At 44.3% G+C, this 279,092-nt stretch overlaps 6 protein-coding genes, 4 long non-coding RNA genes, 3 other non-coding genes and 3 pseudogenes across 25 annotated transcripts, besides 1 other annotated feature; 11 read left to right on the top strand and 5 right to left on the bottom strand.

Annotated features, from left to right (window-relative positions):
• Positions 1-779: 779 nt before the first annotated feature.
• Gm26536 (predicted gene, 26536) lies at positions 780-2,410 on the bottom strand. The gene is made up of 2 exons (NR_168886.1): positions 2,004-2,410; positions 780-1,899 (listed from the first exon to the last, which is right to left on the bottom strand). It is a non-coding gene; the product is annotated as a predicted gene, 26536 (long non-coding RNA).
• Wdfy2 (WD repeat and FYVE domain containing 2) lies at positions 1,540-125,388 on the top strand. Of its 6 annotated transcripts, NM_175546.4 has the most exons (12): positions 1,569-1,936; positions 49,689-49,756; positions 64,134-64,207; positions 89,009-89,063; positions 94,107-94,257; positions 98,169-98,281; positions 107,900-108,026; positions 112,522-112,627; positions 115,794-115,895; positions 116,891-117,021; positions 118,740-118,848; positions 120,159-120,765. In NM_175546.4, exons 1-12 carry the CDS (start codon positions 1,800-1,802, stop codon positions 120,186-120,188), a joined length of 1,203 nt encoding a protein of 400 aa, NP_780755.2. In that variant the 5' UTR covers positions 1,569-1,799; the 3' UTR covers positions 120,189-120,765. The 6 variants fall into 6 exon arrangements, 3 of the variants coding, with proteins under 3 accessions (XP_006519127.1, NP_780755.2, XP_006519128.1); XR_003950859.1 differs by lacking the exon at positions 116,891-117,021 and having other exon boundaries at positions 1,540-1,936; positions 120,159-125,388; XR_001781124.2 differs by lacking the exon at positions 120,159-120,765 and having other exon boundaries at positions 1,540-1,936; positions 116,891-117,111; positions 118,740-118,826.
• Mir8098 (microRNA 8098) lies at positions 1,600-1,736 on the top strand. Its single transcript, NR_106174.1, has one exon. It is a non-coding gene; the product is annotated as a microRNA 8098 (primary transcript).
• On the top strand, positions 29,421-29,530 carry Mir6541 (microRNA 6541). The gene has a single exon (NR_105860.1). It is a non-coding gene; the product is annotated as a microRNA 6541 (primary transcript).
• Positions 137,660-138,849, top strand: Gm21021 (predicted gene, 21021; annotated as a pseudogene).
• On the bottom strand, positions 141,403-148,389 carry Defb48 (defensin beta 48). The gene is made up of 2 exons (NM_001037751.3): positions 148,289-148,389; positions 141,403-141,746 (listed from the first exon to the last, which is right to left on the bottom strand). Exons 1-2 carry the CDS (start codon positions 148,344-148,346, stop codon positions 141,541-141,543), a joined length of 264 nt encoding a protein of 87 aa, NP_001032840.1. The 5' UTR covers positions 148,347-148,389; the 3' UTR covers positions 141,403-141,540.
• Positions 148,390-156,253: 7,864 nt separating this feature from the next.
• On the top strand, positions 156,254-165,059 carry Defb47 (defensin beta 47). Of its 4 annotated transcripts, none has more exons than XM_030247915.1 (6): positions 156,254-156,396; positions 157,108-157,234; positions 157,731-157,871; positions 158,712-158,923; positions 161,877-162,038; positions 164,764-165,059. In XM_030247915.1, the coding sequence occupies exons 5-6, from the start codon at positions 161,981-161,983 to the stop codon at positions 164,943-164,945; spliced, it is 240 nt and encodes a 79-aa protein (XP_030103775.1). In that variant the 5' UTR covers positions 156,254-156,396; positions 157,108-157,234; positions 157,731-157,871; positions 158,712-158,923; positions 161,877-161,980; the 3' UTR covers positions 164,946-165,059. The 4 variants fall into 4 exon arrangements, with proteins under 4 accessions (XP_030103775.1, XP_030103776.1, XP_017171607.1 ...); XM_030247916.1 differs by having other exon boundaries at positions 158,733-158,923; XM_017316118.2 differs by lacking the exons at positions 156,254-156,396; positions 157,108-157,234; positions 157,731-157,871 and having other exon boundaries at positions 158,426-158,923.
• Positions 165,060-175,649: 10,590 nt separating this feature from the next.
• Positions 175,650-181,967, top strand: Defb43 (defensin beta 43). The gene is made up of 2 exons (NM_001039121.1): positions 175,650-175,746; positions 181,657-181,967. Exons 1-2 carry the CDS (start codon positions 175,689-175,691, stop codon positions 181,806-181,808), a joined length of 210 nt encoding a protein of 69 aa, NP_001034210.1. The 5' UTR covers positions 175,650-175,688; the 3' UTR covers positions 181,809-181,967.
• On the bottom strand, positions 189,009-189,590 carry Gm19198 (predicted gene, 19198; annotated as a pseudogene).
• On the bottom strand, positions 197,966-201,725 carry Defb30 (defensin beta 30). The gene is made up of 3 exons (NM_001039566.2): positions 201,637-201,725; positions 199,809-199,980; positions 197,966-198,706 (listed from the first exon to the last, which is right to left on the bottom strand). Exons 1-2 carry the CDS (start codon positions 201,692-201,694, stop codon positions 199,811-199,813), a joined length of 228 nt encoding a protein of 75 aa, NP_001034655.1. The 5' UTR covers positions 201,695-201,725; the 3' UTR covers positions 197,966-198,706; positions 199,809-199,810.
• A 9,144-nt stretch (positions 201,726-210,869) lies between these two features.
• On the top strand, positions 210,870-212,485 carry Defb42 (defensin beta 42). 2 transcript variants are annotated; one of them, NM_001034910.3, is made up of 3 exons: positions 210,870-210,929; positions 211,323-211,497; positions 212,107-212,485. In NM_001034910.3, exons 2-3 carry the CDS (start codon positions 211,443-211,445, stop codon positions 212,277-212,279), a joined length of 228 nt encoding a protein of 75 aa, NP_001030082.1. In that variant the 5' UTR covers positions 210,870-210,929; positions 211,323-211,442; the 3' UTR covers positions 212,280-212,485. The 2 variants fall into 2 exon arrangements, with proteins under 2 accessions (NP_001030082.1, XP_030103767.1); XM_030247907.1 differs by lacking the exon at positions 210,870-210,929 and adding an exon at positions 210,936-211,033 and having other exon boundaries at positions 212,107-212,482.
• Positions 212,486-218,951: 6,466 nt separating this feature from the next.
• Positions 218,952-222,028, top strand: 2700070H01Rik (RIKEN cDNA 2700070H01 gene). The gene is made up of 3 exons (NR_046019.1): positions 218,952-218,985; positions 219,646-219,831; positions 220,503-222,028. It is a non-coding gene; the product is annotated as an RIKEN cDNA 2700070H01 gene (long non-coding RNA).
• Positions 226,043-226,945: an enhancer, noted in NCBI's record as "VISTA enhancer mm244". NCBI's record gives its function as "enhancer in: neural tube[4/13] | midbrain (mesencephalon)[6/13] | heart[10/13]" and the evidence as "EXISTENCE:transgenic organism evidence [ECO:0001131][PMID:17130149]".
• Positions 234,696-241,254, top strand: Gm35908. Of its 3 annotated transcripts, none has more exons than XR_001781282.2 (4): positions 234,696-235,229; positions 235,496-235,581; positions 239,639-239,747; positions 240,223-241,254. It is a non-coding gene; the product is annotated as a predicted gene, 35908 (long non-coding RNA). The 3 variants fall into 3 exon arrangements; XR_874690.2 differs by having other exon boundaries at positions 234,696-234,793; positions 235,448-235,581; XR_383489.3 differs by lacking the exons at positions 239,639-239,747; positions 240,223-241,254 and adding an exon at positions 235,729-237,140 and having other exon boundaries at positions 234,696-234,793; positions 235,448-235,581.
• Positions 241,255-255,937: 14,683 nt separating this feature from the next.
• On the bottom strand, positions 255,938-268,066 carry Gm36025. 2 transcript variants are annotated; one of them, XR_383491.3, is made up of 4 exons: positions 267,811-268,066; positions 257,699-257,838; positions 257,260-257,418; positions 255,938-256,204 (listed from the first exon to the last, which is right to left on the bottom strand). It is a non-coding gene; the product is annotated as a predicted gene, 36025 (long non-coding RNA). The 2 variants fall into 2 exon arrangements; XR_874691.2 differs by having other exon boundaries at positions 257,260-257,838.
• On the top strand, positions 259,217-260,994 carry Gm17941 (predicted gene, 17941; annotated as a pseudogene).
• On the top strand, positions 263,415-263,521 carry Gm23629. Its single transcript, XR_003951324.1, has one exon. It is a non-coding gene; the product is annotated as a U6 spliceosomal RNA (small nuclear RNA).
• Positions 268,067-279,092: the final 11,026 nt, after the last annotated feature.

The raw sequence follows: 279,092 nt of genomic DNA on the forward strand, positions 1-279,092 counted from the left end.
TCACAATAGGTTGTAAATACAGTTTCAGGGGGTCCACTTCTTCTGACCTTGCTGGGCTCCCGCACACATGCGGTACACATATTGGCACTCAGGCACACACACACACACACACACACACACACACACACACACACACAAACACAAACACACTATAAAATAAAGAAAAAATAGTTCTCTTGGGCCTGTAGAGATGACTTAGCAGTTAAGAGAACTGGACACTCTTCCAGAACTACATTTGACTCACAGCACCCACTTAGAGCTCACAACTTTCCATAACTCCAGTTCCAGGGATCCAGGCACACACCTGGCGAACAGACATACATGAACGGAAGACAGCCTTCTGACTGCTTTATTCCTTTCTCTCTCAATTCTGTACAAACACTAGTCTGATTATTTCACGTAAGTGGAATCATAAAATAAACGGTCCTCTATGATTAGTTCCTTTCATTTAGCATTTTGCTTTCAAGGTTCGCCTTGCTTTGCTATGCTAATGGAAATCACAGATATCTAGTACCCCACCGTTTCTTTTGGACCTGACAGTAGCAATGTTTATCCTTTGAAGCAATACTACATTCCCCCCCCCCCAAAAGAGACTGTTTTACATCCCCACCTGAATTGTAAAGGAGTTCCAATTTCCCCATAGCCCAGTCAACATTTTATTCTCCTTATTACAGTCATTCTATATTATATTGTGATTGTATTTATTAACTGTCCGTTGTCACTGGAAAAGCAAAAATGTTCAATTGCTAGGGATTGGAAACAAGACTGGACAAAAAGACTTAGGTTCAAGTGTGAGTCCTTTATTCATAATACAAAGAGAAGATTGATACCATGATCTCTAAACTCCCTCAAAGAAGCTTGTATGAGAGTCTCTTCTTCCTCTACCCTCATATCTCACTAAAACCGGTGGCAGTGTGACCCCGAGAGAAGTCTTGCTCAGCAGGGCTTGCTCTTTAGTTCTCCCTCTTAGATACTACACTATTTCTGCCTCTGACTTGGGCAATAACCCACAGAAGGCGCAGAGTTTCGTTTGCCCACATCTCTCCTGGGCTGAGAAGTGGGCGTTACTGCTTTCTAGAACAAGGACGTCGAGGATGGAGGAAACTACAACCCCCAAGAGTCCACGCGGTGCTGGCAAGAGCCGTTTCTCTACGGCCGACAGCACAGCGCCCTCTCCGGTGTGTTATTGTTAAAACTTAGCGGTGAGTCATCTGCGCGCATGCACACTCACGTCCCAACTAGTTTAGCCTCTATCCTTCCTGCAGGCGCTTTTCCGGTGCGGCTGACGTAGGCTTTTCCCCGCCCCCAGAGTCTGGAGAGGGTGGGGCTCTGGGCACGCGCATTCACAGATTTTTTTTTTTATGAGGGAGGGGACAAAGCTTTGGGTGTGGAAGGGAAAGTAAAGGACTGCGGGGCGCATGCGTCCTGACAGCACTGCGGGCCTCGGTTACTTACGGGCGGCGGGGCGGAAGTGGCTCCTGGACTGACGCACGCGCATTGGCTGCTAGTGCCCATCCTCCGGAAGTGGGTTGGCCGCCTTGCGACAGGGCCCCGCCCCGCCCCGCCCCCTGCTCCCCGCCCCCTACTCTCTTAGGTGGCGCCGGCTTGCGGCTAGTGTGGCGGCGGTGTTGGTTTTGGAAGCCAGAGCGGGCACATTCCCTGGACAGGCGGCAGGGCTATGGTCGCTGGCTCCCAAAGGCCCGCTCCGCTTCGCAGCCCGATCCTGAGCGCAAGCCTGAGCGTTCTCTTCAGCCAAGTCCCCCGGCGCGTTCGGCTGCTCCCCGGGCGCGCCCCCTCCGATGGCGGCGGAGATCCAGCCCCAGCCACTGACCCGCAAGCCGATCCTGCTGCAGCGGGTCGAGGGGTCGCAGGAGGTGGTCAACATGGCGGTGATTGTACCTAAAGAAGAGGGTGTCATCAGCGTCTCGGAGGACAGGTACTGACTGCTTGTCCCCGTGCCGCGCGGAGGTCCGGCCCTGGCTTGGTGGGAGGGTAGACCGCACCTACTGGTTCAGTTCCCAGCGCGGTGGCCTTGGCCTCAGCAACTGGTCCCTGGCGGAGTCCGAGTGGCCCTTGGGTTAACAGTGCAGGAGACACCAGACCTGGTCCAGTTTTGGGGATGGGAAGGGCAGAGGGAGAAGCCGCCCAGCTTTGCAGGTGTTTTAGCTTAAAGGACCCTCCATGCACCGGGATGATTTGGAGGCGCTGCTAGTTGGTCCATTGTTTGGTTACCCAAACGAGAAAGGGAACGTATTTTCTTTCTTCTATACGGTTCACCGAATCTGTGTATCTCCAGGACATCTTTCACCGAACCCAAGGACTTATTAAATTGTGAAGAGAGTAACTTTGGGCTTCTGCGTGTGGCGCCTTCCTTTCCTAAAAGTTTATGTCTTGGAGCTCAAGGGGAAGTGACTGGAAGTTGCAAGGGATCACTTTTGCAGACAACTGCTTGAGTTCCTTCCCTTTGCCTACTTCCTTTCCAAGATTGCTTAATTAGCAGAAGTAGCTCTGGTTCTGCCTTCAGGATTCCCCTTTTGCGCTGTGTTTTTGATTTCCAGAGGAATGCCGCTTGAATATAGGGGATAGGGTAAGATATCTGAAATTACTATTTGGGTAATATCTACAAGCATTTTAAAATCAGTTGTAGCGTGGCAGAGGTATGTAACTGTCTGGGTTCTTAGCTTCAGACAGGCAGTTAGGTTTTCTTATTATAAGTTAGTATCATGCCGAGGTAGAGTTATTCTGTGACTCTTAAAATTGCAAAGATAAAGCAAAAAGTGCTCACTTAAAAAAAAATCGTTTCAGCACCTAATGTAAATTCAAACATTTTTTACTTGATTTGTTTCTTAGGTTCTTGAATATAAAGGAAGAGTGTATTGCATGTGTATATTGCATATCGACCTCTGCATCATTCTTGATATGCATGGCGCCTACTTCATTTCCTATGCAGATCTGTGGGGAAACATTGCGAACATATGCTAATGGCAGTCAGTCCAGGAAGAACTGAAGAAACTGAGTGACGTGGATGTGGGAGCCGTTAGAGATTCATAAAGAAGTCTTATGACAGTGTTTAATTTTTTCCTTTGGTGCAACATGCTTAGACTGCATTAGACTGTTTCTGGGCTTAAAATTTGTCATCAAAGGATTATCTTTCTGGAATATTTTCTATAAAATATATTGAAGGAATATGTTGATAACTTCCCCTTTCCATTACTAGAGATGAGATTGATTCCCGATTTGTAAGCAATTCTTTAGTTCATTAAACTCAATCGGAGGAGGAGGAGAAAGGTTGTCCAGACCTCAGCTCCATGCTATTAGTTTAGAAACGTCTGATTCCCATTTCAATGTATTTTCCTTGAAGGAAACAACTTTAGTGGAGGTAATGTTCCATGTCTAGAGAAGCTAAAGTATATGTGCAGAAAAGTGAAGAGCACGTCTCGGTTCATCGTCGCACAAAGGAAGTGCAGTGCCTAATGATCTCTCACTTCCCTGGTTTGCAGTGTACATAACAGAATTTGTCTTACTGTGGAGTTACCGGGAATCGGGCCCCTGCAGTAATGCTGGGTCCTTGTCTCTGTAAATTTTGTTACTCAGGTTGACAAGTCTCTGCTTCTTCGGGTCAATCAACCATGAATGTAGCTGTTTTAAGGCAGTTTTAGATATGGCTTGCCCTAAAAGAAAGAATTGATCTGTGTTCTTACTTTTCAAAGGCAATGTTAGTGCCGCTTGATATAATGCTAAAGATAGGAAGATGGAGTATTGATTTTCATCAACACTTGCAAAACCATTACCATTAGCTGCTTTGCCAGTTCGTTACTGAACCATGAGGGTCAGCTACAAATAGTGCGCTGTAGCATTTTACTTAGGAAATCCTAGTTCCCTTTCTCCGTTCAGACTCATTGGAGCCTTTATCTGCACCTTTGAGAAAGCTTAATATTTTTGTTTTAAGCAGTGATATACCTATGTTATGTCTGTTTTGTCTTCTGTGAGGCCTCTAGGAAGCGTTGTGTCCTTTACTGACTAAGGAGCTACATAGTACCTGGCACACAGGAGTCCCTCATTACTTGTTTTATCAGTGACTGATGTAGGACCTCCCTCCACCCCATTTCTAAGAATCCAGTACTTAACTATTCTGGATTCATTGATGTTTGCTGAGTGAGTATTTGGATGACTTGTGAAAACCTTATGTAGACAAGTAGACCTTCGTGGGGGAAGTATTGGACTAGGTGGCCTTAGACACGTTCAAACTGAGAATTCAAGCATTGCTTCAGTCATCCCAGCAGACAGTAAAGTTTCTAGTGTGTTCTCATCGTGTGTGTGTGTGTGTGTGTGTGTGTGTGTGTGCGCGCGCACGTGCGCGCGCGTGTGCATTTGTGCGAATGGGTGACAGCGATGTTAATGACCAAGTCTTTTCAAGGTGCTTACATAGTTGAGTAGCAGAAATTTTAGAGTATAGGTTTTGTTTTGTGTATGTGTGTGGTGCTAGGGATGGAACTCTGAAGTCTGGACATGCTAGGTAAGCACTCTCTACCCCTGAGTCACACCCCCTGGCCGAGAATATTATGTAATAAAACCGTTACATTTAAGATAGAGTGTTGAAAAGAGAACTTTCTGGTGGGGAAGAGTGACTGGGCTCCAGCCCCTGTTGTTCTCCTTTCCTCTGGAGGATTGTTACACTTGCCGTACGTTTTCCTTCCCGGGCTTCTCTCACTAGCAAGCTGGTGGTTCTCAAATCTTCAAGCTAAAGAGTAGGTTTCACGTTCACTGTGGCACAGTTGGGACAACTTGGCACTTTACTTGATATCGAAGGAAGAAACAGAAAATAAGAAAGCTGTCTGCCCTGGTGGAGAACCTGTTCCCACAACTCGCTGACCTTGCAGAGCCTTTGGTTGTAACTAGGTTCCAGTTACAAAGGCTCCACCAAATTGTGGGATCTAAGGTCCCTCGCTTCCCTGCTTCTTTTCAGGCTGCCCTTTCTAGGCTAATGGTTTTCAGTGGTCCTTGTGTAAGAGCTTCATCCAGCTTGGGGAGCTGGCTCAGTGGTTAAGGGCACTTGCTGTTCTTGCAGAGGACCCTGGTTTGATTCTCAGCACCCACATGGTGGCTCTCTACCGCCTATAACTCCTGTTCCAGTGGAGAAATGGATCTGGTGCACATACATATATGCAGGCAAAACACTAATGCATACATACAAAATAAAAATAAATAGCCAGTCAGTGGTGGTGCATGCCTTTAATCCCAGCAGTCGGGAGCCAGAGGCAGGCAAATCTCTGAGTTTTGAGGCCAGCCCAGTCTAGAAGGAGTTTCAGGACAGCCAGGGCTACACAGAGAAACTCTGTCTTGAAAAACCAAACTAAATATTGAAAAAGAGGAGAAAAGTAGGTTGAAAAAAGAGCACCATCACAGACCTATGCGCTCTGTTTTGATCAAGACTTTGTAATTTACAAGGGATGTTTTGTTTAGTAGAATCTTAGGTGAAGAAAGCCCAGGTATGACCCAGCCCTGTCAGATGTTTATCTTTGGTCTAGGTTAGGTTTCTATGGCTGTAATAAAGACCACAACCCAAAGCAGCTTGGGGAAGATCGGGTTTATTTGAAGCATGAAGTCAGGACTAGGACCTAGAGGTAGCACTTAAAGCAGAGGCCATGGGGGAATGCTGCTTACTGGCTTGCTCTCTCCAAAGCTTGCTCAACCTGCTTCCTTACACAGCTCAGGACCTGCCCACAGGCATCACATGCACAGTGGGCTGGGCCCTTCACACCAACCATTAATTAAGAAAATGCCATCACAGAGTTGCCCACAGGCCAGACTGGTGGAGGCATTTTATCAATTGAGGATCTCTTTTCCCAGATGACTGTAGCCTGTGTCAAGTTGACAAACTACTCAGCACCCCTTCCTATGTTCATTATATACACACTTTAACCCAAGACAGCTCTCTTACCATACAGAGTCTCTGTGGTTAGGAGCAAGGTTAAGACTGGAGCAGCCTATGCTGGTCACTCTGCTCTGAGTATTGCCATACTGCAGGGAATGTGGAGGACGAGTGGCTCTAGAGGAGTAACTAAAGCCACAAAGGGAAGAAAAAAAAGTTACAGAAACTCCTGGGTACAAACATTTGGAATTCGTTTTCTGGATAAAATGACTTGTGGACACGGGTGGGCACGGAAGCCTAGTGAGAGGGAGCCTGAGGGAGGGTGGTCTGGTTTGATCCCTGCTAAAACACTATGCCGAAAGTGCCTTGGGGAGGAAAGGCTTGATTTGGTCCAATCACAGCCCTTTATCCTGGGAAGTGAGGTGCGAGCTCCAGACTCTAACTGAAGCTGAGCTCACTGGCTTGTTGAGCTGTTTTCTGACACAGCTAAGGACCACCTGCCTTGGGATGGTTCTACTCACAATGGGTTAAGCCCCTCCCTATCAATCTTTAGTTAGGAAGATGCCTTTAGACAAGTCTCTAGGCCAGTCTGATAGAAGCAGTTCCTCAATTGAGGTTTCCATTCCCCAGTTGACCTTAGTTTGTGTCAAGTTGACCCAAACCAACTAGCACAGAGAGTTTAGGGACTGGAAAGGGGACCTTGGGGAACTCCCTCCAACTTTGACCATCAAGAGGCAGCTTTTTCAGCTGCTTCCCTTAGGGTAGAACTCAAGAATAATAAGGGTCAGATTTACTTCTCTGTAGCAGGAAATCTGATGCCCAGTGGCTTGTACAAAGGACTTTGTCAGTTCCTTAAGTGAACTCCTGACTCTGAGTTGTAATTGCTCAGAGTTTCCCCTAAACCGATACTTAAAACTGAGCCTCAGAGAAACTTAGCAGCTCGCCTTAGGCTGGAATAACCGGGCTTCCTGGGATGGGGATGCCAATGAGCTGGTGCTAGAGAAGGGTTTTATTTCTGTCTTTAAAGCTTTACACTTCTAAGTCTCACAACTGTTGTGTTTCTAAATGGCCTTATGATAGGATAAGGGCAGGGGGTGTATCCTTGATGGGCCCATGCCAAGGTGTGCCACCAGGAGATCACACCATGTAACAGATCTAGAGCAAGAGGTTTAGGCGGGGATGCTGCAGTAGGGACATGAATGAGAGAGAGAGAGAGAGAGAGAGAGAGAGAGAGAGAGGAAGGGGGGAGGGAGGGAGGGAAGGAGGGAAGGAGAAGAGGGGGGGAGGTGTCAGTAGATCTGTGGTGGCTGGGGCCTTTTAGGACCGCACCTGGTGGTGGCTGGTGATGACATAAGCCAATGCCCTGAGTCACTGAAAGGCAGGTTGGCGGAGCATTTACTTTACAACACCTTAATTACTTAATTTTATTTTGAAAAGATAAGTTAGACTTTATTTCATCTTATAAATCCTCATAGTGTTGGCTCACTTGCTACTAATTCTTTCATTGTGAAGTGAAATTGCACCAATGCTTAGACTGCAATGATGGAGTTTTATGTACTATGTATTTTATGATACTTGCATAAATTTTTTTGGAAGAAGTTCAAATCAAAGTTTTTTCTACAACTGAAGTTGTGAAAGTTGAAAACTTCTTATATGGGTTGAAGTTCAAACTAATTTTTGACTATGTGAACTCTATTTAATGGTGTAAAATTAGAGAACTTTCACCTCTGCACTAGATCTGTCATTTCAGATCTGCACTAGAGATCTATCATTTGGCACTAATACTCCTGCTTTCAAGCCCCGAGGGGGTGTACTTCATGGGATTGTTGAAAGTGAGGTCTTTACTCTGCATTCAAGCCAGGCCTAGGGGTCTGCAGATGGGCTGCCTGTGTGGCCCCAAGGTCAGGAGCAGGATTGTTCTAAGATCTTCGTGGGAAAGTGCCTGTGTTCCGTTTACTAAGGTGGCCTCAAGACTGCTGACAGCTCTGAGTTTCTTTTATACTGTAGAACCAGCTTTTCTGTAGGACTGTACAGATTTGAATCACTGGAATTGCAACACTGGAAAGTGCTAGGCTGGGACTTCTGACACTCCTGACATGAGTGATTCTGAGACTATGATACATACCCCTAAAACAGAAGAGAAAGAAAAATCCAGACGACACTTGGGAGAGATAACCGTGTCCAAGCAAAGGAGATCAAAACTTTGAAAAGCAATCCTTTTTTTTTTTTTTTTTCCAAGACAGGGTTTCTCTGTATAGCCCTGGCTGTCCTGGATTCACTCTGTAGACCATGCTGGCCTCCGACTCAGAAATCCGCCTTCCTCTGCCTCCCAAGTGCTGGGAATAAAGGCGTGCGCCACCATGCCCGGCTGCAATCCTTTTTATTTATACACTATCTTCCTTCCCATAACTGTTTTTGCTTTGCTTTTTGGCTTACGGAGAGGGACATTTTTTTGTCCTGATGTCATTAAGAGTTGGAAGGAGTGGGGATGTAGTTCAGTTGGTGGGAGCCCTGGATCCACTGGAGAATCAAGTAAAGTGGGTGTGGTGGTACACACCTGCAGTCCCTGCTCCTGGGAGATGGAGGACCAGAAGCTCAGCGTTAGCCCTGCCTACATATGGAGTTCGGATTTGGAGTTTGGAAGAAATTAAGTCCCATTATGGCATTAGGATATTGTAAGTTACAATTTCAGACAGACGTATTCATGTGCACTGTAGCACTAAACTAAATGGTATACAGTGTATAGTTGCTCGCCTGAGATATAAGGGCCACTAAAGGGCTCTTCTGTGCACCTACACTGTTAGAGTATCAATCTGTTGAAAGGGCAACGTTTTGACTGACTAGGTCTCCAGAGGAGAGTGCTACATATAGAAACCCCTGATACACAGCCTGACTTCCTGGTGCAGCTTCTCCAAGCCATTTCAGTGACTTTCCCACCCCCCTCATCCAGAGGCAGGAGGCCTCTCAGTTCATATGCTTCATTTAATCATTAGTACAAATTAATCCAGGGTTCGGAGAAATAGCCAGTAAGTCCAAAAGAGCAAAGGAGGTTGCTCATTTGTCCTCTGTAGCCTTTGCTGCTTTGTGCTCTTCTGTTTTTAATTTAAAACTCTTGGAAAAGAACTGGGGTGGGGGCTGAGACCTGAGCCAAGTCCATTTCCCCTCACACTCAGACTGAGTCTCTTCATCTTGGAAAAGGAAGGAAGCTGGGTCTTAGAACCACTTCGCGCTTGGGGTGCCTGGAGGAACAGGAAGTTCCTGCAGTCACCTCACCCTGAGATCACGCCTGAGGAAAAATGCAGTGGGGTGGAAGCCAGTGGCATGCTGGTGTGAAATTGTCCCCGTTTCATGGAGCAACTGGCAGGCCATGCTTTGGAGCTTTTGGACAGCAGCGGTTATTCTTGGCAGCGCTCTTCCAGATGTATTTGTTTTGTTTTGGTGCCTAATACCCAGTTGAACAGGATTCACTACATTTCTGCTTTTAGATTTATCCTTAAGTTTCAAGAAGAGAACATTTAGTTCTAGGTAGCTTGCTAGCACCCAGTCAGCACCTGGGTAGGCAGAGTAGTGTTTTGGAAAAACTTTCTGACCACAAATCAATTTCTAGTACCTCTTTCCGGCCCCCATCTATCTCATCCCTCCCTCAAAGAACTGGAGCAGGGAGTCAGATCGGAGCCAGATCTGCTCTGACCTTGGCATTTCCTGGGTTTCCATGCTGGGAGCTGGTGGCCTTCTCATATGACAAGCACACTGACTTTCTGTCCTGTCTTAGTTAGTTCTTCTGAAATCCTGACCACATGCCTTTCAATTAATTTCCTGATCCACTAATGGTTTGGGAACCAGAGTTTGCAGTTCACACTCTAGAGGAGCTGCTCAGGTCTTCTCTCTGCTTTTACAGTTTTTAGTTTTGTGGGTTTTTTTTGTTTTGTTTTTTGTTTTTGTTTTTGTTTTTTAATATGAAACACAATCAGGTATGATTGTGCATGCCTTTAATCCTAGCACACTCCAGGCAGAGGAGGGTGAATTTCTGTGCGTCTGGGGAAGGCATGGTCACATAGTGAGCTCCAGGTCAGTGAGTACTGTGTAGAGAGACTCAACAAAACAAAACAAAACAAAACAAAACAAAACAAAACAAAACAGAAGCTATAAAATGCAGCTTAATTTGGGGGCTTATACCCTGGGCGCTAATCTCTAACCTGGGTCTTTCTGGACCTCATTCATGGTGTCCCTCGCCTTTCTGAAATTCCCCCTATAGCTCTGGAATTAATTCAGTTTGAATGGAAGTGGAGTTCCCAAAGAGCTGAGAATGCAGCAAGCCTAGTGGTTTGAGTGGTCTTTTAGCTTCTTGAGGTATATTTCCTTATTACTGATTTAGTCCCTGAAAAATGATGCCTGTCACCTAATTGTGGCTGTCATTGCTGACCTCTGGATGGGAAAACTTTTCTTTGTAGCTGGCCAGATCTCTGTAGCATGATGCAATGTAAAGATGTTAGTGCATTTTCTTGTAACTACATTTTTTAAATATTGAAAATAAAAATATTTTCATACAGTATATTCTGATCATAGTTTCTCCTCCTGCGTTTCCTTCCAGACCTTGGCCACCTATCCACCCTTCCAACTCTAGGCCTTTTTTTTTTTCTCTTCAGAAAACAGCATCTTTAATTTTTAGTGACCAGCTTAATTTTAAGCAATCATAATAATCCTTCTGGGATACTCTTTTTTTTTTAAAGATTTATTCATTTATTTTATGTATATGGGTGCACAGTAGCTGTACAGATGGTTGTGAGCCTTCATGTGGTTGTTGGGAATTGAATTTTTAGGACCTCTGCTCACTCCAGTCAGCCCCACTTGCTCCCATCAACTCTGCTCACCCAGGTACTCCGTAGCTATCTTTAGACGTGCCAGAAGAGGGCATCAGTTCTCATTACGGGTGGTTGTGAGCCACCATGTGGTTGCTGGGATTTGAACTCAGAACCTTTGGAAGAGTAGTCAGCGCTCTTACCCACTGAGCCATCTTGCCAGCCCCTGGAATACTCTTATATTAATAAATACAGTTATTGCTACCGTAAAGAATGACTGCCCGTAGATATTAGCACAGTGACTGTTGTTGTGTATTCCCTTCCAGCAGGTTTCCTAAGGAGGCTTAAAATACGGTTTATAATCATACGTTTAAAACCATGCCAGGAGCTTAGCTAGTCTTTAACTGTCACTTTGAACATGTTTTTCTTTCCGTTAGTATTCACTATCTGCCTGGCCTGTATGTTCTGGGCCATGGCCCCTTTATCCTTTTCACTTGTCTTGCTGTTGTTGCTGACTATAAATTCTGTGTGAACTGGATTGGGGATGGGTGGTGTAGTCAATCCTGGTCTTACTTGATTCTCTAGGACTTTTATCATGAAAGGATGTTGGATTTTGTTTTCATTTAATGAGATGATCATGTGGTCTGTGTCCTTGAGTCTACTTATGTGATGAATTAAATTTATTGATTTATTTTTATTGAACCATCCCTGTATCTCTAGGATGAAGCTGACTGGATCATGATGGGTGATCTTTTTTAATGTTCTTGAGTTCACTTGGCAAATATTTTATTGAGAACTTTTGCTCATCAGAGATACTGGCCTAAATTATTTCTTTTTTCTTGGGTCCTTGTCTGGTTTTGTTATCAGGGTAATACTAGCTTTGTAAAAAGAATTTGGAAATGTTTATGCCTTTTACAGAATAATTTCAATAGTATTGGTGTTTGTTTATTCTTTGAAGGTCTGGTTGAATTTTGTGCTGAATTCTTCTGGACTTTGCATTTTTCAGCTTAGAGATTTTTAATTGCTGGCTCATTTTCATTGGATGTTAAGGGTCTATTTAAGTAATTTATTTAATCTTATTTTTAGTATTAATAGGCCATATACATATACCTAGAAATTCATCCATTTTCTTTTAGATTTTCTAGTTCTGTGGCGTCCAGATCTTTAGAATGTTTCGGCGAGTCTCTGAATCTCCTCAGGGCTTGTTGTGATGCCTCCTTTTCCTCTCTTAACTTTATTATTTGGAACCTCGGTTTCTTTCTTTCAGCTAATTTGGCTAAAGATTTTCCAGCATTGTTACTCTTTCCAAAGAATGTTTTCTGTTTCATTAATTCTTTGTATTGGTTTTTGTTTGTTTCAGTTTCATTAAGTTTAGCCCTAATTTTGATGATCTCTTCTAGACTACTATGTTTGGTTATTCTTTGTTTTGCTTTTCCAAGGCCTTCAGATGTATTATTAAATTATTAACTTGAAATCCCCCAATATTTTGATGTAGGTCCTTGTTGTGTCCCATAGGTGTTTATATTTTATTCTATTCCAGGAATTAAAAAATTTTTCTTCTTGATTTCTTCCTTGACTCAGTTGCCATTTTGTAGTGTTGGTGGGTTTCTCTGTGTAGCCATGGCTAACCTGGAACTCAGTCTGTAGATCAGGCTGGCTTTGAACTCATAGAGATCTGCTTGCCTCTGTCTCACAAGTACTTGGACTAAAGGTGTGCACCATCACTGCATTGCTGATTTCCATGAGTTTATATATTTCCTTTAAGATTTGTTGCGGTTGATACTAGCTTTATTTTATTGTGGTAAGATGAAATGCAGGGTAACTACTTCAGTTTTCCTATATTTGTTGTAATTGCTTTGTGTCCCAGGATGTGGTGGATTTTGGAGAAATTTCATGGGCTGCTGAGAAGAATGTGTTCTGTAGTGTTGGGTGGGACATTCCGTGGGTGTCTGTTAGGTTCATTTGACTTGACATCATTCAACTCCAGAGCTTCCCTGTTTAGGTTTTCTAAATGGTCTGTCTGTTGGTGAGAGCCAGGTATTGAAATACCCACTTATCACTGTGTTGATATTGGTGTGTATGTGTGTGTGTGTGTGTGTGTGTGTCTGTGTGTGTGTGTGTGTGTTTAAAAAGTCTACTACAGGTTCTTTTATGAAATTGGGTGCTCTGGTTGGTGCATATATATTTAGAATGATAATATCTTGTGGGTGGATTTTTTTCCTCTAATGAAGCTAAAATGCTCCTCCTTATGTCCTTTGACTAGTTTTGTTTGAGGTGTAGTTCACCAGATATTAGTAAAGCTACACCAACACGTTCTTAGTTCCATTTATTTGGAATACCATTTTCCATTCTTTTATCTTAAGGTGGTGTCTGCTGTTGATAGTGAGATATGTTTCTTAGCAGCAGAAAAAAGAAAGGTGGATCCTATTTTGTAATCCAAACTGGTAGTAGTCTATGTATTTTTACTGGAGAATTGAGACCATCAATATTCAGAGTTAGTATTGAAAGGCACATGAATTGTCTGGTTTTTTTTGCTTTGTTTTGTTTTGTTTTTTTGTTTTTTTTTCTTCTTCTATTTCTATCCAGGTCATAACCAAGGACATTTCCAGCTACTGGCCAAGGACATAAACCTTGGTTCCTTTTCCTAAATCTGCTTGACCAGTTTCTATCTCCCTTTCTTTCCATTGACGTCTTTCTGTCTCACAGACTTCATTGTACTTTTCAAGGCAGTCTCTCATTGAAGCTGGAATTCACTGATTGGCTAGACTGGCTGGTCAATAATTGTCAGGAATCCTCCTTTCCTACCTCCCCAGTTTTGGGCTGAGTAATTTTGTTCTGCTAAGGCTGGCAAGCATAGGAGACAGTTTAGTATGCTGGGGCCCCAATGTGGTTTTGGGCTATGTGCACTCCCTCTCTTGTACTAATGCACTTGGTAGCCTACTTTTCACTTACAAGTACTATATTCACTCATTCCCTTCCCAACAACACATCTGACAACTTAGTCTCCTACTTGCATTAGGTACACACATGCCATTTCTCAAACAATAGTGTCAGCTTTTCTAACCCTGATAGCAATCAAGCTTGCAGTTTCTATTCAAGTGTATTCTCAGCATATCTGGGTGTGAATACTAGAAGGACTAATCTAACCCGAACTAGTTTGAGATGTAGGTGTACAGTAAAGCAAACTGTGTCCTCCTTTTACCTTTTTATTGCCTGTACATAACTGGTCATGCATATGTTGAAATCAGGTATATTATAGAAAGGGTTGTGCACAGTAAGAAAAGGGAGTATAGAACCCAATCTATCAGTAATGTCAGAGAACCACCCAAGCTATGTGCCTTAGTAGAAGCAGCCCCCCTCTCTCTTTAGACCCCATAAAAAGAGACCCCAGGCAGTAGCCTGGGCCCTAGAATAGCCTCATTCCTGTGGTCTGCTAGCAATCTTGACAGCATGTCTTTTTAAATCTGTACTATTGTTTTGCTCCAAATAAAGTTCCCTTGCTTCCTCTGAAGATCTAAGTGTGTCCTTATTTTCAATCCTTTGCTAAGAGGTGCTTTGTTTAAGGAGACCATCTACTAGTTACCTTGAAAATTTATCGAGATGCCATGGGATACCTGCCTATAAGTTATTGGCCAGAGAGACCCTAGACGAACCTCAGCCTGTTGCCATAGCTCTTGATTACCCACTGGAACTAGATGGAAAGATCCTATTGCTGAAGATACAACACATTGGTTGTGGACATATAGAGAAACCAAACCAGAACTGACCTTAAAACTTCCTCTGTTGGCTAGCTACCATAGTGCTGGAAGGGACTATCTGGCCATATGAGGAGAAGAGCTATCCATAATATTACCCATTGGTGAACTGACTTGCTAAGGCAAGATGTGCCCACTGGTGTAGTAGTGGCCTGGCTGTTATAGTGAGAGGTGGCTAACCAACCACTTTTGAATTGGATTTGAGGTCTGCTTCACAGGAAATAATTCTTTTGCCTTGTACTATAAGTCTGGTCAAAGGCCCTAGAGGAGAGCATTACTGTTGTTGCCTTGCTATATGAACATGTTGTCATGCCTTCTAAATATTTATATTTATATCCTAGATTAGTGGCTGCTGCCCTCAGCCTTGGCCAGACAAGCTTCTCTCTATAGTGCTCAACAGTTAATGCAGAGACACCATAAATAGTCAAAGTGCTGAGACTTAAGTGACTACTTAGTGCTTAACCATAAGTAGGACATCTGTGTTTCACATCTCCTCCCCCAGGTCTCAAGGAACGTCATAGAAAAGGAGGGCGGAAAGAATGTAAGAAGAGCCAGAGGGTGGGGAGGAGTGCTGTGTAATGTTGTCTTCTGGGAACCGACAGGGCCACTGCACTCCTGAGCTCACTGAAGCCGTGGTTGCCTGTACAAAACCAAGCCAGCAGGATCAGCCAGTGTTCAGTCCTGCAGCACTAATTAGACTCTGTGGATTACAGAGAGCGGGAGGGAGGAGAGGGATGACTGCAGTGTGTGTGTCCGCCCACACCTCACTGAGGAGGCAGAGCAAGATGGATCTCTGTGAGTTTGAGGCCAGCTTGGTCTACAAAGGAGTTCCAGGACAGCCAGAGCTCTGTTATACAGAAAACCCTGTCTTGAAAAACAAACAAACAAACAAACAAACAACCCTCCAAGTGATATATTGTTTAAATTATTACATTGCCAAAGAATAACTAAAAGGTATTCTCTTAATAAAGAAAAAAGAAAGTTCTTAAGATTGCCTTGGTGATTTCATGAGGTGTGAAATGCATGCATTCAATGTGTGGTGAACTAGCAGCTCAGTTCATGAGGACACCGGGGTGAGTTCAGTGGGAAGCTCCGGGGCGTGCGACTTGGAGCTGCATTCTGGGTCTAATGCAGAATGCACGGTGTTTTGTTATCTTCCCAGGAAAGAGAGGCCTTATTTGGCTTTCGGTTTAAGAGAGAACACAGTCTGTTGAGGTGAGGAAGACATGGTGTCAGGAGCATGAGCTGGCCACACCTCCTCTGCGGTCCCAAGCAGAGGTGAATGCTGGCACTCAACACTGTCTCTCTTCTTCACTTTCTATTGAGCTCAGGACCCCAGCCCATGAGGTGGTGCTGCCCACATCCAGAGTGGTCTTGCCTCCTCAGTTAACGCTTTCAGAAAACCTGACAGACATCCCAGAGGTGTGTTTCCACTGTTGATTCTAAATCCAGCCAGGTTAACATAGAGAGTGCATGGCACCCCCTCATCTCACTAGCGGAGGGCTAGCTGCAGCCTCCATTTGAACTCAAGAATTGTGTTATGATTGCTGTCTGTATAAAGAGAATTCTTTGAAATAGAAATGTAAGCAGTGAGTTAATCCGGCGGCTGTATTTCTTTACCTTTGCCAGTTCCTAATAACCACGCAGAGAAACCCAAGATTGATTTCAAGCTGCATCTCAGTACTGAGCAGTCAAATGATCTGTAATAACCCCGTGCTCATCTGGCTCCCTCCCAGCCTCATCCCGTGATCCTTGCATATTTTTATTGATCTGGCTTTTGGGCTTCCGATGTTTTTTACTCATGGTGGCTTCTCAGACCTTCTATGATGGATCTGAATCCTCCCTCCCTCCTTCCCCTGGCTGGAGGAAGCTTCCGCTGTATTCTGTCTTCTGCCCAGCCATTGGGTGATCAGCATTTATTGACAGGGCAGAGTAAAAGGTAAGAATGTTTACACAAACTTGAAACAGGAGATTCTTGACTTAAGCGTTACAGTGCCATGTCCAGATTGAAACGAGATGTGAGGGAGAGAAGTGGCATTCGAATAGCACAAGGATAACCTTTACACAGTGCACAAATGCATTATGCCTGCAGTGTGTCCCAAGCTCATTTGTCCTTCCTTAGGGTAACAGTCAACTGTCTAATTCATTCCACTGGTGGTAAATGTAATAAGCTTTTGAAAGGGATATCTTAGCTGGGCAGTGGTGTCACAAGCCTTTTTAATTCCAGCTCTCAGGAGTTCGATGCCAGCCTGGTCTACAGGGTGAGTTTCAGGACAGCCAGGGATACACAGAGGTGAAACCCTGTCTCAAACAAACAAATACACAAACAAAACAGAAAACAAAAAGTCTTTAGCTGTTTTTTTTTCCCTCCCCATGTGTCCTGATGAGAGTGCTTTAGCACCAAGAGAACCACAGGTGACACCTGTCAATGCTGGTCTGCCTTCCAGACAGGCAGGAGGAGAGCAGAAGGCAGAGGCATCCGTCAACTGCACCTGTGCTCGTTCCGAGCTTCCTGGAAGCTCAGTCAGTGACTTCTGCTCACATCTCCTTAACCAGAAGTGTCTCAGCCCTCACTCACACAGGCTGGCCCATGCCCCCCTCAGTGTAATTTGGTGGGAAAAAGTTTTGAGAAGAATTTATACCATTGTTGTCTATAAAACTAGAGGGACTTGGGAAGAATAGAATATCTGAACATTTATTGGAAGCCTGCTTCACACTGACACAGTGCTGGTTCCTGTAGAGTGACAGCGCTCTGAGAGGCTGTATAGACATTTAAATATGAGATTAAATAAGCTTAGTTAGGACCCAAAGAGCCAAAAGGGGAGAATTAATTGTATTATTTGTGAAAATATTCACTTAGCTGACATAAGCTTAGAGTTAATTTAAAGAATGATGTCTTGAAATCCTGAAATTATAACAGGAAATTTCGGAAAGTATAAGCTACATTCATTTTAAAAAGTCAATGTTAAAAGCCAGTCTTATAAATGAGAGCCTGGAGGAAAATATATTTGTAATATATATTTAAAACTATGATTGTTCAAAATACAGTCCCTATAAATAAATAATAATAAAAACTAAATTTTACTGAAAATCTGAACACAAAGACATTACAAAAATGTTGGATATAAATAATTGGACATTAGAACGTCAAAGAAACACTGAAACACCACTGAGATTCTAGTCTTAGCAGATGTTTTAAAAATTGTTATTTTCCAGTCTTGTAATGCTCTGAAGAGAAAGGGGCCCTCCGTCATCTTGGAAACCGTTGGGCTGCACATCCTGACTAATGCATACAGCATAGCCTCCGGCTGGGCATGTTTCAGACAGTGGCGATCATGGTTTCACACTGTGATTAAGAAAGGGTGAGACAAGCTTTGTGTCTGGGAAGGCATGGATAGCTCAATTGTTTGGGCCAGGCAGTTATTAACAGGTAACTAACAGTGCAGTAATTAACAACAGCATTGACTATGGGCTATTAAATAAGCAGGTTGCAGAATAATGTGTAAGCTGTTTTGTGTCCTCTCTTAAATTCCATGTCCACCTAAAAACATGTAGAAGTCTTGTTAATGGTTTTTGTTTGAAACAAGATCTCATTGTATAGTCCTGGCAGTCCTAGAACTCACTGTGCAGACCAGGCTGGCCTTGAACTCAGAGATCTGCCTGCCTCTGCCTCCCAGTGCTGGAATGACAGGCCTGTGCCACTACTCCCCGTCATTGTTCATTTTTGATGCTTATTGTTTTGAATTTTTAAGGTTTTACTCTATGTGTATGAATGTTTGACCTGCAGGTATATGTATGAACTTTGTGAGTGCCTGGTACCCAAAACGGTCAGAACAAGGCATCAGATCCCCTGGGCCTGGAGTTCTGGATGGTTGTAAGCCATATGGGTGCTGGGAACTCTGCAAGAGAAGCCTGAGCTTTTAACCACCGAGCCATCTCTCCAGCTCCATACTTGAAAGTTTTGTAAGGATAAATTGACGTGTGTATTTTGCAGGAATGAGCCACCAGTTCTTTGATTAGCAGTCACCTTTCTAAAGGAAGAGTGTTTGAAAATAAGAGGACGTCAAGGCTTGATTCCTCAAATGTTAGAATGCAGAAAGTGAATTTATTTTTGATTTGGTTTTTTGGTTTTTCAAGACAGGGTTTCTCTCTGCAGTCTTTGCTGTTCTGGAACTTGCTCTGTAGACCAGACCTTGAACACTAGAGATTTGCCTGCCTCTGCCTACAGAGTGCTGGGGTTAAAGGCGTGAGCCACTACCACCTGGCCAGAAAGTGATGCTCTGACTTGCCTTCTGGGAGTGGAAGGGGGGCGTATGGAAGGTGTGGTAGAGACTTAAATTCTCAGAGAAAAGCCATCTTCTTTCAGTTCACCTCACAGTTTTCGTGTCAACTTGAGGCTGGGCTGGAGCTGAAGTGCAGTTAACAGACAACTTGCTTTTGGTCATGGTGTTTATCAGCAAAGAAAGCAAAGACAACCGGCGTGTTCAGTTCATTTTGAGACAAAAAGTAGGACTAATTTGTCAGACTGTCATATTGAAAAGATACAGCTCTTGGGGGCCTCGTACATCAAAGATTTTTTTCTCACCAATGAATGGTCCGCCACAGAACTGATAGGCAAGCAAGCCATAAGCAGCTTGAGCAGAGCCTTCCCACAGGGCCAGGAAGAGGGTTTGGGAGCATCTGCATTTCCCTGCAGGGGCCCCTGTAGGGTGTGGCAGACCAGGAAGGCATTGCTCACCTCAGAGACCGACAGTGTTTGCACAGTTGCTGTGCGCATGCAGGTCAGTGCGCAGGTCTGTACCCCTGTGATGTCTCCGAGTGTTAACTTATTCTCTCTGGGAACTTCTTCTCTCCTTTCTGACCGTTCCTTTCCCATAATCCTCCTATTCTTTTTATTCTTTCCGTCCCCAGGAACTCTGCTCTTTTATTCTTTCCTTTCATTCCTGCTCTCTCATAAATGAAGTTATTTCAGGACTTCCCGTTCCTCACCATGGAATATTCACAATAGATCGTTCCCCAGAATTCAAGAGGACACGTAGGAAATCTCAGTTGCCACGTGAAAGCAGCGGGCTGCATCTCAAGACTCGTTATGCGTTATGCCCATAGACTTCCTCGGCTGAGATATGCAGTCGAGCTGTCGGAGCCCTGAATTTTCCATGCTCAATTCTCTGACTTACTGCTTTAATTTTTCTTCTTTAGTCATTTAGCTGGAAAAAGCTTTTAAAGGGTCTTTACTACATTTCAAACTCTTAATAAAGATGAAGCTGCCTGTGTGTTACTCCCCCACCATTATCCAACAGTCTTGGTCTGACCATAGAAATACAGTCCTATAATGAAACCAGTCACTTAGGCTGCTGTGAAATGCTCTTAGATAAAACATCTTTGTTGATGTATTTTAGTATTTTAGTGTCCAAATGTGGAATGATTTGTCAGGACAGGATGTTGAGTCAAAATGTAGCTCCCCCCCTCCCCCGGGTTTATTGCTGTATTTTTGGCAGCTCTTCCTTAGGCATATCAGATCAGGGAAGAGGATTAGTGCACATGCACATATGCCTCACATTTGAGCTCTGCTTCTATGCTAGAACGGTACTTGAAGGACTTAGGTTAGTGGATGGCTGTCCTCACATGGCTGACAGTGGTACTGGTGATAAATTAAGGATCAAGATGGTGCTTACTCGGTCTGTTAATAGCTGCTGAATGTCTTGAGGGCAGGGATTGTATCCTGTACTACTGTGAGCCATGGTGGTGGTTCATGATTGATGTATGTCCTGTAAGTTACAGATTTTCCCTGACTTACAGTAGGAGTGTGTTTCCATGATTATGGGAAAGCACATGAAACAATCTAAGAGCTGATTTCCTGAAGAACAGAGAGGATTTAAAGACAGGGAAAGGAAGAAAAGAGAGGAAAGAGAAACTCCTGGTGCCCATCATTAGTAGAAAATAAAGTCAAACACATTGATTGCCCTGAGCTGCCTACCATCCTAGTTCAACAACGCTGATGTGGTCTCAGCTGTTTACCGGCATGCTTTTGACTGGGCACTGCCGTTGTTACCATGGAACACTCAGAGAGAAGGCCAGATGCAAATCACTGCCATGTAAAAAGAATCAAATTCAAAGTTGAGTTTCTACAACGATTTTCACTTTTACATTATTGCAGAACTGAAACACAAATCAGAACACTGGGAACCAGTGGCCATCTGTAGTTAGAGGGGTGCTTCTGTGACTAGATGGACGAGTGGAACTCACAGAAGGACTGCCTGCTCCTCAGTTGGGGTCCCATGGTTTAGAAATAGCTAGTGGACCTTGAGCATGACTACTGAGTGTTAGGAGAGTTTCCTGAGTGGTAGAATACAGTGTACTTGAAGCAAGTACACTGTGTGAAGCCAGCCTTTCTGTTCCTGCCATCCCAAATGCCACTCTTAGTGCGAAGCCTCTGTCCCCAGCAAACCAACTCACATTCTTAGGGAATGTTGTTGGAATTTCCTCGAACACAGAACATTATAGTTCTACAAAATGGACACTTGCCAGTGCAAAACAATAAGGACTTAGCAGTCCTCCCTAAGGGAGACTGTGGGAATCCTGGAGGAGGGAGTGCTGAAGAGGGATAGGCAAGCCATATATGCTTCCTCCAGCAGTGGTCGCTTAGGCTGCTGTGGATGCCCGAAGGTAATGGTGAAGTGCAGAGCTCAAAGGAGGGAGAAGCCAGTGGTGCCTCACTTTGTTTGATGTTCCCTTGTCTCAGCTGTGATCTTCCACTCATTTGTCACTAGAGCATCCTCTTCTGCTGCTACAGGTAAATAGTCCAGACTGATTTTTTGTAGTGATTCTCCCACTCCTTTCTAAATTAGACAATAGAAGTGAATTCTTCACATAAGATTGGGGATGGCTTCTCTAATGCTACTTCATGTATGGTCAGTCTACCTCCAGCAGAGACAGCTTTATAACTAATATACACAGAGTGAATGAGCTCTTATGTTCTAATAATCTTTCTCACAGGTTCCTTCCTTGTATAGATACACACACACACACACACACACACACACCATATATACACAGACACAGATATACACATACATACACACTCCACACGTATACATACATATACATACACACCCACATACAGAGATACACACACAGAGGCATACTTTTGACACAAAAATGACAGCTCTCATTTTAAAAGGAGTAAGAGGTAGTTTATTCTGGACCATTTTGAGTGACCATGGCCTGGGAACACAGATTTAGGTTACCCCAAATTGCATGTTCTAGAGTGAAAGCAGTTTCATGACATTTTACAGTTTTATAGAACAAGGGAAGTCATAAGTCAAGGCAAGTTAATAATACATTGATGGATACACCAGAGAGGCAATCATGGCAAGATGGGGGAAGCTTCTCTATAAGCCCAAGATGCTCTGTGATGATGGTCTGAGCTTGGGTTGGTGAAAGTGAGCCGTCTGCTACAAGTCCAAGCTTTCATCTCTTAATCACCAGATACGCCTGCAGAAGGGCAGAACTAGCCCAAGGCGAGGCAGTGAGACCTTGGACCTGCAGCCTTGCAGTCTGCCCACAGCAATGCAGCTCTCATCCGTCATTCAGTCTCTGCAGACAGAGAGTCTCTTTAGGAGTTCTCTTCACATTTCCCTTCAGTTCAGAAAATGAGTAATGCAAGTCTTTTAACCAGCTTTTGTGAAAGTGCTCTTTTTTTGAAAGTGTTAATGTCCCAGACACTGATTCTTCACCTTTCACATTTCTCACTAACATGGTGTCTGGGAGAGGGGAAAATGGGTGGCCGAGAGGCTCTGTGCCTCTGCAGACACCCTAGATACCTCTGGATCCTGTTTTGGTCAACAGGAGCACAGCTGTGGTCTGAGCTGCAGAGTGGTTAGGGAGGTTCCCTCCTAGATGTTCCCTGTTGGAGACGCAGGCAGTTCTTGTTCATCTTGGCCAAGTCATGCTTGTGAGTCAATCTTTACCCAGAATCCCATGTGGGAAGTGTGGTGAAGCCTCTACTCTTTAGGTTTCTCTTATCCTGTGACCAAGCATATTCTGTAAGAGAACAGAGTGGACACACGTTCATGCACTTCCTCTTCTGCTCTCCAAGGTTCTTCTTGCTCCCCCCCCCCCTGCCACCCCCAACTGGCTTCAGTGGTGAGTTTCATTCTTTTTGGGTAAAGCTTCTCTCCCTTCTCCTTTCCCTCCTTCCCTCCCTCCCTCCCTCCCTCCCTCCATCTCTTCCTCCTTCTCCCCCCTCTCCTTCCCCCTCCTTCTCCTCCTCCTTCCTTCCCTCCTCCCCTCCCTCCTCCTCATCTGTTCTGTAGCATTTCTGACCTGATTGACAGAAGCTTGCCCAGAAGACCTGCCAGTTGGGGTTATTTGAATTGAGTTCATAGCTTTTAAAAATAACCCTTCATGGGGGAACAACATAATCACTGGAGGCAGATGGAGGGAGGGACCTGGGTGGGGGGTGGAGGGAGCAGGGCAAAAGGGGAACAGGATCAGGTATAGGGGAACAGGAGAGAAGCCCAGAGGGCCAGGAGAATGAATGGAAATGCGCAGCTTCTGGGGTTGGGAGGTGATTGTGGGGGTCTAGAAAGTACCAGAGGCCTGGGAAGTGAGAGAGTCTCAGAAATCAATGGGGGTGACTTTAGCCAAAACGCCCAACAGTGGGGAGAAGGAACCTGAAGAGTCCACCTCTAGTAGATAGACATGGCCTTAAATGAAGGGGCAGGGTTACCAACCCACAGTAAAAATTTCTGACCTAGAATTGTTCCTGTCTAAAAGAACTGCAGGGACAAAAATGGAGAAGAGATTAAAGGAAAAGTGGTCCAATGGCTGTCCTGAGAGGCCCTACCAGCAGCTGACTGAGACAGATGCAGATACTTAAACCTAACCATTGGACTGAAGTCGGGGACCCTTATGGTTGAATTAGGGGAAGGACTGAAGAAGCTTATGGGGAGGGCAACCATAAGCCTCAGTGGGGGAAGATGTGCTTAAGACTTTAGGCTCTAGGGAAGCCTGAGGCTCCAGGGAAGAGCCTAAGACTTGAGATTCCAGGGAAGGGGGGATGCCTGGTGGCGTGTGTGTGTGTGTGTGTGTGTGTGTGTGTGTGTATGGGGGGCACTCTCAGAGGCAAGGGGGAGGAGGAATGGGATGAGTAATTGTGGGAGGAGAGGATTGGGAAGGGGGCAATGGCTGAAATGTAAATAAATAAAATACTATTGTTTTTAAAAAGTAACCTTAGCCGGCGGTGGTGGCACACACCTTTAATCCCAGCACTCAGGAGGCAGAGGCAGGCGGATTTCTGAGTTCAAGGCCAGCCTGGTCTACAAAGTGAGTTCCAGGACAGCCAGGGCTACACAGAGAAACCCTGTCTCGAAAAACCAAAAAAAAAAAAAAAAAAAAAAGTAACCTTCATTAGATGCAGTGTTAAAGGGGAATTGATTGCCTTGGAAGAACAAACTTAGACTTAAGGACTATTTTGATTTGAAGAGTCTTAAGGACTTCATATTTTAAACAGTTTTGAGTAATAAAGTAGAAATGTCTCAGCACTCTGATGAACAGTTTTAAAGAGTATAATGAAGATGCCATATTGTTCCATGTTCCCTAAGACACAAATGACTAAGGACAATTTCCCCTGAACCCTCTGAGATTTCACCAGAATAAACTGGCAGAGTTTAAATAGAGAAAAACACATTTAAACTTATTGATGTATGTACTAGTTATGCAAAATGATTTTTATATTTCTTTAGTTACTTTGGGGGTAGGTACTTATGTACCAAAGCATGTGTGTGGTGGTCAGAGGACAATTTATAGGAATCGATTCTCGTCTTCTACTACATGGGCTCCGGGAATTGAACTCAGGTCCTCACCAGGCTTTGTGTCAAGCACCTTTAACCACTGAATGAGCCCAACAGAAAGATATCATCCTGTAATGGAAGTTGGGGCAATTTGAATTAGAATGGACCCCATAGGCTTTTATGTTTGAATGTTTGGTTCCCACTTGGTGAACTGCTTAGGAAGGATTAGGGGTATGGCCTTGTTGGAGGAAGAGTGTCACTGGGGTTGGCTTTGAGGTTACAAAAGCCCTAGCCAGGCTCAGTCTCATTCTCTCTTCCTGTCATGTGCTTATAGATCAGATGTAAGCTCTCAGCTATTGTGCTTGACTGCCGGCTGTGCTTTCTACCATGGTGGTCATGGACCAATCCTCTGAATCTGTAAGCCAGCCCCTAATTGAATGCTTTCTTTTGTAAGCTGCCTTGGTCGTGGTGTCTCTTCACTGCAATAGAACAGTGACTGTTTTAGTTAGGGTTTTACTGCTGTGAACAGACACCATGATCAAGGCAACTCTTATAAGGACAACATTTAATTGGGGCTGACTCATTAATTCAGTTTCAGTTCACTGTCATCAAGGTGGAACATGGCAGCTTCTAGGTAGGCAAGGTATGGGAGGAACTGAGAGTTCTACATCTTCATCTGAAGGCCACTAGAAGACTGGCTCCCACATGGTTAAGAGGAGGGTCTCATTGCCACCCTCACAGTGGCACAGTTCCTCTAACAAGACCACACCTACTCCAACAAGGTCTCCTCTCTTAATTTTAAATCACCGCAGTGACAAAGACAGAAGCCCATTCAGGTGGGGCTATATTCCTCTGTCTTTTCTGAGTCATACCTCGGTGGGACTGGAAATAGTTTGTGTCCCTTTTTTCCAGACTGTTCTTAATGAAGATACAGGAATCCCAGAGTCAACTGAAAAATAGGAATCTTAATTGAGAAAATGCTTTCATAAGATTGGCCTGTAGGCAAGCCTGAGGGGCTTGGCTATTGATGTGGGAGGGCCCAGCCCACAGTGGATGGTGCTACCTCAAGGTGTGTGGTCCTGAGGTATATAAGAAAACAATATGATGAAGTTAGGAGGACCAAGTCCATAAAGAGCCTTTCTCCATGGCCCCTGCTTCAGTTCCTGCCTCTAGGTGTTTTCTGGATGATGGACTACAAGTTGTAAGAAGAAATAAACCCTTCTTCCCCAAGTTGATTTAGGTCATGGTGTTTTTATTACAGTAATACAAACCCTAAGGAAGACAGAAGGTGTCATAGGATGGGGTTTGAATAGGTATGGCTCCCATAGACTCCTGTTTGAATGCTTGAACTACAGGGAATGGCACTATTAGAAGGTGTAACCTTATTGGAGGAAGTGTGTCTCTGTGTGTTGGGGGGGTGGGCTTTGAGGTCTCCTGTGCCTAACCTCTGCCCAGTGTGGAATCATAGTTTCCTCCTGGCTAATGTAGAACTTTCAGCTCTTTCTCCAGCGCCAGGTCTGCCTGGACACTGCCATGTTTCCTGTCATGATGATAATGGACTGAACCTCTGAAACTGTAAGCCAGCCCCAGTTAAATATTGTCCTTTACAAGAGCTGGCTTGGTCACGGTGTCTCTTCACAGCAATAAAACCCTAACTAAGACAGAGGACAACCTGTGGGAACTGTTTTTTTCTTCCACCTTTAGGTCTTAGGGATCCAGTTCAGATCATCAGGCCTAGGGGTTAAGTCCCTTCAACTGTTGAGTCACCTCTCAGGCCCCAGAGTTGGTCTTTGTATATCAAATTGTTCAGCGTGCACAAACCCAGCTTGTTTGTAGGTATTATTCTTTGAGCCCCAGGGACTGTCATGATCAGGGGGAAAAAAAAAAGAATACAGTTAAGATTAGCATACATGGTGCTAACAATAAAAGACTGGTAGAAAGAATGTTACATAACTTAAGTATTAATATGATGAAACAGTACTGGTTACCCCCCCAACACCTCCCCCCCCCCCCCCCAGTTTTTTGAGACAGGGTTTCTCTGAGTAGCCCTGGCTGTCCTGGAACTCACTCTGTAGACCAGGCTGGACTCAAACTCAAAAATCCACCTGCCTCTGCCTCCCAAGTGCTGGGATTAAAGGCGTGCGCCACCACTGCCCAGCTTTTTTTTTTTTTTAAACTTGAATGCTTTTATAGTCTTAATTCAATTTAAAATACATCTTGACTCTTTATTTGTAATTTGGTTTCCTATTTTGACTGATATAGAAAAGTAAGGGGCAGGAGAGGAGGGGCCTGACTAGTTTAATTTCGTATTAAATGTTGCATTTCTGGTCTATGAAGTTACACTGAACTCGGAGAGCTTGATTAATTTTCTTATCACAGAGGTTCAGGGGTTTACCGGAAGCACATTTGTGTTCTGATTCAGGGCAGGAAATGGGATGCTGACAGTGCTGAGCTTTGTGGTGTCTTTGACCCTAAAGACAAGGTTTGCATTTACAAGAGTGTTAAGTGGACGCTCTATATCCTCTTTATTCTTTCCCTTTTCCTTTAAGTGAATTGTTTTTGTTGTTTTTTGTGTGTGTGCTCATTGTGTATTTGTGCATGTGCGTAGATGCACCAATATGTGTCAAGCTCAAGGGTCATTCTTTTAAAAAATAAGCATTTTAATCCACTCTTTGAGAATTTCATACAATGTCTTTTCATCACATTCACCCAATTCCCTTAGCTCCTTCCAGATATATTCTATGGTGGTTGGATGAGAACGGCCCCGTACACTCATATGTTTGAATGCTTGGTCCTTAGTTGGTGGAATTGTATTGGGAAGGATTAGGAAATGTGTCTTTGTTGGAGGGGAGTTGTGTTACTAGAGGTAGACTACAAGGATTCAAAACCTATGCCAGGCCCAGGGCCACCCCACCCCTACCCTGACACCTCTGCTGTGGATCAGATCTTTCTCTATGTCTGTTAAGGATTAGTGACAGTGTTCGGGAGAAAAGAAGGCAAGGTTTGAAGTGAGACTGGTTTGGTTGATTAAATTAACTGTTTATTTAGGAAGCTTGAACAACTAAAATAAGCCTGTGAGTGTTAGTTGGGTCCCAACTAGGGACCAAGCTTTCAAATATGTGTGTGTGTGTGTGTGTGTGTATGGGGCCGTTCTTATCCAACCACCATAGGGTGGTGGATCTGGGAAAGGAGTTAAGGGAGAGAAGGAATTGGGTGAATGAGACATGGTGAAGGTCATACAAGACAGCATACACAGAAATATAGGAGCATCCTCCATGCTATGAGACTCAGTTGAGGGCTCCTTCACCAGTGAGACCTAGATTGTTAATTTTGATTGGCACTTAGCACCTTAGCTGTTGACAGTTTAATTTTGTAAATGAAATGTATTTCATTTAGTAAATTATGTGGCTAATGTGTGACAAGTCTGAAAGAAAATTGAACAAATTTTAAGTTTTATTTTAGAGAATCTTCCATTTAGAACTTGGTGTTCACAGACACTTGTCTTTAATGCTCTCATCATATGCAGTTAGTCTTTGGTAAAGACAGCCACAATGACATTCTTTATGAGAGACCAAGAAGAGACATGATGACCTAAGAGGACCCTTGGTATATCACAGATACTTTTAGCAGGATTGCCCTGGTGTGTTCAAACTCTGTTTGTTTGTTTGTTTGTTTGTTTGTTTGTTTACTTTGTGGCACTGGGAGTGGACCTCCAAGGCCTTTGATCATGTATATTTGGCAAGGGCTCAACCACTGTATTTTCAGCCTTGTACCCTGTGTTCAATTAAATAAAATTTCTTATTTTTTGATATTTGTAATATCAAAAAGGGCCTTAGAAGCTAACTGACAATGTTTTGAAAATGAGACCATGGTTGTAAGATTGAGCAGCACAGACTAGTCCTGTAGACCTTTCTAGAATAAATATTTGTACACTTCATTAAATATTCTTTCTGTCTGTAACTGTGACCCATCTTGATGTTTTCAAAGTGCAAATGAACAGTTTCCTCACATCTGAAATAAGGAAGTTGGATGTAGTCTGTCTTTGGCTTGCTATGAAATTGAGAAAGTGAGACTTTTAAGTTTAGAGGTATGGAGATGGTATCCCAGGAAGCTGTCTGTAAGCCAGTGGGTAAGTGATAATCTGTCTGCAGGAAGTCATTAGGCCTTCGTGGTTCTTATGTGCAGGATATTTATAGAAGGAAGTTACAGACACACACCAAATGGAGAGTATGGACCTCTTCCCACCTGCCCTATCCTCTGAACATTCATTATGGTTACAGTTCACTCAGGAGCACAGGTGCATACTGATAGGAAACAGCTAAAAGAACGGGGACTTCTTGTAATAGTGGATGTAACTGTGGACTGTAACAATGTTGCTCTGTCTTTCTGAAATGCAGTGAATGAAGAGGGTGCCATTTGGGCCAGTTATATGTAAATGTCCTGGCTTAATGCAGGCTCTGGAAGGGTGGAAATTTCTAATGGTCTCTCATTGCAAAATAGTCTGGCTATCCATTTTTATTTTACTATACATTACTTACTTTCCTTCTTGTGACCAGTGCCACAAAGTAAACAAACAAACAAACAAACAAACAGAGTTTGAACACACCAGGGCAATCCTGCTAAAAGTATCTATGATATACCAAGGGTCCTCTTAGGTCATCATGTCTCTTCTTGGTCTCTCATAAAGAATGTCATTGTGGCTGTCTTTACCAAAGACTAACTGCATATGATGAGAGCATTAAATAACTGGCAAGCAGTAGTCTGAGGGAGGAAGGGTTCCTTTTGGCTCATGAATTGAGAGTGTGTTCCATCATGGGGAGGAAAGCATGGCAGTAGAACAGGAGGCAGATGTGTGCGCATGTGTCTGCAGCCAGGAAGGAGATGAATGCTTGCGCTCAGCTTGGTTGCCTTCCCTCTTTTATTCCCTATCCTTCCCTCTTTTATTCCTTATGAGTTCCCAGCCCAAAGGCAGCCCTTTCTTCAGTTGGGCCTCTCCAGAAACATCCTCGTGGTGTCCAGACACTTGTATCCTAGGTGATTCAAAGTCTGGTCATCTGCTGACAAAGATTAGCCGTCACCCCATTTTCAATCAATCAGGGCCTGCACAGTTCTCTGTGAACTGTGCATTTATTTACATGATACAGTCTATGTTTGCATACCCTGAGCAGCAGCACGAACTTCCTTTTGTTGTAGGTGGGTGAGGATTAGAAATCTTCATACACACATCAACTGAGAGAGTCCTTGCCTGAGCACAAGCCCTTCCTTTTGCACAGGCAAGGACTTCTCAAGAAACCCATGAGATGGCTGAGGGCAGTTGAGCTTCCTCTTTCTTTCATTACCACTTCCCTTTTATTTTGATTTATATACATTTCTTCCTTTTTTTTGCTTATACACATATTCTTAGGAAGAATTTGAGAAGTTTAAAAAAATATAAGCAGCAAAATATGATAAACTACCCATGATCACACCATTGTGTGCAACCATGATGTATTTATAAATTGTTTTATCTGTATATCTACACACACACACACACACACACACACACACACAGACACACAGTGTCTAGCCAGGGCTGCCCTTGGAGTCAAAGCAATCTCTTGTCTCAGATGGCCAAACTGAGATTATAGGCCCGAGCCATAATGCTTGGAATTTATGTGTATGTGCATTTATAAAACTAGAAAAGGCTGCCGGGTGTTGCTGGTGCATGCCTTTAATCCCAGTACTCCAGAGGCAGAGGCAGGTGGGGCTAGCTCAAGGCCAGCCTGATCTACAGAGCAAGTTCTGTGACAGCCAAGACTACACAGAGAAATCCTGTCTTGAAAAACAAGCAAAATTACAAAATGCTTATATTCACCTAACATGTTTCCTACAAATTTGTAGATAAGAGAGTAGAAATATGGAGTCTGCCATTATGAAGGAATTAGGTTTAGTCAACTTGTAGCCACGTATCTTAAGATTCTTTAGTTTAATCAGTTTTTTTCCACTTGAAATCACTGATTCAATCTTCTATTACTGGCAGCTAAATAACACCCTGGACAGAGACGACCACATTGAATTTATTAATTCCTGGCATGTATGAAATCCTTGCATGCATGTACCTACATGTTTGGGGGTGCATATGCAAATGTGTGTGTGCGCCCTTGCACATGCCAGAGGTTGATGCTGGGCACTGCTTCAGTAGATCTCTGCCTTATTTTCATTGAACTTGGAGTTCACTGACTCAACTAGACTGGCTTCCAGCAAGCCCCAGGGATCCTCTTATCTTTGCTGTCCCAGGAGTGGGACCACAGGTGTGTACCACTGCACCTGACTTGCTTGTGGGTAACCAATGCAGCCCTCTCCCTGACTTTTACAGCACAACTGTAGAGTAAATATGTACACGTTGAATTTCTTGGTTAAAGAGGATACCTTGTCATCCTAGCTTATCATGAGACTTGGTTTTTAAAAGTTTGGTTTTTATAACTTTTATTGAATTGATTTGGGGTTTTATATTTATATCTTTCTGTTTTGTTTGTGACACACTGGGTTTAACCAGGGCTGTTTGTGTAACTATAGATGTCGAGGTCTCCAATTTAGCCTGAGTTTAGCAGTGGGCACATGACTCAAAAGAATGTGTGCTCCTCCTCTGGTATCCAACGGTAATTTTCTTTTAGTTTAGTAAATTTTTTGTTTGTTTGTTTAAGCTGGTAGGATTTCCTCTTTTCTTTTCTTCTCTTTTCTTGTTTTTTTTCCTCCTCTCCCTCTTTCCCTCCCCCTTCCAGATGTCAGGATGTTCTCCTCAGTTGTTTATTTTGAGGCAGGATCTCCGAGCCTCACTGTAAGTGCTGATCCATCCCTCTGCTCACAGTCTTAAGGACTTTCTTTTCAAATTTCAGTGTAAGTGCAGGTGTTTCTTCTTTTCTTTCTCTTTACTGTAGAATTTATCTCAGCGTGTACAGACCATTTATGTTGACTGTTGCTAACTTCGGAGTGAAGAATTTCAATCCGATAAGCTCAAGTTTAAGTTCTGCTTTTCCCCCATTACTTATTAGTTATTCCATTTGCCTTTTTTTGTTACATTTGTAATTTGTTAATTCACCCTCTGGCTGTGTTTTCTGAAATCGCAGTCACATAATGCTGTGTCTCTTTAAAGCTAATGCTGATTAAAAGACTCAGACAGCTGAGCATGGGGGCGCCTGACTCTAACTCCAGGGCTTGGAGGGCTGAAGCAAAAGAATTTTTAACTTGAAACTTGTCTTAGATAGATAGATAGATAGGAAAATAAGTAAATAAATGGAGAGGATGAGAGTTCCAGCCCCTTTTCTTCTTTCTTTCCATTGTGGAATGACTTGGAAGGCTAGAGGAGGCTGCTTGACTTTAACCTTGGACTTCCTGTACTCTAGAAATGAAAGCCAATGTATTTGCATTCATTATAGCACCTGGTCTGTGGTCCTCTGGTAGCAGTAGCAGAAGGCTCTCAGAGACCCACATGTGTTTGAGCACCTGATTCTACCAGTCCGGTCTTCTCACTGTGTAATTTCTTGTTTTCTGCTGGTTTCCTGTGCACTCAAGATTGGGTCTCCAATGGCAGCAGGTCAGGGTTTCTGTACTAGCAAGCCTGCACCTTAATGCCACTGTTCTTTGGGGAACAGTTCTGCGTTTACCTTCAAATATTATATCCTGTTGCTGGTTTTCAACTTTTCTCCAAGTGATTGCAGTATCTTTTTGGATCACAGAGAATTTATATTTTAAAAATGTTTTTTACAGTTACCCTAATTGTTCAGATTTTCCCACTCCTCCTGTGTGGTGTGCTAGATCCTCTGTTGACTCTTCTGCCCACTGAGTGGTAGTTGGTTCATTTTTAGTTGATTGCATTGCCAGAGATTGCTTAGGTCAGGATTAGCTTCCAGGCACAAACAGTGAAAACAGTTACACGGTTCCTTTTTTTTTTTTTCCTGGGGTGGGAGGTAGTGGGGTAGTGGGGTGGCAGCTAAGAATTCTAATAATTTGTATGGGATAGGGTTGGGGCCCACAAGGAGTGAGAGACAGCTGCAGGGTAGAGTGGACCTTTGTTCAGAAACAGTGTTCTTTTGTGTCCCCCTTGGCCCTTGGAGGCATGCTGGGGCCTGGCCTTGGCCTCTAGGCAGAAGTGCCTACTCAGCTGGTTTCTCCTGCCTTCCCATAGGAAGGCTCTGCAGGGCCGACTGTGGTAGAGTTAGGTCCTCTGCAGATAGTGGAGTGGTGGAGAGTTTACGTTTGATTTCAATGGCCATTGTGTTCCTATTCTAGTTTTGCTTATAATTGTGTAATATGGACCTTCTGTTGACCCTGTCAGCAATGTTTCCTCACACGTATGATAATTTGAAATTTTCAATGGCTTCAGGCACTTAGAAGGATGTCTGGCTCTCATATCTGATCAATGGGAGAACTTTTGCTGTCAGTTCTGACTGCTGAGTGAACCCCATCCTTTCTTAATCTTTTTTTCTTTAACAAAATTCCATTTTCTGTGTATGTTTGCGCACGTTTTAATGAATGAGGTAAGCAAAAGATTTATAATTATATAACTTATTAAATTCACATTCCTCCCATTATTTTTAGTATGTTTTCAGTATGCTTGCTAGTTGGATCTATGTCTGGGCTTTTAAAAAGATCAGTTTATCATGGCAGGAGAAGCCATGAGTTAACAGCATGAGGGTGGAGATGGGCCACTTGGGTGTAGATCCTTCAGGCTACCTTTTAATTCCTAAGAGGTTAAATAGATTAGTTATCTCCCTGTGCCATTTATCATCTTTAAAAGGGGCATAGTGGTAATACCGGTTTTATAGGGCTCTAATAAAGATTAAAACAGGAAGTTCTTTTAAAGTAATTAAAACTATGCTTGGCTTAATAAGGGCTTAATAAAGTTTCCTATTATATTTTGGCACACACCTTTAATCCCAGAGGCAGATGGATCTCTGTGAGTTTGAAGCTAGCCTGGTCTACATATCGAGTTTTGGGTTATCAAGGGCTATACAGAGAAACCCTGTCTTGAAATACAAAACAAAACAAAGCAAAATTTACTAACCTATTCGGCACAGACTTTCTGTTTTAGATATAGCTTTCAGAACTAAAAGGCCAAAGGATGTAGATTCTTCTGTTTCATGATTGTCTTTCCTATTCATTTCTAATGATAACTGCTAAAAGGCTTTAATAACACCAATGCTAGGTTTCTATGTAGGTTTACCCCTTGCTGCAACAATACCTAGCCAAAGCAACTTAGAGAAGAAAGGTTTATTTTGCCTCATTCTTGGAGAGGAAGTTCAATAGGCAGGAAGGATAGAAGCTGTGTTTCTGGAATTACAGGCTTGAGCTAGCAGACCCACTTTAGTATGTGTGTTTGAAGATGAGGAAACCATCTATAGCCATATTACTCTCAAATGCGTCTGATCTTCCTTGATCTTGGAAGCTAAACAAGTCTGGCCTGGTCAATACTTGGATGGGAGACTGCCTGGAGACTCTGGGTTCTGTAGGCTGAGAAAAAGGAGGGAGGGAGAGCGGGAGGGAGGGAGGAAAGAAAATGAAGAAAAAAAGCAACCTTCTAGCATTTTTATACTCAGGGTTTTAAAATATCAGGAATCCAGGCGAGTGTTAATTGAGCTTATGTTAATATACAATACCTATCACAAGTGAGACTTCAATGGACTTTTTCTTTCATATATTCACTACCAAGAAACACATCCCAGGGCAAGGAAGATTTCTTTGCTAAACGTTTACTGACCAGGGACGTTACTTGGATTGAATGACTCTCCTCCATAGTGAGTAAAAGCTAGAGGGACAGCGGGGTTCAGAGATCTGACCCCAGAGAGATGTTCAGAACATTTTGAACGACAAGAGTTGACAGCCAGTGACTTAGGAAATGAGCATTGTTTTCTCTGTAAACCTGTGAAGAACAACAACTGCACAGCCACATGACAACCTAGGCTTTTATGTTCTGCTGCACCCACAGGTGTAGGTTAGGATGTGGGTGCTGGGTGCCCAGGAACTTTCCCGCTGTGCCTTCTCAGCACCAAACATGTCGCGTGCTTCTGTTTTTCCCGTTTGTCCTACTGGTCTGATTTTCTCTTCTCTCAGTATTAAACAACTTCAGAAACAGTTGTGGCACAGGTTGAGAATCTCCAAAATCTGAAATTGGCAATCCTCTAGGTTAGGACATTTGAGGACCAACATAAAGTCTATAAGTGGAGAACTCCATCGCTGACTTCCTGTGCTGAGTCACGGCCAAGATGCAGGTGCACCAAGGCAGCAGAGAACATAGCGAGGCTGTCTGTAGACTTGAGTCATGGCCCTGAGCTGTTTACCTTTATATGCACAGGCATTCTAAAATATAAAACACTTCTGGGCCTAAGCATTTCTTTCTTTTAAAAGAGATTTTTATATAGCCCAGGCTAACCTCAAATTCACTATTAAGCTAGAGGTAGCTTTGAATCTTCTGATTTCTTGCCTCTATCTCCCAAGTGTTGGCATGTTGGCAAGCTGTGGCAAGCCACACCTTGTTTTATGTGATGCTCAAAATCAAACCTTAGGACTTCATTTGTGCAAGCAAATCTGGCAACTGGATTTTACTCCCAGTATTCTGTCTGGTAAGAGACTTCCAGTCTTCAAGAGTTTGCCTTTACTCTTTCCACATTGTTTCTCAGCGGGAATGTAAACAGGATCTCCATCTTAGAATCCTGGGAGGATTAAATGATGTAAAGAAGGAAAGCACCCCGGGTCCTAAATGACAGCTGCTCAGCGCACTGTCACCCTTTTGTTTTGATTTATTTTCTAGTTCATTATTTAACTGTTTTTTGCTAGTCGCATACTATGGTTTGGAGTGTTCGCCAAGGGCAGTGTGTTATCGCCAGTCTGTAGTGCTATGAGGAGGTGGTTTTTAAGAGGTGGCTCTAGGAGGAGTGAAGAGTTCCATGGGGCCTAGCCTTTTTTTTTTTTTTTTTTCTCCTCCACCTGCCCCGGGCCTAGCCTTTCTTGATTTTTTTTTTTTTTTTTTTTTTGCTTCTTGGCCTCAAGAGACAAACAGAGCCAGGTGGTGGTGGCACATGCCTGCACTTGGGAGGCAGAGGCAGGCAGATTTCTGAGTTCAAGGCCAGCCTGGTCTACAGAGTGAGTTCCAGGATAGTCAGGACTACACAGAGAAACCCTGTCTCAAAAAACCAAAAACGAGCCACAGACTTCTGCTTACTGTGTATGGTGCCTCTGGTGGCCAAGCAACCATGGATGGAAACTGTACTCAGGTCAGCCTTTAAGTGGATTATCTCAAATATTTAATCTCAGACAGAGGAGAGGCGGCAGCTTTGATCACATCTCCACTCTTCATTCTCTTCCTGTATCTGGGTGGCACGGACTGACTCCCTCCTTCAACTATGGAAGTGCCTCGCATATATTCTCATCAGAGAGAGACAATTTTGTCCTTTACTGGGTCACATCCATACACGGATATTCACACACTCTGACTTATAAATATGTTTTATACTAAAAAGTTCCCTCCTTTATACAAGTTATTTTGCCCACTGTTAACAGGCCTGTTTCTACCAGAGGCAACTGGGAAGGAACTGCCCTTGACCTTTTTTGGAAGGGTAGAAACCAGCTAGTACTTGTGCCTGTGCTAAGGAAGGCTTTTTAAACATGGAAAGCAAAATCTGAAAGGATTCAAGAGACTTTGTGGAGTGAATTTGTGTTGTGTAGACAGGAAGAAGAGAAGGGTAGGGAGGTGGGCCTCATTCTAGATCTTCTTTTCATTTGCAGAGAATGTTTGACCTTGGATCTGGAGCCGTGAAAGACATTTGTGAGCTTGGCCTCCAGCTTTTGGCTGCCACCCCTTTGTGGTCACATGAGCCTTTCACAGTGGTTACCTAAGACCGTTGGAAACTACAGATACTTACATTATGATTCATAACAGCAAACTTACAGTTATAAAGTAGCAATGAAAATAATATTATGGTTGAGGTCATCACAACATAAGGAACTGTGTTAAAGGGTTACAATATTAAGAAGGTTGAGAACCAGCAGCCTGGACAGACAGGTACAGGGCAGATTGCAGCTCACAAAGAGACCTACATAAACATGGTCAATCTGATTTTTGGAAAAAGAACAAGCGCAGCTCATGGAGAAAGTATATTCTTTGAAACAGGAGGAACGGTTGGATATCCACCTGTGAGACAGTGACTTCAAGCCCTTATAGACCTCTCTCCTCATACAGAAATGAACACGAAGCAAATAATAGATTCAAATGTGAAACTTCTAGAGGAAACACAGGCCAAAATATTTGTGATTGGAACTCAATGCCTGAGATCCCAGCCCTCCAGGAGGCTGAGGCAAAAAATCTTTTGTTTGAGCTTGCCTGGACTATGAAGGATTCAAAGGATAACCAAGTCTGCCTCAAAAGAACAAGGGCTAGAGTTTCAGTTAGGTGGGAAAGACTCACCTAGCTTGTGCACAGCTCTGGTATGTTGATTACTTACAAAATACCCGATCAAAGGAATGGAAGGAAGAGAGGGGGGAAAGGAGGGAGAGAAGAAGGGAGGGAGGGAGGGCAGGAAGGGCAGGTGGGTTTCTTTTGGCCCAGTGTGCAGGTGTAGCCTTTTATGATGGAGAAGGAATGTATGCAGGAGTGTGCAGTAGCTTGACCACATAGTCCACACATAGGGAAGCACAGAGGGATGCTGGGACTCGGCTCACTTTCTTCTTTTTATTCAGTCCAGGATCTCATCCTTCAGGTGGGGCTGCCCACAGGCCCTGTGCGTCTTTGAACCCCCCCCCCCCCCCCGTAGACACACCTAGAGACGTGTTTCCACAGCATTTCTAAATCCTGTCAAATGCATACTCAGTACCAACATCACACCTGGGTTGGATTGCTAGCACTGCGCACAAGGGTGCAGATATGCACACACATTCACACATTGTCAGAATTTCCATCTTATGAAGATATCTGCTGAGGTTGTCTTTCTATGTGTTAAAGTTGAAAAAGTCCCCACGGTAAGGTGAGTATTGAAATTGATGGTGCACGCCTTTAATCCCAGCAGGCAGAGGCAGGCAGATTTCTGAGTTCGAGGCCAGCCTGGTCTACAAAGTGAGTTCCAGGACAGCCAGGGCTATACAGAGAAACCCTGTCTCAAACCCCACCCCACCCCCCAAAAAAGAAGAAATTGACTAGCTGAGAGGATGATGGAGGAGGCTGAGAGGATGATGGAAGAGGCTGAGGAGGACAAGCTGCTTCAGCAGAAGCCCGTGTGCACATTCTCTAAGGAAAGATGAAATAGGGCAGCAATAGCGAAACTAGTTTATGCAGGTTTTCTAGTGTGTGGGGACACACACAGAGAGAACAATGCAATCAAGATTTTTATTTTAAAAATTTAATTTGTGTAAGTTTTAAAATTGTAAGGTCATATTTCATAGCTGTTTAAAATAATTAAATGAAGGTACTAACAAATTATAAGTTCTTATTTGAGATTTTTTTACTTGGCAAATAAAATAGTGATGGCATTTAACTCACCCTGTTAGCTGTTATTGTTTCTGTATTGTTCTTTCCGATGTATGAGACTAAAGACTGACATCTGCTGAGTAAGAGAACTAAGCAGTTTAGCAGAGTCCAGCGCTGTTGGGAGCTGGATGTGGAGGGCAGGAGCAGCCGACAGAGGGGAGATGCTGGAACTGTACTTGATCCTGTGAACAGAGAATGACAGTTGTAATGAGGTTATATTTCAGTGGCTTGTTGCAGAGGATCAGAGAAGGGAGAAATAGGAGCTAGGAGTCCAGCTAGGAGTAGCTCACATAGCAACGAGTGAAAACTAAGGCAGTGAAGATAGCCCACAGGACCTAACTCAGATTAAACATGGAGGCAGAATTAACAGGTTAGTAATTTATTGGATGGTAGAGACTGTTATTATTTAAATTATTCTCTGACTTTAATTTTTGGTTAATTAAATATGCTTGGGTAAATGCAAGTCGAAACTCAGCAATGGATTGAAATAACTAGAGTGATTGAGCTTCTGTGCAGTGTAGTCTTGCAGGACAAAGAGAAACTCATTAAAGTGCTATCGGAGAGCTAATCCATCTTCACACCCTAAGACCCCATTCATGAGAAGCTAGGCCGTGTGATTCAAACGACGCAGATTTCATTCATTGTACATACATCACCCCTTGGGACAGTGCTGGCGAGCAATAATGCTGGTGACTGCTAAGCTGCTCACACTTTCATCTCCACGGGCTTTCTTGCCATACTGGTGCATATTGCGTAGAGCAGGGATTTTCCCAGCAAGCCCGCATTATACAGTGGCCTCAAGTGTCTCTGGATTGTGTGGCTTCTCAACTTTCACTCTAGAGTCTTAGGCATTCAAATCTTTTTCTCAATTTAGTGAATTCTTGAGAGTTTTAGGAAATTAAGTTGTAGCTGTTCCTTTGCGCCCCACCCCCACCCCAAGAAGCATGGATTCACTAATAAACGAAGGCTCTGTTTCTCCAGCTTCTTGGTACATTTAGTCAGTTTACTTTTATGCTTTTCAGTAAGTAAAACTTGAAACCAAGGAGATCAACAATTCTTTCTACTGATAGTTATTTTCCAGCCAACAGATAGTGGCATTTTACTGTTGCAGGTCCATCTCCATTTCTTTGTACCGTGCATTTGACACATGGGGGAAGAGTGATGAATAATAACTCTGGAAGTTACAGGAAAGGTTCGGTGTGAAGGAAAGCTAAGGTGATTTGACTCTGAGGTTGTTAAATTCACAAATAGGCATTAGCATAAAAATCCACAGCAAGACTGATTGTGGGAAGACGATATCGGTACGCCCTGGTCTGCCTGGCTGGCTTCCTTCCTTCCCGTTTACCTCTACCCCACCTCCTTCTTTGAAGAAATAGTCTCACTGAGTAGCCCTGGCTGTCCTGGAACTGTGTTGAGGAGGCTGTCCTTGAACTTACAGAGATCCTCCTGCTTCTGCCTCCTGAGTGCTGAGATTAAAGGCGTGCTGTTCAATGCCTTTTCCCTGTGGTTTTTCAGGATAGCAAGACTTTTGTTTGTTGTTCAACCATTCATTCTAACTCATGACTTCATATCAAACATTGTCATGGAGGGCAGGGGCCACTCTTGTATGCTTACTTGACTAGAGTAAAGCTGGAGTTATTTATTGTCATTGAATTTCTTGGTTTATGCTTCCTTTGTACAGAACATCAGTTTTGCATTAAATTTTATCAGAAATACTAGTTTTAGTTACTCTAAGAAATACTTATGGGCTGGAGAGATGGCTCAGCAGGTAAGAGCACTGACTGCTCTTCGAAAGGTCCTGAGTTTAAATCCCAGCAACCACATGGTGGCTCACAACCATCCTTAATGAGATTTGATGCCCTCTTCTGGTGTGTCTGAAGAAAGCTACAGTGTACTTAGATATAATAATAAATAAATAAATCTTAAAAAAATACTACAAAAGAAAAAATAGAGAGAGATACTTACTTAAATGTGTTCAGTGCTTCTAGAGGGCAGATGTGGGTGGCAGGCAGACCCTAGGGGCTGGAGTTAACATGTTTTTGTGAGTCATGTGACATGGGTACTGGATCTGAGGTCCTGTCCTCATAATTAAACAGCAGCAAGTACTGTTCACTGCTAAGCCACCTTCCCAGCCTGTTGCAGTTACTTCCTAATCTAGGGGCTTGAGTGACTCTACCAGAAACCCAGTGCTTGTGTCTGTCATGAAAGAGAGCAGGCACATGTTCAAAGGGATTAGATTATGTAATGCGGAGTCTTGGATTATTTCATGTCACATAGTGTTTTGCAGTTGGGAGAAGTCCTTTTTCTAAGGATTTATGGACAGTGCTGTAGAAATAGACATTTTCAGTTCTCTCTGCTTCCAGGAAGCCTGTACCATGGTGCTCTGCTCTGCTCTGCTGTTTGCCACTGTCATAGAAGTATACTGAGAAGTTCTGATGTCTCTGAAAACTTAACATTTTCATTTCTAGTGGAAGAATTTGGTATTATGTACAAATTCCTTAATATATGGGTACATATATTAGATAATTAGCAGTAACAGGTCAGAGTCTTAAAAATATAACCCATGCAAGATTTGTCACTCTGTAGAAGCACAGAATCTGTTATCTAAAAGATATATTTGTCTGTGAACTACTTGTTAATATCAACAAAGGATATTAAGCCAACTCAAATTGCTAAGTGGATGGCAAGTGCTTAGTACCACTAGAATAAATGTCCAGTCCACTACAATTTTCTCATTTATAATTTCTGTACTCCCAGAAGAGGGTGTTTATACAGTTATATATAGTTGTTGATAAGAATCAAGAGCTCAGATAATCTGGAAGCAATTTTTTGTGAATAAGCTCAAACATATGCAAGACCCAAATATAGTGCCATCATTTGTACCCATTATGTAATGTCATCTGTCTGTTGTTAGTTGCAACTCGGTCACTTTGTGTAGGTTTCTTTTAGCTGGAGAAGTTCTTGGGTGCTTCTATGAAGTTGAGGGTTCCAGTCAGCCCGGCTTTGCTTTTGTTCCTGTGTTGCCTGAGAGCAGTGTAAGATAGGATAGTGGAGACTTTTTCAGATGATGCAATTAGATTTTGCACTGATCGCCTCTTTTTAAAGAAATCTTATCTCCAGACAGGTTTCCTTTGCCAGCAGCTTTTCTCAGGGTGGGGTTTATTGTTACTCACCAGCACACCTCAAGCTCACCCTTGAGACCTCCATTAAGCATCTTGAGCAGACTTTGCCGTTGCTTCTGTATTCAAACCAGTGTGCCATTAAATGGGTTCCGGGGGGCCTTCAGAGTCTAACAGACGCTCTTAGGGCTAAAACTTGGAGGTAAATTATTACAAACCTTTCCATGGCTTGGGTTTGGGATCTGTGGTTGCTTACTCGAGAACACATTGGCAGGGTTGGTTGGTTTGGTTGGTTTTGGTTTTTTGGTGTACACTCCTCCTTTCCTGGTATTGATGGCTTCTGTCAGGTCGTCCTCTGTCACACTGCTTCAACTCACTGAGCTGTCTGTTCTCATAGTTCTCTCTTGGAAGAGACTTTGTGTTTTGTTTTGTGTTGCCTATGTTTTCTTGTTTTTAAAATACGGGTTACTAAACCTGTTATAGTAAGCTTACAGACTAGAACAATTCCTTCTTCCTTCCTGTACCCCAGTTGTTACGACTGTCAAAGGCAGTATTTGGAAATATCCCCTGTCATGATCAACCGAGGTTCAGAAACTCTTTTTGTCCCTTCTTTCTTAGGGCATCATATCTAATTCTTCCAGCCCATGTTTCAGTTGAATTTAATGCTGCCCTGCTCTGCAGTGACCAAGTGGGTTCTGCTATCCACTCTCAGCCAGGATGGCTTTGGGCCCCTGGACTTGCTGTTGTATTCTGAATGCTATGTTATTGGCAACTCTCTGAAGATAGCAATTCTAGGAAGGTAGTTATTCCACTGAGTTGTATTTAGTTAGGTTTTTTAAAGACAGGATCTCTCTAGCTGGCCTGCAGTTTTGTACATAGATCAAGCTGGCTGTGGACTTACAGTGATCCTCCTGCCTCTACTTCCTGAGTGCAGGGATTACAGCTGTATGCCATTTACTTATTTGTTTTTATTTTTTACCACACATACCCACCTGCAGTTTTAAGTGTATGTTTTAGGTGACTTTACATAGATAACCAGCATTGTAAAGGCAGCAGCACCATTTCCTTCCGGAACATTTTCATCATCAGAAAGAACCTGAGAGCAGTTGGCTCCACGTGCAGATCTGGGGCACTGACAGCCAGGACACTCTGAGTCGATTTTCTTGCTGCGCAGTGTTCCATGAAGCTCCTCTGGAGCCTTCATTCCATGCCTGCCACTGTCCCAGGTAACAGGAATATACTGGCATGATAAAACAGACCATTCTCCTGACTGGGTGGAACCAGGGACAATATTTAAATATAGACCTTTCCTCCCTTCATGATGTCAGAGCTTTCCCTCTGGGCGGTGCTGATAAGCACAAGTGGCTCTCTTAGGGCCAAGGTTTCCACTCTTTCTTTTGCTGTGAGGGTTCCTGAGAGGACAGATGACACGGCTAATATCCAGGACTCTGCCGGCCTCTGATCCCTGTCACAGCACTCCTGCTCCTCACTGTATCAAAATACGTTTATTTCCTCTTTATTTTTTGTTTTTCTTTTCCTTTTATATATTCACTTAACCTTTTGAAAGCAAGTTCCCTGTGTTAAATACTGTATGTGGTAAAAATATCAGTATTATAACATGTAAATCCAGACATATATTTAAGAATTAAATATAAAAATACTCAAGAAAAATTTGCAGAGTTGTCAGAGGGCTCCTTGTCTGCCAGGTGGACAGCCTTGCTGATCAGTGCTGGCAGCTGATACCATGTCCTCACGGAGACTTGTGCAAGGTGCAGGGTGATCCTGGAGCTTCACTTTGCCTGAGGAGCCCCAAAGGCCTCAAATGGGGGTTCTTCAAAGAGAAGTAATATGCAGAAACACCACAAGTAGGAGGGTGTCCCAGAAGCCAGAAGCCCAAAGCAGTGAGGGTCACACCCACCACTAAAGTCAGATCACAGCTTGAAGGAACAGACCACATAAAGGCTAGATCACAGCACAGGGGCAGTTTGTAGACGTGGCTACTGCTTACTACCACGGCTACTCAGTAAAGCCCACGAGGCTTCCTCCAGGGCCCTGACTGACATCCAGGACTCTGGCCAGAGAACCTGCTTCTGTGTTCTAGTACTTGCTCACATTAAAACAGCACACAGTAGAAACAGGAAAAAAAAATCTACTTACGATATTGCCCAAAAACTGGAGCTAGAAAAAGTCTTAGCCTGTATCTACTTGTCCACAGCACCATTCCAGTTTACAGTCAGGGTGGCAGGGAAACTCAGCAGCACTGGGCATGCTCACAGTGACCCAGTTAGCAGAGCTGGACCAAGGGTTTATTCCTACTCCCATCATGGCACTTCCTGTAGGAACCCTAAACCTCATTGCATGAGTGCGGTTGTCTTCCTCGTGTGTGCACTTGTCATATGGGTCCCCTTATCTTCATTTTTAGGGTCTGTTTTATCCATTTAAAAGTACTTTCAAAGCTGACAACCATGCCACTTGCATGTGTTTTTTTGTAACCAACGTAAACTGTTAAGCTTCTCCCAGAACCTTTTTACTTTGGAGGAAGAGAGACATGCCTCAGGTGGTTAAAATGCCCAGGGGAGGTGGCTGTCATGTGTACACCTCCCTGGCTCCTGTGTGACTTCAAAGGCTGATAATGTTTGCTGAGCAGTAAGTAATTCCACTCAAGCCGGGGATGCCTGCTGGGCTGTAGCGCACTACATGTTTTCTTCAGCCACCAACAGATGGGGCCCGTGAGAGAGAGTTGCTGCATCTGAGAACATTCCGGTGTCTGTGAGTCAGCAAAGCTGTGTGTGAATCTTTTATAGTAAGCTTCTTGATTAGAAGCATTGAACTGTGTGGAAGAAGGGACCAGGGACTGAGTGGCACCAACTTGAACTGCCTTTATGCTCTGGAAGCTTCTGGGCACCAAAAATATATTGGGCATTGATGAAGATCGGATTTAGTTTATTTGCTGTGTGAGCTGAATGTGCCCTTAGGAATGGCATGGTGGTCAGAAATCTACTAAGCAAAGAGAGAGCTTTCTTCTTTAATCTTTCACCTACACTTTCTCAGAATCTCTGTAGTTGTCCTTTTCATTTGAAACATTTTGTATCCCTTAAACAAATTACTATAAAAACTACCAGAAGGCATTGCCTGACATCCCATTGCTTAAACTTTCCCTACTAGCAGATTGCTAGGGGGAGGTTCCTGGCCCGAGTATTGCTGCTGCAGTGACTAATCTATTGGAGAGGCATTCCCTAGAAATCCAGATCTACCACACACAATGGAATTTGTTCTCTACCCCTCACCCCAAGTTACTTCAGTGATACAAAAACAATTGTCCTCAGGGAAATGAGGCTCGTTGCCATGGTAACTAATGAAGGTTGCTTCATTCTCAGGCACATTTTTTAAAGCCTAGATTTCAACATGGATAGACCATTTTTTTCCAGTAGCTTAGCAACCTGTGGTACAATGTTTGTTGACACCCTTAGCCCTCCTTTTTCCTCCTCAGGAAAAAAAAAAAAGAGCTCTGAAGATAGTATTTCATTGTGTGGTTACTGTGAATTTGGCGTAGTTCTTAAGCATGTTGTTGACAGTGCCCTGACTTTCTAGATCTCAAATCAGGGCACATTCTGTGTGCTCTTCAGTGACCTACCCTGTGGTTTTCTTCCATACCCCTTGGCTAGGTGAACAGTTGATGCTATTCAGGGGGCCGCACAGCAGCCTTCTCTTTCTTACTTACTGATCTCAGCACTGTTCAGCCCAGCTCACACCTCACAATGAATACCAGGTAGGTGGACAGCCCAGATTGAACTGTCCAAGGTAAACACTGCCTTCCATAGAAATATCACTTACTAGTGAAAAGCGCCACTGCTCACAGATACCCACAGCCAGCCAGCATCCAGGGCTGATGAAACACTTCCCAACTGCTAAAAACCAACACCATCCTTGTGGTTTCAGACCCTTGGCTTGCTCTCTCCCTACCCCTCTTCCTCACCCTCTTGCTCTGTTAGATTGGGATTGATCAAGGCAACATGGAAATAAAAGGAAGAGTAAACCAACCTCAGCAGAACAGATGAAGAGCGCCGGTCTCTCCGTGGTAGTGGGGTCTATGGCTCAGGTACAGGGGCTTGCGGCTTTATAGGACAGAAGGGGGAACTTTTGCGGGGGAAGTTTTATCAGTGGATGTGTCCCTTATAGGTCCAAGGCTAAATGGGTTCAGCAGATGTCCTGGATGTTGGCTGTCTTCTCAGGCAGGTGCTCCTATCCCTGTGTGGAGTCCTTCTCTGCTGTCTCAAGTTCCTTGTTTTAGTTATTAACCCTTCACTGGGGATCTGGAGAGGGATTGTACAAGTTAGACAGTGTTCTGCCACTCAGCAAAACCCCCAGTTATTTTACCCCCCCCTTTTTTTGCCTGGTGTAAGTTGAAGTTTCTGGAGGTAGTAGGGGGGTGGCGAGAAAGCAGGGTTTGTGTTAGTGCTTGAATCACTGATAAATTTTTGTGACTGTGGATGGTTAGAATATTGCAGATCCAGAGCCAGTTATCTGGGGACGGCTTTTAAGTCTCTTTGAAAGTTTTTTACTGCCCACTTCTGTGTCTGGCCTGATAACCTTTGAACTAGCTCTTAAACCTTTGACACATACTATTTTTTTTAATGTTTTCACTAGCATATACTAATTATACATAATAGACATCATTGTATCATTTTCATACATATTCATAATTATTTTGCCATCTCTTGTCATTGTCTACCCCTTTCCTCTTTAAGCATCTTCTTAGCAGAGCACTAGCTTCCTCCAGTAAGCTAAGGATGTCATCAGTTTGTGGTTCCCACCAGTGAATTGTGTTTGGCCTGGCTTATGGCTTTGTTTTGCTCAGTAACTAAAAAAGCTCAAGTATTTACTGACAGTGTAGAACATGCTATTTGGTATAGCCCAAATTCCTGTTCACAGATTGTGGCCTCTCATGATTGGCTCAGAATAAATTACCCCTTATTCCTTTGAGGAGACAGCAGACCAGTTGCTGTAGGGTAACCAGGACTTTCCCTGGCTTCCCACAAACAAACAAACAATTGAGTTTTGTTTTTTTTTTTTTTTTCCTCTGGATCCTTATTCTAAGTAGCCTCTCCAGCCCTCTGGGCCCTTCTGGCTGGTCTTTTACACATTGCTGCTGCTCACTAGGACGCCCCCCTCCCGGGCTGTCCATTTGCTCCCCTATCAGGAGCACACTCCCATTCCCTCTCCACTTTGTCTGCCTAAGTTGGGACTCTGTACTCAGCATGCTGCCATAGTCTTTAGGCCTTACCTCACTTACTGTAGTCCTGTCACCTGCTGGGCAATCCCCAGGCATCCCTGGGCATCCGTGCAGCTCCTCCCCTCCTGTGTTCAACAGGGATGCTGTCTCCTTCCCCAGCACACTGACCTCTACTGGCTTAAACCTGCCTCGGAGGTCTTCTTTGCTTCTCTTCCTTCATCCCCTACACCACCCTCCTCCCAAAGCTCATTTATTTTATGTGTATGGGTATTTCATCTGCCAGAAGAGGGTGTCAGAGTCCCTGGAACAGAGTTACAAATGACTGTGAGCCATCATCATGGGGATGCTGAGAGTTGAACCTGAGTCCTATGCAAGAATCCCTGTTAAAAAAATAAAGATAGGGCCTTTGGGTTTTGTTTTTTTGTTTGTTTGGTCAAAAAAAAAAAAAAAAATCCAAAAAACAAAGCCACTTTCCCCGGGTAGATGAAGCTCACAGAAAACTCAACAGAGATCCTTCTGTTTCTGCCTCTGAGCTGAGATGAAAGGCATCAGTGACCATGGCTGGCCCTCCCTATCCTTTTCCTTTTCTTCCCTTCCCTGCCCTTTCATATCTTGATGCTGGGCAACAGCCCTTGGCTTTGCACATTGCTCATGCAAGCACAGGGATCTATATCCCTGACCGTAGTTGATAGTCTTCTGAAAAATGTTCTCAAGGAAAAAGGTTTGCACTTACTGTTAAAAACTTTCTGTATTGTTTTTAAAAATATGATTTCCAGAAAAATTAAATCCTGTGTTAGGTTTATTTTGCTTTTTTTTCTGGTGCCATTAAATAAATCATTAGGTTATTGGCTAGTGTGTCTAACACAGATATTGAATGCCATAATTTCCCATCTGAACTTTGACTTCACTTCCTAGGTTTTGCTATGCTTGCTTTCAATTCAGCTTATCTTACAGTGTTTTCTAATTTTCCTAACAGTTCCCCACCACCACATTGTAACTTTTTTCCACCATTCCTTGTGTTGCTGATTTTAGCTTCATTCCATGGTGGATAGACAGATGCATGTCAGATGTGTGTCCTGCCATTGAGGTATGGTGTGCCTGTAGATCACACTGATTGATTGTGTAACTTGGGCCTATAACTTTCTCTTTGATCCTGTCTAGTTGCTTTATCTGTAGTTGAAAGTTCTATAGGGATGCATTGTATTAGCTTGTGCTTGTCTTAATTTTTCCATCATTTATGGGAGAGGTTTGGAAAATACAGGTTTTAAGTTTATTTTTTTTGTAAATTTTTTTCGGGTTTTGTAAAATATGGTTTTGTACAATATTTGCCTCCTTTCCCTACCTCTTCCCAGATCCATTTCATTTTGTCTACCCACTTTGTGACCTCCACATCTTTTAAGCAAAACAAACAAAACCCCTTTTAAGACCAATTTGTGTTGCTCAAATATTCTTACATATGTGGTCTTCCACAGTGCTGGTCAGGTCTCCGAGGCAGCCTTTTGTTGTTTGTTTTGTTTTTGTGGGTTGTTCTTTCAGTTTCAGCTTCTCTGTTGGATTCAGTCTCCTAGCTTCAGGCTTCTTCTGTTGTCTGCTCAGTCCTCCTGGCATCTCTCTGATTGCTTTTGTTTCTCTAGTGGTTTTGTTTCAGTTACTGTGTTCTGCAATATTTCAACCCAATTTCCTTATATAATCTCCATTAGAAGGACTATTCCTGCTCCATTCTGACATTCTCATTCTAGTATTAAGCATATTCCAGACAGTCTACAGTAAGACCAACATTACACCTCTTCCTGGGCAGTTTCTGTCAGTTTTGTTCCAGGCCCCCAAGATGATCCATACTTTCTGTTTCATGTGTACTCTACAGTTTACTGTGGAGAACAGATAAGAATACAGTAATTCTGGAAGTCAGATTCTCTGGAATATAACTGTCTTACTTATTTTGTGGTTCTTTGAGGACTGTTTTTCCTGTGTCTGATCATTGAAAGCTCTTTCCTACTGTCTCTGAGCTCAGCCAACAATCGGGGTCCAATAAAGAACAGGAATGTTTCTATGCCAGTCATTTCTGTTGGAAGAATCTGCTTGGGAAGTCCTTCATCCCTGAAAGGGTCACGTTAATGTGCAGCCTGTGTTCTGGCCACTCACTGAACAGGCAGGTAGATCAGAACAGGCCTTCAGATTGTAGAGGACACGTTTCCACCCCAGCTCCAGCAGGCTACTTCCTAAAGTAAACAAGCCATTTGCCAGGACTACCTGCCAGACTGGAGCCTAGATGTTGGGAGTTAGTGAGTGCTGGAATTCAGTGACGTCCCCCCCAGCCGTCTTTTTTCTACTTCAGCACTTTTCCAGGTGCTGCAAACATTATTGAGGAGACCTCAGGGTCTGAAACTGATTTTATCAACTCAGTTCTTATCAACTCATTAGCAGTTGATGTGGTATGGGGACTGATTTCAATGTTTACCCCAACATTCTAGGATATCACTCCTGTATTGATTGCTAAATATAAAAGCTGAGCTGACCCTTCCCCTCAGGAGCTGCAGCACTTGGGAGAGAGGGCCCTGCTCCTCACCTGGGCAGCACAGTAGGACTGGCCCTGGTGCAGAGGGCACAGGTGAGCCAATCCTTAGGGCAAGAGGGAGATAGAGCTGGCCCCACTACTTGTCTGCCATAAGATGGCGTGGGTGTGGGTGTGAGACCCTTCCCTCCTTACCCCTCACCACCTGTGCCAGTCAGGAGACTGGGTGAACTGATTGTGGGTGAGCTGGTCTTGTCACTTTCCAGCTGAGTGGGTCCAGCATCTTGCCTGGGCAGTAGGGTAGAGCTGGCCCTGGTGGAGGGGGCACAGGGGAGTACCCCCACAACCCCCAAAGTTGAGAGCACAGGAGAGCTGGCCCTGCCACTTGTTTGTTGTGAGGTGGCCAGGGGGCCAGTGTGAGGCCCTCTCCCACTCTCCCTTGCCATCAATAGTAGCCAAGAGAAGTGACACTGGAGTCATGAGGTGGAGGGAGGGAACTAGCCCTGTCCCCCACTGGTGAGAATGGGAGAGTAGGCCCTGTTCCTTGACTGGGCAGCTCAGTGGAGCTGGCTCTGAGGACATGAGAGCAGGTGAGCTGGCCCTGCCCCCTCCTGATGGCAGCATTGGGTGCCCTGGCTGGAACAGTGTTGGAGAGTGTGCCCTAGTGGAGTGGATAGGTAGGGCAAGCCCGCTGACCAGCTCTTCTACCACCCAGGCCCAGAGCTGGGGCTCTGAGTTGGCCCACCCCCAAATCTATTATCATCTGGGAGTGGTTGTGATATGTTGGGTGTGGAGTGTTCCTGATGGTGAGAATGAGTTCTATTATTGGTTGTATCCCAGGAGCGGGAGACCTTGAGCCACACAAATGACATGTTGCAATGAACATTTGCAAATGAAGATATGTGGACAGAGGGATATACTGTGGGGCACACTGTGACATGCTACAGCTTCCAGGATGAAGTGTTTTCCTATAGTTTGTATGTGTGTATCCATATGTATGTATATCGATATATATATATGTGTATGTATCCACATGTATATGGATATATATAGTTTCTGAGTAAGACCCCAGTACTGAGATTTCATGTATGCCTTTTCTTCTGTTGCAGGACAGTTCGTGTTTGGTTAAAGAGGGACAGTGGACAGTACTGGCCAAGCATCTACCATGCAATGCCTTGTAAGTATCTTGGCCTTTTGAGAACCATGTCTTTACTGCAGTGGCCCTTCCTTCCCTGTTTACTTTGTTCTGTATTTTCTTCTTGAGTATCTAAGACTAAAGGTTGGGGAATCTTATTAAACTGGAAAGTGCCATATTCAATCACTTTCTAGTTTTCTAAGGCTCTCACTATGGAAAGTGAGGAAATTGTTTGGAAATTGACTGTCTGTTGGTAGGTTCTCATAAGAGGAATGGAGAAAGGACGCAGGCTGTCTGGTTACAGCAGTCCTGTCTTGTCTCTAACTTTGCTTTGGCTATTCTGAAGTCTCTGTTCTTAGACAATTCCAAGTTCTGTTGGGTGATTACATTTATGAAGTAAATTTGTCCTTGTGGTATTTTTAATCCTTTTTTTAAAAAAAAAATCAGGACTTGGAGCTTTGAGAGTTTCGTTCTCAAGGATTTGCTGGGGTTTGAGACACTCTAACTAGAAGTGGATTCCATTTCGCCAAGACCTACCTGAGGAATAGGTCCTGGTACAGATTGGTACAATAGTTGTACCAGCCTTGATGCCATCGATGTAAGCCATCAGGGCAATGAGGGGCTCAAATTAAGGGAAAAGGCAGTTTTCCATCTAGGGGGTCACAGAGCTGAATGAGAAAGGAGAGGACAGGACAGGGGTTGCGGGGGGAGACAAGGGGAAAGGTTTTCCAGTTTGCTTCCTTAGTACCAGTTCCTCTACAGGCGAGGAACTGGCCTGTTAAGTTAGGAAATTAGTTATAGTCTAGAGATTTTATTCTTTAAAATTAATAAGATTTCTTCTCTATATATTTTTCTGTAAAAAATTGTTTGAATTTATTATAGTAAACATCGTTTCTTCTTTCTCTCTCTTTCTTTCTGTTCTTTCTCTTTCTTTCTTTTCTTTTCCTTTCCTTTCTTCCTTCCTTTCTTCCTTTCTTCCTTTCTTCCTTCCTTTCTTCCTTTCTTCCTTTCTTCCTTTCTTCCTTTCTTCCTTTCTTCCTCCCTCCCTCCCTCCCTCCCTCCCTCCCTCCCTCCCTCCCTCCCTCCCTTCCTTCTTTCCTTCCTATAGGGTCTTACTATGTAGCCTTGGTCTGAAACTTGCTATGTAAACTGGATTGGCCTTGAACTCTTATCCTCCCACTGTGTGTGTGGGTGGTGGTGGGGCTGGTAATGGGAGTTAAGGCCTGTGTGACCATGCCCAACATTTCTTTAACTCTTAAGTAAAGATTTGGCACTATAGAAAGATCTCCATGGTTTGTTGGGCTCACACGCCCTTTGGCTGTCTGTAGTGAGTGTCTCATCCCAGCGTCAGAAGCATATGGAACTATGCCAAACGAAGCTAAGCTCTAGGTGGTTATGTTTATGCCTCTGGCAAAAGAGGGCTGTAATATTTTGTGTGTTCTTGAGTAAATAATTTATGTTTTATATTTTTTTCATACAATACATTTTGAATGTGTTTCCCATAACTCATCCTAGATCCTCCTTACCTCCCTACCCACTCAATTATAAGTTCTCTCTGATTCAAGAAGTATAACAACCTCCTCCAATGAAAATCAAAATAAATAAGCAAAACCCAATAAGACCCAAAATGCCAAAACAAAACCAAAAGCTTCCCCAATACACATACATAAAACAAGACCAAACTTGTGGAGTTCATTGTTAGCCACTGCTACTGGACATGGGCCGGCCACAGAGTAAAATATAGTCTACATAACAGTAAGATAAAACAAAACGAACACATTAGAGCTGGACAAGACAAACAGAAGGAAAAGAGTTCAGAATCAGAGACTATTCTTTTATACACTCAGAAATTCCATAGAAACACTAAACTAGGGACCATAATATATAGGGCCCGATGCAGACCAGAGCCGGCCCTGTGCATGCTGCTTTAGTCTCTTTGAAATCATAAGAGCTTTGAGCATGTTGATTTAGAGGGCCTTGGCTTTTTGTTTAAATGTTTTTCCATCCCCTCTGGCTCTTACATTTTTTCTGCCTCCTCTTCATCGGCATTCCCTGAGCCTTGAGGGGAGGGGTTTGATGGAGACATGCCAGTAGGCTGAGAGACCCCAGAGGTTTCTCACTCTCTGCACAATGTCTAGCTATGGGACTCTCTATTTGTTCCCATCTGCTGCAGGAGGAAGTTTTTCTGACAATGCTGAGTAAGGCACTGATCTGAGTATAACAGGGTCATTCAAGGTCATTTTACTGAGTGAGGTACTGATCTATGAACATAACACAGGGTCATTAGGAGTCATTTTATCACTATTTTCTTTTTAAGACCAGTAGTATTTAGTTTTACCCTAAGGTCCTGTACTATCTAGTCTCTGATTCTTTTTTTTTTTTTAAATATTTATATATTTATTTATATGACTACTCTGTCATTGTCCTCAGACACACCAGAAGAAGGCATCTGATTACATCCCATTACAGATGGTTGTGAGCCACTATGTGGTTACTGGCAATTGAACTTAGGACCTCTGGAAGAGCAGTCAGTGCTTTTAACCACTGAGCCATCTCTCCAGCCCCTAGTCTCTGATTCTTAGTCACCTAAACAGTGTTGGGTGACTAAGTTCCATCTCATGGAGTGGGCCTTAAAGTCAAATCATACACTAGTTGGTTCCGTTCTCATAAGCTTTGTGCCATCGTTGACCTAGTATATCTTGCAAGCAGGACACCATTGAGATATGAGTGACTGGCTTGGTATCTTAAGTTTTTCTTTGGATAGCATGTTGAATATGTTCCTGATTCAAATATGCTAAACCCATAGGAGTGAAGGCTCTGTGTAGGCACCAGTTTAACTTCTCCATGTTTAATGAGCTCTGTAGGTATTGCCTTTAGCCATGGGGTCTTGCTGTCAGTTTATGGAGAATAATTTATTTATCTTGGCAATAGCCTGGGTGGTTTGGAGATTTTTCCTTGGAGCCCCTTTGGCCAATAACTCAGGTATAACCCAATCTTTGTACTGGAAGCTTCTTTCAGTGACAAAAGATGGCCAGTTGAGACTGCTTCCCCCATTATTTGGCAATATCATTTAGATTGCCTTCTAAATGTATATATTTTAGGAAGCATTTACTGTTTAATCTTTTCATACTACCCCTCAATTGGTCCTTAATTTTATCTGGTTCTTGCTGTATTCTCTCCCTCGTCCCCACTTCCCGTCTCCTTCCAAGTTGACTCTCTGGTTCCAGTCCTTCCTCCCTCATAACTATCAATTTTATCTCCCTTTCCTAATAAGATCTATCTCTACCCTCTAGTTTCTTACTCTATACTGGTCATCTGTGGTCCTATGGATTATAACCTGATTTTCATTGACTTAACAGCTAATATTCACATAGAAGCACACAGCATGATATTGGTACAAAAGCATGTTAATTAATGGAATCGAATTGAGGACTCAGACATAAATTCACACAGATGTGGGTACCTGTTTTTGTTTGTTTGGTTTTGGTTTTTTTGTTTGTTTTTTGGGTTTTTTGTTTGTTTGTTTGTTTTAAATAAAGAAGCCAGAAACATTCATGGGAAAAATAATAGCATCTTCAGCAATGGTCAAACTGGATGGCTACATGTAAAAGAATACAAATAGATCCATACTTATCACCCTGCACAAAACTCAACTCCAAATGGATCTAAGGCCTCAACATAAGACCAGATATACTGAACCTGATAGGAGAGAAGCTGGGAAATAGCCATAAACTCATTGGCACAGGGAAAGATTTTCTGAACAGAACACCGTTAGCACAGGCATCAAGATCAACAATTAGTAAATGGTTCCTCAGGACACTGAGAGGCTCCTGTACTGCAAAGGGCACCATCAGTCAGATCAAGTGGCAGCCTACAGAATAGAGAAAGATTTCCACCAACTACACATCTGGTAGAGACCAATTATTCAAAATTTATAAAGAAATCAAAAATCTACATATCAAGAAAGCAAATAACCCAATTAAAAATTGGGTACAGATCTAAACAGCAAATTCTCAATAGAGAGAACTCAGATGGCAGGAAAACACTTGAAGAAATGTTCAACATCCTTAGCCACCAGGGAAATGCAAATCAAAATGTCTTTAAGATTTCATTTTACACCTGTCAGAATAGATAGGGTCAATAAACAAGTGACAGCTCATGGTGGCAAGGATGTAGACTAAGGGGACACTCCTCCATTGCTGGTGGGAATGCGAATTTGTGCAGCCCCTATGGAAATCAGTGTGGCAGTTCCTTAGGTATTAGTCTACCTCAAGATCCAGTCCCACCGCTGTCGGGCATACACCCAGAAGACACTTTATTCTACCGCAGAGACACTTGCTCAACCATTTTCATTCCTGTTCTATACATAATAGCCAGAAATTGAAAACAACCCAGACGCTCCTCAACTGAAGAATGGATAAAGAAAATGTGGGTACTAGCTAGGCTGTGGTGGAGCACACCTTTAATCCCTGTACTTGGAAGGCTGAAGCAGGTGGATCTCTTTGAGTTTGAGGCCAGATCTACAGAACAAGTTCCAGGACAGACAACCCTGTCTTGAAAGTCTAAAAAGAAGAAAAAAGAAAATGTGGTTTTCACACAATGTAGTGGTATTCAGTTATTTAAAAAAGAAAGAAAGAAAGAAAGAAAGAAAGAAAGAAAGAAAAAAAACTGAAATTTGTAGGTAAATGGGTGGAGCTAGAAAAAAAATATGTATTCACTTATGTATATGTGGATGCTATTTCTTAAGGCTATGATTTAGAGAAACTAAACAAAACAAACCATTTTCTGTGATTTCGACTTGGTTTTCTTCCTCTTCTTTCATACCTATGGTCTTCTCATAGTGTCCCTGATTTCTTGTATGTTTTAAGTCTACATATATAAGTGTGTGTGTGTGTGTTTGTGTGTGTATTTAACATTTTCTTTGTCTTTTCTTCTCTGTTGTCTTTAGCATGCTAAGTTGTCTCTCCCATGTCTTGTAATCCCTTGAGATTTTCATTTTTAGTTTGTGCTTCCTTCTATTTCTTTGTTAAATTCCACCTTCACATCTTGAACTGATTTCATTATGTTTTTCAACTGTTTGTGTTTTTATGTTATTCGTTAAGGCATTTTTTTGTATCCTCTTCAAGGTCCTTGAACATATTTATAGTTGGTACTTTGAAGTCCTTATCTTGTGCTTCAGCTAAATTGCTTTTCTCAGGGCCTGTTACAGTGAGGTTGCTGCTTTCTAGAAGAGGCATGTTGTCTAGACTTTTCATATAAGTGTTTCTGCACTGAGATCTAGACACTGGAATTACAGTGTTTGAAGTTATGATATTCTTGATATTGATTGATATCTGGTGTCTTCTTTCTTGAGGGTGTGTTTGGGTCTGAATCAAGAGGCAGAGTCTCCAGGTGACAGAGGTGTGCTGGACATAGATAGAGGCTTCTGTGGGTAGGCTGCAGCAGGAGTAAGAGCCAGTGTAGAGAGACCAGAAAGAAGGATGGGAAAGGTACTAAAGGCTGCCTTCCTGAGTTCCAACCTAGTTTGGCCATTGGGGTTCCTAAGACCTACAGACTGTTATGCTATGGCGGGGATGTTTGGGAGCATGGGGACAAAGGAAAACTTCTGATTTTCTTTTCTTTTCCAACTTTAAGTAAAATAACCAGTCTTTGCTCTGATCTTGCCTGTTCATCAAACTTGGCACATAGCTGCCAAGAAGAGGGGAGGAGAGGCTGTAACTGAACAGGGATTTGTAGCTCCCGGTGTTGTGCAGAGCAAACAGTGGAGACACCTGGGCAGTATGCCATAGTTACTGAATAAACATCTGTGTAATGGTGGAGTCTGTCTGTCTTAGGGCTTTACAGATGTGAACAGACACCGTGACCAAGGCAACTCTTATAAAGAACAACATTTAATTGGGGCTGGCTTGCAGGTTCAGAGGTTCAGTCCATTATCATCAAGGCAGGAACATGGCAGCATCCAGGCAGGTATGATATAGGAGATACTGAGAGTTCTACATCTTCATCTGCAAGCTGCTAGCAGAATACTGGCTTCCAGGCAGCTAGGGTGAGGGTCTTAAAGCCCACACCCACAGTGATACACCTACAACCCACAAGGCTACATCTACTCCAACAGGACCACACCTTCTACTAGTGCCACTCCCCGGGCTGAACATATACAAACCATGACAGACACTAATAATAGATATGATTTCCCTAAGAGCATCATCAGCTCTGTTTCTGTAATAGTGGCATATTGGCTTTGAGGAGTAAGACTGTTAGGTATTTGTACAGTCTTCTACTGGGAATTAAGACAGACCTACTTTTATCCTCAGACAGTTTTCAGCATCCCCTGAACAGTAATTGGAATTGTGCTATTGGATTCTGCACAAAGCAACTGGGTCAGAATCTTTGTTTTAGTAAAATCTCTAGATGATTTCAGTATGCATTAAAGTTAGAATATGGTCTTCTAATGTGTTGTTAAGCAATATATACATGTTTAAATGAACCCAGTGAAGCCTTATGCAAATACTGTATTGATTTAAAATATGTAAATATAAGCCACTTTGTTAGTCAAATATTTATGACATGTCTAGTATACCTTGGCCACTGATGTAAGTGCCAAGGATGTGCAGATGAAGAGGATTCATAGGGCAAGGCGATTTCTGAAATGTTTTATTCTTAGATGCTTTCAGTACGGCACACAGGTTAAGGGGGGGCGGGCATGTGTACGTCCTTCATAGTTGTCAGTAATGAAACCTACTACATTACATGCGTACTTTCATCTTGAGTCTTTAAAAAATAAATAAATAAACGAGATTACTCAGTGCTGTCCCTAACTAATGTTTTTGTGGCATTGGTTACACAATAAGTGAAAATGAAAGAGAATCAAGTGAATGGCTACAAACTGTGTGCTACAGGCATTTATGACCATGTTCTGTGTTTATATGAGAAGTAGTATTCCAAATGCAGAAGGTGGCTTTTTGACTTGGTCCTCTAGAATAGTCATTACAATATAGTCATTGTTGTGTTTGGCAAGAGAATAGATATTCTGTATCTTTAATAAGAAGTTGAAGCTTAACACAGGGGACCAGGCGGGAGGCTCTGGGTGAGAAGAGTGGTGAGGCCTGAGCTTGGTGCTGGGTACCCAGCAAGGCAGTGTGTGAAATGCCGAGTGACCTAGAGAAGTGACACGCAGGAGAACAGTGAACAGCAGATGCACTGTTATAAATCCCAGGCACTGTCCATGCTAGAGTTCCTAGTCCTGTTCTAAGCTATCCACCCAGTCAACTGAAGGAAGGACGCCAAGAGGATCCAGCCTTGTGTAAATAAGGTGGTTTCCCCACCCCACCTCCGCCCAATCTGGCTTTCCCAGGAATTTGGCACTTTGACTAGGAAATTGTGGTCTTGGTCCTGTTCCGAACCCAAAACTGGCAGCATTAAACCCAAGAGCATCTAGACATTTGTGCATGAAGATGCAGTAGGAGCTGAAAGCAGAAAAGGATGAGCCAGGCAGAGTGAGGAGAGAGGAAGCCGTGTGATAATGCTGGGAGGGAGGCTCCCTCCTTCATCCCCCTAGGCCAGTCAGAATCCTGGCAGGCTCAGGCTGCTGGCCTTCTAGGGGCACCCACATGAGCTCACACTAACCTAGCTCTAGCTACAAGTATGTGGCAAGCCTTGGGGCTCGTAGAATACTTCCCTTCCTGCCTGTCACACTCTCCTGGACCTCTGTGACCTTTAAATAGAAGGGCAGACTCATGGCCTATAGTGTTACATGTTTCCATGGACATGGTCTGATAGGAGGGAGGCCATGTAGATATGGAGAATAGAAAAGAGTTGTTTATCCTCCTTCCCCTTTAGTTTCTTTGGACACGTTGTCCACCAGATGTTAACGTTTCTTCTGGCCACGTGCAATGTCCAGAGGATGTGGAGGTACAATACAGCAGTTGGTTTCTGCAGTCATGATGCTCACACTGTGTGAAGAAGGCAGGTCCTAGGTAAGCACTCTCCCAATTCATTGAGTGTGGGGAATTGCAGGCTGGTCTCCAGTTGAGCTGAGGTCTGAACCCCGATGGTCATAATTCACCTACATGACACAGTAGGCGTTCCCTCATGCTCCTGGAACTCTGGCCCCTGCCTAAGGTACCACCTCCCACAGTCCCCACAAGAGAAGCATGGTCAGTAGTCATGTAAACAATGGCTCAAACTTCTGACCTTCAGGCTAAACTCCTCCCCAGTTACCTAGCAACAGTGAAGACCATAAAAAGGGGTGCTCAGCCTGCACATCACTCTCTTAGTCCTTTGTCCTCTCATCTCTCACTTCTCTCACCTCTTCCCTTTCTCTTTGTCTTCCTCTCTCCTCTCCTCTCCTCTCCTCTCCTCTCCTCTCCTCTCCTCTCCTCTCCTCTCCTCTCCTATCCTCTCCTCTCCTCTCCTCTCCTCTCCTCTCCTCTCCTCTCCTCTCTTCTTCTCTCTTTCTCGCTAGACTTTCCTCTTCCTTCCTTCCCCCCTCTCTTTCTCTTTCTTTTCTACCTTCTCTCTTTCCCCCTGCATTTCTATAATAAAGCTCTTAAACCATAGAGTGTCTCTGCACCTTCTAGAACCGCTGCGCCACTCTCGCCAGTGTTGGGAACTCCTTCCCTCATCCCTCTCTCCTACAACCCTGGGGCTTTAGCAAGGTAGCTCTGGGGTCCCTGGTCGGGGCTACCCCTTTTCCACCCCCCCACCCCCCCACCCCACTGCGTGGGCCAGGCATGCTCACCTGGGGCCTAGTGGAAAAGTGTCCGGCAGCTCTGCCTGTGTCTGCCTGCCCAGAGCACAGGAACTCTGGCTGGATGTTAGGCCCCTTTACCTCCCCCACTTCTCCCTGGGCCTCCCTAGGGTCCCCCTTTATTTTTGTTCCCAACAATTGAGGACTATAGCAGAAGTACTGCATAAGGGCCTGGTCCCTGGTGTTCCCAGAAGAGCGTTTACTTAAACTGTTTTCAACAGAATGCTTGCATATCTGTTCCGGGAATTGAATCCAGGGTGGTGTGCCTACCTACTGAACTATACCCCTAGAGCCTCTAGAGAACTGAGGGTGTTTGTTGCCTTGTTTTGAAGGCAATAATACACACATATATACATATACATTCATGCATATATACATACGTATGTATACTGTATACATATTTGGGCTAAAGAGAAATTGGAACAGATATTTTTTATCTGCTCCCCTGGTGTCTCCATGTTGTTGATGCTAATTGCTGTGGTAGTATCAGCTTACAGCCTGCTCAGCTGGGGCCCTTCTACTCACATTTGTTAGTTGTAGAGGGACCTTCCTCAGGGTCCAAGATTGAGAGTTCATTACAGCTATACATGTGTTTTAGGCTTCTAGTGGAGGTACTATTTCATCCACTATATTCCCATTATACCACAGACAAAATATCACACGGAAGCCCCGGGTATCCATGGTTGAGATATTTTAGATATATCTACCAATTAGCTTTTTCACTCATGTACTTAAGACAGAAGACAGGCAGGGAGGAATCTGATGCGTCAGCCACAGTGGCAGGTGGTGGAGATGTGAGAGAATTGGGTTCACAGTTGGCGGCCCTCGGTGCCAACTTCTCCTTTGGGAATATGGGACAGGTAAACTACCTTGGTTGCCAGAGATACAGTGACTAGAGGTCAGGAGGGTGAAGGCCTTGTGCAGACCAGTTGGAGGTCTGGAGGCCATGTGGAGTCTCTTTTTCAGGCCAGGCAGGTGGGAGTTAACTCCTGGGTATTTATGAATTTATCCCCAGGACAAAACAGAAGCGCTCCCCCCCACCCCCAACAACAACAAATACAAAGATAGGCCCATCACACAAGCCACTCAAATTACTTGTTTTGCCATCTGTCTAGCTTGCCCTGGGTCTTGAATGTGAGTTTGTGTTAGAGCATTCAGATTTTACACAGGTGCAGTCACCTTGTCACCCTCTGCTCAGCTGACAAAGCATAGGAGCCTGAATGCTTACGGAAATACTGATTTAGAACCACCTGTTTCTCAGACCTAGTCAAGGCCTACTTTCAAAAGAGGCTGACTGTGGTGGGTGGCTTGATCCTTCCCAAAGTTCTGAGTTGCGCACTTGTAACCCCTCTTCGTAAATTCACTATGCCCTCAGCTTGTACTTACATGCATATCAATGTGAAATTCTCTGCCGCTATTTTTTTTAAGGGAATAAGATTTTATTGTGGTCAATTTGAGTGACCATGGCCCCAGAAGCCTAGATCAAGGTTACCCCAAATTCCATGTTCTCTTGTGGGAACAGTTTTATAGTTTTACAGAACAAAGTCACAAATGAAGTCAAGTTTGAAATATGTTGGTGGGTACATCAAAGTTGCAGGTACAGCAAGGTGGGAACTTTCCTGTAGGCCCAGTGCACCCTCTGATGACATTCTTAGCTCACGGGCTGACGGAAACTAGTGGGCTGTAAGATTTTTATCTCTTAGTCATGGGAGTGGAGAAGGAAAGACTGTTCCAGGGGCTAGAACTAGTCCAAGACAAGGAGTCACTATAATATTGCACCTTCCCCAATTTTAGATTTGTAAAAAGATAAATGTTGCTTGATATTTTTAATACTGGCTGATTATGCTATGGGACATTTCAGATACTAATTAGGTAATGAAACATCAGTACTTAAGGCATAAGTCGTCATGGATGGTGTGGTTACTAGAGATAGATATTCTTTATATAATTTACTTAAGGAGGGCAGCCCAAATCATTGGGTATTAATACTTAGATCAATGAATTAAAGTTTAAATTGGAAACTTTTGTTTTGCTTAGGTAAAGTACGCTGGGTAATAAAAATTTATATGTATATATACATATATATATACAGATATATATACACATATATATTTGAATATATATTCATTTAATTTATAAATGAATTATATATATACATATATAATGAAGAAACTACTCTTGCAAACATTAGTTTTGTATAATGTGGGGCTTAGTATAAGCAAATTGGCATAACACAAAGGCATGATGACGTGAAAGTACATAATATCTTCATTTGGAACTTCATTAAAACCAATATTAGTATGATTTTATCATTTGAAGTATACTAGGTAGAATGGTAAATACCATAATTTTTAAAAATCTAATCACAAAATATTTAAGAAACATGAACAGATAATGTTTAGCTTCTCAGGGTCCTCCATTGTCAGTGTCGTTGAAGATGATGCGTAGATACAGAATTTCCCAAGTCTGCAGGAATGTGCTCTCAGATGGTGGGAGAAAGCCCCTACCTCCCAGGCAGGAGTGAGTTAGAAGTTCCTGGATGCTGTCCTGAGCTTTAAATCAGAAAAGTCTTTGAGGTGATGGTTTTTTGTTTTTTGTTTTTTTCTTTTAGTTGATAAAATCATCTGGGTTTTTTTTTTTCCTTTGAAAAAGGCTCTAATTTTGAACTCTAGTTTTCATTGATAAAAGAGGGGAGGATCTGGAAGGAACTGGGGGTCGGGAAGCTATATAGTGAAAAGTCTTACATTAAACATTTTTCTATATAGTAAAAATATTCTGAAGAAATCATCAAATTTTGTTACCCACTATATAACAAGATAAAATTAAGTATATATTTAGAATCTTTTTTGGAAGAAAATCCTTATTAAAATGTATGTATAATGTTCACTTTTATACCTTAATAAAATCTTATAACTGGTAAATGTTGTTTTATGTAAATAACTAGTATTTTAAGATTTTTAAAACATTTAATATACTCAAAGGTATTATGTAATAGGTTTTAAGATGTTTAGGGTAACCACATTTATAAAGTAATAGTATTTATCAGGCCTTACTATCTGATCACAATAGTTAAATCTGAATGTGTGCATGCACTCAATTTGGACATGCCAAAAGCCTAGTGATAATTTAAGCACAGAACAAGCATGAATTGTAGAAAATGGGAACTGAAGTGGCCATTGTTTGTTATCTTTCTGATACAAATAACATGAAAGCAACAGAAAAACACCGGAGACAGTGATCATAAACATCTGTGACACAGCTGCATGAGAGCGAAGGGTAGGAAGTGCATCGATAGGTCTTTTCCGATGAGAAGAGGCGGATTAGCACACGGGGTCAGCAGGTGAATATAGACTCAAGGCTCCCGCTGTCTCTCTGTAAGTGGCTGCGGAGGGGAGAGTTGCATGCTTGTGCCCCAGCCTGCATTCTAGGAGTTAACTCGATGTTACCACCTATGCCAAGTCATGCCTGACCTTTTCCTCAACATGCATGCCAGTTAAAAATGTCACAAATGGGAAGAAAAAAAAGCTGAGATGTATGTGTCACATTGGGAAGTGGGGGACAAAGAGATCCAGCAGAGCCCCGGACTCCATCTTTAGGGTCCTGAAGTAAGCTCAGAGTTTAATGAGAGGGCCACGCTGTTCACACATCCAACCAGTCCTCGGCCGGTGCAGTTACTCCTGCTGCTGTCTGATCGCTATTTATTTCTTACTTTCATCCTGTAAGGTAGCTTGACACGTTGTTAGAACTGTGTGCACTCTTTCTTCTCTGAAAAGGAAGAGGTATGGAGGGGGTGCAGTAAAGAAACCATCAAAATAGCTGTTCACCTGTGGACTTCCAGTTTAATGAGAGACTTTTGTCAAGGAAGTAATGCAGAGAGTAGTGGAAGATGACAGTTGGACATTTTAATTGGACATTCCAGGTGGCCTCTGGATGTGTATTCACGAGCACACCCACCTGCAGACTCATGTAAAACTAACACTCTCTCTCTTTCTCTCTCTCTCTCTCTCTCTCTCTCTCACACACACACACACATACACGATGAAATAAAATGATGAATCTGGCAGTTTTGATATTTATAAGGGAGTGGGAAAACCGTAACATTGTCATTCTGCTAAAGGAATATAGCAGTAATGATATATTGTTATAACAATAGATGAGTATACCTCTCACCCACTACCCGAGAAGTTTATTGTTGCAGTAGATGGCAGTTAATTCAGAGACCCACAAGTGGATGATGTGCAGAGAGTGAGAGACTTGAAAAGAATGCATTTTATTCTTAACCACTGACACATAGTGAAATAACTCCCATGTTAGTTTTCTGGGGCCACCATAACAAAGTCCTGTGAGGTGAGCCGGCTCAACAGCTGCATTGTCTGTACAGCCTCACAGTTCTGCAGGCTGAGACCTCAAGGCTCCTGCAGAACTCTGGCTCATCTGAAGGCTGTGAGGGAGTCTGGGTTTTGGTATCTGTCTTAGTCAGGGTTTCTATTCCTGCACAAACATCATGACCAAGAAGCAAGTTGGGGAGGAAAGGGTTTATTCGGCTTACACTTCCATGCTGCTGTTTATCACCAAGGAAGTCAGGACTGGAACTCAAGCAGGTCAGGAAGCAGGAGCTGATGCAGAGGCCATGGAGGGACGTTCTTTACTGACTTGCCTCCTCTGGATTGCTCAGCCTGCTCTCTTATAGAACCCAAGGCTACCAGCCCAGAGATGGTCCCACCCACAAGGGGCCTTTCCCCCTTGATCACTAATGGAGAAAATGCCTTACAGTTGGATCTCATGGAGTCATTTCCTCAACTGAAGCTCCTTTCTCTTTGATAACTCCAGCTGTGTCAAGTTGACACAAAACTAGCCAGTACAGTATCTATCCTCTGGCATCTGGTGGCTTCCTGGCCTCACATGTTGTTCTTGGTATGTGTATGGCTCTGTCTGACTTCTGCTCTAAGACATTTGTGATGCTGAATAAGGGCTTCTCCCTACTTCAGCATGGTACAGCTTTGCTAATTAAACCCACAACTCCACTTAAAAATAAAACCACTGTATACTTACTACCACAGACGGGGATGCTTTATTTGAATTTAAACTTAGGACTCTTTTAGCTTCATACAAAGAAAATGATGCTACAATTATTTTCAAATAGGAACCTCCAGTGTACCTCCTAAACACTCAGAGTAAAAGCTCTCTGGTAGCTCAGTTGTCCCATATAAGTTCAGAACCAATATTCTTTTCTGCGCTGGTGGGTGTATTTGAATGTTTGGCATCAGAGAATAAAATCTAGTTCCTCTCCAGCTCAGATGGCAATGCCTGCTCTCATTTAAACTGAGGTTTGGGTGGGGTCAAGAGAGCAGTGATCAAAGCTGTAACAGCACAAAGCAGGGTCAGCTTGTACACAGCAAACTTCCATCCTGAATTGCCAGCACAAGCCAAGACCGCAGCCTTGATTCTTGCCACATTTGACGATGTCTTACTTGTATATTCATTAAAAGGACAACTTAAAAACTAGGGGCTTGGTTGTAAAACTGCTTTACTTTGTTGGCGAGTGTGGTTTAAATGAACTGCTTGAGGAGACAGTGGGGTGAATTTAGCCACACACTTAACTCATTAGACACTCCTGAATCAATGAGAATCGTTGTTTGTTAATTTCATCAACATGTTCATTTCTTTCAGCTCCATGTTCATGCATGTCTTTTAACCCGGAAACAAGAAGACTGTCCATAGGTCTAGACAATGGTACAATCTCAGTAAGTACAAATAAGTAAGATTTCCAGTTGAAATACTTGCCTTCTGCGTAGTGTTGTGTACTGTGATAACAAGTTGTCTAATAGTTTTTCAAGTAACAGTCATTTTCTGGCTAAATAAAGAGTGTATGGAGCACAGGGACTTACAGTGAGGGAGAGTTCTGTGCAGGGAGAGCTGCCTTTACTTAGATGCTGCGGCTTAGTGTACCCTGCCACTTTAGTGGTTGCTAGCTATGGATGTTAGCAGACAGACACTGTAGCCATGTGCATTTGCATTAGTGAGAGGGAGCTGATATCCCATACTCGCTGTAGGTCATATTGAACTGAGATCAGATGCGTCATCTGAGTGTTAGCAACAGACACATAAGGGAAATGCTGCTTTCTCTTTCATCTGCATATGGGATCTTGTGTTTGGATACTCTGTGTTCTCTTGGCTTGCTCTTGTCATCTGAACTTTCTAATACAAATAGAATGAGTTTGTTAAGAAAGTACAGATGAAGATTTTAGATTTAGATCCAGATAAATATTAGTTAGATCCATTGATTGTAGGTCTTGAGGGGACTGACGTGCTTAGGGGTTCGAAATTTAGGTTTTGAGGGCTGGAGAGATGGCTCAGTGGTTAAGAGCACTGACTGCTCTTCTAGAGGTCCTGAGTTCAATTCCCAGCAACCACATGATGGCTTACAACCATTTGTAATGGAATCTGATGCCCTCTTCTGGTGTGTCTGAAGACAGTGATAGTGTATTCACATATAATAAATAAATCTTTTAAAAAAAGAAATTTAGGTTTTATCTGTCTTCTTTATCTTCTTATTTACTGACTTTTATCTAGTATATTGACTAGTAACAAGTGTGATCTGGCAATTTCTCCATTCAGTAAGTTAACCTAGCCCACACATTTAATCCCAGCACTCAGGAGGCAGAGGCAGGCAGATCTCTGAGTTCAAGGCCATCCTGGTCTATGGAGCATGTTCTAGGACAGCCAGGACTACACAGAGAAACCATATCTTGAAAAAAAAAAAGGTAAAACCAACAAAACAAAACATCCAGTGTTGTCTTTAGTCCTGGGTGAGAGAAACTCTGCTCTCGCACTTGTGAACTAAAAGGCCAAACACTGGAACGCTGTGGGCCTTGTAAGTGCAGACACTGGGCAGGGGTCAGAGCTCCAGGTTAGACCTGGAAGATGCTGTGATTAAGCCCACCGTGGGCAGCATGCTAGAGAAGGGATGAAGAGGAGGGAGAGGAGAACATAGAAGAGATGGGGAGGAAGGCGAGCAGAGATGTTGACAGAGCTGGGGATAGGAAGAGAACCCTTTATGCCACCACACTATGGCATGGGACATCAGAGAATCGAAGAACCTGTCCTTCCAGGTAGTCAAAGATGAATTTGTTGATATCAGACTATAGGATCATACTTTATTTAATAGCTTAAAATTTATATATAATAGAATATAAGCCTCTGCCTGTAGTCTTACCTCAGCCCATAGGAATATTAGAGATGTGTTTGAATACTTTCTAATCTTGAAGTAGTTGTTAAATGGCCTTAAAGGAGATAATAATAATATTTCTAAACATAAATAAGCTTATCAGCAATATTTGTGGGACTTCTCTAATGCTTATTACTTGTTAGGATTTTCAAATTTCATTTGGTAGTTCTGTACACTGCTGCTTGGGAAAGCAGAGATAATATACTGATCCTTGTTCACTTTAAGGAGAGCCATATTTAAAGGAGGAATATGTATAGACTGATTTATTATTAATTTTAAAATATGCTATTTTTATCTTCCATGTATAAGTGTTTTGCTTACATGTATATCTGTGCATCACATGTGTGCCTGATCAGAAGAGAGCATTAGAGTTCTTATAGGAGGTTGTGAGCTGCCGTGTACATGCTGGGAACTGGTCCTGGGCCATCAACAGGCACACCAAGTACTGTTGAGTGTCGAGCCATCTCTCCAGCGCCAGTTATTTTTGAAAGAGAAAAGAAACAGTTGAACTGCTTAGTGGTGTGGAAGGGCTCATTGCAAAGGAAAGAAAGATGGCTGAGACACACATGTTGCCCACCAGGTCACAGGATTGTGTATGGGATGTTCACTGCCCCTGGAAAGTCTTAGATCTCGTTTACTTATGAGTGGTTCTTTGCACTTTTGAAATCAATATAAATGGTTAGTTGACATGGACAAATTTGACTCTAGAGGCAAGTTATGGATAGATGTAGCTATTTACTTTATAGAAGTGGGGAAGCCACTGACTCATTAGTCCTCTTAGTAAACAGAACTGCTGGGTAACAGGAGCATCAGGGGCAGGGGCTTCTGTGCTTCCCTGGTTACTTACTACAGCGGCAAGATGCCAAACTACCTGCCTCTAAAACAGTGGTTCTCAGCCTGTGGGTTGCAATCCCTGTAGGGGTCTGATGACCCTTTCATAGGGGTTGCCTGAGACCATCAGAAACCACAGATATTTAGCATTACAATTCATAGCTGTAGCAAAATTACACTTAAAAAGTAGCAATGAAAATAGTGTTATGCCGGGCATGGTGGCGCATGCCTTTAATCCCAGCACTGGGGAGGCAGAGGCAGGCGGATTTTTGAATTCGAGGCCAGCCTGGTCTACAAAGTGAGTTCCAGGACAGCCAGGGCTACAGAGAAACCCTGTCTCGAAAAACAAAAACAAACAAACAAACAAACAAAACCAAACAAAAAAAGGAAAATAGTTTTATGCTTGGGGGTCGCCACAACATGAGGTACTTCTGTGTTAAAGGATTGCAGCGTTAGGAAGGTTGAGAACCACTGCTTTAAAGGACTGAGTGTAATGGCTTGTCCAAGAACTTCCTTATAAATGCCTCCTTTGTCTCACGGAGGTAATTAATTGCTAATCTTCCTGATTCAAAAACATCTGAAGCCTTATAAAATTGTCATATAGGAGGGCAAGAGACATTGAGAGACCAGTCTGTTTTTCTCATCACTATAGTAAATTCATTGCTAAGATAGATACTTAGAATTTTGTCATTTCAATAGTTTACTCTCTTAGACACAAGAAATCCTGTTTGAGACTGTGTGTCCTCTGTTCCTTGTATAGCACAATGCACTTTTAAGAATAGTGATTAAATTCTAAAACTTGGAAGATAAAGCCAGAAAGTAAATCCATATTTTACTGAACCAATCTCAGTATCATTGCACACTGGGTCAGAGATGAAGAACAAACACCCTTTGACCCCTGGACCAAGAGTGGACGGGAGACAAGCAGCAGCAGAAGTGGGGGTGCTTGGGAGGCTTGACCAGCAGGAGGGGGTGGGGCGCCTCTGAGGCAGAAGGGAAAGACAGAGCCATCACTTGGTTGTGGGAGGGAGGAGAGGACAGCATCCTATTCCTTGAAGTGAAGTAGCAAGTGCAAGAGGCTGCAGGGGCTGAGGACTGTTTTCATCTGCCCTTTCGCTCGTTTCAAATATCCCATCTTGGGCCACGAAGCTCTAATCATCTCTTAAGATGTTGTTGCAATGTTATATTTTACATTTATTTCCTACGTTATTTCATGTAGATTGTTTCTGGACCCCCATAATTATAATTCATCACCTATAGTGTTTAGTAGGTGATGTGTTATTGCCAACTTAATTTTTGTTTCATTAAAACGTTTTTTCTTTTTAATATGTCAGTCCTGTCAATGAATTGACCAGTCTTTTTTTAAAAATGTTTTATTCTTTGACAGTATCATACAATGTATTTTGATCTTATTCATCCTCGAACCCCCCAACTGGTCCCAGATCCTCCCCCACGTCCCCCATCCACTCAGTTTCACACACACATAATTCTGCCCCAACAATCAAGTCTAGTTTGTGTGGGCTTGGGGCCTGTCCTGGAGTGTGGTCAAGATCTCAGGTTGTCTTAAGCCTCCCTTGCCCAGAAGCAACCAAATGTCAGTCGGTCCTCAGTTAGGGAGTGGGGCATCGTGCCACCTTCCCTCCATATATTCACCTTGTCATTTGGAGATCTCACAGACTTTTGCCTTGCTGCCTGCACTGTTCTGTAGGGATTCATACTTTGCAAGTTAAATGAACAGCTTCATGAAAATGTCACTGTTTTCTTCTGTTTTGTTAGTATTCTTCAGGTGGCTTTGCTTGACACTGTGTTATGTGATGGAGCTCACTGTGGCATGTGTTTTCACAGAAAACCATAGGGATAGAATTTGTGTCCCTGGTAACAGGAGATTCCTGGGAGACTCTCTTGAGCCTTCAGAAGCTTCAAGGGAGAGGAGTGAATTTATCGTAGGACACGTTATTTCTTTTTCAAGTAAAAGGAGAAGCTGTGCCTTTGAAGATAACAATGTTCAGCATCCTTTAGAGAGGAATCTGGGCACCTTTAGGGGTGTTGTCATCCCTTAAGGCCAGTGTCGCATAAATGTGCATGGCAGTGCAGTGTCTAGTGACCTGTGGGGCAATCGTCCCTTGTCTGTACCTGTTTCTGTAGTTTCAGTTACCCACAGACAGCTGTGCTCTGAACACAGAAAGCACAAACTGCAGAAGTAAATGACTCCCAAGTTTAAGAGATTCTTTCTATCTTATTTTTCATTGTTAATCTCGTTTGTGCCGAGTTTATAAATTAAACTGTATCATAATTGTGTATAGGGAACAAGATAGTACTATGGGTTCAAAACAATCTTGTTATAGGTACCCACTGCTGGGCTTGGAAGTCAGGCGTCCCTTGCAGATGTGAAAGGGGACGTCCCCGCAGAAGCATGTTGAGTGGCAGTAATGCCTCAGGTGCCAGTACCTAGCCTGCTACTTTCCTGGAGTTGCCACAACAGATGGCTTAAAACAACAGAATTCATTTTCTCAGTTTCAGAAACTTGATACAGAAATCAAGATGTTGGCAGGGCTGTGCTCATTCTGAAGCTGGCAAAGGAGACTCCTTACTTGAATTGCCTCTAGGACTGGCTGGCAATCCTCAGTGTTCTGTGGCTGGTAGATCCACCACTCCTATGCTTACCTGTATCCTTATGCCATTTTCCCCTGTGTATTTATCTTACAGGATGCCGGTCATTGGCGTTAGTCACCACTAATCCATTGTGGTCTCATCCTAACCTGTTACATCTTCAAAGCTTAACCGGTCACACCTTAACTTACTATTCTTAAAAGAGGTTGTACTTAGAGTGTACTGACTGGTTTTGTGTGTCAGCTTGACACAGGCTGGAGTTATCACAGGGAAAGGAGCCTCCCTTGAGAAAAATGCCTTCATGAGATCCAGCTGTAAGGCATTTTCTCAATTAGTGATCAAGGGGGGAAGGCCTAGCCCATTGTGGGTGGTGCCATTCCTGGGCTGGTGGTCCTGAGTTCCATTAGCAAGCAAGCAGAGCAAGTCAGGGGAAGCAATCCAGTAAGCAGCACCCTCCATGGCTTCTGTCAGCTCCTGCCTCCAAGTTCCTACTCTGTGTGAATTCCAGTCCTGACTTCCTTTGGTGAGGAACAGCAATGTGGAAGTGTAAGCTGAATAAACCCTTTCCTCCCCAGTTTACTTCTTGGTCATGATGTTTTGTGCAGGACTAGAAACCCTGACTAAGACATTAGAGGTTCCAGATAGTTGTGAATTTCAAGGGTATTACTCAATTCAATTGACCTACTAAAATCAAATCTCCAATGTTCTCAAACAGTGTTCTTACCGTTGTTTGACATGAGACATGCCTTCAGGGAGAAATATTCAAAGATGTTAAAGAAGATAAGCCATGATTCCTCCTGGGAGAGAAAGATGGGAATCGGAAAGAACGTTTTTCTGTAATTAGTGCTGGCTCCCTCTAGATAAATGGTGCACTGGCTAGGTCACAGGTCATGATAGTGGTGGCTGAGCTGGCTTCCGTAACCCTGCATAGACAGATTTCTGAGTATTGTTCCAGGCAGAGTTCTTATTACTACAAGGACAGCTCAACTACTAGGAGCCATGTAGAGTGTTTACAAGGGAATTGGAAGCATTTGGGCAAATGTATGTTTAGCCATTGTTTTTAAGGAAGGAGGGAAGAATTTATAAACATTTATCTTAACGATGTTTTGAGTAGCTTTTTCTTATTAGTGCTTGCCATAGATTGTTAGGAGTCTACACTGACTACACCCTACACCATCACACCTATGTGATGAAGTCGTGCTGGGCAGTAATGGCTGGTTGCCCGTGAGGAAAGCATTTCACTGCCGGAGACAAGTATACAGTCATTTTCTCACTGCTGAATACAGGTCTTTGAACCCTTTCCCTTCCCGCTTAGCCTCAGCACTGCTCGCTGGCTCCCCCTCACCAGTCATCACAGTGTAGTCAAGGGTTTTTACTCCAGAACTGAGTCTGCTTTCTGGGCTTTCTAGTCTGACTCCGTCCAGGAATAAAACCCTAAAAGTGAGAGTCAAGGATGGTTATAAAGAAAGTTCCCAAAAGTCTTACGTTGATAGAACTGTGGAGCCGGGATCTTTAGGGCCTTCCTTCAGAATGGTTATTCTTGCAGTTCCTGACACTGCTGCTGATGTCTACATTACAGTTCCTTCCCAGTCTACCAATCATCCGCAGGGCTGCTGAGATAGCTCAGCTGGTAAAGACTCCTTATCACCAACATAACCACCTGAATTTGATCCCTGAAACCCATATGCTAGAAGGGAACTGACATCCACGAATTGTCTCTGACCTTCAGACATGACACATCCATGCGTCCATGCATGCATATTTAGGTCACACACACACACACACACACACACACACACACACAAATGCAATAAGTAAGTAAACAGCATTTCTGAGTTTTCTAGACATTTGGAGTCACTGGGCTTTCTACTGTGAGCTCTTTCTAGTGGTAGGTAACCATGTTCTCCCGCACTTGTGCTGAGTTATAGAGACATGTTGGAGCTGTACTCAAGAGACAATAGTTCTAAGGCACTGCTGTGCCAGTGGCTTGCTGTTGGTTGATACAGTTAATTTCCCAAAGGGAATTTTACCAGAGTAAACTGTGGCAGTTACTGTGCCTTTGGCATTTGTGTGGGTAGTGGACTTTTCTGGAACCTCTGAAGGCCAAGCTTGTCTCCCTAATGTCATTGCCCGTGTAACTCATTCATGTCTTGTTTGGTTCCTGTGTGTTCTCGGAAACCTTGGTTGAGCAGCAGTGAGTGAATTTAATGCAACAGCATTTCTTTGGCCTGAGGTTATTCTGTACCACCACTGTAATTATGAATTTTTATTTGTGTTTTGGGGACAAGATCTCACCATGTTGCTGAGTTTGGCCTCAGAGTCTTGATCCTCCTGTCTCAGACTCCTAAATGTTGAGCCACTGTGCCACCCTGTAGCTTTAGGTTTTAGAAGACCGTTGTTTGAGATGGCTACTCATGTAGCCCAGGCTGGCCTTGAATTTTCTCTTCATTGAAAGATGGCTTTAAACTTCTGTCTCTATCTCCTGAATGCCAGGACTACAGGCATGAACCACTAACCAATGCCTGCCCCATTCTCTAGCACAGATCCTTACAGGAGCACCCAGATTGTCCTGTAGAAGGTAAGGAAGCTTAGAGTGTTGAGGGTGGGTTAAAATCAGTCATCTACTATGTACAGCAGTAGTTGGCCAGTCACCACAGCACACCTGTGTTTTAGAAAGTCAGTGACAAGGAAATAATGATGGCCCAGTACTTTCTCCTTCTCATCTTAAGACTCTGTGCCCTAAAGAGTCTTCCTTCCAAGGTTCCTTCCTATTGGTTTGGAAATTCTCCAGCTTCTTAGAAACAAGAACTGAAACATTGTAACTCTCAGCCTTTCTCTCCTTGTACTCTCACTTCTTAAAATCTGACTTCTCAAAAGCCTTCTTCACAGTCACCACTGTGACTTCCTCACATGGAACTTAGCTAGGGTTTCTATTACTGTGATAAAACGCCATGACCGAAAAGCAAGCTGGGGAGGAAAGGGTATAATAGGCTTACACTTACACATTGTATTTCATAATTGAAGGAAACCAGGACTGGAACTCCAAATAGGCCAGGAACCTGGTGGCAGGAGCTGAAACAGAGGCAATGGAGGAATGTTGCTTGCTGGCTTGCTCCTCATAGCTTGCTCAGCCTGCTTTCTTATAGAACCTGGACCACCAGCCCAGGGGTGGCACCACCCACCGTGGACTGAACCCTCCCCCGTCAATCACTAATTAAGAAAATGCCTCATGCTCTTGCCTACAACCCAGTTTTGTGAAGGCATTTTCTCAGTTGAGGTTCCCTTCTCTCAGATGGCTCTAGCTTATGTCAAGTTGATATGAAACTGTCCAGCACAAAACTCAAACCACTGCAGTCTGCCTTCCAGGCCCTCAGCCCACTCAGGTTCCTGGCTGATTCTGAAGGCCTGTGTGCCCTTCCCCACACTGTCCAGCAGTGTTGAGCCTGGCAGTGCTGGGTCTGGCCTCCTTACACTTGAGCTCTCTCCAGGATGCAGCATCCCTCTGTGCAGTGCAGTGCAGTTTTGTACACCTTAACATGGGCTTCTGCCGCCTTTCTTCTGTTCTCCAGCTCCTCTCCTTGCCGGTTCTGTAGCCAGCTCTCGTCTGGTGCTGGAGTTCATCCACATTGCTCTGAGGCCACGGCTCGTCTCTCTGTACAGCCTCAGCCACACATCACTTGCCAGGCATGTGACAAAATGAGCTTTGTGCTTCTGTCTAGACCTTACTTGGAGGTTCTGACTTCCTAATGTTTCTTATTGAAGATGAACCCCTAACTGCCAAGTCTAAAACAGAGGTCATTCTGCCCACATGCCAGTTCCCAGTGCTTTCATTGCAGTGACTGGGGCCACTGTCCCTCTGACTTGCTAGTTCTCTCGTCTATCAGTTACCGTTACCTGTTTACCAGCTTCCTTTCTTCCCTGGCCCTCTCTACTCCCTCTTCACATTAGGCCCCTTCCCCACCATTCTTTACTCTTGTCTTCCTTCCGGACCTTTCTCAGTTTTCCCCTTAATTGGTTATCTCCCATTCACAGGCTGACCAGGCTCATTTTCCATATTAGGACTGAAGGGCTCTTTGCAGAGGTGGATTTTTAATCTTGCCTACAGGGAAACCTTTCATGGCTTCTGCTGGCACTTAGGAGACAGGGAAAGTGTTTTCAGATAGCCATTGTGACCTTGCAGATCTGGTCCTCCCATGCCCACAGCCTTGGTTTGTACAGGGCCCTTTCTCTGAGTTTTCGTGCGTATGCTCACAATTCTTCACAGGGTGGGGACTGAGCCTGATTGTTTCTCTGTGTCCCTAGCACCCCGTACTGGTTGATTCTAAGTGCTTTGTAAATACTCAGAATCAACAAGGGAATAAGTGAATGAATGAATAAATGAATGAATGTAAGGTCTGTTGAGCTGACCTTATAGGGGTTAGGAACCTAGGCTTTGGAGTCTCACTGCCTGAATTCAGTCACAGTCCTTCCTAATCAAGTGTCACACTGCTCTCTGCCTCAGTCTACGGTGGGGATGGTAACTGTGTTCATTTGATATAGTTTTTTTCAGGAAACTATGGAGAACTCCTAGAATAGCCTGTGCATAGGGCAGATAAATATCAGCTTCTGCCAATGTCATTGGCAGCAGCAGCAGCAGTCTCTGTAGCCAGTGTCCATGAATCTTCAAAACCCACTGCAAGTGGATGGATTTAGTCGACCGTGTGTGTCGGGGATGGGGGGAATTCCTAAGTGGAGGTGTGGATGTTCAGCTTGCTTCTGTTGCCATCTTTTGTCTTTGCTGTCTCATCACAGTAATTCTCCAGTAATTTACAAACTGCAGACCATCAAAAGCTGTATTTTTCTGTAGACATGTTTAAGTTACTGCTGTTTCATCTTTATCACCCTTAAAAAGAGGGCTGGCCAGATGGCTCAGTTGATATATTGCCTGCCCAAGGATCCGAGTTAAAAATCCCAAGCATTTGATAAAAAACGGGATATGGGAAAGGCAGGGACAAGAGCATCCTTGGAGATTGATGGGCAGCTGTTATTGCCACTTCAGTGAGCTCCACATTCAGTGAGTGGCCCTGTCTGAGAACACGTATAGAACAATTGAGGACACCCAACATTGATCTCTGTCCCTATCCTCACATGTTGCATGCATACCCCCCTAATACATACATGCACATACACTACACCTGCCCCATCTACACAAAAAGGCTTTGACCTTAGAAAACTACAAAGTGCTATTGCCACAGTGATGACTGGAGAGGACCTAGAGAGTTTGTTATCAGAAGGACTTGCCTTTTCTGACAGACTGAGAATGTTAGCAGGAAAAATGTTTCCAGCCATCAAGGCTGTGTTGCTTTTTATTCCTAGGAATCTGGCTTTTATAGGCCTGTGTTCAGAGAGCTTTCTCTGTGCATCTCTCTCTTTTTCTCTGTCCATCTGTCTCTCTCTGTCTGTCCGTCCCGTGTCCGTCCGTGTCCCCCCCCCCCCCCCCCCCCCCCCCGTTTGACTGGGCAAATGGTTGGCAGGGGTGAATGTGAATTCTGTCTCTACCTCCTGTGCTGGGGTTACAGGTGGACTTTTACACCGGATTTTACATGGATTCTAGGGGTCCAAACTCTGGTTCTTAAGCTTGTACAACAGGTGTGTTACCCACTGGGCCATCTCCCCAGGCTCCTACAGTATTTTTCAACAACAGGAACCAATTTTCCTTACTATGCCATCCAATTAAAGCATATTCTCTGTAGACATAAGGTACTTCACTACTTTTCACGTGGGCTTTGTCTCTTAGGGACATGAGTCATGCCAGTTTTCTCTAGTCACTGTCAGAGCCCAGATGGGCTGGTATGACACTTCCATGTTAATCACGGGTGAAGCCCTTCCTCTGTCTAGTAGCAAAGGAATGGGTCATGTCTCCTAAGGGACCCTCTGACATTTTGTTCTTGCTCTGTAAAGCTTCAAAATTCGCTAGAGCCAGAACGTGGGGAGGGAGCAGTCATTCTTTCACTGCAGAATGGCAGCCAGCTAGTTTTGATACAGAAGGCTATGCCAGCAGAGAAGGGTGTGGTATTAGGTCTACCCTGGTCTCTGGGGTTCAGGGCTGGGCTTGTGCAGGGACCCAGGGTGTTGTAACTAGGGTAGGTTTTCTTTCCAAGGCATGTGCTTCTTGCTGTTTCTATATTCCTACCCCAACCTCACCAGAACTTGGATCCAGGCTCCATAGCACACATCCCCAGCTTTTCTACATTACAGATGTGGGAGCAGCTCTTCTCCTAGTTACCAGGGAAAGCTGTGCATTTTCATAAACCTAGGCTCCTATAGTGTATCGAGGGAGAACTCTGAGACGGAAGAGGGACGGCTCACCACATTGACAGGAAGACCAGCACAACTCTCCCATCAGCACCATCGCATGGGTCCACTTGGCTTCCCAGATTCGAGAGAAGTCCAAAACATTAGCACAAGCCACACATGGGTGTGTGCCTGCAATTCAGTGACTTTGGAGGCTGAAACAGGGGGATTCTGAATTCCAGGCCAGCATGGGCTACCTAACGAAGCACCCCACACCCAATGCAGGAAGGAGGCGGAGCTGGTTCTATAGCCTTGAGCTTTCAGTTTGGGGTAGGGTGAGAAGGGTGCCTTTGGGGTACTGAGTGGGTCAGGGATCCGTGTTTGGTACAGTTTCTAAGTCTCTGAGCTCCCTCCAGAGCCCTCTCCATCTGGCCCTGTTGAGTTGATGCTCCTCACAGCTCCTGCCCTCCTCCTGCCCAGTGGGTGTTGTGAGTCTTCCTGCAGCTCAGCTCCCCTGCTCCTGCACTCCCCAGGGCTGTGCTGGAAGCTGCTTCCTGAGCCCAGACTTGGGCTGCCCAAGCTGACTTGCCTTCAGCCTGGGTGTCTCCACAGCACTTTGGATTGAGCAGACTCTAGCTAGACTTCATTCTCCTTTGCCTGCAAAGAGCCCCTTGTTCCTTTAGTAAATGGCATCATGTGGAGCCCCATCCACAAACATAATCCACTTCGTCCCCAGAACTCTCTGCAGTCTGTGTTCACTAGATTTTTTAAAGAATTCTCTGTTCCTTACAGTTTTGACTCTGGCCTACAAGATTGCTTCTGCTGTCTGTTGTCTGTTACCTCCTCCTTTTCCTCATATCCAAATTTGTAGTTTAATTTTCGCCCCCCTTAGGGTATAATTTCTCAAAGACTGCTTTGGAAAGAATAAAATTCAAAGTACTTTTTTGCCCCCACTTGTCAACCTACCTATCAGAGTTTTGCTACCAAATATCAGATATGTGTGGTTCACATCCATAGCACAAATAAGGAGCCTCATTACTGAAATCAGATGCTAGCCCTCACACCTGACCTCGGCTCTCAGCCCTCAAGGATGTCTCCTGCTTTCAAGACGACCTGGAGACCCGCAGTTGTTCTTCTGAGAGGCCAGGCAGGGACTGGAATAAAGGCCTTGGCTCTCGGGTCATTCTTTAGTAGTCATTCCTTATATGGCAGAAATTCTTTTCATTTCAGCAGAAGATAAACTGTACTTCTTGATAAGTGTAATTGTTTCATCTGAAATTGAAGAAAATTCCATTTTATACAATGGTTTGTCATCTTGAATTGAAAAGCTGTTTTGTAAGCTTATCATTTCCAAACTAGCTTCCTTCTCCCCTAACCCCAGTTTTGTTAGTTTTGTGGGCATATGAGCTCTGGGTATAGTCCTGGGCTAGCCCAGAATTCACTGTGTAGGCTGGCCTCAAATATGTGGTGATCCTCCTCGAGTTCTGGGGTTACACAGATGCTCCCCCACCATGTCTGGTAGGCTAGTTTGCTTTTGTGGGTACTGCTTTTGGCTAGTAAGACTTGGGTTTTGTAATTTTGGCTTTGTTGTTCCTTATATGTACATATTTATTTCTTAATTAGTGTTCTGGACTTAAAGAGCCATGGACTTAAAGCCAGAAAAAAGATTTACAGCGAGGTTTGAATGGATACCTTAGCTAGAAATAGCTTGAGGTACAGCATAGGGAGTTTCCTACTGGCCCAGGAAGGGAACATTGCTTAGTCTTGAGGTTTGGGTCAAAAGGAGTTTACTGTTCTATTTCAGCATTGACGAGGAAAAGTGAAACCATACTAATAAGCTTAGTCTTTGTAAGTTATTTGTGTGTGTCTTTAAAATGCACCCATTTTTATGTCATTGGACTATGGAAAGCGTTGAAGTTGTATTTTTTACTTCAAAGTCTGTTATTGATGAGCAAGTTGTTTATTCTTCCCTGGTGGGTGACTTAAATAGTAAATGAGTTAGTATCTCTCACAGAAAAACATTAACTTCATTTTTGTATAGCATATTATGTTACTATCTTATATTCTTCAAAAATCTATTAATATAAGCCGGGTGTGGTGGCACACACCTTTAATCCCAGCACTCGGGAGGCAGAGGTAGGCGGGTTTCTGAGTTCAAGGCCAGCCTGGTCTACAAAGTGAGTTCCAGGACAGTCAGAGCTATACAGAGAAACCCTGTCTCGAAAAACAAAACAAAACAAAACAAAAAACAAAAAAATCTATTAACCTTAATAGAGGGCTGCTCTTTCTAAGTTAACAGAGCACTCACAAAATCAGGTTTTGCCCTCAGACTCTGGAACTCCAGGACATCCAACACTTAAGCGGAGTACAGATACTCCTGAGTGGGAACAGCAGTCTAGCTGAGTGCTTAGTGTAGCAATCATGACATCATAAACCGTTTCCACTTCCACAGGGAAGGTGTTTTATATGTTCAGGATAATTTTCTCAAAACTTTCAAGCCATTTTAGAGCACCAACAACTGACCGTTTGTGTTTTGAGTGAGGATGGTCCCCATCGCCACATATATTCAAATACTTGGAACCCAGTTGGTGAAACTGTTTGGAAAGGATTCAGAGGTGTGTCCTTATGGGAGGATATGCACCATTGGGGGTGGGCTTTGAAATTTCAAAAGCCAGTGCCAACCTGAGTTAGCTTTCTCTGCCTTGTAGTTGTATCTCAAGATGTAAGCTCTCGACTAGTGCCCCAGTGCCATGCCTGCCCATCTGCTGCTGTGCTTCCTGCCATGGTAAAAATGGGCTCTAGCGCTGAAACTACGAGGCCCAGATTAAACACTTCTTTAAATAAATTGCCTTGGTCCTGCTATTTCATCATAGCGACAGAAAAGTAACTAAGTAATATAAATTAATTTTATCTATTTCCTACTTAATATTACAGCCTAACTTTTATTATATTCAAATGTTATTTAAAATATTCATTCTTTTTTACTAACCATGAGATTAATGGGGCTTGGGCAGGAGCTTTCTTTGTGTAATACATCTGCAATTTTAACCTTAAACTGGACACTCCCATTTTGTTTTTTTGAAGCATTTTCCAAGAACATTTGTTCCTAAGTCTTAGAAGTTGGTGTGGGGCTTCTTGGACACACATGTGAGTCTTTACCCCTTGAATTTCTGTCTTGAGCATCAATATGTACGGCTATTTACACTTAGCACTGAGAAAACATAAAAATATTGTTTGGAGAAGATGATGGCAGACAATAAATCGTGTGCCCAGGTAAGCCACTGGGGACAGACAGCCTAACAACTAAGCAGTGTAGGAAGATCTTGAAATTTCTAGTTTGCTGCTTTATGTACAAACTGAAGTTTGTGGAAGAATTTTTAGGGAAAAAAGTATCTGTTAGTTTTTCAGCACTGTGACAAACTACTCAAGAATTAACGTAGGGGAAAGCAGCCTGTTTTGGCGCTCAGGTTCAGAAATCTCATGCTGTGGTAGCACCTACACCATGGCAGGGACATCTGCAGAAGATGCCTGCCCACTCTGCAGTGACTGAGAAACAAAACAAAAGACAGGAGGAGGCTGGGTCCCTAGGTGGGCATACTATGATGACTCCCACTAGGCCTCATCCCCACAAGGTTCTACCAGCAGTGACACCTGTGACCAAGAGCCTTCAACACACAGCCCTGGGTGGCAGTGAAAGTCTGGACTAGTAGTTTGTACTCCTGTTTCGTGTAATGATGTTTTCAATATGGAGAGATGGTTGACTGTTGTTACTGCACACACCCCAGCTCTTTTCCTTCTCTTATTCCACACCCTCCTGTGTGTCGTGGCGTATTAGTCAGAAATGTGATCAGAGGTTTCTTACACAGCTGAGAGGCAAGGCTGAGTGGAGGCTGAAGCTAAAGTGTTTCCTTCCCTCCACTTCTTAAAAGAACCTTTGTCCAAAGGGATGAGGGGTCCCTGGGTGCAAGATAGGCTGTGGCAAAGCCTCTTTTCATCCATCTTTGCAGACAGTTGGTTGGGTGGTTGGGAGCACTGCAGGCAGGCCAGCAGGATCAGTCCACCCAAGGTCAGCTGTCTCACTGAAGCCAGTGGCTCTCACTGAGGCCGAGGAAAGGGAAGCTATGCCATCAGTTGTAGGAGCTCGTCTTCCCGCTCCCACTTCTGGCAGATGTGTGGAGTGAATTGAGAAGCAGCTTGAGACTCCAACTGCTTCTCTTCGTGCAGAAAGCCGTTAACATGGAGCACATACAACTCTTGTCACTAAGTTTTGTTTATAAAAAGTTCCATTTTTATAGACTTTATTAACCTATATTATATTGAGTTAATATCTTATAGCTTTATCGGTTTTTATTTCTAGTGTGATAAATATCAATTCATACAACTTACATAAACACATGTCCTTCAGAGTCCTGAGGAGTTTTGTGAAGCATGCAAGTCCCAGGACACTTGTTAGAGTCTGGAGATGCAGAGTAAGGCACTGAGACTTGAGCAGCTTGCAGACCCTGAGTCAAGCCCGCCCACTTTTCTGAGTTCTAGTTCAAAAGGTATAACTTCCCTTAGTTCCATCTTCAATGGATGCCTGCCAAAAGCCTTTACCTGTTTTCCCTAGCATCCTGGGCTCCCTCCCTTTCTAACACCTGCTTGCCAACTCAAAGGGCATGGCTTTATTCTTTTCTGTCTCTTTTCTCCCAGCAGGTGTTAGGGTTTTCAGCTTACCTGGCCTGTTGATTTTCTCTCAAGATTTAATAAAAAGATTCTCAAGTTTGAGGGAAAAACAACCAAACAATTGAAGAAGGTAATTTTGAGCATTATTATTCTAGGATTTGAAATGTTATTGATGGACTTCTTGAGTACTCTTCTGATGTACAAGAAAGTAGAGACAAAGATATAGAGGTTTTGCCTGTGCCTCTGGCTCCACATGCATCCCGCCCATATGAACATCCTGTAGCAGAATTGTATCTCTATGGTTAGTGATGAATTTGTGGACGCCTTGCCCACAGTCCATGGCTCAGGGTTCATTCTCCATTCTGTGGGCATGGACAAGTGTCAGTGGCACATAGCTCTCCCTGTATCATACAGAGGAGTGACAATGGCACGTAGCTCTCCCTGTATCATAGAGGGTGTCAGTGGCGTAGCTCTCCTTTATCTTACAGAGGAGTGACAAGTGTCAATGGCGTAGCTCTCCCTGTATCATACAGAGGAGTAGCATTGCTCTGCAGGCCCCCTGTGCTCTGGGATGACCTCATGGATGCGTCTGTGATGAGAGTGGAAGCTGGGTCGTTGTGCACTTACTGGATTTTCTCATTGAGAGCAGCAGACGTCCCAGGAGAGACGCCGGATGTGGAACATTGGCCAGCACAGCCTCCTTCCAAGTCTCGGGAAGAAGTCATAGACTTTGACTCTAAATGAAAAATCCTCTCTCATGCCTGCAATTCCTTGCAACCCAAAGAGCATGCATAAAACCTAGAACAACACTGCAGATTGTTAGAAATAGTACAGTTAGTATGCTTCACAACTTAAAATTGATTCAGAAAACCCTGAAAACAGAGGCAAAAAGTCGACTCTACAGATTCAGAAGGTATATAACAAAAGTGAGGGCACTTTTAAATGTAGTAACACTTTCACAGTACTGATTTTATGTGAAACTCTTATGTAGAGGTCCCTTGGATTATTAAAATTAGAACTACTACATGATCCAGCAATCCTACTTAGGGATGCCTGTCTAGTGGAATTGAGAGCAGATATTGCAATAGTCACAGTAGCCAGAAATAGGCTATGTGTCTGTCAAAAGATGAATAAAGAAAATGTGATGTGTACTTAGGATGTTGAATATGATGCATTCAATTCTGTTCCATGTGATGAATATCAGTAAACCTAAGGATAGTATGATCAGTAAAATGAGCACAATTCTAGAATTACAGAGCGAAACAGCACTGTTAAGTTCACTTGCATGAGGCATCCCAGGAAGTCATAATCAGAGAGCGAAGGACGGTTGGCACGGAAGACCTGGGTGAGCACGTACTGTCTTTTGGTCTCAGCTCTCTGCTTGTATATTAGTCTTCCTTGTAACAGATCCCAAGCATTCAACATCTCTGTTTGATTTACACCTTGAAATCTTGAATTTAAGATCCTTTTTTAGAACAATAAATACCATATATAAGTGTTTTCTCCCAGGCTGGTAGAGGGTGTACTCTACTTTCAGTGGTGCTAATCTTTGGTTAACAAACTCTCAAACCTACCCATATGTTTCATTAAACTCAACAGTAATATGGTAAGTTGATTGATTAAGTAGTTAAAGGTTTTTTTTTTTCCTACTGTTAAATTTAATGATAAGTTTAAGCCAAAATCTAAATAAAAACTGAATATTTAATGTAAGGAAGATAGAAGGATGGTTGCCAAGAACTGGGGAAAGGGAGGAGAGGCATTTGAGATGGAGTGTTGTGTATATTCACACATGTGCTCCCACGTGTGTATGCAGTCACTGTCAGTTAAAATCAAGACATTAAGTAAACCATGTTCCGGACACTTCTGAAAACAGGCTCAGTTAATATGAAATGAGAAATTTACTAATATCACCATCCCAACCAGACTTTGTCTGTAAACTACCTAATGGAAATATTTGTACAATGGTGGACCTCTAGTTCCTCTGTGGCCATCACACTTGTGTGTGTATATTCAGTAGACAGTTTTACGGGAAGAAAAAGGTTTCTGGGAAGTAACTGTTGACTCAGTGAGACACCTGGCAGAGAAAGGACCCCTACAGAAGGAGACCTACCTATTTATAAAGAAGAGTTACAATGTCATTTGCATATTACAGAATTGGGTCAGCTTCTTTTAAAGAATAACAGTTTACTACCTAAATCTCATTATTATCTAAGGAAATGTATTAGAAACAATAGAAGTTAATTCATTTGCTTTTTAAAATTAAAAGTGTGGTTTTGTATTAGAAATGTTAATCTTTTTAGTTTTTGTGTTTCTTTCATTGAGATAGAACATAATCACATTTCTGCTTCCATTTCCTCTCCCCACACCTCCCACATACCCATCCTCGCTCTCCTTCAAATTCATTGCTTTATTCTTCATTAATTGTTGTTACATAGATGTGTGTATACAACATCTATGCAACCTGCTTGGTCTGTATGTTAGTTGTATGTATATTTTCAGGGCTGACCGTTTGGTATTGGTAACCAACCATTGGTGTGCTTTTCTCTGAGGAAGACTTACTTCTCCCACTCTCAGCATCCTTGGTTGCCTGTAGTTCTTTATGTAGCTCCCCTAGTCCACACTAACCTGTCTATGGTTAGTGTCATTTGGCTCATGTTTAGGCAGTCGTGTTGGTGAGACTTTATGAGTGTAGCTTCTGACATCCTAAAAACAAAATCTCAGAGCAAACTCCCTCTTCCTCTGGTTTTTACAATCTTTGCACCCCATCTTTTACAATGAACTCTGAGCCATAGGTGTAGGAGGTGTTTTATGTATGTATTATATATTATAATATATTTATTTATATAAACTTTTGTTTGTTTTTGAGACAGGGTTTCTCTGTATAGCCCTGGCTGTCCTGGAACTCACTCTGTAGACCAGGCTGGCCTTGAACTCAGAAATCCGTCTACCTCTGCCTCCCAAGTGCTGGGATTAAAGGTGTACTCCACCACCGCCTGGCTATATAAACTTTTATATATTATATATTATAATATATAACCTATATCCATTGGGACTGTGCTTTATAACTGCATTTTGATTGGTTGTGGTATTCTATAGTGGTCTCTATTGCTGTTTCTTTGTGGTATTGAGGGTTATATTTACCTATAGGTATAAGAATATATAATTTAGGCTATAGTTAGGGATTTTGCTGGTTTAGCAAAATGGCAGTTATAGATTCTCCTCTGAAATCCATGACTTCACTAGCCTTGAACACTTGGCTAGGTTCCTAGTACCAGGTGGATTTCCCTGTTGTTGAATGACTCTTAGGTCTAGCTAGAGAGTTGTTGGTTATTCTCAGATATTGTGAGCCACTGCCACACCCCTAGGGTTATCATGCATGCTGGTCATTGTTGTGGTTCATAGTGTGCTAAGTATCACTGTTGGTTGCTTTGCTCTTTTGGAGCTTGCATGGTGCCCATAACCACTGCCCCAGCCTAGCCTGGCCATCCCAGCCTGTACCAAAAACCAATTTCCAGGCTTTTGACAGGACCTGCCCTGCCTGTACCCCAGTACCCGAACCTATAGGCTCACCCCATACCACATTCAGTATCTTCACAAGCTTGACCTGCGTCTTACTCCAGGCTTTAACCAAGTCACACATCCTGACTACCAACCAAGTCTCCTCTATCTACCTGACTTCATTCCACCTAAGCCATTTTTGTCTTCTAAGCCTAACCTGCCCATACATCCTCTCCTATGCCCCGACCTACTCTGTCCGTATCAGACCTAGAACTAATAAGAGAAGTCCACATACTCAGGTCTCACTGCAAAAATATAAACAGTATGATAGATCAAGCCAGGGGTATTTCACCTCCAAAACCCAGTTCTGTAAAAATGCTTGCTAAGGAGAATTACCCTGATGAACCTAGGACACAGCATTTAAAAGAACCATCATAAACCTTAGCAAAAAGTTGAAGGAGTTTAAAGAAGACACAAACAGCTTGGTGAAATTAAGTAAAAAGAACTTGAGAATAAACGTCTGAGTGATGCCAGAGAAAACAGACATAGGCTGATGGAAATGACCGAGACAATCCAAGACTGGAGACTGGAGGCAGTAATGGGGTTTCGAAAGCTGAAGAGGACTCAGGCTGAAACAAGGGTAGAGTGGAAAATCCCAGGTGCTTAGCTAGAAACGTAAAGGAAACTGCCAAGTTGAGGAAATTGGTCAGAAGATCTCGAAGAGAAAGTAGAGGATCCAGATGAAATAAGCCAGGAACATGGGGACCAGAAGCAGAAACACAGGGAGGGGCAGCGTGGGACCCCACAGAGCAAACCAAACTCCAAGTCAGAGTCAGAGGTGGGGGAGAAGTCGCAAGTCAGTGGCGTAGAGCAGCCTATCAAATTCCTCCTTCAGGGGTGGCTTTGTGTAGCACATACTGCTTCGAACCTGGCAACTTCTCTGTGACCTTTTGCTAGGTAACAAAGCACATGCCATCATTTCTCCCTTATTCTTTATAAGTTTGGGTGTGACCGTGGTGATTGCTTTGTTTATTTTTCTGGGAAGAAAGCTTTTATAGGGAATGCAACTGTAGTTTTGTTTTCTTGATAGAAGTAGACTTATCATGCATTCAGTCAGTATATATCTTTGATGCACCACATGCTCGACAAACAGTTGGTAGCTAATGATCTAATTTTAGATTCTATTTTTATCTGTGAAGTAGTGTTAGATTTTAAGAAGTAAGAGAAATTATTGGCAGGCGTTCAAATAAAGCAAGAAACTTAAAATGTGAATTTAAGATGTTTTATTAGCGTGTGTGATGGGTGTTGGGGAGGGGCACACAGAAAGCAGTTTTGTGGCATAGAGCTTCTCCTTTTTATTTTACGTGGGTTCTGGGGATCATACCATGCTTCTCGGGCTTGTGTGGCAGGGGCTACAGATACTGAGCCATCCTGCTGCAGTAGAGTTTAATGTATAAGGAGCTGTGACTTTATCACCAGGCTTCTGTGGATCTGTTCATTGATCCTGATGTGAGGTGGGGGACAGTGCTAAGAAGTGTGTAATATTCCTTGACTGGTCAGAATAAAGACAGAATGACTCAAGACAGCACTGTGAACGTGTGACACTGAGAACGTGTGGCACTGAGAACGTGTGACACTGAGAATGTGTGACACTGAGAACGTGTGCTGAGTAGGGTCCAAAGCATGACTCGAAAACAAAATGGTATTTTATTCTGGTGAAAAACACATTTAGACTGCCTACCGCCATCTTCCTTAGGTTGACAAAACTCAGGAAGTTGGATTAGTTGAGGCAACTCTATTACCAAACAAAAGCCATGGTGTCTATTTGACAGACATATTTCAAATGCAAATAAAAAGCGGTTAAAAGTTCTCATGATGAGTTCAAGAGGGCTGTGATTGGCATGTGTCTAGGCAAACATGGACTTTTAGTACTTTTTAAATGACAGGACGCGTTAGCAACTTAAAAAAAAACCGTCTTGCTCAATGAAAGTAGTTTTGCCATCTGATTGACTAATTTGCTAGGCTTGGTTTTCAGAGAAAGGAAAAGAGTTGAAGAAGAATGAAATATTTGCAGATGTTCAGAGCTGCTCAGGCTAGTTAAAGATTAAATATAAAGACGGGAGTGTATTCCTCATGGGAGACTTTTCAATTGAAACATGTTTTATAAACATAAACTTTATAAAGGTAAATGTAAATTCTAGTGCAGAGGCAGAGGAAATGGCCCAGTTTCTAGAGTGCTCGCATCTAACATGCACGGGGGCCTGAGTTCATTAACTGGGCACGGCGGGTGCAAGCCTGCAGTCCCAGGGCTTGGGAGCTGGAGGCCATCAGTTCAGGCCATCAGTGGCATTTTCAGCTCCACAAAGATCTGATAGATGTGATACAAAGGCAGAATATTTGGACAAAGAAATATTGGCAGCTTTACTTTTTAAATGGTAGGTTTCAAGTCTAGTAGTCAAAACCTTTCTATACATCAGTAGTAAAATTGTAGACTACAAAATGGCACGGACCACACACTATATGCATTGCCTCAGATGTTGCTGTTTCCCAGATGCCCTGGGTTTATTGTTGCACCTTAAGCCAGGGCACAGAGTCCTGGGCTCCTCGGCCACTTTCCTAAGATGTGACTTCACCAGCCTGCACGTGGGGGCTAGGCTTAGGCTATGTCCCAGAGGGAAGGAGAAGCTACTGTGGAGCTAGAGTGAGATCCAGGGGAGATGGAGAACGATGCAGGTAATTCCCCTCCCCTTCCTTCTCGCCTGTGTTCTTATGGCCGTCCTTACTTCTGTCTGTCCAGCCACTTCTGTGTGCTGGAGAACTGGCTTCTCTGAGACTCAGGGCTACTTGGTGGTGCTGTGCCAAGCTTTCTTCTGTTTCCCTCTGTTGGACCTTTGCTGTGCTATGGAGGCTTCACTGCCAGTGCTAGCTTTCATTTAAAGGGGTTACCTCAGAGACAGTTGTTTTGGGGTGGGGAGAGGGGAGCACCAGTTTAAAGCAAAAATCTAAATTAAAATGTATAGAAAAAAGAAGGTACCAAGTAATCTATATGAAAAAAGGAAAGACTCCAGTGTATAAACAGCAGTGCACAGCAAACCACAATGAGATGCCATTTGCTTGCATGTTAGTTTGGCAACAGTGAAAAGAGGAACTCACCTGTTGATGGGATTGGGTAAATCTCTGTCATGTGGATGTAGTGACTGAGTGGCTTATGCTTGATGGGGTGTCATGGCAGAGTTCTGTGTTTGAGACAGCAATCTTCTATATGTGCCAGCCATATGAGTATTTGTGCTCTTGTAGAATAGTGAATTTGAAGGCAAAGTGACCATTTTCACAGTCTGTTTTTACTATAGATATTCATTAAACTGTAAAATAACAGTATTATAGAGCTGGAGAGATGGCTTAGTGGTTAAGAGCACTGACTGCTTTTCCAGAGATCCTGAGTTCAATTCCCAGCAACCACATGGTGGCTCACAACCATCTGTAATGGGATCTGATGCCCTCTTCTGCTGTGTCTGAAGAGAGTGACAGTGTACTCACATACATTAAATAAAGAAATCTTTAAAAAAGAAGTATTATTGATATGATTTCAATTATACTTATATCAAAGAAATGATATCACAAAGGTACCTTTAAATAGTTATTATTGGTATACTGAGAATAGCATGTGGTTTCCACTATTAAATATATATATATATATACATCAATAAAAAGTGATAATATCTCCCCCAAATTTTCCTTGTCTGTATTTTTATCATCAAAGGAAGAAAATATTTTTGAAAATTAGTTTATTAGTACATGAACTGGTAGTTTTTTATTTTGTATGCAAGTCTTAAATCCTACATGAAAACCTGCATCAAATTTTTTTATCCTGTGCCTGGCCTTTTCCCAAAAGGAAGTAAGGTCTTTTTGCTTAGGCCAGTGACCATTTCAGCATCTATCACGAATGACCCAGACTTGTCCGCTTCTCAGTTGTGTCTACAGCAGACAGCTTTTCTCTGTCTGCCTTGGAGGCTCTGGAGAGTCAGGTATCACAGACATCGTCAGTTAGTTCCTCTGGAGGAAGCTATATGTATACTTTCAACTTTATCCGTTACGTTTTGTGTTGAACTCTTCAGAAATGAGGAGATAACGCTGCTACTCCTTGAAGGATTCATGATGGAAGTTTAAACTGGCAAGTTCAGAAATGTTTTTCCCAAGGAAAACATTTTAAAGAAAATTCCTTTGTTGGTAAGCGTCTTACCAGGACTATGACAGAAACCAGAGAAGATAGTCTGCCCTGGCATGCCGTCCTAGTTTACCTTTGTGGCATCTGTCACAAAAGCATACAGTGTTTTTTCTTAAAAACATTACATAATCTCTTGAACTCAGTAAGCATCTAACAGCAAGAAAAGGATTTCCATGTCTGTCCTCCTGCCCTGCTTTGTAAGAAAGTCATCAGAGAAAAAATCTGGATGCTTTGTGAAAAGCTTTATTGTTCTGTTGGAAGCCTGAATAAACACTGCTTTATAATTCACCTTTTAAGGATCTGTGGGTGTTTGCATTTGAGAAGGTTAAGGAGCTCAACTGCTGCCAAGCCTTATAAAACCCAGGTTGGTGTCTCCTTGGGCATGGCCAACTGCTCAGTTGCTTAGCTGTGACCCTTTGATGTGCCCCACGCCCCAGATATGCTGTAGAAACTCGTGTCTTCAGTACATTGGTTGTCGAGCCTCGTCTCATCAGCTTAGGAGGTGGCTTCTCATGGCTGACGTTTGTTGAAGACTCTCTGTTCCATGCTCTAGAGATACAAGGATTGAGCAGGAGCAGCCCTGGGAGCTCATTGTAAGGGAAAGAGAATTGCTGATGTTAGTAGCAGCAGACTCCAGATAGCTAACCTTATTTCTCAGTAGAGAATGGCCGCCCATTAGCTCACCGATGAAGTCTTTCAAATGTTCTCTCTGGTGCCAGTGAGATTTTTTGATCATTAAGATTGGCATTGACCAGAATCCAGACTCAGAACATCATCTAATATGATTCTTCTTATATAAGAAGAGCCAACTAGAGAGTTGTGAGGTAAAATTTCTGATCTTATGTTGGATCAGAGTTTGGGTTACTCTTGAGGGAGGGACACACTAATGTTAGCTGTAATTCTGTTATGTGGTCTGATTACCAAAGCAGAATTGTTCATTAAAAACGCTGCTTTTGCTTGGGGCCTGGATGATGACCATGGTTAAGAGCACTGGCTGATCTTCTAGAGGACCAGGGTTCAATTCCTAGAACTCACAAGATAACGCCCAACCATCTGCAACTCTAGTTCCAGAGGACTGACTCCCTCTACTGGCCTCCGTGAGCACTGCATGCATGTGGTACACAGACATACATGCAGGCAAAACCACCATCCATACACATAAGTAAAAATCTCAAGAAAATTTTTTTTGCTTAACGTTTTTCTCTTGTCTTGTAGGAGTTTATTTTGTCTGAAGATTATAACAAGATGACACCTGTGAAAAACTATCAAGGTAGGTGTTGCAGGAGAGTCATCAGCCTGCTTTGAAACTGTCTCTTAATAATGTCCACCCTCACCAAGAACACTTACGTTACATGGGGGAACAACAAGAGAAACCCTGGGAGGTCCCTGGCAATATCCCAGTTTGTGAACTAAGTCATTGAGGCCAGAAGAATCCAGGTTCTACAGAGGTCAAGTACCAAGCCAGACTAGGGCAGGGTGACTCCAAGTCCACCATGCTTTCTGGGAATGGTACAGCAGGCTCAGGAAAAGTAAAGTCAGCCTCAGGTTGTTCAGACGAGCCTCATTTCATGTTTGTAAAATGCTTTGACATGTGGTGGTAGGGGTGGGGGTGGGGGTGGAGGGCCACAGTTTCTATCATGTGTTTAACAATGGCCATTGGCCAAATTCACTCTGTTAGTCAGTAGTGTTTGGAGGGGGCCTTTATCCAGACCAGCAGTATCATGGAATCAGGGCATTGGGTCCTTACATTCCCAATGTCATTGTATCCAGATATCTTGGCCTCATTCATTCTTTGTGGCCTCCCAGCATCTCCTCCATGACCTCCAAAGGCATTCTGCTAGCATGGGTGTGGAAGGATCTAGGCATTGCTTTCTTTAAGATTTGGAGCTAAAACTATTTCCCTGTGGTTTTATTCCTATGCATCACTAATCAAATATTTATTGAGTACCTACAGTGTTCCATTAGCTCAGGAGTGTAATAATGAACAGAAATATATAGTGTCTATCTGTAAGAGGCTTATGTGAGAGATTTTACAATGTGCCCTTCAAGTTTTTGCTTAGCTTGTTGGAACCACAAAAACTTGAGTCTCACCTTTCTCCAGCCTCTTAAATAGCTACGGAAGGCCCTATTCTTCCTTCTCCTCTGTTCATCTTTATTCACTTCTCTAAAATAAGCATATTATGCTTCAACTGTTTTTTTTTTTAATAAGCTGTTGTTCTCTAAAAACATGTTTGACTGTCTTACTCAGATTTGAGGTCTCATACTATACCATTAGGACCATTTTCAAATACAACCTGGTGTGTCGTGTAACTTTTTGTATGGTTCCTAATGATCGGTCTCTTCCCCTCATAAGGGTGAGCTAGACTTAGAACGTGGTAAGTGATGGAGATCACTTCCAAGATTATGAGCGGAGACTGGGCATGCATGGCGCTCACCTTCCTGCTCCCTAGTGTGATGTCTGATGATGTGAGCTGCCCTGTGGAGAAGCCTGTGTGCTAATGAGCCAAGAAGCATCTCATCAACAGCCAGTGAGGGACTAAAACTCCCTGCTCAGCAGCCCATGAAGAATTGAACCCAGCCAAAAGCTATGTGAGATTGATTAGAAACCAGCTCACCCTCTGTTAAGCGTTCAGATGACACCCCCACCACCACCACTACACACACACACACACACACACACACACACACACACACGCACGCACGCACACACATGCACACACACAGTAATTTTCTCCTAGGAAAAACCTTATGTCTGGAGCATTTTTGGCCCACAGAAACTCTGAGATAATAGGATGCTTTGAGACATCAACTTTGGGATAATTTGTTACCCAGCAGTAGATGACTAGTGCATGCATGTAATCTGCTGGGTAGATCCTGCTTCTCTCCCCTCCTGCCACTGCTGTAATAACATACAGGTGAGTTCTGGCAGCCGTTTCACACTGTGACTCATGTGGGGCAGGTACCACTGCAGCATCCTCACAGGATATTTTAAGGCTGCATCCTGTGTTTTGGAACATCTACTTTTCTTTTTATACTAAATCTTGGACTTGCCAATCTGTTACTTTTTTCATTTTAACTGGCCTGTCTGCTCAACTTATAAAGATATATTAGAATTTTAGTTGTCATTACATATATTAACTCCCTTTGGCTTTGTATTTTCTTTCTTGCACCTTTGTTAAAGGTATTGATGGTCCTGCCAGGTGCATATCTGAGAAGCCCATTACCGGGATCTGTTGTTGACATGCATTTACAGGGCAGGTTTTCTAGCATAGCCCACATGCTTTCTGTCAGATAATTACACAAACCCAATAGCCAGACACTTGTGGATGCTTTTTTCACAGACTCCTAGAGCTGATGGTAAAATAGTACATTTTTGTTGTTTTCTTTAATCCAGCATTAAGCTTATGAGAAAAAAAAAATTTCCCATTTGCCAGAGCAAAGAGAAAACCAAATCCCAGAGGGTGGTTATAAGGTGCGAGCTGACTTGGCAGCTGCCCTGGGGAGATAGAGAGATAGGAATAGCTGGTTCCCTGTGTGTGACCATGCCCTTAGCAGCAAAAGGTACAGCCTGGAGCCTGAGTAAGACCAAAAGCGACTCCTAGATATATTCCTAGATGGTTTACTAGTTTTATAGACTATTAAAGGAAGAAAATATGTGAAACTACAGGAATTCTTTTGGAAATTGAGAAATAAAAGATTTCCCAGCCCATTGTTAGGAAATCAGTATTTCCTGATACTAATGCTATACAAAATCAATCTGAGAAAACTGGATGTCATTATCCACAAAAGTAAATTTCACCACATCTAGCAATATATACAAAAGAATAAAGACATTATGGTCAGGTGAGGTTTATATTAGGAATGTAGTGTCAGATTCACAATAAAAACTAAATGGCAGCCAGGCACAGTGATGGGCGGGTGCCTTCAGTCCCAACAGTCAGGAGGGAGAAGGATCTCTCTGAGTTCTAGGCCAGCCTAATGTACATAGAAAATTCCAGGATAGCCGGCCTACACAGAGAGACTCTGCCTCAACAGATAAATACACAGGCCAGGGAAAAGCAACACAGGAAGGGCATTTGGTGAGATCATGGTCACAGCTCAGGAATCCGGGAGAGAGAAAAGCAGGGCACCGGCATAGCGAGGAACTGCCTGCAGACCCAGCTCTGGTGGCATGGTGATGTGAAACGTGTTCTCCTGCTAAGACTCGGATGCCCCTCTCCCCACTTCCTATTCAGGAAGCCAGACAGCAAGCCCAGGTTTCCCTATGAGTTTTTGAAGCTCAGTGATAAGAATCTGCCTTCAAAGAATTTCCTTCTGAGTAAGTTGTCTCCGTAGAGTGTGTGTGTGGCTAAGAGTTGTCTCCTTAGAGTATGTGTGTGTTCTTTGAGTTTTGAGAGTTTGTTTTGTTTTCCCACGGACAGCCACACTCTAAGAGAACTGACTTCACCATAGAAACAAAGGTTTGCTTTGCTGTTTGCATGTGTGAGAGGCAGGAGGGCGGGATTCAGATATGCCACTTTCTGTCTCTGCGGTGACTAAGAGAATGTGTTTAGCACTCTGCAATTGGCAGATGGTTTTACTGCAGTGGGGCTGCAGACAGCCACCCACACTGTCTAATGCTGCTTGGTAATGGAGGTGGAAGATCTATACTTCACCATCCTCAAGAGTCTACTCCTGCCCCAGCAAACCCCTAGCCAGGCTTCAGAATGGCCTTCTTGGTCATTCTATTCCCCTGTATTTGTACCCTGGCACTACATAGTAAGAAAGAAAAATTCTTCCTGCCTGAGTTTATTAAGTAATGGAGAAGCCATGAGACCTTAGCCAAACAACTCAGCTTTACTGCACCTCAGTCTGCCCCGGTGAACAACAGAGAGATGGCTAGAAACTATGAGTAGTCTCATCTCACCCTGAAGTTGTGCAATGCAAAAATTCTTCTAGTGGGGTTGTACTTGTATATGAGTAACCATGGGGAGTCTCTCTCTCATATGTACACACTTCTGTATAATAGGCGTGCCATTCTTTTTTTTAAACATATTATTTATTTATGTTTATGTATGTGAGTACACTGTTACTGTCTTCAGATACACCAGCAGAGAGCATCAGATCCCATTACAGATGGTTGTGGGCCACCATGTGGTTGCTGGGATTTGAACTCAGGACCTCTGGAAGAGCAGTCAGTGCTCTTAACCGCTGAGCCATCTCTCCAGCCCAGGCGTTTCATTCTTAATCTCAGTAAGTTTTCCATTGTTGTGGTAAAACACTATGACCAAGTCAACTTACAGATGTGTGTGTGTGTGTGTGTGTGTGTGTGTGTGTAAAATTTGGACTTATAGTTCCTAAGGGAAAGTCCATGATGGCAAAGCAGAAATGGAGACAGAAACAGCTGAGAGCTAACATCTTTATCCACATGCTTGAAACAGAGGATTCCACACTGGGAATGGCATGAGTCTTTTGAACCATCAAAGCCCATCCCCAGTGACACACCTCCTTCAACAAGGCCACACCTCTGAATCCTTCCCAAACAGTTCCACCAACTGAGGACCAAACATTCAAATACATGGGATGGTTATTAAGAGGCCGTTCTCACTCAAACCACCACCATCCCTTTTATTCTCCAAGCATTTGGCTTCTAATAAGAAGCTGTCAGAATGTTTTTTCTGAGTTTAAAAATCATATTTCATCAAAAGAGATCAATATAGTTTTCCTTTGGGGGGAGTGCACATAAACTGACCACAAGTGACTGTTGTAAATGCCATTCCTAATGTGACTTGTAGTCACACTAATTCAGTAACCCTAGCATGCTTGGCCAGGCTTTGGGGTAGGAAGCTTTCTGAGGAGTAATTCTTGGGCGCACACAAGGAAGGACGTGAGGGCAGGACAAAACCAAACATGTATTCATAGGGCATTCTTCCTGACTGACTGCTGATGGAGAGCTACTGGGTTTCCCTGTCCCTAATGGCTTTGTCCTTCAGCCTCTTCTGGGGTGGGGGGTGGGAGAAGAAAAGGATGCAACACTGGGATGCAGTTTTCTGGAGGCAGGTCGGGGGGAGAAAGATGTAACACTGGGCGCAGTTTCCTGGGATGTGGGGAAGAGAAGGGTATAACACCAGGCTGCAGTGTTCTGGGGTAGGGGGAAGAGAAGGATATAACACCAGTCTGCAGTTTTCTGGGGTGGCAGGAAGAGAAGGATATAACACTAGGCTGCAGTTTTCTGGAGTGGGGGGAAGAGAAGGATGTAATAGTGGTGTGCAGTTTGTGTTTTCCTCAGGAGACTTTCTCTATCAGTCATTTTTCTCATCTCTTAATTTTTCAGCACATCAGAGCAGAGTAACGATGGTCCTGTTTGTTCTGGAACTGGAGTGGGTGCTGAGCACAGGACAGGACAAGCAGTTCGCCTGGCACTGCTCTGAGAGTGGACAGCGCCTGGGAGGTTACCGCACCAGTGCTGTGGCCTCAGGCCTGCAGTATCCTTTGCTGGACAAAGTCCTTTCTCCTTGGTTCATGATCATTTATGATATGTACAACTTAAAGGTTTTCTGGTTTTTTATTTACTGTTTCTTCCTTGTGTGAAAAAGATGCTCAGAGAACTTCTTAAGGCTCGAGGTATTGGGGGTTTCCACAGCATGGGAGTGGAGCAAGGCTACATCATTAAGGTAACAGGCCTGCTGACTGCTGTGACATAGTTCTGACACCTAGACAGGACACAGCCCCGACATGTGAGCCCTAGCTGTCAGGATGACTGGCAGATGGACATACAACCATCAACAAAGTATGACATTCAGTTTTTAAAGGCGAGGCATTCCCCTTGCAGGACATCTTTCTAATGTTGTAAGTACTCCATTGGTGCTTAGAGAGTAGTCCATGAGATTCCCTTGTGTTTATAAATATTTTGGTGGCCACTGGGATGAGTTAGCAGGAAAGAGAGCTTGCTGCACACGCTTGGAACCTGAGTTCAGCCCCCAGAGCTCCTGGTGGAAGAAGACAGCTGACTGTTGGAAGCTGTCCTTTTATGTCCACGTGCTCCACACTGTGGCATACACTAATAATAATAAATTAAATTTTAAACATTTCTTGACAGGCTGCCACGCCAAGGCACAGTGAGCTAGCTGTCTCTAAATGGAATTCTGCAGGTTTTGTTCCGTGAGACTTCCTCAGAATTCATTGTACTATATTCTTGTCTGTCTCCCAAGTTGTCAGTCTGTGTACGTGGGGTGAGTGGCCTAACACCAGAGAAGCTCACCTCTTCCTGGCGGGGCTCTAAGAAGCTGAGCATCATTTGCTGTGGGACATGTTCCTCCCACAGCAAGGAAGAAAGTTCTCTTGTGTAGAAAAATGGAATCCTCCCATTTCTGACAGAGAGAACATAGAAGCTGACACTGTCCATAGAAGCAGGAACAGTGGGGCCTACTTTTGGTTTATCTCTGTATTTCTAAAGTATCCAGTCAGTTGCCAACAAAATGACAGTGTGCTGCAATTTCCTCACACCTGAGTGGCAGTAGGTTTGTTTATAGGTACACAGAGGCAATGCTGCTGCTGTGTTCTCACTGGAAGGGCAAGAGGGGGGGATCAAGATGGCCACAGTGGAAGGTTGTAAAGATGGAGAGTTAGCGAGAGGAGAGACATCGTTGGGGGGGGGGGGGGGGCTTATCCTTGACAGGGCAGCACCACATGAACACAGAAGACCCTTCCTCGTGCTTCAGAGGAGCCGGCTGAAGCCTAGGCAGAGCACGCTGTAGTAAGTACAGCACTGCTGCTCCCCAGGCCTCCTCCCTTGGACTTCTGCTTTTCTCCCTCTGCTCCTCCATACCAGAACCCATAGCATCCTGCGGCTTACAGAGCCTGGCAGCACTGGCACTGTAATGGTGTGTCTTCCTTTTATCTTGTGTCTTGCCTAGCCAAGCCAGCCAGTGTGAGCAAAGACACAGATGGCTTTTCTAACGAAACTCACCTTGATCATACTAACCTTTGTTTAAGGTTCACTTTCATTTTATGACACTTTACTAAGGATAGAATCATGTTACTGGTTACTTGAAGCCCATGTTTGAATGTGTGTGTGTATGTGTGTGTGTGTGTGTACTTTGTGTGTATGTGTGTGTATGTATGTGTGTTCACACAGCACCTTCCAAAAAGTGCATGCCCCACCAAATTTGCCTTTAATAACTCCAGTTTTCAAACTACAATGCCAATTCTTACTCCTCAGTATCTTTGCACTGTTAAACATTGGTGGCATGGCAGTCCTATGCTTTTGCTAAGGGGTGGTGGTGGGGTAGGGTGTGGTCTGAGTGAAGAACCATGAGATTCTTCCAAAGCTAGGGGGTCCACCCCCCACTCACTCCCTGGAACTTGGCTGTCAGATGACAGATTATTAGGCAAACCCCTACACTATTACCATCCCACCTCTACCTGTTTCCTTCCCTTCCTCCTGCCACTTACCACTCTTTAACAGTTTTCTGCTTGTGTGTTTGTTAAGGAAAGGGATATCTGATGAAGCAGCATAAATGCAGGGTGAAAGCCCTACTCTTTGTCTTGCAGAGGATAGCTGCTGTACAGGGAGGCCTCCACAGATGACACAATACTGTCCCATCTCCACCTGTCATTTATCAGAGTTAACAAGGTTCACTGTTCAGACCACATTCATATGTTCACTTCTTCCAGGCCTCTCAGTAGAAAATAGTAGTGACAATAACCAAAAACTCAAGCCAGGAGACCATGGAGACAAAGAGACTGGCCAGGTGACCTCTCAGTTTCCAAGAAATAACGAATTATAACAGCAGTAAAGAAGGAGGGGGAAGGGAGAAAATATCTAAGCTGAACTGTCCCTCAGAACTCAGCGAGCTCCTGCATGTACTGCATCTGAATTAGCAATGGTGTGCTCAGATCCAGATGAGGCAGCAAAGGCTTAGGAGCCCAGAAAGGCCAGGGGGTTTGTTCCAGGTCCTGGGAGAACAGGATGCTGGAAGTTTATGACTAAGATTTCCTAGCTGGTTCTCTGCACATCTGCACAGTCCGGAGCAAACTCTTCCCTAAATGTCCATGCAGGTCACAGGAAATGGGAATATTTTCTTTGTATTTTACTTGCTAGTCTTTAGTTCAGGAATTTTCTTACTCACCTTACTCTGTCAGTATCTTATTATTTGACCATGTTTTGACCATCTTTTTTTATGCTTTCTCAGAATAATTTTAGACTCCTCATTTTTTTAGCTTTTTCTTTAAGAGTTGTTGGAGGTTATCTCTAAAATGGCACCCTGTTCAATGAGATGTCTTCCTGTTAGTATTATTTCTTGAGTTTATTCCCAGTCAGGTCAAGAGTTCTAAAAAAGCTACTGAGTTTATCTTAGTTTCTTTATGTCACATTTAATGATATTGTCAAGCACTCCAGCATCCAGTTGTACTGTCATTTTGCTTCAACTCCTCTGAGTCTCTTTTGGGACCATGGTTTGTTTGTGGTTTTGTTTTGGTTTTGTTTTTTGAGACAAGGTCTCTCTATGTTGTTGTCCTGGAACTTGACCTCAGGCTGGCCTCAAACTCAGAGATCCCTTTGCCCCTCTCCCTCTGCCTCTCCCTCTCTCTCTACCTCTCTCTCTGCCTCTCTGCCTCTCTGCCTCTCTGCCTGTCTGCCTCTCTGCCTCTGCTTGAGTGCTAGGATTAAAGGCCTGTGCCACCACGAGAAAACATTTTGATGGATACTTGTCTGTGATCACATCTGCTGTTGATACTTCTGTTCCTTTTTGCTACAATATTTCTGAGCAAATTCTAGACCTTAATGTCATTTTATCTAAACACACTTCTTTATGAACCTCTAAAATGAAGGAATATTTGTTTATAATCACAAAGATATAGTTAGCTCTGGAAATTAATAATCCTTCATAGTGCTAAATCTTCTGTTCTCAGCGTATAGTGCCTGCATGCCAGGTTCAGGTTGCTTTTTGCAGAAGATCTGTTTGAAGTTGGGTGTCGACCCACTGCGCCTGTGTAGACAGTGCTATGTCTTCTGATTCCTCCTTTGGAACAGTTGCCAGTGTTTCTGGAAGCCTCTGGCCTTGCTTTCTAGATAGTCTCATTCTAAATTGACCCCTGAACTTCCACTGGCGTCACATATTTTGTTCATCTTCCTGCTCCTGGCTGGAAAGAACATACCTAGCTCCAAATAACACGTTGATATTTTTGTTGTGGTCATGTTATAAGTTAATCTGATAAGTGACAGCTTAGTCACATTGAGTCTGAATGTGTAGCAATATGTATATCCTTCATGTCTTCCAGGACCTATCTCCAAGTTCTGCTAGGGTGGTACTGCACATGCCTGGTTAAACTAATATAGTTTTTTTTTTAACTCTCATAAATTCCCACTTTGCAATCCTTAATGATTACATGATAGATTTGATGTTGAAACCCGTCATGTGTTTATTGGCGATCACTCGGGCCAAGTAACCATCCTCAAACTGGAACAAGAAAACTGCACACTGCTCACATCCTTCAGAGGGCACACAGGTAAGATCACACAGGCAAGGCTCCATCATATAAAAGTATAAGTAGATGGGAAAGGACAAACATCCAAATGTTTGAAGGTGGCAGAGGATAACTCGGGCTTGGGCTAAACTACAGATGAATCCGAAGCACTTAGCTGGCTGTAAAGCGGTTCAGTAAAACCAAAAGCTTTCCTCCGGGATTCAGAGAGAGGAGGAACCACTCTATCTTCAGAATGCTGAGAGTTAGTTTTCATGTTGCTGTGGAGAACTGATGTGCTGATGAAGGACTTGAGACCATGTCACAGTGGCACAAAAGCCAGAAGACTGATAGGACACTTGTCCCGGTCACTCTTGGAGAAGTCAGTGTGCACGAAAGAGTCACCCGTCCCAGACAGAGGAGGAGGGAAGCCAGACTACATAAAGGGCCTTTAGGTTCCAACCCAGGGTCTCCTTTGTATGGCCTTTACATCACTAGTGTGCTCGGGGTCACCCCTGCAGGATCCACACTAATCATCCACAGCCCTGGAGAGGCGGGAATTGATGGCAGGAGTTAATATTTCACTGGCACTGTTTGGGGTGGCATTAGCTCCAGAAGATGTTGATTTGGGAAAACACGTTACTGCCTGATTGTTAGTACGCGTTGGTGTGGTTTTGTTTTGAGGGTTTTTTTTTTTTCTTTTTGGAAAATACAACTCATGATTTAGTGTAGCGATAATAATCCATTTACATGTCATAGAAAATATAAGTAGATGGGAAAGTATTTTTAACTAAATTAGTGTCCATTTAGTTATAAGAGATTTCCAGGGGTGGGGCAATGAGGGGACTGGAGAGATGGCTCAGCACTTTTGAGTGCTTGCCACTCCTGCAGAGTACACACAACTGCCTGTAACCAGATCCCAGAATCTGATCTGTGTTTCAAGGCCCCCCGTACCTCCTTCCTTAGCCACATGTTCCCTGGTGTGCTTATGTCTTCAGTTGATAGCAGTCTTCCGTCTTGGTGATCTTGGAGTACTAAGATTGAGACTGACTACCGTCTTTCTTTGCTTGTGCAAGCAGAAGCCCCATCTGCCACTCACTCTTGAGATTTAGACCATCAGTACCATTGCAGGGCGCGATTCCCCAGCCGCGTGCACAGAGCTGCCGACTCTCCCTCTGCCTGTGCTCAGTACACGCCAGATGCCTTTCTCCTAACACCCTCTTCTCATCCATCCCAGCCACCTGCCTGTTCTGTACTCTGCTACATACCGAAACAAACCTTTCTTTTGTCTCTTCTTACTTCTTTATGGGAGCCAGCCTTCCTGTGGGCCCAGGCTAATTCTCAGGATCCTCACATCAACATAGACTTCCTTTGGGCACTAGCATCTCTCCATTTATTATTACACTTATTTTTCAAGCCCTCTCTGTCCTCTCTGTAGCCTCCTGTAGCAATTCCCATAACTCTTATAATATATTCTTAAATTATATGATTTGTAAAACATAAAATGTTCTATTTTAACCATTTTTAAATAGTTTGGTGGTGTGAAGTACATTGCTATTATTGTGTCACCATCACCAGCATCCGTCCCAAAACGCTTCACCTTGTGAGGCTGCAGCCCTCTACCCTTTGATGTTAGTCCCTCCTCCAGGAGCCTTGGTTCTTTCTGTGAGTGTGACCAAGTAAGTGGGATCATCTAGCACTTTCCATTGCAAAAGGACTGTTGCACACCCACGGCAGCAGCAGTTCTTACAGGAATGCCATGCCCCCGGCTCCTCCAGAGGTGTCAGCTCCCATTTGCCTTCCAGCCCTTTACCTCTGGTTTGTATCTGTTACCTCATTTGAGGTGCTTTCCCTGAGGTGACCCACGGTCTGCTGGGATGTGTTTAAAACTTTGTCGTGCTTAAAGTTTGACAGCATCTTCCATGGTGGCCGCTTGTCTCTGCCGTTGCTGCCTTCATTCATGTCGTTGGATAGCACACTCTGCCTCCATGCTTGCCTTCTGCCTCTGGCTGTTCTCAGAATCCCTAAGTCTGCCTCAGTTCCCCTTCTCCTGACCCTTTGCTCTGTGGAGTTGATCTCAATGAATGCTCTTGGTCAGAAAGAGAAGCATCGTTGTCCTCAAATCTCTCGCAGTCCGGAGGGAGAGAGACAGGCTGAGCTGCAATGCTGCTGCTGACAGAGGATGGGAAGGAGCACCAGGGCTCCATCCGGGGGAGCTGGTGCTTGACCGGAAATCCTTGGGAATGAGTGAGAGCTGGATTCTTAGGGAAGGAGCAAGAGGGTGCCCAGAAGAACACTGGCACAACCAGGGCACAGAGATCAAAGAGCCTTTGCTGAGTGCTGGCACTGCTGCTCACCCCTCTGAGGACACACCTGTCTGTCTGAAGGAAGACTGGACCCAGTTGTGGCAAGGTAGCCAGTAAGAAAGCCATAGTCACTTTAGATCCTAAGGCTTATCCTGGACTTACTTAGCTGTCCTTGAAAAAACAATGAGTTTGAAGCCAAGAAACAGTCATCCAATCCCCAGGAGCGGGAGTTGCAACATCCTGGTCTTTAAAAGCAGCTTACACTCTTAGCTGCTCCATCTCCCCAGCTCCAGAAACCATGTCTTAAAATGGGCTTTTCCTGTAGGGGAGGGGAATAGATAGATTGCAGATAAAATGTAGGATGTTGAAAAATCATCGCAGTGGGGACTATGAGTGTACCTCAGTGGGTAGGGTATTTGCCTAGTGTCGGTGAGGCCTGGAGCAGGGGGTTGCAGGAAGGATATGCCTGGTAACTAGCCAGATTTGATTTAGGCAGAATTGGCCTCTGTAGAAGCCACTTGGGTCCCCTGAGTTCTTATTGCTGAGTCCACGGGGTGAGCAGCTGTTTCTAACCACCATGGTTTTGGCTAGATATGGCCGAGAGTTGTGTTTTATGCATGCTTGCTCTTATGTGCTACTTGGGTATTGGGTCTTCACCTTTCTCGTAGTTTGAAGCAGTCTCATCTCATTTTTATCATGAAGTATCTTTGAGGCAGATAGCATGGCTCAGGAAGGTTGTTATCTCACGTGAGAGCAAATGTAGCAGTCAAGGTGCTTCGTACAGAAGGGAGCTGCACCAGTTGGCACAGCACAGCTACCTTGAAGGCTCAGTTTACAGGGTTAAGCTCTTCCTGTGTAGGGGCCTCCTCTTCTGTGCCTGTGCAGTCCCAGATTTGGCCAGATACCAATCCTAGAAGAGGCTTTTAAATAACGATCAAACAGAGACCAAAGTAAGATCCATTAGGGTAAGGAGGTGTCTCTTCCATCCGTGTCTCAGGAGGTCCTCGGTGTCTGTAGATGGGGCCATTGTCATTCACCCCAACATTCTTCTTCGTGCGGAGCCATGGCCATTTGCTCCATGGTTTTCTTTTCTTTCAGGGCAGCCCTGAGCATTGTTCCCATTGTTCTCCTTCATGGGGAGCCCTGGCCTTGGATCTGTTGTTCTGACTGATGAGGAGCGCTGGCCATTGGCTCCGTGTGTTCTCTACTGGGGTAGAAAGTCAACTGGGAATGTGGACTGGGGCACGATCAGCCCACCTCTACAGCAATATCAGTGGAGATCTGGGGAAGGAATTTTGTGTTCTTAGCCCCCTCTGCTGGTTTTGTTTTGTTTTTCCTGGAGCTAAAAGTCAAATATCAGGATTCTTTTTTAAAGTAGTTTCTTGATACACACTTCTACTAAAAACCTCTAAATTTGAGCTGAACAAATCGGTAAATCCTATTTTGACCACTGTAAGTTTGACCATCAGCAACATCTTCTTTATTTGTGTAATTTAGCTTTGTAAGGTAAGGTCTTACTGTACAGCTCAGGCTAGTCTCAAACTCATAGCAATGCTCTTGCCTCTGCCTCCCAAGTGTGCTGGAATTACTGGTGTGAACCACCACGCCCAATCCAAGAAGTGCTCTGATGAACATGGACAAATGAGAAACAGGAGGGTTTGAATTTAATCCATCAAAGCCTTCTGGTCACAGGTTCAGTCCTATTTACTCACTGTTAAGGAGAATCCAAAGGAATAGTGTTGACTACAATAAAAGCAACTGAGCAAGCCAAGAAATTCCTATGTGAATGTGTGTCTTCAAACTGTTACATTGAGAACTTTAGCTTTAGCTAAATGGGCACTTGCACCCATCTTTCTGTGAGGTCTGACTCTGTGTGTAGATTGCCCCTGAGCTGACCAGCATCAGCTTGCTCTCTGAGGTCAGTAAAAGAAGTGTAATCCTTACCTTTACTCCCCTTCAGACCAACCTGGAATCCCATCAGACAAACAGTTGCGGATAATTCATCAAGATTATGTGGGCGGAAGTGCCGTGAAGCCCTGATACAGCCCATGGGCTGCTTGCAAGCAGTAAGGGAGCCTCTTTAGTGCAGTCGGAGAGAAGCTTGCAGGGCAGTGGAGTTAATGGCACCTAAAGGAGTGGAGGTGGATCGGGTCTTAACCACTGGAGATGGCTCAGCAGTTAAGAGCGCTGACTGCTCTTCCAGAGGACCCAGGTTCAATCCCCAGCCATCTGTAACTCTACTTCCAAGAGATCCAATGCCCTCTTCTGGGCTTTATAGGCATCAGGCATGCACATGGTGTATATGCAGACAAAACACCCACACATACATTTAATAAATTTAAACAGGAAGAGAGGGGCCCCTAGAAGGGGAGTTCACAAGTTCTCCTCAATTCAGCCTGGAGTGTAATGTACTGACTTTGATGAATTTTTTTTTTTTTAATTTAAGAAGCACTGTGGTCTGAGTACTGGCTCAGGCCCTCTGTAAGCTAATTATTAGCCTGCCCAACTTACTGTGAGGAAGTTACCTGTCACGCTTTGGCAAAGGCAGACCCAGCAGCTTCTAACTCTGAGTTCAGTTTTGCAAGGCTTTTGTATATGTCTCAAAAATATTACCAAAACAAGCATTTTGGTAACAGGTATCAGGTTTCTAAAACCATTTAGCCTCTGGCCCAGTTCTACATTTGCCATTCTTGTCTATGAAACAATAAAAATGTGGAGCAAGGGGTGGCATTACATAGCTACCCAGGAGGCTACAGCAGGGGAGTTACTTAGCCAGAGCTGGAGGCCAGCATGAGCCCTGTTGTTAAAAAAAAATAATAATAATAGTAAAGAAAGGCCAGAGAGATGTCTACACAGCAGCTAAGCCTGCTGCTCTCGAAGAGGACTAGAGCTGGAATCTCAGCACTCGCAGTAAGAGGCCTATGACACCTGTAACTTCATCTTCAGGAATCTGGCACCCCCTTGTGGCCCCCACAGGCACCTGCATGAAGGTACTCACGTACATTGTAAAAGATGAAAAAAATGAAAAAATATGGATAGCTATTAAAATGCTTATTTTAGCAAATTTATAATATTCAGTTTAATATAAACAAATGTAAATATTCAGATAGCATTTAGGTAAATCCAGTAAGTAAGCAATAATGCAACATGCATGCATGGTATAGGATATGACTCCACCAGTAACAATTATATTCATAAAACATGTGTAACATGGGCTGGAGAGATGGCTCAGGGGTTAAGAGCACTGACTGCTCTTCCAAGGCCCTGAGTTCAATTCCCAGCAACCACGTGGTGGCTCAAAACCATCAGTAAGGGGTTCTGATGCCCTCTTCTGGTGTATCTGAAGACAGCTACAGTGTACTTATATAAATAAAAATAAATCTTTTTAAAAATCTGTGTAACACAGATTTTACCATTTTAACCCTTGCGGTGTTTTGTGTTTGTTTTGCACTGCTAGAGTTTGCTCTGTGGGCTGTGTGCATGCTAGGCAGGTGTTCTGCCCCTGACTGCATCCCTGCTAGTTTCCTCCGCTGTTAAGCATACAATAGTTCAGGGAAGTGTTTCTGTAGTTACCTAGCTTCATGAAGAGTCCATCATCCACTGAGTCTCTGTTGATGAATCTTTTCAAGCCATTCTTTCTCACAGTGCCCACAGTGGTCTAAATCTGTTGTAGTTTAAGAATCTGAGCTGCTCATCTTCACGTTTTATAGGAAATAAAAAAAATCTGTCACTGCCTTGTTTTCCTGAGTGTAGTGGCTTCACTAGTGAAGAGGCCTCTTCATATTCCCTGGCATCTAATACTGAAAGGGTCAACTGGGTGAAGGCCTCACGTCAGCAACACTGCTTCCTCAAGGGAAGGTGTCTCGGCCCTGCCTCATCTGCTGGGAAGACAGCCAAGGGCGTTCATTTCCACTCCCTGTTATTCAGCTGCTGGCTCATCTGCCGATGCGTACTGAATATCTGTGCAATCCAGGCCGGGTTGTTTATACTGAGGACACCATGGACAAGCCCAGGCTCTGGCCTCTCGGAGTCTCTGGTCTATGAAGTAATAGCCACTCTAGGGGAAGATAGTCTGTGAGCCATGAGCGCGCTGACGGGAAGGACCTGGGATTTAGGTGAGGCTTGCTGTGGGCTAGAGAACTGTTTTGTACTTTCATTCATTTGCACTGCATCCTGCCCTGGCCTGTGCTTGGCTGCTGTAGGGGGAAGACGGAGTGGGTAAGGGCGAGGATGTGGTTGACCACACGTTGCTGGGGGAACTGAGGTTAATCGTGAACAGGGCTGTATGCAAGCAGAATGCAGTGCAGTGGGGGAGAGGCTGGTTAGCAAACCCACAGCAATGAGTGCAAAGGGACTTTCTGTGATCTTAAGAGTCTTTTGGGACAGTTAGCAAACTTTCCTAGATGCCTCCAAGGCACAAGACCTTATTAAAGCAAGATGGCCACTTTTAAAGTGTCAGCGTCCAAAAAACATGAAGCTATTTAATCTTCTCCAAGTATTTTTTAGTAATATTATTGAAAAATGAGTGTTTCTGACATTCCTAGGTATTTGTTGGCTATGTGTTCATTTTATATAGAAAATTTATTTCTGTGTCCGTATTTGAGGAATTTGATTTGTCAGGAGATTGCTGGAGAAGAAACTGTCATACTATTAGGTAGCCACACTAGAGCACCTACCGCGTAGTCCTACGTAATTGATCCAGTCCATTCTCATACAATATCCCAGTGGTTCCATCATCCCCTCTTCATACGTGAGGGGTGGCTAGTTTCCTCTCTGTTGCTAAAACACTGACTTATGAGAGGAAAGTGTTTATTTAGGTTAGATTCAGGTCACAGTCCATCATTGAAGGAAGTCAGGGCAGGAACCCAAGCATAAGTCTGAAGCAGAAACAATGGAGCAGGGCTGCTTGCTGGCTTGCTTGCTTGCTGGCTTGCTTACTGACTCATGGTCAGCACTATCTCTAGTCAGGTCGTCCTGAGATAGTGTCACCCACCATGGGCTAGGTCCCCTGCTTCAACAAACCAGAGACTCCCCCACTGACATGCCCACGCACCAGTTCAATCTAGACAACCTTCACTTGAGGTGTCTCTCCTCTCAGATGACTCTAGACCAGTGTTTCTCAACTTCCTAATGCTGTGACCCTTTAATACAGTTCCTCATGCTGTGGTGACCCCAACCATAAAATTATTTTTGTTGCTACTTAATAACTCTAATCTTGCTACTGTTATGAATTATAATATAAATAATCTGATACGCAGGATATCTGATAAGCTACCCCTATGAAAGGGTCATTTGACCCCAAAAGGGTCATGATTCACAGGTTGAGAACCACTGTTCTAGGCTGTGTCAAGTAGACAGTTAAAGCTACATAGGACAAGGATACTAGCATTTAGAATATAATTGATTTATAAAGCATTTGGAACCTTGAAGTCCCAAATTTCTACCTCTGATGTTGTCCCTAATTATACCTAATACTCAAATATAAAAACACATCACAGTATTCTCAAATAAAGACGTGCAATTAACCAGTGTCATCTTCCTGCTGGTAGAATGGTGTGCTGGCCTAGTGTGATGTCAGCCTCACACAAGCCAGAGTTGTTTTGAAAAAGTCTCAATTGAGAAAATGCCCACACCAGATTGACCTGTGGTTCATTTTCTTGATTGGTTATTAATGTGGGAGGGTCCTGCTCATTGTGTGCAATGCCACCCCTCTGCTGGAGACTTTTTATGCTATAAGAAAACAGACTTACTAAGCAAGCCATGAGGTGCAGGTCAGTGAGCAAGCCCTCCTCCATGATTTCTGCTTCAGTTTCTGCCTCCAGATTCCTGCCAAGTTTTGAGTCCTGTCCTGACTTCCCTCAATGATGGACCATTAGCTGGACGTGGAAGATGGTAGAGCCCACCCCTTCCCATTTTGCTTTTAGGTCATGGTCATGTTGGTGTATCACAACAACAGAAGCGTTAGCTAAGACAAACGGTATTCATAAATAGGAGCGAGCAGGGTAGCAGTGGGGAAGGGCATTGCACACTGGTAGGAGAATTGTAGATTGTTTCAGCCTTTATAGAAGGCATTAGGGAGGGTCTTCAGAAAATTAAAGTTTACTTCTAGGCACAATGGCACATGCCTATAATCCTAGAATGCAGGCCCCAGAGGCAGGAGGATCACCAAAAGATTGAGGCCAGGATAGGCTACATAGTAACACCCTGTCTCAAAACAAATGAACAAAAAAGAAAATTTACTAGGCTACTAGGGTTATATTTAAATAAAATGGAGCCTATATACCAAGCATAGTTGCCCCTTTTGTTGTAGAGTTCCTCACACCTCATATCACTAAGAAATGAGAACAGACAACCTAATGTATGATGAATGCATAAAGGAAATGTTAATGTACACACATGATGGAGCTATCATGCAGTGTATAAATGGATGAAATTTGTCAACCACATTGGATGAGCTAGATGACATTATGTTAAGTGAAATAAGCCAGACACAGGAAGAAATACCACATGATCTCACATGGAATTTTAAGAAGTTGGCCTCATAGAAGTAATGGATAGAGCAGTGGTCCCCAGTTGGTCAGTGGCTAAGTTGTGGTTAAGAAGAGTAAATTCAGCCGGGCGTGGTGGCACACGCCTTTAATCCCAGCACTCAGGAGGCAGAGGCAGGCGGATTTCTGAGTTCGAGGCCAGCCTGGTCTACAGAGTGAGTTCCAGGACAGCCAGGGCTATATAGAGAAACCCTGTCTCAAAAAAAAAGAAGAAGAGTAAATTCTGGTGTTTTGTTGCACATAGGGTAACTGTTATTAACAGGACAGTATTGTATATCCCCAAAATAGCTGGGAAGGGTTTTGAGAATACCATCACTGATGAATGTTTGATGAGATGAATATACTAACTACTCCTTTGGTTTGCGCCTTAGATGATGTATACATAAGTTAAAACATCACACTGTACCCCATAAATATGTAGTTACTATATGTCAAGAAAGGAAGAGATCTAATTGAGCATTTGAATTCTCGTTTTCTTCCCATTTGTTATTGCCAGGCTAAGAGCAGGTACTAGTTAAGAAAACAGTTAAGACTTTCAAATAGTGTGGTCTTTCCCTTCGTAGGATTGCACCAGTGAGTTGTCCCCTGGTGGGGAGTACTGATTTTATGATACATTACAATGGATGTAGATGCTTAAAGATTTGGCTTTTTATTTTAGGGAGCAGTTTTTCCTTTCTGGGGCTTTCTCACCCACTCATTTAACAAATGCTTTTGTTCAGGGACTGTGTGGGTCCTGATACCTTCACGCTCCCATTTTGTGGCAAGGCTGTTGTTCTGTGGCTAACACCTGGCTGTGTCTGTTCTCTTAGGAGGGGTGACAGCACTCTGCTGGGACCCGGTGCAGCGCGTGCTATTCTCAGGCAGTTCCGATCACTCTGTCATCATGTGGGACATCGGTGGGAGAAAAGGCACGGCCATCGAACTCCAAGGACACAAGTAAGGCTGCTGCTAGTCCTCCATGATGTCTCTCAGCAGCCTCCCAGCTGAGGCAGAGCAAAGGCACAGGGCAGGATGCTGGCAGAACCTCTGCACCAGAAGGTGCAGGATAGGAACATGGTAACAGCCACCTTGAGTCCATGTGCACAAGGCAGGGAGCTATAGCTGCCTCAAGCCAGTGGGAGTGCTTCTGAACTCTCAAGGGGAAAATGGCTGCGAGTAAATAAAAAGCAAAAAAATAAATAAATAAGACCACAGAGAGTGTAAGTGAGTGTTTGACAGTGAGGTAAGACATTATAGCGTACAAGCGAGGAAGCCTGTAAAATCTGTACAGTCCAGGCTTCCTGGCGGCTGGAGGAGGGCAGAGTTGATACCATGCATACTATATTGTAAAATTCGACCAACACCTGATTCCAACCTGCCCTACATAGTTGGGTTAGACCAGTTGGCCTTGTGTTGGCCAGCAAGCATATAGCCAGGCGTGACAACTGTGAGGGTGGACGGTAACAAGTGCGTGACAGCTGCTTACTCTGGAGATGTGGTGTTTCTTCTCAGCTTAAGCTCGAGATTGCCTCTTCCTTAACAATTCCTGGTTTTCCTTCCCTGCCCCAGGATGTCTAGTGCCCCAGAATTAATGCAAATCAGGGGTGTAACTAACCTTAGGGACTGGGAAGCAAGCTAGCATGGGCCTCTCGCCATTGAGACAGTGCCACATGCCTTTTGCTCTGCTGCTTCTCACCAACCTCCTGAGGTAGCTAACCACTGGTCTTGTAAGGACACAAGGGGCTGAAGAAGTTTAGAAGTGTCTTTTTTTTTTTTTTTTTTTTTTTTTTGGTTTTTCGAGACAGGGTTTCTCTGTATAGCCCTGGCTGTCCTGGAACTCATTTTGTAGACCAGGCTGGCCTCGAACTCAGAAATCCACCTGCCTCCACCTGCCTCTGCCTCCCAAGTGCTGGGATTAAAGGCGTGCGCCACCACGCCCGGCTTAGAAGTGTCTTAAACATGCAGATGGCGTCGTATAAGAAGCCGCAGTAGGATTCAGCCCAGTGACAAGCTAGACAGGCTTGTATCCGATGCAGCCAAAGTGTGCGCCTAGGCTATACCCTTGAGGTCTGTACACACAGTGATGGAATCAGCTGACACCACACTATTCTCAAAAAACCATCTCCATCAGTAAGACAGACTTTCTAAAGACCACATCCAGCCTGAGAACGAGATAGCAGATGAAACATGGAGTTAAGGCGGTGTCTGTTCGTGCCCTCGCCTAGTTTTTAGCCATGAGGCAGTTAAGTTGTCAAGACTTAAATTAGGAAATGCCAAAGCAGATTATTACAAAGCCTGATGGAAGAGTAACAGTCCTGGAGCCTCGGAATACACTGTCCCTGAGTGCAGCCTCCAGCTGTGAGTGGTGAGACACTTGCTTCTGAAGGACCTTCTGGCTTCACAGGATCATTGATGTATGTATCAGGATGCCTGAACACAGTGCTTCTCAACCTAGGCTCAAAACTCCTTTGAAGGTTAAGCAACCCTAACACAGGGATCACCTAAAACCATTAGGAAACACAGACATTCACATTGTGATTCATAACAATAGTAAAATTACAGTTATGAAGTAACAACAAAAATAATGGTATGTTTGGGGGTCAGCACAACATGAGGAACTGTATTAAAGGGTCACAGCATCAGGAAAGTGGAGAGCCACTGCCTTAACAAATGAAATGTGGTACAAGCATGGTTTCAAGTCTGTTCAGCTGGCTAAAGGATAGAGTCTCCCCCTTTCCCTTGAATGTCAGAATGGAGGTACCCCATACTTTTTAAAGCATGACTTTTCAAATCAATGTGAATTATTTTATATTAGTCATTAGTTAATAAGAGATGTACTTGGACATTACAAGTAGTTCAAAGGGAAATCTATTCACAGCAGTAGACAGAGCTAAAGTGAGGCTGGGGAAACAGCTCGGTCAGGAAAGTGCTGGCCACGCACATGTGAGACCTGAGTTTGGTCACTGGGATGCTGTAAAAAGCTGGGCATAGCAGTATGTTCTCGTCATCACAGTGCCGCTGAAGCAGAGAGATGTGGCAGCAATGCCCGGTCAGTGGGGCCTTAAATAACAACAGCAGAAAGGCTTACACAGTAAACATCGTAGCCATGGTACCCAAGGCTGACCTCTAACCCCTGTATGCACACCCCTTCCACAGCTACACACACACAGAATGCTGAAGTTAATTTGTATGTGGATGCACAGCTGGCTTCTTCATGGCGTGGTCAGGACTGGGGATAGCGGTATCTTCACTGGGCAAGATTTTGGTACCATCAGTTTTCTATGATACAGGGTTGTAAAATAGTGGTCAGATGTACTCTATTAATACAGACCCTGTAAAATCAAATAACCCAGAAAAGTGTGCAAGCTCACAGCTTATCATCTCTGCCTCCTCAGCTCTGGGAGGCTTGCTTAGCTTTACATGGGACCATTGGGGACCCAAACTCAGGGCCTCATGTTTGTGTATAAGTAGTTTACTGATTGATCCATCTCCCATTCCCTGTGAATCAATTGTAGAACTCATTGAATAACTATTATCATGGAAATTAAGGGAAGTCTTAACAGCTTGGAGTTGTGGTTGGTGTGAGATTGGCTGTTTTTAAATGTTTTAATTTAGATGATGAAAGTAGAATTTACTATGCTGTAGGTTAGACATGGCTTACAGGAAGAGGAAAGGCATCATTATATATCGGAAAAATAAAATATTAAAACATCTAAAGGATTCTAAGCAACACGCCTACTTCTTGTTCCATGAGTAAGCTGCAAGTTGCCTTCTCCTGTATCCTGGCTTAGTCATGCCTATTCATGGTACCATCTGTAACTGGAGCAAAGTGAGTTCCCACAGTTTAGGGGAATCCTGCTTAGTCCAATGCACAGTCTAAACACTCGGTAGCCTGTGACCAAGGGTCCTTCTTCACAATGATAGTGTTTTAAAGTCCTGGTGGATACAATATCTTTCTTGAAGCTCTCAAGCCATCCTTTGTAGAAGACAGACATGAGAGTAACGGGAAGGATACTTATAGCCTATAGAGATTTAAGGGCTTAATGACTGATATGTCGAATGGTCTCACAAGATAGCCCAGACTGCCTTGGAACTTGGTATAGCCCATTCCAGCCACAAACTCATTGCAGTTCTCCTGCCTCAACCTCCCAGTGCTATGATTACCAGTATGAGCCACTATGCCTGGATCTTTTTTCTTTTTTCTTTTTGTGATGTTGGGTTTTGAACCTAGAGCCATATACTAGTAGCATTCTGCTACCAGCCCCAGCACAGACCTCGACTCTACAAATAAATAGTAACATGGAACGCAGTGTGTGTCGTAACATGTACTGCAGTTATATGTAGTAACATGTACTGCAGTTGTGTATAGTAACATGAATAAAATTGGATGTAGTATCTCTTTTTAAGGTGAAGGGCCAGATCTTTATGGTTTTTCCATATAATATGTATAATGTCCATGTGGAATGGATTCTTCACTGTAGTTTTCAAATCAATCTGTTTTATTCTCATTTTATTTTATTTTTGTTTTGTTTTTTTGTTTTTTCAAGACAGGGTTTCTCTGTGTAGTCCTGGCTGTCCTGGAACTTACTCTGTAGACCAGGCTGGCCTCGAACTCAGAGATCCGCCTGCCTCTGCCTCCTAAGTGCTGGAATTATTCTCATTTTAATGTAAAAATAAAGTAAATATTGTATCAGTGTTTTAAACCAAGGCTCTTTGGTTTCTTCAAGTGTATTGTAAAAAGTAAGGAGAGAGCCTGGGCCACTGGACTTAGATCTTAGCACCTCTGCTTCTCCAGTGTTGAATTACAAGTCTGCATTACCATAGCTGACCAGACCAGCTGGCATAGTCTTAATTACTCACATTTTAATTGTATATATATGAATATGTTACCTACCTGTTTATCTCTGCATAATATGTATGCCTGCTGCTTGTGTGGGCCAGAAGAGGGCATTGAGTCCCCTGCAGACACAGGTGGATGTGAGCCACGATGTGGGTACTGGGAATCAAATCCATTGCTCCAGCCCCTTAATTACTTATTTTAATTGTAATCGTTACCAAGATAACTAACTGATATTTCATGGAGAAAGTCGGGAGGAGGGAGGCTAGAGACAGCTGAGAGCTGCCTTATGGCAAGCATTTCAGAGACTAGCGAAGCAAGTGCCCCAGTCTCCCCTGCAACACGGAATGCACCTAAGGGAGGATTAGAAGACTACACTGAAGTCAGCAATCATTTCTTATGTAACTGCTGGTAACTGACTAAAAGTACTTCCTCCTGGGCTTGGGAAGGCAAAGGCAACATCTGATAGGTCTGACCATTAGCACGTCGAAGGGCCTGTAAACATCCCTAGCTACTGGTTGGTATTGTCTGGCTATTGACGGCTTTGATGGTGTCTGCTGTGGAGCCTGTTACTTGCTTCCCCCAAATGACCCCAACCCTTGGTTTTTTTCACAGTGACAAAGTCCAGGCCCTCTCCTATGCACAGCACACACGACAGCTCATCTCATGTGGCGGTGACGGTGGCATTGTCGTCTGGAACATGGATGTGGAAAGGCAGGAGGTAGGTGAAGCCTGCAGATCTGCCTTTGCTCCCCTCCTGGTTATTTCTATAGTGAATAAACCATGAAATAAGATACATTGTGTCTTATGTTAGAAACCCCAAGGAAGAAGAGCCCTTAGTGTGGTTTTAATGGAAATACATATTCTTGTGACTGTCATAGTCTAAACAGCCCCCAGATATGAGACTTTGTCTTCTTAAGCACAGATTTAAATTTTACCATAACACCTTTTAAAATTAGTCTTGGTTTTAGTCTCTAAGCATTTTAACAACTGTTTACTGAATATTCCCTGAACAAATATTTTGAAGTTAACCATTCTCTATTGACCTGGAATTATTTTGGGTAAACTTTCCCTTTGGTAGTCAGCATTCCTACAGAGTGTGAGATTTAAAGAGAAAAGCACACTTTATAGAGACAAAAGGGTTTTTCCATCCCCTCACCCAGCCTTGTCCCAAGAGAGTCACTGGAGTTAGCCACAGTGTATCCCTCAAATGCCAGGAACTAAATGCTTAGGAAGATTACAGCTGTATTGTGTGGGACCGTAAAACCACAGGAGTTCTATTAGCAACTAATTAAAATAATCGTTACTAGTAGGAGGCAAAGAAGTGTAGAGTATTGCTTTTGAAAACTGTACTGGGCACCATCCATATCCCGACAGAGGGTCATTATAGCCTGTGCTGGTCATGTTCAGCAGTCCCGCTAGAGCTAGAGATTGTGTCCTGGCATGCTTTGAGTTAGGGATAGTCAAGTTTAGCTGTTGTGTGCTTTTTAAAAAAAAAAAAAAAAAAAAAAAGGAAGAACAAACCCAAAGGAATATAACAGTGTTGTTTCCAAAGATGAAAGTAGGCATTTGGGAGCCAGCTTTGAGCCATTTTGACATGCATATATATGAACATTCAGCACTTGTCGATGGGTTTAAGATCTTGTTAATTTGGAAGCGTTGATGAGCAATGGGAACGATTCCATCCATCTTTTGCAAACACTGTACTTTATAAGCCTCTGGGAATTGCTTCCTAGTTATTATGGCAGAGGCTGTGGGGTACTAACAAGAACAAAGTTTGTTCTAACCTGAAGTGCTGCTGACAGACTTTCTAGAAAGTTCCGAGGACTATTAAATGGTATAATTAATGAAATCCCAATCAACACTCGTAAGAGAGAATGTCAATGCTGGGTATTTTGGAAGGCATGTTATGACTGGCTGTCAGGGATGGGTGCAGTGGGGCCTGCACATGCTATTACTGGGAAGTTCATGGGCTTTGCAGGCGGAGACGCACCAGGAGTAAGAGCGGGTGAGTGGTGAGTGAGTTGGTGCTTGATGGGAAAGTAGAACAGTCAGGTAGGAGCTTCAGGTTGGGGGCCAGAGAGGGAGGACCCTGCTGAGTAAGTCAGAAAATGTTCATTAACAAATAAAGAACGGGTCTGTGACTCAGGATACCATCATATTTACAAAATCTGTAACCTAACAAGGACTCTCCATGTTGGCAAACACCCTTCCTTCTGGTTTTCTCTACACTTACAAAACGGGATTTTATTAAATGTATTTTTTTCCCTGAATCCCCTCACCATAGACACCAGGATGTGTGTGGGTGTATGTGTGAAGGTGTGTGTGGCATGTGTGATGCATATGTACAGCAGATGTGTGAGTACGTATGTGGTATATGAGTATATGGCGCATGTGTGTGGTGGGTATGTGTGAGTGGGGAGGGTGTACGTGTGTTGGGGAGGGTGGTATGTGTGTGTATATATATATATGTATACATATATATAATATGTGTGTATGTGTGTTTATGTATATGTATATTTGTGTGTATGATGTATGTGTTATGTTTGTATATGATTATGTATAGTGTGGCTATATATGTATATGAGTGTGCGTGGTATATGTGTGTGTTTGTATGAGAGTACATGGTCTATGTATGAGATGTGTGTCTCTATATGTGTGTGTGTGTGTGTGTGTGTGTGTGTGTGTGTGTGTTTGTGTGTGTGTATATATATATATATATATATATATATATGAATGAGTTGATATATGTGTGAAACATGTGAGTGTGTGGTTTATATGTAGCATGTATATGTGTATATATATGAATATTATAGTGTATGTGTGTTAATAAGTGGTATGTGTGTTAGTTGTGTATGTGTGAGTTTATGACTGCATGCATATGTATGTATATGAGTTTGTATGGTACATGTATATCTATATGGTTATGTGTAGTATATGTGTGAGAGGTATGTGTGTATGTGTGAATGTATATAAATGTGTATGGAAATTTATGGAAATACTGTTGTACCACAGGTCCAGTTCTGTCTCCACTTTCTGTCTCAGAACCACTTTTGAGTTCTTCCCCAACCTGCTATAGCTCAGTGGCAGAGTGCTTACTTAACATGTATGAGATCCTAGGCTCAATCCCCAATACAGCATTCACACATACTCAAGCACCAAGCATGTATGTGTATGTACACATATGACATGTCCACAGCACACACCCATATAAGATCTGCTAAGGAATATTTTTAAGCAGAACATGCTTTTAAAGCCTGTCTGACTTATGTAGACTACTTATGGTGAGATTGCATATATATATATATACATACATACATATATACATATATATATATATATGTGTGTGTATATATATATATATGTAGTGCAATTAGACATCATAGTATGTAATTTTGAAAATAGGGACTGAATATCTCAGCATGGAGGTCAGGAGCCTGCTCAGATCCTCCTTGCCCTGACTCTCCTCCCTTCCTTCTTCAGCTGACTTGCCCTCCTCAGAGACACCCCTCCACACCCACACCCACACCCACCCACGCCTATGTCAGAGCCTCTGGTCTTACCTTACCAACCCCTAGCCCGTCAGAGTTTCTGTTAACCTTACCAGAGCACTCTGCATCCCTTAGGCTTTTAAACTCTTAGACACTTTGATTACTAATAATTTTTTCATGACATCTTCCCAGGCAAACGATAATCTCTATGATTCAAGGTTCTGTTTAGCCACCACTATGTCCCTTCCTCAGGGCCTGACAATTAACAGACCTTCCTTAACTATGTTTATGTCTGCTGTGGAATCAGCTGTTTCTGACGAGTGTGGAAGTTTTAGCAGTGCCCGTGGCTCCTTTGCCACTTCTCACTGTGACCTGCTCTGTGCTTTATTTGTCAAGACCCCTGAGTGGTTGGACAGTGACTCCTGCCAAAAGTGTGACCAGCCTTTCTTCTGGAACTTCAAGCAAATGTGGGACAGTAAGAAAATTGGACTAAGACAGGTTGGTGACATGTGCTCTATAAAGTTGTTATTTGGAAGGGATTTGACTGTGTAGTTGTGGAAGTAGTATCCCTTGTCCTCGTGGGAGCTGTTACAGAGTAACTGATTTCACACCTGTGACACCCCCTGTCTACTGCAGCCCCTCCCTAGTAGATGGGGCTTCCTAGTGGTTTGCTGTAAGTAGTTTTAAAACACAAATGGGCGACACCTGAACATTAGAGGTGTCACATTAGCTCATGTTAGTTCCCAACCATGAAATTATATGAGCATGTTTACTTCGTAATTAGTCACTTTCCCTCCTTCTGACGTGGTCTCAGTGGTTTAAGGTCTGTTTTATAACAGCATTTTCAAACTCTGATTCTATGGTCTGGTTTGGTCTTCCCTGTGGAAATCAAACGTTAGGTCACCTAGGTTGAACACTGCTAAAGCCACAGACAAAGACCCGGCCACTGGGTGTCTCCGCTGTATAGCTCACAGCAATGGTGTTAAAGAGAATGGAGAATGGGGAACAGAAGAGGGGAGGCATGCTTCCCACAAGTGCCCACTCTGACCAAGACCAAAGTCAAAGGGAGTAGTAATCTGGCGTGCCCTTGGTGGCTTCTGGGACACTGTTGTATTGTAGTCTGCTGTGCGTTGTGTGTGTGTGTACGGTGTATAGTGTGGTATGGTGTCTATCATGTATATGTATGTATTAAGTGAGTTTCTGGGATAACTGCACTCTAGTCCTTTTAGCACTTTACAGTACAGTCTATCATGTTAAATATTCTTCATCAAATATAAACTAAGCCCTTCCTTCTACCTAAGACACAATAAGTCCCAGTTTGTCTACAAATACTTGATCACCTGGCACCAGCCTCCTATGCTGGGACTGTAAGACAGTGCTATTATGGCCAGCTCTGGGCACTCTGACCTGGTGTCTTACCCAAGAGCAGTTAGTTTTCGAGTGTGCCAGGCCTGCAGCCAGTGCTATGGCCTCCTGTTTCCCTTTTCTCCCAGCACCACTGCCGGAAGTGTGGGAAGGCCGTGTGCGGCAAGTGTAGCTCCAAGCGCTCTTCCATCCCACTCATGGGCTTTGAGTTTGAAGTGCGGGTCTGCGACAGCTGCCACGAGGCCATCACAGATGAAGAGTAAGTCCCACGCCCTGCACCCTCCGGGTTATGGACAAAGCCCAGCCTGAGAATTCCTCCAGAGAAATTCCACCTGCCTGGCTTGCTGGGGTACAGTATAGCTCCTATACCACAAGACATCCCTGTGGTTATGAGAGGCTGGTGAAGAGGGAATGTGCTCAAAGAACTCCCTGCTGGGCTCTTAATAATCGCAGGGCATGTGTCTAAGCAGATGCGTGACAGCAAAGCTGCTGGCTCTCTCACTGAGAACCTCCAGGGGAGCCAAGGCCAATCACCTTGGTGCCCAGCCTGGTGTCTTTACAGATGTTGGATCAGTCAAGGGCTCCAGCAGTTGTTAGTTTCCAGGAAGAACAAAACCCGTTTCCCCAAGATGGAAATAGTCCCAGATGCCCTCCTCTGTGCTGGTGCATTCTGCCTGGTGTCCTGAGATCTTAGCTCTAATTTGGAACAAGCAACTCTGTAAGAATTGAAAACTACCCCAGACACTGGCGCAGAAACAATGTGCTGCCAGTGGGTGCTGGTAGATAACCAGTCCCCAGTCCTCCCAGCACTTTGTAGTACAGTCTGATCACGTCACCCTGTTAGATATACATCAAGATGTCCTTGCCAAAGTGGTTGTTCATGTGCACTGATTATTTGCCTCTTGAGGACATGAGATTAATGAGAGTTCTGATCATTGGAGAAAACTGCAGGGGGCCTTAGAATCTTCATCTTATCAAGTCAGAGCTGAGTCTAAGACATTTCAAGTTAAGCTGAAATCATTTACAGTGATCATTTTACTACTGAAAGTCTTTCCTGTAGCTTCTACTATAGTGAAGAGACAGCCATCTTCTGAGAGCTCACAGCAGTATAGAGACCCTGAACCATGATGAGGGGGGCCTGCTTGGCCTGCCCAGCTCCACCTCTGGTCTTCTGCCTCTTCTCTGGCAAGCACGCTAGCCCTTGCCTCTAGAGTGTCAAGGCAGCCAATGGGTCTTACTAAAATTGACAGCAAAGCCATAGGCCAAAGAGCACAAAACAGGCAATGCTGTATGTGTATTAAGATACTTATATGGCTTGATATATACATATACGCATATATACATGTATATGTTGCTTATGGAAGCTTTAGAATACCATTTTAAAAACTTCTGTTTGCAGTTACACCAGTGGGAAAGAGAAGACAACATAGATGGCCTTCAGTGGTGTCATTTTAACAACCACACCTTTAAAAAAGAAATAGGCCAGCCAGAGTATATTCCCCCCTCCAAAGCACAGACTTGGCAAAGGTACCGTGGCCTTTAAAGACTTCCCCAGAGCATAGGTAGAGATGTTCCTGGATGTCGTTTCCTGAAGGAACTGGGGGTTTTCATCTTTTCTATTCTGGAGGCCAGAAGAATCATTTTACCTCCGAGCCAGTGAGATGGGTCAGTGAGTAGAGGCTCTTATACCTAGGCTGACAACATGAGTTCAGCCTCTGGATCCCACAAGTTAACAGGAGAGAAGCGACTCGGAGAGTTGTCATCTGATCTCTACTTGTGTACTTATACTCACACTAACAGACACAGGCAAGCACGCATGCAAAAGCAGTAGCCGCATCATATAACAGATCACCAAGGAGTGAAAGCAAGACCATTTCTAACAGCGAAGCAGTCGTCAGCCATTAGGCTGAATCTCAGGTTGTCCTGGACCGCTGTCATCCATGTGCCTGCCCCTTACTCTCGTCTTGCTCCTTGCAGACGCGCCCCCACAGCCACCTTCCATGACAGTAAGCATAACATTGTGCATGTGCATTTCGATGCAACCAGGGGATGGTTACTGACTTCTGGAACTGACAAGGTAATTAAGGTAAGATGCCATCTTGTTATGCTTTCTGTTGTGGGCCTTGAATACAGACAGCAGGATCAGGAGTGTGAGGCTGTGTTCAGGTTATCCATGGAAGTGAGCACGGGGAGCCTGCTGCACCCACCACGCCAATGCACATGATAATTTCCTGACGATATGATCTTTAAAAGATAATAGTAGGACCTGGCTGTGGTGGCGCACACCTTCAATCCCAGCACTCCAGAGTCAGAGGCAGGTTAATCTCTGTGAGTTCAAGGCCAGCCTGATCTTCAGAGCAAGTTCCAGGACAGCCAGGGCTATACAGAGAAGCCTTGTCTCAAAATAATAATCATAATCATAATCATAATCATGGGAGCAGGGTGGGGGAGGGTATAGGGGACTTTTGGGATAGCACTTGAAATGTAAATGAAGAAAACACCTAATTAAAAAAGAAGAAAAAAAATATTATTGCAAGAACCAGAGCTCATCCCTAGAACCCACATTTTTTTTTTTTAAGTACAGACATGGTGGCAAATGCTTTTAATCACAGAGCTGGGGAGAATCAAGTAGATCCCAAAGGACTCAGGCAGCCTAGCTTAATCAACGAGCCACAGGTCTCAGAGAGAGATGCTGTCTCAAAAAAAAAGATAGTTGGCCCCTGAGGGACGATGCTTGAGTTAACTCTCACACATGTGGATACACATGAGAGAGTGAGTCCCATACACAGAAGTCACGGGAGTGACATGTGAGCGACAGTGATCAGGACCCACAGAGGGAGGTGTGCCGTTCTTGAAGCTTGGTAAAGCAGGTGGTCTTGATCTGGATGCTGGTTGGAAGGAAGACCTGGAATCAGTGGCCAAGTGATGCATAAGCCTTTTTCCTACCAAGCTTAATTACTTCAAGAGTGCTTATCCAGGCCTGTGAAGTTTGTGGCAGGTCACAGCAGAGGCCCAGGACAGAGGGGTGGACTCTTTGTCACCCTGTCCTATTTTAGAGGCAGCAGTAGGATGAAGTTGTTAGAAGTGACTTCAAGCTAAGTTCAAACTTGGAGGCCTGGCACTTCTTTCTGATGTCTTAGAGAATTGTTTGGAAGGTCACCCAGGCGTGTGCCGGCTCTCTCTCCCTCCGTGGACCTGATATGCCTTTATCCTCCTTAGCTTGGGAGCAACATGTCAGCCGCCCTTATATAGAAGTCAGGCTAGTGCTATGTGCATTTGCTTGATAACTGGGAACAAAACCAAAACAGCACTTTGAATTGAGCCCGTTCTGAGCATTGTTCATCCCCAGTACAGTTGGCTCTTAGTTCATCCTTGGCTTCTCGCTCTCCTTTGCAGCTGTGGGACATGACCCCAGTGGTGTCATGATGACTCGCCCAGGGACTAGGAGACAGTGTCCCTGAAGAAGCACTTGAGTCCAGCATCCTCCCGGGAGGAGGAAAGAGAGCTTCTGGATGAGCAAGAAGAGAGACCGAGGCTCCCAGCGAGTGTGGGTCCTCCGCCACTGTTACCGCAATCTAGTGAAAGCCATTCCCTCCCAGGACTCTTCAGTCGTCCATACCACAGAAAAGAAGATATTTTTTTATCAAATGGTTTATACAGCCTGGCTGTGCTGCATTCATTATTTTGAGTATATTGGAAAATCTGTGTGGATGTTTACGCTTCTATATTTCAGCTGTGTGTTGTGTTCATTGCTTTCTCTGTCAGAAAAAGAGAGAAACATCTGTTGAAGGTATTGCGTTCTCGTCAAGCGGTCTCCTCGTTCTTGCCTCAGCATGTACAGACAGTCCTTCTCGTTTCTCGAGACTTCCACCACCGGCCTCGCTTGCCTCTTGCCACAGAGGATGATCACAGTTTGTGCCGTGTTTCTCTTTCATGGCTTGGGATAAGAGTTGGAAAACCATGCGTGTCCAACAGCTGGCCTCTTGAGTCACCTGGAGGGAGCAGGTACATTGTCGGAAGTCCCTTGCAGCTCTGCTCTGGCGTTCTCTGCCATCCACACTAGAAAATGCTGCAGCAGCCTCTGCTGACCATCAGCCAGGACACAGGTCCTGTGACCAGCCTCACCCTGCAGTGCCTGCATCTCAGAATTCAGTGAGAGTCTTTCGAGCCTTTTGTGTTTTGGACTATGGGGACTTGGGATTTTTTAATTTTATTATTATTTTTTTGTTTTGTTTTTGGCAACTTTCCTTCGTTCATAACATGAAAGACAAACAGAAATGTCTGTGTTCCAGAAGGAAGTGCCTTGGAGGTGCATCTTTCTACATGGCATTGCCTCTGTATGTGAACATGTATTACTTTAAGATTAGAATTCTGCTTTCTTCACCATTCATAATTTAGTTTCTCTTTAAAAACCAGGTATTTAAGCATCTTTATGTTCATGTATACTCTGCTATGAAGCCAGCGTGTGATCTAAACAGAGGTACTAAGAAAGCAACAGAATCCTCCAAAGGGAATAATCAGTTCAGCTTGAGAAGGTACAGTAAGGACTCCCTCGGGCTATCAAGATAGGATTAACAGTAGTGGCAAGCCTGTGTCCAGAAATTGGCCAGCCTCTCCAAGCCCTTCACCATAGTCACCTGTCAGGAATGTCACGTCATTGCCAGGTGAGAGGCCTTCTGGGTAAACAGGCAGATTGCTCGCCCTACCCTCTCCATGCCATCCACCACAGTACCTTGCCCACTTCTTGCCTAACAGGTGTTGCCTGGCACAGAGGACTTGAATGAAATGCAGTCCTCCTGTTAGTTTTGTTCTGTTCCTAGAGAAGCAGTTCCTTTCCTGGCATCGTTGCTTCTCTTCACAGAAGAAGTAATAATCACCATTCTTGGGCCCCAACCACACTTAGCACTGGCGACCCAGAGTGCTTCCTAGGACAAGCCGCTTCTGCTCTCTGGCACTGGGAAGGCCTGGTGTGCACCTCACACAGCCACACCCCTGGTGGCTGGCTGCAATGTGAGAGCAGAACTCTCTCCAGGGCGTCATCACCACTGTGATTTAACCTGGTCCGAGAAAGGCCACCTAGCTTCAGTCTGGCCACTATTACTGCTATCAATTTTTCTCTGTGTGGTCGCTCCATCACAGAGCTTTGAAAAGGGAATTAGAGGTAAAATATTCAAAGATCAATGGTGTGGTTGGATGCTAGGATCTATAGCCACTTGGCAAGTTGCAGAGAACTGTGTGTTGTAAATCAGTAATAGAAGTAAGTCTGTCTGAGCTGGAGCATGACTGCCCAAGGAATGGAAATGCACTATTGGGGAAGCTCAGACTCCCAGCAAGCCTGTGTGGATTCCCAGTCTTGTATAGACGAAGTCAGACCTTCAGTAGAACACTTTACACTGTTGGGTGGCCCTACATACCATGCTGGTCATATCCCAGCTACGGCCCATCCTTAGGAGTGCCCAGAGATTGAAAGTTGACAGTGATGAAAATCATGGGTGCCTACCACAGATTGACCAAGGTTTCCATGGCTCTGCCCTTTCCTCTCTCCTTACCCATGTGGCTAGTGATGGGAAATTATGTATCAGAAAACCAGCTCTGCATGTGATACTGTGAATCTTCTACTTGCCTGGTATCTCCATTAACCCACGGGGAATGCATGCTGGTGCTCACGGTGTCCAGGCACTGACCTCGTCCACCAGGCATGAGGGCTGGCACAGTGCTTGGCTCGTTTCTCCTCTGGGGAAAAAATTGACAAATCTGTCATCCTCTTGGGTGTACACTTGACTTTTCTTGCTGTGCTATGGAAACCACAGCTCTGGTACCCGTAGTGAGGACAGCCGTGCTGGGAGGTAGGGAGACTGCACATGCGGAGTTTCTCCTACTTGGTGAATGAAGAGCATCTTTCAGTCTTAGTGTTTCCAAGGGAAAGCATTTAGTGAGCCACCTGGCTGTCTCCACCATAGCAACAATGGTTTTAGAATAAGTACTTGAAATTTTGTATCACTTTATAAAAGGCCAGTCAACATAATGTGTTTCTCGTTTAGTTATTTGAATTATTCATGAAGTTACAAAAATTATGAAGTTGGAAAAGTATATTGAGGTCTCAGATGTCCCAGGTTGGTCACACCAGGCAGTTAGACAGAGGTAAAGTGTAAACAAGACATTCTCAAAGAACTACTCAAGAATAATGGCACTTGCTATTACCAGTGGCATTGTGAGTAGGCAGAAGGGCAGCACTTTTGCCTGGGCAGGAAGTCTCTGGACTCAGGTTTAATACTGTTGAGCACATTTGACAAACTCTTGGTTATGAGTGGGAACATGTTACATCAGAAGGTGGGTGGTACCACTGATCTGTATGCCGACACCCCTTCCCACATTAGTCCCCACTGACCGCCCTAGAGTCCCACTGCCCTGCTGGCTAAAGGCTGCTCCTCTTGGTCTGGGCCTATGGTATTTGTCATCGTGATGAGAGGCATCGCCTTCTTAGCATCTCAGAGTTATATTCTAAAAGCATTCTATATTTTTGTTTAACATCCTTTAAAAGCTTGAATTTGAGCTTTAAAGCAAAAGAATAGTACCATATGTCACAGTAACCAGAATATGCATTAATGAAGGGCCTTTGGCTTTGTCTTTTCATAATATTTAAATACATATATATTTGTATATAAGTGAGCTTGTTCGCAAAGATTTATATTTTAAAGCAGAAGAAAAGCATTTTCCAAAGTGCTCTTATTTTTCTTTCCCTTGAAATAACGTTGGGTTGAGGTGGCTCCTCATCACCCTGATGAAACGACACGAATGTTGATCAGTTTGCCACTTTGTCAGGCAGTAAAGTCCTACCGGGGAAGCCTGTGTGCGCCTATAAACTGGAGTTCAGCTTGACAGCCAAGAACTACACACCAGGCCTCAGGGCTTTAGGTCTGCGCTTTCACCTTTTAATGTTTCCACCAAAAGCCTCGAGGCTAGCTCAGACAGCAGTGTCTGTTGCCTGCATGGGTCCTCCCTTGTATTTCCCATGCCACGACCTTTTCAAAGTCTTTATTTTGAAAAGGTGGTCAGAACTCTGAGTGAGGTGTCAATTCAACCACAGTGCTTACAGTCCCCTCTAGACCTGTGACTGGGTTCTACGACTGGTGTTTATTACAGGACTAATGCACACGACCACCAATCACAGAGCTGACCTCACTTAGGCACATGAACACACTGCACTGCCAGATCAGACGAGGTTCTCTCTGGGCTTTTCCATCTAGGGCTTTGTCTTAGTTAGGGTTTTACTGCTGTGAACAGACACCATGACCAAGACAACTCTTATAAGGACAACATTTAATTGGGACTGGCTTACAGGTTCAGAGGTTCAGTCCATTACCATCCAGGCAGCAACATGGCAGCATCCAGGCAGGCATGGTACAGGAGGAGCTGAGAGTTCTACATCTTTATCTGAAGGCTGCTAGCAGAATACTGGCTTCCGGGTAGCTAGGATGAGGGTCTTATAGCCCACACCCACAGTGACACACCTACTCCAACAGGACCACACCTTCTAATTGTGCCACTCCCTGAGCCGAGCATATACAAACCATCATGGGCTTAGTTGGTGTTGTTTTAGAAAAAGATGGTGAAATTGTTAGTACCATCTAATTTAAAAGATACCTCAAACTGTTCACCTTGGGAGGTTGAGACTATCTGACTGGGGAGATAAAGTGTTTAGAAAGTTTAGATTGGTTCAAAGGGTAGATTTCAAATCTTATTTAAATATTTAGAGGTTTTTTGTTTCCCCTCTTGGTTCTTTGGGATGCATGAGGGGGTATTTTTTTTTTCTTTTTTGTTGTTAAGGGAAAGCAGTTTGAGTTTGCTTCTGTATAGTTCTTATTGTTCAGATGGTTACACAGCCTTTCGTTTATAGCATATGTCAGTGTGAAGTATGGACCAAACCACTAACATGCAATTACCGTTGTTCTGTGTGAGCTTCTGTCTCATGCCATTTGTCTTGCATTTTAAATGGTGTTTTCAAGGTATTGTCATTTGGAGAGGAGAAAAATCTCACATAACAAGTGTAAAAACTGTTACTAACTGGACAGCGGGGGAGCTGTTAGCCCTGCAGTGGTGCCTACCCCTTGCTGTATTGTCACCAGGTACTTTTGCACAGCTGCCTCCTGGGGCTCACATCTGGATGTGGCTGCCACAGGCTTGTTTTTCCAACAAAATAAAACAAAAACAAAAAATAAAAAACAAACAAACAAAAAATCAGGAATTAGGGGACTAGGCAAGGACTCAGCTCAGTATGCTGTAAGCCTAAAGTTAGAAGCTGGAATGGGTCACTCCATGGTGGTTCTGGCCATACTCCTCTGCAGCTGCTGTGCTCTGTGCCACTGGACTCCACCAACCAGGCCCACCAACAAGACCCTGGCCTTCTAAATGTGATGAGGTGGTCCTGAGTGAGGATGTTCTGTGACATTAAGATGACTGACTGTATGTATCCTGTGCAACTGCTGCATAGCGCTGTGAATGTTTCTCCTGTTTTCCCATTGTACCGCCCTCCAGCCTCTCATGTATGTGTAGCCATTTCCAATGGACGGGTCTCAGAGCAGTGGCCTCTGTGGCTTAGAATAAATGGCCGAACACTTGCCTACTATCTCAGTTGTATCCTTGTCAAGTGTGACTATATAAAACTAGCAACTCTTAGCGTTTCTACCCTTGTGGGTTCTGACCTGTCAAGGAAGGATGAGGAAGCTTCCAGACTATTCACCACTCGCTACATAGACTTCGAGAAGAGTTGCCATCTCAGGTAAGCTACTGTTGGCTAGCCTGAGGTCAGCATGTGGGCTGCAGCCATGAGTTTCTCTTTAATATAGGGAGTGTTCTCTGTGCATGGGAGTTTCCAAGTGAAGACCCAAGAACTTGAGGGGGAAAAAAAGAGTCAGGAATTAACCATTGAGGTAGACAAGAGTCAGGAACCTCATTAAAAACTCTGGAGGTCCATTCTATAGAGAAGAAAATAAGTACAAAGAAATAAAGGCCCCCTGTGATGAAGAGCTAGGGAGGGGGCTACCTAGTGATCCTAGGCCCCTGTCTCTATCCTGCCTTACAGTACCACCCATGCCCAACACAGCAGGGAGCCCAGGTTTTCCTCCCACAAGAAAGAAACAAGGCAGTAGACATATGGCTTTGGCCATGCCCCCACCCCTGCTGCTGTTCTTATGTCCCCTCCTCTGTGTTCCTTAGCAGTCCATCCACATCTGAATGTCCCCAACTGCTTGGAGGAGCACAGCAGGGTTTCTTACACCGTGGGGACTAGGTGCGTTCATTTTACCTTGACAACTAAGAACTCTTACAAGCAGATTCTAAATGCAGTAGCTGGTTTCATTCCACCTTGGAAGTTACCAAGAGAAGCTGAAATGGAGAGAGAAAGGGGTTTTTAGTTTTGTATTTTTAAAGGTCTCACTCCAAGGCCAGGTGCTTCTTGAAGCTTTCCGACTAGGCCTCATTTAAATTGCCCCTGTAAATGTATTGTCTTCACAGACATGCACAGCCAAACAGTGTACAGCCTTCTGCCTGGGCAAAGAAGCAGCTGCCCAGTGATCAGCCTGTGGGCTCAGGAATCCCCTCAAACTGACAGTGTTAGTGAGTCTTACACTTAGAATATCTTAGAAAATCAAATTAATGAGAGATTTAAACATGAAAACCTCCGTGTTCTGTCAGCGCCCCTGGTAAAAGAATCTGCTTTCAGGCCTCTAGTCCTTGCCTCTGGTGTTTGTTTCCCCATTGCTATTGGCCCTGCACTGGGGGGGTAGCCTGGCCTATTTCGGAACAAGGTTAAGTCTATGGACTATGGACCAGGAGGGACCAGCCAAGGCTGGATGGCAGGGCACTTCCATTATCCTACCTAGTACACAGAGGTCACTCAAGCACCTAAGGCTGTTGTTGTCAACTTATCTAAGCTGTTCAGAACTGATTCCAGGAAGTTCCGTTCCAAAGGCCCTGAGCGTAGCTGGTTTAAAATCCTACGTGTCAGGTGGGGAGTGTTTTGGATCCCCATGTCCCCCCAGGTTTTAGGCACCTGCATCAGCCCATGCCTAAAAGATCACCCCTCTTTCTGTAGCTGCTAGTGTCTTGCCCACACTTCCCCAAGTAACTCCAATAAACTCGCCGGCTTCCCACCCTAGGCTCACTCTTCCTAATGTCCTAGCCTCTCTCAGATCCTGGCTGTGGACTTCATGAACTGTTGGTATTTTCTTCTTTTTAGGAAAGAATTCTCCCATTTTCTCTGTGTCTTCTCCACATGCCTGGCCCATAGCTAGAGGCAGCACTTACCTGGCATCTGCTCTGCCCATCCCTGTCCCATTGGTACCCAGAGCACCCTGGATGCATGCGGGACCCAGCAGCACTCTGGCTGCCAGTATTCTTTGTTCCCATCAGACTGCAGAGCAGTGACTCCGAACGGAACATGTTGGGGAACAAGGCAGATTCTTCAAGAAGCCAAGGACAGAAGAGAAGCTGGGGGTGGGGGGAGGCAGCCAGGACCCACAGAGATCTCAGGATTCTAGAGAAAAATTCATCTAATCCAAGGCAGGCTCTCATTGTCTAAATTAGATAAAAACATTGGTTTGTGATGGAAAACAAGATATATTGAGTTTTAAAAAGGAACTTTCTACAAGACTCCTGAGACCAAGTGTGGTCACCTGCTGGGGTCCCCTCAGCCCTCTAGGGCCTCTGGCCAGACAGGCCACCAGCAGTGAGAGGTTCTGTGTCTATTCTCTCACACGGGGACAATGCATGGTCAGCATGCGCAATTGCTCAGACATCAGATCCCAGCAGAGAATTTGATAGATTACACATTAACACAAGTTAATGTAGGCATTTTCAGGATGGTAAAGTTGTAGTTTCAGAAGCTGGGGACCTGGACAAGAGGAACTGAGTATCTCCCACAAAAAAGGAAGAATTGAGCAAGTTACAGGCCCAACCCTACCTTCCAGTTTCAGTGTCATATGACTTTCCCTAGAAAATCTATTTCTACACACCCCAGATAAGGGTAATGGCATACCAGAGAAAGGAGCCCACCGAATCCAGTGAACCAGCAAGTTTAGTGGTATAACATGCCGGAGCATGAGAACTTACTGACAGCTATACCACAGATGCCCTCCTCTACTCCAGTAGCGGTTAATTCATATATCCCGGAGGCTGGGAGATGCTCAAAACCCCTTCCTTCCATGAGGGGATGTTAATGGAGCCAATGTTGTGAAGGTCTCAGACCTGTAGGTAATCATACCTGCTCTGATTTCTGCCCAGAGGACAGAGCTCCATACCTTGTCTCCCTAATGGCCAAGAATATTCTTGTGCACATGACAGGAAACTGTCAATATCTTAGTCTGACAAGCCCCTGAGCTGGTATGGAACCATTTTCTCCCAGTTGACATCCTTCCTGGAAGGAGTAGAAAGTCCTGCAAGTCTCCAGGCAAGGAAGCTCCCCACACTATGAGATTCACAAGACCTGGCCCCAAGGTTATGAAGGCAGCTGCAGTTACTGGCAAGAAAAGATTCCGGGCAGCTGAGCTGACTGCAGGCGGGCAGGGGGCTCCAGGGTCTAGGGTGGGGTTTTTGGTGATGTTGCTGCTGTTTGAGTCACCCATGCTCCCGTGAGTGCCACCAATAGACACACTGGTTCACTAAAGTGGACACAGGTGGGATTATTTCTTGGAGCTGTCAGTTGGTGGCACAGATGTCCCTCCCCCCAAGAACAGTCACACCACCAGTTCTCTGGGATGTCACCAGCACCAATGTATTCTTTATCCTACAGGAATAGTGTTGGGGCATATAGGAGATCCTAGGACCTGTGTGAACTGTTTAGAACCTACGTGTCTCAAAAACCAGACGTGGGGGCGGGGAGCAAGGAGAAGAACCTGCTCTCTGGGCCAGCAGCTCTCACCTATAATCCGAACACTCAGAGAAGTCTGTAGCAGGAGGCTCGTTGATCAGTGGCCAGCCTGGCACACCCAGAATTCCAGCCCAGCTTGAGCGATCTGTTGAACCCCCCCCCCCAAATAAAATGATCCCAAATGTCTTCATTTGATCACCCAGTGTAGAAGGTTACGTTTCGCCATGCACATTTATCAGTGGAAGGAGAGTCAGGGCAAACCTGTTAATAATTCCATCCCGCTTCACCAGTACCGTGATGAACAGCTTCATTTTCCGTATCTTCATCCCTTCGGGTGACTCTTCCAGTTGCTGTACAGGCATTAAGTCTGCTAACACACCTTGGCTGTCAACACTTAATACCCGCGGTATGTGTGAGAGCCTGGCTCCCCAAAGCTGTGGCAAATAGTATCCGCGAGGGTGTGGACTCTCGTGCCTCAGTTCCCTCATTTGCCAACAATGTGAAGACAAACAGTGCCCGGCTGAATGTATGGGACAGTCATGGACCTACGGGTGGTTTGCATTTCCTGCTTTATGGAGGTTCAGAGAGCCTCCCCACGAGCTACCCGAGGTAGCCAATCTATGAGGTCATAGCTGGCGGCAGATCCAGAAGAGAATCATGCTGTCCTTCAGTTCTGTGCATCCATAATTTCCCAAGTCCTAGGTGGCATTGAGGTGACCCAGATGACTTAGGCCCGCCTCCATCATCTCAGGCCATGTGCAGTACCTTCTACCCTAAAAATCATCATGTGCACAGGGACACAGCGACACCAGGTGCCTGCTCTCAGCTGTGCACAAGGCACAAGGAGGGTCAGGGAGGCACACACCTCTGCTTTTGAGCATGAAGTTCTCTCTTCCTTGTCCAGGCCCCTACTCCACAGGGAGTCAAACTGCTAGTCTGCCCTTGTTAAGCTGGTTTTAGGTCATTCCAGAGAGATTCAGGCCTGTGGCTGCACAGTTATTTTTAGATGAAACGTTAGTGGCTCAGCAGTGAAAGGCTACAACATACCTGAAGTGTTGTGCCCAGCCAGAAGGTGCTGAATGAAGGGGCTAGCCAGATTCACTCAAGTCTGGACCCATAGCTTAAAGCACGGTAGGGGGCAGGGGACTGGAGGGGGCGGCACAGCCTGGCAAGGACTCCGTTGCATGCTTCTCCTTGACTTCACGTTCTTCCTGAAACATCAAACCCATCGCAGTTAGACTCAAATCCAGTCCTGGGTCCTGTCTTCACTGTAGGGGCCAGGATAAGCAATGAGAGCAGGTTCTAAGAGACACTGGCAGCTCGGATTGTCGCCACTGCCGCCGGGGATTTCCTCTTCAGCTGCTTGTGTGGCTGTTCTTTGCTGTTCCTGGAGAACAGGGGGAGCATTTGCCCAGCTTGCTGTTCCTCAGGGGCCTGAGGAGAGGCTAGCATCAAACAGGTAGGTAACAAATAATGGAAATTCGTTCCTGCCCTTGAATGGAGGAGCTCATCATCAAGCCCCTCCCACCTCCTCCAGGAAACTTAAGCAAGCTCCTCCCACCTCTTCCCTGAAACCCTCAACTATATTCAGGCTGTTTTCCCGGATGGCTGACCATGCCCTATAAGAAGCTCAACTCTGAGCCTGAGGGGTGACTAGTAACTGGTGTGCTGCCTGTTCTCTGGAACAACTAAAGAAATATAGCCTTTTAGATTTGACGTTGAGACGTAGACTGCCTGATAAGAGAGGGAACGGTCATCGAGCAAATGTGGGACAGCTTAGTGACAGGAGCAGTGTCTGTTTTAAACTTAGGACAATTTATTAGAGCTTAAAGGAGAAGCCCAGGGCAGGCAAGCTGTAAATCTTAGATGCCATCCTGAGAATGGGAGGAAAGAAGGAAAAGACTGTGCTGTGTGTTTGAGTTACTGGCATGGAGGTGGGGGAGGAGGCTTCAGAGAAGGGTAAGGGAACCCATAGTATCAGGAGAAACATACTGGTTCTGGTCAGGATCTGAAAGAGACAGGGGAGGAAGGGAGGGAGGAGGGAGGGAGGGAGGGAGGGAGGGAGGAAGGGAAGGAAGGAAGGAAGGAAGGAAGGAAGGAAGGAAGGAAGGAAGGAAGGAAGGAGAAAATTTGCGTAATTAATATATGTTAAGATCTCTGAGGCTGAAGTCCAGTCCAGTAACACAAAAACTCTACTTGCCGGGTGTGGTGGTGCACACCTTTAATCCCAGCACTCGGGAGGCAGAGGCAGGCGGATTTCTGAGTTCGAGGCCAGCCTGGTCTACAGAGTGAGTTCCAGGACAGCGAGGGCTACACAGAGAAATCCTGTCTCGAAAAAAACAAAAATCAAACCAAAACAACAACAACAAAAAACCAAAACCAAAAATAAATAAGTAAAATTTAATTTTAATAACAATTAAAAATGGGGTACATAACTAAAAACAGAGTTCTCAAAAGATGAAATACAAATGGGTAAGAAAGACCTTTAAAGGATTTATTTATGTTTGCATTTTATGTGTATGGGGACTTCATGTGCATGTACATCTGCATACTACAATCTCTCTCTCTCTCTATATATATATATATATATAGAGAGAGAGAGAGAGCTTTAAGCTGTATATATATATATATACAGCTTTAACTTCTCTCTCTCTCTCTCTCTCTCTATATATATATATATATATATAGAGAGAGAGAGAGAGAGAGAAGTTAAAGCTGTAATTTGACCACCGGGTTATGGGACTACTTCAAGAGGGGCAGAGGTGAGGGGCATACAGACTCTGGCACCGGAGCATGCAGGCCCAGAACAGGAAAGGGGCAAGGGTGCCGAGGTGCTAGAAATAGAGGATACTGTTATTAAAAAAAGATAAAGGGGAAGCTAGAAAAGGAGAATTGAGTCGGGGGGAGGATGGGAGGGCAGATTAAAGGAGGGAATGTGGGAGAGACAGCTAACACTAAGGTCTTTTGAAAAGCCATATGGAAGCCTGTTGCTGTAAAAGCTTCCTCCAGTAGACAGGTGTCTCCAGAGGAGCAGAATATACTGATAGATGAATACTTATTCACAGTCATTGAATATGAATATATTGAATGAGTATATTAATTGAATATTATATGAATATTAATGGAATATTATATAAATATATACTAATTGAATAGATAGCCAGTGACTATTAATATATCATACATATATTCAATCCCATAAACATCATAAGCCATTGCTGAGGTATTGGAGCTCTGTACAACCTGGTAGCAAGGCCCTACCTCTGAAGACAGCACTTATGTCGTTGAACATGGAGAGGTCAGGCTAGTGCCCAACTAGCAGCTTCATCCCTGCTGACCAGTGTTTATGGTGCTGTAAGTTCCTCTGCACGCTGCTGGAGGGGAAGGCAAGCATCATTGACCCAACTACAAACCCTGTGACCTACAACAGCGACCTGCCTGCCATGTATACCGGAGCAGTGGTGGCACAGATGTTATGGTGAGAGCTATCCACGCTCTGATTAGGCCCACGTCTTGAGAGAGAACTCAAGCCTGACACTGTTAAAGTGCCCCAAACCCCGAGGCTAGATAAGTCATGACCTAGGGGAAAACCTGATACTGTTATCAAAGGAACCTAGTGATAGAAAGGAGCTATTGGCCGTCTGAACTACCCATAGATCGGTGTGTCATCCAGCCCTCACCAGAGAAGCTGCTTCTTGCAGTAGATGGGGACTGATACAGAGACCCACAAATGTACAGTCTGGAGAGAGAGAGAGAGAGAGAGAGAGAGAGAGAGAGAGAGAGAGATACTTTGGAGCACCCTGGCCTAAGTGGGACATCTTCATCAAAGCCCTCTCAGCACAGCACTATGTTCCTCCTGCTACTGGGATCGGTACTCTAGCTCTGTGATGGAGGTGGAGCCAGTGCCTGATTTGAGCCCTGGCTCTGGGACGTGGAAACAGAATCGGCATAGGCAACCAGCACAGCTTTTTTGTTTTGTTTGGCTTTCAGTGCTGTTGATTAAAGCCAGGGCTGTGTGCACGTTAGCCTAGTGCCCTACTACCAAGCTAATCCTCCAGCCCCTAACTTAGCAAACACCTTAGCCCAAACTCCTTACTTACGGAGGGAAGCTCATAGCCAGCCAATACGACATGGACGCTGAAATGAAAACATGTATATTCAAAAGGACCTGGAAATTCCACTGGTCAAGTCTATTGCCATTGCGTTGCTGCTGTCTCCTTTGAATTATTAGTGGTGAGATGTTGATACTAGGGACGGGACCCAGGGTGTGCACTGTCACTGAACCGCACACAAGCCTGAGATGGCATGTGTTTCTCTCTGCTGTTGCCTGCCAGAAAGGCAGACTCAGAGGACTCCCACTGCCCACAGCAGGAACTGTCCATCCTTGAAGACAGGGAACAACTGCTGTTTACCTCACGTGACTTAAGAGCCCCCACTTTTGGAGACTTTGCCAGCTATCAAAGGGAAGTACAAAATAAGCTTTTAAAATAAGATAAAAGTATATGGATATGTATGTCCATAAAATAATTGTCGTATGGGATCTCAGAGAGGTTCTGTCACCTATCCAAGTTCCCACAGAATGGACAAGAGATGGTAAGTCTCCTTTTTCTTGAGTCAATAGCCAGCTGAGTCTCAGGCAATGATGGGAGAATGGCAGTCTGTTTTATTCCCTTAGTGAGCATGATATGAGCTACACCCAGCACAGGTTGTGAGGTCTACACACAGACCTGCCATTGACATATGAGTCACTGTCACTTTCCTGTCCCCAGAATTCTTCAACACTCTGAGTTCCTAGTGAATTAAGCAAGGGAATTCATCAACCCCACTTCTAGAGAGGTCCCCAATCCTCTATCCATACCCAGTTTATAGCAACAGACACAGACTTTGTTCTTAACCCTAAAATGGGGAGCTGTGTCTGTCCCATGTAGCCTTAACCCACAAAGGCAGAATGGAGTGAGCCTGGGTTGGGACCCTGATCTGAACTGTTCCAATGGAACATCCCCCAAGTATAGAAATGGCACATTGGGCAGGCATGCCAACAGCTGCATTTGACCCTCTACATGGAATAAAAGAACTAAGCAGTTGATAAGCTAGTGGACAGCAGTTCTAGAGAAGCTGAGTTCACACCAGTTACCAACAGCCCTTCAATGCTGGCCTGGCCCTCCTAGACATCAGCTCTGCCTTGTTTTCCAAGGCTGCCTGGTTACCTCACACTGATAGTCTCTTTGAGTAGGTTCCTGGGGTTTGTTTGTTTGATTGATATGAGTATACTATAGCTGTCTTCAGACACACCAGAAGATGGCTATCAGCCACCATGTGGTTGCTGGGAGTTGAACTCAAGACCCCTGGAAGAGCAGTCAGTGCTCTTAATTAGTAAGCCATCTCTCCAGCCCTGGTTTCTGTTCTTTGTAAACAATCTCTAGAACACACATAAGTTCTCAGAAATCCTCCCGGGACAGTCAACTAATGCTCAAAATAAGACTGTTTCTCTGGAAAGACATAGGGCCAGCCAAAGCTGGAAATGGTAATGGGTTGTTTCAGTAATCATATTTTAGCATGAGTCAATACAAGAACTTCTTCCCACTAAGACTCTTAGCTAGTATTTGGGACAGTCAAGAATTTAATGGGGGGTGGGGGGGTAGGGGATGGAGCAATAATAGTATAGACTTCCAGGGGAGGGCAGGCCAGGGATAGGGAAGGCACTGTCGACTATTGGAAAATTTACCCAAGATTAATCCTCTTCCGAGTAACAAGGAAAATAGCTCATTAGGATTGCATATATTATAAAAAGTACTCATCAGTATCTCTAATATACACAATTCCTCCCGAGAAACTCATTATGTCAATGGAGGCTCATTACAGGAGACTTGGGGGTGGTATTTATATTGGACACAGCCTTCTAAATACAGCAGCAAGGACTTTTATTACATGGGTACATGACTTGGAGCAAATATCTCTCAATAAATTAGTTTTAATTAAGAACAGATGTAAAACATGCTCTGGGAATGGTGGAGGAGAGATGCTTTGTTCTTAAAGCATCACTACGGAGCAGCCCCTACAGATGCTGAAACTATGCAGTGTCTCTGCTGTGAGCAACTGCACCAGCATTAAAGGTAACTGCCAGGTTAATAGGTACAAATTGCAGTCTCGGCTAGTTTTATGTCAACTTGACACAAACTGCAGTTACCTGAAAGGAGGGAACCTCAATTGAGAAAGTGTCCCTATAAGTTCTGACAGTAGAGCATTTTTTAAATTAGTGATTGACAGGGAAGGGCCCAGACCATATTTGTGGGTGGTGTTATCCCTGGGCTAGAGGCTCAATTAGAAAGCAGGCTGAGCAAGTCATGGGGAACAAGCCATTAAGCAGCACCCCTCCATGGTCTCTGCATCATCTCTTGCCTCCAGGTTCCTGCTTTGTTTGAGTTCCTGTCCTGTCTTCTTTTGATGATGAACAGTCATGTGGAAGTGTAAGCCAAATGAACCCTTTCCTCCCCCAATTGGTTTGGTCATAGTGTTTCATTGCAGCAATTGTAACCATAACTAAGACATACGTTTTAAATTTAGCATAGGAAAACTAATGTTTTTCCAAGATAACCTACAAGGGCCTGGGATGTAGCTCAGTGGTAGAAAGCACTTGGCTGATTTGCAAAAAGCCTTGCGTTGAGTTCTCAGTATAGCAAAACGAAGTGCATGCATGTAAGAAGACCAGCAAGATGACTCAGAGGGTAAAAACACTTGCCTAGGGACCTGAGTTCTGTTCCTGGGACCCACAAAATGGAAAGAGAAAATGACTTCTCTGACTTTCTGCACACGCTGTGGTGTGTGCACACAGGCACACACAAATAAATAAATTAATGAACAAGTACAGAATGTGATTTGAAATCTTTTATTTTTAAAACAGAAACCTTCAAAGCCATCTTGAATTAAAATTAAAATTGGGGCTGGCAGGATGGCTCAGCAGGCGGAGAGGCCTTACAAGCCTGCTGACCTGAGCTTGACCCTTGCATCCCACAGTGGACAGAGAAGACAAACTTCTAAAGACTGTTCTCTGACCTCTCTGCATGTACTTGTTCACACACACACACACACACACACACACACACACACACACACACACACACAAATAATACAATTTAAAACGTTTAGGTAAAAACTCAAATTTTCAACTTAATTTTTAAGGCCACTTTAGTGATTGGCTGATAGGTTAAATAAAAGCACCCACTGTGCTGTCCACTAGGGAACACCACTGCCATTCTGTTCCTGGGACAGAAAGACAGACTGCTACATAGGTTGACACCATCTGGTAAGCTCAGGCACCTATGTGCCAGCCTTAAAAATTATACTTGGGTGATTTCAGAGAGCTCCAGAGAAAGCCAGCGGAGTCTCACTAGAAAGTCTATCCAGAGATATCAGCTTGTCAAATGGGGTTCTGGGCATAGAGTTGGAGTGGCACAGGAAGAGCCGGGGTCCTTCCATCTTACCCCAAGCTTCAACACTTCCTTATGCAGTTCCATTCAATCTACAAATATTTATCAAGGGCCAGCAAGATGGCTCATTACTACACAGGTGTCACCAGGCACCAGACAGCCAACTCCACCTCCCCTGGAGACGATGGCCAAGCTCAAATAGTGCAAGCTACTATGAACGCATGGGGGTGGGGCAGGATGGTTCTTGCAACAGTGACATTTCAGCTAAGTCGCAAGAGAGAGGCAAGAATGAGCAGGTGGAAAGTCGAAATGGGAATGAGTGTGCCAAGGGAGGGGTCAACCCAGGGAGTAGCACTTAGTGAACAAATGGGAAGGTGGGGCTGTTTAAGTCAAGAAGTGCCTCTGCCAGCAATACTGTCAATGTGTATGAAGCTAAGAGACAGACTGAAACAACAAAACAGATGAGCATGTCTACGATCCCTCTCCCGCCTCTGTCAAAGAAGCCTCTGGGGAGAGTCGGCTCCATGAGCATCACAGTGGCCAAGGTCATTAGGCCAGTGTGGCAGCATCAGAGCTGAAGGAAGGGGACAGATGGAAGGCAGGTTTCAGAAGGGTCCGGAAGGCATCACTGATGGAGTGGGCGAGGCCGGAGGGGAGCTGTCAAGGATGAATGAGTTGTGCACAGGTGGGTGGTGCCAGGTGCCACCGGGGACCTAGTTAGAGAGGGATCCGGCCACAGAGGGCTGATAAAAGGCCAAGGTTGGCCATGCTGAGTTTGAGATATTTGAGATCTGGACTTGAAGTTCAAAGAGGAAATCTGGTCTAGGTAGAGGATCCAGGACACATGATAGAGTGAGAGATGGGGTAAAAGAGAGAAGAGAACAGGATAGGGCTGGGGAAATTCAGTATCTACAGGCTCTGTGAGGAGAAGCTATCACCCAGGGCAGGGCTTCTTAAACTTGCCCACTCGGTGGGAGCCCCTTCGCATAAGAAATCTACATGTGACCCAAGGTATAAAGGTATAAAGCGTAGGTGTTCGAGGAAAGCATTTGTTGATACTAAGCTTCAACTTCTCTCCACAACCCCTTCAGTCCTGGCTTGCTCACCATTTCTATACTACTCAGGATCACCTTCTTAGGGATGACACTGCCCCTGGTGGGCTGGGCCCTCCCATACCCATCATTATTCAATAAGACACCGACAGAATTGCCCACAGGAGATGTGGTAGCATCATTCTTTCAGTTGAGATTCCTCTTCCACGATGGGTCTAGCTTGTGTCAAGTTGACCAAAACCAACCAGGACATTTTTTAAAAAGAAATCTATTTTTAAACAATTCATATATATATATATGTATATATGTTCAATATATTTCCACTATACATATACCATTTACTAAACATATATTTATACATATATATATATAAACATATATGTGTGTGTATATATGTGTGTGTTTAGATAGATAGATAGATAGATAGATAGATAGATAATATATTACCATTTACCAAAAACAAAAGCAAATTTACATACTAGCGAGATGGGCATCCTTGTTCATTTTTAAGTGAAGAATTAAATCTTGGCTAAATGTTTGATACTGTAGGACACACTATCTTTTGCAAACTACATGCTGTCTCGGGAGCTCTCTCAGAGCTTCTGTTGCCACAGAGGTTACATGTGTGTGCTATGGACGCTCACATGATCCAGAGTCTCCTCCACTCCAGGGAAGTCACCCCGGACTCACTCACTCACTCGTGTTGACTTCTGCCTTCCACAAGCACAAGCAGGAAGATGCACACGAGTTTCTGAATGTCAGGCACGCACCCTGCCTGCCTGGGGACCAGCGTCTGAGGGTAGCACCCTGGGCCATGAGCTGATATTTGGAGGTTCCTAAAGATCTCAGATCAAGTATCTCCTCTGCCAGGGCACCTGGGGTACCTTTGACCCCTTCCTGGACGTCCCCCTGGATATCAAGGTGGTGCAGAGTGTGGACGAAGCCTTAGAGGGTTTACTGAAGGTGAAAGATTCTTTGGCGAGCAGGGGAGACCACACTACGCAGACCTACCACTGTGGCAGTTGTGCAGGCTCCCAAGACCCTGACTGCACAAACTGTGTTGAAGGTTTCCTGCTGGTGTTGAATTGACTTTCAGATTTCACAGGTGACAAAGTAGACAGGGAAGTGAGCTACCCTAAGTCCCTTGAGTGTATACATGTCTCAGCCTAATAAAGGATCACTTGTGTGTGCCCTCAATGTTGTGGCGATCCATGTCAGTGCTACTTGTCCCAAAGAACATTACCTCTGTTATGTCAAAGCTGGCAATGGCCAGTGGTATAAGATGGGTAATATAAGATGTGACTTCTGTCCTGAGGCAGCCTGCCCGGGTGCTTTTTATGCATACAGAAGACTGATCTCTAAAAAAGACAGTCTCCATGACCCGTAGGCAAAGCAAACAGGGCTCTTACCAAGTTTGGGAAGTCTGGCAGAGAGCACTCAGCAGGATCCTGCATGGGAACTGAAGATGCTCAAGAGAATACAGCAGCCAAAAGAAATCCCCTAACAGGGGAACTCAGTTGCTCAAAGCCTGCGCTGGACCTCAGGATAATTGAACCCACTCTACCAGCCGATACAGTTGCGATTCACCAGTTCAGACACAATTCCTGGTTCAGAGTGAACCAGGGGAAGAACTGTCCTGACAAGAACAATTACCCCCGTCCCAATTCTGCCAGGCTCCTGTCTGCTCTGGACGGGGAAACAAAGAGTTAAGCAAGGAGAGCAAGCAAGGGCAGAGGCTTCTAGCTGATTACTAACGTTCAGTCTACTAGCTGACCCCGGGTACTGTGGACACACAGGGAAATCTGAGGATGCCCCGAGAAGAAATGGATTTGCCCACCAGGAAGAACAAAATGTCTCACCCTTCAGGAGGTCTCCATTCATCTGCTGTGTCCTTGTCTGCCACCTCCACCACGCCTGCTCCCACCCCCTCCAGGGCCCCCAGCTGAAACCCCGAGAACAGACAATTCGGATGTGGAAGAAACTGCCTAGGGTCCTAATAAAAGTTGAACCCCAGAAAGTTCCTGGATTCTTGGGAGAAGCCTGCAGCGCCCTCTGCTGGAACTCACTGGCTTTGAGCAAGGTAGACAATAACTCACTGCCCACAGCAAAAGCACTTTTATAGTTATTTCCTGTAAAAAATTTTCTCTTGGGTTTTCTGTAGAGCATGCATTGTAGGGACTTTTTGGTTCACTGTGCTTGAGATGCGATTCTTTTGACCAAATAAATCCTGTTACTTGACACTTTATCAGTCTTTCATTTTGTCTCTAAAGCAAATTGACATTGAATATTAATCAAAGTTGTAGTAACACTGGCCTTGTAGATTCTATTTAAGTAGGTATGTTTCTGAGACTTGAATTTCAGTGAGTGAAAGCTTACCTGTTATTAATAATTTATAAGACGAGTAAGAGAATCTAAGAGTTTTACTTTAGAGAATGCCAGTCTTGGAAAAGCAGGACACAGGTATGATGCTGTGAAGCAGACGTGGGAAAAATGTGGGTGTAAAAGAGGGAAGAAGGGAGTGTGGAGATGCCATGGAGGGGCCATTCAGGGCTTGAGAGCATGGGCTGCTCTTCCGAAGGACACAAGTTTAATTTTTCAGCACGTACACTGTACTTCCCAACCTTCTGTAGCTCCAGTTCCAGGGGAGCATTCCAACTCCCTCTTCTGGCCTCTGCAAGCACTGGCTACACATGATGCACAGACGTAAAAGCAAGCAATGCCCAAACACAAATAAGCAAGCAAACAAACAAACATAAATAAATGCAGGGACTAGAGAGACTGCTCAGCGGTTAAGCTCACTGGTTGTCTTATAGCAGTCCCAGGATCAGTTCCTAGCATAGATTCATGCCTAGTATTCTAGCGCTAGCTGACTACCCACAGCTAGATGAAGTGACATATGTAGTCCTTTACAAATACCCTTCTGCTGGGCTGGAGACGCAGCTCATCGGTTAAAAGCACTGGCTGCTCCAGAGGTCCTGAGTTCAATTCCCAGCACCAATGCGGGAGAGCCCAGTCCATTGTGGATGGCGCCATCCCTAGGCTGTGGTCCTGGGTTCTATAAGAAAGCAGGCTGAACAAACCATGGTGAGCAAGCCAGTAAGCAGCGCCCTTCCATGGCCTCTGCATCAGCTCCTGCCTCCAGGTTCCTGCCCTGGTTGAGTTCTGTCTTGACTTCCCTTCAATGATGAACAATGCTTTGGAAATGTAAGCCAAATAAACCCTTCCCTCCACAACTAGCCTTTTGGTTTTGCTGTTTGGTCACAGCAATAGAAACTCTAAGAGAGCTAAGAACTTCCCTTTTGAATTGATTAATGAAGCTGTCCCAGGCAGCGGTGGTGCAGACTTTCAATCCAGCACTTGAGAGGCAAAGGCAAGTGGATCTCTGTGAGTTTGAGGCCATCCTGGTCCACAGACTGAGTTTCAGACAGCCCAAGATACACAGAGAAACTTATCTCACTCCCCCCACTCCAAAGGAAGCTGTAAGATTTTCAGCCTCTTCTCTTAGCTTTCAGAGGTTCTCCCTCCGTCCTGTCACCCCCTACTTTCTTTCTTTGTTTTCATATGTTTCTGATTAATTCTCATGAACTTAAAGTATTGTTCCAAGCTATTTTCTTCTAACCTTACTCCAGTTCTCTCCTCTCTCCTGTCTCCCAGGATTATTCTCTCCACTCTTACATGATCTGCAAATTCTTGGTGTCCTGTCTTTTAATTTAATTTATTGGCTCTGTCTGTGAGAATTTGTCTGTTTTATAATTTTTTTCCTTCATTGTTGCCAGTTGTGAATCTGTTGAGTTTCTATTACAGTTTTTAATGTGGATTGGTTTTTTTGAGACTGGGTTTTTCCATGTGGCCCTGGCTGTCCTGAAACTCACTCTGTAGTTCAAGGTGGCCCCAAACTCAGAAATCCACCTTCTTCTGCCACCCAAGTGCTGGGATTAAAGACGTGTGCCACCACTGCCTGACCTGGAAACAGCAGGTTTTAAATGATTTTTATTTTTATTTTATAGGTATTTTGTGTTTAGCTTCATGGACATATGTTTACCAAGTACGTGTCCAGTGCTGTAGAGTCAGAGGAGGGTGTTGGGTCCCCTGGAAATGGAGTTAGAGATGGCTGTAAGAGAACATGGCTGTGCTGGGAACCAAACTCAGGTCCTCTGGAAGAGCAGCAGTTGTTTTTTGTTTTTTGTTTTGTTTTGGTTTTGGTTTTTTTGTTGTTTCTAGCTCAAAAATAGTTTCTTGTATTTAAATATTTTATTTAAATTTTGAAATGTCATAAAGAAATGGTATCTGGGCGTATTTGAAATCAATATTTATTTTATTGATTTTATTGGCAAGCTGAATAGAACCTGATTAAAGAGCTGGAAGTGTTCGGTGTGAAGGTTCCATTGCTTTAGCCGGCCGTGTGAGACGTCCTTTCTGTGTTTACTCTGGTCTTACTTCACCTTAGACTGGAGGGGTTCTTGATAGTCTGAGAAGATAACTGGCGTTGGAATGGGTATGAGAATCCACCACAGCCTGCAACATTTCCATCTTCTCCGGCAAGCACCGATCTCGTCTTCTATCAGTTTGCAGATGTCTCTTCTGCACGTGCCCTGCAGACTGACGCAGAGCGTCTCAGACGCACCCATCCCACTTCTAACTGCAGGAAACAAACAAACCGGGAAGTGATAGGTCAGGGTGGGAGTGCCACGTCGTGGGCATCCTTACACGTGAGAACAGAATGATTCTGAGTGGAGTGCCTCTCTGTGAGGAAAAGGAGCCAGATCAAAGATTGCCTTAGCAGCTCCTACACGATGACCCCCAGTCACCCTCTCTCCCCTTTTCCCTCTCCCAAAGCTTATTCATACCTATTCACAGCTTGCTCTTTAGTTTTCTTATAAACACATGAAAAGTCTAGATAAGTTACTGTGTTAAATATCAGACTAAAACAAGACAAAATAGATGCCCTAAATATGCTGATTTCTTCATTGCCTCCCTCCTTTATGCAAAATGTCAGACTTCTCACCGATTCACTCACAAAACTTTTCTCTTCATAACAATAGAACAGTCCAGATGCCTCATTTACACAGAGGTTACATTCCATAGAGAGATCTAACAGTACCCAAACCAAACCAAACCAACCAACCAACAACAAAAATCCAGCTCAAGTAATGAGGTGATTTAAAACGTGGCAAACATTTTGAACAAAATCATATAGTGATGAGTCAGGTATACCCTGAAGGATGGAATCGAGAGGATCAGCAGAGACTGCTTTCTGAGGTCATGAAAACAATAAGAAAATGCCCAAGGAAGAGTACTGTGGATACACAGGACACTGAAGGCTAAGTCCCCAGACTAAGTGATTTCAAAAAAGACTTGGATGGATGGGTGGATGGATGGGTGGATGGGTGGATGGGTGGGTGGGTGGGTGGGTGGGTGGATGGATGGATGGGTGGGTGGGTGGATGGATGGATGGATGGATGGATGGGTGGGTGGGTGGGTGGATGGATGGATGGATGGATGGATGGATGGATGGATGGATGGATGGATTGATGGATGGATGGGTAGGTGGGTGGATGGGTGGGTGGATGGGTGGGTGGATGGGTAGATGGGTGGATGGGTGGATGGATGGGTGGGTGGGTGGGTGGACGGGTGGATGGAACATGTCAGAAAAAGTCATGTAATATTAAAAATAGTATCCACCTAGTACCAGGCTTACAGGCCACTGTAAGGGTGAAGAGTCACATCTCTGATGTTGTGGTTGCCTTATTGCATCTCCCCTCATGATGCATACAGCAACTGTCTTCTTGATATTTGCTGTTACCATTTTTAATTACCTTCTTTTCCTCTTTCCCTTTTGATGGGGCAGAATCAAATTTCCATGGGAAAACATTGTAGGGGTAGTCTACGCTTAACTAGTAATTCTATTTTATTTTTTTAATTGATCTATACATATAGTTGTTGTATATGATTATACATATATGTATATGATTAGTTCATATTGTGGAATAACCGTGCTTCCATTGGGTGAGGCTGTCTATGTGACTGAGCCTGTAATGCTGATATTCACTGAGAGAATTTGGCTCCAGATCTAGGGTCTAAGTTAACTCCATATAGCAGTGACTCTAGATTTTGACTTTGATGCAGACTTTGACTCTAGGAACTAGTGCATGAGTGACTTCATTATAGTGGCTGATTTGGTAATTGGTGCATGGGCATGCTCAGAAAACTATTAGTGCATGGCTGCTTGTGAAGTAGCTCAATATACAAATGGTTCAGAATTCAAGGAGTGAGTGGGGTTGTAAGAAAGGGAGTGGGTCCTGATATTGGGTCCACTTGGTATGTTTGTATCATTGGTGCTCAAAGTGATGATCCTGGCTAGGAGAGTTGGTAGCTCCAGTCCTGGTGTGAAACAGCAGTGTCTACTTCTATGTAGAGCTGAGTAAGGTGAGCCTCGTCTCTCTGTTTCCATCCCCCTGGGAGGGCTGGTTATTGGTTACCCCAATGGCAAACATCTGACTGTCCTCTGCAGAGCCTGCTGCTTGAACACCGTGAGCATGGTCGATACCGTAACTTCTGTCTTTCCTCTTTGTTCGTAGTCATCCCTGGTGGTTTGGAATACTAATCTCACAGACACCCTTTTTGTGTTTAATCAGATTTTCTTTTCCGTTTGCCCCACTGTGCTCCTAGGCATTCTCAGAGGGCCCTTGAGCCCTCACAGGAGAATTTGGTTAAGCAATTGTGTGTGAGTGGGACAGAAGCCAGTATCTTACTCTCTATCTTGGACTCACTCTTTCAAGCTTAGAAAAAAGCAGAAGTTGTGTTTTCTTTCCCTATTTAGTCCTGCACTATCTATTTCAGTGGTTAAGTGCATCTTAGTCATAGGCTACCAGTTTTCTGTGTGTGTGCTTCATGTTGGGAGTGTTATAAAAAACACAACATGAAAACAGCATAGATGATGGAAAGAATGGGCCTGTGTGAAGAATATAAACTACAGATGAAAATGTTGACAAGACAAAATGTTAATAACTAATTATATATTGGTGACAGGAGAATTTGTGAAGGAAGAGACATATTTAAATTGTTTACCCAGAAGGCAGTAGTACTAAACCAAAAGCCTGACATAACTATAATAAATCACAAAGGAAAGCATAAGGGGACCAATGTTTGCAGAGATTTCATAGTAAAGTCATGTAAAGAATAAGCCCAGTAAATCAAGAAGAGTCCTTTAGAAGGTGCTTTACAAAATGTCAATTAATTATGAACTTTAAAACCAATATAAGATAGCAACTTTGAGACATAATTGTTTTGTTTTGTTTTTTTGTTTTTCAAGATGGGTTTCTCTGTGTAGCCCTGGATGTCCTGGAACTCACTCTGTAGACCAGGCTGGCCTCGAATTCACAGAGATCCACCTACCTCTGCCTCCTGAGTGCTGTGATTAAAGGTGTGTGCCACCAGGCTAGGCTCTGAGACATAATGTATAATGAAATAATTTATATCACTGTCACAGCAAAGAATGAAAGTGAATGAAAATATGCTTGTAAAAACGTCAATAAAATATCTATTGTGATAGAATTGGGTTCTCAGTAATGCCACCTTCCAAGAAAAGAATTAAGTGGGACCTGGAAAGGTGGATCTGCATTCAGAGAACTGACTGCTCTTCCCAAGGACCTGGATTAGGTTCCCAGCACCCACATGGTGGCTCACAACCATCTGTAATGTAACTCCAGCTCCAAAATATTCGATGTCCTATTCTGGCCTCCATGAACACTGTGTCCACATGGTGTTCATACATACAGTCAGGCAAAACACCCAGACATATAAAATAAAAACAATTAAACTTTTAATAAAATTGAAACGTTTCATCAAGAGAGAAAATCCTAAAGAATAGTATTTGTGGAGAAAACAATGTAGTTGGGATGGACTTCAGAGCCAAGTTAAAATTCTGTGATAATACCATTGAACTAATTATATTATTGAGGGTTCTCCAACATTTGTAGATCTGGAAAGTACAGAAATAAATGTGACTCCACTGTATGCTTGGGCCAGGGTGTGTCACTATTGGAGAAGAGGCCTTGTTGGAAGTGTCACTGTGGGCTTTAATACCTTAGTCTACCTGCCTGCAAGTGAGTATTCTGCTAGCAGTCTTCAGATGAAGATGTAGAACTCTTAGCTCTACAGCACCATGACTGCCTGAATACTGCCATGCTTCCTGTCTTGATGATAATAGACTGAATCTCTGACATGTAAGCCAGCCACAATTAAATGTTGTCCTTATAAGATTTGCATTGGTCATGGTATCTGTTCACAGCAGTAGAACCCTAACTAAGACAGGATATAAAACGTTACAAAAAGCACTTGACAGATATGAGAAGAGTGCCCTAAACTTCAAACAAACATCTGAAGGTAGAGTGATTTTTTTAAAGATTTATTTATTATTATATCTAAGTACACTGTAGCTGTCTTCAGATGCACCAGAAGAGGGCATCAGATCTCATTTTGGATGGTTGTGAGCCACCATGTGGTTGCTGGGATTTGAACTCAGTACCTTTGGAAGAGCAGTTGGTGCTCTTAACCACTGAGCCATCTCTTCAGCCCGCTTTTTTTTTTTTTAAGCATCCCCAGGGTCTCTGTCGCATTCTGACTCCCTCTCTTTCATGACCTTCTGGTGAGTATACATAAGATATATATGGTAAGCAAGAAAACTACATGTAGCAGGCATGCAGGGGCTATTCCAATTTGAGGTCCAAATTGGATACTATTGAGAACTTACTTGGAGCTGGAGATGGGATCAAATGCCCTCTTCTGGTGTGTCTGAGACAGTAGTGTACTCACATATATTAAATAAATAAATCTTAAAAAAAATTAAAAAAAATTTACTTGGAGTCTTAGATCATTCACCCCTGAGAAAGGAGCTGAGAAAAAAATCTCTTTCTTATTTACAAATTTACAAGTAGAGCCTAGTAAGGTCTAATGACAGGGCAGAAGCCAAGACACACTCGGGGTATGAAACACTCAATACCCAAAATGGAGTGAAAGAGACAGGAACCTGAACAGACCCCCTTTGTGGTACAGCAATGGAAAATCCCTAAGGATAAGTGGAGATCCAAGGAATTTCCCCCCCACCCCCACACACACACACCCCGGCAGGACAGCCACAGCATTAAGGTGCAGAAACTCCCCATAGAGGAATCTGAGAGACAATCGTGAGTCCTATTTTAGACATACTAGTTTTGAAATCAAACCTCTAAGTTGAATCAGGTGTATCATTGGATCCTATACTCCAGTCTAGAGTTCTAATGAAGAAATCTAACAGAATTTAAAGAAATGAGACTTGCTAAGTCATTAAAGTGAATGGGAGTAGAGTAGAGAAGGGCCAGGAACTGAACCTTGGGGCTTCCTTCCAAGAAGGCTCACCAGAAAAGATGAGGAGGAGCCATCGGTGAGCTAGGCTGAGAAACAAGTGACACTTCCACCTCAAAACAGAATGGCTGAATATGGGAGATTATGAAGAGGGGAGGGACTGACATTGGAAAATCAGCCAACAGGTAGTTAGTTAACAATGAGAAATGGAGCCGGGTGTGGTGGCGCACACCTTTAATCCCAGCACTCGGGAGGCGGAGTCAGGCAGATTTCTGAGTTCGAGGCCAGCCTGGTCTACAAAATGAGTTCCAGGACAGCCAGGGCTATACAGAGAAACCCTGTCTCAAAAAACAAAAACAAAAAAAACAAAAACAAAAAAAACAAAAACAAAAAACAAAAACAAACAAACAAACAAAACAATGAGAAATGGATGGGCCAGCAGCATGGTGATTGTTACTGAGTGTGAAGGGAGAAAGCTTTTGTATGAATGGCTGAAGGCAAAAGCAATTTCATAACAGAGAGGGAGGGTTGGGAGAATGTTTGATGGGGATATATTTAAGAGAGAATGGAAAGACGATGATTTCAAGACTAAGACTTCAGGTCATGACTTTAAGGTGTTTTCCACAAAATGAAACAGGAAAAGCAAGAAATACTCTTTTTAAAAGTCAGATAAACAATAGCGTATTTGTATCTTGGTGATGAAAACTTAGTAGGAATTTGATTAGTGCGAAATCATTGATGCAATGAACTGCAACAGGAAGATCCCTAAATATACAAGAGGTGGGATACATTACACACAGTTGTAATCTTCTAATTTTTTTTTCTAATTTTTAAGTCTTAGGAACACCTACTATGGTATCAACTCCATCATTTGTGAAGTAGCTATTTTAAGTGTGTTTTAGTCTTTCCTTGATCAATAGTACCAAATTACTGTGAAGTATATAATGTTTTTATTGTGTTACTCTTTTGGTCCCTTCTTGTGTTTATTGGCTCTTTCACCTTCAGTCTCTAGGTTTATTATGATTTTTTTTTTCTAAACTCACATAATCCATGATCAGTCTACTAAATGTTGTACTCATTCACTATTCTTTAACCCATCCTTATGTTTTCAATTACTTTACATAAACCTGTTACGTACCAAGACATTACAACTTGATGTCTTCGCTTATTATTTGTCCACGGTACCTTTTCTCTTCTCATTCTACAGGTTCGTTTTATGATGCATTTTTCATGTATAACAACTTTCACAAGATGTGTTACCTTGGGGTTTGTTGGTTTATATTTTGACCCATCTCACAGAGCCAGTGAGCTAATTTTCTAATTAGAAGATCTATTATAAGTGTGTGTAATATATTCCATCTCCATTTGTATATTTAGGGGTCATCCTGCTGCAGTTCATTCCCATGCTAACTTCTCCTTGTCTAACAAGGATTCTGACTTTTCACTTGTGTTGGAATACTTGTCTCTTCTCATAGATGCCCAGGTCTTTGTGACCCCCCATTGAACATCACCTCTCCTTGAGGAGTTTCCATCTTCTCTTTTGAGAGAGTAGATGTCCTCACAAATGCTGCTTAAATACTGCTGCAAAATGTCCTAGAAGAAAACTAAGCATCTACAACGAACTCCTAATGCCTCCCAAGGAATCCAAAGAAAGGATATAGAACAACATGACCCCATTTGACATTTGGGTTAATGGCAATGTATGTCTGTTTTCTCCTGATATAATCTTAGTGGAGCTGTGGATATTGAGTTTCTGAAACTGTGAAATTAATTAATCTCTGACCTTCCAGAGAGACTTTTAAACTGAATATTCCCCCCAATAATTAGCCACCAACTTACCTTGGGGTAAAAGGTCCAAGAGGAAGAATAGAGTAGAGAGGAGCAGATACAGTCTCATGGTGGAAGGGTCTGTGAAGTGAAGATGTGGAGTCTGGACTCTTGGAGAATGGTGGATCCAGAGCTTTTTTATAATGCTCCTGGGTCTGTGGTTTGTTCTTGGCTAGCAGAGCTTAACCAACAGAGAATAACTTATTCTCCCACAGGAAATCTTCAGACACACAAGTGGACATAAGTGTGGCAATAATGCAATGGAAGAAAGAGCAATAGACCCCAAATAGCCAATACAATTGATAAGGGAAAGACAAAAGTAAAACAAACAAGCAAATAAAACCGAAAAAAACCAATACCTTACTATAATATAAATTTCAATAATTAAGATGTATTTCAAAAGAGTAAATCAATGTATCACAAGAAGAGAAAAGTCCCAAAATTAGACTTATTCAAAAAATGACTAAAACCAAAGATAACTCAATGGAAAAAAGATAGCTTTCTCAACAATAGTGCTATAGCACAACCTGAAACTCATATTTAGAGCTGTGCATCTAAGGACATATCTTATAACTATCACAAAAAAATTAAGTTAAGATAGATGATATTGCTCAAAGTCTTGAGATTTGGCATTGGCTTTTTTAAAAGATGAAACTTCGAAAACATGGCACACTTAAGATGTAAAGAGAAGTCGTGGAGTTGGAGTGATGGAAGCATTTATAAAATATCTAATACAGTTCTGGTATCCAAAATATACAAACAGTGCCCACAAATCAATAAGAAAGCAAACAACATGCCAGGCAGTGGTGGTGCATGCCTTTAATCCAGGCAGAGGCAGGTAGATTTCTGAGTTCGAGGCCAGCTTGGTCTACAGAGTGAGTTCCAGGACAGCCAAGGCTACACAGAGAAATCCTGTCTCGAACCTCCCTCCCCCTAAAAAAGCAAGAAACACAAAACTAGATAAAAAAAAAAATGAGCAAGCATTTTGCCAGAGGTGAGCAGTAAGTAAATGTGTTAAAAAGAAAAGAAAACCCACATTAAAGTAAAATACCATTATAGACAACATGGCCCAGACCTGTAATACTAGCTCTGTTGAATATTCAAATGGTGTGAAGAAACAGGAATGTTCACTCATTACTGATAGGACGCAAATACAACTTTACCATTGAATTAAAAGAGATTAGGAAAATTGACCTTTACCATGTTATCCCTTGGAATCTACCTAAATATTTTATACCTGTATAAAGCCTACTCTGGAACTATAATTAATAGCAGCTTTTTATAATTCTTCAAAAATTTAAAAGCTAACAAGGTATTTTTCAGTAGACAACCCAATACTAGAAGCATTTAAGAGTCCAACTAGACATGACAAAAAGAATCACAACACATTATAGTTAAAATAGCAAAAATTTGTGACAATGGAGAAAATTTAAAATTGCAAAGAAGAAAATCCAAGTCAGAGATAAAGACAAAATAATCATAAAAAACCTGATTTCTCACCAAAAGTTATAAAGCTCAAGAGGGCATGCGTTGCTGGGCTTTAGGGACTGTTAGAAAAATGACTGCCAAACTATATATATACAAACTATATATATACTATATCCTGCAAAGCTATCCTTCAAAGCTGAACAAGAAGTAAAGACTTTCTAAAATAAGCATAAACTGAGAAATGTATAACCACTGAACTAGCATCATGTATAATACTGGAAGAAACCAAAGCAAAAGAAAAATAATACAAACACCACCATAAGCACGTAAGAAAGAGTAATTATCACTAGAAGAGTAGTCAAGCAATGAGAATTGGGAAGAAGCCACAGTGACTGTAGTCATTTATAGGAAAACACCAAACCTCCAAGATAAATGAAGGAAAAAGAACATAACTAAGAAAAAAGAAGAAAAACTGGGAAAAAAAGAGCAGAAATTAGTACATACCTTTAAATAATAACCTTGAATATAAATGGTCTTGGTTCTCTAATTGAAAGATATAAAGTGGCTGACTTTATTTTTCTTCTTAAATAAATAAAGTTTCAACAATTTGTTGCCAGCAAGAAACTCACCTGACTGATCAAGATATTCTGAGACTGAATATGGAAAGAATGGAACATTGTATCAGATAAACAGAAGTCAAAAACAAGCAGAAGAAACCATATTCATAACTAATAGAGCAGATGTCAGGTCAAAATCAGTCTGAAGAGACAAAGACAGTCATCACATATTGGTAGAACAATTGACCAAGAAGCTATGAAGTGTGTAAGCCCGTTTAATATCTAAAACATTGTATAAACAATGTCAGAGTACACAATTTTATAAAAATATAATACTTGGCATAAATCATAAAATAGGTTCAATTCAACACTAGTGAGTGATTTTAATGCCCCTTTTTATCAATAGATGGATATCAAAACAAAAAAATTAGCAAGGGAGCCCCAAAGTTAAACACAGTATTAGAAGTACTTAACAGACACTCACAGAATATTTCATTCAGTAGTCTCAGAAAACAAATTCTTTTTTTTTCTTTCCATTTTTTATTAGGTATTTAGCTCATTTACATTTCCAATGCTATACCAAAAGTCCCCCATACCCACCCACCCCCACTCCCCTACCCACCCACTCCCCCTTTTTGGCCCTGGCGTTCCCCTGTTCTGGGGCATATAAAGTTTGTGTGTCCAATGGGCCTCTCTTTCCAGTGATGGCCGACTAGGCCATCTTTTGATACATATGCAGAAGAAAACAAATTCTTATCAGCAGCTCATGAAACTGTCTTTTTAAAAACAGATCATGTGTTCAACTATGAGTCAGATTTGAACAAATACCAAAAAAGGACATAATTTCTTGCATTTTATTGGATCATAACTGAATTAAACAATTAAACTAAAAATAAACAGCAAGAGAAATTTACGGAATGTCCTTAATACACGAGGATTACCATTACACCTTTGAACAGTGTCACTGGAAAAGAAATGAGAGAAATTAAGTTTTTAGAGTCTTAGGGAAATGGAAATGCCATATGCCACAAACCTATGAGGTGCAATGAATACAGGCCTAAGAGGAAGGCTTATATGTGTGACTGTTTGAATTTATAAGAAAGAAAGATAGCAAATGAGAAACCTATGGTTTGCTTAAGAATCTTGGGAAAAGAGCCTATGAAATGGTTCAGCAGATGAAGGTGCCTGCTGGCAAGCCCGAGGGCCCACGTTGAGTCTCTGGGTCACACATGGTGAAAAACAAGAACAGACAACTAACTGCCAGTTACCCTCTGACCACCACACATCACTGTGACACACTGGAACCTACACACATGTGGGAACATGCACACAGGTGTACACATTTGCACACACACATGCAGGCATACACACAACAAACAAACAAGCAAACATAACAGAAATAATTAATTCAGCAAATATCAGGATACAAATCTAATAGCTTTTCACTGGATATGAATTTGCTGGAAGAGAGTCAAGATGACTATCGCATTAGCAATAAGGACAACACTTCTTACCTTACCTTGCCTCCCCCAACCCCCCCCCACCCCACCCCGTGATGGTTTGTATATTCTTGGGCCAGGGAGTGGCACCATTTGGAGGTGTGGCCTTGTTCAAATAAGTGTGACCTGATTGGAGTAGGTGTGTCACTGTGGGTGTAGGCTTAAGATCCTCACCCTAGTTGCCTGGAAGTCAGTCTTCCACTAGCAGCCTTTGGATGAAGATATAGAACATGTAGACAAATAAAACAGTTATTAAAATGGAAGGCCCATTTCTAAAAAGTCACACAAAACTTCCTGGCAAGATGGGGTCCCCATATGCTGAAGAGTGACACCAAATACCTGCCTCTCGTGTACAAAGGCAGCCCTAAGGGGCTTAAAGTCCTCAATGTTACATGTGACATTTCTAAAATAAAAGAAATTGTGAGTAAATAATCATGATATTGGCACAGGAAAAGACGTACTACTAAATAGGACATTACTAAGGAAAATGAACTTGCATCAAATCTAAAACCTTCTGCATAGCAAAGGACTCAATTTCTGAAATGAAGAAAAAGCCTTGAGGCTGGCAAGATGGCTCAGCAAGTAAAGGTGCTTCCCATCCAGTCCTGACAGCCTCAGGTCAATCTCCAGGACCCAGATGGTGGAAGAACAGGACCAACTTCTGCAAAATAAGTTTTAATTACTACTACTGCTGCTGCTGCTGCTGCTACTACTACTAATACTACTACTACTACTACTACTACTACTACTACTACTACGGTTTGTCTAGACAAGGTTTCTCTGCATAGCCCTCACTGTCCTGGAACTCACTCTATAGACCAGTCTGGCCTCAAACTCAGAGATTCACCTACTTTTGCTTCCTGGGTACTCGGATTAAAGATGTGCTCCACCACCACATAAGAAATAATATGCAGGGTGGAAAAAAACACTGGCCAGAAAGTCCTCCAGCAAGAATGTATTGAAAATGCAGAAAGTAACACAAGAAGAAACAATCCAATCATTAAAAATGAACACAAGAACTGAGCAGACGCTTGTCAAAATAGTTGAATATGCCCAATAATTACATGAAGACATGTTCAACATCTTTAACCATCAAGAAAATGCAAATTGAAACGATGCTGGATTTCCCCTTTACCCCAATAAGAATGGCATCATCAACAAAACCAACAATGAAAAGGCAAAGCAAGGCTGGAGAGGGTTCAAAGGTGGGGCAGGGGTGAATATTTATAGACTACTGTTAAATTGGTGTTTCTGTGATGGATATCAGCATAGGCGGTCCTCAAAAAGCCCAAAATAGAATTACCTCATGATCCTTGGATATATGTCAAGAGGAATCAAAACCAGTGCATGCTGTTGATGCCCCCACACTCATGTCCATCATACACTCTTTATACTAGCCAAGGAACCAGCCTAGGCATTTATGGTGGTTTGAAATGAAATGTCCCCCCTAGAACTAAGTGTTTAAACACTTTGTCCCCAGTTGGTGGCACTGTTTTTGAGGGTTTAGGAAGGACAGCCCTACTTGAATAAGTATTTAATTGGGCAAGCAGCAGGGAAGACTTGGAGAGTTTTAAAGCCTTGGGCTACTTCCTTCCAGTTCACTCTCTTGGCTTCTTGCTTGCAACTGAAGATGTGAACAGATTCTTGCTCTTGCTGCTACTTTGGGGCTTGTTGTGAGGCCTCTCTGCAGTGAAGTATTTTTATTCTCTGAAACTCTTCCTTCTATAGATTGCTTCTGCTTACTGTGTATTGTCTCAGCAGTGGGAAGGGTAACCAGTACAGTGTCTGTCGAGGGATGGATGTGTAAAGAACATGGAGAGACAATGGCCATAAAGAAGAAGGAAATCACGTCCCTTAAAGGAGAAGGACGGAACTTGGGATGGTTGTATAGGTTGAGACAAGCCAAACTCAGGAAGATGATCATCCCATGTATTCTTTCACATGCCTTCCAAAGAGTAAGTTTGGAACTGGAGAGATGGCTCAACTGTTAAGAGCACTTGCTACTCTTGCAAAGGACCCCAGGTTGGTTGCCAGAGCTTATATCAGGTGGCTCATAATCACCTGTAACTCCAACTTCCTTCAGGTGATCTGACATCCTTGGATACCCACGTGAACACAAGCAGACACACATACAAAATAATAATTAATAATAATATAATAATGAACAAGTAATTTAAAGAACAAATAAATTTAAATAAGTTTAAAATAAAACTTAGAGATGCAAAAAGGCCTGTTATGAAAAAGGAAGGCGTCTGGAGTAATGGGAAAGAAGAGCAGAGGTGGTGAGTGTACGCAGAGTATGTTACTGCATGGGTTTCTCACTATTATCTTGTGCAGCTGTAATGTTCCTTAAAAACAAAACAACAGCAAAATAAATAAATAAATAAATAAATAAATAAATAAACTTTATCCAAAGAGAGGTATGGCTTTGCCCTCAGTTACTGGAGGAATCGTGGAATTTTCTCTTTGAGAGAAGTAGCTTTCTTTTTCTGGGACCTGAATACAAGAGAGTCTGTCTTTGGGATAAGATTTTGGAACATTCTGTTTGGTTCTTACATCCGGAAGAACCAGAGACTACAGTTTAGTCCAAACCTCAAGCGTTTGATGGAGACGACAGGTCATAAGTGTAGGCAGGATATGGCTGGAGTTCAACCAAAAGTCAGAACCAGACACCTGAGCTTCTGGCCCACATGAACAGGACAGCTTCTTGTCCATGTTGCTAGACTGGCCACACATCTCTAAAGGTGCTGTTAGATCTCATGTCTGGATGCTCCCAGACACTCTCCTTAAACAGTGCTCTTTGTCTTCATCCTAGTGTTTACAATGTATATCAATGTATATGATATAATATCTTCACAAGCTCCAAATGTGCTTCAAAATATTATTGTTATTGTTATTATTATTTACCCTATTTTGTAGATCTACTCATAGTCTATTATTTGAATCATAGGAATGTGTCCATTTCTTCAAAGTAATGTCTGAGTGGGCCACAGTAGTTTTTCTTAAGTGTATTTGGTTGTATCCATTGTTTGGACGTTTGAAAGAGTCAACTGGTTCCACTGGCTTTCTATTTTCTATCCCATAGACTCACATCTTTTCCTTTATTGTCTCCTCTACTTCTCTGCCTCAAGCATGGTTTCCTGTTTTCCTCAGTGTTCTTGAAGCGAACTTAGGCCAGAAGCCCGTGCTTCCTTGTTGTCCATCACTGGCGTTTGAGGCTAGACACATCCCTCTTCACAGGGACTCAAAATATGCTCTGCAAAGGTCAAGATGCTTTGGTTTCATTTATACTCTGTTCAAAAAAATTAATTTCCACTATAAATTTCTTTTTTGTTATATTATTTAGAAACATGTGAAACATGTTTGGTTTTTAAATCTTTGTTACACTCCTTCATTTCCTTCTCCCGCCTCCCCCCAACCCCTGCTTCTTCCCAGTTTAATTCCGTGCAGACTAAAGGACATCCTGTTGGTAAAGGCAGTCTCATGGAGTTTTCGCCCTCTGATTGACCACATAAGAAGGGTCAGGGACACTTCATCACTGAGATATGAAGAAACCACACATCCTGTTCTGGGATTATTGCTCTGTGTGGGGGTATCTTTCTGGCTGTCAGATTCAGCCTGTACTTTTTTTTTTCTCCTGCTTAGCAGAGTTTGAGGTTACAAATTGCTAAGGTTGCAAAATAGCTTGAATGTTACATGCCATGCTACATCCCTTGGCAGGTCAGAGGACTCCTCTAATTTTTAATCAGTCTTAAAAATAATAAACTTCTTAGAATAAAGTGCCTTTTAAACTAACTCTCTCAATTAATTGTGTGCTCAGCTGTGACTAAGAAGCCCCCGGTGCTTAGAATCAAGAGATTAGGTGCTATGGAGGTAGTGTCGGTGTTTAAAGAAGGCATTTTTCCCCTGCCTATGCCATTCCTCAAGACACTAGCTGATCTAGAGACTTAAAACTCAAATCCAGGCCTCCTGCTTTCTCTCTCACACACAGTGGCTTTTCAGTACTCATGGATGACAGAAGCCTTCAGAATAAATAACCACGCCTCTCAACACCCTCCCCAAAGCAAAAAGTTCCCAGCTTAGTGTCCGAAGCAAATCTACACGCCATAGGGTGAGCAAAGCACTATGGAAGTTCAAACCAAGAACTGGGTGTGCAATGAATCATTATCAAGTCTGATAATTCCGGGAAATGACTCCTAGCCAAATATCCAGTCACTTAGTAAGCCAGCAGGTTCCCAGCAGAGCCTAACCCACTGTAACTTAATATAGATGCCTGTAGGATCACAAACTTTCCTCTGTAGCCAAAATGTTTGGAGACCATGTTCCTATTTAACAAGGTTTCCTGATCAAAACTGTGCATGCCACCACATCCTTGGTGAATCCAGTGACTGAGAGAACAAAGATCCTTTAGTCTTCCCATGCAGATCACTCTACAGAACACTGCCACGAACATCCCTAATGAGGTACAGAGGGACACTCATTGTCCAGACAAAGGCATCCCACTGATGCCAGCAAGCCACAGGGTAATCTTCACTGCCTCCTGGATGCAAGGCCAGGCCTTCTTCCGTGAGCTTTGCCACTTTCTTCTTTATGAATCAAGTTCTCCCAGGCAACGGTAAACTCTACAGGTGCTTAGGTAAGAGGAAGATGTCAGACAGGTTGTGGGGAAACAATCCTTAAAGGCTAGGCATTATCACCTACAGCCCCAAAAGGGGCCAACCTTCCATTTTCCACTACAACTGTAACTTAGAGAAAATGAAGTCAGGGGTGTTTCCAGTGTTTGCAGCTCCCTTTACCCACGATAAGTGTGAATTTAATTGGGTAAAGTTACTTGGCGTTCCTAGATCTGGATAATTTAAAAACTGGGGTGATTCTAGTAAATCTTTATCGTCAGAATTCTGTTTATTCAGGAGAGGAGTTACCTACCTTGACCACTTGCCTAAGAGCTCTGTAGGACCAGGCAGATGGACTGGTGGGACTTGTGGCCTCGGGACCACATGTGGGACAGCAACCTACAATATCCCTAACCCATCACTGTACAGTGCCTGCTTCCTTGGCCTCAACCCTGTGCCTGAAGGCTTCATCCCAGGCCCTGGCCTCCCTCTTCCTTTTCAACACCCAGGCTGTTAAAGTAGACCTGAGATGTGGGAACAAGAGCGCGTATCTAGCATTCAGCATGAACCCTGTGAAATGGGATTTGCGTGGAGTGGCATACACAGGTTCCTGGCTTTAGCTTGGCAAAGAAAACAAATCAGGAAATCTCCTAGAATCCCTAACTATTTAGAGCCAAGGGACAGTAAGCAGCGCTGAGGCTTACAGCAGAAGGAATCCATTCTCATCCACTTAGGTGCCTGCAGGACCTCCAGATGGGATAGAGTCGGAAAGTGGCCTTTCGTCTCAGTTACCTTGGCTGTGGGCTTTATATGCACAAAGAGACACTGATGAAAAGCGTGCAACAGAAAATGCCATGGGAGGTATGATCGTCTTGATAAGCTGAGTTTCCTTTCTAAATACGTGCAACTAGAGACTGCTTACTGCTAACTAGTTCATAGTGCTTCATGCTGGGGGGAGGGGGGAATGGCTTTTAGCACAAATCCAGCTCTGCTTCGGAAAATATGATATGGGGAAGAGAACAGGAAAGTGGGAAGAAAATGGAGATTAAAAAACAAACCAGTTTCACATTGCAGCTACTCACTGTGCACTGACTCCCTGCTGGAAAGCAAATACACAAAGGAAATCACATGCTGATCTCTGATCCCCACAAAGTCACCCGCTATGCAATATGGGTTGTTACATGAGACCCTATCTCAAAAATTTTTAATTAAAAAAAAAATCCAAAAAGCCTTGAATTTGGAAAAGCTGTTCTGTTTTTTGTGTGTTGGTTTGTGGGTTTATCATTTTGACTTGGGTTGATCTGGTTTTGTTTTGTTCCTTTGATTGTTTTTGTGTGTTTTTGTTTTAATATGACAGGATTTCTTGTAGCCCTTGAACCGGCTGCTTAGCCAGGGATGGTGTTGAACTTCTGCTCCTCCTGCCTCCATCTCACAAGTGCTGAGCTGCATTCCCCACCACCGCCACCCAGATTCATGTTCTCACTGCCATTGAGGACAGGTGAGGTTATGAAATGGACAGAGCAAATCCCATTACTTGTCACCAAAATGAAATGAGGAACTGTGTTAAAGTTGCCATAGGAAGGTGGGTCCTCTCCCAAAGTCTTCAGGTAGACATTTGCAGTCCAACTGCAGCTTTGGGAGGTAAGGTTAGGAGAGACGAAGAGAGGGAGGGAGGGAGGTGGAGAAAGAGAGGAAGAGAGAGAGAGAAGGGGGAGGGGAGGAAAGGGGAGGGGAGAAAAAGGGGAGGGGAGAAAAAGGGGAGGGGAGGGGAGGGGAGGGGAGGGGAGGGGAGGGGAGGGGAGGGGAGGGGAGGGGAGGGGAGAGGAGAGGAGAGGAGAGGAGAGGAGAGGAGAGGAGAGGAGAGGAGAGGAGAGGAGAGGAGAGGAGAGTGCAAGCAGATGGGGAAGACGAATAAAGTTCAGGATATAAGATACAACCCTGCCCTTATCACCTCCAGCAGGAGGCCACTAGATGATCTTGTCCTTGCCTCAGTCCCCTTTCCTCCTTTATGGGTGCTGTTTGACAGGATGATGTGTGGATTTGTTCCGAGTGTAGAATCTGTTTGCATCCCAAGGAGATGGAAATGACAGGGCTCCACGCTATGCAATGTCCAAGGTTTAGTAGCAAAAGAGGCATTTTACACAAGTACCTAATGTTACAGCAATTTTTATGAGTCTGCATGACATGTTACAAATGAAGTTCTGCCAATCTAAGGATTTAATATATTCAGCTGCACACCTAAACATAAACAAGGTATGTGAGCTGAGGGGGACAGCGACTATCCACACCCTTGTGCCATAGACTGGAACTAACTACAGCTCAAGCGATTGTTCCTCAGCTCGCTCCTGAATTCTCTCAGTATGCCCAGACCCAAGCCTGGCTCTGAGTGTTCCAAGATCCCTGCACAGCCGTTATGACGCAGCCATGGTAGGAAGCATGAGACATTGAGATGGAGAGACACTCGGAGATTCAGCACGGTGGCCATCTCCCTCAGCCTTACATGCTATGACGAACCTTCTTGCTTCCATGGGACAGCCTAATAATCAAAAGGTAACCTGCATTTACAGTAGTTGGCCAATGAAGAGCCACAAAGCCCAAGAATCAATCAATTTAGATTTCAATTAGCTTCTACCTAGCACTTCAACACTTCAAAGGACCTTTTCTTTTAAACACTACACTTCAAATTATTTCCCAGTCTACATTCTAAATAAAAAAGAGGCTATTGTGTGAGTGTTCTTCTCATCTATGAAGTAATTTTCTGTATGAACCACAGAAAGTTAAATCAATTTAATGCAGTGGAGCAAAGATAACTTTTTGCAGCATGGAGCAGAGGAGCAATCACACACACACACACACACACACACACACACACACACACACATACACACATACACACACACACACACACACACACACACACATACACACACACACACACACACACACACACAATGATGGGATGACCTCCATCTCCTACTGAGCATGGACAGCAACCTAAGTGCTAGCTCAGAAACAGTAAACTCCTGAGAGAGAACGGAAGAGAATTTAACAAGCTGGATAGACAATGTGTTTGTTTGTTTGTTTGTTTGTTGTTTTGTTTTGATCACACTCCAGAAGCCAGGGCAAGGCAGTGAAAATATACAGATGGACTAACAGCAAACTATCAAGAATCCTTCTCGTGGGAGGAAGCAATCAGCAGAACAAAGGGACAAACTACTGACTGCGAGAAAATGTTTGCACACCATTTATCTGATGCGGAATTGATATTCAGAATATATTGGGAACTCAGTATACAATGAGAAAAATCTAATTTTTCTTAAAAAAATAAAATTATTTGAATAGACCTTTCTCAAAAGAAAGCATACAAATAGTCGAGAAGTATATGGAAAAAATTCTAAGTGCCCAGAAAATGCAAGTTATGTCCATATTAAGGCATCCTGTCACCACAGTTGGGGTGGCTATTATCAAAAAGTATATATATATAAACCCCACAAAAGCCAGTGACACTGTGGAGATGGGGAGGAACTCACACAAAGCCAGTGGGGATAGAGATCAGTGCAGCCAGGGAAGGGAGCAGAGTGAGGCTGCTCAGAGTTACCAACAGAACCACGGGATCCAGCAGTCGCACAACTAGAAGGAAATGCAATGGTATTTTCAAGATCCGTCTACACTCCATGTGTTCATTGGAACACGATTCACATTAGGAAAGAAACAGAGCACACCTACTTACCTATCTTTGGAGGGATGGAGAGAATGTGATATCCTGATCACGAATATAATACAATAGCATCCAGTCATTTAAAATGGATGAGATTCTCCCGCTGTCAGGAATGTGGGTAGGGCAGGAGGTTAGTTACAGTGTTCTGTGAAGCCAAGCACAGGAGACAAACACATCCTCCCACTCTGTGTGCTCCTCTCCTTGATGTACACACTCCCCTAACCTGGCAACTTATCCCAGTGAGCTCCCCTCTCATGCAGCCCTTGAAAGGTGTCTGGACATTGTTTTCATCTGTGACACCGTGGGTAGAATCAGGAAACATATGAAGTGAGATCAACCAGGCAGAGAAATGCAGATGCAGCGTGCCCTCACTCGTTAGGGAAGCTTAAAGAAGCTGACAATGAGAGGAGAGTGGACTAGCCATCAGCTGGAGCAGGGATGGGTGACGTGAGAACGTGGAGAAAGGTGCCAAGACACAGACAGTACCAGTGAGAGGAAGAAGCGCAGGAGAGAAAGGTCAGCAGGCACTACTTCTAATATATATTTCTTGATATTTGAGAATGTCATACACATATTAAAATACAATGTGTTTTAGTCATATTCACCACTATTCTTCCCTCTAACTACTCCCAGACCCTCCTCTCCTCTCTGCCCCTCCCCTTCCTACCTACTCCCAACTTTGTGTATCTTTTGTTGTTGTTGCAAGACAGGTCCATAGGCACAATAGTGTTAAAAACATTAGAGGGCTATCCATAGTTTTCTGCTCTGATTTAAAGCCCACTCCTAAGAAGAGAACACAAGCAGTGCTGTAAATCTGGCCAGAGACCCAGAGTTGGGGAGCTCATGGGTTCCAGTAGTAAACCTACTGCAATCATTCGATGAAACTACCGAAGTATCGATCATATCGTCCTCTAAATATGCATCTCTCTACCCATAGATTAGAGCAGCTTTCAGACCTAAACTCACAACTGGTCAAAGTGTGGAGAATAACTGACTATGAAATGTCAGTCACAATTAAGACATCTGTATCACACACACACACATTCACCACGCTCAGGAAGCATTGAAGAAAAGAAGGTAAGATTCTAAGAGACAGAAGTCAGGAGACAGCAGAGCAAAACAATCTCTTCTGGATATGACAGTAACTGTCCTGATGAACTCACAACATCTGTGATCAGCCTGCATAAGACCTGCACCAGATCAAGCCAGTTAATATTTCAGCACAAAGGGCTCGCAAGCTCCCCACATCTGAGAAGCTATGGACAACTTCTGGGAGAGGAAGAGTTGTTGTTGTTGTTGTTGTTTTTTTCCAAATACATGGCCCTGGTAGGTGGACCATGCTCTAGTGGACAATCTCACGCCACGAGCATACAAGGCAGCACAAAGGGAACTCAGTGGGTTATTAGAACAAGATGTGTAACGTCTAATCATACAGTTCAAAACACTAGCGGGGAAGTGCTTGGCCATGTTTGAGGGAGGAAGGTTGCCAATTATCCTAATTTGACCATTACATGCCGTGTACATGGAGCTGATTACAACACTGCTCTCAGCAAACAGGTGTAATTGTTATATGGCATGTAAAAAATTTAATCATGAACTGTGTTTTCCAAAAAAAAGAACTGGCTGACGGTGAACGGTAGTACCACTGGTGAAACTGAGAACACACAGGAAGGAGAAGGACACCATTAACCATCTGGTTCTCTATTATTAGGTTAATTTGTCACCAAATTTAGAAACCCTAAGGTTTGGAAATACTCCCACAAAAGCAGTTTTCCTTCTTTGCAGGTTAAGCTTCACTGGTCAGGAGGAACCACGGGCCCCCAGAAGTGAATAAAAACCCCCGAGCCTCACCAGCACCGACCACCTTCCACACTGCTGGCCACTCGACCATGCGATCCCGTTCCTTCCTGCCTGTCCTCTTCCTCTTTGTGATGATGATGCTGAGAGGTAAGGTGGGAAATGACTTCAGGAGCAGGACTTCTTAGGAGGTCTACTGGGGTGCACACGTGTGCTTTCTCCCCCAATAACTCAGATGTCAGGACATAGACTTGAGTGTCCCAAAGTCCAACACCTTCAGAACTGATGGCATCCCAATTGAGAAAGGAATCAAGGACCCCCATCAACATAAAATGGGGACAAAGAACCCCACCACGGAGAGGAGAAGCCCAATTAATAGAAATAGAGAGAAAAGCTACTTGATGTAAGGCTTAAGTTGGTATACTTTAAAAGAAATGGGCTACCGTCAGCATCTCACTCTCCAAAGAGAGTAAAGATTAGTTTATATCGCTGAGGGGATGGAGGTATACAGAGTTGATTGGTGAGAAGTGTATGTAAGTACTAGAAACAAATGAAAAACAGGGGAGCAGGGGGATTATGGGGAAAGTAAAGACAACGGGAAGCTTCAGTGAAGGCCGCGTCCCTGAGACCCACAGTTCATGCATCTGAATGTTAGAATCTAGAATCAAGGGCAAACCACACCAGCCCTCTCTGACTGTTCCATGCAGAACCTGGTGAGAACCTTATACAAATCTTTTCCCCACTACTTTTTAGAAGAAAGGGGGCTTGCTGGGTATACTTCAGGAGCAGAGGACTGGACAGTAGTGAAAGCCCGGCTCACCACCTGCAGGATGCCCACATCTCTCAAACTACTGTCTGTCCTCACTGAGAGAGCCCTTCTTGGTTCATCTCTGAGATTCTTTTGAGCACAGCCAAAGGCTCCCACTAGTGAACTTGAGTCTAGTTTATGAGCATCCTCATTATCTACCTGGCACATAGCTGTGCTCTCACAAAGGAGACGATCCAATCCTCCATTCACTTCTCAGCTGTAGTCAGAAAGTTTGGCTGCAGTGGACAGACTTGCAGGGACCTGTGATGTAAAATAGGAAGTTACGCTAGTGGCCGCTCTGGATAACAGAACTCATACTTACATGAAGACTATGGTTGTACTAAGATCACCCATGTGGTTGCAGCACTAAACCACATTTCCCTTCCTCTGGGTCCTTGTTATTTTCACCAGTCCACACAGACATAAAAATGCTAACTGGTTTCTACCAGACTTTCCCCTCTAGACCTCAGACTTTCCCCTCTAGACCTCTTAAGTAGTTTCTCTGAGGAAACTACGGAGGGTTTGTGTGTGTGTGTGTGTGTGTGTGTGTGTGTGTGTGTGTGTGTGTGTGTGTGTGTTTGGTTGTTGTTGTTGTTTTGGGGGGGTTGTTTTTTGGTTTTTGGTTTTTGGTTTTTGTTTTGTTTTTTGTTTTTGTTTTTGTTTTGCCATGTATGACAGCATTGAAGAACCAGGGATGCTACTAAGGATGTGAAATGAAATAGGTATGTTATTCCACTTATACAAGGATCTAAAATAAAAGAATAGGTAGTACAAATGGTGGTTATCAGGCCCGGGAGGTGAGGGTGGGAGAAGAAGGACTGGAGAGTTTGATATAAAAATCCAGTTAAACCATTTAATGAATACGTTTTATAGGTGAATTCTAAAACCTCATGTCTTTAGCTCTTAAAAAGGTGAAGAGGTTGGGCCTTATGGTAAGGCTTCTTATCATAATAAAAAGAGTAAGGAGAGGCTGTTTAGGACAAGGAGAGAGCTAGCCTCCTGCAGAGGTCACAGGGAACTCAGAGAGAGACCTGCATTGCAAGTCAGGATCCCTGGCCCCTCCAGAGCAAGCAAGCCTTCCTTTGCTCCTCTCAAACGGGTTACACTGTGAGGATGGAGTAAATCAAAGTCCCGCAGGTCCTCAGTGGAGGGGAGCATGTGACATGACCAGGTCTTTTGTGAGCCCAAGACAGGAAAAGATCAAAGAATCTTACTTTTATTTTTTATTGTTTAAGAATTTAATGCACACATATAATATCTTTTGATCAAACCCACCCCCTAATCCCTCTTTCCAATCTTCTATCCCCCCCACCTTTTTTTCCCTCTCCTAACATCATGAGCTTTGTTTTAAAACCACCGAGTCTACTTTTACTGAGGACCATTGCAGAAGCCTGTCATCACCTGTGGAAGTCATGAACCTTCTTGGTGCTAGAAAGGCACTGACATGTGGCCTTAGCTATGCTCTCCTTAACAGCCAAAAGAACTAAGAAAACATGTGGACATACTTGAGGAAAACTTGCAGCTCTGAGAAGTCTCTCCAAGCATGTAGACACAAAAGACGTGGAGTAACTCAATAAGCATGTTTCTTACACAGTTCTGAAGGGGGGGGGGGTGGAAGCAGAAGAAAGGACTGATTTTCTATAAAGTTGGAGATGAGAGCATCTGCATCTGATGAGGATGCTGTGAGCACGGGATGAGTCCTGCTGTTCAAACTGCTCCTGGGTAGATGTATTGATGCTTGTCCGCTGAAGTTCCAAAGACGCCTTCTCCATCATGGTAACAGTAATACTCCATGCATTCAAAGTGTGCTGCTAGGAGGAGGACCACATCTCTGAAACCTCACAAGTTAGCACGCTCACTCCAAGGTGTATCTAATCCCAAACGCTTAACGCACCCCCCCCATTGCCAAAAAAGAGGGTACACTATTTCTGTGTAAGCATTTGGGCTCTCTGTGTAGTCAGTATTATGTCTCCCATTCCAGAGCCATTTTCTAGGATTGTGGCTTTGGGCACATTTACAGTACTTTGAAAGTGAATTAACAGTGTTGTCTAATTCCTTTCTGTGCAGGAAAGGCTGGCCTTGTCCCAGGGGAAAAGCAGTGCATTTCGTTGAAAGGAATATGCAAAGACCTAGCGTGCACATCCTCAGACGATACTATTGGCGTATGTAACGACGTGAAGAAGTGTTGTAGGAAGTGGTGGGTGTTTGAACCCTACCCAACACCCGTTCCCAAAGGAAAGTCTCCTTAGAGGGAAGAACATGATAAGCCCTTCAAACTCCAGAAAACATGGACGAGCTCTGCAGAGTTCTGCTTACTACACTCACCTTCTCCCTTGCCTGCAAATAAATATCCTGCGTCCGTACTTCCTGGTCACTGCAAGCCTTTTAAAAATCTACCAGAAATTAGTAATGGGTAGAAGTTTATCAATCATGTGACCTGACTGACAGTGCTCCTGAGAGTTAGACTAGGGTCCTTACTCCCTCTCCCAAACACAACTTCAAATGGCATGATCTAAATTCTTAAAATCTAAAACAATTACATTTATCTTTAACATCTATCTCAAAAGATAAAAAAAAATCTTAAAGAATAATTCTGGAAGAAAATAACTTTAAAATTTCCCTACATCTCTTAACATAAAGGAGTAGTTGATCTGTGTAATTTTAAAACATGACAGAACATCTTTTAGGCTAGAATATATAATAACACACATGGTTTTGCATGGTAATAATGTTTGCACAGGTATAACAATTATGGACAAATCAGATACATCATAAATATGCCAAAATGAGATGTATAAATGCGTACCACTGTGATTAGAGAGTGTGTGCTCCTCCCTTTATAACTATGACAGTTTAAAAAATCAAGACAGACACATGCAATTTATTAATAAAAATAGCTAAAAGATACGATGAATCCTTACCATCAAGAGCCAACCAGGGCATGAAGGCGCATGCCTTTAATCCCAGCATTTGGGAGGCAGAGGCAGGCGGATTTCTGAGTTCGAGGCCAGCCTGGTCTACAAAGTGAGTTCCAGGACAGCCAGGGCTACAGAGAAACCCTGTATCGAAAAACAAAAACAAAAATAAAACAAAACAAAAGGCAACCCCTTTTTATCTTCCACAAGGGAAGATATTTAAAAAAAAAAAGGCATGTCTTTATTCACTGACAGTCTCAAATTTCTGTGCATATGCACAATACTGAAATGTAAGATCACCCTTTTATACTCTGTACACTGCTTTAGGTACATGACAATCTGGGCTGGTTGGTTTTTTTCAACTTGACACAATTCTAGTCATATCTAGAAAGATGAATTTTTTTAAAGATTTATTTATTTCATGTATGTGAGTACACTGTAGCTATCTTCAGACACACCAGAAGAGGGCATCAGATCCCATTACAGATCGTTGTGAGCCACTATGTGATTGATGGGAATTGAACTCGGGACCTGTGGAAGAGCAGTCAGTGCTCTTAACCGCTGAGCCACCTCTCCAGCCCAGGAAGAGAAATCTTGACTGAGAAAATAACCTCTGTAAAGCTGGCCTGTAGGCAAGCCTGTGGGGCACTTTCTTGATTAATGACTGAGGTGGGAGGGTCTAGATCACTATGGGTGGAGCCACCCCTGAAAGCATGCCCTGGGTTATATAAGAAAGGAGGCTGAGTAAGCCAGTAAGTAGTGTTCCTCCATTGCTTCTGCTCCAGTTCCTGCATTGAGTTCCTACCCTAGCTTCTGAAGAGACTGAGGTAGCAGAATAAACTCCATTTTGTTCTTAAGACTCTATCCTGAGTTAGCTTGTCCTTAGAGACACATGGCCAATGGAAAAAAACAAAAACAAACAAACAAACAAACAAAAAACAGCAGGGCAGATTTCATCTTGACCTCCAAACTCTATTTTAAACTACTATGTAGAAAGCTACTGTCTGATGTCCTTGAAGTGAAATCACCCCCACCTTTGGGCTCTGGGAAAGAGTCCAACATTCTTTTACCCTCTCATGTAATGCCAAGGCTTAGAAACCCCCGATTGTGTGTGTGTGTGTGTGTGTGTGTGTGTGTGTGTGTGTGTGTTTCCCCTTTATAAACCCCTTTACCTAGAGCTAGGAGTCACTCTCTTTCCTGTTCCATCAGGAAGGTTTGTAGCCCAGGCTCGAGCTTGAATAAAGACTCTCATGTGCTTGCATCAGAGTTGTGGTCCCTGGTGGTCTCTTGGGGATCTTGTGAACTGGGCATAACACTTCTCTCAGACTACAAGCTTAAGCTGAAAGAAACCCTTTCCTCCACAGGTGTCTTTTGGGCAGGATGTTAACTAAGTTAACTAAGCAAAATCCATTCCTCTTGTTTCCTGATATGGACCCAAATTTGACAAAAATCATCCTATTGATCCAATAGCATCTTTTAGATGCATCTTCTTACCTTATGGGTCACATGATTGTTTCTAAGTAGGCATCTTTCTGGCTTCTTCGTGCACAGAGAGCTTTGCTTCACTGAAATCTCTTGTAATCACATCAGCTGGAGGGATGTCAATACAGGCCAAAGGGAGGTTGTTGTTGTTGTTGTTGTTGTTGTTGTTGTTGTTTATGTGTGTGCTGTGTACTCTAGTGTGTGTGGGTGCCTGCAGAGGCAAAAAGAGGGCATCAGATTCCCTAATTCTGAAGCAGTTGTGAGCTGCCTGATGTGGGTCCTGGGAACCAAACCTGAGTTCTTGGGAGAGCAGCGAGAGCTCTGGCTCACTGAGCTCTAGGCCCTCCTTACCAAATGTCTAGAGAGAAATTAAAGTCTGAAACTGTAAGACCCCCGAAGCTGGGCCTCTGCTCAAGTCCCGGGATAAGCTGGCCAGCACCCCAGTATCCCGAGAGAAAACCACACCTGATGCAAACTGCAAGAGGTTTTATTATCAGCTAGCTGAGGACAAAGTCCCTCCGCCATGTAGGGCAGGGGAGTTCGACCCCGAGCCGTGACAGTAGGGGGCTTTTAACAGCTAGCTAAGGAATTGGGAGGAGTTGGGAGGAGAGTTGGCTACAGCTCCTTTCTGGCGAGGGGGTGGGGGGAGTGAGCTGCAGCCTCCTCTCCGGTGTCTATCTCTATGTCCCTTGTAGGTCTTCCTACATTTATCGCATCTCTGGCTGTAAGGCACAGAAACAAAAAGGCTTTTTGCTATCTATAGAGAACAAAGAGCTTCTTTTTGGCTGCATTTTTAGAGATCAGGGAAAACAAGCTTGGGGAACGTCCAGGGGCTTTACCTTCCAGGGAGAAACGCTCTAAGTCAGGGTCTCACAAAACCAAAACTCAAGGAACAAATCTAAAGACAATCTAAAGCCCTAAGACATCAAAACCCAAACGAATTAATGCATGAAATGAAATTATCTTTCTCACACTGGAATCCAAAGCTTTCGATCAAATAACTGAGAACTTGAGCATTGGTCTTTAATTCTTCATCATAAAGATCTTTTAGTGAGTTGGGACGCTTTAGTTCACTCAGTATGGAGACTCCTGTGGTCTTCACCTTTCATCAGAGCAAAAGGTTGAATAGGGAATGGAAAGTGACAAAACAAGAAAGCCCAGGAGATGGCTCCACTCCCTCACCACACTAACACAAAGACCTGAGGTTGGATCCTCAGAGTCCCGTTTAAAAGCCTAGCATGGAGCCATATGAATGTAAATCCAATCTTGGGATAGGAGGCAAACAGGAGTGTCCTAGGAGCTCATTGGCCACAGCCTAGTCAAAGTGATATGCTTCAGTTTTAGTGAGAGATGTTCTCAAAACATAGATGTGGAGGAAATAAGAGGAAATATTCCTCTCAATAAGAGAAAATAACAATTATATATGTGTGTGTGTGTACACACACACACACACACACACACACACTGCTCAAGTACCCAATTACACGAAATAAAAATAATCAAGGCAAGCTCTCCACCCATGTATGCGCCCACACAACAGCCCACCACACACACACACACACACACACACATACACAAAATAATAATATTAACTATGTTTTTAAATAAAAGGAAACAGCAAGATCAAAAGAAGGCAACGTAGAAGCTACAGTGCTGTCTCCTCCACAAGAAGAAGTAAAGGAGTAAGCAATGGCATTCTGGAGTGAGTGGCCATGCGACGCAACAAGGAAAGGAAGCTAACCCCTTAAGACATGTATGTGAAAGAAAATGGCCCCATAGGTCCAAAGGGAAGGTGTGTCCTTGGGTAGGTGTGGCTTTGTTGCAGGAGGTCCATGAGTAAGTGGTGGGCTTTGAGGTCTCAGAAGCTCAAGGCAGTTCACTTCCTGCTGCCTGCAGATCTGGATGTAGGACTCTCAGCTCCTTCTCCAGCACCATGTCTGCCTGCATGCTGCCATGCTTCTCAGCATGATAATGGACTGAACCTCTGCAACTGTAAGCCAGCCCCAATGAAATGTTTGCCTTTATAAGAGTTGCCTTGCCCTAACCCCTACTCAGCTGAGATACCACAACATTGTCTACAGCAATCACTGTGAGGATCCATGCTTCCTTGGAGAACACTAATTTCAGTGAATGAACATCTCTGGGATTCCATCATACTTGCCCCCAAGTCTGTAGCCCCATAAACCTATATAGACCCACAAAGCAGAACCCAAGACAATGTAGCGTACAATACAGTGGCAGGTGTTCAGCACAGTGGAATGCTTTGTTCCCCCAAACCTGAGGAACCAAGAGGTTTGACCCTTGTGATGGGAGGCTGAACTCCTTCCCCTCACCTGTTTCCCACTGCTGCTTTCCAGTGCCAACGCCTTCTGAAAGCGCACCTTCCTTACCGCACCAGTAAAAAACATAGGAACACTAAAGTGAAAGGCTGGAAAGAGCTATCCCATGTAAGTAGAAAAAAAAGATGTAAGCAGATGTAGCTATACTCCCAAACTGAGACGGGAAGGATAGAAGAAGGGATAAATAGATCAGTTCAATACGAGGAAGTAACAATTATATATACACTACACACACTGCTCAGAATACCCAGTAACACAAAATAAACATAAACATTGTTAGGCCTTATGGTAATTAGTGGTAACTTGTTAATTTCACACAATCTGGAATTGCCAGATAGATGGGGCCTCTGTGTCTAGGTGCAGTGTGAACCTACTTCCTCAGAACAGAAACATTTCATCCTAGACAGAGGAAGGGGACTCATAAAGACACACAGCTCTTATAGCCCCTGTAAGACTTGGGAAGCTCAGAAAGTCACAAGGTCCATGAGGCTCCTAAGCATAAATGGTTATCGGGGAAGAGGAAATTCCTTGGTGGAACTGCCTGCATGTTGGGCAGGGAGCCTCCACTTCATGAGTCCTCCACTGTAAACCTCTGCAATTACATGCCAGGCCAAGGTCACCTGATATGGCCTTAAGGTATTAAATCAAGCTCAGGTGGGAGAGGCCACAGCACAACTGAGACTGTGACAATTTTATTGAGAGCAACCACGACTTTTTATACCTTTATCAGATGCAGAATATTAATGGCAATTGCCAAAATCAATATAGTTGCAGTTGCCAGAATACAACGTTTGCGAGCTATATAGGAGACACAAGATTAATGTCTAAGACCAACTGTCCTGTCAACCTTCCATGTTTTTTTTGTTTTTGCTTTTGTTTTTTGACTTCCAAAGGAACATACAGAGAAACACGAAGAGGCTTGACTGCTTCACTGCCTGAGGGAGAGCATAAGTCTCTCAGGAACTGGAAAGCACATGGTACCTCAGGAGTTATGGACTCTACCCTGAAAAAACCTATGAACATGCCTCTCAAGGCAGCTAAGCTGGGCCAACTCTACTATGGTTCCCTGCACTCAAACATGCTGGGGCGGGTTCTGGCGATGCATCTTCATATGAATACTCACCAGTGTTCCTATAAGCAAGCAGTGTTCCCTCACTCATGCTGTTTTAAATAACCCCCAGTAAATTCATTGGCTCACCAAGCAAAAATTGAGGGAAACGTCTTGTTGGTCTAATATTCATGCTCTACCTGGGTGAATAGACATTTACACACCACCTGACCTGAGCCCAGTGCACACTAAGAGTCTCTTTTCATCCCTCCATATATAAGTGAAGTGTACCTGCAACACTAGGATCCATAAGGTAAGAAAATATTGACCAGAAATTGATGAATATATGTAGCAATAAGTATTATAAATCCTGGTGTGGGGTTTCTACCTGCCTTAGACCATTTATGTTCCCGAATGAAAAACACAGCCTTGATATTTTTAAATATGCCTTAGGCAGCACAATAGCTAGGCAACTGCCTATCCTCCATGTTGTTAGAATCTACCTTCCTACCAATAACCCCACTATTACTTTCTATGTTTCATTTGGGTTACTCTTAGTTCCCATTAGGCAGCCCTCTGGGCCACATTCTCTTGGCCCTTAGCCCATGGCTGCTCTCTTTTCTCCTCTCCTGTACATTCTTCTTCTACTCCATGATGGCTTCTCTCTCCTTTTTCCTTCTCTGCCCAAGTCCCAGAAACCTCAACCCCACCTATGTCTCTTCTGCCCAGCTATTGGCTGTTGTCATCTTTATTCACCAATCAAAATTAATATGGGTCTCAGGGGCTAAGTGCTGACTCCAGGTCAGCACTTAGCATTACAATGAACATTAAAAGACAAACTCTCAACAGATATATAACAAAAGCCCCTTAAGTAACTTTATAACATTTAAATAGTGAAAGTATAAACACAAAATAAGAACAAATAAAGATACTGTGGATGTCCATGAAGCCCATTCTGTATATTCACACTATTCTGAAAGGAGGCTGGGCATGATCCAAGTATGATATATTCACGTTGGAAAGGTTACATTGAACATAATTTGTATAACTGGTATGCATTGTTTGCTTTGGCAGCACATACTAAAATTGGACTTGTGCGGAGATTAGCATGAATTAAAAAGTAGAAACATATCTGTCTCAGTTGCCATCCTGTCACTGTGGTGACACATCATGACCAAGGCAACGTGTAGAAGGAAGCATTCAATCAGAGGCTTGCACACGGTTTCAGAGTGTTCATGGCCATCATAGCAGGGAGCATAGAGACAGGTAGGCAGGCACTGTGCTGAAACAGTAGCTGAGAGTTCACTTCTGATCCACAAGAGGGGGGGGGGAGAGAGAGAGAGAGAGAGAGAGAGAGAGAGAGGGAGGCAAGACTGGGCCACACACCCTAGTGACATATCTCCTCCAGCAAGACTACACCTCCTAATCCTATCTAAACAGTTCCACTACTGGGACCAGGAATTTAAACATATGGATGTATGGAGGCCATTCTCATTCAAACTACTACAAGAAACTGAGAGGGATAAATGTGACCAAAAAATAAATAATCTAAAATAGTAAGAATTTTTAAAAATTTTTAGAGTGGCATAGTATACGTATTATGTTGTTAAGAATCTTATTGGTTTCTTGGTTTTCAAATAAAGCCATAATATTTAAAGGAGCTGAGAAGGGGAACAGGGATGGGGATCAGGTGCAGGAGAGGGTTTTGGGAGAGGCCTGGGAGAGAGAGCAGAGTTGGTGGGGGCATCTCTGGGACTAGCCAGAGACCTGGATTGGGGGAGGCTCCCTGGGGGTGGCTCTAGCTGAGACTCCTAGCAGTAGGGGGATATAGAGAGTGAAGTGGCCACTTCCTGTGGCTAGGCAGAACTTCCAGTGAAGGGGGAGAGACATCAACCCACCCCACAAAACCTTCCACCCAAAATTTGTTCTACCTACAAGATGCACAGGGATAAAGATGGAGCAGAGATTGAGGGAATGGCCAACCAATGTCTCACTCAACTTGAGACCCATCCCATGGGAGAGAACCAACCCCTGACACTATTAATGATACTCTGCTATGCTTACAGACAGAAACCTACCATAACTGACTCCCGAGAGGCTTCATCCAGCAGCAGATAGAAACAGATGCAGAGATGCACAGCCAAACTTTTAATGGAGCTTAGGGAGTCTAGGGGAGGAGTCAGGGAAAGGACTGAGGAAGCTGGAGGGGTCAAGGACACCACAAGAAGACCTACAGAGTCAACTACCCTGAGCCCATGGGAGCTCACAGAGACTGAAGCAACAACCAAAGAGCATTCAGGAGCTGGATCTAGCTCCACCTGCTGCCCCACCCCATTTGTAGTAGATATGCAGCTTGGTCTTCATGTGGGTCCCCTAACAATTGGAGCAGGGGCTGCCTCTGAAAACTGTTGCCTGTCATTGAATCTCCTTTCCCTAGCCGGTCTCTTATTGGGCCTCAGTGAAAGAAGATATGCTTAGACCTGTTGTTACTTGCTGTCCCTGGGCGGGCAGGTACCTAAGACGGGCTTCCCCTTCTCTGAGGAGGAGAAGGGGCGGGGGGTGATGGGGGAAATTTGTGAGGGTGGGACTGGAAGTAGAGGAGGGAGGGCTGCAACCCAGATGTAAAGTGAATAAATGAACTAATTAATGAAAAAATAGAGTGAGAAAGAAAATCCGGAGTAGGCTGGGTTTGCTGGTATAGGTAGCCTTGAAGCCCAGCTCTGAGGAAGTAGAAGCAGGCTAAGCCCGGTGAGTTCCAAGCCAATCAGGGCTACATAGTGAAACAGTGTCTCAAAGATAAGTTAAATAGACAGTGTAGAGACACAAGTTCAAGCATGAGTGTCTGTGTATACATATAAGAGTTACTAGTATCTTTTTAGTTACTAATAATTTAACAAAGTACTCAATGCAGAGGCAAGGAAAGGAACTGGGTAAGAAGCAGAAACATTAACCCAGAGCACACAGAGCACACAGAGCACACAGAGCACACAGAGCACACAGAGCACACAGAGCACACAGACATTTATTTCCCCAAAGCAAAGTGGGGACCAGGGAACCTAGGGTCAGGGAATGAGTAGGAATAAATAATTCTATGTTTTCTTTTTAAATGTGAGCTTTTGAGAGTGTCACAACTAAAAGAAACTGATGTGAATTGTCCGTACTGTTGAGTAGGGGGGTGGTGTTAATTATGTATTGCCTAGCTAGTGCCTTTCTGGCAAGCTACACTCAATAAAACCCATGATTCCCAGGCCAAAGTTACTATCTGATAGTAAGTTATCTAAGTTCCCCATCTGCTATAACAACGTGTGCCCAATGCCTGATGTCACTCTGACCTTTGAAGAAAGGCACTGGCAATTCTCTCTGCCCTCCCAGAGGTCCCGGGTGATCTGGCAATACCCAGGTGCTTGCCAGCCTATAGTCAGGGTAGAACAGAGCTGATCCTTTGATGTCTATGACGGCAGTGGGCCACTGGGCATCACACAGTGTTCCTGAGCGCCCAGGCAGCACCATCTTGTTCCGGATCTACCACGCAGGGAAACTCATATCAATTGAAGATGTCTCAAAGTCCCTACAGTCCGTGCCTTCAGTGTTCCATAAAGGACCTCTAGTTCTCCTCATAAATTCTATCACTTTGCCTCATAAACTGTGCTTCAAAAAAAACCCAAGGGTTTGCAGAAAGGAGTCAGCAATCAGTAAATTCTGGACTCCTGATCAAAGATGGTAAAAACCCAAGTCAGACTGCCCTGAGTGGGATATCAACAAGCAGCACGTACCCCCAAGGACCATCGCATAGGTTACCCTCTGAGCGTCTAGAATGCTGGGAAAGTGGGGGCCCCGGTGCGTCTGTCTCAGTAACTTAGAGGAGGGAGGACATGAACCTGGGCTTAGAGACAGACAGTGCCCTTCGAGCACTTCCTCCTCTTGCCCTCTTAGTCCGAAATATGTGCTTCCTCTCTCAGGACCTCCACCCATTTCCCAGGTCTCTGTTCATCCACCGTCCTGACAATGGTGTCTTCAAAGTCTCAACATTCGGGGTGAACTTGCGGAGATAACATAACAACAGGTTCCATCCACTGAAACCCCCAAACAGGAGGAGCACCCTAGCCAGCGCTGGCAGAAAAAGAATTCCCGTTTTAGTGATGGAAAGTTCCCAACTTGTAGTGAGTCCATCTGGAAAGCTATGAAGATCATGGGGCTGGAGAGACAGCAAACAGTTGAGAACTTGAGTTCAGTTCCCAGCATCCACCTCAGATTGTTCACAACCACCTATAACTCCAATTCCAGGGGAACTGTGGCCCTCTTCTGGCCGCTTCAGGCACCTACACTCATGTGCGCATTCCTGTACAAAGGCACATACACTTTTTTTTTTAATTTAAAGTTATAAAGATTGTTATCAAGGATATAGACATACTTCTTAGTTTCTAAAGCTGGAGTGCCTCTGCCTTCTCTAAACCTTCCCTGGGCCTCTCATCAGAACCCAGTAGGTCATCTACTCAGTCAGAAATATGGTCGTGTTGCCTTTCCATTGGCTCCTGTGTCATGTGCCTCTGTGTGCTTTAAAATACCTTAATTCTTCTTGTGTAACTTTACAGCTGGGAAGTGTGAACAATTTGTGTTCACTAGGATTTTTAGTATAGAAGTTAGTTGGCCTCATTCAGTTATTCAAATAGTAGTTGAAGCTCTTCCCCACCCCCCAATCCCTCACACACATACACACACACACACACACACACACACACACACACACACACACACACACACATCTCACTAGCCTATGTATAGTTTGGATCCTAATGTCTATTCCTCAAAACACTGACAGATCAGCATGATGTCACATCAAGGGAATACTTTCCCTCTGTAAGTGGAGCCTTAACTGGCATAGCTCCAGAAACCATGAAAAGACACAGGTTGTTAGCTGTATGTCTCCTCACCTTCTCAGGACTGTTGCTACCCTCCCCGCTCTGTGTTCACCATCTGAGCCCACACCCAGCCAGTGTTACATAAATGTGCTTATTAGTGTGCTTAAAGCGAATGACGGTCATGTCCGTTGCATGCTACCTCCTGGTTCAAAGCCTCATTGGAACACAGAGATGTTCTTGCTACTGAAAGGTTCAATAACCATGCGGCAACTTACAACTCCTGGGCCAAGGCCACAGAGAGGCTCTACTCATTCCAGCCTCTGGTTCTCATTGGCCTCCCTCCTCTGCTATGAGGGTCCTGTTCTCCATCCTGGGGGTCCTCACCTTGTTATCCATAGTTCCTCTGGGTAAGACAAAAGCTTTTCATTCCAGGGGCGTGAAAATAGAGGTGGAGGAGATGCAATGTATGTAAGAAATTTGAGGAGTAGAGAAAAGGAAGCTGGGTTAGAAGACCCAGTGAGAGAGGGGAGATGAGGCACATCCTCCGCCATTGTCCTGGGGTCACAGATGCTGCCAGCAGGAGGCAGAGGCCTGTGTTATGTGTTTCTTTAAGGTCAGTTGAAACTCTTATGGTTTTACTTAGTCTATGTGGGGAGTATATAAGGTAGGAATGAAGGCTCTACCTGAGTTCATTTTTAATGTTTATTAGCACTTATTAATTACACATAATAATGGGTCTCATTGTGACACTTTCATACATGTACATGACATATTTTGGTTATATTGAATCCCTCATCTTGCACCCATCTCCCTCTTCAAAGCCCCTTTCCTCTTGCCAGCCAGCCTCTTCCTACCTCCGCCTGCATGAGTTGGTTTGGTTTGTTTGGGGGGGTGATTTATTTTTGTTTTGTTTGTTAGTGTTTGATATGGTAGATTCCCTTGGGTTTGGGGTTTTTGTTTTAGATAATAATATAATTATGCAATTCCCCCTTCCCTTTTCTCCCTCAAGCCCTCCCATATCTCCTTCCATGCTCTCTTTCAAACTCATAGCTTTTTTTCTTCTTTTTTTCAATTAATTGTTGTTGCATGCCCATTAGGGATGTATAACTCTCTCTATATATATATATTGGTAACTATAACCTGTTTAGTCTGTATGATGTTACTTGTATGTATACTTTCAGGGATGACACTTTTGGTATTGGAGCACACCAGCCGTGTGCTCTTCCTGGGGAAGACTGTTTCTCCCACTCTCAGCGCTCCTTGGTTGCCTGTAGTTCTTTGTGTAGAGGTCTCTCATGGGCTTTCCCCCTACACAGCAGCATGTCTGTTACTGCTATCCTTGTTTGGCTGCCATGTATAGGCAGTCATGTTAGTGAGACTTTGTGGGTGTAGCGTCTGACGTCATTAGGAGACACCATTTCATAGCAAAATCCCCACTCCTCTGGCTCTTAGAATCTTCCCATCTTGTATTCCATGTTTCCTGAGCCTTCAGTGCAGGAGAGTTTTGTAGATCTATCCCTTGGAACTAGGCTTCACAACTCTGCATTCTGATTGGTTGTGGTTTTCTATAGTGGTCTCTGTTTATGTTTCCTTCCTTCCTTCCTTCCTTCCTTCCTTCTTTCCTTCCTTTCTCTCTCTCTCTCTCTCTCTCTCTCTCTCTCTTTTGGTCCTTCTCTCTTCCTTCCTTTCATGTGTGTGAATGTGTGTGTGCATGTACATGTGCGTGTGTATGTGTGTTTCAATGAGTCCTATTAGAGTTATTTATAGAAGCATGTGTCAGAGTTCGTTTGCAGGAACACGGGAAAATTACCAATGGTTACATCACTGAAGAAAATGTTTCTCCCTCCCCCCATCAACTACTAGCTGAATATAAATACTCAGGAAGGGTGACCCAGTAGCTCCACCCTCCCCATGGCAGAATGTTGATGGGCCCCCATATAGGAATCTTGTGAAGTTTGTCATAGGTGCTGAAAAGTCATCATGTTGGACCCAGAATTCGGTTTCTCTCTCTCTCTCTCTCTCTCTCTCTCTTTCTCTCTCTCTCTCTCTCTCTCTCTCTCACACACACACACACACACACACACACACACACACCACTACCACCACCACCACCACACACACACACAAAACACAAAATCCTTGCCCCTGGGCCTGGGCAGAAGTGGGGCTATTGATACAGATGTCCCTCTTAGAGATGGGTATTCCACTGTCATTTACTCTCTGTACTGTGACCATCTTTGCAGTCACTGATATCAGCCCAGTGCAGAGAGAAACTTCTTTGCCAGGCTCTGATAGCAGCACTGATCTATGGGCCTAAGCAGCTACTTAGACGGTATTGATGAGTCTGCCATGTCCATTAGCGAAACAGCAGCCGCCTTCCACTAGGGCTGACCACCTCCTGAGCCGCTGGCTTTTGACCAGGTTTGCAGCACCAGATGTGTTCATGGGACCAATCTTCCTGTGAATTAGGACCCAATCTCATTTGAAAGTGGCTGTTTGTCTGTGTGGCAGACTTGCTGCTATTGCACCAGGGGGCTCAGTCTGTATTGTCATCCTACACTGAGCTTATGGCTGAGTGAGACTGTTGGTGACGACCCTCCCTGAAAGGCCACACACCTTTCCACAACGTGAGGGCGAGTCAGCGGAAAGACGTGTCATCACTGTTCCAACCTGATCTTCTACCTCCTGTGATGAAGGCACATGGCCTTGTCAGGGTCTTACCATCGAGGTCTGGTGGGCAATCAACAACAGTTTCGCCTTAATTATTAGCCATGTGCTAAATCATCAATTTACTCTTTCAAATTTAAATTTAAAAATCTACCAGTATTATATAACAAATACCTCTGCCTGGATTTTCATTATCTTCTGATGATTTGTCATTTTGAATGCACACTAGCCACAACTAACGATTTCCCTGAACATTGGTGTTGCTTTCTATTTTTATTTTTTTATTTTTTTTAAAGATTTATTTATTATTATATTTAAGTACACTGTAGCTGTCTTCAGACACACCAGAAAAGGGAGTCAGATCTCCTTACGGATGGTTGTGAGCCACCATGTGGTTGCTGGGATTTGAACTCCAGACCTTCAGAAGAGCAGTCAGGTGCTCATACCCACTGAGCCATCTCACCAGCCCCGCTTTCTATTTTTATTGAGAGATAATTTACTCTTTTCCAGTTTGCCCTTAAGTAGTTTCAGTATGTTTGTAAGTTATGCAGCCATCGGAGCCACTCTCCCTTCCTGACATTCTTCCTTCTCCCTCTTCTGGTGCCCTAGAGGTCTCTCCCACTCTGGACCTTGAATTTAGACACAGCAATACAACCCACGGCCCTCCCGTCTGGCTTCTTCCACTCGGAACAATGTTTCCAAGTTTGTCTCTGCCTGAGCTCATCATTGTTCTGTTACTGAAAACTGTTGCACTGGACTGAAGAGATGACTCAGTGGTTGAGAGCACTGGTTTGACTCCCAGCATCTACATGGTGACTCACAACCCTCTGTCACTTCTCTATAATATGTAGCACATCTTAAGTGATAACAGATGAAGAGAAAGGCATTCTCTGTGTCAAAAAGGAAGGTCCCCAAACTAATCCCTGGTGGGGAGTTGGAGACAGTGCTACTGGCTTAGCCTGGTCATATTTATTTATAGGGCATCTTGAAGAAGAGTGACCAGACAAAACGGGACTGTAGCAGCAAAGATAGATGAGTGAATGCCCCCTGACCATGTGTGTCTATAAGCTGTCACCTCCTTTGGTCATTCTGCACCAGACTTCATGTAAATGGAACTGTGTTTATGTGCTTTTTGTGTTTGCCAAGTTTTACCTCACATTACATTCATGACATGCATCTGTGTAGTCTCTGAAGCTGTGCACCGCTATTCTTCATTTGGTAGTAATTCTATACAGTATTCTATCATATATCCCCGGATTCTTGGGATTCTACATGAACAAATGAATAAGTGTGATAAGCCACATTAACAGAATGAAGGACAAAAATCCTTATTGGTAGATGGAGAAAAGGCATTTGACAAAATTCAGTGTCCTTTTACAGTAAAATCTCTCAACAGATTGTATGTAAAGAGAATACACTGTAACACAGGAAAGCCCACATACAGCAAGCTCATAATATTCAACATGAAAACTTGAAGACTTCTAAGATCAGAGACAGAGATGCCTACTCACAGTCCATATTAACCCAGGACTAAAAATCCTAACCAGGGCAAGTAGGAAAGCAAAGGGAATAACAAACATTTAAACTAAATAGAGGTCTAGCCGCCTCCGATGGTGTGCCCCAGGGCCCCATCTAGGCATCGCATCCTCCCCTTCCTGAATCTCTTTCTCCAGCTTCATTTCTTTGCTTAGATGTTTTCATTTATTCTAGATTCCACACATGACAGAGACCATGCAAAGCTGGGCACAGTGACACACCTGTCATCTAAGCACTTCAGAGGCTGAGCCAGGAGGATTGGCATTGTGAGTTCAGAGATAACCTGGGCTACATGCTAAGTACCTAGCCATTCACGCCTACATAGTGAGATTCTGTTTCAAACTCCAAAGGAGGAAAAGAGGGGGAAGCAGCATTCAGTGCTTTCTTTCTGGTCTGGAGGTTTTGCTTTACGCGGTCTTCTCACTTACTTTCCTGCAAACAGCATATTCCTGCCCTTCTTCATACCCTGATCCATTCTTTAACCACACATCCGTGGACTACCACATAGACTGATCCCACAACGTAGCTGCTATGAATACACTTGAAATAATTTTGCTTCAGGAATTAACCTGCTTTTTTCCCCCACCATAGGTAGAAATGTATAATAAATAATTCTGTCCCTTCTCAGTGGCTGCCCCCTTAACCTACCTGTCTTAGTCAGGGTTTCTATTCCTGCACAAACATCATGACCAAGAAACAAGTTGGGGAGGAAAGGGTTTATTCGGCTTACACTTCCATACTGTTGTTCATCACCAAGGAAGCCAGGAGTGGAACTCAAGCAGGTCAGGAAGCAGGAGCTGATGCAGAGGCCATGGAGGGATGTTCTTTACTGGCTTGCCTCACCTGGCTTGCTCAGCCTGCTCTCTTATAAAACCCAAGACTACCAGCCCAGAGATGGTCCCACCCACAAGGGGCCTTTCCCCCTTGATCACTAATTGAGAAAATGCCTTACAGTTGGATCTCATGGAGGCATTTCCTCAACTGAAGCTCTTTTCTCTGTGATAACTCCAGCTGTGTCAAGTTGACACAAAACTAGCCAGTACACTACCCTTTCCAAAGGAAATTGTCATTTGTCTGTATTCATCTTCTTTGTGTTTTCTCTCACATTCATTTTTAATGTTGTTTTTCTTATATTCTGTGAATGTTTGCTATTCTTTTCTTAAATCATGAACTATTTTAAACAACAACAACAAAAAAATAAGTAATAGGAGCTAGAGAGATAGCTCAATGGCTAGGCTGGAGAGATAACTCGATGGTTGGGTGTCCTGGCTGCTCTTGCGTGGAACCTGACTTCAGTTCCCAGAACCTACATGTCAGATCATCTGTAACTCCAGCTCCAGGGGATCTGACACCTTCTTCTAGCCTCTGCAGGCACCAGGCACGCACATGATGAACAAACATGCATGCAGGCAAAATATTCATACATATCAAGTAAAGCTTTTAAAATTAAATTAGCACTAAAAATAAAAATTAACAACAAAGGGGCTGGAGAGGTGACTCAGCACTTAAGACACTGTTTTTGCAAAGGTTTGGAGTTTGACTCACAGCACCCATGTCAGGTGGCTCACAATCATCTATAACCCCAGCTCTAGGGAATCCAGCATCCTCTTCTGAACCTTGTGGGCATTCACACGAATGTGGCAGACAGACAGACAGACAGACAGACACAACTTCTTTCATTAATTAATGTATTTATTCACTTTCTATCCTGACAGCAGCCCCCTCTCTCCTCTTCTCCTAGTCCCATCCTCACAAGCCCCTCCCCCCACTACCTCCTCCCCTTCTCAGAGAAAGGGAAGCCTCCCGTAGGCACCAACCTGCCCTAAGACACCATGTCACAGCAGGACTAAGTGCATCCTCTCCCACTGAAGCCAGACAAAGCAGCCCAGCTAGGGGAAGGGGAGCCAAAGGCCGGCTACAGAGTCAGAGACAGCCTCTGCTCTAATTGTTAAGGAACCTACATGAAGACCAAGCTGCCATACACAAATTTTTGAAGTAGTAAAAACAAATCCTTTAAAAAAAATAACAACCAACCCCCCCCCCCCAAACAAGCACACAAGAAATAATAGCAAATAAGCAATACAGTGAAATGTATTTGTCTTCTCTTTTCAAAGCCAGGAGCTTCCTTGAGAATCAGGACTGTTCAAAGCACCGCCACTGCAGGATGAAGTGCAAAGCTAACGAATACGCCGTCAGATACTGCGAGGACTGGACCATCTGCTGTCGGGTGAAGAAGAAGGAATCCAAGAAGAAGAAGATGTGGTGACATGTTGAGCTCTGTCTTCTTAGATTCCAGGAGAAGGCACCGAAAGCAGATACAAGTTCCTTGTCTACTTACGAATAAATGGTATGATGAGTAACAGGAACTTCACGACAATTTCATGCTTAGGTGGTCATGTTCACATAAATACACGTCTTATCATGCTGTGAGTCTATTTTCATGTGTATAACATTCAGCAGATTGTGATACTCCATATATACCAGTGTATATCTTCAGAAGATATACACTCCATATATGCACGGTTGGCCTTGGCAATGCTAAATCAAATCAGTGAGTTATTAAGAAGAGGAGGAAGAGAGAAAAAGAAGAATATTGAGAAGAAGAAGAAGGGCTCAGCAGAAAGGGAAGAGGAAAAGATAAAGGAGTAGGGTGGATCTGAGCAACATGTATTATGTACGTATCAATGAACACATTTTAAATTGTTTTAAAATTTAAAAGAAAATAATCCTGGTCTTGGGTAAATTATTTGCCATTTAAATGCTCTTATCTGTCAGATGAGGTAAGAACACAATAATTATGATTATATAAATTAGAATGTGTTACCTGATCTTTCTATATAGGTCCTTCTGGCTCTAAAGGTTTCTGTTAAGGAGTCCAGTGTAATCTAATACCTTAGTAAAAGTAGGGACCCCTCTCTCCTTCAGTTTTCAATGTTTTAACTATAATATATCATAGAGAATTTCTTTTCTGGTCTTGTCTACTTGGTTTCTATAGGCCTCTACCTAGATAAGCATCTCAGTATGGATTTGGGAAATTTTTCTTAGATGATGTCACTGAAGATATTATCTGTGCCTTTATTGTAGTATTCTCCTATGCCCACAATTTGGAGGCTAGGTCTTTTCATGATATACCAGAATTATTTTCTCATGTTCAATTCTCCTTCTCCTTCTCCTCCTCCTCCTCCTCCTCTTTCTCCTCCCTCTCCCTCCTCTCCTCCCTCTCACTTTCCCTCTCTCTCCCCCTCTCCCCCCCTCTTTCCCTCTCCCCCTCTGCCCCTCTCCCCTCTTTCCCTCTCCTCTCTCCCTCCCCCTCCCCTCCCTCCCCTTCCCTCCTCCTGCCCCTCCCCCTCTCCCTAACCAACTGAGTGATTCAACACCTCCTCTTTGTCTTAAATCTTCAACTCTCTGAATCTGACACAATCCATTCCACTGCTGGGGTTTTCCACTGAGATTTTTTTGTTTTTTTGTTTTTTGGTTTTTTTGTTTTGTTTTGTTTTTATTGGTTTGATGTTTTTCAGTTCCAGCATCAATTCAGAATTCAGTTTGGGTTGTCTTCATTTCATCCATCTCTTTGTTTTTTTATCTTCTTTTAACTGTGAATTTTTAAAAATCTTTTGTCTGGATAGTCTTCTGGGTCATTTTCATTAGGGCACATCACTATGGGATTTGTGTTTTTCTGGAGGTGATAAATTCTGTGTGTGTTTGTGTGTGGTTTGTATGTGTTGTGTATGTGGTGTATGTGTGTGTGTGTGTGTGTGGCATGTGTTGTTTTTGTTTCTGCATTGGGATTTGTGCATCTAGAATTAGTTTTTTGGTTCAGTTTTTCTTTATTCTGCTCCAATCACCTTTCTTCTTTCAGCAGAGGTGTTTGTAATGTTTAGGGTTAGGACAATGACTTCTGTGCTTATCTGGTATTGGAGATACAGCCTGTCTCCCGGCTCTTGTTCCCCTGTCACCACTTGGTGACTTTAGCCATTCAGTCAAGGAGCCTGGAACAAATTTCCCCTGTCAGTGCAGACTGGTGCTAGTTCTCTAAGCCAGATAGAGCAACTGTGGTGTCCTGTCAGGTAGCTGTCAGGGCTCTGGGACTCTGAGCTATGTGTGGTGGCGCTGAGTCCCTGGAATCAGCCGTAATAGAATTTGAGTCATTAAAGAATACAAATATCAGACAGAAGTGGCGAAGCGTGTTTTAATCCCAGCTCTCAGGAAGCAGAACCAGATGGATCTCTGTGAATTTGAGGCCAGCCTCGTCTACATAGCAGTCTCCAGGCCAGCCTCGTCTACATAGCAGTCTCCAGGCCAGCCTCGTCTACATAGCAGTCTCCAGGCCAGCCTCGTCTACATAGCAGTCTCCAGGCCAGCCAAGGCTACATAGTGAAAGGAAGCAGAGAAAGAGGAGGGGAGGGGAGAGAAAGAAGAGGAGGAAGGGGGAAAAGAGGAAGAGAAGAGGTAGAGGAGAAGAAGAAAGAGGAGGAGGAGCAAGAGGGGAGGAAAAGTAGAAGAAGAGAAGGAGGGAGAGGAAGAAGAAGGTGGAGAATGAGGAGGAATGATTTATTTGGATCTATAGAACACTTTGGTAACATGAACCTTCTAACAATATTAATTCTGAGGATTCTTCTTTTCTTCTGTTGCGTCCTTACATTTATTTTTCAATTCTTATAGCTTCATTGCGCAGGTCTCTAACATCTCTGTGCTAGGCTGTTACATACAGGGAGAGGGAAATTGAACTTGTGTGTCTTTTCTATGGTTGATTACTCTGTACTGAATCAGAGAGGCTGATGTCCACCAGAGATATTCTTCCTGGCAGCAGTATTTCTTTGTGTATCAGCAGTTTCTGCTGGCCACACTTGAATTTTTCATCCCGTGGGTTGGGCAGGTTCTCTCACCTTCTGAAGACAAGCCCCCCACCCCAGCCTCACCTATAGGGGTGGCTGTTTTAGCTAAGGGATGTCTAAGTGTATTTTGGCTGTGTGGGAAACAGTCACAGCGCTGAGACCTATGCAAACAGAACCTCTGTCTTCACACTTTCAAGAACTGTTGCATAATAATCACCCTGCAGGAAGGATGCAGCTCAGGGAGTCCTGTAGCCCACGCTAAGCTCAGCGCTTTGCAGCAGTGAACAGCAGATAGGTTGGTTCAGAATTTTAACTACATCCTGACCTCAGGCTCCAACTCCACAGTGATTCTCAGTTGATGAGATCTTTTCCTGGCAACTATGGGCAGAGCTCTCTCTCCTAGGCTAAGCCAGGCGCCTGCCTCTTGCATCTCTCTTGCTCACCACAGCTGACTCACTAGATCGCCCTTCTCCTACAAGAATGGCCAGCTGAATCAAGTCTCCTTTGCCTGTGGAAGTTTCCTAACTTGGGTCCTCCATCAGGACCTGTCATTACTGTACAATTATCTCAGAAGACACTCCTTAGCTTTTCTGTCCACTGCTGACTCATGTGCCAGATCAGTTGTCTCACCAAAACCTCTAATTGGACCCAAGGCTTTCGAGGCTGTGGCTAATGCAATTGCTTTCAGTTGGCTTTACCATTCGGAAGTGGTCTCTGTTTCCCCTCGTTCTGCCAGACAACTACCTGGCTGAAGCCGTTTGGCTTGCTTCTCTGTGTCCTGCATTATTTTCTCGGCCCATTTCCAGTACCTGACACTCCTTTCATGGCTGCCAGAAGCACTTCCTCCGCCTCTGTCTTTGTAATGTAGGCTTTTGTCTTGTTCTGTCCCTCTCCTCTGTCCCAGCTCACACAGAGACAGACTCTCCGTCACCATCTTATCCAAGAGTTCATTTTTGTTGATGGTTATCCACAGTTTCGTTGTGGATATAGACTGCCTTTATCCATTCATCATTTGATGGGCATCTAGGGAGGTCTGTGGGTCAGGGTTGTGGCTATTGTGGGTGGTACTACAAGAAGATAAGGATATGTACTATCTATGTGTGCCGATGACTTAGATTCCTTCAGGCACAGACCCAGGAGGGAGCCAGCAGAATCACAAGGTCATTCCACGGTTAGTGTGTCCCCCCCCCCCCCCACACCCCTCTGGCCCGGTTTCCATAGTGGCTGCATGAGTTTATTCTCACTGGCAGTGTATAAAAGTTTCTTTCTTTTACAACTTTGCCAGCATTCATTGTTTGATTTCTTTCTTTCTTGTTTAAAAGAATCTTTTTTTTTAATTCAACTGACATAGTATCATGCATCTTTTTAAAATAAAAAAAAAATCTTGGAAGGATTGTCGTCAAAATGCAATTAAGGTCTCTTGATTTCTATTTCTCTGAATCCTCTAATTTTCATACATTTTATTATCTTTATAATAAATTGTTTGTAAGCCTCAAGAAAATTCTTTTCACATTCTCCTTTTTCAGCTATTATCAGTTCACAGCTATCCATTAGAATCGTGGCCAACTGCTGACCCGTGCATGGTGGGTTTCCTTCAAGCCATCATAGAGTCATCTTTTCTAAAGGTATTTCCTATTAGCCAGAGTTAATGGGTGACCTCTGATAAGTCCCGGTTTCAGATGAAAAAAAACTGTGCATACAAAACTGTCTACAACTAAGTCCTATGTTAGGAAATGTGTGCCTAGACAAGCTGTACTTCTTACCTTTCAATTTTCTGTTTATAGGAATTATCCAAATCATTCTTAAATGACTTAAAATGTTGTCACTATTTCTATATCCAGTGAAAATTCAGCTTTTAACTACTGTGGAATTTGACCATTCTGGCAAAGGCAAGGCTGACTTTCTTGATTTAAATAAGACGCAAACTACGTAAGACTGCAAACGTTTAACTGGTGAAAATAAGAAAATGCTCCAGTAAAGAACATGCTATCTAAAAAACTCCGGTTTCTGTCTCATAAACAAATAAATAGTCCTTCTGCAGTCTCTGTTTAAATAGATATAATATTCATGTAGCCAATTCAATACATTTTATTCCTTAATCATAAAAACCTGCTGTGCACATTGTTTCCTTGTTGTGCAAATCTCCACTCTTACCAAACATCACAAAAAACGTCACTGATTCTAAGAATGGAACCATCACAGGGAGGGGGGCTAATTAACATATATTCAACATATGAGGACATGCACAATTTATTTAACATTTTCCATGAATATTGTAGCATTTTCTTGTCAGAAACAGACATTTAGGACTCTGTCACAATATATCAAAATTTGCTATTCACAGTTTAATCAGCTTTCAAACTCCAAGTGATAACCAGTCAGTTTAAAGAAGCAAGCCATAACCTGCTTCAGAAAGGAGTCCAAACCCTCCAACTCTTTAGCTGTTCCAACACACCGTCTGTAATTAGGTTTAATTTGACGATTGTTTAATTGTGGAGAATGTTGAGAAGAAACAATTTAAATAAAGTCCACCTTACTGGGCAGGAAGAAATGCAGCTCTGTGGAAGCTCAGGGGGTTCTGATGATGCATAGTTTGTGATGGCCCTGACAGGAATTACAGATCGAACAGTATGCTTCAAGTTGTCCAGATTGTATTAGCAAATCACGTGAGAAAGTTCTGGAATGTTTACATAGTCCAAAACCCTAGTTACTTCCTTAAACAATTCTTCCAAAGACTACAACAGACCTATGTCATGGACTGTGTGTGTGTAAAGTGTATGTGTATATTATGTATGTATGCATGTGTATGTGTGTATGTATAGTGTGGGTGTGTAATTGTTAAGTAATAGAGTAAAAGTATAAAAACTCAACCCTTTAGAATTCTGGCTGTATTCCAATGGATAACCGACTAACTTCATTTTAACAAATCTTAAATCTTTTTACTTCAATTACACTTTTAATTCACTAAAGTCGTACAAACCCCAGAAGGTCTATTAAGGATATATATATACACACACATATATATCATGTTAATGAAAACTATTAAATTTTAAAAAATTAACTCCTAAGGGGGGAAATAAAAACCAGTGGTACAGGACCACAGCATGGGACACCAGAAACGGGCACTCTCTAAAGATGTTTGCACATGCTATAGCTTCACACAAAATTATGGCAATAATTAAGACTTTTAAAAAAGAATTTGTACAAAAAAAGACCCTTAAGTGCAAAGTAGTATCACTAGACCAAAATTCATTTTAATAATTTTTATTATAAGTATATTTTAAAATCATAAATGGGTTGGTAATCCCAAGCCAAAACACATAATCTTCCCCTCATAGTCTGACAAGCCATTCTAGACCATACTCTTCAAACCCCATTTTCTTCGCTGCTTTTCAGGTTTCTGGGGCCCCAAACTAAATGCGCATGACTCTTGCTGGTAAGAATTTTTTGCAAACTATCCATCAAATACAAAGAATGGTTTGCACCTAGCCATGAGCTGTGTGGAAAAACCATTAAGTCGCTGTTAAGAATCCACTTGTTTTGAAAATAATAGACCCAGTACTGTTCTCTATGACACAATAATGATCATAAGACATAGGACGTAAATGATCAAGTTATTTTCACAGATTTGGGTGACACGAGCCAACACCCTACTTCATCTTATCTATGCAAAGTTGTTATTGAAATTTACTGGGGGGGAAATCCCAGGTGTTACTTGAAAGAGGACCAAGCTACTTTAGAGAGTAACATCTCTCAAATGTTCATTTTAAATAAAAAGCTAGTGGAAATATTTTGGGGTACTATGCAGCATTTTACTCTTTGTTTAAGGAAAATTCCCACCTTTGAGATGATCATTACTTAGTTTGGGGCTGCTTAGTTCAACATTTAAAGGTTCTATCTTTTGTACTTCAGTATTTTGTAATTTCTTTTTCAAATGATCTTTACAACCCAGAGCACAGACACCAAAGCAGCCGGCCAATGCTTACTATAACGAAGCATCGAAAATGGCCAGAAATCTAATGATAGACGTTCTGAAAGTAAGCAAGCTTTCAAGGTGTGAGTACAGAATTCCACTCAGCTGAATCTCCCTTAAAATGAGAATAATTCCACTTAGCAAGTCAATATGTTATTCTTAAAAATAACCTGAACAAAAATTACCCCCACCCCGCTCCAAACACTTAAGCTAGCTTTAATCACTCCCTATATTCCCCACGAAAACAGGAAAATGATAGGGCCTGAGCCTTTTAAATCTAAAGGTTCAGTTTTCTTCCCTGATCCATTCTCTACTGCCTTCCTCCTGTTTCTTTCCAAACACAAACGTTCACTCTCGAGGAAGACACTTTTTGTGTCCGCTGATATATTATAAGGAATATGAAGTAGGTGTGCACAGCGTTTTGGATCCTTTGTTCCAAAAGCCTGAATCAAATCTAATCAACAGGGAATCACTACTTTCCCAGATGCGGTTCACTCGATGCACACTGCATGCCTTTAATCCCAGCACTTGGAAGACAGAGGCAGGCGGATTTCTGAGTTCAAGGCCAGTCTGGTCTACAGAGTGAGTTCCAGGACAGCCAGGGCTACACAGAGAAACCCTGTCTCGGAAAAAACAAAAAACAAAACAAAACAAAAAAGGCAAAGAAGTCCTCTGACCTGGTGTACAGGTGAGAGGGCAAGAAGACGATCTCAGCCAGTCTGATTTGCCACGGGAGAAAGTCTAACGTGCTGTCCACAGAACCAAACTTCAATACTAAATCCAGATCAGGGAACCCGTGAGAACAAAGCAAGCTCAAACACATTCAGATCTGTGAAACACATTCAGATCTGTGGCTTTCCGTTGCCGCGCCACCAGCTCTCACAACATCTGCTTTTCTTCTGGACATAGCATCTTCACTACCATCCGGCAGTTTAAAACTAGATCCTCTTTGTCGTTGCTCTCTGCCAACTCTACTAAGTATCTGTTGTCCTTTTGAAATTTCCTCCATCAGTCTGAAATTATTTCTCTTGAAAATGCCTTGGTGATCATAGACGCTAGTGTAGGAGATCGCCAAGGCCACGCACCACACCACGATGCTCGCCACATCCGAGAAGCTGTGCTCCAGCTTGGTGATCAGCAGACCCGTGCACACCAGCAGCTTGTGCCGTGTCCAGCCACCCGCGCGCCAGCACAGTCTGGTGTGCACCACGGGACCCCAGTCCAGATACGGGTGCCGTTGTGGATGCGGATAGGCTAGAGACTTCCCACAGTCGGCCAGATGATTGGGCAGCCTCCAGGTCCAGGTCCAGGTCCAGGTCCAGGTCCAGGTCCAGGTCCAGGTCCAGGTACCGAACCACTTGCATAACGCCGCCGAGATGACTACTCACTGCAGTCAGAGCAAGTGCATGTAAGTGCCCGCCACACCAGTGCCCGCAGCAGGGCAATCATTCTGAGAGTCGGATGCTGCCTTCTCCCAGGGCCCATGCACACAGATGTGACCTACCTCCGGGGCCCCACCCCCACTGCTGTACGACTGATTAATGATAGCTACAAGTGAGATGAGATCTAGAGACGTTTTTATAATTTTAAGAAAAATGTGTGTGTGTGTCTGTGTTGTGCTTGTGTGTGTTTGTATGCACCACGTGCATAAAGGAGCCCGTAGAAGCCAGAAGAGGGAGTCGGACCCTATAGAACCAGAATTACCACTGTGAGCCTCTGGGAATGCTGAGAATCGAACTCCGGTCCTCTGCAAGAGACTTGCCAGTAGTGGATGAACCATCTCTCCAGCCCCTGGAATGTAGTTTTGATTTTCTATTTTCCTAACAGATAAAAAAGACTGAACACTTTTCAGAATGGTACTGGTCATTTAGATATCTTTTTGATGACTGAATAACTCATCTACCCATATATAAATGGATCCTTTTAGAGTGAGGGATCTTAATTTTTGTAAAATCATAGCGTTGAAACTGTGTTTAACCTCCTGGGACAATTCCACTCCTCCCCTACAGTAGATTTCTATCGCACCTTTAGCAGTTTCCTTTGCCTAGTGCTGACAAATGCCTCTTGCTTATCGAGCTCTTCTGAATTACACCTTGTAAAGTTTGTAGCCCAAGGGCAGAGAGTTCTGGACACTATAGAAAGCCATCCAACTTCTGTACTAACTACTAGGCAGACTCTGGTGGGTGGACATGGGTGTGGTGTGTTCCTAAGGATGCTCTTTCAGTTACTATTGTTCAACATTCTTATTGTTCAACCAAGACAAGAGTCTAACCTTTGGCCATTTGACTCCTGGGCTTCCAAGTAAGCATTTAAAAATAATTGGGCTGGAAGCCGCTTGAACCACATTAATGACCTGATTTTGTGTTGGGCCAAAGTCTTTCATGGAAATTTAACGTCTCTACTTGCTGACTCTAAAACTAGTAAACTCTTACTTAATACACATTCATTTTTAGTCCTGAATCCTCATTTAGAGTTCTAGCAAGGAAAGATCCAGTGCAAACTCATGGGCATTTTTTTTTCCTTTCCAGCTTTAAATGTCTTTCTAGTCTAGTTTTAGAAACTGGGACTCAGACATAGTTAAACATAGAAGATACTCATATTAGCTGATTAGCTTTCATTACTGTGGCAAAATCCCTGAGGAGGCCCTTAAAGGAGGAATGCTTATCTTGAATCATACTTAAGAGACTTCAGTCTTCAGTCAAGTAGATCCTTGCTCCTGGAGGGTGATCAGGCTGAACACCAGGGCTGGAAGCGTGTGACGGCAAATCTGCTGACCTTGGAGTAAGGAGATATTTTCGAGGAGGAAGTCTGGGGCAGCATGCAGTCCTTGGCGCCCAGCTCCAAAGTTTTGGTCACTTGCCCAAAGCTTATCAACTCAAGACCATGAGTTGGATCGACCCACAGATGAAGTCAAAGTCCCCACCATCTAATTACTCTGCTAAAACTGCTGTGTTGAAGAAATCTTAGAAACCAGGTGAAGAAGGCAGCTTCCTCAGTGAGATTAAAAAAAAAAAAAAACCTGACAGTTAACATTATACTTAATGGTGAAACATTGACTGTGTTGCCATAGACTCAAACAGAGACAAAGGGGTCTCTCCAGAGATGGCTTAGAGGTTCAGAGTACTGAGTGCTTTTCCAGAGCCCAGAACCCACATGGTGACTCAAAACTATCTGTGATTTGAGTTCCAGGGGATCTCATGGCCTCTTCTAGCTCCACAGACATACATGTAGACAAAATAACCTCAAACACATACAGACAATAAGAAGAAAAAAAATTAAAGCAAGAAAAAAAAAACCCAACCCTGTTCTCAAAACCCTTACTCAGTGTCCTGCCAGGAGTGGGCGGGGGTGGGGGTGGAGATTAGTAGCCAGTGTGGTAAGGAGGAAAAGTCAAATCCTGTTGTAGTTATCAATTAATCTCTACTCAAATTGTCCCTGTGGTGGTAGCCTGTTCCTCAATACTGGTCCTAAAGTTCTGGGTTCCCAAATGAAAGACACACACACACTTATATTTTAATATGCCTTAAACAGCTCAATGGCTGGACCACTTCCAAACCTCTACATGGCTGAGATACTTTCCAATAATCCCAGTTTATCACTTACTAAAACCTATATTCCATCTTTACTGCCCCAGACCCAGACCTGCATCTTCCTGAGCCACAATCCCGACCTTACATGGTTACTATGTTCTCTCTTCTGTACCTATCCTGCCTCTGTCTCGATGCCCAGCCATTGGCTGCTGGCAACCAATCAAAATCAACTAGTGGCAGGGTCCCTCGGTGTCTTATGTGTAGACATGTAGATTTTCGTGTCATTTGGGGGGACCAAAGTAACATAAGTAGTATTAGACCAAATCTACAACAAAATCCCACAAATTAAATACAAAGAAACATCTCTTGTCTGAGGGTGTGATTAGCTACATAAACAATCTCAAGGCATCTATTAAAAACAACTATGAGAACTAAGAAGTGGGTTCATGCCTGGCAGTGGTGGCACACTCCTTTCCCATACTTGGGAGGCAGAGGCAGATGGGTCTCTGAGTTTGAGGCCAGCCTGGTCTACAGAGCGAGTTCCAAGTCTGCCAGGGCTACACAGAGAAAGCCTGTATTGAAAAACCAACTGTATTTCTAGAAAAACCAACTGTATTTCTACCATCTGTTAATGGTAGCACTAGCTATTTTAACATAGACAGAGATGATGTAAGGCTTACAAGCTTAGAAAACTATGGAACTCAAATCAATCACAAGGCCCACCTCCAAGGTTACATATGTAGTAAAGATTCCAGGAGATGTTTCAGTAGTCCTCCCCACAGGTTTGCTGGGAGCTACAGTGATGCAGCTTTCTTGAGTCTTCTCCCATATTGGAACAGGCTTCTTGGTGATGCACCTGCCTGAGGGTCTGCCCCTAATCCTGTAAAAAACTCCAATAAACTCACTGGTTCATCATCCTTGGCCAGAATCATCTCTTGGTTATGTCATTGGTGCTCTGTCTGGGGCAAACAGACATCTACTCTCATATCCCTCATGGCACAGTTAGAGTCTGAACACAGACAGACAGAACCAAAGATGGAATAGGGAGGAGTACTTGCTTGGTCCCTGCCTTGGGTAATAAGGCTGTAATCTCAGGCTGATCTGTTTGGAGGGGAAGCAATCATGAGGGCAAGCCCAATTTGGCTGCTGGTGCTGATTTGGTTTGTTGCTGAAGCAGCAATTGTATGCTCTCCGTTATGAGACATGCAACCAATGTCAAGTTGTCTGCATGCGAGGCATCTCAGGGTTCCATAAAGACACATAACATATTGTGGTGCAGAGAAAGTAAAGTCTGACCTTCTCCCTGTTCCACCTTTTCCTTTATTTGGATGCTCAGCAGAACTGAGAATTCTCTCCATAGACAGAGTAGCATGCGTTCTTAACAAAGGGAGTCTGCCACACAGATACGTAGATGTGAAATAAGTACACGGGGGGCCTTGATAATGACCCAAGATAGGAAACTATGGTAATTGGAAAATAGTCTGCGTCTGAGCTACTTGAATGGAAAGAAGGCTTTTAAACATAATTGAGAGATTCCCCTCACAGCCTGGTCCATGAGATCACAGGGCATGGCGACAGGTGGAATTAAGTCTGAAATATAAAAATGAAGAAATATAGCTACTTTCCCTTCCTTGAGACAAAAGCTGAGTAGTTTGAACTGGTGTGAAAGACTGCCTGTTACCAGCCATTCAGGACACTTGGCTAGTGCTGGCTGCTGTCAGGACGTACAGACACTGCTGAGAAAGCTGGACGTGGGCGCTTTGGGAGTGGTGCAGGACTTTAGTTACTTTGCTAAGGCCCATGGTGGGATATGACTGTCATGAGACATGGAATGCTGTAGAACATTTGACTGATTGGGACTGGCACATAAATTTAGGTTTTAGGTGCTAAAGAACACAAGATGAAATGGGGTCAGGGAAGCCAGATGATAGAGCCTTCAGGGGTTTCAAAAGCAAATGTGACAAGATTTGTATTGAGTTCTGAGTTCCCAAGGAAAATTTTTGAGAGAAAAAACAAGTGCCAAGCTAGCGAGTCTCTGAAAGGCTTTTAAACCTGGGCAACAATTTACCAGGGGAATGAGAGAGGGAGCGAATGCCAGAGTAGAATAAGTTTAAAAAAAAAAAAAAAGATTAAGCTTGTCCTAGATTTAAAGAGTTGTTTTCCACAGAGAATGCTCGATATAAATTTTTCCTCTGCCAAAATTATGTCTATTGAGGGCACAGTTGTTTGCCCAGTCCAGGACCCTCTCACAGCCAGGTAAAGCTGTCGACAGTCCTGGAAGCAGCTTGTCAGGATTGTGAGGTGACTCCAGTGGCAGGCATGGCTATCGAGAGCATAGCCATGAGAATGCACAGGGGCAGTGACAGCATGCTGTCCCTCCTGTACCAACAGGAATTTGGTCTCAGGTTTACACCACTGGCTCCTTGGTCTCAGACCTTTCAACTTAGGCTGAGTTAGAGACCCCTAAGATCCCAGCTTGTGGATGGAAGGGGCCTGGACTTCTCAGTCCCTAGAATCCCAGGACTTAAGTTTGCCAAATAAATACATGAACAGATTATCAGAACGGTTAATCGTTAGGGAGCAGCGAAGGTCACAATGAATTAACACTACCTATACTGGTAAGGGTAACTTTTTTAACTGAAAATACCAAGTATTGGTAAGAATGATGCCTGATTAACACTCTTTGCTGGTGGAAATGCAAAATAGTATAGTTTGGGAAATAAATTAAATATTTTTTTACATACCTTAATAACCTTACTTCTAGTCTGTAGCATGTAATTATTAAAAACCAATCCACGCTAAAGCTACACGCCAGCAGTGGCGGTTTCCCTGCCCCTGTGCAATACCCAAGCAACGGTGCCATGTTTCCTGAGTTCACTGCTGCTGAACGGCTCCTATCTTCCCAGGCCATCCACCCCCTCTGCAAGCCCCTGTGGCTAGCCGGCTGAGACTGGCAGCTGCTGCCTCTAAACCCCCATTAAATGAAGACTCCAAAGGCTTGCAATTTATCAGCCATATTTATAACAGTAAATCCTTAACCCTCCAACAGGTTCACACAAAAAAACCTCAAAATTCAATTGATATAAATACAAGCTGCACACCTAGAGGAGGCAAATGTTCCTGACATTACTTTATTGTCCTTCTATGATATCCATCGCTACCTGTGACTCTTTCAAGCCACGTGGATCAGGTTCATCTTCTTCTTCCATCTTCTTTCTCTGTCCTTCTCTCCTCTCTCTGTCTTTCTGTCCCCTCTCTAAAACTTTTAGCCCCACCTTCTTTTGCCATTGCCAAATCACAGGCTCTAGCCTTATATTTCACTTGACCTCACCTGTGTACAGATAGCAATCTACATCCCCCCTTTGTCCAATTAAAGGGCTCTTTTATCTCAGATATAAATTGAGCACAACTATTACCATTCTGTAATTTATAAAGTATGAGATATGCCTAACACCCAATCCATCATTTTTGTCAATTAAATAAAGCACACTGTCATCTTCCTAACTTTTTTTTGGCGGGGGGGTTGGTTTTTTTGAGACAGGGTTTCTCTGTATAGTCCTGGCTGTCCTGGAACTCACTTTGTAGACCAGGCTGGCCTCAGAAATCCGCCTGCCTCTGCCTCCCGAGTGCTGGGATCAAAGGCGTGGGCCACCACCACCCGGCTTGTCATTTTCCTAACTTAAAAAGGCTTATAATTTTACACCTCATTTGTGTCCTGGTTTTAGATTATATATCATCTGAAAACCATGCTCTCAAATCTATATCATCTTTCTCAATGCTAAACAGCTTGGGTTGGCTATGAGACTACAACCAGTCTTCAACCTCATCAGAAATCAAAAAATGACTAATATTACCTGAAAATATAAGGAGCACAAAACATAGCTTCTAATACTTAGCCAATTTATGAGACCACTGATCCCCTGGACAGTCCCTCATTCCTCAAAACGTTGGAGCATCAGTCTTCAGCCTTCTGGCCCAGGATCATGTGGCAGACCTTTGTAACCTTTGTAACGTAGTATTTTAAAGGACTGATTACCCTGTCTTGGCAGAGATTATCTGTTGACTATTCTCAGAGTGTTTCCTTTTTCTGGACAGTATTTTGTCTGTAGATGAAATGAGGCAATTCTTGCCTAGTGGCTGTCTCGCCACAACTGGAGCAACTCCACTGATGCTCAATTTCTTCTTTGAATCCAAGAAAAGGGTGCTATCAGGAGCAGACAGGTCTCTAGTCAAATGATCTTTAATAAAGAAATGCCCATAAATGTCATATACTGTGTCAGAAGCCTTTAAAGACTACATAAAGCATTTCTGAACTATTAAGTCTTGACTGCTCTCAGTCATTTCTAATTGAAATATCTTGAAAACACCCTAACATTTAACTCAGAGCCATGAATTTGCTATCTGGCCCTTAACTTGTACACTTAATCATCTAAGATCAGTTTGTAATGGCAGTTAGAGAAGGACTGGGTCTAAGCTTTGTATACTTAAATATGTTGTATAGGCACAGTGCCTACATGAGAGTAACAATATTAATCTCCATTTTTATATCAATAAAGAAATTCAGACCAATGAAAACCTTAAATTTGTATCAAGTAAATTCTGTACCAATGTAAGGAATTATAACTTCAACTTCGTATCAATAATAAAGATTTCTACCAATGTAGGATATAGCTATGTAATGTTTTAATGTATATTCTCACTAACCGGAAGATAGAAAAATATGGATATAGATAGATGCTCAGAAACATCTTTATATCTGCCCCAAACTCACAAGTCACATGGTTTTTTTATCTGTTAACTGGATGAATACTGTAAGTTGGTTTTCTTTGATACAAAGGAGTAGTCCCCACGGATCCTAGTCTGGTGTGCAAACTAATTGGAGGTGGCCACTCACCCCAACAGGTAAGTGATGAAAATTAAAGTCCACAGTTCCTCTTAGAATCACAGAGACCTCAGAGACAGTGGGAAATGAGCATAGTTCTAAACAGATGCAAATAAACACTTCCCATGGCTCTACCCCAGGCTCAGCAAAGAGAATGGACGTGATGCCACAGTCCCACCTGCGATCTGGAAGTGGTTTGTCTGGTCATTCCCAGACAATGCCTACAGATCAGGGTTCTAACTGGCCTGGATGAGATTGCAGCAAAGCACCCATCTTATTAGTACACACACCCGCACCCCCAGACAGATAGATCTCCAGTAAAGGGATTAAAAAACACCACACAGCACCAAAACAACAAACTTCATAGTGGAATAATATAGTAACTGAATTGAAATCTTCAATGAGGAAATATTGTGAATTGCTGTTTTTCTGTCCCCCCTCAAAAGGGGTGCCTGTATTCAGTTGAGGTCAGGTGAAATCTTAATTAGTCAGATAAGACTAGAGCCTGTGATTGGGCAGTGGAAGGGAAGGAGGAGCCGAATGTTTTAGTGGGGGGAGGGGGAGACAGAGAGAGACAGGACAGAGACAGAGACAGGAGATTCAAGGTGGAAACTGTAGAAGAGGATGATGAGCTGGAGCCACGTGGTCCAAGGAGCCGAAAGTATCTGGGGATTTCACAGAGAGGCGGCTGACTGATGTAGGGCGCATCTGTCCAGTCTAGGTGTGCAGCTTGTATCAGTATCAATTCAGTTTTGAGTTCTTTGTGTGGGCATTTTGGGGGTTGAAGATTTACTGTTATAAATCTGACTGATAAATTACAAGCCTCTTGAGTTTTCCTTTTACGGGGCTAGGGGATTAGAGCCAGCGGGGCAGATGGCTTGGCAGTTCATCAGCCAGTTAGCTAAGGAATGATGAGGATGGGCGAGCTGGACTTAACATGGATTGATTTTTTTATAATTACACACTACAAGGAAGTATAACATCAGACAAGGTCAAGAAGAAGAAAAGATCAGCCGGTTTGGAGACATATCCCCAACGATCAGCCAAACTGAAAATAGAACGGGAAAAAGAATATAAAGATGTAAAGATAAATTATTATGAGATGTACATGCAGTATAATCAGGCAGATATTGTGTTGAGAGTTCCAGAAGAGCCAGGAAGAGTCAGAAAGCTTATACCGAAAAAAAGGTGCAATTTCTTTCTAATAATTCTTTTATTTTAACAGTATAGATAGATAGATAGATATAAATATATATATATATATATATATATGATCCTTGCATCTAAGAAATTCAAGTATACAAAGCAAAAATTGGCAAATCTGAAAAGAGAAGTTGACAGCAGCACAATATTAGTAAAACAATTTCAATGTTCACTTTTCACAATGGTTAGAAAATCCAGAAGCCAAGTGTGGTGATGCATGCCTGTGATCGGCTGGAAATGAACCCCAGACTTCATGCATGCTAGGCAAGCCCTCTACAAGCTGAGCTACAACCTCAGCACAACAGCCACATTTAAGTGATGTAAGCAGTAGAAAACAAACTGCTAAGTATGTCTGATAAACTGCAACTCACTCAATACTTCGATTTAGGTGTTTTCCAAATGACTTTTATTTTTTTACTATTTTCTACATCAAATTATGAACAAGCACGTCGTGACTAAGGATACACAGGCAAGTGCTTTAACCTCGAGCTGTGCCCCAGTCACAAGCAAAGACATATGACCATTTAGTAAACACCTATTAATCAGAGGTGAAATTCAAATTCAGTTACCATGTATCATTAGTATAATACCCCAGAGGGGAGTAGGGTAGAGAACACTAGCCGGGATCCAAAGTATTTACTAACAACATAGAGAATGGAAATTGGTGCAAGCAATCTGAAAGACAGAGGTGAGATTTCTGGGTCCGCAACGACATGTGGATCTACTAAAACCAAGTGTGACCTATAAAAAAAAAAAAAAAAAGGAAGAAAGAAATGTTTGTCACAACACTATAAAAGCCCCAAGCTGGAAACTATAGATCCAATCATTTAACTACACCAGGTCAGTCACAGGCATGTCTTCCGACATAATACTGCACACTGTTGAGAGGTGAGTGTAGTTACATGGTACAACAGAATGCATTTCAGAGTCTGACCTGAAAAAGTACCAGCCTGGGCTGGGGAAATCAAGTTTAGTTGTCGAGCCTTTTCTTAGAATGAGTGAGCCCCTCAGCTCTGTCTGCAGCCCCACAAAAGTACATCTCTCTCTCTCTCTCTTTTTTTAGTCTTTATTTTATTATTGATTATTTTATTTATTTACATTTCAAATGTTATCTCCCTTCCTGGTTTCCCTCTGAAAACCCCCTATCCTACCCCTCCCATTGTTTCTATGAGAGTGCTCCCCATCCACCCACCTACCCACTCACTCCTGCCTTACCACCCTAGCATTCCCCTATGCATCAAGCCTTCACAGGACCAAGGGCCTCTCCTTCCATTGATACCAGATAAGGCCATCCTCTGCTACATATGCAGCTGGAGCCATGGGTCCCTCCATGTGTTCTTTGGTTGGTGGTTTAGTTCCTGGGTGTGGAATCTCATAGCCAACCATTGGATTAAGCATGGGGACCCCAATGGAGGAGTTAGGGGAAGGACTGAAGGAGCTGAAGGGGTTTGCAACCCCATAGGAAGAACAACAATATCAACCATTCAGACTGCCCCCACCCCACCCCGAGCCTTCAGAGCTCCCAGGGACAAAAGTATATCTTAAAGAAGTAACTACTAAATTGACTCCATTGATACAAGGTTAAATGGGTTCTGGGACTTTTCCTTTAGAAGCATCTTAGGAAATGTCCCTTTACAGGGTAAAGAGAAAAGTACTGGTGACAAGGTATTTAAAATACTTCCTAAAGGAAGGAAAGCAGGAAACACCGTCTGGCAGAAGCCATTGTTTTAATAGGATGGATGGCACAACGGCTGCAAACTTGCTTCCAGTGTGTTCACCAGCCCTGTAGCACCACTCTGGGGACAAAGGACTCGAGAGGCGCAGGAGGCCCCAGAATACTCACAGCTACTTCACGAAGAGAACGGGCATTTCCTTTTTCTCTAAGCAGCACAACGACTGAATGCCACAGAAAATGTGATAAATTTCTTCTTTTTGACATGTATTCCTGCAAATGCCTTTTAGTTTCCAGCATGTGTCGTAAATCCGTTTTATGTACATATTCACCCCACTTCTAACTGCAAACAGAGGGGAAAGGGTTAACATACAGTTATTGTCCTCCAGTGTCACATGGCCAAGGGTAAGTTAGACTTCTAGCACTTCATACATTTTTATAAGAAACTACATAATCAAATATATCCATCCTATCTTACGGCTACATACCCCTTCTAGTTACTTTGACCTCATTTTCCATGGACTTATTAGGAGCCATTAGCTCCCATGATCCAAAATTACATGAGCCACTGATCATTTATCTGCATATGACAACACGGTATATTCAGCTTGCAGCCATTTTCAACATGGAAAGATCAGACAGTGAAGAAGTTTCGGTGGTATACAGACTCGGTACCAGGAAGCACAGCACCTCCCAAAGGAGCTCTTGACTGTCAAAATTTGAGTCTGAAGAAAGGAAGATCAACAGCCTAGAATTCAGAAGCCCTTGGTCCCAGCCCTATATTTCCAATAACCTTCAGGGTGATTTTTTTGTTATGTGCCCCATTACCTATCCTAGCTTAATTACAAGAGACTCAGAGGTAATTACAAGAGACTCAGAGGTGTCCTATCGGATAATGGATAAGAAATAGTTGGAAGTACCTAAAACCCATGCCCAAATCTAGCAACATTGACACTTAAGTGCCTCTGGAAGCCAAGAAATAATGGACAAGAGGTATGGGGTACAGTTTATGGGAAAGGGTGTAGCCCTGGGCCATCTCGCTCTTCTGTGGTAAGTTTTGGTGTCTCACCTAGCTACCGACATAGGAGCATGGACTAAGCTTTGATCTGCAGAAAGAATCAATACGTGCAAATAATCAATATTGTATGATCAAATTCTACTAGCAAGCAAACTTGCCTGCTGTGTGCTTACTAGCCCCATAGCCCTCACTGGGGACCAAAAAAAAAATCAAGAGGAGACACTGTGTAGTATCCAGAGATCCTACCACACACAGGAGCAGCAACTATCTCAATGTTTCCTGGTGTCTGTCTTTTATATGTTTCACACTTGGTCCTTAAATGGCAGCTTATGAATTAGTTTTGAAGTACAAGGAAGGAGCTTTCTGAACATCCCCAGAAACCTACAAGTCAAACTGTCTTTTGAAAGCCCACACTTTAGTTGTTAAGTAGAGTCTTCTCCGTATTCATACAATGTTTGTTTCTATCCAGAACACAGGAAATCTGGCTATTGTTTCTGATGCCCCCACAGGATCCCACTGTTACAAAGTAATTTCAAGCAGGCTGACAGCTAGCTCAGTTTTTAGATTCTTCTCACCCTACCATTTGCCTTGACTTCTAAATAAATGAAAGAAGTGTGTACACAGCTAGGCGTGAGGGGCATGCTCCTAGAGTTTTCAGGGAACAGCTTTCCTCCTACCCCACCTCCTATCTGTGCTCGAAGAGTCCCATCATTCCACTCTGCTCGGTTTCTGCCAACATCAGTCCAGCATTACTCACAGGCTTCATGGATGCTCAAGAGTCAAATTCAGAACCAGTTTCTTCTCAGAAGAAAGCCATCTCTTGTTAGTGTCCCCTGCATCTTCTCTTCATTCCCTACAACAGCCCACTCTGTCCATCTCTGCCCATGTCCCTCCCTGTTTCTGCTTCTCTTCTCTCAGCACCACCTTCGTCTTAGACTTACAGAACCTCACAAACTAATTCCATGAGGAAAGGAGTTTTACCTGGTGGAACATAGGAGAGCAAGACAAAGAGCACGAGGGTCAACTGTAGGCTCCCCATTGTCAATCAACCCAGTGAGCAGAGAGTCATCTGAGATGCAAAGAAGAGTCACTCTCTGTGTAGCTTTTTAGATATAAGGATTTGCGTGGCTAGTGAACCTTGGGGGACAAGAACATCTGTTTGCTTCACTGAGCAGCCCAGCAAATGCAAGATCTGACTTCGAAAGCAACATCTCATCAGCTGCTTGTGAACTAGCAACCCAATTTACACCATATACAGCCTCGTTCTAAGCCCTCCTGGGATTCAGTATAAATGTTGTATCTTCAGAATGCACCCATTTAACAGATGCCTAGTGTGTTTACAAAGCTGTCTGTCTAGCGCACATCATTGGTAGTGTTGGTGGTGGTGATTTTCACTCTTACCCATTCAAAACTCGGATGGGAATGCTCCCCATTTGAAAAGCAAGTCCTCTGCATCGTAACTGGAATGAATAGCTTTCCCAAGTCCCTGCAAATCATCAATGCCAGCAGCACAATGTGCACACAGGTCTTCCTGACCTCTGGCGTGTGAAAGTTGAGGACTGGCCTAACGTGATTCTGATTTGGATGAAAGCTTTTTAGAAAATAAGAGCTCCCCCAAAGAGTGTGGGATAACCCCCATAATACCACCAGCACCCGACACAATCCCAGAGAACACACTGAGCCATGGTCTTCTACTAACCATGGCATGTGCTTAGACATGTGCCAGGCAATGGGCGTATGCACAGGAAGCTTGATAAACCTCCTCCCCATGGACACACTCACATCCTCACATCATCACCACCAGCGTCTTCTAAACCATCCATCAAAAGGACTAATGATCATGACACAGTTCTACTTCAGGAAATGTTTAAGAAACATAAGAATCAGCACTCCTGATGACTTAGCAGCTTGCTTAAATCTTAACCAGAGGAAAGTAGATCAATGTGATAGTAGCTGCCTACTGTGATGTGGTAACACATAGTAGGACCACACAACTATAACTGTTAGTGTGTGGAGTTAAACACTGGGTTAGATCTTGTCAAACTCTTGAAATTTGAAATTTTCACTTAGATCCTTCCTTCCTTCATTCCTTCCTTCCTTCTTTCTCTTTCTTTCTTTCTTTCTTTCTTTCTTTCTTTCTTTCTTTCTTTCTTTCTTTCTAAAACTGTTTAATGTTTTCAAGATGGTCTTTCTCCATGTAGCTCTGGCTGTCCTGGAACTCTCAAGGTAGACCAGGATCTAGTATTAAAGGCTTATGCCATTACTCTAAGCTTTGGGCTTAGGTTCTTGATCTTTAAAATCAATGGTTGAATTTGTCTTATCTTTTTCTTTTTTTTTCTTTTTTTTTTTTTTTTTTTTTTAGTATTTTGAGACAGGGTTTCTCTGTGCAGCCCTGGCTGTCCTGGAACTTACTCTGTAGACCAGGCTGGCCTCAAACTCAAAAATCCACCTGCCTCTGCCTCCCGAGTGCTGGGATTAAAGGCGTGCGCCACCATGCCCAGCCAGATTTGTCTTTTCTTAAGTAATCCTGAGCTCTGGTAGAAGACTGTGAACTGACCAGTGTCAAGCCAGTACCTGCAACCCACTCTTCAGGTCCTCTGTACAGCCAAAGATCCAAAATGACCCCCACGGATTCATTTCAGAAGTCTATTTTTACAGACCTGGGCTCTAGATACAACCCTACAGATCAAGGCACCAAAGCTGCACTACCTGCTGACCCAGGCAGCAGACGGGCCTGGGTGAGAGATCTAGGGGCAAAGGGTACCTGCATGCCATGCCAGACAGTTTGTGTGGTGGAACCTCTCAGACAAAATTAGTGTTCAAAGAGAAGAATAAGACCCACTTCTCATTTGCAGATGCCAATGTAATGCAACCCAACACACATGGTAAAGCCAGGAGCCAAACCATCACACGAACTCAAACACAAGCAGCGGATTAAGCTTCGGAGACAAATGGAAAACATAAGGAGAAAGGAATGAAGGCATACCACCACCACAAATAAATAGATAAATGACAGACAGACAGACAGACAGACAGACCACAAAGGAAGACTTCAAAGATTCAGGAAATAATGAACAAAATGTAGTGGTTTTCTCCCAAATTTGATAAGGTTCTTGTGTCAGATTTCTTTTCTTTTCTTTTCCACTATTCATTTAGTTTCACTAGCTAATATGCTGCTGTATATAATTTGCTTAGGGTAATTGTTTGGATCTCATATGGAGCAAATTGTGGAAAGGCTCTGGACAAGAGTGATACAAACCAGAGAAGTCTTATCTCTGTCTCTCACAGGAAGGATGCCTAGAAGGAAGTTGAAGCTCCTGCCATATTAGAGAAAACATCCTAGAGCAAACCATCTGCATTCCACTGCACTTTGTGGTCAGCAAACCACTGGACCTGGTGAGGAGATAGCAACGTATCTCTAAGACGATACATGATGTGGAAATGTACTCTGGCCACCAGGTAAGCCTCAGAATGAACTGGAACACTAAAGAGATCGGATAAGAGATGTGGACTTCAGGACTCTATCAGTTTGGGCAATCACTCTCAGGATAGGGTTTGGGAAGCCATAGAAGGGGGAACAGCAGCATGCAAGATCTGATCGGGGGCATTGGAAAATGGGGGCTCTTTAGGGAGGAGGAGGAGGTATATAAAGACTATGTTGGACTTTTTGTTGGGTTTGTTTGTTTGTTTGTTTGTTTGTTTTGAGATACTGTTTCACTGTGTAGCCCTGGCTGACCAGAACTCACCCTCTAGACCAGGCTGACTTCAAACTCAAAGATTCTACAGACTCTGCCTCTGAAGTGCTGGGATTAAAGGCATGTGCCGCTGCCACCCAGCTGGGTGTTTGTTTGTTTTGTTTTGTTGTTTTTTAAGCATACTCTCTCCATGCCTTTGCCAGTAAAATTATGAGCATAAAAATATTCATGTTTCTATCTCCCAAGAGATCTCCCCCTCCCGCAACCGGAGAACAGAAAAAATTTTAAATCCTTTAATACCTATTTCTTCTCAGAAGTCTGTGTGGTGCCTTTATAAACCAATCCTATAGATCTGGTTTATGTTAATACTCCTGGATGTGCTTTAGGGAAGGATGTTTGTTTGTTTGTTTGTTTGTTTTTTAAATGAAGAGACAGAATGTGGATTAAGGCAAATAAATGTAGCGCATCCTCTGGAACCCAGTCCCTCTCTCCAAATATTGGCATCACCAGCGACCCCTGCACACCTTAACTCAAGTGTTATTGTTCTTAATAGCAGTTCCATAGGAGACTCAACCTGCTAGAGCCCTGCTTCCATGTAAGGCAAGCCAGCAGCAGGAGGCGTTGCCCTAAGAGCTGATGAAATGGCTATGGGAAGAAACCAAAAAACTCTAGTTCAGTTAACGCCAGTCTTCCCCCTAAACCCATCCGACACGGAAGTGCTCAGTAGGCATGCGCAGACAGGAAACCAACCTCACCACTTCTCCCATCGTCTTCACCAGTGGAAATTTCCCCGTAGCCTTCTATACTTGGCTGTAAAGACCTAACAAACCTCACCTGTACCAAGATCTCATACTCTGACACAAATGCATGTTCATACTCCGTACTCTCGTGCTCTGTTCAGCTGCACCTATTGCGTGTTTGCGGGATCAACCCTTCCTAGACTCTCTAGGATGTTCCCTTCTACTCACTCTTAAAGATTTTACTCCAGGTGTAATCACTTTCAGAAAGTCTTCACTGCTTCGTTCTAAGCGCAGTATGCCCTATAATATTGCATATATAAACTCTCCTAGGTCTTATCTAACTACATCAAAATTATAACCTAGGGAACAGGAAGATTGCTCAGTGGGAAAAGGTACTGGCTACCAAGCCGGGTAACCTGAGTTTAATCCCAAGAACCCACATGACATTGAGGCACATTGTGTGTGAGCTACTATACCCACGGATGTGTGTGTGTGTGTGTGTGTGTGTGTGTGTGCATGTACACACGCGTGCACAAATGAATCAAGTGAAATTATGGCTTTATAAGTCTCTTCCTGCCATGTTACTGTAGGGGAATTTTCTTGGAAATACAGGCAACTAACTGTAAAGTGGCCCAAATACTGACCCCGCTGAACTAAACCGAATCTCCTCTCACTCTCTGGAGTATTTTCTTTCATGTGCTCTACTGGATTTTCCTCCTCAAACAGCCATGACGAAACTTCAGCCGTTCAAGTGTTTCCACATTAGCTCTGTGCCTCATTCATTCCCGTCCAGCACTGTGGAAATGCTTGTTTCTGCAGCCCCTCATCGTTCTCAGAAATCTAAGGAATAAACATAGCCTAACTTATTACACTTTGTTAAGACTCGGAGAACAAGCTCCCAGGTGTTACAATGTCTGTGGGAAGAATCACAGACTGTGGACAGTTGACGGGGACCAAGAAAAGCAGCAACAAGCCCTGGGGACTTCTGGGCAGCTATCCCAGGGTATGAGAGCATGAAGTCTTAAAAGCAAATGCCAGGGGCTTTCTTATCAAAGGCAATAATAGTTTCAACTAGTTACACAATCCCTTTGGGCAGGTATGTTTCCCATTCACTAGGGATAACCAGATCTTACAACTTTTATTGAACTTACCCAAGTACAGAAAGTGATTAATCTGTCTGTCTAACTGTCTGTCTGTCGGTCGGTCTATCTATCTATCTATCGATCCATCTATCTGCCTTGTGTCTGAATAATGTTCTATGTAGCCAGCTTGATTCTTTTGGTCTGAAGTCACCTCTCATTGATCATAGATTCTCAAGCATCCTGAAACTGTACTCTTAACTATATTTTTACTTGTTTTTGTTGTTGTTGTTGTTGTTGAGAATTTCATACATGTTTAGCCCAAGGTCAAATGCATTCCTTACTCTATACCACCAGAACCACACTACCACCTCTTTCTCCTAACTTCAAGTACTTTCTTTTTTAACCTATTGAGTTTGTTTAGTGCTGCCAGCATGTGCATGGATAGAGGACCATCCACCAGAGCATGGGCAACCTACCAGGGTCACCTCCCGAAGAAAACTGGCTCCTTCCTCCCCGCAGCAGCAATCACTCGTAGTTCTGCTAATAGGGTAGAGCTGTGTGAGCCCCTCTTCCCTCGATGCTAGACTCCTCACCGGCTTAATCTTGTGCAGCTCTTGTGCCTGCAACCTTAGCTGCTGTGCAACTCCAAGGCTTATCCCAACATACAGATCTACAGGAGCATAGCAAGAGAGTGGAGTGTCCTGGATAAGACCTCAAGAGGCAATTTCATCAAGGCCAAAGGAGAGGCCGTGGTAAGGCCCTCAATTCCTGAGTTAAAGACTCACATTTTGAAGATGCAAGAAGCAATGGTGGAGGTCATTTCTCCTCTTATTCACAGACATGACCCTTGAGGTTCTCTGTGGGGCTGAATGGAGCCAATAGAGCGGCCCTGCACTAGCCAGCTCAGTGAGAGAGGTGCCTCTTCCTCTTTCCAGATAGTTTAGGGTCTGGAATCTCCATGCGATTTGAGAAAGTAGCAACTTACAAAACGCATGTACCTTCTGAACAGGTGTGTGCCTCCCACTAATAGGGATGGGTGCAAGTCAAACAGAGACATGGGAACACCTATCAGCATCCTTCACATCTCCCAAGATGCTCAAAGGATTGAGGGGGTATGTCAACAAATCTCTTCTAGACAGGTGGTTCTCGACCTTCCTAATGCTGTGACCCTTAACACAGTTCCTCATGTTGTCAAGGTAACTCCCATCCATGAAATTACTTTTATTGCTACTTCATAACTGTAATGTTGTTGCTGTTATGAATCTTAATATAAATATCTGTGTTTTCCAGTGGTCTTAGGTGACCCACTGGTTGAGAAACACTTCTCTAGGAGGTGGCTAGCCTGGGCAGTTCATAGTCTTTTTTGTTAATTGATAGATCTATAAAATTTTCCACATATGGTAGTGAATACCTGTAATACTAGTGCTAAAAAGTCTGAGGCAGAAGAATTGGAAGTTCAAAACCAGTCTAGGCTGCATTGCAAAACCTGATCCCCCCCAAAATAAACTAAAATCTTACATATTAAAAGAAAACACAGACATTGTGCAATGTTTATGTTAGATTAATTACTCATATTCACAAACATTTATCACCTCTTTATGGTAAAAAGCCTTGTTTCATTTTGCTTGAACTCACTGAGACTGGCCTTGAACTCTTGATTGTCCTTCCTCCACCGCCAGAATGCTGGGTTTGTGGACATGAGCCATTGTGCCCAGCTGGTGACAAGTTTAAAATTCCTTTCCTAGCTGTTTTAAATGTACAGAACAGTATTGTTATCTATGGTCAACCTAGTGTGCACACTATAACTTCCTGCTTCCATTTAGCTGTAACCTAGACACTTGAGGGACTTGTCCCACAGCCCTCTCTGCCTGCCCTCCCTCCTCAAATAACCACGGTTCTGCTCTCACCTTGTGCGAGGTCGACGTTTTAGACTCAGACATTGTGTGAGTGAGAGTGTGGTGCTTCTCTTTCTTATCCCACTTTACAGGACTCCAGTTCCATTCATGTCAGGTGATTAATATTGAACATAGGTGCCCTTTCTTTTTGCCTTGCCCAGTCATCAGTTGAGAGAAAATTTCAATTTACTGATATTGTGAAGTTGGTTTTTTTTCATAATTGATATGGAAGTCCCCGGTGTCTTTCTGACATGCCAATTTCATCTCTTTTTAACAAATTTCCACTAGTGTCATTCTTGATGATAAAGTAGTCTCTTTGAATTTCTAGAAGATCCTTGGGGTGGTTTGAATATGCTTGGCCCATAGGGAGTGTTACTGTTAGGAGATGTGGTCTTGTTGGAGGAAATATGTCACTGTGGGGGGTGGGCTTTGGAGGTCTCCTCCTGTACTCAGGCTCCATCATTGTGGAAGAGAACTTCCTCTTACCTCCCCGAGGAGGCCTAGTTCTCCTTTGGATCGAGATGTAGAGCTCTCAGCTCCTTCTCTACCATCATGTCTACCTTGATACTGCTGTGTTTCCCACCACCATGATGACAATGGACTGAACTTCTGAACTTGGAAGCCAGCTCTAATTAAATGTTGTCCTTTATAAGAGTTGCCTTGGTCATAGTGCCTGCTCACAGCAATGAAACCTAATTAAGACAGCCTTCCATGTTATTGCCCATAATGGTTCTACCAATTTACATCTCAACCAATAGTCTGCAAATATTCCCTCTTGTCACGCCCTCCCCAACACTTGCCATCTTCAGTTTTTCTAGTGTAGCCATTCTTACTGGAGCCAAATATTTAATCCCAGTTTTTATCTGTATGTCTAGGTAGTTAGTGATGCTGAGCAATATTTTTGTAAAAGGTATCTTTTCTTCCTATTATACTGATAGCCATCATTCTTGGGAAAGTGGTCCGGCATGAGAATATCCATTCAAAACAAAGACATGATTTTAGGTTTGTTATTCAAACACATCATCAAAATACCGCATATAGAAACCAACTCCAGCAGGGCTTGTCTTCTCCATGCAAGCCCTTTCTACCCCTCTGAGCCTTGATTTTACATCTCTAAAAGGATGGCCAGATCTCTTTCCTGTATTTATGATAGCAGATGTTTGAGAAGCAGCTGAAGCTAGTGAGACTGCACATCCAATGCAGGATGCCCTGGAGTATATCTCATTAGCAAAGACTCCTTCCTTGAGAGAGACACCTCACCACTGGCCACCAACACACTTCAGTGTGGGACCCACCATCATGGTCTCACTCTGCGTTTAATCCACAGTAGCGCTCTTGGTTTAGGAGCATCAGTGGAGACCACAGTAACACTCTCTCAGCAGGATTTTGTCTTTATCAGGAAGACATTTGGAGGTCTCTGAAGGAAAAAGGAAGATGGATGCTATAATGGAATTTAGTGATAACACTGAGTACTTATAGGATACCAGCATGAGTGCCAGCAAGATGGCTATGCTGCAGGGTCCCCAGTGGAGGAACTAGAGAAAGCATCCAAAGAGCTGAAGGGGTTTGTAGACCATAGGAAGAACAACAATATGGACCAACCAGTACCCCCAGAGCTCCCAGGGACTAAACCACCAATCAAAAAATACACATGGAGGGACCCATGGCTCCAGCTGCATATGTAGCAGAGGATGGCCTTGTCGGTCATCAATGGGAGGAGAGGCCCTTGGTCCTGTGAAGGTTCAATGCCCCAGTGTAGGGGAATGCCAGGACCAGAAAGCGGGAGTGGGTGAGTTGGTGAGCAGGGGGAGTGGGGAGGGGATAGGGGTTTTTAGAGGGGAAAGGGGATAACATTTAAAATGAAAATAAAGAAAACATCTAATAAAAAAATAAAATAGAAGAAAAAAGATGGCTGTGCCGGTAAAATACAAGCCTCACAGTGGGGGTTCAATCCCCAGCACTCACACAAAGGTGAAAGGAGATAACTTCACAACGTTGCCCTTTAACCTCCTCCACATGTATGCTGAACACACACATACACACATGAACACACACACACACACACACACACACACACTATTTTTTAAATAAACTATACCTGAGTTGGAGAGATGGCTCTGCAGTTAAGAGCACTAGATGTTCCTTCTGAGGTTCTGAGTTCAATTCCCAGCAACCACATGGTAGCTCACAACCATCTACAATGAGTTCTGATGCCCTTGTTCTGTCATGCTGGCATATATGTAAATAGAAAGCTTAAATAAATAAATAAATAAATAAATAAATATCTTAAAAAATAAGTATACCAGCAGAAATGCATATATATGCACATATATACACATATATACATATATATATATCCTCATATCTTCAAAAGAGAACTTCCCACAATGCATGTGGTTTTGGAGAAGATGAAGATGGAGTTGAGCTACTAAATAAAGTCTTCAAAGAGAGTATGCCTTCAAAGCACAGTGTAATCAATAAAACTACACTCTACGGGCATCTTACAGACTACAGTGTGTGGGCCACTTGGCAACAAGCCTACCTCAAAGGACAGAATAACATCAGAGTTTGTATTAATCATTCATTACTGCCCCAAGGAGTGTGGGCCTAATGGCACTTTCCAAAGGCCACATCCTTACCTCCAGAGAACTACTGTTCAGTTCCACCTCTGGATCTAGGCATCTGACCTTGAAAACAGCCCTCCCATGAGAAAGCAGAGTTCCAGCCCAGCTACCCAGCTGCCCCCACAGTGAGGCTCCTCCCTCTTGCCTGCGGCCCTCAAGAGACCCAGATTGGTGTCTCAAGCCATTTGGAAAAGGAAGCTCTCTGGGGACTTTTCCACAGCAGAATCTGGCCAAACGAGTAAGTAAAACTGAAAGAGGAGACTTCTCCACTCGCTGAGCAAACCCTCTACTCTTAGTCAAACCCTGTTGACATGCTAAGAGCCTTTTGCTTCTTGGAACCCTGTGAGTATCTTTTACCTGTGCCCCTCCCAGCCATGAATTGCCTGTGCTCTGTAGTACTGTTTTGTGACCCCTGGGCTTTCAATGTGACTTGCAGGCAAATGACATAACCATTTTTCTCCTGAAATTTCAAAAGGGGAGAGGAAAAGTGCTTAGGCCTTGCGTGAGACTCCTGCTCTGTGGGTGGGGGCACTCTGCCCTTTGCTGAATGCCTTCAACTCGTGTGCTTTGAAGAAATGAGGGTAGTGCTGAACGGCACAGGGTCTCACTCCTCTTCTTCTGGCCTCTATAGAAGCTGGGCTCTCCCTGGAAGAGTGAGCTTGAATCCAGCGCCACCTAACCCAGATCATCTCTATAAACAAGGCTTCCAGACAGCTGTCTCGGCAGTTCCAGCTCCAGACCCTCCACAGCTATGAACCTGCGTCTTTCATGCTTACTGTTCATCCTGGTGACATCATTGCCTGCAGGTAGGCAGTGGACTATGGGTCTGAAAAGGTCTCTTAAAAGCTCAGATCCTAAAATTTTAAATAGATGATAGATAGATAGATAGATAGATAGATAGATAGATAGATAGACAGACAGATAGATAGCCTGATCTATGGGTATAAGCCCAGAATGGGAAGTTCCACCCACAGGAGATGGGCCATCAGTTTAGGGCTAGGTCATGGTTAAGGGTTGCCTTTCTCTATACTAACCATCTTTCACTATTTCCTGAAAACTTCCAGGACCTTTAGGAGAGCTCTTTTCATGATGCATACATCTCTACTCACCATATTCCTAATGTTTTATTTTAATTCAGAATCTCTCTATGTAGCCCTGACTGTCCTGGAACTAGCTATGTAGACCAGGCTGGCCTTGGACTCCTAGAACTGCCTCAGTATCTAGAGTGCTGGGGTTAAAGGTGTGCACCAACATGCCCAACTCAAATCCCTCTTCGTAGACCTAGACGCCACAGTCTTACTGAAGTATGATAGGAAGTAAAAGGATGGGTCCCAGAGGGAGAATGAGCAAGAGAAAACCAGCCCAGGTTCGTCCCTAGCTTTCTGAAGACTGGTTGCCCTTTCTCTATTCTTCAGGTCGCTGTTCGATCGGGAATAAGGGCATATCCTTTGAGACGTGCACCGCAATCGAAGGCTTGTGTTTCTTTGGTTGTAAGTTAGGGTGGGTATGGATTGCCTACTGTAACAACATAATGTCCTGTTGTAGAAAGGATACCGATTTTGTACTTCCTCAAACCAAAGGTATATGACCTAGCCTCACAGCTCCAGTTAAAAGGCCATGTGAATGATTAAACACTCCCAATCTGTCTGTGAGGCCCAAGAGCTCAAGAAAAAGTGGACGTGACGCATAAGGGTGACGCTGGCCACGTGTCTGTTTACTGGCAAAAGCCCAGATGGCATTTTGTAAGAAGCTTTGCAATAAATGGCACCCCGTGGTCTTCCTTGTCTTAAATCATAAATTTCCCGTTTCAAATTCACCTGTGTGGGACTGGAGAAGTGACTCGGTGGTTAAGAGCACTGGCTGCTCTTCTAGAGGACCTAGGCTTGTTTCCCATCACCTATATGGTAGCTCACAAGCATCTGTAACTCCAGTTCCAGGGGATGTAATGCTCTCTTTCAGCTTCTGCAGACGTTTCGCTTACGTGGTACACAGATACACATGCAGGCTAGACACCACATACATAAAATTAAATTGAATTAAAAAAAACAAACAAAACAAAGAACAACAAATTCAACGGCTCCATACAAGCCACAGGCCGAAGGAAATGACATTCTCCGAGAAATGTCCATGAGAATAAGAAAAAATAACTGACATGAAGCTCTCAGCATTTAAACTGTTTTGCATATATCAAGTTACTTAACCTTGAAACAAAATCTGATTTCTTTAAATGATGGATTTTTTTTCTAAGATCATACAAGTAATAACTTAGTTTGTCCTGGATTTGCACCCAGTCCATCTTCATTTTTTTGTTATTATTAATTTATGTATATTTCATCAGGCTTTAAGTACACCAGTTGGTTGTCCAATACCAAATGGTCAGCCCTGAAAAACATATAGCTACAAGTAATATATGAACTGAACATGTTATATTTACATATTTGGGAACACACACATGTGCACTACCCAGCCTGTCTTGACTGCATCTGCTTTCACTTGCGCTGAACTTCTTTCCTCTTGGGAAGTACAGGAGTCTGGCTTGGCTGTAGTTTCAATGAGCAGTTATGAATCCAACCAGAGACATGAAATACTGGGCCATCAAAACTCTTTTTTAAGGCTCAAAGCCATAAAGCTCTGTCTTCTGAGTTCCATTTCTGACTCCAGGCACAGGTCCCACCCATTGACATCACTACTTTTTTTTGTTTGTTTGTTTTTGTTTTTGTTTTTCAAGACACGGTTTCTCTGTGTAGCCCTGGCTGTCCTGGAACTCACTTTGTAGACCAGGCTGGCCTTGAACTCAGAAATCCGCCTGCCTCTGCCTCCCAAGTGCTGGGATTAAAGGCGTGCGCCACCACGCCCGGCAACATCACTACTTTTGCCCATGTATCATGGACCCTCAGGCTCAGGGTCAAGCCCTCCACACAATTGCCTTTTGCCAGCGTGCTTCCTTACCATCCATTCCCGTCGCCCATGCCTCAGGGGCAGAACCACCAGGCGCCATCAAGATCCTCATAATTCATCAATGAGAATGGTTGGCAGCCTCAGGTCAGGATTGGTCTTCCCCAGACTGTGGTCACAGTGCACAGTAACACTCTATGAGCACGGCAGGAGGAAGCCACCTGCCCACAGGTCTCCAGCTTCTGGTCCTCATACTTCCGGGGGGGGGGGGGCGGGCGGGGAGAGTCACAATGGGTTCACACAGCTAATAAGACTCTAATGACATGATACTTTGCTTAGCCCTTATGAGACCGTCTAGTAACAGCTATAGCATGTGGCAACCTGCACTGGCTCCTTAAAGCGTGTCCTCTTACCAAAAGAAAAGTGGGAGTGTTTGGGTCTTCCCGCTTTCGTGGATTGTCAGCCGATTCAATTCACAAGGACAAAGGGAGCAGAGACATCAAGGAGGGGGAGGGGTGGCAGGTGGGGGTTGACGGTGGTGGGGGATGATGGGAGTAGGTTGGAGGGGCTTGGGCGTGTTCCAAAGCCCTGTGGGTACCTACAGTGAATAAACCACACTGGGATCACCTGGGGCGGGGGGGGGGGGGGGGCGGGGGGGGGGCGGGGTGTAGATCAATGTTATTTAGGGTGATTCAAGGCCTATAAAGTTTGAGTGGACTGAATGTAGCTCTGAACTGTACAATTAAAAGGAATTGGGAGGAAGACTAGCAGTATGATTCAGTGGGTAAAGGCACTTGCTACCAAACCTGACTGTCTGGGCTTGATGTTGCCAAAACCCACATGGTAGAAGGAAAGAGCCTCTGATGCATGCATCAGCACATATCTGCATGTGTAAACACACGCACACGCGCGCGCGCACACACACACCACCATCACCACCACTACACACACACCATCTGGCTGAAAACCTGAGAGATGGAGAAACTTGGACCTTCTGGTGATAGACAACAATTAGAGTTGTTCCACCCTTTTCAATCTTCATAGTTTGAGAAAATGGACACATACCAGCTTGGGTAGGACTTTAAAAAAAAAAAAAACAAACAAACAAAAAAAACACAGATCAAATTTCAGTGCAATCTGTCGGTGGCCCCAACTGTGCGAGCTTTTGAAAGCTCTGGAGTTCCCTCAACATGGGAGGCTTCTACAAAGGAAAACCACAAGGGTAGGAAGGCCAACCCTTAGTTTTTGCTTCCACCACCAGGGGGCGCAGGCGCAGGCTTTCAGCCATCTTGCCACATCCCAGGGGAAGTCTGTAAGCTGAAAAAGTGTGAACTTGAATACTCAAAGCAATAAAGGGAACCAGACTTTTACACTGAAGCTTGGGGGAGGAAAGGAATAGGGTGGGGCGCTTACTAATACAGGTTGTGAGGACAAAATCCATCTCTGGCTGCATATGGTAATGAAGACCCTTAACAACAGTAATGTCTTGATTTGAGTATTTTTTTTTTTTAATTGTACATGAATGTAGACTTGGAAGCCATCTATCTGGGAGCTCAGTTCCTTGTCACTCTTTGTTGAGTGACATTAGGAAATGTACTTACCGGGGCTGGAGGGATGGCTCAGCAGTTCCAGAAGTCCTGAGTTCAATTCCCAGCAACTACGTGGTGGCTCATAACCATCTGTAATGGGATCTGACACCCTCCACTAGTGTGTCTGAAGACAGTGACGGTGCGTTCATATACATAAAAATAAACAAATAATTCTTTAAAAAAGAAATAAAGGAAGAAAAGAAGAGAAAGGAAAAGAAAGGAAAAGAAAAGAAGAGAAAAGAAAAGAAAAGAAAAGAAAAGAAAAGAAAAGAAAAGAAAAGAAGAGGTACTTACCATGGAAAATAATAACTACATAACAGGCCACAAGTAAGCTGGTGATGGAGAGCTTGAGGGAGTCTCTATATTCCTTTTAATTTCCTTAAAGCAGTGGACTTTCACAGGGGATTTCCACAATCTTTTTTTAAATTATTTTATTTATTTACATTCCAGCTGTTACCCCTTCCTCATCCCCTCTCCCCCAGTTCCTCATCCCACTCCTCCCCCTTGCCTTCGAGAGGGTGCTCCCCCACAACAGGCTTCTCCTTTCCTGGGGCCTCAAGTCTCTTGAGGATTAGACACATCTTCTCTTACTGAGGCCAGACCAGGCAGTCCTCTGCTATATATGTGCAGGGGGCCTCAGACCAAGCCGTGAATGCTGCCTGGCTGGTGGCTCAGTCTCTGGGAGCTCCCTGGGATCTGGGTTAGTTGAGACGCTGGTCTTCCCATGGGGTCGCCCTCCTCTTCAGCTTCTTCAATCCTTCTTCTGATTCCACCCCATCTTCTCCTCTCCTCTTTCCCTTGCCACAGTTCCTGCTTAAGTCTTTAATTCCCAGTATTCCTGCCCACCACCACCACCACAATTCCAGAGCCCCACACCCCCATCTCCCTTTAAAGCCTCCTTCCTTCTCCCTCTTATGGCCCTTTCTAGCCTCCTGGGCTCTACAGATACTTCCAAATTAAATACATAAATCCTTCAAAGCCAGGACCCACACCCACATATGAGGGAGAATATGTAGCATTTGTCTTCTCCTTCTCCTTCTCCTCCTCTCCCTCCTCCTCCTCCTCCTCCTCCTCCTCCTCCTTTGTTTTTTTGTTTTTTTGTTTTTTGCTTTTTCCAGACAGGGTTTCTCTGTGTAGTCCTGGTTGTCCTGGAACTCACTCTGTAGACCAGGCTGGTTTCGAACTCAGTAATCTGCCTGCCTCTGCCTCCTAAGTGCTAGCATTAAAGGTGTGCGCCACCACTGCCTGGATAACATTTGTCTTCTCGGTTACCTTACTCAGAGTAATGCATTCCAGTTTCATCGTTTTTTTTTTTTTCCTGCTAATTTCATTTTCCTTTGTGTGTGAATCACATTTTCGTTATTCATTCATTCAATGGACATATAAGTCGAATCCATTTCTTTGTTAATGTTTTTGGAATTATTTATTTATATGAGTACCCTGATGCTGTCTTCAGACACACCAGAAGAGGGTGTCAGACCCATTACAGATGGTTGTGAGCCACCATGTGGTTGCTGGGAATTGAACTCAGGACCTCTGAAAGAACAGTCAGTGTTCTTAACCACTGAGCCATCTCTTCAGTCCCCCAAATTCATTTCTTAATGACTCACACAATATTTCTAATCTTCGAAACACCCAGCTAGATCATCAGATATTCCTCATTCAGAGTTGGGTCACATAACCACCATCCAAAAGACAGTGAGGCGAATCAAAATGTCCCCATGTTCGACTCACCTGCACAGATAAACAAACAAACAAACAAACAAACCTCTTCTCAACAGTAAACAACAAAAGACAACACATAGAACAAGGGTAACAAGGAACAGGCCAACACCTGTGAAGATGGCTTTAAACTTTGAAGAAGGAATCAATAAAAGATGTTCAAGGATGCAAAGATAAAGACATCTAATACAGCATCCTGGTCACCTCCTTCCTGTCAACTTTAAATATGAGTGTAATCCCACAAAATCTTTGAATCACGCAGACTGAACCTCAAGCTCCTTAATAAAGTTTTTAAATAAGATTGTCATCAGAAATTCAGAAGATGAGGAGTCCGCCTAAGTCTCCTCCTAGATATCCAAGCCTTAACCAAGGAAGCCGATAACAGGACGTGACCAGCTGCATTGACAAGCAGCAGAGGAAAGACAAGGACCTTTCAATTAATAGGACCAACAACAAGTCATTCGGTCAGTAGGGACAACAATACATTGTTCATTAATTAGGGATGCCGCTCTGAAATAATAAGGCTGGTGGCTCATGCAGACCTTATCCCAGAATAAACTCAAAATGAATCAGAGATAGGAAATTATAAAGAGGGAGCCATAGGATTGCTTTATCATCATTTTACCTGAAATAGAGCACAAATGGCATTTTAGGAACTAGTAGGCTACATCAAGTGAATCGTTCTTCCCATGGAAAAGGCAAGAGGGAAAATAACCAGAAACACAACAAATAATAAATTCTTAGAAGCTGGTTAAAAGTTTCAAGTAAAATCTTTCAAATGTTAATTTTAGAAAGTCCTTGAGATTACTTCTATGAAGATATGATGTGTGTGTGTGTGTGCATTTGCATGTGTGTATGTTCGAGTGAAATGTGGGTGGTGTGTGCATGCATGTGCGTGTGTCTGTGTGTGTGTTGTGCATGTGCATGCTACAACCCATGTGTGGAGGTCAGGAGACAGCTTTGTCGAGTTGGTTTCTTTTTTTCCCTTCCCTTCTCTCTTTGTACATAGGTTCTAGGAGTGGCGCAGAGATGACCCTGAGCTGTCTCACTAGCCCAATATTGGAGTGCTTTTAAATGGAACACACCCAAGCTAAAAAAAAACCTTCTGCTACTCACAACGCAGCATTGTAGGCAACCTCCCAGACAAAACAATGGGGAAGAGAAGCTGGGCGCAACAGTAACCCCACGGACTGCCACTCACTTGAATTTTAAGAACATGGCACTGTGTCCAAAGCAGGGAAGGGGCTGTTTCTGGTGGGTGAGTGAGGAGGAAGAGGATGAAGAAAGTGTTGAGAACACTCTGGGAACCTGTATATGAACCCAAACATTTTAAGAGCCCCTCAATCCACTTGCACACAGAAGACCTGTCATCCACAATATTTCTTAATGAGTTCTTGGGCCTCATAGACACATTGGGAGCTTTTAATCAGTGAGTGGAGCTAGGAAGTGGGTCACATCATCCCAGAAAAAAAAAAAAAAAAAGTAACTAACAAGCTTTCCTGGGTAGCCTCTGAAAACCCCAAAGAGCTGGAAAGGCCTCCTAGGATAACAACAAATGCTGGAAGTGTTTCAGAATAGCAGCACAGATGTCCGGGGGAGCATAATTGTTCCTTCTGCGTGTGGTAGGCTAGTTCAGGGTCCAGTCAGAGCTCACCAGACCCCTGAGAGAACCAGGAAAGAGGCTAGCCCAGCCTTTCAGTTGAGCTCCCATTTTCTCTTCCAGACCTCAAGCATGGGCTGCCTGGCCACTCCCTGCCCTCTGAGTCTCTTCTCATCATTCTCAGAATGAGGCACTGTCCAGACAAGACCCAGGCTGTCCACCCTGTGGCGCCAGCAAGCGGAGAGCAGACAGCAGGGCCCCTGCCTCCACCACCTCCCTTCCCCTGGCACCAAAACAAATGACCTCATCTGAGGAACCAGCTCCTATCAGCCACCAGCCTCCCTCCAGGCCAGCAGAGGGATCAACGGGAGGGGAGGAGGCTGGCCCTGGGCTCTGCCTACTTTGGCACAGACCTGGTTCTGCGGAGCATCAGCTGCCGCCTTTAAATCAGGGAGGCTTCGGCTTTGTTCTTGGGTCCTGGATACTGGGTGAGCCCTACTCCTGCATGTAGCCCCCCCCCCCCCCCCGACGTCTCCCTCTGTGCTATCCTTGGGTACACATAACTACAAAGGACAGCCACCACACAAATAGCCAACGAAGGACTGAGGAGGCTCTGTGTATGCATGTGTGCATGCATGCATGCTTGCATGCGTGTGTGCTTGTGAACAGCCTCAGGTATTCATTCTTGGTTTTAGACACTACTCAGTGGCCTGGAACTCAGCAAGAAGGCTACACTGGCTGGCCACCAAGCCCAGGGATCCACTGCCTCTGCCTTCCAGGGGCTAGGGTTGCACACATATACACCACCTGACTTTTTGTGGTTATCATGGTTTTGGTTTGTATTGATTGATTGATTGGTTGGTTGATTGCACGGATGATTCTGGAGAGTCCACAGTGCCTTTACTCTGTGCAAGAGAGTCATTTCACCCAGTCCAGAAATGGAAGTCTAGGATTCTAACTGTGCCAGGGCCCCATCACCCCCTGTTCTGCCCTGGCACTGCAGTGGTGTGGTAGAGGCCTCCTATAGGTGATGGGGTGGCAGCCATGTCCCACCAGATGATGTGACTGACATGGTGGCTTTGATATCAGTATCTTTTTCCAATCTGGTTCAGCATTTAATGATGGTGCTCATGATGTTGTCTACCCAGGGGCAGACTCTCGAGACTTCCACAACATGTGACCTTCAGCAAAGTCTTAGAACACTTCTAGACCTCAGCAAGTAACCTACGAGAGGCGGTTATGACTGGTCCTGTCTTCAAGCTAGGCTGCAAGAGTCAAGTGGCAACTGAATCAGTGCATCATGCCCAGCATGGAGGAAGCCATCAGTCATCCTGGTCAGTTATCAAGATCCACAGGGTGGTGGCCTCGGAAAGTGTGCGGCTCCATCTGACTTCTCTATCCCAGTCAGTCTGACTGCACCTCCTGTTGAGTGTGTGAATAGGGGCCCAGTGACCTTCCCAAAGGTGGCTGGCATCCCTGTATGCTGGATCGCAGGACCCATTTTGGTCTTTCTGTCCTTGCCCAGGCTAGTATACACAGTGATTATGTATGCATTGCAAGCACCTTATTATTAGAAGAGAGCAGGGGTGTGGCTAAATCGGTAGAGTGCTTGCCTAGCACACAGGAAACCCTGGGTTCCATTCTCAGCACTGCATAAACGGTGCTGCTCAGTGCTGTAATCCCAGCACTCAGGAGATGGAGGCAGGGGAATCAAGTAAGTTCAGGCTAGCCTGGGATAGCTGAGACTAAAAAGAGGGGGGGCGGGGTGGAGGAGAAAGTGGAAAAAGAAGAGAGAAGGAGGAGAGAAAGGACTAGAGAAAGTAATCGTTAGACAAGAGGTGGATTTTGTTCAGCATCAGGGAAGACCTGTATCAGGTCTCTCTCCCCTGGAGGGCAGCAGATGAAGAAGTGCTACCTTGGATGTTCCCCTAAGTAAACAGAGTCCCCAGCCATTCAGCCCCAGTGTCTGCAGAGACCCCAGCACAGTGACGTCTCTTCTCCACAGGGATCACCATTGGTTGGCCTCTGCACCATGGGATAGATGATCGGACACTAACCTGAGGCAGAAGGAAGGGCCCTGGAGGATCTCTGTCACTCCCCAGAGCCTGCACTCTTACCAGCTCCTGAATGCCCACAGGGGCTTCCTGTGATTTTTGCCATGCTTCGCTTCTGTATCCTGCCTTCAGCAGGTACTACCCTCCCCCACCATCATACTCTGCTGGGGAAGGGATTGCTGAGAACAGCAATCGCCCAAGGACACACAACTACTGTACATGCTAAGTGTTCTGCCCTTATAGAAATACAAGGAAAAGAAACCCTCTTAATGTTTCCCCTCCACTATCCGTATGTGTCTTGGGGTTGTACTGTGTTAGAATGTTAGATTTTCACAACTGCTTTTTGAATTGCTGACTTGGGTTACGCTAAAAAAAAAGAAAGAAAGAAAAAAGAAAAAAAGTGGGTGTTTTAGTCATCATCCTATTGCTGTAGAGAGAGACCCATGACTACAACAACTCTTATAAAAAGAAGCATTTGCTGGGCGTGGTGGCGCATGCCTTTAATCCCAGCACTCAGGAGGCAGAGGCAGAGGCAGGTGGATTTCTGAGTTCGAGGCCAGCCTGGTCTACAAAGTGAGCTCCAGAACAGCCAGGGCTCTACAGAGAAACCCTGTCTCAAAAATAAAAAAAGCAAAAAATAAAATAAATAAAAAGAAGCATTTAATTGGAGCTGGCTTACAGTCTCAGAGGATCAGTCCATTATCAGCATGGCAGGAATCGAGAAATCATGGCACCATGCAGGCAAAATGGTGCTGGAGGAACTGAGAGTTCGACATCGGGATCCTCAAACAGCAGGAAGAGAAAGACAGTGGGCCTGGCTTGAGCATTTGAAACCCCCAAATCCACCCCCAGTGACATACTTCCTCCAACAAGGTCACACCTACACACCTCCTAAACCTTTCAAATAGTGCCACTCCCTATGAGCCTATGGGGGCCATTTTTATTCAGACAACTACATTGGGCCAACAAGATGGCTCAGGGATTAACTCGGCATTTGCAAACAAGCCAGAAATCCTGAGTTGGAATCTTGGGGTCCCACATGGTAGTGAGAGGGATGAGACAGGCTGATTCCATGACAGGCTTCAAATCGGCAGTTAAGGAGACTAGGCCTAAGAACTAGGCAAGTCGAGGCAAGCCCAGGCAAGTCAATTACTAATAGAAAGAAACCCAGGCTCCAGCCTTCATGCCCAGGCAATGGAATGTTCCAGATACCTGGCCTGAGACAAGGACAATGGGTCAGCAGCAGCTTCCAGACTTCCTCAGCTGCTTCCTCAGTAACAGTTTGCAGACCTCCCCAGCAAGTTTCCAGCCCCCACACCCAGGTAATGGAATGTCCGTAGAGATGGACCCAACCCCAGAATTCTCTAATGTGCTTGAAATCAGGCCTGCAAGCTCACTTGGGTGTCTCTCTATCTTGGTAATGGGAGATCCCAGCATGCTGGACTTCTGCAGAATAAAACATTCTTTGCGTTTACATACTATCTGAGTCCGGGCTGTCATTCTTTGGTGAATCATGGACCCTTACAGTAGAAGGAGAGAATAGAGTCCCTCAAATTGTCCTCTGACCTCCATGCATTATGGAGGTGTTATGGCTTCATCAGACCAGCTGTCCTCTGTCACCTGAGCACACCAACTCCTCTCCCAGGAGGCTGGCAGGCCCCTATTCCAAAGCAACTAAACGTGACCAGAAGGCTGTGATTTAAAACAAAAACAAAAGAGCAGATATCTCGGAAGAGAGGCAATAGGACCCAGGACTTGCAGTGTCTACTCAGACACTGGAGAAGCATAACATTGACAATGATATTGCCACCCATATGAAGAAAGTCTTTGACAAGAAATTACAATTTGCCCATGCAGGGCAAAACTTGAGTAGCTACACGACACAGGAAACCAAACACGGCAACTATTTCTACCTGGCCATTCTTCTGCTCAAATCTTGTTAAAAGCATGGCCTGTGCCAAACACCCAGTGATCCATCCAGAACTGAGAACAGCATCCTACATCCCAGATACCAGTGGTTGAATCTCCAGGCTTGCTAAGGGAACGCTTTGCTTTGAATCTGCTGTGTTTCGTAGGGTGCACCATCCACTGTGTAAGACAGCCCCCATTTGTATTTGTATTCTAGCCCATACTTCTGTGCCCCACCTCTGCACCCCAACCCCTGCTTAGGCCATTCCTTTAAAAAATAAATTTGTTTGAGATGTTCAAAAATAAAATACAATAACCAATAATGCAATCGAAAGAGATCACTAAGTGAATTTTATCTTGGGATCAGGACAGAATTTCTAACAGTCTCTAAAATAGTCCTAAACACGCACAGTCTCAGAATAGACAATTAGAAATTCAGAGTCCAGAGTGTTAACCATTACACTATGGAACGTTCCAGCATGGAAATTATAAATTCAGATTCTAGGTCAGCTCTGAAAGACATTGACTCTCTATCTCCTCCAATATCAAATACCCAGCCCCTCTTCAATTCTTTCTGTAAAGACCAGCAAGCATGCTGCTCTCATTAGTATGCAGTTTTACTTTTAGTAAAAGAAAACAATGTATGCACACCAAAGGGGTATTTTAAATAAATTTCTTAGGGCTGGAATGAGGACTCCACAGAGTCCTCTTTGGTCGAGAACTGCTCTTTGTGAGGACGGTGGTTCAAATCCCTGAGCCCATATCAGAGCTGTTATAACCACCTGTGTCCCCAGCTCCATAGGGTCATTGCTCTTTCTTCTGGCCTCCAGGGGTACACGCATGCAAGTTTTCAGATGTGCACATGCACATCAATGGTAAACTAAAGTCAATAAATGACCTCATGAATTATTATGAGTAAATGCTTGCTTTGTGCATCTATTTTATATACCCATAGACCTGGGATCACACAGAAATTCTCAGACCAAAAAGGATCAAGAGTGGGGCAAGTTTAGAAGCCCTGTTTTAAATAATGACACAAAGTGAGGCTGGAGAAATAGTTAAGAGTGTTTGCTTTGCAATCATGAGGACCAGAGTTTGGCTCTTAGAACGCACACAACAAGCCAGATATCCAACACACACACCTGAAACCCCAGCTCAGACACGGGGCAGAGACAAAAGGGTCATTAGGCTTTGCTGACGTCCAGCCCAGCAAAGAAACCATGAGCCTCGGGTTGAGATCCTCTCACAGGATTAATAAAGAGTAATAAAGACACCCGATGCCCTCTCCTGAGACCTATGCACATACACACATATATGTGAACACACAGGTACACATACACTCATCCATACGTACAAAATGAAAAATATAAAACACTAATGACATTAAGTAGATGTATACATCTCTAGGATACAGTGTAACTTTTAATCCGAATATACAATGTGAAATGATCAGTTATGGGTAATTGGCACGCCATCACCTCAAACACCCACCATTTCACAGTGTTGGAAAGATGCCACTCTTTTTGGTGTGTTTGTGTGTGAATATGGTGTATATGTGTGTAGTGTATGTCTGTGCACAGGTAGCCCTGAAGAGAGCAACTTATGTCTTTTTCTATCATTCTCTGTTTTATTCTTTTGAGGCACAGGGAGCTCTCCCCATCCCCCACCCCATCCCCAACTAAGCTGGGAGCTAGTGAGCTCCTGCAGGTCCTCCCTGTATCTGCTGTCCTTAGTGCTCAGTGCTTAGCTTGGATGTCACTGCTCCTGGCTTATCACAGAGATGCCAGAATCCAAACGGAAGTCCTGGTACTTCACGGCATGTTCTACAACCCATGTCCTCATCTCAGCCAGCCCCGGCCACCCTGAGCATCAAGATTTAAATGATAGGTGTGTGAACTGGAGATGGAACTGGTCCAGAGGAACAGCCATACTTTGCCGATGGCAGTGTTTCAGAAGGCATTGAGACACCACAGTGAAAAACACTTGAAAACCGTGCCAAAAGTGCTCCTGGCTCTCCTCCGTGACTTGGCTCTCCAACTTCAAACCTCTGTCTGCTCTGACTTCTTCCCCCATTTCCACATCACTCGATCACTCGGTGCCTCTGCCTCCGTCTCTACCGTCCTGTCAGGCTGCTCTGCAGTCTGCCCTGATGTTTCTTTCTTCTTACCTTCTTAACCCCACTACATCGCAAACGGAAGCTGAAGAGGGTGGAAACACAACTCTCTAGGTCCTTGCCTTTCGAAGAGTGTACACCAAAATCCGGTTGCCAGGAAACCAGCCACACACACAGCCTTCTCCACCCAGAACATCACCATGGGGATCACCCTTAACAAGTTTCCATGAGAGGGGTCTGTGACCAAGACATCAGGACAGCAGCTGCCCCGGAATGCCTTCTGTCACTGTGATAAACACCAAGATCAAAAGCAATTCAGGGAGGAAAAAGGTTTATTACATCTTACATTTCCATGTCACAGCCCATTATTGAGAAGTCAAGCCGGAGCAGAAGCAGAAACCAAGGAGAGTGAGTATTACTCACTGGCTTGCTCCCAAGCTCATGAGCAGTTAGCTTTCTAGTACAGCCCAGCCCCGGTCCCAGAGATGGCACCACGCACTGAGACCTGTATCCTCTATCTCTCACTTAGCAGTCAAGAAAATGTCCCCTGGCCAATTTGATGGACTCAGTTCCTCAGCTGAGGCCTCCTTGTCCAAGGTATGTCAAGCTGACAACCAAGATTAGCCACCACACCAGCTCTCAGGCAGAAGTGCCTGGACTCTTCCTTCCCTGGCCATGCAAGCCCGAGAGAGTCCTTTGCCTTTGGGCTCAGCTTCCCATCTATAACGCAGAGTTCTTTGGACTCTAACCTTCTCTCTAGCCCTGACTACAGAGAGGAGAAGCAGGCTGCTCGTGGTGCCTCAGTTCAGGGTGAACTTGGATACCAGCTTTAGAAAGCAAGCAGGGCCCCACAAGCAACCACTGGTTGCTAGTGTATCTTCCCCACAGATATGTGGAAGGGGTGGCTTCAAGTCTGTGTCAAGTGTGGACTAGATACAAGGGGCTAAGACCACAGCATCAGATGCCGCTCTCACTGAGGTATGGAAGGAGACAGATCAGAAAGCCAGTGAGATGCGGGAAAGAGGGTGCAGGGAGTGAGAAACAGGCCTTGTCCTTCACATGCTTTGAAAATGGGACAAAGAAAGGAAGGGGGCGCCGGGCGGTGGTGATGCACGCCTTTAATCCCAGCACTTGGGAGGCAGAGGCAGGTGGATTTCTGAGTTTGAGGCCAGCCTGGTCTACAAAGTGAGTTCCAGGACAGCCAGGGCTACACTGAGAAACCCTGTCTCGAAAAACAAAAACAAAAACAAAACAAAAAGAAAGGAAGGGGGCTTGCGAATCTCTGTCCCACCCGCTCCCAGCTCAACTGGAATTGTGGAAAACGCAATTCACAACAGTAACAAAAATCACAGTTATCAAGTAGCAACAAAAATCATTTTATGGTTGGGTGTCACCACAACATGGGGAACTGCATTAAAGGGTTGCATGTAGCATCAGGAAGGTTGAGAACGACCGGCCTAGAGACTCTAGTCTCTTGCTGTCCTCCCTTGGTAGTTCAATTCCAAGGTGCTCCCACCTGTAGATTTAGCTCTTCTACATTGGCTGTCACTGTCCACCCCTCTGGCTTACTCCAAACTGTATCCCTGTCCCACACAGCCCTGAACTAGAAGCCCCAGCATGGGGAAAGCTGCACAGAGGCTGTCAGGCTGAGTGTTATTGTCCAGATCTCCGCTGCCACTTATCTGGGCCGCCCACATGGGGAAATGAGATAGTCAAACAGCACTTTTCCCATTAATATTCTTATCTCCACTGGAAAGGATGCTCTTTGTGTGTAGTGACATGTGGGTGTAAGCTTACAAACTCCTACCCCCACCTCTCTCTCTCTCTCTCTCTCTCTCTCTTGTCCCTTTCATCCCATGACTTCTGACCATATGGATGTATGTCTGGGTCACTGTATAACTTGATACGGACTGTGAGCATATGAATACCTGTGTGATGTATTATAGAGAAGATGGAAAACAGGAAGGTGGGGTGGGGGTATGGGGCGGGGGGTATGGGGTGGGGGGTATGGGGTAGGGGGTATGGGGTGGGCACATGCCTGATCCCCTGCTTCTTGACCACACTAAAGGAAGAAAACAACAATCAGAGGGGGAAACTTTTAAAAGAGCCAACAAGTCCTGCTTGAGATGATGGCAAATTAGATTAATTTATTCATTGGTCATAAAAAGAAATGTGTGTGTTAGCCTAGTCATTTTGGAAAGCCAACTCTAGATACTTAAATGTCAGGAAGCTGAATGTTCCTTCCCTTCAGGGGAAAGTCATCCTTCCCTGCTTACACAAGAGAAAAACCTTTGTGTGGACATGAGAAGTTTCTTACAGAATTATTCATAGCAGCAAGAGTTACAAATAAGCTAAATGTCGATTGACAGAGTGATTAAGTATACTAAAGTATAATAAACCAGGTCTGTCGGTCACTGCGTATCAGTCAGAAACAGAAAACATCTTTATACACAAAGAAAGATTCCACAATTTATATGGATTATACATATCGTTTAATCTTCTTTCTGCTACTATGATAAACACTTGAACCAAAAGCAATGCAAGGGAAGAAAAAAAATTATTTAGTTTATACTTCCAGGCTTTGGTTCATCATTGGAGAAAGTTAGGGCAGGATTTAGGCAGGAACTTGAAGCAGAAACAATGTAGAAAAGCTGCTTTCTGCCTTATGGGGCTTATGTTTCACTTTCTTCTGTAGCCCAGAGCCTAAGGAATGGTGCCGCTCACAGTGGGCTGGACTCTCCCAAGTCAACTAATGCAATTCCCCATAGCATGCCACAGGCCAGTGCAATCTAATCTACGAATTCTCTCAATTGAGACTCCCTACTCAGATGACTCGAGACTGTGTCTACTTGGTAATTAAAGGCCAGGTGGTGGCAGCACTTGGGAGGCAGAGGCAGGAGGGTTTCTGAGTTCGAGGCCAGCTTGGTCTACAAAATGAGTCCAGGACAGCCAGGGCTATACAGAGAAACCCTGTCTCGAAAAACAAAAACAAACAAACAAAAAACCAAAAATGCTGACTATGACACCTCATAAGGCCCCCAAAGTGACAGGTGGCCTTTTTGCATAGGGTACATGATCTGAGATGTTCTACAATGGAAGGAAATGTCTCTATATTATAATTCACTAATTTTAAATCTAATGATCTAAACACAATTAGGATTTTCTTTCTTTTTTTTTAAAGGTTTATTTACTTATTATATATAAGTACACTGTCTTCAGACACAGCAGAAGAGGGCATCAGATCTCATTACAGAGTGGTGTGAGCCACCATGTGGTTGCTGGGATTTGAACTCAGGACCTCTGAAAGAGCAGTCAGTGCTCTTAACCACTGAGCCATCTCACCAGCCCTAGGACTTTCTTTTTAAACGATCTTGTTTTCCGTGGCAAATGTATATCAGAGGTTAAAAAGGAAGCAAGTATGGAAAATAAGCTGGTGAAGGCTCTGAGTCACGTGATACCTGCCCTTGCTAGCGCACATGGAAGAAGGGTTTACTGAAAAGTAGCACTACTAATCCAGAAAAGAGCTTAGTTAGAGCTAACCTTTTTATTTTTATTTTTATTTTTATTTTTATTTTTATTTATTTTTCTTCACCTCGCTCACCTGAGGCAGGGGCTCTCATTGAGCCTGAAGCTAGGCCTGTGGCCAGTGAGCTCCAACCATCCTCTCTTCTCTTTGTGAGGCAAAGTAGCATAGTTTTATGTCTATGTGACATCTGTCTGTGAGTTCATCCCTGGGTGGATTACATGGAAGGTATTTGTCGCATTTAGAGCCCTAGCAAAGCCTCCCTCACCAGCAGGTGTTTTTCGTTTTTGGTTTTGGTTTTGGTTTTTCCCAAGAAAGCTCCCTCCATTGAGTAGTCTATCTTTCAAGGGTCCTAATTTAAAAGGGCTGCTGGCTCCAGCTATCACTGACAGGCTGCAGAACTCATCACCCCACCACACACACAAACTGTGAGATGCAAAACCCAGGCACCTGGTCACCAGGATCTATGTCCTGGTCCGCAGGCTCTGCTTCCTGATCCACAACCACCTGCCCAGCCTGAGCTCCAGCCACCAAAACAAACTGAATACTGTCTGTCAATTCCCTTTCCATACCTGGTACCCCAGGATTCTGTTCTTGCTTTGAAGTAAGCAACTGAAGACATTAAAGAGCAAAACAAAAACAACAAACAAAAACCTCAAAACAATCACTTTGAAATCTGTAGCATATTTTATTTTTAAAATCTATGGAGACAACCTAAATAAAACACACATACAATGTAAATAAAAGAACAGGGTGTGCCTGGAGTATTTTTTTTAAAACTATATTATGAACGTGTGTGGGACAAGTGTGACCAAGAACAGACCTGGAACAAGAATGAGGGGAAGAGGCATCCAAACCATGAAAATCCCACTTTGAGATCAAAATCTTATCTGGGCAGGAGTAAGGATTCCCCTACACTATTCTTGGCCTGCTTGCCCCAGGGCACATAGTTCCATGACCCCCGACCCCCACCTCTATCTTTCTTGAGGAAGCCACATAGACTCTTGGGCACCTTACAGACTTAAGCACCTGGAATCCCTCTTCATGCAAATAAAGCATTCCCATCTCCTGAGCCCCAGTAATGTACACTCTCCTGCCTACTCCCCAAGATTTATATAGCCCTTGCTACTCCTGAATAAAACTGCTGTTTCACAAAATATAGTCTAAGAGAGCTGCTTCAGCCACACACATGCCCACCTCCCCACCTTCCCCACCCCAACCCACCACCAGCCCCACAGTGCTTACTGTGTACTGACCAAGATCCTGCCAACCCTCGCCCACAAACCTGTACCAGAATTGTCAGAGCCTGCGAGCCCAGTGCCCAGTGCTGATGACTCTGACCTGAGGACTCACAGCGGGAGAGTGAGGTGTGTGACCATGTCTACAACCTGAACCTTGACCTGTAAACATCTTAGCAACCTCCTTCTGCCTCTCTGTGGGTTCTTCTTTGCGGAGTCCAGATTCCATGCTGCTGACATTCTGATGGTTCCTGCTGACTGTTCCCGGAGGAAAGCAGGGTGGTTTGCAACAAAAGATCACATCTGTTACACAGGTCTTCATATTGTCACTCTGCTGAAGAGTTACATTGTTCTCTAGGCCATACATGAGCCTGACTGCTACTCAGTTACCCGGATCCACTCCAGGAGACCTGTGAATGGCAACAGCCACCAGGGAGCTCTTCTGTTATAAACCCAACTCCTGCAGGAGCCCAGACAACCCATTTTACATTTTTGTGACGCTGTTGGTCTTTAAGATCTATGTTTTATTCTATATGGATATGTGAATACCTGTGTGTATGTATATGTTTCACACGTGTGCCTGATGTCTCAGGAGGTCAGAAGAGGGTCTCTGATCCCCTGGAACTGGAGTTGCTGACAGCTGTGAGCTTTCTTGCGTGTACTGGGACCTGAACCAAGGTCTTCTGCAAAAGCAGCAAGTGGTTTTTAACTGCTGAGTCATCGCTCCAACCTATGACTTTGTTGTTATCTATTACCCTTATATGGATGTAGGTATACAACACATGATGAATTGAAATCTCCTATAGCATAATAAAGACTGCTATACTATATAATTATTACCATGGTAGGCTATATTAAACACAAAGAACAGTACATAAAACCAATTCCCAATATGAGCACCCATAAGTTTTGTTTGTTTGTTTGATTGGTTGGTTGGTGTTTGTTTGTTTGTATGTTTTCTGAGGTAGGGTTTCTCTGTGTGGCCATGACTGTCCTGGAACTCACTCTGAAGACCAGGCTGGCCTCAAACTCACAGAGATCCACCTGCCTCTACCTCTCAGATGCTCGGATTAAAGGGGTGAGCCACTACACCTGGCTGCACCTGTAACTTTTAGTGAACGTTAGCATTTTGCCACACTGGCTTCAGATACCTTAAGAGGAAAAAAGAGCAAATCATTTCAGCTACAGCGTAAATCTTTGTCGATGCCTCTATTCTAACCTAGCCAGGTAAGCCTGCCACCTGGAGGCTGTTTTCATCATTTACAGTCATGTTGTGAGCTATTTCTGAGCATATACTTATAAATAGACAGCTGCACGTTTAACCTAAGACTGCATTTGAACGCTACAGACACCCATGCAATGCCTGAAAATTCCAGCAGATGGCACTAGAGCCTCGATCAGCGAGGCATTTTTTTATTTAAACAAAACAAAACAAAATAAAGATTTAGCTGTGTTGTGCAGATGAAAACACCTTCTAGCGAAACGGAAAAGGGGCTTCAGTCTTCTGCTTCGGAAACGATAACACCTGGAATCGTTTCTTCCAATTCTTGCCCTAGGCAGAAGGCTCCAGAGGACAAGGACACCAGCAGAGGTGTGGGACTTCTGGGCTGCCATTCAAGCTGCTCAAGTGACCTATGCGTGAATTAGAGGCCCTTCTCCAAGGACAGGTGGCTCAGGGACAAATCATCACTGCATACTGTACCTCTGACTCCTGTCACGTGATTGTGGCTCCCTACCGACTGACATGAGCAGAAAAGCTGGAGCTATTTCTGAAGGTCTTCAGTTTGGAATCCACAACCTGCCGTCTTGATGTACAGATAGACTCACAGCCCAGAGCTTTGGAGCGTCATCCCCTTGGGCACACACAGATTTAGCTGTTATTAAAGGAGTGTGTTGTAAGGTGAGGCATTAGGTGACTCTCGGAGTCAGAGAGCATAGACACCAGAAACCTCTCAGAGCTGTGCCGACGTGACCAAGTTTGGCTTCTTCTGACGATTATCTCTGGCCTCTAAATTCATGGCAGCCAGGACACAGGCATCCACTCCTAACCTTACCCATGAAAATAGCTAACAGATACAGTAAAATTGAGGAAATTGAACAGGGTAGGGAAGGAAGGGCTCACAACCTGATGACCCCTCAGGGCTTCTGGTGACCATACCCCCAGTCCTGGTGTCTGGGCTCGACAAGGGATATGGACCCACAAACAGATCCTGGGGTTCCTGGAGACCTCGGGTTCCCAACAGCTTAGAGACACGGCCACCCTGCACCCCCTCCTCTCCTGGCCCCTCCCTGACCTGCCCTTTCTCTGGCCTCCGGGCCTGAGAAGGCCTAGAGAGGCCGTGGGAGTTTGGCTACCATTATCTGGCCCTTATCACCACTAAGTTCAGGCTGACACGGAGCCCTCTCAGTTCAATGACGAGGGGCCCGCCCGAGGTCATGCCTGTCTCCAGAGAGCCGGGGCCCTATCTCAGCGACCTACGGAAACCTTGGCGAGAGCTCAAACTTTCTGACGACAGAGAGGGACCCTGCCCTATCACTGCCCAGACACCCACCCCCACGGCGTCTGGCATGAGCCTGGTGAAGGCTCCACCATTCTTCACTGAAATAGCAACACTGATAACTACAGCAGACAGAAGTACATTGACGAATCTCCATTCAGAAAAGCACTTCTCCCTCCTCCCTCTGCCTTGGTGCTGTCCTCCTGGGATGGACACGACCATACAGGCAGAGTCTGTCCTGACATAGCAACACGAAGATGTTGTGTCCATAGCCCTCGCAGAACCCAGGCTAAAGCACCAGGAAGAAAAAATGCCTTTGATGGCAACCCCCGTGCACCAAGACTTCTGCTGAAAGGATCTTGCCTGGATTGGTGCTGCAAACAATTTGTGGGGTACGCTGGGAAGAGCCCTTGTATATGTACCCCAGCACCCAAAACAGCTTCCCCTTGAAGCAGTTTCATCTCTTTGGGTACAAAGTTATCTTTCCTGTGTCAGGACCATTCTACTGGAAAAGTTACTTATTGAAATTATTTTTCAATTTGAAACCAAGATGAAAACACTTTCCTTCAAAGAGAATTCTGCTTGCTTAATGCCTCTACAGAACCACCTTCAATCCAATTCAAAGCTAAATGCTCCCTGGACTACCCAGACTATGTGATTTCCACCCCTAGGAAACTGGCATACATCTGGTTTAACCTGACTGTAGGGATGACCTGACTGTAGGGATATAGCCCTTCAGGATTCCTGCGCAGTGTGGGGACATTTTTCTATTCTGTTTTTTGGTTGATTTGGGCTCGGGTTTATTTCTGTCTCCCATTCTCTGTGAGGCTCTCAAAACGAAATCCAATTGGCTAGGCATGACAAATGTCCTCCAGGCAAAAGTGGCTTCTAGATTCTATTAATATCTTTAGGGACCTGTTGAGACCTGGGTTCAGTCCTGATTTGGTTCATATTTATAATGACTGTTATCAAATACTTGAGAGAATGTTCTTGGTTTAAAATTTGTTCTCCCAACACGGTGACTGTTAGAGAAGGGGAGGGGGTCTCTGAAGACTCGACAAGGGAGGGGTGTCCTTATGAGTCGTTGTGTGTGAGGAGGGGGTTCCTTTGGGGGATGATGGAATGTGGCTCAGCTCCCATTTGGCTTTGGTAGAGTGGCTTTCCTGTGCTTGCCATGTAGCCCTCAAATCTTATCTTGTCAAAGCCATCAAGGGACAGTCTGACAGCAAGACCAAAGTCAGATTCCTGTGGTCTAATCACAGAAGTGACATCCCTCTTGTGGCAGTTACTAAATTAACCAGAAGCTAGCTACCAAGGGAATTCATGGGGTGGGGAATACCAGACAGCTGGGACCCCCAGAGACCCCCAAAACTGCTGGCATGTCCATCCTGGATGTCAACCTAGACTTGGAAGTGTTCTATGGGACACCTCCTCTCTGCCTAGAAGACACTTCATTTCAAAGCCTGTGCAAGAGTCTTGACTATCTTGCTCAATCGTTGATTTACCTTCAGCAAATCGTTTCCCTGAACCTTCGTATTCTGGCCTTTAAACTGGAATAATAAACCATGCCCCAACCCCGCAAAATGTTCACGCACATCACACACAGCCTTACACTATACAGTGTTGAAATATTTATAGATTGCTTGGCAAAATCCTAGTTTTTCCAGCCTCTGGATGTGCCTTGACCATCCTGAGTCTTAATCCTGCCTGAGGGTCTCCTTGAGCTCCACACTCTCCAGTAGCCTGGTACCTATGGAAGCCAGAAAGGGGCACTGAATTTCCTTAAACTGGGATTACAGACAGCTGTGAGCCATCACGTGAGTGCAGAGACTTGAACTCAAGCGTCTGGAAGAGCAGCCAGTGCTCTTAACTCTGAGCCACATGGAGTTGCTGGAGTCTCAGGTAAAGGTCTTATGACCCTCCTCCACAGGTTGAATCAGGAGGGTCTCTTGTGAGTAACCACAGCTCCTCTGATTAAGATAGTAATAGCTGATGTGCTGATGTGCTCGAAGCACAGCGTTCCACAACAGTGATGCAGCCACAACATCACAGAGGAGTCAGACTAGCATTCACAGAGAGATCCAGCAGCAGACAGTGGTGACAGCCACCAACGCCATCATCACCTTTTCCAGTCGCCCTCTGACTTTGGTGAAGGTGTTTCAAAAGCAGGAGGCTTTAGCCTCTGAGCTAGGAGGAGACATGACTTAACCTCCGGCCACGCAGAGGCCACACACATCGTTTGGGGGAACTGGTTGACACACAGCCCTGTGCCGCACAGTAGAGGAAGCTATGCACAGGTAAGACGCCCAGAGAGAGTATGACAGAGCCCTGGCTAAGAAGGAATGGCCCTGGCCCAGCCATGATCTAGAGTCACCTACCTGATCCTTCATCTTTGATGGGCATTTCTCCCTTTCCCTGCCTCCCTCACCAGTAAACCAATTTGTAGTCCTAGTGAGTGGCAAATTTGAAAGTGGGTTTCCTAAAGCATTTTCCAAACTTGGATTGAGTCTCTCCTTGCCCACCAAAGCAAATAACACAAAACTGTCCTTGGCTCCCAGAGTCTATCTGGGAAACGCTGCTTAAATCTAAATCCTGCCCCACGGTAATCCTGGTGGTTGTCTTTTCCTGTATAGAAAAGTGTCCCTCTCCTCCTGGATGCCTGCTAGGATATACTAAGTATCCAGGGAGCTTCTAATTCACATCTTTCTGATCGATCTGTTAAAACAACCATTGGCTACCTGCTTTGCACCTATGCGTGCCATCCTGTGCTGGGCAATGGAAATGTGGCCTCTGCCACCAAGGGAGGAAAGTCAGCTCACTAGCCAGCCGGAGTTCCCAGGGCAACAAAACTCAAAACAAGAAACTGCGAGGTCTGTAGAAATCAGGTCAGGCTGCCGTACCTACCTCCCTGCAGGCATCCCAGGGAAGGAGACACCTAGGCTGAGTCCCAAATGTAACACAGGTAATGATATGGCTGTAGAGAGAAGAGTGGGCATGAGAGAAGAGCCGCCCATGCAAACGGAGGTGGGAAAGAATTGAGCTGTCTTTGTAATTGTGACAGAGAAGCGGTTAGTATCGATTATCACCGAGAGAAAACCTAGAATCACCAGGGAGACACACCTTGAGTGTGCCTATGAGGAAGCTTCTAGATTGGGTTAACTGAGGAGAGAAGACCACACACACACACACACACACACACACACACACACACACACACACACACACTACAGAAGCTCCACTGCATGGGTCGGAATGCCCAGGACATAAAAAGGCAAAAAAACAATGAGCAGAGCATTCGCATTCATCGCTCTTGGCTTCCTGACGGCGCTAAGCCACCAACTACTTTAAGCTCCTATTGCCATTGCCTTCTTCACCACTAAGAACCAACCTCTTAAATGGTGAGCTGAAATAAGCCCTTCTCTCCTCCCTCCCTCCCTCCCTCCCTTCCTTCCTTCTTCCCTACCTTTTTTTTTCCTCCCTCCCTCCCTCCCTCCCTCCCTCCCTTCCTTCCTTCCTTCCTTCCTTCCTTCCTTCCTCCCTCCCTCCCTCCCTCCCTTCCTTTCTTCCTTCTTCCCTCCCTTTTTTTCTTCCTTCCTTCCATCCTTCCTTCCTAAAGTTATTTCCTCCCGTGCTCATCTGGTGCACTGAGAATGGACTAATGCAGGGACCACAGCAGCACCAGCTCCGGGTTATCAGCAGCAGCACAAGGACCAAGCCCAGAAGCCACGAACCCCTCCTGCTCTGCATCAGGTGAGAACCCATGCGGATTCTCTGAATGCTTTCTCCAGGACTCTTTTTCAGAGTGGTTTTTCCTCTTACCTCTGTAAATCCCACCTTCCCCTCCATTGACCCCTGAATCATCTGTTCCTCAGACTTGTGCTCACTGCTTTTCTCCAGCCCCATCCCTACAGCCAGCTATGTGACTGCCTGCCTGGGTGCAGAGTCTGTGGCCACATCCCTACCGGGTGCCTCTGAGGAACTCCCAGGCCAATGGCCATGCAGGCAGCCTCCTGGGAAGACTTGGATTTCGGAGGGTGCAGAAGGAGAGGGCAGATGGAAACAGAAAGTTAGAGGTGATTAAAGGTAAAAGTGATGACTTTGGGCAAGTCCTGGGCTGCTGAACAGTAGCGGTGCCAGGTCATCTGGTTCAGAGCGGAGCTGACCCAGAAACACCACTCATCACACAATCACAGGAATACGTTTCCGTGTTCTTCTGTGAGCGGTTCATCAGGGAGGCTGGTCCTTCGTTCATTCAGTAAGGACTTTAGTAAGGGGCTGTTGCTGTATGTTTTGTAGTCTGTCCTGTCCCCCGGGGTTTATGTTTCCTGAATATTCCAGGTGTGCTGCTGCATCTGGTATTTGTTTTTTTGTTTTGTTTGTTTTTGCTTCTCCTCTTCCTGGAGTTATATCCCTGCAGATGTCCACTCCTCTCCATTCATCATGTCACCTGCTAAACAATGTTTTATATCATCACCCTATTTAGAATTATAGAGCTCCTCCAAGCTCACCCCACCCTACTTGCTTTCAAAATTCCTTCCCCTGACTTCCTAGACCTGCCCTGTGAGCTTAGAGCCCAGTTCACTGCTGGTCCTGAGAAGAGCCTAATGCACACCCTCACACAGATGGGGGATTTTACACTTTGTTCATGGATACACTCTTCGGTTATTTACACTCATAATAGGATCTGGCATACATTGGTGCTTATCAAATGCCTGGAGAAGGAATGATGGATTTGATAGTTTCCAGGTCCCAGGAGAGAAACCAGGAGAGGGGAAGATGTGTCTGCATAAAGTTTCATTGTTCTAGAGAACTCTGACAGGAAGGCCATACGGTGAGTGAGGTACAACTCCTTTGGAATGGGCAAAGCCCATCAAGGACACTCTAACTAAGATCTACTTCCTGAAAGGCAGTGAGGAAGATGTGCTGGAGTTCTGCAGTCCCATGCCTAAAGCTCACATCAGTGCATCTACACAGCCATATCCATGGTGACCCAACTTCAACCAGTCCCCTCAGCCCCCTTCTTTGTCCCCCCTCAGCTTTGCCTACCTTGTCTTGGCAAAGAATCCTGCTGGGTGAGTTTAACAACAATCCCTGTATTTTGATATCCACCCCACTCCATATGTGATTAAGTTCCCTGTTCCTTGTTCTTTCTAAGTCTTTGGCTTGCCTTCAGCCAGAACCCCATGCCCCTCAGGTTCTTTATTAATGTTCAATCCATTGGCTCCCTAATCCTGTCCTTGGCTATAAATGCTCCCCTTTGGCCTTGTTGCAATTGGAGTTGAGCTCCAATAGTCATAGCTCACGGAGCTAGTCTTAAACTGTTTTCTGAGGTTTAGGCAATTGTCAGAACAATTTCCCTTTAACAGGAATCTAAAACTCAATTAGACAGGATCTATTACCTCAGAGTTCCAATCAGTAGGAATTCATATGCATGAGTCAATAAGCAAATACCAGACCACAAGGAGCATGGTAAAAGCATGTTGTGGTTTGGTCTGTCGCTATGTATTGTAATGCTAAATTCTGTACCTGAAGGTCTAGGCCGATGAGTGAATTGTCATGTTTACAAGATTTTGTTATGCAAACCTTGTTCCTTGATTTAAAACTATTAGTTCCTTGATTTAAAACTCTAATCCTGCAAATAATTGGCTATAGCCAATTATTTGCAGGATTAGAGGTAGGTAGGTTTTAAGTTACCTGATTGGGAGTGAAGAAGAGAGAGACCAGGAGGAGAAGGAGGAGAGAGAAGACGCCTCCATGAGGGGAGATGGACTGTGAGCACGTGGCCAGGAGAAACAGCAAGTGTCTGGGGTACACTGCTGGGGAGGCAGCCAGGCCAGCAGTTAGAAGAGTAGATTAGGGGTGATCCCAGTAATTGCCAAAGCCAAACAAAACAACCACAGTCTGAGTCTCATTCATTTGTAAGCTAGATGGGGATAAGCTTAAATTGCTTCTACTACAACGAAATGTTGTCCAACTGCCCACTGAATAGTTACCTTTATCCTCTGAGGTTAGTGCTGCCCTCACCCTGGGCCAGATGGCCCATTTTCTGCAGTGGGCATCAATGCAGGGACTCACAACTGATCGACATACAGAGAAGTGACCTGAGTACTCAGCCTCTGTGTCAGTCCACCCCAGCTCCCTCCGGGAACACTGTGAGAGAGGAGGCAGAGGGAATGTCGGAGCTGAAGGGCTGGAATGAAGTCTGTGGAATTCTGTCTTCCGGGTGTGAACATCACACTCTCAAAGTTACTGTAGCTATGGTCACCTGTACCAGGTCAGGGCAACACTCCAGCAGGCAGTGCTTGCTGGATTGACGGGGGGGGGGGGGGGGGGGGATTGGAGGGGATATGTGGGATATGAACATGGAGTCAGAGGTGAGAATGATCTAAATAAATTGCATGCATGTATGAAATTGTCAAAGAATTTTTTTTAAAGTGTTTTCTCAGCAAAAAAGCATGGGCAGTCCCTTCAGCCTGTGAGAGCCAGAGTCCTGCAGGGAAGAGTAATGTGGGCTAGACTTGAAGAACACATAAGGACTCGTGCTTCTAGAAGCTCAGTGATTAGAGGTAGAAAACAACTGTCTTCAAAGATAATCAACATATAGGATCCTTGACATCTAGAGCAACTAACTCTTATCTCCCTTTTTCATGTGTGTGTGTGTGTGTGTGTCTGTGTGTGTGTGTATGTGTATGTCTGTGGTTATGTCTGTGTAGGTCTCTCTTTCTCTCTCTTCTCTCTCTCTCTCTCTCTCTCTCTCTCTCTCTCTCTCTCTGTGTGTGTGTGTGTGTGTGTGTGTGTGTGTGTATGTGTGTGTGTGTGTATGTGGTTATGTTTGTGTAGGTGTGTGTGTATTTCATAGGAAGGAGTCTTTATTCTAGACGTATGTATCCATTGAAAATTGAGTAGTCTCCTGGACAGGCACTTTTGGGTGGGTTGTCAGGAACGAGGAGCGATTGCTTCTAAGCCCGGAGTTCTTCCCTTGTGGAGTTAGCAACCGATTCTTACTTTTCCTGCAAGCTCTTTTGTATGGAAGTAGATCCACATCACCTTTACAGTTAGGAGTTGTGGAGGTGATGAGCAGATCTCATCCCCACTGTTTGGTCGGAACCCTTGCTTATCTCCTGTACAAACTAAGACACCCTGTTTGCTCTTCTTCACCCAAGGAAAGCCTGCAAGGGAAACAACTCAGGCTTAGAAGCCATCTCTCCTCCTTTCTGACCACCCACCTAAAAGTGGCCGCCCAGGGGCTGTTTTTGTCCATGGTGTGCCTCGCTGGTGGAGATGAAGGCAGAGGTGTCAGGAAAGTGCCTCGCTGGCACGCCATCACTCCTCGAGTAAACTCTATGAAATCCTCTTGCTTTAGGCCAGGTGTGTGGCTTCACTGACCTCCGCCTGTGGGATCAGTGAGCCCACAGGAGAGCTGACTCCTAATAAACCTGCCTTTATCTATTTTTAATCTGTTCTAATCTGTCGCAGAGGGAGAGAAAGGGTCTATCACTCATCCTTCAGAAGTGCATGTGGGTTTCAGGATGAGTAGCTGATGAAATGTTTCTGGGTCAAAGGCGTATGTGTTCTGCATTGTGAAGATGAGGAACATGGAAGTATTTGGGGGACAGGAGAGTCCTCCTCCGTAGATGCAGGATAGTTTGGGTTAAGATGGAAAGATGAAACTTGGCCTTGGAGTCAAAAGGCAGGAGAGGCTTTGGGTCCCTAATCTACAAGCTCAGCAGGGGCGGGGCTTCAAAGCAGGCCCTGAGTGAGGAGGCTTTGCTTTCAACATGGACTCCCACCCTATCTCTTTCCACAGATGGCAAGATGGTCAGGATAAGCACATGGAATCTAGCCCAAAGTCGTCTGGCCGTGGGTCAGTCTGGGCCTAGAGGACCCAGGAGTCCAGACACCTGGAGTTTGGAGAGGTATAGTTTCCGGAATTGGTGTGTGGGCAGGGGGTGTGGAGTGCAGACAGCAAGGAGGGGCTGATGAAGAAGAATGAGGTGGAGTCGCGGGAGGAGATGAAGGCAGAGGTGTCAGGAAAGTGCAGATGCAGCAGGCACAATCGCGGGTGGAGGAGCAGGTAGCACCGAGCTCAGGTGATGGGCAGGTGGGGGTGGGGTGAGATATGGAAACCAGGCACCTGTGCCGCGGGAATGTGCTGCAGGTCCATACAAACTTAGGGTCATTAGACTATGGTATGAGAGAGTTTCTTAAGTTCCCTATCTACAGACCCCATTCCTTCAGAGACAGGAAAGGAGAAACACCAAAGTCACAGCGGAAAAAGTCAGGGAGGTCTGTATTGGCGTGTTCTAGCAGGAACACTGGCATCCCTGTGAGGAGACTGCTCCTCCTGGATGGATCCTATTCGCTCCAGATAATTGACTGTTCTTCCACCAGGTAAGCCACTTGGTGGCGCTGTGAGCATGAAAAGCGGGCTCTGTAGCCAATAAGCCTTTTGCAAGACTGGAGGTGTGACTTGGAGACTGTCTAAGGGGCAATGTAAAAAGCTCAGCCTACATCCGGACCCCGGCTGGAAACAAATACGGACATAGAGAGGTCCTGCGAGACACCAGGAGGCAGACAAGGCAGGGATGACGACTGTCTGTCTTGTGACCAGGAAACGGGGTTATGAGACCTATTCAGCTTTCTTTGACTCCGCGCTGTTTGGTTAGGAAAGGGCATATGTGTGCAGAGAACAAACAATACAGGGGAAGGGAGTCTACAGAGAGCTGCTGAACTCTAGCTGCCCCCAACAGACCTCCGGTAAAGGAAAAGGAAGACGCGAAAAGTGACCCACAGCTGGGAAACCTACAGGTCAAAACTCGGAGTAGGGCCTGGGGCAGGATGGGGGTGGAGGTGGAGGTGGGAGTGGAACACACCTTAAAATCCCAGCACTAGGAAGGCAGAGGCAGTCTGATCTTCATGAGTTCAAGTCTATCCTAGGCCATAGGGCAAGTTCCAGAACAGCCAGAGCTACACAGAGAAACCCAGTCTTGAAACAAACAAACAAACAAATAACAACAACAACAACAATAAAATAGAGCCTGTTAGGAAGGGCTGAGGACAAGGCCTTGATTGAGCATAGCTGTTCTCCAACTTCTCAGAACCCCGTGCCTGATAACTGTGTCATAGTAGGGTGACAATGAATGACAATAATAGACCATAGGTTTCAAAAAGGTGAGAAACAAGGTTACACAGGGTCTCTCTGTGTAGCCTTGGAACTCACTATGTACACCCAGGCTGGCCTCAAACTCAGAGACTGCTTCCGCCTCCCGAGCTCTGAGATTAGAGGTGTGCACCACCACACCCTGCCTAAGGGCTGGAGTTAGGTCCCTTGCCCAGCACTGAAGAGTTGTCAAGCCCCAGTCAGATGGCTCTCAGCCATCTGCAACTCCAACGCCAGGGGTATCTGATGCCCCCTTCTGGCCTCCTTGGGAACTGCATTCACAGAGCAGCATAAAATATATTTAAAAATTGGTATCTCTGAGAGAGAGAGAGAGATGGAGTTTGGTCGAGTGGGTGGGTAGGTAGCTGGCCAGGGACACCCAGGGAATCTTATCTCCACCTTCCCGGACTGGGGTTACAATCACCACCATCACACTCAGCTTTTCCACTTGAGTCCTGGGGATCAAACTCAAATCTTCATGTCTATGCAACATCCTCACTTCACCTACTGAACTATCTCCGCAGCCCTAGTTAAAATTATTAACTGGTACATAAAGGCATACAATTGTGCATGTTAAGGAAATAATGTGTGATATTTTGATATGTATACACATTCCACAGTGTTTAAATCACATTAAACATGTTTTCTCAAAAATTATTTTTATTTTAAAATTTTTCTTTTCCTAAGACACCCCGCCCCAAACAAACCAAAATCATCTGTGTTTACACTAATCCTTTCCAATGTTCACACTATTGATGACGAAAATCCCCTAGTGCAACTTTTTTTTTTTTTTTGGTTTTTCGAGACAGGGTTTCTCTGTGTAGCCCTGGCTGTCCTGGCACTCACTTTGTAGACCAGGCTGGCCTCAAACTCAGAAATCCGCCTGCCTCTACCTCCCGAGTGCTAGGATTAAAGGCATGCGCCACCACGCCCTGCTCTAGTGCAACTTTTATTACAAACTCAAGGAGTTTGGGTGTGGAGACCCATGCTCCTAATCTCAGTGGTAGAGAGACAAAAGCAAGAAGATCAGGAGATCAGGGCCACCCTTGGCTACACAGCAAGTTCAAGGCCCACCTGGGCTACGTTTGATCTTGTCCCAAAGAATCAAACAACAAAGCAAAAACAGAAAGAGATCAGGGAGGTTGAGGGTGTGTTGCTCGGTGGCGGAGGCTGCCTGTCGTTGTGAGGCCTTTAGTTTGATCCCCAAAACCACAGAATAGAAGAAGTGGGGGAGGGGGGGAGGACTTTCATCAGGAAAGCCTAAGAGCTACGTTGTTGCTTTCTGCTATGAAACAGCTATCTCTCTGTGTTGAGTGCTTTTCTTTTTCTCAACCAACACTGCCATTGCACATTGCTGGGGAGCACGGGAGCACTGCATCACACCCAGGATTGTCTTCAATGACCCTGCCTCCTGATGTCACGCCTCTGTCGCAAGCAGCTGTCTGCAAAACTGGTCTCAGAAATGATGGTCTGATTTCTCAGACAAGGTCATAAAGACTGTCCTGCTTTCACTGTGGGGAAGTCAGCCACCGTGTGGTGGGGAGCACTCCAGCAATCCCGATGGGGAGAAGCTGAGGACCCCTCACCAGCAGCCAGCACCAGCTTGCCAGCCATGCAGCGAGCCACCTTGGAAGTAGATCTCCAGCCTCAGTTGGACCTTTTGGGAACTGATGCTCCCACAGGACAGGCAGTATGATGGAATTCCTGGAACCCTGAGCCACAGCAGCCTTACCCCTCTTTCCTCACCCCCTCCCCTGCCCCCTCCTCCACACTACACTCTCTCGGGTTCCAGATGTTCTAGAACCACCCCATCGCTGTTCCAGGTTAAATAGAAAATCTCCTCCACAGGCTCATGGATTTGAAAATGGGCTCTACCTGACAGCCCTGTTCTCCAAGGCTGTGGAAACTTCTGGACACAGGGCTGTCTAGTCTCATTTGCAGCATGTATAGTTTCTGCTTTCTGGTTCAGCTCGACTTGAGTAGCTCAGCCGCAGGCTCCGCCCTCTTAAACCATCCCCCATGGACCTCAGTCCCCAAAGCCATGAGCCTTGAGTTGCTTCTGTGGGTTATTTTGTCATTGCCATGAGAAAAGTATCCAATGCAGTCGTAAGTGAGTTGTTGCTCAGCAAAACAATTCAGTAGAAGCGCCTGCCGAGTAGCCTGAGAACTAGAGTTCCGATTTCCCAAGTAAAAGCTGTGGGGGCTCCCTGCTTGGTGGCACACACCTTTAATTCCAGCATTCGGGAAGCAGAGGCAGGTGGATCTCTGTGAGTCTGAGGTCAGCTTGATCTACATAGTGATTTTCAGGTTAGCCAGGGCTATGTAGAGAGACCCTGTCTCAAAAGCCAAAAATCAAAACAAAACAAAAACCCAGCCGGGCGTTTGCAATCTCAGTGCCCTGTTAGCAAAGACAGGGAATCCTTGGAGCAAATGAACTACAATGAACTAGTTAGAGTAATCAAAAGGGTGGTCTCCAGGGCCATCAAGAGGGAGGGAAAAATTCAGCGTCAACCTTAAGGCCCCCTCCCCCCCCCCCCGCCCCCCACGTATGCAGGTGCGCAGAGCAGACAGGAGCAGAACTGTTTTGGTTCCCGCTCTTCCACTACTACTATATCATTTTACCTTTGAACCTCCATTACCTTTACAAAATAAAAGAGCTGTGGGTGTATGTAGTTCAGTGGTAAAGCTCATGCTTAGTGTGTGTGGTGGAGGAGGCATGAACATGCCTTGCACATACTTAAAGGATGGAGCAAACATGAACCTGACGCGGCGCCAGGCTTAGGGAAGGGACATGCACTGGTCCTGCTAAGCACACACTGCACACTGTCAGTCACGCTAACTGTAGAATGGGTCTTTTTTATCTGCCTTCAGAGCTGCTGCGGGAGCCTAGTGGGAATCTGCGGTCAGCAACTTGTAGACTCTGAAAGACCGTGTAAACGTGCTGGAGTTAGCATCTGAGGGCCTAGGTCCTGGGACTCTGGCAGCAGGACTTCCTCTGTAGAAGGTTAACCATGGGGGTCTACCAGGGTTGTTCTGCCGCTGTTATCGCAGAACTGTAGGTAGAAAGCAGCGGGAAGCCGGGTCCCCTTTCCAGGGACCATCTGAAGTCACAAAGCTGGGCCACTGAAACCTCAAACACCAATGTAGATAAGGCATGTGACTGCAGTCAGGAGACACTGAGCCAACTGGGGGTGATCAAGAAAGGAAGCAAAAATCCTGAAGTGAGAGGTCTTTAGTGATGACTAAAGAAGAAATCCGCTGACCTCCGCTGTGCTGGGAAATCGCCCTCGTGTGTCTCTGGGCAGAACAGTCCTGAGTCCAGAGTTCAGGCTCAGCGACCTTCCTTCCTCCTTTCTGCCTAGGAGTCCCTCTGGCTTGAGGACCGGCCTGTGAGGTGGTTCTGGTCAGATTAAGCAAGTGACCCTCTTAAATTACTCCCTGATGGCCAATAAGGGCTTATGCAAACCAGGGACAAAAGAGGAGCGAAAATAATCTCATCATAGGACGCCCTGAAACCTGCTTTTATAAAAGGTTGGCTCTGTGAACTTCTACTTCAAAATCTGAAGTTTTAAATTTAATTCTCCTACAATACTTTCCACTAAACAAATATGTAAAGAAAAACATTTTATTTTTCAAAAAATAAAACCAGGAAGTGAAGATGCACTTCCTAAAACACATGCCTAGTGTGCACCACAGAATACAGTGTTTATAATGTCATACTTTAAAGAGAAAAACCACTGCACATGGTGGTAAACACCTGAAATCCTAGCTCTTAGAACTCTGCGGCAGGACGATTGTGAGTTTGAGGAAGATCTTGTAGCTAATTAATTTATTAATTATATAATTGAAAGGAAGGAAGGAATTAAGGACAGACTATAAAAAGAAATGTAGCTGGGATTGGTGGGCACATACTGTAAGCCTAGCACTTAGAGGCCAAGGCTAGTCCAACACTGGTTTGAGAATAGACCAGACCACACAGTAAGAGCCTGTCACAATAAATAAATAAATAAATAAATAAATAAATAAATAAATAAATAAATAGAAAAGGGGGAGAAGAAAGGGACAGCAGGCCAAGGGTCCCAGAGAATTTTGCACAGTGTACACAATTTTAAAAGAAAGTAAGTAAGCTATTGTAGAGGGCAGCCAGAGCATACTTCCACAGACTGGATGTGTGGAACCCAGAGAAACATTTTTCTTTCCGTTCTGAAATCTTGAAGTACGTCTGACATCAAAGTGCCATGCTCCCTTCAAAGACTTCATCAAAAGAATCCTTGGCCACTTCTCTCCTTCCTTCTGCTGACAGCCCTTGGAACTCCCTGGGGTATGGGACATGGCTGACACCCAGTCTCCGCCCCTGCCTGTCTCTGTGTCCACTCTTCTGTCGAAGATACAGTGAGGGGTACCTTGTTGAACCCACAACTTGGATGCAGCAATTGGAAGTAGCAAATGGTGGTTTTGAAGTGAACCTTAGGTGGGCTGTTAGAGGCAAGCCGTTCCGTGCCTGCTGGCCACACTGAAGGAAACTTGCATCCTTGGGCTGAGAATGTAGCTCAGAGATACAGCACTTTGCTTAGCGTGTATGTGACCCTGGGTTCAATTCCCAGGGAGAACCCACTGAAAGATCATGGGGGCACTGTCTGTTCTTCCCAATTCATTAGGGAGGCACTCGGGGTAGGGGTAGGGGTGAGGGGGCAGTGGTCTACTTAGGCCAAGAATAACTGAAATCTAAGGAATGAATGCTACATCTCTGAGATGTAGGGCTGCTGTTTGTGCTGTGTTTGGGTTATAAACGGGAATTAGCTTAGCACCTGGATACAACACATGCCTGTGATCTGCTCCTCGGGTCAGAAATCTGGACCAGGACCAGTGGGGCCTTCTCTGCTCCTTGGTCCTTCACAAGGTCCCATTATAGTGCTGACCAAGGTGACGGGATCTGTTTCTGAGTTCTCCTGTGTGGCTGTTGACAGAGTCACTTCATTTTAGGCAGTTAGACAGGGCCTCCATGCCTGGATGGCTTTGACTCAAAAGCCACCTCCAGCTCCTAACTGAGATGGCTGGACAGTCAGGAGGCTGCGTGAAGCATCACAGTCACACAGGCAGCCTCCTGACTGTCCAGCCGTCTGGGCAAGGGACCCTCTCCCTTACGTACCTCCTTACTGTTCTGATGCAAGCGGCCTTCAGGGTTTCCACTCTTACTAATTGCTCAACCTCAAATGTTCTCCCTCTGAACCTGGAAGGCTCAGCTGCTCACTTCCTCACCTCCTGGGGTCCTTCCCATGAATATTATAATTGTAAGGGGAAAACGAAAGCGAAGTGTAGAGCCCTCAGCCCTTGTTGGTGCTCACACCACACTCTTTTCCTCTGCTCCATTGCTTATTATCATCCAGCTTAACACACCACTGTTAGTCATCAATTTCTGGCTATGCACTCTAAGCTCTGTGGATCTGAAATTTGCTTCTCCTCTGAATACATCCCTGGCTCCCGTGAGGACAGCTAGCAAACAGCAGGCACTCAATAAATACTGAATTGCTACTTGCTGTGACTTTGACAATATTTTTTTTTCTTTATTGGATATCTTCTTTATTTACATTTCAAATGTTGTTACCCCCTTTCCTAGTTTCCCCTCCAAAAACCCCCTTCCCCCTGCTCACCAACACATCCACTCCTGCTTCCTGGCCCTGGCATTCCCCTACACTGGGGCATAGAGCCTTCACAGGACCAATGAATAACCTCTCCTCCCATTGATGTCCGATTAGGCCAGCCTCTGCTACATATGCAGCTGGAGCCAAGAGTCCCACCATTTTTGGTTGGTGGTTTAGTCCCTGGGAGCTCTGGGGATACTGGTTAGTTCATATTGTTTCTCCTATGGGGCTGCAAACGTCTTCAGCTCCTTGGGTCCTTTCTCTAGCTCCTTCACTGGGGACCCTGTGCTCCGTCCAATGGATGTCTGTGAGCATCAACTTCTGTATTGGTCAGGCACTGGCAGAGCCTCTCAGGAGACAGCTGCATCAGGCTCTGTCAGCAAGCACAAGGCATTAACAGGCTCCGTCAGCAAGCACAAGGCATGGACCTATAATTCCAGCTTCTTTGGAGGCTGAGCAGGAGGACCTCAAGGTCAGCCTGGGTAACTTAGCCATACCCTGCCTCAAAATAAAAATAAAAAGAGAAGATCTGAGCTCACGGGTGAGTCACTTGCCAAGTGCAAGAAAGGCCCCAGATTTAATACTCAGTTCAGGGAAAGTAAAAACAAATAAAACATCTGGGACCACTTCATGGGTGCCTCAGTGATATGGGGAAACCCACCATCTCCCCAAACCCTTAGGCAACTCTGGGCTTCTCACCCCACCCATTCCCTCAAACTGGAGGTCCCACCTTGCTCCATACCTGCACGGAGGCACAGGCAAATGTGGAGAATCCAGAGACCATCTCCCTGCCCTGGTGAGCCTCTTGTGTGCTCACGTGCTCTTTCCTGCATTCTGCCTTCACTCCGTGTTGTTCTCTTACCTTGAGTGAGCACCCAGAGACCTGTTTGGTCTTTACAAACCAAAGTGTCTAAAAGTTGCATGTTCTATCATTAAAAGTCCTGACAAAACTAAGGTAATTCCCTACAATTCCTTTCTTTCCACAAAATGTGGAACCAACATAGTACCCGGAGACTCCCTGAAGGGTTAGGTGTGGAGATGGATGTTGGTTCTCGGTGGGACTTGGGATATGGGCAGAGGGTTCTCTATAACTATGGCAGTTTTCAGCATCCCTGCATCCAAGATGATCATCACACTGGAGACAAACCATTGAGCCTTGATATCAGGGCAAAAGTGTGTTCATGAAGACCAACAGAGTATTGCCCTGGGCTATCTCCAAAGGACCATGGTAACAAGAAGGCAAAACAGATGGCAGGGTCTGGGTGGGGGTAAGAGGACCCCAGGCCAGGCAGTTGCTCAGGAAGCTGTGAATAGGTTCCACCAGTGACAGATGGCAGCTGAAGAGGTGACCCTGCTCTGGCAGCCTGCTGCCGTGCCAACCATGCCATTGTGGACTCTCCCTCTGGAACCCCAAAGCAAAATAAATTCTTTTTTTTTAAAGATTTATTTATTTATTATATGTAAGTACACTGTAGCTGTCTTCAGACGCACCAGAAGAGGGCATCAGATCTCATTACGGGTGGTTGTGAGCCACCATGTGGTTGCTGGGATTTGAACTTCGGACCTTTGGAAGAGCAGTCGGGTGCTCTTACCCACTGAGCCATCTCACCAGCCCCCCAAAATAAATTCTTACATTGACCTCTGCTGTGAGCTTGTCACAGAAATAGAAAAGTAACGAATACAACCACGATGACAAAGTTTGACGATTTCAAAGTCATGAAAGCAGGAAGAACAAGGGACAGAGTAATCAAAAAGGAGGCTTCGGGGCTGGGATCAAGGATGTCGCTCAGTTGGTAGAGTCGTGGCCTAATATGTGTGAGGTCCAGAGATCCATCTCCAGCACCACATACAACTAGGCATGATGGCACCTGCCTATAGTCCCAGCACGTGGGAGACAGAGCAAGAAGATCAAGTATTCAGTCATATAACAAATTCAAGACCAACCATCAGCCAGAACTACACCAGACCTGTCTGTTTTGTTTTGTTTTGTTTTGTTTTGTTTTGTTTTGTTTTGTTTTTCGAGACAGGGTTTCTCTGTGTAGCCCTTGCTGTCCTGGAACTCACTCTGTAGACCAAGGCTGGCCTCAAACTCAGAAACTCACCTGCCTCTGCCTCCCAAGTGCTGGGATTAAAGGTGTGCGCCACCACTGCCTGGCAAGACCTGTCTTGATAAACAAATACATGAAAAAAAAAAAAAAACAAATATTTTAAAATAAAAAGCAACTCTCCAGAAGGCTTCTCCCACAATGCCCCTGTTCCTGAGACTGCAGTTGATCTTTGCCACTGCTGAGGCTAAAATTCTGGCAGAAAGAAAATGGCAGTTAATTTCGGCAGGTAGGACATCTGCTGCCCAGAAAGCAGTGGCCGGAAAGCACTGAATCCTCCAAAGGTCAGGAGACTCCAGTCCAGAAAACACCTGCTCCAGGGACAGCTGTCACAAAAGCAGAGGAGTAGAGCAGGAGAGCAGAGGCTGCCAAGATGTGTTGGTGTGTGACTGTGATCCTGGCAGTAGGAGATAGAGGCCGAGGCTCGAGAGTGCAAGCTCTTACTGAACCGCCTGGGATGCCTGAGACTCTGCGTCAATATCAACAACAACAAACAAGGAGGAGGAAGAGGGAAGGAGAAGAGGAGAGGGGGAGGGAGAGGGGGAGGGGGAGGGAGAGGGGGAGGGGGAGGGAGAAGGGGAGAAAGAAGGGGGAGAGGGAGGAGAGGGAGGAGAGGGAGAGGGAGGAGAGGGAGAGGGAGAGGGAGAAGAGGGAGAGGGGGGAGAGGGTGAGGGAGAGGGAGAGGGAGAGGAAGAGGAAGAAAGGAATAAAGTTTATCTCTAACAATTGATCAAGTGGAGATTTCTCCTCCTGTCCAATAACCCAAAAGACAGCAATATTCTTTTGGCTTTCCTGAACAGTGGGAACCTGCCTGAATGGAAGTCTTGTCTTGTTTCATTTTGCTTTCTCTGTGGAACTTGGGTTGAATCCAGAGTCTAATGCATGACAGGCAAGCAAGTGCTCTGTGCTCCCCTCAAGAAAAAAGCCGCCCTCTCCATGCAAGGGCTTCCTGCTTCACTGTCTCTCCCTATTCCCTTAGTGTCTCCCCAGCTCTGAGGCCAGCTGGTACCGCTTGTCCCTTACTTCTTCGCTTGTCCCTTACTTCTTCTCTTAAGACAGAAATGACTGCAAATGGGAGGGGAAAGGAGCCTAGTGCTAACCACCCAGGGAACCTTTGATGAATTCTAATGAGCTATGGGAGGGGCTCACTCCATTGCTTATGTGAATGGGGTGCCCAAGGCTGGCACAATGAGAAGTTTCCACACCAAGCAGGGCTTCTTGCAAGCACAAAAAAAAAAAAAAAAAAAAAAAGATTCCATGTGGCCCAGACCTGAAAGAAGGGTGGGCAGGCTATGGTCAACAAAACTCTTTAAACTTCTCTGAAGAAAGAAGGAAGAAAGAGTGAGATTGGGGTTGTGGGTGTGTATGGTAGCATAATGTAGAAGAAAAGGAAGATATTTAACCCTCATCTGCTTTCATTTTACAACACATGGGCCAAGAGAGTACAGAAGGCCTCTTGGTACCCTGGCACAGTCTGTAATCCCTAGCCTGGGATTTTTAGAAGACTACAGACACGGGTCTGTTTGCTAGACAAGGCCTCATCTTGGTTCTTTCTGCCATATAAAGGGAAGATTTCTGGATGTCTGGAGACAGAGACAGGGCTGAGAATGTAGTGTGGGTAGAGTGTTTGTCTAGCATGCACAAACCTCTGGGCTCAGTCCCCAACACAAAACCAGATATGGTGGCGCACAGCTGTAATTCCCCCACACTGGGGAAACAGAAGCAGAGGATGAGAAGTTTAAGATCGCCCTTGGCTACATAGCAAGTTTGAGGTCAGTCTAGGCTTCATGAGACTGTATATGTGAGTGTATGTGTGTGTGTGTGTGTGTGTGTGTGTGTGTGTGTGTGTGAGAGAGAGAGAGAGAGAGAGAGAGAGAGAGAGAGAGAGAATGTTTGTGTGTGTGTGTGTGTGTGTGTGTGTGTGTGTGTGTGCACGCATGTGTGTCTGTGTGTTTCTTTGGCCCCTGTCCACAGAAGACTAGACAAACAGGATTGCCCAGCAGCCTGGGGTCCAGCCCATGAACCCTTCCTTTACTGGCAGGTGAGCATCACCAGGCTACCGTGGACCCCACAGCCACACAGGCCAAGGCAGCCCCCAGATCATGGGACAAGCCTCCTTTCCCTTTCACTGGTCCATACGGGGGCACACAAAGGCATCCAATCTCACATCTCTTGTTCCTTTTCAATAGTGGGAGCCCAGGATTTTAATTTTTCAGCTGAAAAACAATGTGTAGAGCTAGGGACTCCAACATGAGGTTGGGCATCAGGCAGTCTTCATTCTCTGGAGAGTCCTATTTATTGTAAGAGGAAACTATAAATTCTCCTAAGTAGCTCAAAACTAGTCACTTGAACACCAGAGAACACTGTCACACAGTGGGTGCTAAGTTGTCTTAATCTTACCAGGGGATTGCCCAGGCCTGTCCTTAACAAGCCAGTAACCATTAAAGTGCCACCACAGGGCTAGTATCCAGGTCCTCCAGAGGACAGATGTGCAAGGCACTTTCCCTCCCTTCCAATGCTCCCAAGAGGAACGAACGATAATGCAAGGATTATTAGAGCCATGCCTAAGGTGACAGCTGAGCCTGAAAAAGGAGACTACTTCCCTAGAAGGAACCCATCTGCTTCTGAAAAGAGCTCTGAGGAGTTCGGAGTTCAAGCAGCAGCAGATTTTTCCAAAGGCGTGGCCGGAAAGGTGTGTGGGAAATTCTTCCCACAGGAGCACTGCCACTTATTCTCCAGGCTCCCATCTGGCTCCTCCAGACCTTCTCCTTGCTTGATTCCCATTGACAGATATGCTGTGGTCTTTTGGTCTCTCCCGGAGGCCTTTGGTAAAGTCTTCATGATAAAGGGCCCATGTTCTTAAAACACAGCATTGTCCAGTCCTTTTATCAACTTCCTAAGGCCTTGTAGCAACTGAAGAAACTGAGGCCCAGGGACTAAAGTAAGCTCTCTGGGGTTACAAGTACAAACTCAGCAACTTAGTCAAGAAACTAGGAAGCTGTGGAGAGGAGGGATCAGAAAGGGCTACCTCCAGGGAGCAGGGAAAGCTAGTGCTTTTCTATATGACATCACAGGTGAACATCAGAACTAGACTTCCTCTTTCCTGTCATTAGTCCTTAAACAATTCAGTAGGTCAACTGTGTGCCCAGCATTTACACAGCACACCAGTAAGCCATCTTGAGATGATCTAAGGTTAAAGGTCCTTGTGTAGGCTGTATACAAATTCTGCTCCATTTATATAAGGAGTTTGAGCATCCAAAGGTTATGGTGGAAGAGATACCTAAACCAATCTCTACAGACAGCAAGGGAGGAAGGGGTTACAGTCAAACCTGCCTCTGCAAAGTCTTGCACCCAGAGGACAGAGTTTACTTCAAGGGACACAAACTGACTGAGAAGGACTGATTGGTCCTTAGGCACAGAGTGGCCTGGAACTGTTCTAGAAAGAGAAAGGATTCCCAACATCCTCTTGGCAGCCAAAACCACATACCAGGCTTTTAGAAACCCATAAGATATTTTAGGGCAGGTCTCCACTCCATCAGAGCTGCTGAAGCCAGCCAACCCTGGTGACACTGTCATGACCATTGCACAGGAGAGGGGAGCTGGAGGACCATGGTGTGCTACCAGGTGGGACAGGAGAGACGGCCAGCAGCTTACAGATGGGTGTGAACACCAGAAGGTGGAGGAAAAGACTCTTTCCTTGCTAGCCTTGATGAGCTCTGGTCATTCTCCAGGGAGCAGCTCCTGAGTGCCCTCACACCCTGCTCTCCACAGTCCAGACTCCACCCACTTCTGAGGCTTTTAGGAAGACATCAGTTCATGCTAAGTAGCCCAGATGATGTGAGGTCCGGGCACTGATCCAAGAGCCTGAGTGGACGAATCTAAGCCATTTGGCCCCACCTGGGCAGAGAGTGGCATTGGAAACCAGAGAAGGCTGGTGGCCAGGGCTAAAGATTCAGTCCATATCAGGAAATTCAGAAAGGCCTTGGAAAGGATTGAGCACACCAGTCAGTACCCAGTGTTAAGTGGCCAGTGGCCAGGGTTAGCATTACAAAAACAGAGCATTGTTGAGCTGTAAGCCTTTTGGAACTAGATTATATGAGACAAAGTTAGAGGCAAAGTTTCTTGGGGACAGAGAGCCTGTCAGACTCTGTCCTTGATAACTAGTCACTACCATGCCCAACATGCTTTGCTTGGTTTTGTCTTGGGGAATGAATCTGGAGCCTCACAGGAGTTAAACAAATATTCTGCTATTGAGCTGTATGCCCAGCCACTGACAGTATTTTATAGTGTGTGTGTGTGTGTGTGTGTGTGTGTGTGTGTGTGTGTGTTCAACTGAGACACAGTGTGATGTTTCCTAGACACAGCCTCATGCATTTTGAGTTTATCACATAACCTGGTTACAGTGTTTTCTTCTGTGTTTGATTTCCTGTTGTCTTGTTCATTATGTCCTAGGAGTACTCTGTGTGTGTGGTGTGTGTGTGTTAATAATAGTTGATAGATAGTAGATAGATGGTAGATAATTATAGATAGATGACTGATAAATAGGTTGATATATAGTAGATAGATGATAGATAGTAGATAGTAGACAGATGATAGATAGTAGATAGTAAATAGATAACAGAGAGATAGATAATAGTCATGAAGAGATAGGCAATACCCTAGTGTGCTTATTTTATGTCAACTTGATCCAAACTACAGTCATCTGAGTGGGGGGGTGGGGAACCTCAACTCAGAAAATGCCTCTGTAAGATGGGGATGTACCTTCCTGTCTTGTCCGGTTCTTGGGTGTGAACTCCGCAGTCAGTCCCACAACACCCAGAAGATCCACTACCAGGTGCTCTAACAATCCCAGGATGAGAGGATCAGAGGTGAGGAGGACACAACATCTGCCCTAACACCAGGAGTAACTGGGAACAATGGGACCCAGGCACCCAGGAACTCTACCCAACTAGTAGCACAAGTTCTTTCTGGTCTGAGCCAGTGCCCTGAGCAGACCTTGGGCATGAACTTCACAGCCAGTCCCACAACACCTAGAAAAAGCTCTACTCCTAGGCATTCTAATATGCCCAGGACCACAGGATCCTAGGATCCCAGGACCCAAATAGTTTGGTCACACCAGGACCTCAGGGTCCCAGAGGCAGCTTGACTCCCAGGAGCTCTGACACACCCAGAATCTCAGGATCACAGGATCCAAGAATCACAGGATCACAGAGACAGATGAACTCTGAGGGGTTCTGACACAACCAGGATCACAGGAAGGACAGGCTCCAGTCAGATATAGCGAGGGCAGGTAGCACTAGAGATAATCAGATAGCAGGAGGCAAGCATAAGAACATAAGCAACAGAAACCAGGGTTACTTGACATCATCAGAACCCAATTCTCCCACCATAGCAAGTCCTGGCCACACCATCACACTGGAAAAGCAAGATTTGGATCTAAAATCACTTCTCATGATGATGATAGAAGATATTAAGAAGGACATAAATAACTCCCTTAAAGAAATATAGGAGAATACAGGTAAACAGCTAGAAGTCCTTAAAGAGGAAACACAAAAATCCCTTAAAGAATTAGAGGAAAACACAGTCAAACATGCGAAGGAAATGAACAAAACCATCCAAGATCTAAAAATGGAAATAGAAACAATAAAGAAATCACAAAGGGAGACAACCCTAGAGTTAGAAAATCTAGGAAAGAGATCAGGAGTCATAGATGCAAGCATCACCAACAGAATGCAAGAGATAGAAGAGAGAATCTCAGGTGCAGAAGATACCATAAAAAACATTGAAACAACAGTCAAAGAAAATGCAAAAAGCAAAAAGCTCCTAACCCAAAACATCCAGGGAATCCAGGATGCAATGATAAGATGAAACCTAAAGATAATAGGTATAGAAGTGAGCAAAGATTCCCAACTTAAAGGACCAGTAAATATCTTCAACAAAATTATAGAAGAAAGCTTCCCTAACCTAAAGAAAGAGATGCCCACAAACATAAAAGAAACCTACAGAACTCCAAATAGACTGGACCAGAAAAGAAATTTCTCCTGTCACATAATAATCAAAACACCAAATTTACTAAACAAAGAAAGAATATTAAAAGCAGTAAGGGAAAAGGGTCAAGTAACATATAAAAGTAGACCTATCAGAATTTGACCAGACTTCTTACCAGAGACTATGAAAGCTAGAAGATCCTGGGCAGATGTCATATAGACCGTAAGAGAACACAAATGCTAGCCCAGGCTACTATACCCAGCAAAACTCTCAATTACCATAGATGGAGAAAACAAGATATTCCATGACAAAACCAAATGTACACTATATCTTTCCACAAATCCAGAATTACGAAGGATAATAGAGGGAAAATACCAACACAAGGAGGGAAACTATACTCTAGAAAAAGCAAGAAAGCAATCTTTGAACAAAAAGTAAGATAGCCACACAAGCATAATTCCACCTCTAACAACAAAAATAATAGGAAGTAACAATTATTTTCCTTAATATCTCTTAACATCAATGAACTCAATTTCCCCCAAAAGACATAGACTAACAGACTGGATACATAAACAGGGCCCAGCATTTTGCAGCATACAGGATACATACCTCAGTGACAAAGACAGACACTACCTCAGAGTAAAAGGTTGGAAAACACTGGGCGTGGTGGCACACACCTTTTATCCCAGCACTCGGGAGGCAGAGGCCACACACACATGGAAGCTGAACAACGGTCTCCTCAATGATAACTGGATCAAGAAAGAAAGAAATTTTAGAATTTAATGAAAATGAAGACACATCATACCAAAACTTATGGGACACGATGAAAGCATTTCTAAGAGGAAAACTCATAGCTCTGAGTGCCTCCAAAAAGAAACTGAAGAGAGCTTACACTAGCAGCTTGATAGCACACCTGAAAGCTCTAGAACAAAAAGAAGCAAATACAGCCAAGAGGAGTAGACTGCAGGAAATAATCAAAGTCAGGGCTGAAATCAACCAAGTGGAAACAAAAAGAACTATACACAGAATCAATAAAGCCAGGAGCTGGTTCTTTGAGAAAATCAACAAGATAGATAAACCCTTAGCCAGACTAACCAGAGGGCACAGAGACACTATCCAAATTAATAAAATCAGAAATGAAAAGGGAAACATAACAATGAAATATATCTTAAAATAATTATTCTGTTTTTTGAATATTAACAGTTGAAAATATTAAAATCATGTTCTTCAAAAAAAAAAATGAGGTAGAGATCTAAATTGGTAATTCTCAAAAGTTGAAACAAGAGCCGCTGCGCTTGCTGTCAGCTGCGGCGGGTCCGGCTGGGATCTCTGCAGGAAACTTCACTCACGCCAGTACCTCTTTCCACCCTCTGCGTGTCTTCTGCAAACGCATCTGCGGCTATAAATCCCATCCTTGTCATCCATCTGGACGTGACCTGATCCTTTGGTGCTGACTTGGAAGGAGCAGAGTTTGGTTGCTGGGACAGATAAGGGACAAGATTACAATTACCTCAAATAAACGAGCAGGTCTTAAAACGAGACACGGGGACAGTAGGGGTGGGAAGATTTGGGTTTGCAGATAAGCACAGAGTATAGCGTATACACTGACAAAAGCGGGTTTTGCAGATGTAAAAGGGACGTGGAAGGGTGTGGCCGCCGAGACGGCTGTGGCGACTGTCTAGCTGAGTGGGAGGGTTCTACTTGTGGTGTTTATAGCTTGTCAATAAAGCTTGTAACTCGGAAAAAAAAAGTTGAAACAAAAATGGCTGGGAAATACTAAAGAAATGTTCAGTATCTTTAGTCGTCTGGGACACTGGGAGGAGCACCTAAAACTAAGGGCCATTTGTGGGCTTTTATGGAAAACTGATATAGTAGAAGCTTCTAAAATACATACATATGAAAGAAATATTAATGCAATTATTAAATAGTGGGGAGAGGGACAGAGCCACATCTAGACATCTGTGATGGGTTTTATAGGCTTGGTCCAGGGAGTAGCAATATTAGAAGGTATGGCCCTGTTAGAGTAAGTGTGTCACTGTGGGCGTGGACTTTAATAGACTCATCCTAGCTGCCTGGAAGGCAGTGTTCTGCTAGCAGCCTTCGGATGAAGACATAGAACTCTCAGCTCCTCCTGCGCCATGCCTGCCTGGATGCTGCCATATCCCCCCCTCGATGGTAATGGACTGAACCTCTGAACCTGTAAGCTAGCCCCAATTAAATGTTGTCAAAAAAAAAAAAAAAAAAAAAAAAAAAAGACGGGTCTGCAGGCAAACCTGTAGAACATTTGCCCATTGTGGGCAGTATGGTCCTGGCGTCTATAAGAAATGTCCCAGCAGATAAAGGAGTTTGCCATGCAAATCTGGCAACTTGAGTTCAATCCCTAAATGCCAGTAAAGTCAAGAGTAAAGAGAATCAAGTCCACAAGGTTGTCCTCTGATCTTCACATGTATGTAGTACCATGTAAGTGCATATCCTGTTCTACAGGAGACCTGTCTCCTAAAGCAGACACTGGGGGTGTTGGTAGCAGGCTTACCTAGTCTGCATGAGACCCTGGATTCGATCCCTTGCACTGCATAACCAGGTGTGGCTTCACATGTCTGTAATGGCAGCACTTGGAAGGTAGAGCCACCAGGATCAAAGTTCAAGGTCCTCCTCTGCTCTAAATCAAGACCAGCCGGAGCTAGAGGAGACACTGTCAAAGGAGAAGGAAAGAAGAACAGAAAGACAAAAGGAAGGGACACAAAAGGAAGAAAGTGGCACCTTGAGCTAAATAAGCCAGAAAGCGTCTACAGTTTGGGGCTTATCTTCTGTACTAACAACCTAAACAGAGTCATCCATGATGAAGTTCCACAACTCCAAACTAAGAAACAACACCAGCTCCAAACTAGGAGAAAAACGAAGGGCGGTTCTCTCTACCAGTTCAGTGTAGTCACTTCCCACTGCCTTAATCATTAAACCAGGAAGGTAGTCACCTGGAGTCACGCTTGCCAACCAAACAGCTCACGCATTGTTCAATCTCTGGACCCAGTTGTGCGAGGAAAGCCACATTGTGTTTTGTCCCTGGCTTCTTCAAGTCCTTTTTTTTTGAAACTGACCTCCTCTGCCTGGCTTCCTGTAACAAACAGTCAGTGACATGTTGCTCAGTGCTAGGATGAAATGATAAAGCTAACTGAGATCTTTATTGTATATGTGTATGTATGTATTATTAGGCAGGGGTGGCTGGGTGCCAGGGGAATCAAAACTCAGGTTATCAAGCTTGATGGCAAATACGTCTACCTACTGAGCCATCCTGCCAGCTCCCATTTAAAGCCTTTAAAGATTTTTTTTTTTTAAATTCCCGTAAAGTGACTGTCTAAATGAAAATACCCTGGGACCCAGACAATCCTGAATCAACCATTGGGGGATGTCCCCAGGGAAGGTATTTTCTTGCTAAGGCCAAAGAGGTCCAGATGTACTCAAGTCATGAATAGCCTCATCTTCCCATGCCTTTAACCCCAGCACCAGGGAGGTTTATACAGTGAGTTTCAGGAGAGCTAGGACGACATAGAAAGACCCTGTCTCAAACAAAACAAAACAAAACAAAACAAAACAAAACAAACAACAACAAAAGCACCCATCCAGGCCAAAGACCAAAGATGTACAGCTAAGGTGTTCTAGCTGTGCTATCCCAGGAACACCCAGACCTCAGCTCTTTCTCAGCCTCACTTGTGGTCCATGGCCTGGCTGGATGCTGTTTCATTGCTTTCCAAGGGCTTTCTGAGACCCTTCCAATAGCTGGCTCACAACAGCACTAAGCAGCTATTGGCTAAGTGACTGCGAGAAAGGCAAATGAGTGAATTATGGCGTTCAAACCCACTTCTCATGTGGAGACTTGGTGCACCCACTCTAGATAGTTTTCAAAAATCCAAAAACTGGGTCCCAATAACATGAGTGCTATAACATTCTCCAGAATCAATCAGACTCAACCCACATGGGAGAGTTCAGAAGGATTAGGTTTAAAATTTTACGTAGAGGCTAGAGAGATAGTTCAGTGGGTAAAGGCACTTGCTGCCAAGCCTAAAGAAGGGTCTGAGCTTAATTCCTGGGACCCACATAGTGGAAGGAGAAAACCAATTTCCAAAAATTGTTCTCTAAGCTACACATGTGTAACATGGCATGTGCATACACACTCACACATACATACTACATGCTACATATACCATACACACATACATGCATACACACACATGCATACACACACACAAACATACACACATAATTCAATATTTTTATATCACATGACATGAACAGAATAAAAACAGAGTGGATCCCACATGCCTGACTAAGAATGGTGGCTCTGATCCCCCTGCCCCAGGCTGCCTTCCTCGAGGCACACCCAAGTGACTGTGACAAGTGGCGTTCACCCGATAGAGATCATCCTCTGCTGTGTCACGGGCCAGAGGCAACAAGACAAACATCACAGCTGGTGTGAGCTGTTCCCCCAGCCCTAGGCTAGTGTCCAGACTGGCAACACCTGCTGCGAGCTTTACCACATAGAACATGGCATCCACCCCAGTGGCACCCCAAATGCCAAGTGACAACACCACCACAGACATGACTCTCTGTGTAGCATGCTTAATGAGACAGGTGCTGGCAAACATGCACTAACAGCAGTGGTGACATTCACACTGATATCCCCATTAGCTCTTCCACCCCAGGTAGCTCACCAGAGCAAGGATGCTGCCAGCAGCTATTCCTAGGGGAATGGGGTGGGGGGATACACCATCAGCAAGAAGGCTGCTAACCTCATCTCAGACTGAATTCAAGCCGTCTGACCAATGCACGGGGCTCCAGGGCTCCTTGATTTGCCACAGCTTTGTGGGGAAACTGACCCTGGTTCATCTGTCTGCTAGTGGAGTAATCTCTGTGGTTACAGCAAGAAGCCAAGCTGGGGTTCTCCACTTGCTATCTCCAGGTTTCCACAGGTATTGCTAAGTCTATCCTCATCACTCACACCCTCAGAGTGCTTAGATTGTGTCTTTGTGGTAGACAAGGAACCTGGATACCAAATGTACTAACCTCAACTTGCGTGTTAGCAAGAACACATCTCCCACCACCACTCACACCAGATTTTATGGAGGCTTGAGTGTCAATCTGGCAGATTCCATGCCAACCTGAAATCCTACCCTAACATATACCTCCATGTAGACACATAGACCCCTGCCATCTCTGCTGAGAAAGTCTATCTAAGCATCAAAGAGACCTCAGAGGGAACACCAACACCTCCTGGTCAAACTATACCAATGAGGGGTGGTTTGATCAAGAAAGAACCTGAATTAGAGCTCCCCATTCCTCCCTGTGTCTTCCATCTGTCTACAGTCTGTGATTACTGGTCTGCCTGGAGTCAGCCCATTGTGTGTGTCCCAGTTGCCTGTTGTGTTATGTCTGCCTCTAACAAAGGGCTTTGCTATGTATGTATTTACTGAACAGCACATTAAAGGGATATGGGAAGGCAATGAGGAATATAGAAAGGTTCAACAAAGTTTTACAAGGGAAAAAGTTATCCTAATGACTCCAACTGACCCAGAATAGCACTCAAAACTACAAACAGGTGTTATCAACCATTAAAAAAAATTATGGGTTACTTGGTTTTTTAATGTTGTTTTTAGCTCTTGAATGGTTTTAGCAAATGATTACAAGAAACACATGTGTTATTCTGGGTCAGGGGCTAGAAGAGTACATAGTTTAAAGCTATGCATTTAGCTTAGGTTGTAAAGCTGCATACTCAGGGAATCCAAGGCATAAGGCTGGCTTCATTGTAGGACACAGTGGGATATCGCATTAACTACATACTTGTAAAGGATCCTAAGGCATATTATTCACTTGGCCCCAGAATTCAGTCTCTTTGAAGCCAAGAGATATTCTCAGGAAAAAACAAAAGTATCACGTTAGCCTCTCATGGGCAGCTTTCTGTAACAGAGGTACCAATACCTCCTTTGAGCTGGGCAACCTGATGGTAAAATCCCACCCCTACCATGGTAGATACAGGGCTTACTGTCCTGTGTACCTTATGGACAGGATTCCCAAAGATGTGCTTGCTGCTGTTGCTACTATCCGCTCCAAGCACAGAATTGGTTTGTGGACTGCTGTCCTGCTACCTTCAAGGAGGGTGCTAATCACCAGCTTCCCACTGTGGTACCTGGTAGAGACCAAGCCAAGGTGCAGCTCACTCTGCGCATACTGTACTGTAGCCATTGCTGAGGCCTAGGCTAGCCTGGACCACGAGTTCACCTAATGCCTGGTTCACTGGTGCATGACTAAGGGATGAAGGGAGGAGATGAACACTTATTGTCCACTCCTGTCAGCCCTGTAGTAGGTTGTATTCCTGGAATGTCAGCTTTAGCCTTGCTGGCAACCGTTCAAGTTGTCTTGATCAGATTGTATAAAAAAAAAAAGAAAGAAAGAAAGAAAAAGAAAGAAAGAAAGAAGGCTAGGGAGGTAGCTCAGCGGGCAAAAGCATGTCCTGCTCTTACAGAGGGCCTGAAATCAGTCCCTAGCAACCATGCCAGATACTCACAAGCTTTTGTAATTCCAGTTCGAGGAGGATGCCCTCCTTTGGGACAAGTGTGCTCTCCAGGTAGATACTTCCTTCAGATACTGCCTTCTCAGGGAGCTGGACCACCCTGCCTGTCTCTCAGCAGCTGCTGGGTGTTTTCTGGTGGCACATCTAGGCTGGCTGAGAGGGGACACAGCTCAGATCTCCTGCACAGCCAACCCCACAGCATCCTACCCTGCCTAACCTCCTTAGTTGAACCACGTAAGTGAAGACGGAGGCCTACTTAGCCCAGAACTCTAATATAAGGGAACTCTCTTTAACCAGACATAGCAGGTTGGGGTAGATGAGCCTTTGTGGGTTCAAAGTCCAAAAGGTCTGTGAAGAGACTCTAGTAGGCCAGAGCATGGCAAACATGGCTCTGGCAGGCCTTGCCATATTCCCTGTTCCTTGATAAAACCCCTTAGATTATATCCCTAAAGCTAGCCACCAAGGTCCATTTCCTTATTTGGCTACTCCTTCCTCCTGAGGGTGACCACCAAGGTCCAGCTATCAAAGTATTGAAGTCCAACAATCACAAGCCCCTGTGGCTACCCAATTGAACACGTCCAGTGAAAATTAAACACCTCCTCTAAGATCAGCAATTGATAATGAAACCCCATGAAACCGATGAAGCTTTTCTTTCTTTCTTTCTTTCTTTCTTTCTTTCTTTCTTTCTTTCTTTCTTTCTCTTTTCTTTTTTTTTTTTTTTTTTTTTTGTTTTTTGTTTTTTGAGACAGGGTTTCTCTGTGTAGCCTTGGCTACACTGGAACTCACTCTGTAGACCAGGCTGGCTTCGAACTCAGAAATTCACCTGCCTCTGCCTCCCAAGTGTTGGGATTAAAGGTGTGCGCCACCACACCCGACCTTGATAAAGCTTCTATAAGGCAAAGGACACCGTCAATAGAGCAAAACTGCATCCTACAGATTGGGAAAAGATCTCCACTGACCCTACATCCAACAGAGAGCTAATATCTAAAATATATAAAGAACTCAAGAAATTAGACACCAACAAACCAAAAAAAAAAAAAATACAATTAAAACACGGGTTACAGAGCTAAACAGAGAACTCTCAACAGAGGAATCTCGAATGGCCAAGAAGCACATAAAGAAATGTTCAACATCTGTAGTCATCAGGGAAATGCAAATAAAAATGACCCTGAGATTCCATTTTATACCCATCAGAATGGATAAGATCAAAAACTCAAGTGACAGCACATGCTGGCAAGGATGTGGAGCAAGGGGAACACTCCTCCATTGCTGGTGGGAGTGCAAACTTGTAAAATCACCCTGGAAATGAATCTGGTAGGTTCTCAGAAGATTGGGAATCCTTGTACCTGAAGACCCAGCTATACCGCTCCTGGGCTTATACCCAAAAGATGCTCCACCGTCCCACAAGGACATGTGCTACACTGTGTTTGTAGCAGCTTTGTTCTTGATAGCCAGGATCTGGAAACAATCCAGATGCCCCTCAACCGAAGAATGGAGACAGAAAATGGGATTTATTTACACAATGGACTACTACTCAGCTATTAAGGATAAGGACATCATGAATTTGGCAGGCAAATGGTTGGAACTAGAAAATATCATCCTGAGTGTGGTAACCCAGATACAAAAGGACTTGCATGGTATGTACTCACTTGTAAGTGGATATTAGCCACTAAATACAGGATACCCAAGGTACACTCCACAGACCTAAAGAAGCTAAGGATGCTTGAATCTCACTTAGAAGGGGGAGTAAAATACTCACATAAGGCAGATGGAGGGAGGGACGTGGCAAAAGGGGAAGTAGGAGAGGGGATGTGGAAGGGAATGGGGGTTTCAGGATCAGGTGTGAGGACAGACAGGAGAGTGGTCCAGAGAGCTGGGAGAATGAGTGGAAATTAGTGGCTAATGAGGGTAGGTGGGGAGAGCATCTCTGGGATGTGCCAGAGACCTGGGATGGCGAGGGTCCCAAGAGTCTATGGGGGTGACTTTAGCTGAGACTCCTAGCAGTGGGGATTTAGAACTTGAAATGGCTACTTCCTATAGTCAGGCAGGGCCCTAGGATAAAGACACCAACCCACCTACAAAACTTTCAACCCCAAATTTGTCCTGTCAACAAGAAATGCAGGGACGTGCTCGCTTCGGCAGCACATATACTAAAATTGGAACGATACAGAGAAGATTAGCATGGCCCCTGCGCAAGGATGACACACAAATTTGTGAAGCATTCGAAAGAAAGAAAGAAAGAAAGAAAGAAAGAAAGAAAGAAAGAAAGGAAGGAAGGAAGGAAGGAAGGAAGGAAGGAAGGAAGGAAGGAAGAAAGAAAGAAAGAAAGAAAGAAAGAAAGAAAGAAAGAAAGAAAGAGATGCAGGGACAAGGATGGAACAGAGACTGAGGAAATGGCCAACCAATAACTGGCCCAACTTAAGACCCAGGGAAGAGCTATAAGGGCTTAGTAAAATCCAGTACCGGGAGTGGTGGAGCACACCTGCAACTTGAGACTTGATGGGCAAGCACCAATCCCTGACACTATTAATGACACTCTGTTATACTTGAAGACAGGAGCCTAGCATGGTTGTCTTCTGAGAGATTCCACCCAGTAGCTGCTGACTTGAAACAGATGCAGAGACCCACAGGCAAACATTGGACAGAGCTCCGGGAGTCTTATGGAAGAGTTGGGGGAAGGATTGAGGCAACTGGAGGGGTTAGGAACTCCACAGGAAGATCACCAGAGTCAACTAACCTGGACCCTTGGGGACTCCCAGAGACTGACCCACCAAACAGAGAGCATGCAGGAGTTAGGCGGAGGCTCCATGTAGCAGATGTGCAGCTCAGTCTTCATTCAGGTCTCCCAACAACTGGAGCAGGGGTTGTCCCTAAATCTGTTGCCGACCTGTGGATCTCATTCCCCAATAGGGCTGCATTAGATGTGCCAGGGTTGGGGGATACCCAGGGAACCTCCACTCTCGCAGAGGAGAAAGGGAGGGGAGGTTGGGGGAGAGACTGTTTGAAGGAGGGACCCGGAAGGGGTGGTGGTGGAACAATTAGGATATAAAATGAATAAATAAATTATTGGGGAGAAAAAGAATATTGGAAAGAGATGTAATTTATCATATTAAAGTTTGCTTTTATGTTCAAGTTAGCAGTTTGATATTTCAAAAATAAAATATTCAAAATTGAAATAAAACAAATTAAACACCTCCTCCTAACACAGGATTTCCCCCTTTTACCTTTATAAACTGAGGTTTGCCTATGTGCCAAGTCTGTCTCTTCTATCCAGAGGCAGTCCCTTGTCCCCTGAGGTATATCCCCTACCCTCTTCCTTGTTCCCTTCCCCTTTTCTCTCATCTTCTACCACCTGTCTTTGTCTTTTATTCCCTGCCCTCTGTTCTTCTGGGGCAAATGCATCTCCTTTGTGGTGAGAACTTGGTCTTGGGGTGTCTTGTGCCGATGAGGTCCTTAGTCTGAGCCATCAGAGAATGAGGAGTCTGCAAGGTACAGAAACAGGGGAGCAAAGGGCTACAAGGCTGTGGAACAGAAAGGTCTGTGAAGGTGGGAAGGTCAAAACCACAGAGGAATCAGTAAAATCCAGGACCTGGGAGTGGTGGGGGCAACTCCAATGCTTGGAAAGCTGAGGCAGGGGAATTGCTATGAGCTCAAGGTCAGCCCGGGCTACAGAATGAGAACCTCTGAGGGAGGGAGAGGGAAAGGGAGAGTGTGTCCTGTGTTATGGATGGATATATTGTCATGCTCCATTGCGTGGCTATTTCTGCCTACAAACTTCAGAGTTTGCTTAGCTTGCCATGATTCAGATGTGTGTGGAAATCAAGCAAGGGGCTAAGTTTTATGGCCAGATTAACGTGTGCCCAAGGCTCAGAAGCCAGAGTTCAGAGGTGGCTCAAGACACGCGAGGCTTGCTCCTTCAGACCAAGATGCTTCCCCAGTCACAGGCTTACAAACACACCTGTAGTCACAGCACTTGGGAGGTGGAGGTAGGAGAGTCAGAAGTTTAACGTCATCTTGGCTACATAAATTCAAGGCCAGCCTGGGCTACAGGTCTCTAACAAACGAACAAACAAACAAACAATCAAACAATCAAACAAAAATTTCTAGAATGAATAGATAGATAGATAGATAGATAGATAATAGTTGATAGATGATAGAAGATGAAAATAGCTTTTCCTCCTTTTTCACGACTGTTTTTGTATTTTTTTAAATTACATTTTAGTTGGTTTTGTGAGTGTGAGTGTGTGTGTGTGTGTGTGTGTGTGTGTGTGTGTACATGAGTTGTGTCACAGGGCAAACACAAAGGTCAGAGGACAACTTTCAGAGGTCTGTTCCCTCTTTCCACCTTTCTATGCACTCAGGGTTGGCAGCTGGCACCTTTGCCTGCTGAGGCACCTCTTCAGCCCCAGTGAACAGGATAGAAAGCTAACTTTTTTCTAGTTTTGGCCCCATCATAGTTAGTAATGAATCTGTGAATTCAACTTCTGTGCGTTGAAGTAGCAAGAACAATTTTGTGGAACTGGAGAGATGGTTCAGCAGTTAGGAGCACTGACTGCTTTTCCAGAGGTCCCAGGTTCAATTCCCAGCACCCACACAGCAGCTCACGACTGTCTATAACTCCCCGTTTCTGGGGATTTGGCTCGTGAGCACAGCACACACAAACATGCAGGTGAAACACCAATGTACATAAAATTAACCAACCAATCAATCAATTAAAGGACCAAAAGAACACAACTTGTGTCCTTCCTTTGAGTTGGTTATTGTGACGGTCAGGCTTTCTTTTTAATGTCATTGACCTTTGGGGCAATAGGAACCAGACATGACTAGTCACTGCTGACATCTGTTCCACTCACCATCTTACAAGAAGGGATTAAAAGGATTATGCATTTGTTCTAAGGAGAAGGGCCCTATAACCTGAACATTTTTCCTTTTCTCTTCCCTTTAAAACTATATTAAATCATTTTTATAGTTTTATTTAATATGTAGATTGTACTACATACATACATACATACAGCACAGCTTTTACATTTTGAAATTAAGAGCAGCAAAGGCTGAGTGTGGTGATGCACCTGTGTAATGTCAGGGCCTTGGAAAGTAGAGACAGGATGATTAGGGGCTGGAGACATCCTTAGATATATAGTAAGTTTCAGGTTAGCCTGGGATGCTTTACTGATGAAGAGGAGGAGGAGGAGGAGGACAAGGAGGAGGAAGAGAAAGAAGAAGGAGGAGGAGGTGGTGATGGCAATGGTGATGATGACTATTCAAAAAAATCACTAAGGGCTAGAGAAATGTCTCAGCAGTTAGAATCATCTACTGCTCCTCCAGAGTTTGGCTTCCACCACCCACATTGTGTGGCCCATAACTGCCTGTAGGCCCAGCTCCAGGGGATCCGTGGCCCCCTTCCATACAAGCATTGCACGCGCGCACACACACACACACGAATTTTGTAAATAAATGAATAAATCTTTTTTAAAAAATCCTAGAAGCCATGCAAATGGACTACTTGTGCACATTTCACCTAGATAAGGACTTAGTGTTACGCTAAGTCCATGAGTCTGCATCTGTGCCAAGTCAGCTAGCCTCCTGTCTCTGTCTCCATACCTACTCCAGCCCAGCTCATAGCACCCTGCCTCTGTTACTGGAGGCATTCTTTGAGTTACTTGCCTGCAACCCCAGCCACCCTTCCTTGTATGGCTGTGGGCTCTGGAGAGCATTCCTATGTGATTGACAAGCAGAAAGGAACAGGAAGTGAAAGACTGGTGTGAAGGATATTCCCTTTACCTTCTGCCTCCCAAGCCCTGCCCAGCTCCTATTGCAATACCCACCAGTTTCTCACGTGCCCCTGATGACTGCTCCACCCCGCCCTACACAGACACAAGTGCGATGGTAAACAGCAGAAAAATGCCTTATATGCACAGTCACAGCCATTACAATTATCGGAAATCATCTTGCCTACACAGCACTTTAGGTAAACAAACAAGGATGAGGAGCCCCTGGCAGGCAAACAGCTGGTGAAACATATGATTTCATGTCCCAACATGGACTTCCAACATCCAAAGACATCCAAACGCCACAGTCATGAATAATAAAAGACCGGCAGCAAAATAATTTGTTTTTGCTGTTGTGCTGTTGACAGAGCTTGGGACAAGAGCTTTACTGATGAGCTACAAACCCACTTCCTTAAAACCAATAAATTCCTGAATATTATTAACTGGCCCTCTTCAGCAAGCCTGCCTGTGTTTCTAAACTAGATAAAGCATTAAGAGCATTCTTCAAGGCCAAGGGTACAGGTGCCAATGTGAGCCAGAAGAAATACTACGCACTAAAGTAGGGGCCACTTTCTGTTGTTGTTTCAGTTTTGTTTGTTTTGAGACAAGATCTCAGGTTCTTCTGGCTGGTCTCAAACTCCGTGTAGCTGAAGATGGAGCCGGTCTTCTAATCCTCCTGCCTCTATCTCCCCAGTGCTGGGATTGTAGGTGTGCACCACCATAGCTATGTTTTGAAACGGGACAGTTAACTCACCTACTCTTAAGATGGCTGTCAGTCACACTCTTTCTGCTGGCCCGCAACCAAGAAACTTCTCTCCCATCTGGCCTGTGAGCTGGGTCAAAGTGACAGAGAAACCACAGTGCATAGTTTCCTTTTGTCATCCTTTCTGATCACAGAAGTTGCTGAAAGCACAAAGCTGCTTTTCAGAGAGCTAAGTCAATAGATCTGTCCCGAGGGGAAACGGCATACCCAGAACAAAACCACTCTGGAACATTCTATAAGAGCTCCAGATAGAGGACCAAAGAAACTAGCTCAGTTCCTGTAACCCAAAACGTCCCTGCCAGCTTCTCCAAAACCTTGGAGAACATCCAAAGAGCACTTCATGGTAAGATGTTGCTGTGACCTCAGCAGAGGGGCCAAGCTGAATCAGCAGACCTGGCAGCTAAGAACCATATGACTTTGGCAGGCTCTCAGCCTCTCTTGGATTTTCTCATCTGTAAAGTGTCTACCTCCCAGGGATGCTAAGACGCTCAAATTAACCTGATTATGAAGATGACAATGTGCTGTAAACATCAAGGAGTTGCCTGAATGTAAGCATTCTTCCGTGCAGCTTTCAGGATGGGCAGCCTTCAGTATCCACAGGCGCCAGATCTCCGGGCTCAACTAACCACAGATGGAAACATTCTAAACAAGCTGAGTATGCGTGTCTCAACATCTGTGTGCTAGAATGGGAGGAAGACACGGGAAAGGAGAAAGAAAAGGAAGGAGGGGGATGGGAGGTTTATACAATAAGTTAAGCACTGTAATATATACCTATAATACCCAGCATTTGAGGAGTGGAGGCAGTGAGATCAAGGCTAACCTCAGCTATGAGACGAGAGAGAGAGAGAAAGAGAGAAGAAGAAGAAGAAGAAGAAGAAGAAGAAGAAGAAGAAGAAGAAGAAGAAGAAGAAGGAAGAGGGGGCGCCAGGCCAAGTAGGGGTCCCATGTCATTTTTTTTTTTTTTATGGTTTTTTGAGACAGGGTTTCTCTGTAGTCTTGGCTGTCCTGGAACTCACTTTGTAGACCAGGCTGGCCTTGAACTCAGAAATCTGCCTGCCTCTGCCTCCCAAGTGCTGGGATTAAAGGCGTGCGCCACCACCGCCCGGTGCTCCCATGTCTTTTTCCTAGGTCTGCATCTAAGCCATGTTTCTTTGCCCTGTAACATCCAAACAGATTTCATCAATAGAATGTAGTAGAAACTTTGTAGACTCCACCTGCAACCTGGAGCAGATTATAGGGCAACCTAAGTCCCTCGGTGACACAGCAGAGTGCCTGCCTGCTCACGGGTCTCCAGGTGAACAAGTAATTAGCTGTCCTGAGGCTGAGATGTGGCTTGGTGGCTTACACTCGCCTTGTGTGTGAGAGGCTCGAGGTTTTATCTATAGCAGAGAAAGCAGGAGAACAAGAGAGGGAAGAAGGGGGGAAGGGAGGAAGGATCGGTCCACCATGCCTGTAATCCCAGCTACTAGAAAGGCGAAAAGCAGAAGGATCACAAATCCAAGACCGGCTCACTACGATGTCTATCGGTGGGACAGCATTTGCCTTGAATGTAAAACTCCCAGACGCGCGCACACACACACACCATTCGGTTAACTTGTTACAGGTGCTCATTATCCTTACCAGGGACTACTGAGCTCTCTTCCGACAAGAGCCATAGGCATCATGTATTGTCATCTGGGGTGGCTTAGGATTCTAAAGTCACATCAGTGTCAACCAGGGAGCCAGATAGTATTCCATGTAGTAATGAAGCTTTTTACTCTTGGTATAAAACCCTGCATATGATCTCTAACTAGCAACCTAGAAACCACCCAGTGGGACTGCAATGAGGGCAGGAAAGATCACTGGCTACTGCTGCCTTCTTCAAGGAGACTTGCTTTGATGTCTAACACCTATCACATGAGATCGATAGCAAAGTTCTCTCCTGATTGCAGGCACCCAGGGTATTGCCTGTCACATGGCTGGCTGGCCAATGATCAATCAATAATTGCTGACAGATTAGCAGGCCCTTGCTCCCTTTGTTCAGCTCTCTGCCGTATAAGATATTTATAGCTAGGAGCACCCCCTACTCGGTTTTCTCTCTGGTCTGTCCAAAGTCTGAGGCAGTCAGCTTTGCTAGTTCGGTGTTATGGACTCAATTATGATCCTTCTTAAAAGCAGATGTGTTAAAAACCCCAGCTCCCAGCAGTTCAGAATGTGACTTTCCTTGAAGATGGTAGCTCTGACATGAGGTCAGCCCACTGGGTACCAATCTGAGGTGACAGGTGTCCCTCCTGAGACAGTGTTTCATGTAGCCCAGGTTGACCTCAAACTCCCTGTGTGTCTAAGGATAGTCTTGAACTTCTGGTCCTCTTGCATCTCCCTCCTGGGTGCTGGCATAATAGCTGTGAGCCACCATGCCTGGGGATCAAACCAGGGCTTTGTGGGTGCTAAGCAAGCACTCTACCAACAGAACTACATTCCCAAGCGCTAGCTACTATCTTAATACAAAGAGGAAATTCAAGCTAAGCTTAGTGGTACTCTATAATGGCAGCTCCTTAAGAGCCCAAAGCAAGAAGATAGGAAATCCAGTGTTTGTCTGCTTTGAAGAACACAGTTCAAGGCCATATGGTGGGGGGTTGGGCAACCCAGATGCTGTGACCCTCCAGGGATCTACAAGTGGAAAAGACCCCACCCATGAACCAAGGGAAGAGGTCTTCCTCGGGAGCAACCACCCTGATTCTGAGCCTTCCGAACTTTGACAAAATGAATTTGGTTGTTCCACCCCTGCCATCCATGCTAGTTTGCTAAGACAGCCTGAGTGGACTAACATGGGCTCTCTCGGAAGCCCAGCTCACCTGCTAGCAACAGTGAGCGAAACTTTCCCCACAGTGTTTCCTGGAGAAGCATCTTTTCAAACTTAAACTGTCCCCAAAGTGCTGTCCCCCAGTGTGGAAGGAGCACTCACCCAGAACCCCAAGAATACTGGGTGCATGGTTGCCTGCCCTGTGGCTGGCAGGGGGAAGTACTCCAGTCAATGACTTGGATTTGCATCGACAACAGCTGAGATGTGTGTGTGTGTGTGTGTGTGTGTGTGTGTGTGCGCGCGCACGCGAGTGGACGGGTTCTCTAGTGCTAAAGGGAGGAGGCTATGGAAGCCACAGGTTGACATTGAAATGTCTTCCTTCCTTCTGTCCTTCCTATCTTCCTTCCTTCTGTCCTTCCTATCTTCCTTCCTTCCTTTTTTAGTTAGGGTCTCTTCACTGAGCCCAAAACTTGCCATTTCTGTCAGATTGGCTGGCTAAGTGAGCCCTGAGACCCACCTGTCTCGACCACCTAGTGCTGGAGTTACAGGTGTAGACCACCACACCCAGCCTTTATGTGAGTTGTTTGTGCAGCAAGCACTTTACCTTCCAGCTGTCTTTTCCTCTGCCTCCCCTTTCCTGTGCTACCAAGGACTGAACCTAGGGCCTGCGGGCACGTGCTTGGCAGGTGTTCTCTGAGCTGAGCTTCATCCCAGTCCACGTCTTACTATTATCTTGAGGAAGCATTTCATTAAGTTTCTTAGACTGTCCCAGAACTCACTATGTAACCCAGGCAACTCACTATGTAACCCAGGTAACTTGCGCAACTCGAACTTGCGGTCCTCCTGCTTCAGACTCCCAAGTATCTGGAGTAACAGGCCTGTGCCCACAGTCCAGCTTCATGGCAGGATCTGGTTCTGACAGGTTCAATGAGAAAGGATTTGGAAACTCCATCCCTCATCATTCCTGCAGATCATATCTCAGTTGGTGAGATGGCCCTCTTTGGTCATTTGGTGTCTCTCAGCAAACATCCCACTGGCACAGCTGAAATGGCAACCTGTCATGCAGGGTAATGGGCTTAACAGGGTGACACACCCAGCCTTAAAGACAAAGCCAGAGCCTCCAGCCTTCCTGAGGCAACTTCATCCTTACTCTGTTTTGCTGGTGTATAGGGTATCCTTTGTTGAGTCAGTTGGTAGGCACTGCATAGAGTTCACCCGAGATGAACTCACCAGCTTGAGGACAGCCTGGATCACAGCGGGTGACTCTGAGGCTGGACAGGTGCACACCACACATCACCACCACAGCCTGTCTCCTCAGATGAGAAGGTTGATGGGGAGCCCTTGGGGAGCAGTCTCCTCTGCGTTCAATCCAGGAGAGCCCATGGCACTCCAGCCTACAAGCTCTGGGAGGCCTCCTGTCTATGCAGAAGTCTAAACCTGTGACTTCAGCACTACATAATGCCACTCAGAGACTAGGAACTTTTCAAGGCCTGACAGGCCTCCAAGAGGAGGCGTTGTTTCTTATCCTGTTTTGCTTAATACAGAGTCTCACTATGTAGCTCTGGCTAGCCTGGAACTGACTGTGTAGACCAGGCTGGGTGTGGTAGCATGTACGTAGTGTCCTATGAGAGGCACCCAAGAAGTAAAGGTTCTTATACTAATACCACACTCAGGAGAGAGGCAGTGAATGCTGAGATTCCTGGGCCTCAGTGGGGGACTCCTGGCCCCACTCAGTGGGGGACTCCTGGCCTGATCCAGTGCGGATGGTACACAGAAGTGTGGCCTCTTCCTTTCCTCTCCTTTCTTTTTTTTTTCCTTTGTTTTTTTGAAACAGGGTTTCTCTGTATAGCCCTGGCTGTCCTGGAACTCACTTTGTAGACCAGGCTGGCCTCAAACTCAGAAATCCGCCTGCCTCTGCCTCCCAAGTGCTGGGATTAAAGGCGTGCGCCATCACCGCACCCGGCCCTTTTCCTTTTTGTTTTTGTTTTTCTTTTTTAAGGCGGGTTTCATGTGACCCAACCTGTCATCCTCGGATGACCTTGAGTTTCTGATCCTCCTGCCTCCACCTCCAGAGTGCTAGGATTACAGGTGTGTGCCACCACAGTTGACTAGGAAACCGGTGTGTTTCTTTTAAAAAATGGGAAAATTTTTTCTATCAATTGTAAGCCCAAGTCAGGAGAGCTGAGAGATGGCTCAACAGTTACGAGCACTGGCTGCTCTGCAAAGGGGTCCCAGGTTTGGTTCTCAAAACCCATATGACAGCCCCAGAACCATTTGTAACTCCAGTTCAGTTCTGGCCTTCTCTGGCACTGCATGCATGTGGTACACAGACATACATGCAGGTGAAACACTCACACACATAAAATAAAAATAAATAAATACTTAATTCTTTTTTTCAAATTAATCATTCCAGGGCTGGAGAGATGGCTCAGCGGTTAAGAGCTCTTCCAGAGGTCCTGAGTTCAATTCCCAGCAACCATATGGTGGCTCACAACCATCTGTAATGGGATCCAATGCCCTCTTCTGGTGTGTCTGAAGACAGTGACAATGAACTCACATATATAAAATAAATAAATCTTGAAGAAAAAAACTAATCATTCCATTAGTTTACATCTCAAGTAATATCCCACTTCCTGGTTAGCCCTCCACTAAGCCCCCATCCCACATCTACCCTCCCTGCTCCTCTTTGCCTGTATGAAAGTGCTCCCCCACCCACCCACAAATAAATACTTAAATGAGTTAAATATTATGTGGAAGTGTGGATGGAGTGTTCAAACATAGTCTTTCACAGAATAAAGGCAGCTGTGGATGGTACCTCATTTGTAGCACACATGATTAGCATGTGGGGGTTCCAAGTTCAATTCTCAGCACTATCGGGGAGGGAAGAAAGTAGGGGAGCAGGGACTCAACAGACCAAAACAAAACAAAACCCACAAAAGCACTGCAATGCACAACAATTCAGGCCTGTAATCCCACTTGGCTGCCATGAGTTCCAGGCTAACCTAGGCTACATAACAAGTTTCAAACTTTAGTTCTCATATATAAAAACAAACCTGTTTGAAATGTTTTAATGGGTCAATGTGTAAGATGGAAATGGGCTTTGCCTGCTGTCACAGCACTGAGAAAGCCGAAGAAGGGGGATTGCTTGAGCCCAGATGCTCAAGGCCAGTCAGAGTAACTGTCTCAAAAAGGAATATTTTAAAGCCATGTAAGATAGTGTATATGTATAATCCCAGCACTTGGGAGGCAGGCAGATCTCTGTGAGTTCTCAACCAGCCTGCTCTACAGAGCTAGTTTTAAGACAGGCAAGGCTAAATGAAGAAGAAGAAGAAGAAGAAGAAGAAGAAGAAGAAGAAGAAGAAGAAGAAGAAGAAGAGAAGGAGGAGGAAGAGGAGGAGGAGGAGAAGGAGAAGAAACAAACAGAAAAAAAGAAAAGAAGAAAAGAAAGGCCAGCCTGGGTTCCATGAGACTCTGTTCTACCCTCCCCCAAAAGTATTAATATGAACATTAGGAAGCATTGTAGCTAATTCAAAGGACACTGAAGAACAAGCACATTTATAAGGCAGAAATATGACCACTGGTGGGAAGCAGGAAGCAGCCGTGTCCCAGTGGGAGGAAAGGCACTAAGCCTTCCCAACTGGAAGGCCATCTTGGAACACAAGAACCATTCTGTGCTGCTATTGCTTATCTACAAATGACAGGGCTGTAGCATGGTCACAGAAAATTAGAGCCGCACCCTGGGAGGGCCCTGTTCAAACACCGTGTAGTGTGACAAGGGGCAGGCTGGAGGCTGTGATAACCCTAATGACCATGACGGTAGAGGTGACAAACATGCCACAGGCCCCTTACATGTGCCTGTCACCGAGTAATAGAAGCTATTTCATTGGGAGTGTAGGGGCGGGAATAAATTTTCTATTAGGTAGCTGGCTAGCTCAAGTTTTAGGAAGAGAGAAATTAAAGCCTGCCCCTCCAGAGTCGTTCTTGTAGTGACACACATACTTAGCAAGCACGGAGCCAGAGTTCAGTCTCTAGTACTGTAGTGAGGGGGAGAAGTGGGGTGGGGTGGGGTAGGGATGGACAGTCCATAGATCTAAAAAAACAGCATACTTATACTATTTATCTTATTTATGTTATATCTATAATTATTATAGATATTTACATATAAGCAATATGTATATTAATATTGATAAACATATGATATATACATAAATTTCAACATATAAGTGAACATATGTGAATATATGTGCAAATTTAAGGGTTTGTATAAAAACTGATAAATATAAAACCACAAATATTTACCTATACAACATACATTATATTTCATAGACATAATATAGATACAGGAAGTGACTCCACCGTGAAGGGAAGTGACCATACCTTGACCAGACGTGAGAATACCGGGACAGGAAGTGGCTGCGGCAGGAGGATTTTCATGGGTATTTTATTGTTTTTGTTTTGTTTTTAAAGTTGGCCTGGAACTCATTATGTAGCCCCAAATGGCCTTGATCTCGTGATCCTCCTGCCTGTACCTCCCAGATGCTGGGATTACAGTTGCATGTCACCATGTCATGTTTCTGTGGTCCTGGGGAATCAACCCCAGTGTCTCAGGCATGCGCACTGAGCAAGCACTCTGTCTGCTGGCCCACACCCCCAACTGGGTTTTACTTTAGGTTGTGTTTTGTGTCACATGCTTGTAAGACTAGACCGATATTCCAATATGTTGTTGGGCAATTTTCCCAAATAATGTCCCTCTGTATTCATGAAAAATTGGTTCCAAGACCCCACCCTCCCAAGGATCAGTGAATTCTCCAATGCTCGAGTCTCTCTCACAAAGCAGACAGTGTAGTGGTTTCATAGAGCTGTGGTTCTCAACCTGTGGGTTGAGATCCATTTGGGGGTTGCATATCAAATACCCTACATATCAGAAATTTTCATTAAAATTCATAACAATAGCAAAATAACAGTTATAAAATAGCAACAAAATAATTTTATGGTTGGGGGGTCACAAAATGAGGAACTGTATTAAAGAGTCACAGCATTAGGAAGGTAGAGAACCACTCTCATAAAGCCTTCGGACTTCCTCCTGTATGAGTTAAATCATCTCTGGATTGCTTGTATAAATAATGATGTAATACTATGTAAGTATTTGTCATACTACATTGTTATCAGAACAAGGACAATGTTCTATGTGTGTTCAGCACGACACAATTGTGTGTGAGAGTGTGTGCGTGAGTGTATGTGAATGCGAGTGTGTATGTGTGTGAGTGTGTGTGTGAATGTATGTGTGTGAGAGAGTGTGTATATGTGGTGTGTGGATGTGAATGTGAGTGTGATTGTATGTGTGTTTATGAGAGTGTGTCTATGTGTGTGTGTGTGCCCATGTGGTAATCAGAGGAAGACATTGGGCCCCTTTGTTCTATAAGCTCCTTAGTCTCTCGAGACAGAATCTCTAACTAAGCCTGGAGTCACGCTGGGGTCCAGCAGGCCTAGGCAATCCTCCTGTCTCCACCCCTGACAGTGCAGAGATACCACTCCATCCTGGGGCCAAGCCCAGCTTTTTCTACATGGAAGCTAGGGATTCAGTCTCAGGTGGTCTTGTTTGCACATTAGGCACCTTTACCCACTCATCTGTCTCCCCAGCACCAGACACCGGTTTTTGTTGTTATTATAGTGAGTCATTACAGAGTGTGTGGTGTGTGTGAGTGTAGGCATGCATGTGTCACAGTGCTCCTGTGGAGGTCTGAGTACAACTTTCATGAATCAGTTCTTCCCTTCCGCCTTGTGGAGGTAGAATTTTACTTGTTTGGACTATACTGGGTACTCCAGGATAGCTGCCCTGCTGTAAAATGCATCTGTGACACGTGTATAGTCCACATGTATTAACATGTATTAACACCTGTATTAACCTGAGGCCAGGCATAGTACATGTGCCTGAGGCCTGGACTCTGCATTTGGAAGGTTGAGGCGGGAAGATGATGGGTTTGATCCCACTTCTAAGGAGGGGCATAGTGTCCACACTTCAGTCTTCATTTTTCTTGAGTTTCATGTGTTTAGGAAATTGTATCTTATATCTTGGGTATCCTAGGTTTTGGGCTAATATCCACTTATCAGTGAGTACATATTGTGTGAGTTCCTTTGTGAATGTGTTACCTCACTCAGGATGATGCCCTCCAGGTCCATCCATTTGGCTAGGAATTTCATAAATTCATTCTTTTTAATAGCTGAGTAGTACTCCATTGTGTAGATGTACCACATTTTCTGTATCCATTCCTCTGTTGAGGGGCATCTGGGTTCTTTCCAGCTTCTGGCTATTATAAATAAGGCTGCTATGAACATAGTGGAGCATGTGTCCTTCTTACCAGTTGGGGCATCTTCTGGATATATGCCCAGGAGGGGTATTGCTGGATCCTCCGGTAGTACTATGTCCAATTTTCTGAGGAACCGCCAGACTGATTTCCAGAGTGGTTGTACAAGCCTGCAATCCCACCAACAATGGAGGAGTGTTCCTCTTTCTCCACATCCACGCCAGCATCTGCTGTCACCTGAATTTTTGATCTTAGCCATTCTGACTGGTGTGAGGTGGAATCTCAGGGTTGTTTTGATTTGCATTTCCCTGATGATTAAGGATGTTGAACATTTTTTCAGGTGCTTCTCTGCCATTCGGTATTCCTCAGGTGAGAATTCTTTGTTCAGTTCTGAGCCCCATTTTTTAATGGGGTTATTTGATTTTCTGAAGTCCACCTTCTTGAGTTCTTTATATATGTTGGATATTAGTCCCCTATCTGATTTAGGATAGGTAAAGATCCTTTCCCAATCTGTTGGTGGTCTTTTTGTCTTATTGACGGTGTCTTTTGCCTTGCAGAAACTTGCAGAGTTTCATTAGGTCCCATTTGTCAATTCTCGATCTTACAGCACAAGCCATTGCTGTTCTGTTCAGGAATTTTTTCCCCTGTGCCCATATCTTCAAGGCTTTTCCCCACTTTCTCCTCTATAAGTTTCAGTGTCTCTGGTTTTAAGTGAAGTTCCTTGATCCACTTAGATTTGACCTTAGTACAAGGAGATAAGTATGGATCGATTCGCATTCTTCTACATGATAACAACCAGTTGTGCCAGCACCAATTGTTGAAAATGCTGTCTTTCTTCCACTGGATGGTTTTAGCTCCCTTGTCGAAGATCAAGTGACCATAGGTGTGTGGGTTCATTTCTGGGTCTTCAATTCTATTCCATTGGTCTACTTGTCTGTCTCTATACCAGTACCATGCAGTTTTTATCACAATTGCTCTGTAGTAAAGCTTTAGATCAGGCATGGTGATTCCACCAGAGGTTCTTTTATCCTTGAGAAGAGTTTTTGATATCCTAGGTTTTTTGTTATTCCAGATGAATTTGCAAATTGCTCCTTCTAATTCGTTGAAGAATTGAGTTGGAATTTTGATGGGGATTGCATTGAATCTGTAGATTGCTTTTGGCAAGATAGCCATTTTTACAATGTTGATCCTGCCAATCCATGAGCATGGGAGATCTTTCCATCTTCTGAGATCTTCTTTAATTTCTGTCTTCAGAGATTTGAAGTTTTTATCATATAGATCTTTCACTTCCTTAGTTAGAGTCACGCCAAGATATTTTATATTATTTGTGACGGGTTTGAGACCAACTTAGGCTGTACGAAGAGCTGTATGCTTGTTGGCAAGTGCTCTTACCGACTGAGCCTTTTTATAGTCAGTCAATATCTGTTTTATTGGTGGCAGCGGTTGGTGTTTGTTTGTTTGCTTTGCTTTTTTTTTTTTGCATATGTGGTGTGCACACTTACGTGTTTGTGTGTGTGATAGAGTATGTATGGAGATCAGAGGACAACTTGTGGCAGTTACTGTGTGGGTCCCGGGGATGGAACTCAGGTTGTCAGGCTTGGTGGCAAGTGTCTTTATCCTCAGACAAACACCTATAGGCCCATTGTACACTCTTTGAAAGGAGGTCTCTCAGTAAAATGCCTTTGAGACGCTTCTCCTCAATGTGTCTGACAGCTGTCCCCTTTTGTAACTGCCAAGTAACATGAAGGTACCGTCTCCGGTTGACTGAGTCTTCTGAGGGAGAACACCTGATCTTTGAAAATTTGGGCTATGTTTGTTTTCAGTCAAGATCTCGCTAGCCTTGAATGCATGGGTCTGTAGGCTCAACCTCTTGAGTGTTGGTATTATGGCAATTGGAGCGAGTTTGAACTGCTGACCACTCTTCTTCTGGTCACTTTGTGGCCGTGTTTCCACTTTCCTTTGTATCACTAAGTAGATGGAAACAGAATTTCTGGGCCAGAGAGTAATCTAGCAATAGTGTGTGTGTGTTTAAATTTAATTGAAAGAGTATTTTTTTAAACTGTAATTCTACGAAAAGAGACTAATTTTCATTACTAAATTATGGTATCTCTGGGGGAAGTAGACATGCCTCTGTCATCTTTTTAAAGACAACATTTGTTTTATTCTTTGAAAGTGTACGTGTGTGG

Source organism: Mus musculus, chromosome 14, assembly GCF_000001635.26.
Source record: "Mus musculus strain C57BL/6J chromosome 14, GRCm38.p6 C57BL/6J".
NCBI classification, from domain to species: domain Eukaryota; kingdom Metazoa; phylum Chordata; class Mammalia; order Rodentia; family Muridae; genus Mus; species Mus musculus.

Excerpts from the sequence above, each read along its gene's own strand:
- Defb48 (NM_001037751.3), bottom strand. The coding sequence starts at position 148,346 with ATGAGACTGTATCTGCTCCTCTCTACTCTATTCTTCCTCTTGGACCTT. Across the intron at positions 141,747-148,288 it reads CTTGGACCTTTTACCCCAAG|TTAGAAGTGGGATGGGTGCG; the intron begins GTAAGTTGGTGG and ends TGTTTCCTGCAG.
- Defb47 (XM_030247915.1), top strand. The coding sequence starts at position 161,981 with ATGCGATCCCGTTCCTTCCTGCCTGTCCTCTTCCTCTTTGTGATGATG. Across the intron at positions 162,039-164,763 it reads TGTGATGATGATGCTGAGAG|GAAAGGCTGGCCTTGTCCCA; the intron begins GTAAGGTGGGAA and ends CTTTCTGTGCAG.
- Defb43 (NM_001039121.1), top strand. The coding sequence starts at position 175,689 with ATGAGGGTCCTGTTCTCCATCCTGGGGGTCCTCACCTTGTTATCCATA. Across the intron at positions 175,747-181,656 it reads GTTATCCATAGTTCCTCTGG|CCAGGAGCTTCCTTGAGAAT; the intron begins GTAAGACAAAAG and ends CTCTTTTCAAAG.
- Defb42 (NM_001034910.3), top strand. The coding sequence starts at position 211,443 with ATGAACCTGCGTCTTTCATGCTTACTGTTCATCCTGGTGACATCATTG. Across the intron at positions 211,498-212,106 it reads GGTGACATCATTGCCTGCAG|GTCGCTGTTCGATCGGGAAT; the intron begins GTAGGCAGTGGA and ends TCTATTCTTCAG.
- Defb30 (NM_001039566.2), bottom strand. The coding sequence starts at position 201,694 with ATGGGGAGCCTACAGTTGACCCTCGTGCTCTTTGTCTTGCTCTCCTAT. Across the intron at positions 199,981-201,636 it reads GCTCTCCTATGTTCCACCAG|TTAGAAGTGGGGTGAATATG; the intron begins GTAAAACTCCTT and ends CTCTGTTTGCAG.
- Wdfy2 (NM_175546.4), top strand. The coding sequence starts at position 1,800 with ATGGCGGCGGAGATCCAGCCCCAGCCACTGACCCGCAAGCCGATCCTG. Across the intron at positions 94,258-98,168 it reads GCTGTGGCCTCAGGCCTGCA|ATTTGATGTTGAAACCCGTC; the intron begins GTATCCTTTGCT and ends ATTACATGATAG. Across the intron at positions 112,628-115,793 it reads TGGATGTGGAAAGGCAGGAG|ACCCCTGAGTGGTTGGACAG; the intron begins GTAGGTGAAGCC and ends TTATTTGTCAAG.